Genomic DNA, 219,985 nt, shown 5'->3' on the forward strand with positions numbered 1-219,985 from the left:
CAGATTCGCTTCATATATATTAAAAGCCATGAGTATGTTTTACTGGTGAACACGTTTCATAAGGCAACTTATTGGTGGCAGGTTGGGAAGGCTGCCCAAGTGACGGAATCACTGCTAGTGAGAGGTGCCAGAGCACTGGACCCAGGACTCCTGCCAGATCTGGGCTGGCCGAGGAACTAGGGCCCAAGGAAACTACGTGAACAAGCACTGTCACAGGGAGTCACTCACCCATCTTTCTTCTGAGGACCTGTTGTTGGAGGAAACACACTGAACACTAAGGAAAGGGGAAATGAGCTATATTTTAGATAAGGCACTGCTTGGCTTAAACAGGATTTCTCCATACCCTTCTCTTTGATCTCAGAGGAACCATGCTAGCAGAGAGGTGAATGCAAAGAGCAGTCAAGTCTTTGCCTCATAAATGCTGAAAAAGTTGAATCACTGAATGCCTTTAACTGGCTTTGCCTGTTTAGATAATAAAATCACCTTTAGGCAGCCCAGGGAAGAATATAGTAATAGAGAATGGGAAAACTCCCAGAAAGGCCACTTCAAAGCAGGTTCCAAATGGACTTATAAATGTAATTCATTTTATCTTGTAGCCTTGAAAAGTTAATATCTTTCTAAAGAACTTAGAATCAGAGGGTAATTAATGGACTAGAAAAGAATGGAATGGTTTGGGTAGAGTGATAGGGGATGAGTTGGGATTCCCCCCACACAAAACAATTGAAGATTTCATTGCATTCATAAACAAGTGCATCTCCCCAGCCTAGAATTGAAAGCACTCAGCAAATTGGTCCATGCTTCCTTTTCTAGCCTTGTCCCCTGCTAACCTTTGTTTATCCCATATAAATACTTGTGACGCTTTTCATACCTTTTCTTACCTTTGGGCTTTTGTTCAAGCTTCTCCATTCCTGCTTGGAATGCCCTCCCCCGTATCTGCCCATCAAATTTATGCTCTTCATTTAAGGCATAGCTCAAACCTGACATAGTCCAAAGTACCTCACAAGGTTCTTCTGGCAGGAAAGAATCTCACTGTCCTTAATATTCCCGTAGTATTTTGTGTGTACCAATACTGTACACTTATTGCCATCTGTCTTGTATCACAGTCATTTTTGTGTTTATCTTCTACACTTGGTTTCCAGCTCAGAATGCAAGGGCCATGTCTCTTTCACCTTTGAGCCTCCATCCATGAGCTTTGCACATATTGTATACCTCAGAGACTTAGTATATTCCCATTTCTTTATAGTACTTATGTACTACCCATAATAGATTACCTTTATTTATTAAAGCACTGTTTTAAGAACCCTACGTATATCGATTCATTTTAAACACACAACACTGCTGTGACTTAGGTTATGATTATTATTCTCAGTTTACAGTTGAAGATACTGAGATGTTACAATAAATTGCCCAAGATCACACAGGTAATAAGTAGCAAAGCTGGGATTTGAATCCAGAAAGTCTGGTTCCAGAGTCATGCTCTTAATCAGTATGAGATGTATATATAATCACTATTAATCTTAATTATTGTATTCTTAGGGAGAAATCAGAGACTTTGATAAGCCACACAATGTATGTGGAATTCCAGGGGTCTGATATCATAAGTATTAGATTAGAAGAATTTGACTGAACATGGGTAAATCCATTGAAAATTGGAAGCTGTTGAAATAGACATTTCTTACATTTTCAGGCTGCCCAGCATCTTTTGATGACTCTTGCTAGATCTAGGAAATCTCTGGCCTTAGGAATCCTGCTCCTCCAAGATGGAAATCCAGAGAACTCAATTCCTTGGGATCCTTTGTAGCTAGTGCATAGGCACGAGTGACTTTATTTCAGAAGTTGCATGAGGAAGCAGGCTCTGCGGAGGACATCCATTTTGCAGACAAGGACGGAAGCAGAGGGGACGGCTGTGGTCCTAAGATTGAGCTCTCACCCAGGAGTTAGCTTTGGTGCTGGTCAGCAGTGTGGACACTGTAAAGTCAGTCTTTGGCAGAAAGGCCACTGGTGTGCCCTGTATGGTGGAGGGAGCATTGCCAGCAGCAGCAGGTTCCTCATCGGACCAGTTGTGCACCATGGTTTTCAGTGTTGCTCCTGGAAGTGCAGCCTCAAGCCTGTTTTCTCCACTCCTCCCACTAATTCTGTGAGCCACCCTGTGATATTGTAATTTATAATAAGAAATATATATTTGGTCTTTGTCCCGGTGATGACAGCCATAAAGATGTCTTTTGTTATGTTAATAGGTGACTTTCGGAGAGCCCCTAGGTAACCTAAGGATGGAGGCCGATTGCTAGGGGAACCAACCCTGTGATTAGAGGGTTGGAGCTTTCAGTGCCCACACAACCACCTCAGGGGAGGGGAGAGGATGAGGGGCTGGAGATTGAGTTCAATCACCAACAGCCAATAATTTAATCAATTATATCTATGTAACGAAGCCTCCTTAAAAACCCAAAAGGGCAGGGTTCGAGAGCTTCCAGGTTGGTGAATACTTGGAGATGTGGGGAGAATGGCAGGCTCAGAGAGCCTGGAAGCTCCATGTCCCTTTCCACTCACCTTGCCCTATGCATCTCTTCCATCTGGCTGTTCCTGAGTTATATCTTTTTATCATAAACTGGTAATTTAGTAAGTGAAATGTTTCTCTGAGTTCTGTGAGCCACTCCAGCAAATTAATCGAACCTGAGGAGAGGGTCATGGGAACCTCTGATCTACCTACAGCTGGTGGATCAAAAGCACAGGTGACAACGTGGACTTGTGATTGGCGTCTGAAGTGGGAGGGAGGGGACAGACTTGTAGGACTGAGCCCTTAACCTGTAGGATCTGATGCTACCGAGGTAGATAGTGTCAGATTTGAGTTAATTGCTTGGTAGTGTTGAAAAAACACATATTGGACACCCGGTATCCTTTTTTGTCATTTACAGCTTTATCGCCCTATAGTTTACATACCATAAAATCCACCTGCTTTAACCCAACGCCCTTTAAAAACTTCTTTTAATGAACTGCTTAAATATCCTGAGTTGGCTTCTGTTGCTTGTAACTAAAAACTCTGACTGAGTTGTTTATAATCATGAAGTGACATGGCATTTTCTTTGGGATGTTTTGTTGCTACTTTTATCATTATCGTTAAATCATTCATCAGTCTCTCTTACCTCATTTGTTCAACTGCATTTTTTGGGCACACTTTATCACACCCATGATATGTTTTTAAAATAAGGAATATTATAAAAATGGCTTAAGTCAACATTAAAGTAGGCGCTCTTTTAAGGGCCTCTACCTAACTGACTACTGATGCCCACAGGATGAGTTCTTGTGGCGAGGTGGCTACTCTGTTATGCTTGAGGTGTTTGTTCTCAGACTTTTGTATGCTAGTTAAACTTAATATTCTTTAACCTGCCTCTAATCCAACAACTAAGCAATTATAAGTGATTTGATCATATTGAGTGTTTCCGAGGCATTCAATTTAGTTTTCACAGAAAAAATTTTTTCTCTTCACTCTTACATTTATTGACTTATGTGATTTTAAAAATTAAATTATGTAATTAGATAAATACAAATGGAAATGTCACAGTGAAGTGTTACCAATTAGGAAACCCATTCGTGGAGGCTGTCCCTGTCTAATATCATTCTGATATAATATTAGATACCACATACCTCATGGGAGAGCTAAGGCTGTCCCTACGTCAGTGTTGGAAACTAGGATCGCTCAACAGATGTATCTTGCTCATCACCAGAAGTGAGACTGCAGACCAACTGAGGAGCCCGAAGCAGTTCAGGCCTTTAACTGAAAATTGACAGATACAGCAAAGGAATGAAGAGTCCCATCCATTATGAGTCTGAGATCTAAACAATAACAAAATTAAATCAGCAATGACAAGCTGCTGGATTTTTCTGTTGTCTTTTTTTTTTTTAATCTGAGGTCTCAGGAGCTCTTAAACATTAAATCAGCTTGTCTAGAAATTTTGTGTAAAAATGGACTGGGATGAATTCAAGACATAGTGAGACATGAATAGTATTTTCAAATGGTATTTTTTAGAGAAATCTAATCATGCCTTTTCAGCATTCAAAACTCAAACTAAGGGGCCAGCCCGGTGGCGTGGTGGTTAAGTTCACACACCCTGCTTTGGCGGCCTGGGGTTCATGGGTTTGGATCTTGGTCGTGGACATACACACTGCTCATCAAGCCATGCTGTGGTGGTGTCCCATAGACAAAATGGAGGAAGATTGGCAACAGATGTTAGCCCAGGGCCAATCTTCCTCACCAAAAAAAAAAAATACAGAGAGAGAGAGAGAGAGTGATGGATAGGGACTAGTCCAACCAAATATTAAAAGGCACTATAAAATCTTAGTAATTAAAATAGTTAAAAAAAAAAAAACTCAACAGGTCCTGCCATACACAGCTGTACCACTATGAACAATGGTCCTGGGCCTAAGAGAAATAGAGAGAATGAAAACTCTTTGGAAGTTCTTGCTAGCCAGGAAGTAAATATGGCCAAACAATGGAGCATGATTGTGGTATTTTTCAAATATGAGCTAAATTTGGTATGGTATGTTACCAAGCACAATCTACTCAGCATGAAATGTTTCAATCCACAAGGAGGGGTGGAGAGGATCCCCAGTTTACTTTACCTGCAACTGTAAATTTTAAAGGAAGATCAACTTTAGAAGTTATTTTTCTCATTCTAAAGTTTACTTTTTTTTTTTTTTGTGAGGAAGATCAGCCCTAAGCTAACATCCATGCCAATCCTCCTCTTTTTGCTGAGGAAGACTGGCTCTGAGCTAACATCTATTGCCAATCCTCCTCTCTTGTTTCCTTTTTCTCCCCAAGGCCCCAGTAGATAGTTGTATGTCACAGTTGCACATCCTTCTAGTTGCCGTATGTGGGACGCCGCCTCCGCATGGCCAGACAAGCGGGTGCGTCGGTGCGTGCCTGGGATCCGAACCCAGACCGCCAGTATTGGAGTGCACGCATTTAACCTCTAAGCCACGGGGCTAGCCCCCTACTTTTGGTTTTTAAGGACTCCATGGCTTCTCAGGACATGGAGGCAAAGCATGCTTGTTATTCTCATGTGAAGTTACAGTAACTAACTCTGGTGGTTTTTAGATAAGCATAGAAGAAGGTTGCCTTTGTCAGCAAGCTACTAGAAATAAACTGTTGATTAATCCCTGCTCAAGGACTGATGTTTAACTTCTTGAAGTAAACATCTGCAGGTCACTGCAGTGACTCTGTGTAGGTTTTACATATCACTTCAGGTGGAGAGGTAAAAAGTTATTAATGATAAATTACACATTTAATCAATGTATCAGTTCCCAGTGTTTAAGAGTTGAAAGTGAATTAAACTTATGAATGAAATCAGTCTCTTAGATTCAGAACTATAAATTCATAATAATTTCAAGTGAAATATTTATAACTTTAAAATTCAATATGAAACCATGATTTTTGATATTAAAAAGTTTGCATCAGAAAACCTCAAAATCTTTCAAAAGTTTTTAAAACATTTTAAGTTTGTTTGTTAAGTTTCTAGGACACGGTAGGAATTGAAACATTCTAGTAGTTGCTTGATTTCTGGAAATAATTACCTGCAAGGAGATTAACACCTCTCACCTAGTTAGTGGCCCAGCTCTTTGCTATTGTTTGTTGGTGAAGGGGCTATTCATTCATGAAGCTGGACCCACCCAACCAAACAAAGAGACTCTTGGTGGCAGTTCAAGTGGACTCCAAGCCAAGAAATAGGGATTTCCTTATTTCCTCAGGACTGAACTTTTGATCAGTGCTGTGTGGCCAAGCTAAAAAGTTTGATGGAATTTTAAGCAAGGCTTTAATGGCATTTCGGAAGCCACCACCAAATATCCTCCACTAAGGAAGCATGGTAACAAGATAGATGGAGTCAGGAATTTATTAAGGAAATTCATCTCTATTACTACAATATGCAAATAACTCTTCTGGCATCTAATGTCAAGGTTGATGAATATTTTACAAATAAAAATAAATTATTCACTTTGGCAAATCTGAGGATGTGATACGGGTCTTCACAACTGTCAAGTTTTTAGCAGCTAAAATGGGGTTGATTTTGCAAGATGCTGGGGTACGGCAGAGAAAAGAATGACAAAGCTCCTGTTTTCAGGGACTTTATATTCTAGTGGTAGAGACAGATTGTAAACATCTTTCGAAAAATATTTTTACAAATTATGATTAGTGTTTGAAGGAAATAGGGTACTGAGAAGAAAATAACAGACAGGAACTAATTAAACAGGGTGGTCAGAGAAGTCTCCTCTAAGTTGGAGACTTTTAACTTGAGACCTGAAAGACAACAAGAAGCCACCCATGGGAAACCCACCCAACCAAACAGACTCTTGTAGGAGGAACAATGCAGACAGAGGCACAGGGCTTGGCATGTTATAGAAGAACTGGCAGAAGCCCCATGTGACTGAAGCATCAGGACCAGGGGAGGGTGGCATGAATCAAGGTTGGAGAGATAGGTAGGTACAGATCCTGTAGGGAAGCTTTTCTCAAGATTTGTTGACCGTGACTCACAGTAAGAAATATATTTTATATCTCACTCAATACTTAAATAAAACAAAATGTTTACACAAAACAAAACCTACCCTTATAACATGTAATGCTTATGATATTTTCTATTCTATTCTATAATTTCATTTTAAAATATTGATCATTACCCACTGAATTGATTTCCTGACCAAGTAATGGATTTTTGCAAAAACACCGAAAAAGGTCATTGTAGGCTAGGGTAAAGAGTTTGGAAAATTATTGGAAGTCTTTAAGGAAGGGGGAGCATTACTTACAAATGAAATCATTTTGGCTGCCGTAGGAAGAATGAATTGAAGGGTTACAAGAATGGAAGTGGGAGGATCAGTTATGGTGTTATTGCAGAAGCCCAGGTGAGAGATGACAGTAGCTTGGGCTAGGGTGGTGGCAATCAAGCTTCTTCAGAGAAGAAAGCTGAGGATCCATAAAATTAGTATCTAAAACAAATAGTATTTAAAGTCATGGAAATGGATGAGTTCACCTAGAGAAGGTATGGAAAAAAGAAAGGGCTCAGGAACGACTTCCAAGGAACTCCAATGTTGAGAGTGGGATAGAGGGGATTAGGAGGAGCTGGCAAAATAGATCAAGAAGGAGCGACCATTGGAATGTGAGCAATGTCAGCAGAGAGTGCTGTCTTGAGAATCACAGGGTGGAGGATTTCAAGGAAGGAAAGGCTATGCTGAATACCGTTGAGGAACCAAGTATAATGAGAAGAGAAAATTACCCATCTGGCACTATGGAGGCCTTTGGTAACCTTGACAAGGGTGTTTCAGTGTAGTTGAAAGGACAAAAGCTAGATTAGACCCTATAACCCAGAAATTCCACACCTCAGTTATTGGAAACAAGAAACTCTTGCACAAGTGCACCAAGAGACTCATACACAAGATGGTCATAACTGCTTTGTTCACTGGAGCAAATAACTGGAAATGACTCAAATTTGCATCCTTAAGAGAACTGGTAAATAGTGATATATTCATAGAATGGAATAGTATGAGTCATGAAAGTGAATGCTTCAGCATGGGTAAATCTCACGAACTTCATGTTGACGACAAAAAAGGCAAAGAAGAACACCTGCAGTATGATTCCATTTATATAAAGTTTAAAAAATGAAGAACTAAACAATACGTTGTTTAAGGACATACAAACAAGGGAATGATAAACACAAAATTCAAAAGGGATGTTACTTGGGACAAACGGGAATGCTCAAAGATTAAACTGTATATATGTTATATATACATTTTGGTGTGTATAAAATATTTCATTAAAAGTAGCTACCTATGGGGGCTGGCCCAGTGACATAGTGTTAAGTTCCCACGCTCCGCTTCGGCAGCCCAGGATTCGCGGGTTTGAATCCCAGGCATGGACCTATACGCTGCTCATCAAGCCATGCTGTGGCAGGCATCCCACATGCAAAATGGAGGAAGATTGGCGCAAATGTTAGCTCAGGGACAATCTTCATCACACACACAAAAAAGTAGCTACCTAGTTCTGTCCACTGAATAGGCGTAAATGCATTAACCAATCCAGAAGCAATGAGCACTGCTAGCACCCAGACTGTGGTCTTCAAATACTATTTCCTACTGAAAGGAACAAGGACTCTGGGAAAAGGGCTGAGTTCAAGTAAGGGAATAGGGAATATACAAAACGAGGTTTGAAAGTCTTGTCTTAGACTGCAAGGAAGGTTTTGGGACTGCTAGGGTTGTGTCAAAAGAATTCAGAAGCCAGGGACCAGCCCGGCGGCGCAAGAAGTTAAGTGCGCGCGCTCCGCTGCAGCGGCCCAGGGTTTGCCGGTTCGGATCCCGGGCGCGCACTGACACGCTGCTTGGCAAGCCATGCTGTGGTGGCATCCCATATAAAGTGGAGGAAGATGGGCATGGATGTTAGCTCAGGGCCAGTATTCCTCAGCAAAAAAGAGGAGGATTGACAGATGTCAGCTCAGGGCTGATCCTCCTCACACACACACACACACACACACTACAAAAAGAATTCAGAAGCCAACCTGAAGAGGCTACCTCTGGCAAAGACAGGAAAGCTTGAGCATCTGTAAGGATAAATACTGCAATGGGTTGAAAAACACATCAAATATGCTTACCTACTTTTCTTATATAAACTATTACTCTTGGTTATCTAAAGGGTAAAGAAGGAAAGTTTCTCTTTATAGTATTCCAGACAATGAATGAAGAAGAAATAAGAAATATAACCATTTTGCAATCTGTAATCAATTAATCAATTTAGGCATTGCTTATCAACCACTGCTAACATCACAAAGAGAGAGAGAGAATCAGACATTATGTGCCTCCTGATGGTGCCAACCCAACTGTAATGTCTAGCTAAATGAAATCGAACCTGAATCTGACCAAGCCTCCAGATCCAACAACTAATTTGCAGGAAATGCAGAGGACAGAGGAATATTGTAAACTATATACCACAGGGATGCAATCTGCAACATCCACACTGTGGAAAATTCTAAAGGACAAACAACTTGGTTTTTTTCAACAACAACAATAAGAACAACTATAAATTGGCAAAGGAAAAATGAGAGATGTTGGAGGAACCTATAGATTCAAAGAGATTCAAAAGATATCTCAACCAATCCCAATATGTGGACCTTATTTGGATTTTGATTCAAACAAACTATGAAACATTTCTTTTTATTTTATTTTATTTTATTTTTTTTTTGTGAGGAAGATCAGCCCTGAGCTAACATCCATGCCAATCGTCCTCTTTTTGCTGAGGAAGACTGGCCCTGGGCTAACATCTGTGCCCATCTTCCTCCACTTTATGTGGGATGCTTCCACAGCATGGCCTGACAAGTGGTGCATTGGTGCACGCCCGGGATCTGAATCCGGGCCACCAGCAGCAGATCTCGAGCACTTAACCACTATGCCACGGGGCCGGCCCCACTATTAAACATTTCTAAGAACTGTATGAGACAATTGGAAATTTGAATACTGACTAGATACTTAGGATATTAGGGAATTAAGTATTGTTATATGTGATAAAGGTATTGTGGTTACATTAAAAATTAATTTTATTTTAAAATAAGCTTGGTTTGGGGGTAAAATTTGTTGTAAAAAACAACTAAATTGGATTAAATAGAGAAAAGAAACATTTAGTTGAATAGCTAATTGAATGCACTTTTACACTTGCTTCTTCTCAAACAAACTAGAGTGATAGGAAGGTATATACATATCTGTATGAACGTTAAAGTCATAAATCCACAAGAACAAAAGATAAAGGGAAAGAAATAACAACAGAATTTTGGACTTGGACACAAGACCCAAGTGAGGGTGTGGTATACTAAAAACAGGGAATTAAGTGAAAGCTTCCATGGTCCATCCAGCTTAGAGAATGTTGGTTTTATCACTTTAATTTGCATTTCCCTAACTGACAGTGAAGTTAATCATCTTTATTATTGACCATTTTTTGTCATTTGGCTATTCATATATTTTGCCTAATTTTCTATTGGATGGTTTTGTTTTCAAATATTCTGAATAATTATCCTTTATTGGTCATATATGTTGCAAATGTCTTCTCTGAGGCTTCACTTGTATTTTTATTTTATGGTGGCTTTTGTCATATAGATGTTTTTAATTTTTATATAATATAATTTATCGGTACTTTGCTTTATGATTTATGATTTTTATGTCTTGTTTAAGCAAAATTTTCCCTTCCAAGGTCATAAAGATTTTTCCTATATTTTCTTCTAAAAGTTTTAAGGTTTTACCTTTCATATTTAAACTTTTAATCCATCTGGAACTGATTTTTGTGTAAGATCTGAAGTAGAGATCTAATAGCTTTTTTTAAAATGTGAATTATCCAATTGTCCCAAGATCATTTATTGCATAGTCCATCATTTCCCCATTAGTTTACATAGCTTTTTCCATCACATATGAAGTTCCCAAATATTCATTAATCTGTTTTTGGTTTTTCTATTCTGTTTCATTGATCTATTTGTCCCTTTATCTATGCTTCTTAATTTGAATTACTATAGCATCAAAATAAATCTTGATAGGCTGTTGGGCAAGTAAAAAAGGCTTTGTTTTTTTGTTGTTGTTTTTTATTATTATTATTTATTTTTATTGAGGTCATAATAAGTTTATAACATTGTGAAATTTCAATTGTACATTATTGTTTGTCAGTCACCATTTGGATGCACCCCTTCACCCCTTGTGCCCACCCCCTAACCCCCGTCCCCCTGGTAACCAGTAAAGTGTTCTTTCTGTCCCTGTGTTAGTTTATCTTCCACATATGAGTGAAATCATACAGTGTTTGTCTTTCTCTGTCTGGCTTATTTCACTCAATATAATACCCTCAAGGTCCATCCATGTTGTTGCGAGTGGGATGATTTTGTCTTTTTTTATGGCTGAGTATATTCCATTGTATATATACCACATCTTCTTTATCCATTTATCTGTTGATGGGCACTTGGGTGGCTTCCATATCCCAGCTATAGTGAATAATGTTGCAATGAACATAGGGGTGCATAAGCCTCTTTGAATTGTTGATTTCAAATTCTTTGGAAATATCCAGTAGTGGGATAGCTGGGTCATATGGTATTTCTATTTTTAATTTTTTGAGAAATATCCATACTGTTTTCCATAGAGGGTGCACCAGTTTGCATTCCCAACAGCAGTGAGGATTCCCTTGAGGGAACCCTTCACAACCTCTCCAAAATTTGTTATTTTTTGTCTTGGTGATTATAGCCATTCTAAAAGGTGTAAGGTGATATCTTCGTGTAGTTTTGATTTGCATTTCCCTGATGATTAGTGATGTTGAACATCTTTTCATGTGCCTATTGGCCATCTGTATATCTTCTTTGGAAAAATGTCTGTTCATATCCTCTGCCCATTTTTCAATCTGGTTGCTTGTTGTTTTATTGTTCAGTTGTATGAGTTCTTATATATTATGGAGATTAACCCCTTGTTGGATATATGATTTGCAAATATTTTCTCCCAGCTGATGGGGTGAAAGAAGGCTTTGTTTTTTAAAGTGAAATGAAAACATATTATTAGAAAAGAAAGGAATTAGATTGAGAAGGGGAAAAAAGGCCATAAAATGCTACACTTTAAATCATCTATAATGGCTCAGTGTCATTTTCAGTCTTTAGAAGAGAATTAACAACATGCTTTTTTACAGAGTAGGATTTGTTCTGGAACAAATTGAACATTTGTGTTACAAGTAAAAATGAACAGAGAATTCATACTAGACAAGACAGGAAATTGCCCTTTTGTACCCAATGTGTTTACGCACAGACAGATTTTTATCCAAGTACTGATCAGATATTGGTTAAGCTTTGGTAGTAAGTGAACATATTATGAGTAAATCACCCAGATGAGTTACCTACTTTTTATCTAAAATGCGTAAGTACAACTTGCTATAATGGAGCATATACCAAACTAGGATTAGGAGAAACAGAGATATTCTGTTTTGAAAGATTTCTAAATTAATAGAACTTATGACTTCCATTAGTGGTTCTTTCAAAAATTATCTCACAAATATCTCAGATCTGATCTCTATTTGAAAAAGTAAATCACTTTTATAAGGATAATTTTTTAAATGATAGTGGTGGTTTTATGACAAACCAGGATATTATAAACTGATAACTATAGTATAGAAAATTTGAAAAACTAAGGCCAAAATCACCCACAATTTCAATGCACAACGTTGACTAGCACAACGTTTACTATTATTTTAGAGAACATTTTGAGTAGATTTTTCACCTGGATATATTTCTTCTAATAGCTTTTTATTGCATTATACATAGACACGTATAAATGAATTATTACAAAGTGAACACATCCTGTACCACCACCCAGAGGAAGAACATTAACAGCACCTTAGAATCCACGTGTGTGTCCTCCCCTCCTCGCTCCCTATTGCTAATGCCTTTTTCTCCTAAAAGAAATCACTGTCCTGCCTTCTAAAGCCATAGATTCTTTGCTTGTTTTTAAATTTTATGTAAATAGAATTGAACAGTAAGTTTTCTTTTGTCTCTGGCTTCTTTTAGTCAATATTATGTTTGTTTCATCTATGTTGCTACATCTAGAAATAGTTGGTTCACTTTAATTGCTACACAGTATTCTATTACTTGACTAAACCACAATTTGTTATAATCTTTGTGGACATCTGGATTGTTTATAGATTAGGGCTAATAAGAATAATGGTGCTATATAGTTGTCTTATAGTTGTCTTTTGCTGTACAAATGTATTTATTTCTGTTGGATATATATCTAGGAGTGGAATTGCTAGGTCATAGGGTATGTTTAACCTTAGTAGGCAACGTAAAACAGTTTTACAAAGTAGTTGTACTAATTTGTTCTACCATAAATTGCACCACATCCTCACCCAACTCTTGGTATTGTCAATCCTTTTAATTTTAGTCATTCTGATGGGTGATGGGGGTATCTGATTCCGGTTTTAATTTGCATTTCCCTGATGATTAATAGTGTTGAGCACTTTTTCTTGTGTTTATTGGCCATTTGAATATCTTCATTTTGAACTCCTAAATCTTTTTCCAATTTTTCTTTTGGGTTCTTTCTCTTTCTAACTGATGTGTAGTTCTTTATATGTTCTGGATACAAGTTGGTATATCTGTTGTAAATATCTCCTCCCACTTTGTGACTTGCTTTCCCCGCCTGTCCTAAAGCTGTCTTTTGATGAAGACAGGTTCCTAATTTTAAGGTATTGCAGTTTATAAATGGTCTCCTTTTATGGTTAGTGCATTTGTGTCCCATTCAATAACTCTTTCTTTAAGATTATGAAAATATTCTTCTAAGTTATTTTCTTGAAACTTTATTGTTTCACTTTTCATATTTAAGCTTTTAATCCACCTAGAATTAATTTTGTATATAATGTGAAGTAGAAGTCAATATTTACTTTTTCCTAAATTATACTGTCCTAGGATCATTTATTGAAAATGCTATTTTTTCCCCACTACATAGAAAATTAAAATGGCTTCTTATAGAAAAGAGAGAAGAATTTCAATAGTAGAGTAAAAGGGAACTTTTGTCTCTCCGTATTTTCTGAATTTTTACAAGAGCATACATTGCCTTTGAATTTTTAAATAATTAAAATGAAAAATATACTGCAAAAAAATTAAGAATTCAACTTTTTAAATTAGATATGACTATCATTTTGTTATGTTTTTCTAGGAATTTATTCATTTCATTTACATTGAAAATTTTATTATCATAAAATTGTTCTTAATATTCTCTCATTGCATTTTTTAATCTTTGTAGCATCAGTACTGATATCTCTTCTTCATTTTCCAGTCTTGGTAATTTTTGCCTTTTGTCTTTTTTCTTTATCAGTTTTGCTGAGGTGTATCAATTTTATTCATTGTTTTATTTATTTATTTTTTTAAAGAGATAGGTGACTTTGAGAAGCTTTTTTTTTTTTAATTTTTTAAAAATTTATTTCTTTCCCCCAAAGCCCCAGTAGATAGTTGTATGTCACAGCTGCACATCCTTCCAGTTGCCGCATGTGGGACGCGGCCTCAGCATGGCCGGAGAAGTGGTGTATTGGTGCGCACCTGGGATCCGAACCCAGGCTGCCAGCAGCAGAGCTCGCGCACTTAACGGCTAAGCCACGGGGCCGGCCCTATTCATTGTTTTAAAGAACCAACTTTGGCTCTATTGATCCCTCTGTATTCTGTGTTTTTATTTCTCTAAGTTGTGCTCTTATCTTTATTATTTTATTTCTGCTAATTTTGGGGGGTTTAATTTGCTGTACTTAAAATTTTTTTTGAGATGTTTACTCAAATAATTAACTCTCAGTTTTTCTTCATTTCCAATATGTGCTTTTAACTCATATAAAATTTTCTCCTCGCATGGATTTAGGGATATCCCATAAGTTTTTTTTTTTTTTTTTGTGAGGAAGATCAGCCCTGAGCTAACATCCGTGGTAATCCTCCTCTTTTGTTTTTTTTTTTTTTTTGCTGAGGAAGACTGGTTCTGAGGTAACATCTATTGCGAATCCTCCTCCTTTTTTTCCCCACAGCCCCAGTAGATAATTGTATGTCATAGCTGCACATCCTTCTAGTTGCTGTATGTGGGATGCGGCCTCAGCATGGCTGGAGAAGCGGTGCATCAGTGTGTGCCCGGAATCCAAACCCGGGCCGCCAGTAGCGGAGTGTGCGCACTTAACTGCTAAGCCACAGGGCTGGCCCCCCATAAGTTTTGATATATGGTATTTTTATTACTATTTGTTCAAGGTATTTTCTCCTTTCAACTGTGATTTATTTTTTTAATCCATGAGTTAATAAGAAGTGTATTGCTTAATTTCTAATTATTTGGAAATTTTTTTTTTCAATTTTCTGTTTATTGCAGTAACATTGGTTTATAACATTGTAAAAATTTCAGGTGTACATCATTATACTTCTATTTCTGCAGAGATTACATCATGTTCACCACCCAAATACTAATTACAACCCATCACCACACACATGTACCGAATTACCCCTTTCGCCCTCCTCCTTCCCCCCTTCCCCTCTGGTAACCACCAATCCAATCTCTGTCTCTATGTGTTTGTTTATTGTTGTTATTATCTACTACTTAATGAAGGAAATCATATGGTATTTGACCTTCTCCCTCTGACTTATTTCACTTTGCATAATACCCTCAATGTCCATCCATGTTGTCACAAATGCCTGGATTTCATCGTTTCTTATGGCTGAGTAATAGTCCATTGTGTATATATACCACATCTTGTTTATCCATTCGTCCCTTGATGGGCACTTAGGTTGCTTCCAAGTCTTGGATATTGTGAATAACGCTGCAATGAACGCAGGGGTGCATGTATCTTTACGCATTGGTGTTTTCAAGTTCTTTGGATAAATACCCAACAGTGGAATAGCTGGATCATATGGTAGTTCTATCCTTGATTTTTTCAGGAATCTCCATACTGTTTTCCACAGTGGCTGCACCAGTTTGCACTCCCACCAGCAGTGTATGAGAGTTCCCTTCTCTCCACATCCTCTCCAACACATGTTGTTTCCTGTCTTGTTAATTATAGCCATTCTGACGGGCGTGAGGTGATATCTCATTGTAGTTTTGATTTGCATTTCCCTGATAGTTAATGATTTTGAACATCTTTTCATGTGTCTGTTGGCCATCTGTATATCTTCTTTGGAGAAATGTCTGTTCAGGTCTTTTGCCCATTTTTTAATTGGGTTGGTAGTTTTTTTGTTGTTGAGATGCATGAGTTCTTTATATATTTTGGAGATTAAGCCCTTATCAGATGTATGGTGTGCAAATATCTTCTCCCAATTGTTAGATTGTCTTTTCGTTTTCTTGATGGTTTCCTTTGCTGTGCAGAAGCTTTTTAGTTTGATGTAGTCCCATTTGTTTATTTTTTCTATTGTTTCTCTTGCCCAGTCAGACATGGTGCTTGAAAATATGTTGCTAAGACCGATGTCGAAGAGCCTACTGCCTATATTTTCTTCTAGAAGGTTCATAGTTTCAGGTCTTACATTCAAGTCTTTAATCCATTTGGAGTTAATTTTTGTGTATGGTGTAAGGTAAGGGTCTACTTTCATTTTTTTGCACGTGGCTATCCAGTTTTCCCAACACCATTTGTTGAAGAGACTTTCTTTTCTCCATTGTATGTTCTTGGCTCCTTTGTCAAAGATTAGCTGTCCATAGATGTGTGGGTTTATTTCTGGGCTTTCGATTCTATTCCATTAATCTGTGTGTCTGTTTTTGTGCCTGTACCATGCTGTTTTGGTTACTATAGCTTTGTAGTATATTTTGAAATCAGGGAGTGTGATACCTCCAGCTTTGTTCTTTTTTCTCAGGATTCCTTTAGCTATTCGGGGTCTTTTGTTGTTCCATATAAATTTTGGGATTCTTTGTTCTATTTCTGTGAAAAATGTTGTTGGAACTTTGATAGGGATTGCATTGAATCTATAGATTGCTTTAGGAAGTATGGACATCTTAACTATGTTAATTCTTCCAATCCAAGAGCACGGAATATCTTTCCATTTCTTTGTGTCTTCTTCAATTTCTTTCAGCAATGTTTTATAGTTTTCCGTGTACAGATCTTTCACCTCTTTGGTTAAGTTTATTCCTAGGTATTTTATTCTTTTTGTTGCAATTGTAAATGGGATTGTATTCTTAATTTCTCTTTCTGCTACTTCGTTGTTAGTGTACAGAAATGCAACTGATTTTTGTATGTTGATTTTGTATCCTGCAACTTTACCGTATTTGTTTATTACTTCTAAAAGTTTTCTGGTGGATTCTTTAGGGTTTTCTATATATAAAATCATGTCATCTGCAAATAGTGACAGTTTCACTCTTTCCTTTCCAATTTGGGTCCCTTTTATTTCTTTCTCTTGCCTGATTGCTCTGGCTAGGACTTCCAGTACTATGTTAAATAGGAGTGGTGACAGTGGGCATCCTTGTCTGGTTCCTGTTCTTAGAGGGATAGCTTTCAGTTTTTCACCATTGAGGATGATATTAGCTGTGGGTTTCTCGTATATGGTCTTTATTATGTTGAGGTACTTTCCTTCTATACCCATTTTATTCAGAGTTTTTATCATAAATGGATGCTGTATCTTGTCAAATGCTTTCTCTGCATCTATTGAGATGATCACGTGATTTTTATTCTTCATTTTATTAATGTGGTGTATTATGTTGATTGATTTGCGAATGTTAAACCATCCCTGCATACCTGGAATAAATCCCACTTGATCATGGTGTATAATCTTTTTAACGTATTGTTGTATGCGATTTGCTAGTATTTTGTTGAGGATTTTTGCATCGATGTTCATCAGTGATATTGGCCTGTAATTTTCTTTTTTTGTGTTGTCCTTGTCTGGTTTTAGTATCAGGGTAATGTCGGCTTCGAAGAATGAGTTAGGGAGCTTCCCCCCCTCCTCAATTTTTGAAAGAGTTTGAGAAGGATAGGTATTAAGTCTTCCTTGAATGTTTGGTAGAATTCACTAGCAAAGCCGTCTGGTCCTGGACTTTTATTTTTGGGTAGGTTTGTGATTACTGTTTCGATCTCCTTACTGGTGATTGGTCTATTCAAATTCTCTACTTCTTCTTGATCCAGTTTTGGAAGGTTGTATGATTCTAAGAATTTATCCATTTCTTCCAGATTGTCGAATTTGTTGGCATATAGCTTTTCATAGTATTCTCTAATAATCTTTTGTATTTCTGAGGTGTCTGTTGTAATTTCTCCTCTTTCATTTCTGATTTTACTTATTTGTGCCTTCTCTCTTTTTTTCTTGGTTTGTCAATTTTGTTGATCTTTTCAAAGAACCAGCTCTTGGTTTTATTAATTTTTTCTATTGTTTTTTTGGTCTCTATATCATTTATTTCTGCTCTGATTTTTATTATTTCCCTTCTTCTACTGATTTTGGGCTTTGTTTGTTCTTCTTTTTCCAGTTCCTTTAGGTGCATTGTTAGACTGTTTATTTGAGATTTTTCTTGTTTGTTGACATAGGCCTGTATTGCTATAAACTTCCCTCTTAGAACCGCTTTTGCTGTATCCCATAAATTCTGGCATGTTGTATTTTCATTTTCATTTGTCTCCAGGTATTTTTTGATTTCTTCTTTGATTTCTTTGTTGACCCAGTCGTTGTTCAGTAGCATTTTGTTTAATCTCCATGTATTTATGGCTTTTCTGATTTTCTTCCTCTAGTTGATTTCTAGTTTCATACCGTTGTGGTCAGAAAAGATGCTTGGTATTATTTCAACCTTCTTAAATTTATGGAGACTTGTTTTGTGGCCTAATATGTGATCAATCCTGGAGAATGTTCCATGTGCATTTGAAAAGAACGTGTATTCTTCGGTTTTTGGATGGAATGCTCTGTATATATCTACTAGGTCCATCTGTTCTAGTGTGTCGTTTAAGGCCAATGTTTCCTTATTGATCTTCTTTTTGGATGATCTATCCGTTTGTGTAAGTGGAGTGTTAAAGTCCCCTACTATTATTGTGTTACTGTCTATTTCTCTTTTTATGTCTGTTAATAATTGCTTTATATATTTAGGTGCACCTACACTGGGTGCGTAGATATTTACAAGTGTTATATTCTCTTGTTGGATTGTTCCCTTGATCATTATGTAATGCCCTTCTTTGTCTCTTTTTACAGTTTTTGTTTTAAAGTCTATTTTGTCTGATACGAGTACTGCTACCCTAGCTTTCTTCTCATTGCCATTTGCGTGGAGTATCTTTTTCCATCCCTTGACTTTCAGTTTGTGAGTGTCTCTAGGTCTGAAGTGTGTCTCTTGTATGCAGCACATATATGGGTCTTGTTTTTTATCCAATCAGCCACCCTATGCCTTTTAATTGGAGCATTTAGTCCATTGACATTTAAAGTAGCTATTGATAAGTATGTACTTACTGCCATTTTTTAACTTTTTTTTTTCTCAGTGTTTTAGAAGTCCTTCTCTGTTCCTTTCTTCTTCTATACAGAATTGATGGTCACTTTAGTTTGACCTCTGTCTGAAAGCTGTACTCTTTAACTCCCTTCCTCCCTCCTTTTATGTTTTTAATATCATATCTAACCTCTTTTTTGTGCATTTGTATCCATTACGTTCTTATCATGGAAATAGATAATTTTTCCTATTTGTGGTCTTCTCTTTTCCCCTTAAATCAGTCCCTTTAACATTTCTTGTAGCACTGGTTTCTTGTTAATAAACTCCTTTAATTTTTGCTTGTCTGGGAAATTTTTGATCTCTCCTTCCATTTTGAATGATAACCTTGCTGGGTAGAGTATTCTTGGCTGTAAGTTTTTTCCTTTTAGCACTTTAAATATATCATGCCACTCTCTTCTAGCCTGTAAGGTTTCTGCTGAGAAGTCAGCTGATAGCCTTATGGGGTTTCCTTTGTATGTAACTTGACTTTCTCTTGCGGCTTTTAGGATTCTCTCTTTATCTTTAATTCTGGGCATTTTGATTATGATGTGTCTTGGTGTGGGCCTCTTTGGGTTTACCTTGTTTGGGGCTCTCTGTGCTTCCTGTACCTGGATGTCTGTTTCCTTCCTTAGGTTAGGGAAATTTTCATCTATTATTTCTTGAAATAGATTCTCTGCCCCCTTGTCTTGCTCTTCTTCTTCCGGGACACCTATAACATGGATGTTAGTGCGCTTGATGTTGTCCCAGAGGTCCCTTAGACTGTCCTCACTCTTTTTAATTCTTTTCTCTTTTACCTGTTCAGCTTGGGTAATTTCTTCTAGTCTTTCGTCCAGCTCACAGATCCGTTCTTCTGTATCCTCTACTCTGCTTTTGTGTCCCTCTAATGAATTTTTCATTTCCAGTATTGTATTCTTCATTTCTGATTGGTTCTTTTTTATATCTTCCATTTCTTTGTTGACATTCTCACTGAGTTCATCTATTCTTCTCCCCAGATCAGCGAGCATCCTTAACACTCTTAGTTTGAACTCTCTGTCAGGTAGGTTGCTCACATCTGTTTCACTTAGTTCCTTTTCTGGGGTTTTGTCCTGTTCCCTTACTTGGAATGTTCTTTTGCCTCCTCATTTTGCCTCTTTTCCTGTGCTTGTGTCTACGTATTAGGTAGGTCAGCGACATCTCCTGCTCTTGGATAGCTGACCTTATGTAAGTGATGGCTTAGGAGGCCTGCAGTGTGCTTCCCTCTGTTCTCAATGTTACAGGGGTGACCCCTGTGTGGGCTACGTGTGTCCTTCAGTTGTGGCCTGTTTGCTCTCCCTGTAGGCGCCCAGGGAGGCTGAGTTATGCTCCTGGCCAGCTGTTGTAATGCTCAGCTGTTTGTAGTGGGCCCTTCAGTCTCTTTATCAGCTGTGGGGAGCCCCAGCACAGTTGGCTGCAAGTTCTAATACCACATTTGTGTTGCAGTATTTCTTTTAAGTGAGTAGGCCCCCAGTGGGGCAGGTTGTTAGGCTCAGGTCCTTACAATTGCTATAAGCCTCTAGCCTATTAGGTCTCTTGTCAGCTCTCTGAGGATTGCAGCTGGGTGGGGCTGGCCTCAGGCACAGGAGCACCCAATTGTTTCAGGCTTTGGAAGGTGGGGCAAACCCCCTATGTGGGTCTTTGAGAAGCACAAGTCTTCTGCAGCTGACAAGCCCTGCCGCCCACAGGTCCACAAACACAGTCAACACAGTCCTGCCCTGTGTGCACGCCCCAACCTCCCGAAGTGGACCCAGTCTCTCCACGGCGGGAGCCCCACACACTCCACCACTGCCCCACACTCTCCACCCGCTCCTTGTGCACACCCTGCCCTGCTAAAGTTGGGTCAGTTGCCAGGCTGCAGAGAATCCAGTCACCAATCTCTGCAGGCCCACAAGTTGCCTGAGGGCTTGTTGTTGGGTGGGGCCAGTCTCTAGGGTGGGCTGCCTGCCCTGGCTGAGCTGGAGTAAATCGGTGCTCTAGCGGGTGGGGCAGACCTGGGCTCGCAGCCCCAGGGAAAACTCCAATGGCATCTGTGTCAGCACGCCCACAGCAGGCCACAACAATGGCCGCCGCCAATGTCCCAGTCCCTGGAGAGGTCTCAGGGACTGAGACCGAGATGCACTCAGGGCGTATTAGGTGAGTCTCTTTTCACCACAGCACTGTGCACCTTTCTTTCTGGTGATTTTAGGATGCTTTCTGAAATGGGTGAGTTTGCGCGCGGGCCCTTTAAGAGCCGGTTTTTGTTTCTTTGTGAACCAGCTTTTCTGGGGGTACTCCCCAATGTTTTAGTAGCAGGCAAAGTCAGATATCATGCCACTCGTCTCGATTGTGCTGGGTCCACAAAATGCCCACAGCTGGGGCGCTCCCGGCTCAGGGCCCCTCTCCTCCAGGGAGGCTGCGTACCTGTGGGCTGCTCCCGGGGGGCCGTGAGGCGCTGTGTGGTGAAGGTGGCGTTTTTCCTCTCTAGAAGGGAGTTTCTGCTTCTTCCACCTCAATTAGGATTGTCCCTTGTTGCAGGAGTTCCTCTCATCCAGTTTTCAGTTCTGTCTCTGGAGTAATTTTCCACAAGTAGTTGTAAATTGGCTGTGTCCACGGGAGGAGGTGAGTTCAGAGTCTGCCTGCGCCGCCATCTTGACTTCCCTCCTCTATTTGGAAATCTTTTAGTTATTGATTTTTAGCATTATGTCTCTATGGTCAGAAAGCATACTCTGTGATTTCAGATTTCTGAAATTTATTGAGATTTGCTTTATGGCCTAGTGTATAGTCAATTTTGGTAAATGTTCCATGTGCGCTTGAAAAGAATGTGTATTTTGCAGCTGTTGGGTAGAGTGGTCTATAAATATCAATTCTGTCAAGTGTGTTTGCTGTGTTGTTCAAACTTTCTCTATCTTTACTGATTTTTTTGTCTGCTTGTTCCACCAGTTACTGAGAGAGCTGCATCAAAATAGCCCATTATAGTTGAAGATTTGTCTGTTCCTCTTTTTATTTATCCCAAATTTTGCTTTTTACATGTTGAAGGTATGGTGTTAGTTACATTCATATTTAGAATTGTAGTATCTTTTTGGTAGATTTCCTCTTTTATCTTTACAAAATGTTCCTCTTTTTGTGGGGTAATATTTCTTGCCTTAAAGTCTACTTTGTGTAATATTAAAGCAGCTACATTAGCTTTCTTTTGGTTAGGGTATGGTTCATCTTTTAACATCCTTTTACTTTCAACCATTCCATATATAGTTAAGGTGTGTCTCTTATAAGCAGCATGTAATTACACTTTTTTCAAAAATCCAATGTGTGAATCTTTGCCATGTAATTCCAGGATTCAGTCAATTTACATTTAATGTTCTTACATCTGGGTTTAAATATACCATCTTATTACTTGTTTTCAATTTCCCTGACCCATTTTGTGTTCCTTTTTCTCTTCTGTCTTACCTTCTTTTGGATTAAGGTTTTTTTTTAAATTTCATTTTTCCCCTCAAATAGCTTGCTGGTTATATATTCTTTTACTATTCTTCTAGTGGTTATCCTAGGGATTAAAACATGCATTGTTGACTTTTTAAATTTTTTTTTATTGTGGTACAATATACATAACATAAAATTTACCATTTTAATCATTTTTAAGTGTACAGTTCAGTGGCATTAAGTACATTCACATTGTTGTACAACCATCACCTCTATCTCTAGAACTTTTTTTATCTTCCCAAACTGAAATTCTGTGCCCATTAAATAGTAACTCCCATTCTTCCCTCCCCTCAGTCCCTGGAAACCACCATTCTACTTTCCATTTCTACTAATTTGACTACTCTAGGTACCTCATTTATGTGAAAGCATACAGCATTTGTCCTTTTGTGTCTGGCTTATTTCACTTAATAGATTCAAAGTTCATCCATGTTGCAGCATGTATCAGAATTTCCTTTTTAGGGCTGAATAATTCCATTTTATGCATATATCACATTTTGTTTATCTATTCATCTATTGATGGACACTTACATTGCTTCCACCTTTTGGCTATTGTGAATAGTGCCACTATGAACATCGGTATACAAATATCTCTTCGGGTCTGCTTTCAATTCCTTTCGGTATATACCCAGAAGTGGAATTGCTGGATCATATGGTAATTCTATCTTTAACTTTTTGCAAAAACTTCATACTGTTTCCGTAGTGGCTGCACCATTTTACATTTCTACCAACAATGCACAGGGTTCCAATTTCTCCACATCCTACCAACACTTGTTATTTTCTGGGTTTTTTGGTAATAGCCATCTTAATGGGTGTGAAATGAGATCCCATTTGGTTTTGATTTGCATCTCCCTAGTGATTAGTGATGTTGAGCCATTGTTGACCTTTTAAAGTTTCTAATACAAATCATAACTTTTACTTCTTCCCGGATAATGGAAGGGCCTTAGAACATTTGATGCCCATTTTCCCTCTTACTGCCTTATGTGCAGCTATCATTATGTACTTTAATTTTCGGTATATTTTTAAATCCCATGAGGCATTATTATTGTTTCATAAAGTCACTATTAACTTATTTTCCTGAAAATAAAAGCTAAGAAACCCACTCTGTGTCACACATGCTGTTTGTTCTCACATCCGTTTTTCTCTGTTCCCCTGCTCTGCTCTGTATCGCAGGGAATTACATTTCCAGGCTCCCTTGCTAACTGCTCCTGTTAGGTTCATCCAAATGGGAGGCACTGGCAAAAGACTGGAAGGTAGGGGGAAGGGAGAAGCCAAGGTAGTTTTCTCTTTCTTACTCTGCTTCAGGTGATATCTCCAGCAGTTACTGTGCCTTCTCTGTGGCTGCAGTCCCTACTGGACGCCCTCTCCTCTGAGGTCCTAGTCCCCACTGGGCACTCCCTACTGTAGTTCTATCCCCCTGCTGTGTGGCCCTGGCCTCCAGGCTCTGGTAAGAGCTCCTCACCCATTGCCCCTGCTAATACCTGGGCTGCCACCCTATCCCTAGGAGGCTTCTCAATGCCTCTGTCACCTACATACCCAATCCTTTGTATTAAAGTCCCTTTGTTCATAGGTCTTAGGGTGGTTTCCATTTCCTGACTGGACCCTATTATTATACTCTACAAAATACATCTGCTCACCAAGGTATAGCATTAAGAAGATGTTACATAGTTATTCTGAAAAGAGATCCAAAAAGATGAATGCAATAAGGTGTGTGTTAATTTTAATTCTTGAGAATGGTGTGGGTTGATTTTCATTCTATTATAAACCTTGGAAGCCCCAAATCAATGTTTGCCAAATAGGAAAAAATAAATATATTGATTTTTTGGGGGAAGGAAATATTATTTTTAAGAGTCTAAGCTACATATTTAAAACAATAGAATGCTTAAAAAAGAAAACCTTAAGAATATATAAAAATAAGCCAGTTTCCTCTGAAATACTGCAAATCATTATTTCCTTTATGAAAAAAATTCAGTCAATACTTATTTAGAAAATAAAAATATTCAATTGTATTTTTTAAAAAGAAGTTAAATTTATTAAATTTTAAATTAAATAATAAAAAAAATATGAGGAACCTGCTATGTGCTAGGTAAATATTGTGAAGCATACATAGATGAATAAGACAAAACACAAGAAATAAAAAATGTACATGACTGAAGCTGAAGTTCTTGTATAAGATCACCTTTCACTTAAGTTAGACTTAACTAATATTTATATAATACCTATTCTGTTTTATCGTGGAATCAGAATGAAGATTCAGTATTAGGATACTAGTGACATAATGCTGATTTCATCTTCTACCACTTTCCTTTTGCTCCCGCCCATTCCTGCCTATACTGGACTTATTGCTATTCCTTGAACAAGTTAAGCATGGCAGAAGCAATGGGAAATAATACATAAAAATATAATACATAAAATACAAATATAATACATAAAAATAACAAAACATATTAACAATGATGGGTGCCAGTTTCCTGATTTTTTGAAGGGAGTTACACATATGGAAAAGGAGAAAACTAGAATGAACACTTTGTATTGGATTAGAATTAGAAGTATTGGTGTGAACTCATGGATTACAGTGTACATAGACGGAAATGGAAATTAATATAGATATAACATACATACATTCCCTAATTATGGTCTGGAGCAACCCCCCCTCCACCCCCGCCAATAGCAACGAGCACACCAACTGTCCAGAATTTGGCTTCTAAATACCATTCTCCACTAAAAGGATTCAGGACTCCTTATAAAAATGGCTGGTTCCAGAATTGGTGCAGGGAAAGTAAAAAATGACCCTGAAATATTTTATTATGCCAGACAGAGAGGGAATACTCAAAGAATGAGGGGGATGTGTTAAAAGGACACAGGTGTCAATTTGAAGAGAGTTCCTGTTGGCCTAAATTGGTACTATTTGAGCAAAAAAATAATGCTTGTAACAGGTTATGGATCCATGAGTCCATACTAACATAAATTAATAAATGAATAATTGAAGGTTTGGTGAAACTTTACATAGTCTCCAAGTACTGCTTTACAAAATACTTAATGACAAAGAGGAAAAGAATAACTGTAAAATGGAGAATCTTGGCAGATATCACCTTAATCAAAATTCTGTGCACTTGGATTGGATGGAATGAGAAAAACAGAGCATTACTTCTGTGAGGTTCCTCACAAAGGTGTAATACCTGAAATCATAAAGAAATCTCAGACAAATGCAAGTTGAAGGACATTCTATAAAACAACTTGCCAGTAATTCTCAAAAATATCAAGGTCGTGAAAGTCAAGGAAAGACTAAGGCACTGTTTGGGACTGAAGGAGTCTAAAGAGACATCACAAGTACATGTAATAGGTAATTCTGGATTGAATTTGTTTCCTATAAAGGAGATCATAAGTGTTAATTTCCTGATTTTGATAGTTGTATTGTGGTTATGAATTTGTAAAGTGTTCCTAGTGTTAGGGCATCAAGTCAGCAACTTAACTCTCAAATGATTTAGGACAGAGTTCTTTGTAGTGTATTTGCAACTTTTCTTTAAGTTTGAGATGATATGAAAATAATATGATGTATAAAAAGAAAAACAATGCAACTCTTTCACAATTCTCTGGGTCAGGAAATCAGGCAGGACTCAGCCGGGCAGTTTTTGTGTCCCATGTAGCAAAGGCTGGGGTCACTCACTCAGCTGCATGCAGCTAGAGGTTGGGCTAGAAGTTCTAAGAAAGCTTCACTCACCATCTGGCTCCTCTCTGCCTCTCCAAGCAGTCCCCCCTCTCTCTCTACATGGTGTCTCATCATTAGGAGTCTAGCCCAAGACTAGCCCAAGTCTAGCCCATCATTAGGAGTCCTTCAGCCTGATGGCTGGATTTCCAAAGCAACAGAAGCAGCAGCTAGGCCTCTTAAAGGCCTCTTTACCTGGCTGGTGGTTGCATAGGTGTGTTCAATTTGTAAAAAATTAATCAGGCTATATACTTAGGATTTTATGCACCTTATAGTAGGTATGATATTTTTGTTGTTAGTACCATCAAGTCGATTCTGACTCCTAGTGACCCTGTGTACAGCAGAGCAGAATCCTGCCTGGTCCTTTTGCACCACTCTCTCATCTTCTGGCACTGTATCAGACTATGCTCTGCTGCTATTTTTAGGGTTTTCATGGCCAATTTTTTCAGCAGTGGGTGGCCAGGTCCTTCTCCCTAGTCTATCTTAGTCTGGAAGTTCCACTGAACCCTGTTCACCATGGGTGACCCTGCTGGTATTTGAAATACCGTTGGCATAACTTTCAGCTTCATAGCAACACGGAGCCACCACAGTATAACAACTGGCAGACGGGTGGTGTGGCTCCCTAACTGGGAAATGAACCCGGGCCCTGGTAGTGAGAGCACCAAATCTTAACCACTCAACCACCAGGGCTGGCATGTATAATATACTTCAACAAAAAAAGTAAAAATAAATTATAGTTACTGTTTTTCTAACTTTCTTATCTTTCCAATTAACACCAGATCATAGACAAATTCTTCCTGGGATGAAGCTAAAATAGTAACATAAGCACATGCATTTGATGACCTTCCTTTCTAAACATATACTGAAATAGTCTAGCAAATATAAAATGGATATGTTTTGCCTAATCCTGGAAAACAAAGACTTATCCTACCTATATATCTCAAGACTTAAGGAATTTTCACTAAGCTAACATAAGCAAGAAATAGGAGCAGCAACCCGTCCAGTTACCTTTACCATTCTCTCTAGAGACAGATAGGGAGAATGGCTTTGACTCATATTCTAGGAGAGCTGGCTGGTTCACAAATATTTATTAGCCTCCTACCCTGGAGGAATCCTCTTTACAGGTTTGCCCTCAGGGAAAGACATGCCTGGCCCTGTTCTCAAAACCTCTCAGCAAAGAGGAAGCCTGCTTGGAGACTTGCTCCAGGGAGATTGCAATCTGCGTAACCATAGTCTCTGCTCCTGCTCAAAGGAAGCAATCTGAGAATAAGAACAAGAAATATACTTTAAACAAACCCAGTTAAGATAGACTGTAACTGAATGAGCACCAAGTTATCAAAAACTAAATGTGTGAATTAGGTCTTGGTCGGTTCTCATAATGGAGAACAAAAGGCCGGTGGAAATTATCAGATACAAGGTAAAAACATGGAATGTAGATGTAAGTAATCTATTTTTTTTTTAATGAGTTGCAGAAAGCAAAAAAGGAAGAGAAGTAAAAATAAAGAAAACAACAAAAAGAAATTTATAAATAGATATGTCAGGATAACTGAAAAAGAAATATACACCTAGATATAGTCTGATAAAATTTACTAATTTCAAAGATAAAGAAATTTTATGTCCTTCAAGAAAGAATAATATTTTTCTACATAGGAAAAATAATCAGACTGGTAGTGGATTATTCCAGATGTTCACAAAGATGTATGAAATATTGGAAACAGATTAAATATTCTTTGATATAATTTGCAGGTTACTTTTTTGTTTCTTTTTTGTGTGTGTGAGGAAGATCAGCCCTGAGCTAACATCCATGCCAATCCTCCTCTTTTTTTTGCTGAGGAAGACTGGCCCTGAGTAACATCCTTGCTAATCTTCCTCCACTTTATGTGAGACATCACCACAGCATGGCCTGACAAGCAGTGCATCGGTGTGACGGTATGCACCTGGGATCCGAACCTGGGCTGCCAGCAGCAGAGTGCACGCACTTAACCACTACACAATGGGGCCAGCCCCACAGGTTACTTTTTTGAAGGAATGAACTAACACCATCACAATATTTAGTCTTCCTAGCCAGGAACATGATCCATCTCTCCATGTGTCAGATTTTCTTTTGTGTCTTTGAGTAAAATTTTATAGTTTTCTTCATTTTGGTCTTGCTCATGTCTTAATAGATTTAATCTTTGGCATCATATGGACTTTTGTGTGTTTGTTTTGCCACTGTTTGTTTATTTTTTTCATTACATTTTGTAAGTGATTATTACTGGTACATATTGCTACAAATAGTGACCATTTGTCTAAACCATTTCAAAACTTATATTTCATTTTTTTCTTATCTTATTGCAGTGCTTAGCACCTCTAGTACAATGTCAATACTACTAATCTTTGCTTTTTCCTCATTTGAATGGAATTGCATTCAAACACCATTAAGTGTGATGTTTGCCATAGCGTTTACTGGTAGATCACTTTTATCAAGATATATTCCTACCTTACTAAGAGTGTTTATAGATGTGGAATTTTTACTGAATTCTTTTTTGTCATCTTTTGAGATAATCACTTTTATTTAACTTTAATCTATTAATGTAGTGAATTACTTGCTTAGATTCCATAAAGTTGATGCATCTTTATATTCCTGTGATAAACCTAATTAGGCAAAAAGTATTCATCTGTTAATACACTGCAGGATCTAATTTTCTAGTATTTAATTAGCATTTTTGCATCTTTGTTCATTAGTGAGACTGCCTATGATTTTCTTCTTGGTGTGCTATAATTGTATTTTTGAACCCAAACCATGATTATATCAGATTCATAGAATGGATTAGAAAGATTTTTTTAAACACATGTTCCTGAAACAGTTTCTACAACATAAAAATTATTGAAACTACATGAAGAAACTGTATAAAACTCGTTAATTTTTTTAGAGTGGTTCTTTGACAGATTCCAATTTCTTCTAAGGTTTTAATGTATTTATTGTTTCTACCCCTTCTTGAGTCAAAGTATCATTTATATTATATTTTCCTAGAAAATCATCCATTTCAAATAGCTTGTCAAATTAATTTTATATAATAGTTAACAATATTATCTAAGAATGTCTAGTCTGGCTATATGCAGCTTGTCCCATTCTTGTTTTTAGTGGTGTTTAATGATTTCTATTGATTTTTTTATTGATTAGTCTTACCAAAGTTTTTTCTATTTTATTGGTGTTTTCCATAAAGCAGCTTTTGGTTTTCTCAATTACAATTACATCTTTATTTTTGGTTTGGGGTTCTTATATATCAGCTCATTTCTTTGTTCTTATCAATTTTCTTTCTACTTATTTGGGTATATTTTGTTATATTTTCCTCTAACTTCTTGAGTGGAATACTTAATTCCTGTATTTTGTATAAAATTTTAAAATTTTTCATCAAAGTAATATATACAAATAGATAAATTATCAAGTAGTACTAAAGGCTTACATCAAGAATTAGCAGTCTCTCCTCTTTCTATCACCAAATATAACTCCCTAGGGGCAGCCATTTTCAGTTCTTTTAGCTGTGCCTTCTGCTATTCATCTCTATCTTTCTAAAATTATACTTATGTTGCTATTTCTTGATTTATCAATTTTAGACAGAATCTAAAGTAGTTGAGGATTTACCTCTGTACTTCCTTCCTTCCATTCTCAAAAAAATTTATTAAAGCAATCGCCAATGTATAGATTGTTCTGATTATACAAATATTGTTCACTATTGAGCCAAATAGTGTACTTTGATTATGCACGTTTTCTGTAAACCTTTCTGGTATTCCTGCAAATAATAACTGCGTCCTTTTTTTATTTGCTTAAGTTTTTTCTGTACCTATCTCTAAGTTTTTCCCAAATGCTCCTACCATTTACTTTTCCAATACACCTAGCAATAATTTTTCCAAATGCTCAATCACATCAGATAATCTATGAGTTGCATTTTTTTTTTTTGCTGGATACCTTTGTCCCAAAGTCCACCATTCTCCTACTCTAATATGAACCGATTGCCCTCTAGGCCTGGTGTGTAATTGTTAAGATGAAACATTTTTTTATCATTTTCCTGTAGCAGATCTCTTGTTTTCTAGCTCCCATGTGTATTGTTGTAGACACTTAACAGTCTGGAGAATATACTCTAGCTAGGTTAAGCCCAAAGACATTTATTTGACTTATACAATCATTGAAAGAGCTGAAAGGAGAATCTTTAGGCTGACCTTCCAGGACCTCTCCCAAAGTCATGTCATAGAACAAGGCAGTGGCTGACTCTGTCATGATCAGGAAGCTGCTGAATCAGGAAGCTGCTTCCTCAATGGCTGGCAACAAAAACCAGGCCACATCTGCCACATCAAAAGTTGCTGAATCTAAAAGCCTCCTGCTAATTCAGGAGGATCCCTGGGAATCAGTATGCTACAGCCATAGCTGCCAGCTCTAGAACCATATCTCCTCTCCACAATCTCTATCAGTCTTTACCCTCACATAATTCAGCTCCAAATCGAGTTCTTTCAGAATGCATCTGCTTGGCCCAATCCAATTAATCTGAATCTGTAAACTTAACTGCAACTTAAATCTAAATTCTAGGATGAACAGCTTTCAACTTTCCAACCTTTGCATTACAGGAAATCCTTCTGGGACTAGGGTGAAATAGGTGTTGTGCAAACCATTCTACAGTATGTGTGATAGTCCTCTTGGTTACCCAACATCTATACACATCCTTCTTCCCATAGTTAAACTTCCAACAACAACATATTCCCACTTAACACAATGCAACTATACTTTGTACAAATGAAATCATCGCTACCATCTTGCCAAAAGAAGAGACTCAAAATCTTCTCAGTCACTGCATCCATCTCTGGGTGATGCTCTTTCCTCCTCTAGTTAGTCATGATCCCCTCTTAATCACCTGTGACATGTGGACTAAATAAACTCACTACTACCAACATACTCTAGATAAAATAGCAGAGGAAAAAAAGAGAAAAAAGGAAAACTGGTCATTATATATAAATATATACATAACAGAAGAAAAGAAAATATGCATAGCAACTGCTGTCCAGTTTCCATAACTGATCATGAGGAATAGTTAGTATTCATTGCCACCTTCTTCCAAAATTGAGTCCATGTTCCTTTTGACCTCAGTTAGCCCCTCAGCTGGTGGAGAGCTTTCCCCTGGTAGGGTGACTTAAACCTTTATTCTTGATGTGTCTGAGCCTTTGGCAGTCCTACCTGCACTGAGTTGCTTGGTTTCCCATTAAGTTTTAGCACTAGACATAGCAGAACCAGGAGGTGTTCCAGAGGATCCCTTGAGTTCTAAACATACTCTTCCTTGGCCCAATGTGTGATAATCATAATCAATCACCTCAACCAATATATTAATTCCCCTGTTTGCTTATAGTCCAGTGGCATGAAGAGGCCAAAATGGCCAGGTGGGAATCTCAAGGTCCCATTCAATGGAACCATTGGTGGAAACATTTCCCTTTTGGGCACTAAGACTTCTAAACCAGCAGAGCCCAGAGTTGCAGGGGTGAGAAGCAAAACTTTTGCAAGCGGATCGTTAGGGATAGTAATGAGAGGTAACACTCCCATTTCTTTGGTTTCTGGGGCCATGTATTCTGGCTATGGGAGAAATCATGTCATATACTGATCACTTTTTAGGAGTAAGTACCATAAGCTTACAAGGTGTTGTCTCCCGGCTCGGAATTAATTGAATCTTAAACAGTCCATTCCACTATTCTATCAGGTACGCTGCTTTGGAGAAATAAATACATGGTGAGATAAGCGTATATGAATTGTATCAGTTCATTGTCTTGCTTCTTTTGTTGTAAAATGAATTATTTGGACAGAAGCAATGTTGTATGGGATACCATAAAATGGGGATTAAGATATTCAGTAAATCCATAGATAGTACTGCTGGCAGAAGCATGATAAGTAGTAAAGGGAAATTCATATTCAGAATAAATGTTTATTTTCACCTTCACTACAGTGGAAAATGTTAAACGTTGGATCCCGGAGTGTGTGCCATTTCGTGTCAGTGCTGAGTTCTGCAGCACTGAGCACTGATGAGCACAGTCGTCCCTAGTGTGTTCTTTCTTTTTTCATACAATAGTAGATTTTTTTGGCTGGCCACACGGCTACCCAGAATCAAGACTAAGTTTTCCAGCATCTCTTGCAGTTTGACTGTGAAATTAAGTTCTGAGAAATAGAATGTGAGCGTAAATCATGCGCAATCTCTAATTTGTGCCTTTAAAAGGAAGCAATGAACTTCTCCTTCCCATTTTCTTGATCCTTGCTGGCTAAAATGTGGACCTGATGATGCGAGCTAGAGTAGCCACTTTGAACCATAAAATGAAAGCTGCATTTTGAAAATGGCAGAAAAGCAAGCAGGAAAGAATCTGGATCCCCACAACTGTAAAGCTGTAAAACTGTAAATCCACACTAGTCTGGATCACCTAGAGATTTTTATAGGGGAGAGAAATATTTTGCCTTGTTTAAGCCACAGTGTTTTCAGCCTAACCTGTAATCTAACCTGTACAGTCACTCGACAGTAACAATCATTAAATCAGCCTTGATAAGAGAAAGTCCATTTTGATGAGCCCATACGTGATCCCCATCTTTGCCATTTTGCTAATTTGTACTTGAGCCCATACTCCAACAGAACATCCATTAGAGTGGCTGGAGAAAGAGGTTGATTGACATCTGTAGAGCAGATTAACTTGTCCACTTGATTATTTAGAGCTTTCTCTAATGTGGGGTGGGATGGAGAGTTGGATGTTCATTCACATGGAACACATATATCCTCAGATTCTGACTCTGGTCGGAGAGTTTCTGATATACAGCTTACCCAAATCTCCTTGTTATCAATTCTCCCAACGGGCGTTCTTCCCAGTCCCTGACCATTCAGCTAAACCACTGGATAGTGCCCAGAAATCACTGTCAATTTTAACCTTTGGCTACCCATCCTTCCAGGCAAAGCAGATAACCACTTGAATACTTCCCACCAGTGGCCACCCAGGGCCACTTCTGGGTGGAGTTCTAATTCTTTTCTTTGGTGAATTTATAAATTTTTTATTCTTTTTTTTGTTCTGCTTAACAGCGTTTTATTTTTTTCTTTGTTTTATTGAGATACAATTTTTTTGTGTGAGGAAGACCAGCCCTGAGCTAAAATCCGATGCCAATCCTCCTCTTTTTTGCTGAGGAAGACTGGCCCTGGGCTAACATCCGTGCCCATCTTCCTCCATTTTATATGGGACACCGCCAAGTGGTGCGTCAGCGCGTGCCCCGGGATCCGAACTGGCGTACCCTGGGCTGCCGCAGCAGAGTACACGCACTTAACGGCTCGTGCCACCGGACTGGCCCCTTGAGATACAGTTGACATACAGTCCTGTATAAGTTTAAGGTGTACAGCATAATGACTTGACTTACATGTATTGTGAAATGATTGCCACAATTAGTTAACATCCATCATCTCCTAGAGATACAAAAATAAAAATAAAAGAATAAAATGTTTTTTTCCTTGAGATGAGAACTTTTAAGACAACTCTCTTAGCAACTTTCAAATATACTATATAGCAGTGTTAACTATAGTCATCACGTTGTACACTATATCCCCTGTACTTATTTATCTTATAACTAGAAGTTTGCACCTTTTGACCACCTTCATCCAATTCCCCCACCCCACCTGCCTCTTGGAGTTCTAATTCTATAGCAGTCTGCTTCTTGCCATGCCAACATGTACTCCAAAAACCGTCTGTAAATCAGGCTTGACTTTTTCCTCCTCAGTTAACTGCTGATACTGGACTTCCATGAAGCCGTATGTGTGGGTTCAGGAAGAGAAGCCAGTGTACAGTATGAGTAAGTGTGGTGGAAGAGTGAGCCACCTGTTCATACAACTTACCTGCCCTTTAAGGACCTGCTTCAGACCAAGGTAAGTTGCTTCTTCCCCATAATGATAGAGCACAGCTGATCATGCCCAACTTTTCACTATGGTGGATTAGATAAGAAAAACCCAGTTTGTGATGAGTAACCAGGCTAATTAATCATTTGGTGTCCTATGGTGAGGTATATAGTCTCTTTGTGATAAAATCTAAAGGGGCTTTGATATGATTCTCTTGTTTAGGTCTGCCTCAGGTTTCTACACAGCATTCCAAATTAGCCACAGATACATCAATCGCCATCATGTCCTCTGGGTCTCAAGGACCAGGTACTGGCAGTGAAGCCTGGAACAGCTTACAGCCTTCTCTTACTCTAGGCCTATTCAATGTCACTGGCTTTATGGGTTACTCCATAAAAGGTAAAGTAGTACGTCCAACTATGGCACATATTAACTCCAAAATGCAAACAGTCCCACCAAGTGTTGTGCCTTTTTCTCAAAGCAGAATTTCAAGGTGCATCATTATATCTTTCCTTTTGGAGGGAATGTCGTCATGTGACTCAAATAATTGGAATCTCAGAAACTTTACTGAGGTGGCAGGGCCATGCACTTTTATGAGACTTATCTACCATTCCTTGGCACACATGACATCTGCTTATCAAGATAGTGAAGGTGTACTGCTGCCCACGTTAGTGAAAACAAGCTGCTTCTAGTGTTCTCAGCTTATTAAGATAGAAAACAATGCATTTATCAAATCAATAGGTGCATACAAGATGTGGTATTTTGTTGATTTGACTCAGTAAAGAGACCACAATTGTTTACTCTTTTTGATTAACCTTATGATGCCAGGATAGGCCAATGTCAAGTTCAATGGAAATAAAATGGAGACTACTACTCTTGTCTGTTTAAAGTCATTTATAATCTTTCAAGCACTAATTTCTATGAGTCTCCCAGGAATGCAGTACTGCTTTTGGTTTGCTGTTTCAATTGGGAAGGACAGTCTACTCAACCCTTTCTATCATAATAGCCCTTACTACTCGGACTAGGGAGCCAATGCTAGATTTCTATCAACTGCTGAGTATACCATTCCAATTATACACACTGGAATAATGGAAGTAGCCATAGGATGGGTTGGTAAGTGTCGAGACCCACTGTGAGATGGACTTGAGCCCAACTCCATTTATGACATGATCCCTATAAGTCAAACCCAACTGAGTGACCATAGTCATTTTCTGGGTTCCCAGGGGTTCATGGCAGTTCAGAGCTACGAGTGTCCAATAATTTCTGAAGAGTATTTCTCTTTCCCCAGTGCACAGTTGCCTCAGTAAATGACACAGGGCCTTTGGGAAAAGCTAGGAGCTCTGGGTTTGAAATTGACCCAGTACTATGGTGTGGGGTCATGACTATTGGAGTGTCTCAAATCGGGCTCTATATACCAGACCTAAAGGATTTTTTTGTTTGTTTTTTTGGTTCGTTGGTTGGCTGGTTGGTTTGGTTTGGTTACATAGATCATGTAGAACCTTAGTGTGCTGCCCAGCTATTTAGTCCTAAGGACTCCAGGATCAATTAATAATTGCAGAAGATCCTTCAGGATAAAACCATTCTGACTATCCCTCCAGCCCTGCTGCCTATTACAGTAACCATGCCCATTTTTCCTCTGTGGTTAAGTGCTACCAAGTAGCCTTTGCATTCCAGGTTCCCATCATCCCCATTGAAGTTAGAGAGTCCATGTAAATGGCAGCATCTCCTTTCTTCATTCTTAGCCTACAAAGCAGAGCCACTTTAGCACCTCTTAAGAATAGTCTCATCCCCTTCAGCATTAAACTTTTTATGCCCAAGTAAAGAAAATACCCTTGGGACTTCCTGAGAGGACATAGTGGGTTATTGAGCTGCTCACACATGATTAATACACTTCAGCATCCCTATATCCCTGAGTCTTTAGATTTGTTCTTCTATATCAGTGATAGTCCTGGGGATGGAACTTTTCTTGAGGGAATTTTGGAAATCCACAGGAGAATTGGATATCACAGCGATTAGAGATGTTGCTAGCAATTGTTGGCGGAGGCCAGAAATAGTAAATGTCCTGCAATTCACGGGACAGACTCACCCAACAAGAATTGGCCTGCATCCTGCATAACATTCCATGGTCCCCCAGGCATGACTATATGTGAAAAATTCATTTATAATAATCCGAACCTAGAACCTAACGTCATCTAATATATAAACACAAAGTATTTTTGCAAGGTATTAATATACACTAATCTTCTGGAAAGCAAGAATCATGTAAATTAAGGTATTATTATATTGTATTGTTCAGAACTTTATCAACAGTTGTTTCATCATTTTGCAAAAATCATATCACTGACTGTAATACTGCCTGTGAAATTTTATCTTCAAAACAACCCATCTGTATCAGTATGCTTTTGGAGCTGTTGTATCAAGGTGATTTCACAATAGATGCAGACATGTGACTACTTTGCCATGTCTTCTAGCAGAGTTGTGCCTAAGCATTCACACATTAAAATAATACTTTCCTTTCATTTCTTTTTATGTTACAGTTAGGATATTATGTTAATTTTAAGAAATAATATGTATAGGTAGGTTATATTAACTATGAATTTCATTTGAGAATAAGGGGGATATTACTAAAAACTTATCATGAAAAGAGGGCATTAGTTCTAATAGGGTTGAGAAGTACTGTTTCATACAATACCAAGGAATTTCTGTTATCTCAACTTAACTCAGCATAGAACACTGTTAAATCCAGGCCAACAATTAGAACTATTCTCAGCTGCTTGAGTTAGCTCACTGAACCTACAGTCTCTCATGGATACACGCCAATTGACAAGTTCAGCCCAGTCTAAACTTATATTCCTGCCTCCTGATGTAACATCCTTAGGATTCATTACCATACACAGTCACTGTCCAGGGTTTGGACAATGTAAAGCAGCAGTTAGAAGCAGCCAGTCTACCTGACAGTTTTTGATTTCTTCTTCCCCCTTAAGATCTATTGCTGCAGACATGACATTTGCTAAGGCCTTGTCTTCAATAAACACTTCCTTCAAAGTCATCATAAGTGGTAATTTAAGTGTACTATCACTGGTTCTTGGACTACCAATGTCCCAACCTTTTCTCAGTATGGTTTTCTGATAGTGTTTCACAGAGGATATGTCTTCTTGCATTTTATGGAAGAGGCAAAAAAATGAAAAATTTCTTCTTAATAATGCTCTAGATGATTTTCAGAACTATGTTTTGCTCCCCTGCCCCATTGGATTGTCAGTCAATAAATATTTATGGAGACTCTACTATGTGCTAGCCATTACGTAGGGGTCAGGGCTATAAGAATGGCATTGTCCCTGCTCCCACGGCATGTTAAAGACACTGTTCCCTTCCTCTTGTTCTGCAGAACTTTTTCATGGGCCACACTTAGTTTTTATCTCTTTCCTAACTTCTCTATCAGATGAAATTTTTCCAGACTTTATATTTGTCTTTGTCAATAACAGTGACAATTGAATGCATCCTTTGATCTGATTCTGGATTATGCCTAAGTGTCTGCTAATTTAATTTGAAGAGCATGTATTTACCATATGCAAAACATTGTGCTAGGAGGTGTGGCAAATAATAATAATAGCTAGCACTTACTGAATGCTTAATAAGTGCCAATCACTTTTAAGTACTTTGCATGTATAACTTGTTTAGTCTTCAACCACTCTATGAGCTATTGCTATTATTACTCCCATTTTATAGATGAAGAAACCGAGGCATTAAGTGGCTTAGAAGCTTCCTTAAGGTCACATACCAATAATTAAATACAGGTGGTCCACATCCAGGGCAAACTCTCTTAACCACTTCCTTGTGATAAATGAGATATTAAGTTGAAAAATATGACTTGCTTCCAACAACTTGCCATCAAGGGGAAGCTTTGAAAATTACTAAAACTATTATTAGTTGAAAAAAGAGTCAACAAAGATTCTTGAAGTTTTTTAGAAGAGCTAGCCCAGGTAAATTTTCTGTTGATTTTTTTTTCCTCTTGCACTTTATTTTTTCCACTAGTGTTTCACTTGACCATTCATGAAATTGTACTTCATTATGTTGACGTTTTGACCTCTCTGTTTATCTTCCCTACTAAAATGGAGAATTCCTTGAAGGTCAGAACCATATATTATTTATCTATTTTTTCTTTTCTTTCTTTTTTTTTTTTTTTTTGGTGAGGAAGATTAGCCCTGAGCTAACATCTGTCACCAATCCTCCTCTTTTTGATGAGGAAGATTGGCCCTAGGCTAACATCTTTGCCAATCTTCCTCTACTTTATAAGTGGGATGCCTGCCACAGCACGGCTTGACAAGCGGTGTGTGAGTCTGTGCCTAGGATCTGAACCCGTGAATCCTGGGCCACTGAAGTGGAGCACACGAACTTAACCACTATGCCACCGGGCCGGTCCCCATATGTTATTTATCTTTTTATCTTCAGCACCTAACATATAATAGAGGATCACTAAATATAAGGACTAAATAAATGATTATATTCAAAATAAATAGCAACAATTATTCATTCTTAGTATTAATGAATACATTTCACCTAAGAGCACAACAGTGTTTTAAAGCCTTTGATTGAATAAGTCCCAGTAATATTCTCGTAGGAGAGTTAAACATTATTTTCCGGTTTCACAATCAAGGGCTTAATTGTCAAAAGGTCAAGTGGCTTACCACAAGTTATAAAGTCAGTCAGTAGAGGAAAAAACAGAATCTAAGAGTTTCTTTTCTTATTACAAAATGATTACCCCCAAGTTAAATGAATGCACATAAGAATACAAAAAAAAAAAATAACAGAGATACTTTATTAAAACCAAGTGATATTGAAACACAAAACATTAACTTAACTTTATATGAATAAGGTATTTTGAAAAGCAACTAAAGATCATATTCGGAAACTTCTTTCCATGCTATTTTCGTTTTCTACACATTATTTTAGTAATAAGGGCAATATCCTCCCATGAGATCTACAGGGCGGATATGAGATAAGCCACAGATGAGTTAACTTGTTTTGGCTTGCATAAGGAAATGTGGCTGCTCCAGATGCTTCCATGCTCCAAGCACATCACATCTAGTAGGCAAAAAACTGGACTAAGACTCAAAGAAGGGGGGCTGGTTTTAGCTAAAAACAAAGTCTACTCCTTCAGTGTTTCCGTAGACGAGGATTTTTTTTTAAAGAAAAATATTATTACAACATAGTTATAGATTAGTTCTCGGTAAACACACTCCAACAAAGGACGATACTAGAGTCTTGAATTTCTAACTGTAGAAACAGTTATTTTTACTCTTAAATCTGTTAAAATCTGTACTCTTAAATCTGTACCTCTATTCATGGCTTCATCATCCATTGAAACAACCAAGCTAGAAACCTCAAATTTATTCGCCACAGCTCCTTCTCCCTCAATCTCACATGTCAATGGTTTTGCAAGTCCTGCCCATTTTATCTTCTAAGTAGGTATATCTCTATTGCCTTTTCCAAAGGCTGAGCCTCTTCACTTCTCTTGTGGACTATATGATAGTCTCCTAGATGGTTTTCCTGCCTTCAGTCTCTCCTCTTTCTAGTCATTTTTCCTCCCCAATCGGATAAAGTTATTTACTTACCTAAAAACTACCAATGGCTCACTATTGCCTACAGATCAGAACACAACTTCTTTCATATGATATTTATGCCCTCCTCAATCTTTATAATCAGCTTATTTTCTTCTACTTCCTTGAAACCCTCCACTCTAACTGCAAGTTTCTTCCTGCCATTCCCCAGACATCTCCAACATCTCGAGCTCTTTCACGCTTCAGTGTCCTTGCACATGATGTTCCCTTGGCCTGCAGAGTCCTTCCTCTGTATTCATCACATGGCCAACTCCGAGACTTCCTTCAAATCCCAGCATTAATGTGGCCTCCATCTGAAGAATTTCTTGACTCTCCCATATAATTAGTTAATCACTCTCATTTCATATGTATGGCAGAAGCACTAGCTCCTCACTGATGATGCCCTTGATGCCCCACATTTCCCAGCTCTCTTTTAAGGAGGTAGGGCCATGTGACTTCTTCTAGTCAAAGAGCTGTGAGTGGAAGTGAGATGTGCCACTTCTGGTCCAAAACACTTAAGAGTTAGTACATGACCTTCTAAGTCTCTCTTCTCCTGTGGGCAACTATGAAGGTCTTGTGATGAGATGGCACAACCACAAGATGAAAATAGTCTAAACACGTCACATGGGGGGGCTGCTCTGGAAAGTCCTTTGAACCTGCATTAAAGTTCATATAAATAAGAAATAAACTTTGTTGGTTAAGTCACTGAGCTTTGGTGTTTATTCGTTACCACAGCATAACCTCACCTATCCTGACTAATGCAACATTCTGCGTATCTCTATTTAGCCTTTTATTATGCTGAATTATAATACTGTGTTAATTCTTTTTCTCCTATACTGTGAACCCTCAAGGTCAGACACTATGCCTTATTTTGCATCTAACATAGCATATGACCAAAAATGAACTTGTTGAAAATTGAACTCAGCATCTTCAAACTTTACCCCCAAACCTGTTCTCCTTCCAGTGTTTCCTTTTTCAGTAAATGATATCACCATTAACCCAGTCACTCAGTCCAGAATCTGTAAGTATTATTCTTGTTTTCTTCTTAATCTTCTTAAGTCAAAAACTACCTAGGAGGTACTTATTCTACCTTGTAAGTATGTCTTGAGTTTGCCATATTTCTTTATCCCCTTATCCTTTCTCCCCTTATCCATCATTATCTATCTCTTGTTGGGACAGAAGCCACCAGCTTTCTAAATGGCCCTCTTCCATTGCTCCTTTGTGATTCATTTTTCATCTGAAATAAGAGAAATGTGTTTTAAAATTTGCAAATAGTGGGGCCAGCCCAGTGGCACAGCAGTTATGTTTGCATGCTCCACTTTGGCGGCCCAGGGTTCGCGGGTTCAGATCCCAGGCACAGACCTACACACCGCTTATCAAGCCATGCTGTGGTGGCATCCCATATAAAGTAGAGGAAGATGGGCATGGATGTTAGCCCAGGGCCAATCTTCCTCAGCAAAAAAAGAAGAGGATTGGCAACAGACGTTAGATGAGGGATAACCTTCCTCAAAAAAAAAAAATAAATTTGCAGATAGAATCTTATTACTTCCATGCTTAAATAACTTCCAGTTATTTACTATTTAATATTTCCTTCAATAACTTCCAATCACTTCTGTATTTCTTACATCATATCCTATCTTACTTTATTGTAATTATTTATTTAAATTTTTGTCCTTCTCTTTTGGGTGTTTTGAGACCCAATTCCTGTTACCACACAAAATTGGGGTTCTCCTACCCAAGGCACATTAAAAAAAAGCTAATTATTATGGCATCATCTTTTGGGAAAAGAAAACAGCTTTATTGCTAGATCAATCTGCAAGTAGAGAGAGGGCATATGCCCTCAGATCTGTCTCCCCAATACAGGGCTTGGGGCAAAATTTATGGGATGAAGGGCAGAGTGGTTTGAAGTGTGGAGATAGATGACTAGAGGTAAGGAGAAGTGAGGTAATTGATGACCTGCACAAGCATAGTGAAGCTTCATGATTCTTCATAGGATGAATGTTCATAAAATGGTGGTGTTAGCATGATCTGAGGGTGGAGTTTTCAGCTGTTTCACGTCAAAAAGGTCACTTATCAGGCATTTGTTCAGGCCCAGTTGATGGGTTGGTGGTCTCAACTGGCCTGAACTAGATAACGGGTCTCAGTTCCTGAAAAACTACTCTTAATTACTCTGTTGATAAGACGGGGTCAGTAGAATTGGTCCTAGAGGGCCCGTGGTTAAAAATTCCCCCCTTTTTGTTGTTCATTCCTCAATCTTGAAGGAAATGGGGTGACAACTGCTCCAGCTTCTTCCTGCTGATAAGGGGCATTAGGTTGTTCCATCTCATTGAACTAGTCTCTTAGTGAGATGGTGATGCAGGTGGGCTCCCAAAGTTAGGCCTATATTTTGAAAGCAAGTGACCAGGTATTTAATAAAAAGCATTTATAGAGAAATAAAAAACAAGGTTAATGGTTGGAGCAAATTATAAACCAGTTTCTGAGCCCAGGGGGCAGCCAGTCAAGAAGATTTCTAGATGTCAGGGTTAAAGCATCTTTTGCAGTTTGAAATGTCTCTGATGATGTCATTGGGTGTTCAGGTATCTTTCTGAGTGCCTTACACAACAACAGGCATGAATCTCTCTTAAGTTTATATCAAGTTGTCCAGCTTCAATTTGCAGAGCTTTAGGGAAAATGGTGGTCTCAGTTCTCAATGATTCCAAATGAAAATGATAGAAAAAATTGAAAATGTTAGTTTTGAGATTTGCAGCCAGCTATTTCGGGAGACTAGAAGAATTCAGGATCAAGGCCAGTTTACAGATAGAAAACAAAAACCTCAAAGACAATTGACAGAACTCCATGAATGTGTACTATAGTTTTTATTGAAACAATTTTTCTCTCTAAAATCACCCTCATTTTTACCAAAGATACCTAATTAAGACTCATTGGTTGGCAAAATAAATCTAGTTTCAATAAACTTGGCTCAATTGTTTACATAAGTACAGCAAGAATAGCAATTGATTATATGGGCTCTTAAATCTGCTTTGCTAGAACTTTTCATAAGGAATCTCAGATTGAACTTTAAAGGCCTCTTGAGGCCAGGAAAACCAAGCCAAGGACTTTTCCTCAGACTCCACCTGCAATACCTATAGATTTGGGTGAATTCCTCTCTTCTCTTGAGGTTCCCCCAAAATATCTTGAAGTTCTTTGCACCTGCCAGGGAAGTGACCTTCATTATTCACCTGGCAATGTTTCTGGGAACCCTGTAAGCAAGGTTCCAGGCCAATATTTCCAAGTGGCTTTATTCCATAGAGTCAATCTTTGTTCCTCAAAGCTGTCTGCAACAGACGCTATCTTCTTCTCTTCCTGATTTGGAGATATTTGTATTGGTTAGTTGAAGTCAGATGTCAGAAAGAGAGTTGAAACCCACTCAGCCTGGTACCTAGAAATCCAAGAGTTTCCTCAGGTTTTGTTGCTTTTTCTGAAAAGTAACTTAAGACCAGTTACAGGTTCACAGGCATACTCTCAGGTAGAAATGCCAGCTGTAGCCCTCCATGGCCACCCAATGTTTGGATGATTTGGTCCTTCCATTTCCTGTTGTCTGTGAAGGGTGTTACCTGTTTGAGAATTATAAAGGGGATGAGGGAGGGTCCTGGCTGGAAATGGGTACTATTTTTACTCATGAGTGGTGTATCCAAGGTTTAATTCCTTTTAATTTTACTGAGGAAGGTGCAACCAGAAGGACTTCATAGGATCTATTCCACTTAGGTTACAGTTGGTCCTCAGGGTGTTGACTTTTCCAAGTCTTGAGGAGGACAGAATCCCCTGGGCTCATGCAATGAAGGGGAACATGGGTAGGAAATGTTAATCAGCTAGAGGCATATTTATGTAAAGCAGATAAAGTAGCACCTAGAGATTGTACACATTTTATAGCATCTAATTCTTTTATAATATGACCATTTTCAAGATTGCCATAATATTTAGTCTTAAGGAAGTGTTTCCCATATAACATTTCATAAGGGCTCAATTGAAGCCTACTTCTAGGGGCTACTCTTACCCTAAGCAGGGCAACTGGCAAGAACTTATCCCATGTTAGGTTGGTTTCCTGACATATTTTGGCAATTGTTTCCTTTAAAGTATGATTCATCTTTTCAGTCTTTCCTGTAGACTAAGGTCTCCATGAAGCATGTAACTTCCATTGTATTCCAAGGGCTCCAGACACCTCCTGTGTTACTTTGGCTATGAAAGCTCCTCTATTATTGCTTTGAATTGAAAGAGGCAGCCTGAAATGAGGGATAATTTCTTTTAGTAAGGCCTTTTTACTTCGGAAGCCTTTTCTGTCCTGCATGGAAAGGCTTCGACCCACCCTGTGAAAGTGTCCACAAATACCAGCAAATATCTGTCATTTCCCATGGCTTTTGGCATAACAGTAAAGTCTATTTGCCAACCATCTTCTGGTTCTGTCCCTCGGGTTTGCACCCCTTTGATTATCGGTGGTGGCCCAGTTTTAGGATTGTTTCTGGCACAAATCAAGCAATTTTATACCACCTTTTAGATAGTCCTTTGCATCTGTGGACCAACAATAAACTTTTATAGCCAACGATAGGTTGCCTCTCTCCCATAATAGGTTCCTTGATGTAGGTGAGTAATGATTTTTTTCCATTAAGTGCTCAGGTATAAGCACTAGTCCCTGTTCATTATAAATTCAGCCTTCTTTAGTTGTTTGGTACTGATTATCATCTAAGTCTCGAGAGTCAGTATGAAATCTCCATTCGTCTGCTCTGTTTAAATCTGTTTCTGAATACTGAGGCTTAAACAGGGACAGATCCACACTCAGGATGAGTGCTAGGGCCTTAGGATTTGGGGTTTTGGTTCTGGCTGCCTGTTTGGCAGCCTGATCAGCCAAATTATTTCCTTTAGCTATATAACTATCAGTCTTTTGGTGGCCTGGGCAACGTACTATGGCTACTTTTTCCAGCATCATAACAGAATCTAATAAAGCCAGTATCTCTTCTGTGCGTTTAATCCTTTTTCTTCCTGATGTTAGTAGGCCTCTCTCTTTCCATACAGCCTCATGTGCATGCATGACAGAGAAGTCAAACTTAGAATCAGTATAAGTGGTTACCTTTCTCTTAGCTCCAAGATGCAGGGCTCTCTTGAGGGCTCTGAGTTCTGCCTTCTGGGAAGACATACCTGGTGGGAGTGCTTCTGCCTCTAGGACCTCCTGATGAGTTACTATTGCATACCTGGCTTTTTGAAGTCCGTGGTCATGAAGCTGCTCCTTTCAGTAAACATTTCCATATCTGGATTTTCCAAAGGCTGGTCAGTCAGGTCGGGTCTGCTAGAATAAACTTCTTCAATTATTTGTATAGAATCATGGACAGGTTCCCCTGTCATAGTGGGAAGAAAAGTGGCTGTATTTAGGGCGGACACTGCCTTTAATTTTACATTCTGGCTGTCCAGTAGTATGGCCTGATATTTGCCCAGTCTCCCTGAAGTAAGCCAATATCCACTCTTTTGTCCAAGTAGAGGTAGCACACAATGTGGAGTGTGCATAGTAGTAGGCTGGCCCAGGATAGATTTTTCAGCCTCTTGTGAAAGGTCACAGGTCACAGCTATAGCCCGGAGGCAAACTGGCCACCCTTGAGTTATGATGTCCAATTGTTTGGAAAAGTAAGCTACTGGTCTTCTGGCAGCACCTAAATTCTGAGTTAGCACTCCAAGGCTTACACCTTGTCATTCATGTACAAAAAGGTCAAATGGCTTTCTAATGTCTGGAAGACCAAATGCTGGGGCTGTTAAAAGTTTTTCCTTGATGGTATGAAATGCCTTATGGCATTCTGCAGTCCAGTTTAATAGCTCGTTGTCATTTCCTCTAAGAGCCTCGTGTAGGGGTTTGGCCACGAGTCCAAAGTTAGGAATCGAAACATGACAAAACCCAGCCATCCCTAAAATTCCTCACAATTGTTTTCTGGTGGTGGGCACAGCCACTCTAGCTAATGCCTCCTTTCGGCAATAAGTTTCTTTGTCCTTTTGGTAATTCAAATCCTAGGTATTTTACAGTCAGTTGAGAAATTTGTGCTTTTCTCATAGAGATTTTATATTCCCTTTCTGCCAGAAAGTTTAAAGTAAGGATTGTATTTTGGCCTGAAACTTCCTTAGTTTTACTAGCAATCAGTATGTCATCCACATATTGGAGTAAGACTCCCTCACTTAACTGGAGATCCCTTAAGTCGTTGGCTAAGGCTTCCCTGAAGATGGTGGGGGCATTTTTAAATCCTCGTGGAAGTACCATCCAACAATATTGTTGTTTACATTAGTCTCTGGAGCGTCCCATTCAAAGGTGTACAGTTCCTGGGACTCAGGATTTAGGGGTATGCAGTAAAAGGCATCCTTTAAGTCCAGAGCTGTAAACCAGCAGAAATCGCCAGATAAAGTTGTAAGCAGAGTATAAGGATTTGGTACCACCAGATATATCTCCTCTACAATTTGGTTAATGGGTCTCAAATCCTGTACAAAATGGTAGTCTCCTGTCCCTGGTTTTTCTACTGGCAGGATGGGAGTGTTATATGGAGATTGACCAAGTCGGATTAATCGGCATTTAAGAAAGGTGGCTATCAGAGGCTCTATACCCTCTTTTGCGTGTCTCTTTAAAGGCTATTGCTTCAAATTTGGAGGCTTGTCATCTGGGCAGAGTTTAACTATGATTGGATCAACGTCTTGGCTCTTCCTGGCTTCCCATCAGCCCAAACATCCATTCTAACCTTTTGCAGAATTTCTTCAGGGACTTCTCTGATTGAGGCTCTTCTCCCAATTGCAATAGTGCTGCGTGGAAGGCACAGGCTTGATTTGGGAGGACTTTAATGTCTACGTTTTCTGATGAAGAAGTCACTTGGGCATTTAATTTTGTTCATAGATCTCATCCCAACAGTGGAATAGGGCACTCAGGCATATATAGAAAGCTGTGCTTTAGGTATGTTTTCCCTGTGTGACACTTGGGCAGTTGTAGGAAAGGCTTATGAGAAACTTCCCCAGAGATGGATGTGATCTTGAGGGGGAGGGGGCCCTGTCTGGTGTTTAGTACAGAATAAGTAGCTCTGGTGTCAATTAGAAAGTCTATCAGCTTCTTTTCCACTGTTGTTGTTACCCGGGATTCCTTGTGGGAAATGTCGATGGAGCTACTGGAGTTCAAAGGAGCCCCTGGGCCCCATCATTCCTGGTCATTATACCCGAGCTGCTGCATCTGGTGGGAGGTTTTGAGGCAAGCCTCTTTCCCTTCTGGCCGAGGAAGGTTGGGACATTGTCTTTCCAGTATTCCTCCTGCCTTCAAAGGGCACATTGTCTTGGCCCCAGGCCTGAGAATCCCTTATGGTTGGAAGGTGGGCCCCACCCCACCGGGGTCTTACACACTGCTGTTTGTCTTTTCTCATTGGCCTTGGTGGATTGTGACTGGGGGCTGCAGCAAGTAGAGCGCTTGCTTTCATAAGATTAATCTAAAAAGGGAGTTTGTTATGGTCACCGAGAAACTCAGTCCCCAAGCAGCTAATTTTAACAAATAACACAGTCATAGAGAAACATGAACAGACACAGACATCCAATATTCTAGGACTCTAACCCAGAATTCAGGCCTCTAACACGATCCTTTGAGTGCCTCAGTGGCTGTAACCCTTTTATATTGTCTCTCTTGAACCCATAATTCTAGCCTTAGGACTTTAACCCGGCAAAAATATCTCCCCAGTGGGGATTCTAACCCACAATCCTGATGAGATATTAGACAACTTTAGGCCCAGGGGCATTTTAACGAGGTCATTCACCCAAAAGATGTTTCATCCTGGAGCTGTTTCTTCTCTCAAAAGGAAAAAAATGTCTTGTGGCCTGGAGCAGCACAGAAGGAAATGGGAATCAGATCTGCCTAGTCTCTAGAAAAAATTGTCTAAGCGGCTGCTTAGGGTTGATGAAAAGATTCAGCACCCCACCAGGGGCTCCAGAGCCTCAGGCAGGCAGTCCCTCCCTGGTCACCAAAATTTGTTACTGCACAAAATTAGGATTCTTCTACCCGATGCACATAAAAAAAAGACAATTATTATAGCACCAGCTTTTGGGAAAACAAAATAGCTTTATTGCTAAATCAATCTTCAAGGAGACAGGGGGCATATGCCCTCAGATCTGTCTCCCCAATCCAGGGCTTGGGGCAAAATTTATGGGATGAAAGGCAGGGCACTCTGGAGTGCAGGGGTAGATTATTGGAGGTAAGGAGAAGTGAGGTAATTGATGATTTGTGGAAGTGTAGTCAAGCTTCAAGGCTCTTCATAGGATGCATGTTCACAAAATGGTGGTGTTACCATGATTTGAGGGTTGAGTTTTCAGCCCATTGATGTCAAAAAGGTCATTTCTCAGGCATTTGCACAGGTCCAGTTGATGGGTTGGTGGTCTTAACTGGCCTGAACTGGACAAGGGGGTCTCAGTTCCTGAAAAACCACCCTTAATTACTCTGTTGATAAGACAGGGTCAGTTGAACTAGTCCTAGAGGGCCAGTGCTTACATTTCCAACATTGGGGGGGCATTCCCCACACTAACAAACACCCTGCTGGTGTCTAAGAATTTTACTCAATTCTGACACTATCTACCTGGACATAGCACCAGATTCCACAGGTTAAGAATTCAGTCCTACAAGACCCACACCAACTCCCTTAGACGCCAATCAAAAGTTTAGCTTGTTACCTTTACTTTTAACTATAAATCAGAGGTTCCCTCCACCCCCTCCTTGGGTTTGATTAATTTGCTAGAGCAGCTCACAGAACTCAGAGAAACATTTTACTTACTGGATCACCGGTTTATTATAAAAGGATATAACTCAGGAACAGCCAGATGGAAGAGATGCCTAAGGCAACTTATGTGGGAAGGGGCATGGAGCTCCTATGTCCTCTCAGGGGTGCCACTCTCCCAGCACCTCCATGTGTTCACCAACCTGGAAGCTCCTCGAACCCCATCCTTTTGGGATTTTATGGCGGCTTCATTATGTGGACATGATTGGTTAAACTGTTGACCACTGGTGATTGACCTCCATCTCCAGTCCCTCTCCCCTTCTCGGGGTGGGGAGGAGGGCAGAGGGGGTAATGAAAGTTCCAATGCTCTACATAGGGTTGGCTCCACTGGCAACCAGCCCCCATCCTTAGGTGCTATCCAAAAGTCCCCTCATTAACATAAAAAAAGACACCTTTATCACTCTCAACACTTAGGAAATTCCAAGGGTTTTGGGAGTTGTGAGCCAGGAACTGTGGAGGAAGAACAAATATATATGACAAATATATTTTGGTCATATGAATGACTAAATACATATATTTCTTTTAAATCATAATATTGCACCTCCCCTTGGATTTCAAGTGTGTTCAGGTAACAGCCCTGTCTTGCCTGTTCACTGCCGTATTTCTAGCTTCTGACACGCAACAGACAGTAAAAAATATCTGTCCAGTAAATGAACAAATGAATGCTTGGAAAATAGTAGATGCTCAATAGGTGTTTCGTGAATAGATAAACAGCCAACTACTCATTTATATTCAAGCAAATATGAATTTCAATACATCCTGAAATGTTTATCATTGCATATTTTAACTTTCAGTGCTCTTTTCTTTTATGCTAGCCCACAGCCCTGGCAACCTTTAAAATTCTAATCCATGGCTCATTTACTTACTCTTTTATTGGGGAAGGAGGTTCTTTGCATATTAATTCTTATGCACTTAGGTATTTGAGTTACATAACATCATTTAAAATTTTGTGTTATTTTGTAAATGTGCTTGAATAATTTTTACATTTATATACTCTATCTTCTTGACTGAATTATAAACTCACTTAGAATTGAAACCATGAGCTCTGTTTTTTCGAAACTCTTGCCTCCCCTCGCACTCTCTACGCCACTGGTGCCTAGCTGTGCTTTACAAAAGAGGATCACTTAGTAAGTAATAGTGATTGAAGGATCAGCAAGACTTAGCCTACAAGAGTGAAAGATGGATGGGAGAAATGCTCAGCAGACAGATAATTGGAATGGATTCCTGGCTTTGTCTCAGGGTAGAAATGAACTTTGGCATTGGTGTCTAAGGCTTGAGTCAGAGGTCCAAGGTACTTGGTGTTCATTGTCTTAGTTTTGTTGGGGTCCATCCCAGGGTGCATTTTTTCCAACAACTCAATCAATCATGTTTAATGGCCCCATGTTATATGTAAGACACCTTAAAAACAATAAATGTAGAAGAAAATTAAGTTTCTCTAAGGTCCTTTTAAATTTACTGAAAACTCGCAATACCTAAGGTAAACTGCATTTATTCATTAGAAATTAGTTAATGTTAAGATCTAACGTATCTTTATTTTCTTACAACTTCCCTCCCTTCTCTCATTGGCATCAATATTTAAAACAAAACAAAAACAAAAAACCATCGTCTTTGACTTCAGGTGATCTGAAATATGAAAGACACTCCTCATATAAAGGAAATCAGGCACACATTTGTGTGTCATTGACCCTTACTCTGGCTCTGCCTGTGCCAAGAGGGACTCTTTCTTGGCTGTTCTGCAGCTGCAGCGGGAAACACATTCTATTTTCTCTAACTCCAGTGCTGCTGTGTAATTATGTCTCTCAGATGAGGGGATAAGACTAATCAGGAGGGCAGCCTGATGACAATGATTCTTTCATGCACTCAACAAACATTGATATGATGTTTTTATAATGAGCCATCTTAAGACGGAAGTTCCAGAATAAGAAATACTCCAGTATTTCAGAATAATGTAAAGCCATCCTGTTACTTAAAGTGATCCTATGCACAAAATGGGGAAAAGTACTATAATTTTTAGATTTTACAGCTTACTTCCATGAAAATGTTCACATGTTATACCTGCTGAGTGAAGAAAATTCATTCTTAAAATTACTGAAATTAAACTTTAAATATCTAAAATCACAAGATTTCAGAGCTGGAACATACCTTAGCACTATAGGCTCACAGGATTTTGGCATCTTATTGTTATAACTACTTAAACTTTACTGAGTTACTAAAGAGTTACTTTTATTAGTATATTTTAGAGGTCAGTGAATATTAGACTGTGACAAACTTGGGCATGTTAAGACATAACTTATTCCTATTTTTAGGTTCCACAACCAATTTTAAAAAAAAAGCAGGTTCATCTTCAGTACATACAAAGAGTCACAATTTCTGAAATATAATACGTTCACTTTGTGTCTACTAAAACAAAGAGAAGATAGTTTTTTAACAATTGTACTAGTCAGCTCAGGCTGCCTTAACAAATACCATAGACTAGGTGGCTTCAACAACAGAAATTTATTTTCTCACAGTTCTGGACGCTCGGAAGTCCAAGATCAGGGTGCCGGCCAATTTGGTTTTTGGTGAGACCTCTCTTCCTGGTTTGCAGACAGCCACCTTCTTGTTGTGTCCTCACATGGCAGAGAGAGAGACGAAGGGAGAGGGAAAGAGAAAGAGAAAGGGAAAGCATTTGCTCTTAGGTGTCTCTTCTTATAAGGGCACTAATCCCATCAGACCAGGGCCCCACTCTCGGGACCTCGTCTAGCCCCAATTATCTCCAAAAACCCCATCTCCCAGTACCACCACTTGGGATGTTAAGCCTTAAACATACAAATTTTGGGGTGGGACGGGGGGAGAACACAAACATTCAGTCCATAACAATAACTAAAAATTGTTTTTAATTAATTAATTTAATTTTTAATTAATTAATTTATTTATTTTTCCCCCAAAGCCCCAGTAGATAGTTGTATGTCACGGCTGCACATCCTTCTAGTTGCTGTATGTGGGACATGGCATCAGCATGGCCAGAGAAGCGGTGCATCGGTGCGCGCCTGGGATCCGAACCCGGGCCACCAGCAGCGGAGCGCAGGCCCTTAACCACTAAGCCACGGGGCCGGCCCCATAACAATAATTTAAAGATTATTTCTTGAAGCACTTGTGTCTGTTCGGAGTTGCCATGGTGCCAATTTCCACAGTGTGTTACATTTTTTTAATACTCTGCTGGTTTTTAGTCCCCAAATTTTAGCAGTTTGCTTTGACCTTCATTTTGTCACATACTGAGAAGAATTCTTTGAAAGTGGTTATTTTCTTTTTCTGCTTAGGAAGCCATATGGAATATTTTCCCTTACTTGCTTTATGTAGTGTTTAAATGGTATTCCTGCTTTATATCCTGGAGTATTTTCTTTGCTATGCAATGATGTCACAGAGGTCCCTTCTATTCAGACTGTCCTTTTCACAACTCATTCCAGAATAAGTGATCAATGCTTCCATTAGCACAAGTGTTCAGATGCTATTTAAAACAAAACAAGGCTGCCTTATGCCAAAAAAGTTCTACTGACGCATGTGTAAACTGGATATCCAAAAGATCACCCAGCTCTTTGAAAGAAAATGTCATTCTTGTATTCAGTGACTACTCTGATGTCAAATTACTTCCTGGAATGACTTTTCCGTAAAATCAGTTTGAGTCAATATTAATTCTTGCTTTGAGAAAGCATATGCTATGTGATTAACAAATGGGGATAGTGAACACATACCAAAGATCAAGCGAAAGGTTAGAAGAAAACTATTATTACTCCAATCAAATACGATTGGATAAAGGGGTTAAAGCCCTATACCTAAAATTGTGGCACACTAACACTTAAAAGCAAGTTAAGGACTTCAATTACTGGACAATTTACTGGACAGTTTAAAAAATGCGATGTGTGGGGAGAGGATTATTCGGCTTTGCTGTCATTAAGCTTAGAAAGTTATTAGGTGCTCTGTCTCCGGACCTGGATGAAAATGGACCCTTTTCCCCTTCATGTGGAACTAACACCGAATAAGCCCTGTCACTACAGCATATTTATGAAGTCCTCGAGTGGTTTAACATTAAAGTTTAACTTTTAAACTTTAATAATTCAGGTTGTAGCCATAGAAAAAATAACCTGTGTGCATAACTTAAGGCAAATTGAAGTTTTCTTTCCCTCAGCTGATCTTATCCATAACAGTCATTTCTTTTTGTCATAGAATTCAAACTAAAAATATAATGTGTGTTTTTGTGTGATAATATTTGTCCTAAACAGTATTATTTGCAGATTATTTCTATTATTCCTATAAATTGTTTTTATTTTTATTTATTTATTTATTTTTGAGGAAGATCGGCCCTGAGCTAACATCTGCCTATCCTCTTTTTTCTTTTTTTTTTCTTTTTTTTTTTTGCTGAGGAAGACTGGCCCTGGGCTAACATCCATGCCCATCTTCCTCCACTTTATATGGGACGCGGCCACAGCATGGCTTGACAAGCAGGGCATCGGTGCGCGCCCGGGATCCGAACTGGTGAACCCTGGGCTGCCACAGCGGAGCACACACACTTAACTGCTTGCGCCACCGGGCCGGCCCCCTATAAATTGTTTTTAAATTTTAAAAATTAGAAAGAACTTCATGAAGACCTTATTTATGAGCAAAGCATCCATTCAGAAGTAAATGTCTCATCATTTCTGACATAATTATCAAACCTAGATGAATGTTAATTTGATAATTTAATACATGTGAACTGACGTGTTTGACATTGGCCATGTCCTTGATAAGTCACTATAGTTTGGGAGACAGTATTATATAACGGTGAAGACAAAGACTCCACAGCCAGACTGCCCATGTTTGAATCTCAGCTCTGCCACTTACTAGCTGTGTGATCTTGGGTAAATTACTGAGCCTCCCTGTGACACCATGTGCTCATCTATAAAATGGGATGATAGTAAAAATACCTACCTTATAGAGTTATTGCAAAAAATACCTTACCTTATAGAGTTATTGCAAAGATTACATGAGTTAATATACACTGAGCACTGAAAATGTCATTGCTACCTAGAAAACCCAAATAAGCATTTATTATTATTATGCATAGTGGTTAGGAGCATTGGCTCTAGTGTCAGACATCCTGAGTTTAAATCCAGGCTCCACCAGCAGCTGAATGACCTTGGACAAGTTACCAATATCGCCGTGCCTTCGTTTCGGGGATAATAACAGATATAAAGATTAATTGCAATAATAGAGGCAAAATGCTTAGAAGAGTCCCTGGCACATAGTAAAATATTAGCAATGAATCTTATAATCACATTAGGGAGACTAAATTATATTCATGTCTCCTAAATATCAAATTAAATATGATATGACAAATATGATGTCAAAAGAAAAATGTTATATCCTGTTTCATCAGCTTGGAGAATAACTTAAGGTCACATATTTTTAGTAGTAATATGACTCCAAACATCTATCCTGCTTTTATGAGAATGTCTTTTCTTTTCTGGATCCCCATCTCATGGTAAGTCCAGGAACCAAGAGGTTGTTGCTCAGTCTCAAGGGGTCAGTACCGATGACCTTTCTTTGCTACTAAAAGGCCACTGCTGCTTTTGCGGTACACCCTCGGGGTACTGGGTCAGAGAGGTTCTGGTGCTGGCTCTCCCTTTCCAATTTGCTAAAACCACAGAGTCCTCTTTCTCACTTGCCTAAAGCATAGCTAGGAGCCAACTCCATGATCCAAGCAAGACAATCACAATAATCAACAGTATATTTCCTAAGGTCACAGTTATTCAATACTAAATAACAATATAATAATAAACAGTATAATAACAAAGATAACTAGAAAATCTCCAAACGTTTGGAAATTAAGCAACACACTTGTAAATAACCCATGGGCCAAAGTAGAAACTGCTACAGAAATTAGAAAATATTTTGAATTGAACAATAATAATAATGATATGGCACATCAAAACTCATGGGATGTAGCAAAGTGGTGTTTAGAGGGAAATTTATATCCTTAAATACATATATTAGGGAGAAAATGGCTGAAATTAATTATCTAAGATTTCATCTCAAGAAGTTAGAACAGGATATCAAACTCAAAGTTGAAAGAAGAAAATAATAAAAAACAGAAATAAATAACACAGTAAACAAATAATAGAGAAAAATTACAAAGCTTAAAGCTGGTAATTTGTAACAATTATTTAAACTGATAAACCCTGGTACGTAAAAAGAGAGAGTAAATACCAGTTTTAGGAAGGAATAAAGTTCCTGCCATCATTAAAAAGAGAATAAGTTGTTATGAATACCTCTATACTAATAAATTTGAAATTTAGATGAAATTGACAAATTCCTTGAAAAACACAAGTTACTAAAACTGACTGTAGAAGAAATAGAAAATTTAAATAATTCTGTATGTATTTGAAAAATTGAATCTACTATTAAAATGTTTTCTATCCTACTCTCCTGTCCCCGAACAAACAGAACCAGATGGCTTCACTGGAATTATTTCAAACATTTAGAGATGCAATAACACTTAAAATAATTCTCCCAAAGAATAGAAAAAGAGGGATACTTCCTAACTTGTTACAAGCCATTATAATCTTGATACTAAATCCTGACAGGGATGTTAAAAAAAAAGGGTGGTGGGGGGAATATAAGAGGGCAATTTCTCTCATTAACATAGATAAAAAAATTCTAAATATAATATTAGAAACTAAATTCAGTGATAGATAAAAAGATAATGGCACAACCAAACCGAGTTTATTCCAGGAATACAGGTTGGGTTAGCATTTAATAATTAATCAATGTAATTCAGCACAGTAACAAAATAATATCATATGATATGGGTAATAGAAAAGTCATATGAGCATTTCAGTGGATGCAGAAATATCATGACCAATTCCAACATTCATTCATAATTAAAAAAAAAACTTCTTATCTTACCAGAAACTTACTAATCTTATCATATTAGGATATAAAGGAAATTCCTTTATCTGATAAAAGGTAAATATAGAAAATGTACAACAAACAGTATACTTAATGGTGAAATGTTGAAAACTTTCCCTCTGAGATAAGGAACAAGACAAAGATGTCTACTGTCACCATTTCTATTCAACATCATGCTAGATGTTCTAACCAATGCAAGGAGAGAAGAAAAAGAACTAAAAGGTATTAAAGAGGAAAACAAGAAATAAAATTGTCACTATGCAGATGACATGATTATGGTGGAAAATCTAGAAGAATTTACAAACTATTGGAAACAAAAGTGAATTTAGCAAGGTTGTTGGATTGCTAGATACAAGGCCAATATAAAAAAATTAATTGTATTTTTATATTCTAGTAACAAACAATAGGATTAAAAAAAGCAAATACCCAGCAAAACATTTAACTAAAAAAGTGGAAGATTCTACACAGAAATCTATAAAAGATTACCAAGATAATCTAAAGAAGACCTAAGAAAATGGAGAGATATATCATATTAAGGATAGAAGACTATATATTGTATAGATGTTACTTCTTCTCAAATTAATATATAGAGTGAATGCAATCAAAAGCAAAACTCTGGGTAGATTTTTTTGGTGGAAACTGATAAGCCACTTCTAAAATTATATGGAAATGCAAAGGGCCAAGAATAATCATGGTCTTGAAGAAAAAAAAATGCTAGAGAACCTACACTACTGGATATCAAGACTTATTATAAAGCCACAATAAAACAGAATACAGACCCCTGAAACAGGCTGCTTGGGCATTTGATTGGTAACAAAGGTCATACTGCAGAGTAATGGGGGAACGAATACTCTTTCCAATAATGGTGATTTAATAACAGGGTAGCCATATGGAAAAATATATTTTGACCTCTACCTCACACCATACAAAAAAATTAATTCTAGGTGGATTAAGATTTAAATATGAAAGATAAAACACAATTTCCAGATCATAGCATAGGAGGATATGCTAATAACCTTAAAGATTTTCTAAAATGAGAACACAAACAGCACTAATCTTAAAGTTCAAAATTAGATTACATTAAAATGAGGAATTTCTTTCATCAAAGGACACCATTAAATGAAATGGTATAATATCTGTGATTTTGCTTCAAAACAATTAAGTGGTGATGGGAGGGAGTGAGGTGGGGAGAAATGAGGGAGCATAGATGAAAAAAGATTGGTTATGAACCTTTTCTGAAGCTGGGGTTTCACTGCATAATTCTCTCTACTTTTACTCACTAAAATTTTTCCATAATAGAAGTTTAAAAAGGAAGGAGACTATTAAAGATGAAAAAGACAAACCAGAGTAAAAGAAGATATTTGCAACACATAGAACCAGAAAAGTGGCCTATATCCAAAATGCATAAAAAATACCTACATATTAATAAGAAAAAGACAGTCAACTCAATAGAAAAATGAGCAAAAAAAAGTGAAAAGGCACAAAAGAGGATACCCAAATGGCTAATAAATATTTGAAACAGCTGTCAGTCTAATTGGTAATCAAGGAATTAGAAATTAAAGCCACAATTCGATACTACACACCCAGTGATACAAGTAAGTTATCATTTGTTCAAATACATGTATAAACTAGAATGAGAGGCCCTTGAGTTCAGCACTAATACCATAATAATTTTAGCCTGCAATGGTTATGATTAAAAACATGGACAATACCAAATGTTCAGTTTGGAAAAGAGTGTGGCAGTATCTGCCAAATTTGAATATGACTACCTCTGTGACCCAGCAATTCCATTCCTAGGTATATACACAAAAATGTGTGTGTGTGTATGTATATATATATTTCCAGAGGACAAGTAAGAATTTTGATAGTAACAAGTAACATTGTTTATAATAGCCTCAAACTGGAAATGACTGAGATGCCCACCAACAGTAGAATAAATAAACAAATCATAGTTTACTTATACAATAGAATATTATGCAACAAAGAAAAATAATGCACTATTGCTACATACATCAACATGAATGCATATCAAAACATAATATCGATCAAAAGAAGCCACCCATGCACTAGATACTGCGTAATTTCATTTAAACAGCATTCAAAAACAGGCAAGGCTAATCTATGGTGACAGAAGTATGGATACTTACTTCTGGGGAGAAGGGAGGGGTACCAATTATCAGGGGACATGATAAGGTTTTGGGTTAGGGTAATATTTTACTTCTGGACCTGGGTAGTGATTATGCAAGTGTGTACACTTTGTGATATGAACTATGGAACTATATCCTTGGAATTTGTGCATTTTTTTCTGTATGTAAATTGTACTTTAATAAAGATGTCTATTAAACCAAAAGAATGATATGGACTAGGAGACAAAATTCTGATAAATGAGAAAGTCATTGTAGAATTGTTGTAGAATTATGGATGAAATTTTTAAAATCTTGCTTTGATTTGGTTGTTAAAATAAATAAAATTTGGGTGGGAGTAAAAAGTAATTTAGCATTTGTTCAAATACATATATAAACTAGAGATGGAGACTCTTGAGTTCCGTGTCAGGACCATAACAATTTCAGCCAGAAAAAAATTTTAAAGGTGGTGTTATAACAGCCTCACAACGAGTCTTGCTCAAATAGCTGTGAATATCTAATTCTGAACAACAACAACAAAAAAGCTGTTGCAATATATATCTAGTAACTAATTGAGGTATTGAACTATAAGGCAATTAAATCTTGGGAGAAAACTATCAATAATAATAACTTGAGTTTTGAAAGAATTACCTTTTCTTTTTTTCTTTTAGAGTTGGATTTTTTTATTTGAGGTATAATTGACATGACATTTTAGTTTCAGGTGTACAACATACTAATTTGATATTTGTATGTATTTTGAAATGGTCACCACAATAAGTCTAGTTAACATCCATCACCATACATAGTTACAAATTTTTTTTTCTTATGATGAGAACTTTTAAGATCTACTCTCTTAGCAACTTTCAAATATGCCATACAATATTATTAACCACTGTCACCATGCTATACATGTATCCTTTCTTTCTAATAGTATTTAACCGTTCAGGGTCAACAACTTAAGGATATTCTGAGTTCCCACAATAAAACCATGTTATCTGCCTGTAAAAGACTATCGCTCTATCTCTACAGTGGAATGCAGTCCACGTCTGGTTAGTAGAATAATATAATTTTTGAGATGTGAAGTTGTCTGTTCCTTTGATGGGAAGATTTTGGGTCAGGGAGGGGTTGGGCTTTGCTTTCATTTTGGGAAATATTTCATTTTTTATTGTCTTTGTAATAAATAAAGTTAGTTTAAATTTTATGAATTATAATGTGTCCTTTTCTCTCTTTTTTTAAACCAGTATCACAATATAAAGATGGCTTAAATTGGGTGCGTGGGGCTGGGTGGGAAGGAAGGGCTTTACTTCATACAACAGGAATCCTGTCTTTACCTGAGCATGGCCACAAAAGATATCTTATCTTGTTATGCTTGGACTTGTACCAAGGACCCAGGCAGGATCTATAAACCTAACAGAAAGAATCATGTGTAGTTAGTGTAACTTTGAAGAGGGATATTGTAATTCTCTTCTAGTTATCACATTAATTTTCATCTAATTTAAAATTCCCATTTGATAACCTAAAAACCTTGGAGTTTGAGATGGCTCTTCCTTTACCCTCTTCTCCACCATGACCTTTACACAACAGAAAAGGAAACAGCACTGGACAGGGAGCCAGAACATGCAGGCTCCCATCTTGCTTTGCTGCATACTAGTCTATAGAGGTGACTTAATCTCTTGGAGTGTTAGTTTCCTCAACTCTACATAGTTAATATCCTCTGCTTCAGAGTTACTACATTTTGAAAAGTGTAAAACAGAATGTAAATATAGGCTAACATCATTATATTATTAGTAGTAATTGTTATCTTTAGGTTGCATTCTAAACATGAAACATAAAGCATATACTATAGTGGTGCTTAGGCTTGGGAAGAATATAGGGAAATGAGGTCAGAAAGACTAAGGAATGGAAAAATAAACACATTGGTAATTATAAAAGGATAAAAAAAGGCAAAGTTGCAATCTTAAAAGGTCAATACAACCTTTTAAATTATTTTTCTAATTATATCACACATTCTCAATTTTGATGTAGTAGACATCTGTTGTTTTTTTCTGCCTTGTAATCTGCCTCCTTCTGGCAACAGCAACCTCTTTCCTTGGAGAACTGCTTTTCCCAAACTCCATGGTTTTCTAGTGGGCTGCTTAATGACGTTACTCTATTTACCTGGCTAGGGGTGAGTATGCTCAGGTATTTGGAGGTGACCCGAGCCAGGGAAATCAGCATCCTTCCTTGTAATTGTTTATATACATCCTGATAGGGGGAAATCTCTTTTTACTAGAGTCCTAAGTGGGATTTTTAAAAATTTGGAGCTCTTTTGTCTGTACAATAAACAACTGCATGTCCTCATCCTATCTTTCCCGCTGCGTGGAGGCACTGGTGATCGGGCACCAAGAGCATCTTTTGAGGGATCTGAACCCATTTCTCCCGCACTTTCACATTTTTCTTCTAAGCACCACTCTGTTTACTAGATAATGGAGTTTCCAAGCAGTTAAGAACATGCATTAAAGGTCTCCGGAATTTTTTGGAAAAACAGGGTAACTTGAAGTAAAAGAAAATCTCACACACTATTTTTTTTTTAATACCAAGTCTATTTAGCCAACAGTGGCATCTCCGGGTACCTAAAATACTTAATTTGTTATCATCAAATATCTGATTAGTGTTCAAATTTCCCAAATTGTTTTAAGAAATTTAACATTTGCTTTGTTTGAATCAGGATTCAAACAATGGAGCAGTTTTTTATCCTCACTGGCTGGTTACCTTTTACCTCTCTTCAAAATAGACATTTCCTTGTCACTGTAATTCATTCCCATGAGCAACAGAATTTAGAAATTAATTCAAAGTCTCTTTATGTGCTTTACAAATACCAGATGAGGTTCTAGTAATGAAATTATGGGGTTGATAAGCATACATAATAGCTTGCAGTTACCCTTGGACATTAGAACCCAAAAGGGAGTAGCGACAAGGAAACATTTATGTTGATTTTGCAGCCTTTGGGGTCTCCCTACCTTTATTTATTTATTTATTTTTGTGAGGAAGATCAGCCCCGAGCTAACATCCATGCTAATCCTCCTCTTTTTGCTGAGGAAGTCTGGCTCTGAGCTAACATCTATCACCAATCCTCCTTTTTTTTTTCCCCCAAAGCCCCAGTAGACAGTTGTATGTCATAGTTGCACAACCTTCTAGTTGCTGTATGTGGGAACGCGGCTTCAGCACGGCTGGAGAAGCGGTACCTCGGTGCGCACCCGGGATATGAACCCGGGCCGCCAGCAGCGGAGCGCGCCCACTTAACTGCTAAGCCACGGAGCCGGCCCTCCCTATCTTTTTTTCTTTTCTTCTTTTTTTTTTTTTGTGAGGAAGATCAGCCCTGAGCTAACATCCATGCTAATCCTCTTTTTGCTGAGAAAGACCGGCTCTGAGCTAACATCTATTGCCAATCCTCCTCCCTTTTTTTTTTCCCCCAAAGCCCCAGTAGATAGTTGTATGTCATAGTTGCACATCCTTCTAGTTGCTGTATGTGGGGCGTGGCCTCAGCATGGCCTGAGAAGCGGTGCCTATGCGCGTCTGGGATCGGAACCAGCCGCCAGTAGCAGAGCTCGCGCACTTAACCGCTAAGCCACCGGGCTGACCCTGGCCCTCCCTATCTTTAATTGTTGCGACTTAGTGGAAAATAAACGGAGACCCACCGCTTGGTTTGCCAATATCCAATAAAATACTGAAAATTTATAAGGCAAATGCACTAATATATTTATTTAAATATATTTACTAAAAATATCTCTAGCTTTACTTACAACCAACATCCTTATCTTTGTCCTATGTGCCCTCGTTTGTTCTCAAGCACAATCAAGGGCTGAGAGAGAATATCATCCCTTCTAGGTATAAATGAATATCTTTCTTTAGCTTCAACTCAAATATGAAAAGATTAAAACATAGTTACCAATAACCCCACAACTTTCTTCTCCCAAAGAGGAGGTGCCAAGGGGTGAGGAGTTAGAGGCTTTTAGCTATGCATAATCTCCACCCACCTCATTAAATAAATGAACAATATAAGTGGTCCGTGTACTTGCCAACAAGCTCAGCATTTTGACAAGTCCCCTAAACCCCGCCCCCCCAACCAGACCATTATCCTTAAGGTCCTTCTAGAGCTAACACTGACCCCAACCATAGTAATCTAACATTTACTTATTCCATTTATTTCAGATCCCCACTGTCCCTCTCTTAACGGGACCACTGGGTCCAAAACTAGGTTTTTTTTTTTTTTTTTTTTTTGCCGTGTACTTATTATTCTCATTTTACTATTAAGATCTTGAAAAGTTAAAAAAAAAAATCTGTCTCATGAGCATCCACTTTGCTTGGGGACTCCAAAGGTTTAAAAACCGCCGCCCTCGGGCTGTGCACTTTTACAGCACCCTCCCTTCCCTGTCGTTGCTTGTCCGACTATCAGCACTGGGTAACTGCCCAGGTTCTGATCTGGGACTAAAACTCATGATCTTCTGGCTCTGGTTCTGTGAACTGAGTCATTCTGGCACCCAGAATATTCCGTGACTCAGCAGGCCCGAAAAGGAGGATGTCAGATCCAGATAATTTCGAGTCTTTTAAAGGCAAGCTAGGGAACATAAACAACACAGTGGAAGAATTTCGCAGTGGGTCTGCGTACCCAGGGGAAAAATGTCATTCCATTCCCAGCCTTTTTACTTCCTTCCTTGCCCCTGTGAAACGACTGCTTACACTTTAATTTAGAGGCAGGAAACCGCTTCAGAAAATTCATTTTGATGCTGCAACCAGGCCCTTCATTCTCCAGGGACCGTGTCAGCCCCCTGGATACCCTGGGACCTCTTCTCGGAAGGGCTGGAGCGAGGCCCCGTGCAGCAGGGGACATTCCGGGGGTGGCCGGCGGGGGCGAGGGACCTGGGGGCAGCCCCTACCGTCGGGTCCCTCGGGTGCCGGCCTCGGGGCGCGGCCTTGCTGGACACAAGGACCGACACCTGGCGGGGCGGAGATTCGCTCTGCTTCGGCCCAGGTTGGCGCGGGGCCCAAAGGCCCACTCCAAGTGACCTCACTGACCCGGCGTCGCCCCTTTAAAGCCCCCTCCGTTACTCCCTCGCCCAATCCGGAGTCTTCCAGGGACCCGAAGCCGGGGACCCCAACGTCCAACTCCCGCAGGGCGCTGGCTCTCAGCAACCTCCCCTTCCCTCCCGGCATGCACCGCCCCGCTGCCCCTCCCTCGCTCCCTCCTCCTCCTCCCCCATGTCCCCCCCCTCCCCTCCCCCGCTCCCCGCCCACCCCTCGCGCCCCTCAGGGCCCCTCCCTCGCCGATCGCGCGCCGCGGGCCCGAGCGCCAGATGCCGCCGCCCCCGCCGCCGCCGCGAGTCGCCAGGGCGGACGCGCACTCCACGGCGCGCGGAGGGCGGGGGAGCGGCTACGGGGGCCGCGGGAGCTGCTGAGAGGAGGCCGGGGTTGGGCTTTCTCCTCGGCCAGACCCCACCCCACCCCGCCGACCCCACCCCCTGCTCCTTCCTCCCCGGGGGCGCGCGCTCGGGCACGCGCTCGGAAGTAGGGGGTCGGGGCGGAGAGCGGGTTGTGTCCCGGGTGGGTGAGGGAGGCGCGGAGGCGGCGCATCGGGGCATCGGTCAGCGAGCCGCAAGGTCCTTGCCAGCGGCGCCCACCGGCCCGCGTCTCCAGCGCGAGCCGCCACCACCGCCCGCCCCGAGCGTCCGGCCTCCGGGCCCCGAGGCTCAGTCCACGGAGCGGCCTCCGGGGGACGCCGCTGGGCGAGAGCAACGCGCCCGCGCCCTTGCCTTTGCCGTGGCCCAGCGCGCGGGCGGCGGGATGAGGGGCAGCGAGCGGGCCGCACCGGCGCTGCGGCCCCGGGGGCGGCTCTGGCCGGTGCTGGCTGTGCTGGCGGCCGCTGCGGCCGGCTGCGCCCGGGCAGCCATGGACGAGTGCACGGACGAGGGCGGGCGGTCGCAGCGCTGCATGCCTGAGTTCGTCAACGCCGCCTTCAACGTGACCGTGGTGGCCACCAACACGTGCGGGACTCCGCCCGAGGAGTACTGTGTGCAGACCGGGGTGACCGGGGTCACCAAGTCCTGTCACCTGTGCGACGCCGGGCAGCCCCACCTGCAGCACGGGGCAGCCTTCCTGACCGACTACAACAACCAGGCCGACACCACCTGGTGGCAGAGCCAGACCATGCTGTCCGGGGTGCAGTACCCCAACTCCATCAACCTCACGCTGCACCTGGGTAAGCGGTGACAGCCCTGTCTCCTACTACTCCTCGCCAACAGCCCAGCTCCCGGGCCGTCTTCACCCCCTGGCCCAGCCTGTGGGGCCCAAGGAGCCGTTTGCTGGCTCTCTGCTCCCCAGCATGGGCCACACAGAAATTCCCTTCTCTAACTTCTAAACTAGATCTAGCACTTAACATCGCGCGAGGGCCAAGATGCTTCCCGCCAGCATCTCTCTGTTTGCTTTCCTATTCTTTGTAAGTAACCGGATTCTCGCTCCCTTGATTTTTCGCCATTTCGGCTGTTTTTGTCTCATTTCTGAAGCTTTAATCAGAAACCCCCATCCTCGCTTTTCTCTCTCCTGGTAGGGTCATCACAACGCAGTCTTGGATCAGAGACAAGAAGATCCACCTTCAGCACTTTTACCTTGTTTAAATGTCTCTCTCTCCACGGTTGAGGGTGATTGCTGTTTGCTCTGTTGAATAAGTTAGGAAAAGGTCTAAATGAAGGGAGTCTGAGGGGAGCAAATGCCTTTACTACCGGTATTGCCTATGTGTAATTAAAATAGAAACTGACTTTTGAAGTTATTGTTCTTGAGAGTTGTTCAGCTTTCATTAAAGGCCGCAAAGCTGTTTCACTGCTAATCCTGGTACAGAGAAAACAAAAGGAAGTGTCTGCAGTCACTGTAATTGCCGGGCACAGTTTTGTCCCTGGGTAAAGAGGCTCCTCTTACTGTCTTCCCTTTCGCTTTGATTCAGAGCAAGTTTAGGAACATGTATAAGTGACCTGTTAGAAATCAGGAAAACGATGTATAGAAAGCACCCAGCACTTCATTGCGCGGTGGTGGATGAGGATGGACATGTTTATCCTAAAGTATCAAAAATCATGTTTGATCTAGGTAAGTTTATCTTCACCATTGAAATATATAAACAAACTGAATTGATTCATTATTGTGTTTAATAGAGTAATATATCTGTGAGAAACTGGCATTTGATTTGTAGAGCTTCAATGTCCATTGCATTGAAAGACTTGATTTTACCGGTAGCTGATTGTAATTAACTGCCAGAGAAAACAGACTGCCCAAGCCATTCTTCCGCCAAAGCAGGGTAACTCTTTAAGGCTCATAACATTATTTGGGGGCCTTTGAAAGGCACTTTGTAGGCACATGGTTCTTTTGGTCATGGTTTTGTATTTTTCTTTCCTCTGCTCTTTGGTACGCCAAACTTTATGTAAGTGTCAGGCTTCCAGAGAAAGAACATGACTTAGAAAAAGTGCTTTGAAAAGAGGAGTTAAATTCCTGTGTGTGGAGTTAAGTTTTAGAAAAGCATGAGTATTTAGTGCATTTGTAGTATATACCATTTTATTTGTAGGCAAGTCCTTAGGAAGATGAAACCTTTTGAAAATGTTTATAAAGTGAAATTCTGAGGCACCTGTTTGTCAGAGGTAGAAGTAAACTACTGAGGTCAGTTTTTCAGAGGTGTTGGAAACATATAGAACTAGTGGTGTCTTGGAACAGGTGCCTTTCTAAAGACACTGCATGAGATCTAGGGTCTCCTGAGACTGTGGGGCTGCTCTTTAGCTATTTTCTCCTAAGTGTTACATTTTTAAACTTGGCCAAAATTACTTTTGAAATTTATATCCAACTATTTTAGGTTTAAATTTTGACTTAATGTTTCTATGTTGAATTTTGGATGCCCACGAAGTCTTATTTTATCTATTTTCAAATACTAAAATTTTCAAAGCAAAGGCATTGCCTTGATGTCTCAAAGTGCCTGAGGTTCAATTGGAAATTTCTGAACAATAATATCTTATTTAGATAAAGGTGGGCTGTCAATCTCAACCTTCTGAGTTTTCTGCTGTGGGCACTATGTAGCAAAAGGTTATTTCAGGTGCTTGCAGAGGTAGATAGATTACTCAGTGATTACTTCTGTTACAAAGGTAATGTGGTAGGTAAGGCAGTATCAGTCAGGTCAGGTTGCTACTCAGGCAAGTACATTAACTTTGGGTCAGGGTGATTAAAAAGTCAAAAGAGATCTTAAGAGTTCACCTAGTTAGGACTCTAACATGACTTTTTAACTCTAGAAATGTTATATGCTTGGACTTGTTTTTTGCTGAAAAATTCTTCAGGGTTTGGTAGTATTCTTGGTAAATGAAGTTCATAAAACAGTGGGTTTAAAACTCCTAAGTAAAGAAACAATTATTTAAAATAACTTTCATACGAGTATTGTGATTAACTGTAAAAACATTTACTTTAAACTTTTCAGATAGACAATTTCTAAAAACTTGACTAGAACTTATTGTACTTGTTCTTGGATCAGAAATGATGTCCTAGAGGAAATTGTGTGTGGTGGAGAAGGTGGGGAGAGGGAGGGAGATTGGTGTGTAGTGGGATTGATGTCTCAGTCTCTCTCTCGCTCTCTGGCTCTCTCACCCTGCTCTTTTTTAATGACAAGGGTATATGTAGATCTGCATGTTATGATCTATGATTTATGGCAGATAGGCAAGGCAGTATACATCACTGTGTGTTTTGATGTTTTGGCGTATTCACTCCCTAGCTCTGGTTACTCCATGGGCTCTAGCTATTTCCCATGAATTCAAGTACCATGACTGTTTGTGCATCTATTAAATCTCCCATCCAGTTCAAATTTCACATACCCTTAAACAAGTGATGCATATTGTGCTTTGCCCTCACAGAGCATGTGAAACTCGCAGTGAGCATGTGAAAGAGCCAGCTCTAGCCACCACTTTTCTAGCCTTCCTTTCTAGCCTTCTAGCCTAGCCACTTTAAACACAGTAAACTTTAAAAAAGCAAAGTCACATTGCGCTTAAATAGTCACAAGAAACATACATGTTTTGGCAGTGAGCATAAGTCATTTATTTTACTGTAAAAATAAAACATGACATGGTGAATTAAAACAGTAAGTTTAATGACTAGTGAGTCTCTTCATCTTGGAGTTGCTAAGTTGCTCCAGGGACCACTGTTCACAGTTTTTCTGTAACCTTTCATGCATACACACATATATATAAAATTACATGATCATTTTAAATGGTACCTTTTTTGGGGGGTGAGGCATATTTTAACAGATGGCAAGTACAAATTAGATCATTGGACCATTAACATCACTTGTACAAAAGCCAGGAAAATCAGCGTTGATTCTGAAAGCAGCCATGTCTTAAGCACCATATACAGTAATCCAGGGTGCAGTGTATCCTCAGATATAATGAGTTAAAGTTACTGTGGGAACCAGAACTGCGTTTTCTGCCTGTTGTGGAGAGAAATCTCAGCCAGGCACCCTTTTCTAAAAAGAAGTCTTTCTTATTTTGCCTTTGACTTCTGGATCTTCTCTCCTAACTTCTGTATGGATTATTCAGTTGCTGTTTACAAGTTTGGCTTTTGTGTTTTGTAATAAAGCCTTAATAAGTTTTATCAGTGTCAGAGGGATATTTGATAGTAAGATTGTAGCTGAGGATTTGCCTTTTACGAAACAGCCCATTTTAATTAACTTGATAGTCATTGTGGATGGAAACTTGGCAGACTGGGTCTTGATCTTGGAGGAAGGTAGTTTTCCCTCTTTCTAAAAACAGATTAAGAGAGAGAGTGCTTATAAAACCAGCTCAATCAAAGTTTATGGAACTCCTAAAATTTACACCAAGACCAGATTAGTTTCCAAGCTCTTCGTAAGCTTTAGGAACAAACAGTGATTAAATGATGCTTTTTAGCTATATCTAAATATCCTTTTTGTGTATCTAAATCAGAATAATTGATGTATAAGGATCCTGCATTTTATTCTGTTTGGTCCTCTGAGTATATATTTAGCATGAAACAAATAGCATTTTTTTTTCCACAGGAAAATCTTTGCAAGGTAGGTTCTGACTGTGTCAGGGAATAGTTCACTCTGGTGACTTCACTGTGGTATTTGTGCACCCTGAGGGGACACTATTTTAGTTTGTCTCACAAAAGCCTGACTTTACACTTTGCAGGTTTCAACTTGCGAAGTTAAGGAGCTCTTCTTTAATGGCCAGCAGTTGTTGAACACAGTTTTATAAAGTTGCTGTTGGCTGTTTTCCTGTTCTACAATTCACTGCTTTTTCTGTAAATACCTTCTCCATGTTTCTAAAGCATTCAGAAAAACAATTTACACATTAGGAGAGAAGCTGGAACTATAAGGCACGCCCCCCCCCGCCACACCCATTATTTTGTCAGTGGCCACATTTGTGGAAGGGATAATATTTGACTATTTCAATTCTAAATCATTTTAGGAAGTTGGATATGCCTTTTGCTATGCACTCCTTCCCCCTTTGCATACATTCTCATGTTACTGCCAAATATTCTGCAAACATTTTTTAAATACCTACTAAATACATAGCACAGTACCTGAGAGAAAGGTGGAGAAGATTGTAGGTCCCGTCTTCAGAAGTTTATACTCTATCAGATGGAAGTTTCATACTCAGTTGTAATGCCATTATAATAATAAATTTTATAGTATTTTACAGTTTATAAAGCCTCCAGTTTATCACTATTTAGATTTTCACAGCTCTGTGAAGGCACAGGAGAGGATCCTGAGGTTGTGATTTGCCAAAGTCACGGTTGAGGTAGGTTTTTGACTCCTTAGTCTAATGCACTAGCACCTGCAGCTCTTAGCTTCTGTAACAGATCTCTCAAAAGAATGACAAGTTTATTCCAGGGCTGCTTTAAAATAGAAGTTCGTGGGCCGGCTCTGTGGCTTAGTGGTTGGGTGCACAGGCTCCGCTGCTGGCGGCCCGGCGTCAGATCCTGGGTGAGCACCGACGCACCGCTTCTCCGGCCATGCTGAGGCCGTGTCCCACATACAGCAACTAGAAGGATGTGCAACTATGACATACAACTATCTACTGGGGCTTTGGGGAAGTAAAAAAAGGAGGAGGATTGGCAATAGATGTTAGCTCAGAGCCGGTCTTCCTCAGCAAAAAGAGGAGGATTAGCATGGATGTTAGCCCAGGGCTGATCTTCCTCACACACACAAAAAATAATAAAATAAAATAAAATACAAGTTCGTGTACACACTGAGTCAGAAATACCAGGCTCTCTTGGTTTTCCTCCTTTTCCCTCTGTTCCTTTTCACATATGTTTCTGGATTCCTTTCTTTTTAATGCTGCTTACTCTCCCTGAATGAACTCCTCTTAATCTCAAGGCTTCGTTTACTGTTTGTAGATCGATAAATTCTGAATTTGTATCTCCAGGCCAGATCTTTCTCCAGACCTAAAGACTTGTTGGACATGGTCAATTTGGGATGTCCAGAGGCCATGTCCAAATCTAAATTCATTCTTCATCATCTTACCCATCTCACAGCTGTATCTCAATGGCTGTTGACCAGTTCTTTGCCAATTCTCCCATGAAAGATAGCCGTGCTTGACAGGCTCTCATCAGTAAAGATTACTCTGTTTGGCAAGCAGATAGGATCCACTGCTGGGAGGCGGGTCAGTTCTTGGGCAGGTGTAACTCCACCCCTTTTCTTTCTTACTACAATCTGCCCAAGACTCCACTCTTACTTCCTATATCCAGCCACTATGTCTCATGAATCTTTATCTCTGCCCTACTGTAGCTCCCCATTGAATTTCACCTGGATACTGCAAGAGCTTCCTAACTAACTGGTGGTCTTTCTGTCTCCAGTTTTGCCCCTTTTTGGGCAGCCACACTTTGGACTGAGTGATGGTTCTAAAATGCAAATCTGATGATATTGTTTCCCAGCTAAAAATCCTGCTGTGGTTCCTCAAGCCTCTAGGATAAAGTCCAGACTCCTTGGCATCGTATACAATGTACTTTAGGATCTGGACCTTTTTAACCTGTGGGCTATCTTTTGTCATTTCATATTCTCAAAGGGCTGCTTCTTTGGAACACTTCTCCCAGGTGTCACGACCTTCAGGACTCCTTCCCCAGTTTCGCTCCCTCTACCCTTTCCATCCTACTCCCTGGTCTGGATTAGGTTTCCCACTCACACCACGCTATAGGTATCTACCACAGCACTTATCACATGGTATTGTCTGTTTCTTTTCTTTTCTATCTCTATTTCTAGACCATGAGGTCTTTGAAGGCAGGGTCAGGGACTTATTCATCTTTTTAAGTTTAGTTCACTATAATTAACATTAGTTATTGTTTGCTGCGCCTCAGCACCATACAAATTCTTGGATGTATAGTGATTCATAGGACTTTGTTCTGACCTCATGGAACTTACGGCCTAGATGTGGCGACCTAGGTCTCCAGACTGGGGGATAGGCAAATTATAGCCCACTGGCCAAATCCAGCCCAGGGCTGCCACCTCTTTTTGTATGGGCCATGAGCTAAGAATGGTTTTTACATTTTTTAATTGGTTCAAAAATCAAAAGAGGAATAATATTTTGTGACGTGAAAATTATATGAGATTCAAATTTTAGTACCCATGAAGTTCTATTGAAACACAGTCAAGTTCACTTATTAACGTATTGTCTGTGGCTGCTTTTGTGCTACAAAGGCAGAGTTGAGTAATTGCAGCAGTCATTCTATGTCCTGGCCCACAAAGCCTAGAACATTTGCTGTCTGGCCCTCTACGGCACAAGTTTGTGACGTCTGCTCTAGACCAATACGTTCAATGTTATATAGTAAAAGTTCTAAGTGAAAGGTGCACGTACCGAGAGCATTCACTTAACTTACCATTTGGATAGAGGCTGAAGGTCTTATACCTCCAGCGCTTAGCAACGTGTCTGGCCTAGTGGTCAATAAACATACAGTCAGCCCTCTGTATCTCCGGTTTCCACATCCTCCGATTCAACCAACTGCGGATCGCAAGGTCTGCAGTGGTTTTGTCTGTAGTGAATATATACAGGCTTTTTTCTTTGTCATTATTACCTAAGCAATACAGTATAACAACTATTTACATAGCATTTACGTTCTATTAGGTATTATAAGTAACCTAGAGATGGCAAGTATACGGGAGGACGTGCATAGGTAATGTGCAAATACTACACCATTTTGTATAAGGGACTTGAGCATCCGTGGATTTGGTATTGGGGGGTGCGGGGAGGGGGTCCTGGAAGCAATCTTCTGTGGATACTGAGGGAGGACTGTATCTAGAGTAAGTGAATGAATGAATGCCTGAATTGTAAGTCCTCAAACGCTGCACATTGATTTAAATTCATCTCAGCAATACTTTTGAGCTTGTGTTTATTTTTATCAGTGCCGTTGCTCCATTTTCTTGAGAGGTATGCTGTGGTACTAGCTAATATTAAATGTGGTATATGGTTGTTTTATTTCTGTAGTTTTAAAAAAAAGTACTAAGTTAGGTATGGAACTGATACAGAATTGAAAGATCTATGACTGTCCTTTTTTGGGTAAAAATTAGGCTTTTATATGATTTTAAGTTAGATAAATTTTATGAGTAAATTATCTGCTCAGATTTAAATCTCACATGTGAATATGTATTGCGTAAATTTTAATGTTAATACTGTGTTTTTTCTTTAGAAATAGACCTAAATAAATTTTATTTTAAAATATATATTCACATGTCTGTTGTTGAAAGAGACTCTTAAAGGGTATTATTAAGCAGTTGTGGGGAAAGATTACAATGAAATGTCTTATTTGCTTATTGTGTGTGGCATCGTTTTTCGTTTATTGAATTCATTAGGGGTACAATGAGCAGACAGGCGTACTGAGGTATGCCTTCTCTGCAGGATACTGAAGAGCCACATTAAAGGGGTTAGGTTAGGCAGATGAACAATCATAGCTTATTTGTCTAGAGTTAACAGGCAGTAGAACCGACAGATGCTTCTTTACTTGTTGCTTGTTTCCAGCCGCACTTAATTGACAGCTCTGCCGCTGTTCTATTTGAGTTTTAGGGAAGAGTGTCAGAGTTTAGAGCAGAGCTGTTTGTTTATTTTTACTGCCCAAAATTCCTGAGAAGATTTTTAACAATAAGGGATTAATCTGTTCCTTATCTTAAATTGTCAGTTTCAAAGGGTGAAATTTCAAGATGCCTGTGTGCTGGTTCTGTTACCTTGCCTAAGTTGCTTGTTCTAAGGTTTGTAAGAGGGCCGTGCTGGGATTTGCAAGCATCTCCTTTCTTGTAAAATGATAAAGTTAGATGTTTGCTCATTTGGGTCTAAAATTGACAGCTTGCTAAAAGGGGTTACCAAAAATCTCATTTATAGAAATGTCCCTGAGGTTTCAGAATATTGTGCCAGACTGTGTGACACTAATTAAGTATATCTGGTTTTCTTTCCCTGGGATCTTCCAGGGGGCCAGCCTAAAATAACTGGGCCCAGTCAGCCTGGTGCCCTATGCAGCTGCATATTCATGAAATAAAATAAAGCAGACTTATCTCTTTCTTAGACAATGGTGCTCTCAGATCTCTTGTGGGAGGAGAACCTTGTGGCAAGGCTGTGAGATGAATTAGGAGATTTACATTATTTCTTTTAAAATTTTAGGAGTTATATTCCCTCAGCTCCCTTCTTTTATTCTTTATTTCCAACTGTGTGGCTGCTTCCTGTTATATTGAAGGCAACACTGGATTTTTGTTATATCATCTTCTTTGGATTTTTGTTATTTTATCTTCTTTTTGTTTTGAAAGTTTTTGGAAATATTAATCCAGAGACAGCCTCTTCCCATTTCTTCTTTTTATTTCTTGAAATAAAAAATGGTCTTTTTTTTTTTTTTTTTTTAGGAAGATCAGCCCTGAGCTAACATCCATGCTAATCCTCTTTTTGCTGAGGAAGACCGGCTCTGAGCTAACATCTATTGCCAATCCTCCTCCTTTTTTTCCCCAAAGCCCCAGTAGATAGTTGTATGTCATAGCTGCACATCCTTCTAGTTGCTGTATGTGGGACGCGGCCTCAGCATGGCTTCATGAGCAATACCTGGGTCTGCACCCAGGATCTGAACAGGCGAACCCTGGGTCGCCGAAGTGGAGTGTGAGAACTTAACCGCTGTGCCACTGGGTTGGCCCCTCTCACCCACCTTTAAGCAGGTGATGGTTTTGGTCGATGCTTCCTGGTTTGAAGTGGTAAAATGGTGAGTTAGTTTGTGTTTTTTGCTGCAGGTTTAGAGAATTCTCTAAGAATGTCTGCATGGTATGTGTTTTGGTTATAGTGTCTGGTTTTTATGTAACTTGTTATTTAATTCCTATGATGAAAATAAACACAAATGTGTAACATGAAGACCTCATCTTCATTTCTTTGACATGTTCTAGGTAGTGGTTTCCTCTCATTGAACCTTTTAGGAATAGTAAGTCTGAAGCTTGAATTGTGTGGCTTTCTTAGGGAAGTTTATGAAATTTTGTGAAGTATTTCCTACTAAGTGAAAAGACCTGTGCAGTCAAAATGAGATGAGCTTATTGGATTGTGATTCTGATTAGTTAGAGGACAAAGGTCTTATGTAAATAGGGCAGCGCTGAAAAATTCTTCGTTTATAGGCATTGTAATGGGATGTGTGAGTAACAATGTTGAAACACTTTCTTTATCCTCGGGTAATTTATAACGTGTTTGAGGAGATGAGACAAAAACATTCATGTACAGGCAACCAATGGGAGACTATAAGGACAGTAAAAACAGTTTAGTTGAAACTTTTTAAAGTGTGGAGGGAATACCTGCAGAGTGCTCTGAAGAGTGTGAATTGAACCTAGCCAGGAAAAGCTTCCTGGGTCTTGAAGACAGGTAGTGGACATGAATGGAGACTTTCCAGGGAGAGTGAGTTGTTTGCATAAAGATCTAAAAGTAATCAGATAATGGTGAAGGCATTGTTTGCTTTGCGTGGAGTAGTGGAGACAGGTAGGATGGGTTCTGGGGAGATGAGGATCTTGAAAATTAGGTGACAAAAGAAAGTGAATTACCTTCTGTTGAGTGCCTCCTGGTTACCTCTTTGAATCCTTAAAGCAATCTTGAGAACTATTGTTATCACCTATGGAATAGTAATAAAAATGACTAGTGACTTCTCTGAAGTAGAACAGGCTGAGTTTAGGTTGGAATCCAGACCTGTTGTGGATAGATTATGTTCTTGCTACTATACCGTGTTAGACCTAAGAAGTGATAGTTGTATGAAGGATCTTTAATTGGGGAGTGAAATGAAAGTATCCCAAACCAAAGAACCGAACCTGGTTTCTCTGACAGATCTCTGCTTGAGGAGCCCTGGATTTAGAATGCTTCTTTTAAAAAGGGCTTTGCACTTATTTGTGAAGAACAGAGGATTATTGGCAATGGAAGTATTTTAGGTTTTGTGTACTTATAGTTTTATAATATTTAGCTGCTAATGCTTCTAGGAATTTTTGAGGAATTTATTGAATTTCAGAATGAGATCCTGGGTTTTGTCAGTGTCTACTGAGGGGAAAGTGTACCACATACCCCATTTCCTGAAGGGCGATCAGGGGAATGCCACCTTATCTCCTTTCTACCTTATCCATGGCTCCTTTCTGGTTGTTGAGAATTACTGAGTTTAGTTCAGTTGCTTACTTTATCTGACATTCTTAAAGATAAGGCTGCCAGGTCCATCTCCAGGTTCTATTTCTTTTCCCCTCTGCCTCAAGTAGATTCTAACTCTTATACGGTGGCTTTTTTGTTGTTCAGATTTGCTAACTGAAGAGGTCTAACCACCTATTGATTGACAGGTAGAGAAGTACTGTGGTTTCAGGAGATTTCTTTGTCACTGTTTTTCAGGCTCAGAAGTGACTCCCTTCATCTTGATTTCTATATATCTTAATTTGCAAATCTGTAACTCTATCTAATCTATGTATCTCTCTCTCTTCAATCTATATCTCCTTAGATACCCCAGAGCATCACTGAGCTAAGGTTCAATCAGGGGACTCTTAGATACCTTAAAAAATTTTTTTTTGCTTTATCTCTGAGGAAGGAGGTCCTTAAGTTCCCACTTAAGACTTTGTGTTTTGTGCTGCTCTGTCACTACATACCATCTCCACTTCTAGAACTCGATTCTAAGATTGGTTTTTCTTTACAGGTGTGAGTTGACTGATTAAATTTTAAGGATTACTGAATCACTCTCCTGCTTTGTCTACAGACCTGCTTGGTACACATTGTATTTGTGTGATACATGTGGTTACATTGTCACATCCTAGTGATTGATGACTTTTAAATGTGCATGCTCAATTTCCTTTCTTTTTTTTTTTTTGTGAGGAACATCAGCCCTGAGCTAACATCTGCCAATCCTCCTCTTTTTTTTTTTTTTTTCCCGCTGAGGAAGACTGGCCCTGGGCTAACATCTGTGCCCATCTTCCTCCACTTTATGTGGGACACCGCCACAGCATGGCTTGACAAGCAGTGCATCTGTGCGTGCCCGGGATCTGAAGCAGCGAACCCGGGGCCGCCACAGCAGAGCGCGCGCACTTAACCGCTTGCGCCGCGGGGCCGGCCCCTCAATTTCCTTTCTTGTGGGGAGGTTGGGTGGGATGGTACCCACTGCTGCATTTGAGGGCTGAGTGTTGGGCTTAAAATGCCCCCTCCTCCCCTCTTTTGCCAGTTGGTAAAATATAGAAGCATAAGTATTTTGTTAGGGCTTTTTCATCAACTTTCTTCAGAGAGAATGAAAGGATCCCAACTATTTCCAAGAGAAGAGCTTCATGGTTTTTGAAAAGGGGATAGTGACAGCTTGATGAAAATGAGTTGAACAGCTTTTATTGAGCTTTCTATTCACTGGCAGGAACTGGGAAGTGATGTTTTCCTGCTCTGGCAGCACAAATCCTAATTAGAGGCAGAAATGATCTGCCCAGATGTTCTCAAAATCCGAGGTCATCATATTATCAAAAACTATTAAAGCATAAGTCATAGTAACTTGGCAATGTAAAATGATTAGATCTAGATATGAGTTTTGTTTTCTGACCCTATCCCTTACAACATTTAGACCTTTAATTTTCTGGAATGTTGATGTCTAATGGACATTTTAATATGTGGCTAACTAGAATACTAAAATTATGAAATTTTGGAGTTGAAAAGAAACTTAGGAAAGTTTAAGCTGTGAAAAATATGTTTTAGAGATGGATCCTGGTTTAATTTAGTTAATCCCTTACCCAAGAAGTTAGGGTGCAGTTGTCTTGGTCTAGCCGTTTATCTGTACACCTGTGCTTCAGTGCGGCTGCTCCTTCCACAGCGGTCCTGCTGTCATGGACCTTATTCTGATAGGACTGATGACTTCTTCTATTGTTTTGGTGTCATTAAGTTCTTAGATTATTATTTTTTTAATGCCAGATCATGATCTTATAGAGATGAGCATCCTGGAATTTTCGTTGAAATTGTGTGCTCTTTTGGTGGGTAGAAAGAAACAAGGGGCTAAGGGTGAAGATAATGGGGGGGTAGGAAGTTGGAAACCAAAAGAGCAATTGTATACTTTAATTGCTTTGGTCATGTGGTTGCCCCTTCGTAGGAAAAGGGTCACGTTCTGTGGGGTTGAGTGTCTAGGATTAACTTTTAGAGCGGCTCTGTACAGTTTTGAATTAATAGTGAGTATTTTAGGTAAGTTCATGGGATAGAAAGTCTATTGAGGAGTAAATTCTTAGAACTCTGCTACAGATTATGAAAGCTTGTGGGAACATCTGTAATGCAGCTGTCACAAAATTTGTTTACTTTATCAGGATTGCTTTAGAGGCTCAAGCTGGTTTGTTTACTGCTGTTTTCAGCATTTTTGCCCCAGGCCAAGAAATAAGTTAGCATCAACTCTGGGTAGAATTGAGGATCATTCAGTTTTGTGGCCATTCTAATAAGGTTTTGGTTTTAAACTTACATGTAGTCTAAAGCTCTTATATCATGTAGTCTAAAGCTCTTATATCCTGGCACAAGAAAGATGTGGATGGTGAATCCAGGGTATCAAAAGAGGGACTGATTCTGGAAATTAGCATACTTTGCAGATGTGAGTAAAATGTAGGCTTGTTTTCTGTGCTGCTTTGGTGTGTATCTGCATCTGTGATTTCCCGTGTTTTTTTATAGGAAAGCCCCTTGGGGAAGGGGGATATCTGCTTTTTGGATTGGGAAATAAAATAGGTATTAAATTTTTTCATGAAACCTTTTGAGTTGGTATTGCCATTTTTGTGAGAGAAAAGAGAGGCACCTTTGTTCCCATGAGGGAGTCTGTTGGGAAGCATGGTGTTGGAGTGAGACTGTGGAAGTAACTAAAAACAGACTTATTCACATCTCTAGTGATTTTCAATTATGAATTGGGCCAGTGGTATTCTGAATCAGCAGCCTTTTAACCATGCCTGACTAAATAGACCTTGTTTTTGAAATTCACAGCAGTGCCTAGATCCCTGCTGTCTTTTTGTCTGTCCTGCTAACACACAGCTGTTTTTGTTCATACATCTTTTTGTGTCCAACTGCCTGGTTACTTCCTCAGGTCTCTTTTATGGTGAAGAATGGACACATGGGAGTTTGAACACCCAAGCGTGTGGTTATTCAAACAGGAAGTCCCAAGGAAGCACGGTAACCTTGTAGGAGGAACAAAAGATGGAACGGGAAAGGCCATTGATGATTCTAGGCTTAAAACATCTGCAGGGGGACATCTTACAATTTCTGAGATACAGACACTCTGCAGCTTACAATTGAGATGGTTTATTTGGAACTCGTTCCTTTTTTTTTGTAAACGTTTGGATTATTAAGCCCTACCTAGTCCATAAAATAGAAGTGATGGTGAAAAAAGTAGTAATGTGGTATCACTGGCATTAAAAACAGGAAGGAAGCTCCACCTGTGGGGATTTCTGTGGGAGTCAGGAAAGAAGGTGCAACAACTCATTTTTACCGGGGGAAATAATGAGGCTGACCCAGGAACAAGTCAGATAGTGGGACTTGGCAGGGACTGCTAGAGCTGATGGGATTGAATTTAAAGGTGATTTTATACAGAGCCTTTGATTATTGAGCACTGCAAGAATATGAGATGAAGAATGTGGGTTGTCTGTAAAGAGCTTGCAGTCTAGTGGGAGAGCAAGAATGTGTGTATCTGAGACAAAACATAAAGTGCAATAAGAGAAAGATAAAAATTCCATGTGACTGTAGAGATCTGATTATAGCTGATCAAGACAAATGACTTCCCAGAACATTTGGTGACCTTTCAGATTCTCACCAACCCTGAGATTCTTTGATTATATGATAGAGGACTTGTTAGAACTAGTCAATTAAATCCTGATTTTAGATTTAAAAATGAAAATTAAATCTGGAAGTTAAAGAAGGGGGAGCTCTGGGTTCTCTGAAATTCATATTAAGCAAGTAGGGTGATGCAAATGCTAAAGAAAAGAATTCACTTTTAGTCTTAATTAATGGAAGCAGTAGTATTTGAATCAGGAGAGTACTAGTTATGTTTGTTGTATGATTGGAACTCTGCCCTTAGTTCCAGTCATGGTAAACGTGCTCACACAGCATGAGTGCTACATCTTTTCTTGATTCTTTACTTTTTTTGTTTGTTTATTTGGCTACCTCCTAATTGTCCTTCAGAACTCACAGCAAATTTCAACTCCTCCAGAAAGATGTTGTTGATTTCTAATTCCTGCTGCCCCTCTGTAGCATTTACCATTATGTTGTTTGATGTTCATACATTTATTCATTTCTAAACATCTGCACATATTGCACGTCTGTGATGCGAGAGGTGCTATGTTGTATTGTTTCTCTGTTTCCCCCATTAGACTGAGTTCATTGAGGACAAGATGAATTTATTGATTTCTTAATTCATTCACTTAACAAATATTTATTGAGTGCCTGTTATGTAAAAAGCACTGCAGAGTGCTGGAGACAGGGCAGAGAAGACCTAGAGCTTTCTTCTGGGTGAAAAGCATGCAGTTCAGAGGACCTGACCCAGGGAAGGTTTCATCAGCTTTCTTTTTCCCATTGGCTTTTATATCCCTACTGTATAGCATAGTACCTGTTATATATTAGTAGATGCTCAAAAGTTTGCTGAATAAATGAATTCCTGTTTCTATGAGGGTACGGCCACAGAATGCAGATGAGGGCAGGAAATGGCAATTTTGCTTAGTTTCCCAAGATGGAATTTGCCTTTTAGAGAGGGCTGTTGAAATTGGACAGGTGGAATGGGATGGCTGATACGTGGTGTAGCTTCCTCACCAGTGTTGTTAGGTAAAAACTAAGCCACAGTAGCAAAGAACCCCAACAAAAAGTGGTTTAAAAAACACTGAGGTTTGTTCCTCTTTCTGAGGTAAGCGGGTAGCAGGGTAGCTCTTATCCACACAGATGTTCCGGACCCAGGGTCCTTTCATCTTCATGATCTGCTGTCCTGGAAGATGTTGTCCTTATGTGTGTGGTTGACGTTGGGTGATAGGCACCTCTGTGTTCCAAATGGGGAGATACTGCAGAGGGGTGTATGCCTACTTCTTGAGACTGAGAGCTGAAAGTGGCATCCATCATTGCATCATCTGCCATTGGAGAGCACTTAGTCACCTGGCCACCTCATATATGCAGTGGAGGCTGGGAATTGTAGTCTAGCTGGGGCAGCCTTGTGCCCAGACACAAATCTGTTACAGTGACAGAGAGGGAGAACTGATTTTGGCAGATGGCTCTGACATGCCAACACTTCTACTCTTGTGGTGTACTTGCAAACTCCCGTGCTGCAGAATCCTCTCTCTCCCAAGTTTTGGCCTTCCTGGAGCACCTTCTTCAGAGGATTCCATTTGTGGCTAGCAGTTTTAGGAAGTGGATCTAGAAAAACTAGCAAATGCTCTCCGGGGACCCTCACACCCTAGGTCTTTGGGAGAAGAGGCTCTGAAGAAAAGGGTGCATGCTCATCCTTTTCTTCTCAGTGAGCAGCCTTCCCTCCCTTTGCAGAATTCATTTTATTATGAGACTTTGCCAGTCTTCATTGCTGTGGTCCTCTCTTGGTACTGAGATCTCCCTGTATTGGTGTTGAGGACTTACACTGACAGGCTCTGTGTCAGATCTGTCTTAGAGGAACATATCCCATGCAGGATCGGTAAGTCTTGATTTACCTGACAGTACTGATCGTGTTTACCTTCAGCTGTGATGGATGAATCAAAGCTGTTTTAAAATCCAGATGTGTTTTAGAAATGAGAATTCCAGAAGTGATAAAACAGTGTCTATTGTTTGTACCACTTATTGGTCACTTGAACACAGTCTTATTCTGGAGTCTTTTTTAATGTGTATTTACCTTTTTCTTCAATATGAATTAATTGAGGGCAAGAACTGTGTTTGAACCGTTAATTAGGTCAGCAACTTAGAGCTAGGTACTTGACTTATGGAATCATAGTAAATTCTTCAGTAAAATGGGTGTGTAGTACATAGCACCTGCAGCAGTGCCCTCCAGTCAAACGCTTTATTATTTCTGCAGTGAGATGTATTCACACTTAGGGCTGATTAAAGGCTATAATAGTCTCGCACTGGTTCGTCATGTTTTGTTGTCAAATGTTACGAAAATCTGCTGCTGTTTAGAACTTTTTGGATTTAGAATCACAGATAAAGGATTATGGACTTGTATCACATTTGATTGTATGTTATAGCACTTTTATAGATCATGGTAATAGAACAGCTAAAGATTATGTAAAAATTTGGCACACAATAGGCATCTGATAAATTGGTTATTATCTAAATAAATGAATAAAGTTCATTTAATAGGAACTTTTATTTCATTGAAAGGATGAATTTTAACAGATTTATTGTAAGACAATTTGAGTGGATGGATTATTAAATAATGGTAAGAATATTTAGAAGTACAAATAGGGCATTACATAAATGTTTAAAAGAAGTAGTAGTGCCCAGCATTATTCAGTATAGCCAAGACATGGAAGCAACCCAAGTGTCCCTCTACCGATGATTGGATAAAGAAGATGTGGTATATATATACCATGGAATACTACTCAGCCATAAAAAAAAGACAAAATCGTCCTATTTGCAACAACATGGATGGACCTGGAGGGTATTATGTTAAGCAAGATAAGCCAGAAAGAGAAAGACAAACAGTCCATGATTTCACTCATATGTGAAAGATAAACCAACACATGGACAGAGAACTGGTTGGTGTTTACTGGGGGCAAAGGGGGTGGGAGGCAGGCACAAAGGGTGGAGGGATGCATTTATATGGTGACCGACAAACAATAATGTACAACAAAAATTCACAATAAAAAAAAAAAGTAGTAGTGGTTGAATTCTAACAAAAAAACTACCTATTTTAAGAGAAAAATATTTCTTGTCCTCTATGGATATTTCATTTTTTGTTTTTGTTTGATAGTTTTTTTGTAAAATTGCAATTTCATCTCCAGTGACTATGCCTAGTTTTTATAGGAACCTGCCTGTGTTAAAGCCATTTCATTTGAGATACTTTTTTTTTTTTTTTAAAGATTTTATTTATTTATTTATTTTTTCCCCCAAAGCCCCAGCAGATTGTTGTATGTCATAGCTGCACATCCTTCTAGTTGCTGTATGTGGGACGTGGCCTCAGCATGGCCGGAGAAGCGGTGTGTCGGTGCACGCCCGGAATCCGAACTCGGGCCGCCAGGAGCGGAGCATGCGCACTTAACCACTGAGCCACGGGGCCGGCCCTTGAGATACTTTTTGAATTGGAGATTAATTCTGATATTCTTGTTCTCAGAAGCAGATAATTTCAATGATGTCTCTGTCCTTACACTCTTCACACTTTATGCATCTCCCTGTCTGCCTACCTACTTATCATCGATTTTTTTTCTTTCTGTTCAGTTGTTTTAAATCAGTAATAAATCAGTGTCTCTAGGAATCTTCAAAGAATTGCTCATGTTGAGGATGACTGTATAAATGATGATAAATGATTGCTTTTGCCCATAGGGTTTTCTCAACTTGGTTTACTGCTTCCCAGAAGATTGTAATATACTTGAATTGACATCCTTTTTTTCTTTTTTCTTTTTTTAATTTATTTTTTTTCCCCCCAAAGCCCCAGTAGATAGTTGTATGTCATAGCTGCACATCCTTCTAGTTGCTGTATGTGGGACGTGGCCTCAGCATGGCCGGAGAAGCGGTGCTTCAGTGCGCGCCCAGGATCCGAACCCGGGCCGCCAGCAGCGGAGCACGTGCACTTAACTGCTAAGCCACGTGGCCGGCCCTGACATCCTTTTTTTCTTTCCTTAGTTGAACTCATTGTCTTTATTTGCTCAGAGTCCTTTGCTGTCATCCTTTGCCTAAAATATATCATGTTGTCCTCTGGACTTGATCATCCCAGTTTCTTTTGGAAGGAAATTGCTTTCTCTATGAATTGTTTGCAACATTCTAGAAATGTGATACAACAGTGCTTATCATACCACTCATTGGTCACTTGACTATACCGTCTTATTCTGGAATCTTTTAAAGGTGTATTTATTTTGTTTCTTCATGTGAGCTCATTGAGGACAGGAGCTATGTTTTAAACCATTAGGTCAGCAACTTAGAGCTAGGTACTGACTCGTGAAATCATAGGCATTTGAATATTCTTTGGTTATCCCGATGAATCAGAAAACTCAATTCTATGGGGCCGGCCTGGTGGCGCAAGCAGTTAAGTACGCGCGCTCCACTTCAGCGGCCCAGGGTTCACCAGTTCGGATCCCGGGCGCACAACACCACACGGCTTGTCAAGCCATGCTGTGGTGGCGTCCCATATAAAGTGGAGGAAGATGGGCATGGGTGTTAGCCCAGGGCTAGTCTTCCTCAGCAATAGAGGAGGATTGGCAGATGTTAGCTCAGGGCCGATCTTCCTCACACACGCACACACAAAAAAGCAGGATTGGCAGATGTTAGCTCAGGGCCGATCTTCCTCACACACGCACACACAAAAAAGGAGGATTGGCAGATGTTAGCTCAGGGCCGATCTTCCTCAAAAAAAAAACAGAAGAAAAAAAAAAAAAGAAAACTCAATTCTAAACTGATAGAGAAGCATAGGGGTAAATTCACCAATTAAATGTGTGCAGACTATGGCTTTGGGAGAGTGTTTGAAAGAGGAGTGTTCGCTAATCTTTGGAGAAAGGCCACAGAGCTGTTTTCTCAAAATTTAAGACATCATCCTTGTGTGGACAATAATAACAGAAGACCTGCCTGTTTGTTCTGTTGAACTTTCTTTTAAGAACAGGAAAATAGCTAAAACCAACCATCAAATTGTTTCTTTTATGAAGCCTTGTCTTCCTTTCCAGGATCCACAATGCCAAGTTAAATACCTTTCTTTTTTTAGGATAGCAGAGTTTCTCAGACTAAGACTTGAAGAGTTTTTGTTTCACGAAGTATAAAGTCCTATAAAGTAGGTGTTTAAATTCCTTCTTCATGTCATTTGAAGGTTATTACAATGTAATATTTCCCTTGTAAACTCGTAACACTGATTGCCAGTGAACACAGGGATTATTCCTCAGGGAGGAAATCCTGTTGTCACCTAGGCTAGTGGTTTTCAAGTACTCGCCAGTAACAAATTGAATCCTCTCTGGAGTTTTTCGTGTTATTTTGTTTTGAAATACCTATGGTCAGCTGTGTATTACTATGACATGATGTTCTGTGCTTATAGGTAAATTACAAGATAAAATAGATAATGGTATTGTTTGTGCAGCAGATATCCTGTTTTAGTGCACAGAAATCCGGAATAGAAGTGAAAACTTCTCTATGAAGTAGATGAGAACTCTAGGAGCATTTCTTTCCAGCCTCTCCACCTCAGGTATCCACTACCCTCAATTTTGTGTTTTATTCTCTTGCTTTTAAAAGAAAATATTTTTATGATCCCTAGACGATGTATTGCGTGTTTTTGAGTTTTTCCTATATGTAGTCTTCTGCAACTTGCTTTTTCACTCAGTACATTTCTAAAGTGTAGTTGTAATTCATTCATTTTCATTCCTGGGTAGTATTTTATTAAGTGATTATACTAGAGCTGATTTACTGATTATCCTGCTGATGGACTTTTTGATCTTATTGTTCTTATGAATAATGGTCTGTGAGCATTCTCACACGTGTGCCCTGGTGCTTATGTGCAAGAGTCGCCCTACCTGGGTTGCTGGGTCATAATGAGTATCTTCAGTTTTATGAGATAATGCAAATTGTTTTCCAGAGTGGTTGTGCTAGTTTAGATGCCCTCCAACAGTGTTAATAGGCTGTTGATCCACATCCACTATAGTGAGAATTCTTAAATTTTGCCCATTTGGTGGTGTAAAGTTTTATCTCTGTGGTTTTATTTATAAGGTTCAGTATCTTTTCATGTGTTTACTATTGTTTATATTTCCTCTCCTGTAAATGTCGTTTGACCTTTTTTTCTTATTGATTTGTAGACGACTTCATCTATTCTGAATACTAATCCTTTTATTGTATCTTCTACCAGTGTCTGATTTCTCTTTTTATTTTCTCTATGATATCTTTTGGAGAAAATTTCTTAACTTTAATGTGATCAGATGTATCAGTATTTTCTCTTGTAGTTAGCCTTTGGTGTCTTATGTAAGAAATCCTTCCTATATTTTCTTTTAAGGATCTTCCAAAGTTTTAAAATTTGCCTTTTACATTTAAGTTCTTAATTCATCTGGAATTAATTTGTGTGTTGTCTTTATCTCCTAGGGCTAGTCCCTTTCAAACTTCTTTTTCCTGTTTAGACATATCCTAGCTGTCTTTGGGCCTTTGCTCTTCCTTATAAATTTTAGAGTCAGGTTATCAACTTCCTCAGTGACCTCTCTTTGGATCTTGATTGAAATCACATTGACTTGATACATCCCTCTGGGTTGAATTGACATCTTGACCATATTGAGTCTTTCTGTCCATGAACATAGTATAATTTAGGCCTTCTTTAATGAATTCCCGTAATGTTTTATAATTCTCTCTTCATGAGCCTTGTCCTTTTTCTGTATGATTTATTCCTGGATACATTTTTATTTTTTGTTGCTGTTAATATTTTTTCTAAATTACGTTTTCTAACTCTTTGTTTCCGGCATGTAAAAATGTAACTGGTTATTGTATATTAATCTTATAACCACTTGCTTAATTCTCTTATTAATTCTAATGATTTGTCTTTAGATTCTTTGTTTTTTATATGTTGACAGTCATCTGTAAATAATGACAGTTTGTTTCTCCTTACCAATCCTTAACTCCTTTATTTATTTTTTCTTTTCTTTGTTGATTAGAACAACATACAAAGTTCCTGTTTAAACATTTCCCTTAAGCTTTGTTAATTTGATAGATGAGAAATGTTTTCATTTTAGGTTGCATTTCTTTTGTAATTGTTGAGGCTTTTAAAAATTCTGTTACATAATATTTTTTTCTATAAGCTACCTGACTTCCTTTTTTTGTAAAGAGATGTATTAATACAAAATTTTTTTCAGCTTAATTTCCAACTCTTTTGCTATTAAACCACTTTAAGACATATCTGGGGCACAGATTTCAGTGAATTAAAATAGAACCAAAATGTTAAATTTAGTAATACACAAGTATTACTCACTTCTTTGGTAAAATTAGTTACCAAATTAGTTCCTCTTCTGTTTGACATGATAAGTGGTAACTTGGAGAATGAAAATATTGCTATTTATAAAATTCACTGAAGACTTAATACATTTGTTTCCCTAAAAAACAAAGCAAACTGTTTCAGTGGCAACTCCGGGAAGCACTGATAGAGGGACCTGGGTTTTATTTTGGTCTTTATAACTGAATCAGTCTTGATTTTAGAGTTTGATAAGTTTCCCAAGCTCCTGAGATGTTTTAAGGCCACTCTTCATGGTTTCCCTGTCATAAATGTGGGCTGTATACTTTAAGCTCTTTTTCCCTCTTCTCTTTGAAACTGTCTTAACACACCCTGAAACCTTATTTATAATCTGAGAAGTGGATTGGACTTAAAGGTCTTGGAACAAAGAATGATGAATCTGTGGGACTTTGTAGAAAGATTGTCTTGTACAATGTAAAATGTGATAAATGTGAATCTTTTAAGTTCTTGAGATAGATAAGCCCCATGTGTTATTCATCTATTAACCCCACAGAATTGGTTTTCAAAGGAGTGTGGTACTGTCCCTTTAGGGGCATTTAGTGGATAGGAGGCAAGAGGGATGAAATAGGGAGAGGAGGAGAGGGGGTCCCACACAACAAAGAATTGCCCAAATCCTGCCCAGCTTAGGGATTTCTCAAGGGACATTTGAGCTATTAAAAACCCCGATTATAAATATCTAAGCCTAGAACATAACTTTGTCTTTTTACATAAACACAGAGGTTTTTTAAACATAACTTTATTATACATAATTTCCCATGTAAGTAAATATTTTTTGAGCTTAGCAAGAATTAGTTTACCAATTAGGAAAGTCGTTTCTCTGCCAACAGTGCCCCTAGTGGTGTTCAGGTTGTCCATACAAGACACGTGTAGATCACTCTGTGTTTCTAGCGCTCACAATCAGAGTGATTCTGTGTACATATTTGTATATTCTTATTTAGCCTCTTTTTTCTAAAATATCAAATGTAAAGAAAAGTGTTGATGATATTCAGTTGAAATTTTGAAATTTGATTTTACAGCTTTCCCTACACATGAATAGTTACCAACATGTCTATCCTGCCGACATTTTTTTTTTCTTATGGAGCAATGGAATCATTAAGATAAAGTGAATATTTTACAAGGAAACATGCTGATAAAGTTGGCAGAGATATATCATTCTTCCTCATGTTCTCCACTTTGACAGTCTGTAATTTCTCCTGACATGTTATACCTACTCAAAGTGATTATTCTTTATCATAAAACATATGTAAATCTGGTGTGTTATTACTTCTTCTGACACAAGTGTTTATTGCTGTGTCCACCTGTACCTCTGCCCCTTCATTTTCCTGCATGTCTTGTACAGAATGGCATCCAATCCTATTTTGAAAAATGCAACCTTATGTGTTGTTATAAGTAGGCACAAGTGTCTGACGGCTTTGTTATACCTTCTAGTATAGTAATCTCCAAGCCTTTACCTATTGAAATGCATGTTTCCTTTTAATTTCTGCTTTATATTAAAGTTAGAGCTACACATACACACACCCCACTTGGAAGTTATATATGTTGTAGATTATGTAACTTATGGATTTCGTTTGGGGATGGTAAAGGGGAGGCATTATAAAATATTTGTTATAAAATGGGGGCATGAGTCTGGTGGGCTTGAGAATTGTCCTACAGCAAATCATCCTCACATATGTAGTCTTTAACTAGTCTCCTGCCTCCAGGTTCTCTCTCCCCTTTCTAACATACCAGTTGTTACTTCCCCAAGTGCTACCTTGTGTTAACTTTTTGGTGTATATACTGTCCCACCAACTAGAGACGTAGTAGACAGGGGCTATATCTTGAATTTCTTTGTATGGCCAACATTATTGTAGTTCTTTGTGCCTAGTAGTATACTCTAGAAGTGTTGGCTGATATTTCTAATCTACTTTTCCCCCTTCGTAGTAGAAACTAAATTTGGAGAAAGTTTTCCGTGTTTCCTTACTATCTCTCCCTATTTATTTTACACAACTGCTCTTTAAATGGGTCTCAGCAGTGAATATCTTAGTCTTTGCCGTGGTGGAATGGCGTATACACCACCCCTGGATATACAAATGTATAGAAATGAAAAGGCGTTAATACTGGTCTAATTGTAATTATAGTATTAGAATAAGTTGTGGCAGAAGTCTTTTAAAAAATTTAATTGTGGTAAAAGAAGCCTTAGTTTTTTAGTTTATCTAAAAAGGTTATGTCAACACTATATTCTTGATTTTTGTTTTGGTAGCTATTTTCTCCAATTTTGAATTTGATTTATTGTGTGCATTTTTGTTTTTGTTTCCTGGTGAAGAAATTTGTTTCTTTTCTCCTTAAACACCATACTCTCCTGTTCCTACCAAATTAAACAAAAAATCATTGTGGACTTTCTTTGTTCTGCATCAGTTGTATTTATTTCTTAATCTGGGTGTAACAAGAAGAGTTTGGGCGGTATTAATAGTAAATTAGATCTGTAGTGGGTAGCATTTTACATGTATTTCTATGCATTATTCTTTCAAATTCAATATCCTTGCCTGATATACAGTACTTAGCATCTTATGTGCTGGAAATACAGTTCCCAATCAGGATAGTATTATCTACTAATTTATCTTTATCCGTCAGATTTCAAAGTTGCTGTTGATCACACTGTATAGGGTTTTATTACTTGTTTACTCTCCATGTATACTTTATTACAGTGTTTAATTTTCTTTTAAAAGATACTTTTGTCTGTATTTGTGTATTTAACTCATCTCTTATTAGAAATCTAGGTTACTTCTACTTTGTGACTATTGTAGATAATGCTTTGATGTATTTACCTAACTTTATGTGCCTTTCTGGTTGTTTTCTTAGATTAAATTCCTTTTTTTTTTTTTTTTTGGTGAGCGAGATTGACCCTGAGCTAACATCTGTGCCAGTCTTTCCTCTGTTTTGTATGTGGGTTGATGCCACAGCATAGCTTGATGAGTGGTGTAGGTCCATGCCTGGGATCTGAACCTGTGAACCAGGGCTGCAGAAGCAGAATGTCCCAAACTTAACTACTATGCCACTGGGCTGGCCCCAGGTTAAATTCTTAAGGATAGAATTATTGAATTAAAGCATGTGAATATTTGTAAGGCCTTTAGACGTTTTAGTCTTAAGCTCTGAGTAGCAGGGTCTGAGTGTATCTGTTGCTCTGGAAATTGCCTTTCTTCCTCTCCTTTTAATCGTGAAGTAGTCAAATGAATTTTTCTTCATCTGAGTTTTTAAAGTCCCAATATTCAGTAATGAGCAAATCATGGCTGCCTTGGAGGCAGCTCTGATTTTGCTTGTTACAGTGGATTAAAGATGATCACAAATGCTTTGACATTCCTCCCGTTGCATGTGGGCTGGCCTGTGGCTGCTTTGACCAATATGGGATAGCAGATGTGGTGATATGCCAGTTCCAGGCTTAGCATTTGAGAGGAGTGGCTACTTCTGTCTAGGTCTTCTGGAGCCTGAGCTGCCATGTAGAAGTCTGACTACCCTAAGACTGCCAGGCTTGAGAGGACATGGATAGGCAATCTGGTGGGTATTCCCAGCTGTATCTAGTCTTCCATGTATTCCCCACCAAGGCACCAGGCATGACCAGCCCAGCTGCCAGCTGAATACTATCAAGTGACTTCAATCAACACTGAATGGAGTGCAAGATCCCCCAGCTGAGCCCTTCCCAAGTTCCTGACTCTGAAAATCATGAGATATGAAAGTGGTTGTTGCTGTAAGCCAATGAGCTTTGAAGTAGCTTGCTGTGCAGCAATAGATAATTGGAACAGTTATGGAGTCTCTGGGGTATTGACTTACAGAGCCTAAGCTATTCCCCAAGGGGAATCAGCCTTTATTCCTTCCTGGAATGGTTGCTTAGAAAGAACCTGCGGACTGCCAGCAGAAATTGCACTTCGCCTTGGCTTCAAATGGAGAGGGAAGTAGCAGGGGAGCCAGAAGCATCCTGAGGCTGTGCATTTTTGTGTGAGAACTGAAAGCTTGGCAGAAGTTTAAACCAAGTTACTATCACGGGAATCTTGTGTCCGAGGCAGACTCTTTTCTGGTCAGTACCTTTTTGTGTCTGCTGAATGGGAGGCAGGTATACGGACTCATCTTTAAGATGATCTCAAGGAGACCCATAAATGTGGATAACTGTAAGAAAACAAATGTGTTCCAATTCTTGGTATCCATGGGTTCCTGCCATTCCCCTTGACCAAAAAGCTTCCCTTTCATTGCCTACCAAGGAAGATATACAGCCCCTGGTTGCTATTCAAGGTACTCTATGCTGTGGGCCCAATGTGTAAACATAGCCTAACTCCCAGTGTTTTCCTACAGGCGTCCCAGTAGCCACCTATCCATGTTTGTTTAGCTCTCATGCCTTTTCCTTGCTGTTTTTGCCTCCTTCAAAGACACCCCACTTTCCACCCCTCATCCTGTCTCTCCCAAACTATGCCAATTGATATTCTGTAATACTATAAGGCTGATTTCAGTTGCTTTCTTTCTCTTCAAGTCTTTCATTTCTTCTCCTATTCATGTCCCTTTCCTTCCCTCACTTGGAGCACAGTCAGCTTGGCTTTTTGGGTGTTTGTCTTGTATCCGTTAGATTATAAGCAGTTTGAGGACAGAAGAGGTCTTATTCATTCATAAAACAAAATAATGTTCATTAAATTATTTGGATTAAGTAGAAACTTTTTCTATATTTGCATTTTCTTCTCTCTTACTCAAAGAAGCTACATGAAAGTTCTTTAGGGGTTTAGTGACTGAGAACTTAAGAATTATTATCTTGAGAGCCTGTGGGTTTCCTTATGCAAATACAGGTAAATGAAGGATGAGACTTTGTGCAATGATTACTCTGTTCTTCCTAGTGTTGGCTGGAGTTGTTTGTAATTCTGCTTCCAGACCAGAGTGGGTAAAAATCAGTCGTTTCTGAATTTATTTGTTTGAATTTATGGTACAAGAATGCTGTAAATCAAATCTCTTGTTAGGATATTACAGTGCATTATGCATTAAATGTAAAAACCTAAAAAATTTGCTTAAAAACTTGGTTTCCTTGTCCATTTTTAATAGATCAGTTTTTCCCAGATATTTTTGACTATAGCCCATTATAAGAAATGTATTTTACATTGCCACCAAGTCAGTACACATAACCAAAACAGATCTTAAAACAAGTCTTACCATTGTTTCATGTAGTATTGTACTCTGATATTTTCTATTGTAGTCTAGTTCTTTTTTTTTGAATGCTGGTCTACTAACTTTTTTTTTTTCATTTCAAACTAATGTATTTTTTGAAAAATACTAATTAGATAATAAATCCTTGAATGGTAAGGGTCCAATTCTGAGGCTAATCAGCTTTCCTGAGAGAATTAGTGTTTTTAAAGACCACATTGGTGGATGAATCTGATCAGAACAGTCACATTTTATAAAGATCTTGTGTAATTCAAAACTTACGTAATGAAAGATAGATTTTTTTAATGGGAAGAAGCATCAGGTAGATGGGATCTCTAGTCTTTGCTCAAATGATGTTTTGTATTTTCTCCGCGTTATCACTAGTTTGTAGAATGCCGTCTCAAAGTAACAGCACTGCCCACTGAGGCAGTTGTTTTTGTTTTTGTTGTTCTTCTATAAATAGTCTTATCACCTCCGATTTTTGTTTTAAAGTTGTTGGTTTTCAGGTGCATTCATAGCACCAGCATCGTTACTGGTGCTAGCAGTTAACAGCTAACATTTATTGAGCAGTTACTATGTGCCACGCCTGGGTGCTTTTCATATATTAATTTAATCTTCAGAGCACACCGGTGGGCATGGTAAGCTCTCCTGATTTACAGAGGAGGGAGCTGAGACACAAAGAGGCCACACACCTTACCTGTGAGGAGCCAGAATGTGCACCCTGGGGTCTGGTTGCAGAGCCCCTTCTCTGAATCAGCCATGATTCTATCTCTCATAATAAAATGCCTCCTACAGAATGTGGCTATACTGTTCCTGACTTCTGGGACTGTTGTTATTTGTAACTCATCCCTAAAATTTGAAACTCATTTCCAGCATTCTAATGCAGCGTTCTAATGACACTAGACTGCTGCCCCTTGGGTGTTGAAATTCTGGGATTATGTTAAGAATGAAATGGGTATGTAAGCTCTTTTTGGTATTTCAGTGGACCTAGTTGCTTAGGGGCTTAAGATTAATCTACCTTGTATCTCTCAAAGTAAATAATTCCATCTGAGGTTTCTCTTAGCTTGAAGTTTACTTAGTTAATAAACATTGAACATTTTATTTATTTAGTTTCTACCATATGCTAGACACCGTAACTGGCTCTAAGATTACAAAAATGAGTGTAGAAGATTTGGTCTGATTAAAGGATAAGGCATTGGTTATTCACGGACTCCTAGGACCACCACAGGCATCTGAGAGACTTTTTCACTTAACCCTCTTCTACCAATGAGGAAACAGGCCAAGAGGATGAGTGGCTCCTCCAGGTTATCAAGGCTCTGTCAAGTTGCCTTCTCTTCTGCCGTCTTATTCCTTTGATTAGTGAGAACCTTACACATCCTCTTCTTGATTACCATTTCCTTTACCAGTTGGTGAAATGTGGTGGTAGATATTTTTAACCCTTGACTAGTGATTGATTCAGCTGTGTTGTTGATGCTTGCTGAGGGTGAGTTAGCCCCTTGAAGCCTCAGTTTTCTCTTTTGTAAAAAATGAGGTAATAATGGCACCTATTGGTAGGGTTGATGGGAGGATTAAATGAGGTAAATGCATTAATGATGTTTACATGGTGTTTAGCACAAAGCAAACATAAAGTCAACGATTATTTTTAATGAGCTTTACTAAAACTGAGAATCTAGTTGGGGACACTTAAAGGATATATTAGGATTATAAAGTCACTGTTGCACTAAAAACATTTTGTGTATGGAATTAGAAGTATTATTCTCATATTGTTACATTCCAATCTTCTTTCTTTAGCAAGACTTGACTAGAATTGGCCCAGACCTCTCTCTGGCTGCCCAGCACTGGGAACGGGCAGTGTGGTGCAGTGGAGAGAGCATGGGCTGTGGGGGCGGATGGACCTCATTCCAGCCTTGCTTCAGCACCTTGCTACCATGTGACCTTTGAAAGATCTCCTCAACCTTAAAATTCCTTAATTTTCTTGGGTATAACAAGTGAATCATAGTACTTCCTTTATGGGATTGTAAGGATTAAATAAAATAGTGACTACAGAGCAGCCATTGCAGCCCTTACCACATGGTCCGTCCTCTGCTTCCTTTTCCTTTCCTCTGAGACTTAAGGCCCGTCATATTCTGGCTCCCCCGCCTCTTAATCTCCATTTCCTCCTTGTATGAACAGCCAACCTTATCAAATCTGGTGTATTTGTTGTCCACTGGACAAATACCACTGTCTTTCAAGCGTGACCTGAGCTGTCTTCATCTTCGAGGGCATCTTTACTGCCCCCGTCCCCACCTCGTTGACCTTACCCTCCCTCCTGAATCCTCCAGTACCACTTGTCTGACACTTACCCAGCCCTGTGAAGCAGCATAAAGGCACCTCAGAGACCTCAGAAGTCATTTCACGGACCACACTCATTTTACAGATGAAGACACTGAAGTCAGGGAAGATGGCGAGAAACCCAAGATCAGGTTTCCTGCTGCTAGACTAGTCCTCTCTCCACTAGTCTGTGTACCATCTCTGTTTTTGAGCTGATTTAAAAACAAAAGCAAAAACCAGACCTGGGAGATTATGTACGCAGACCTGTACCTCATGGGCCGGAGAGCCTCTTCCAAGTGTGATTCCTGCTCACAGTCTGTGTACCTGTTTTATTTGGATGGTAAGTATGATATTGAATAATTCTACCTTATTTAAAATCACAACACCAGCAGTAATAGTCATACCTGTACTAAGCACCTGTTATGTGCAAAGCTTTGAACACTGTGAGGACCAAAGAGTGTGTGCCTTTGAAGAGCTCACAGCCTGCTGAGCTATTAAAACCAGGGAGATAAGGAAGACTGTGGAGGAGGACCGAGCGTTCTTGAGTTTGCTAAACTGTCGCTTTCCCATAAGACAGATTCAGAGAAACACAGATTGGTGTTCACAGATGAGTGAGAAACACAGGTTAGTTCTCTCCCCTCAGCTTCTCTAAGAGGAGGAATTTAATAGTGACAAGTGTGTCTGTTTATATTTCAAAGCCACAGTGGTGCCCACCTCATAGGTTTCTGGATCCTACCAGGAACTTCGTTTGGTCAGCTCTCATTCCTTACATTCCCTGAGCCGTCATTAATAGGTAATCAGGTTTCATGATACAGGCCAATCTCCAGTTTGACTAGGTTGCCTGTTGCTCTGGAAACATCCTGGACCATTCCAAACCATGGAGAAATTTATTTAATTTTTTTTTTTTTTTTTTTTTTTTTTTTTTGGTGAGGAAGATTAACTCTGCACTAACATCCGATGCCAGTCCTCCTCTTTTTGCTGAGGAAGATTGGCCCTGGGCTAACATCCGTGCCCATCTTCCTCTACTTTATATGGGATGCCACCACTGCACGGCTTGACAAACGGTGCGTCAGTCCATGCCCGTGATCCAAACCTGTGAATCCCGGGCCACTGAAGCCGAGCACGAGAACTTAATCGCTATGCCACCAGGCTGGCCCGTTTAAAAATTTAAAGACCTGTCAGCTGAAGCCTAAGCTGGTGGTGTTGGAAAGTTGAAAATATGCATATATATCATGTTTAGTCTCTATTGAAGTTTTTTTTTGTTTTCTTACATAAATATTATATGCCCTAAATAAACATATTGTATTTTTTATGTGTAGTTCATCACCTAGGAAGCAACTAAGTCATTATCGAAAGTCATCTTTAGTAGGATTTGCTCTTGCTTAGCAAATAATAGCAGACCTCATCTCTTTCTAAAAATAAACCATCAGTTTATGTCATTGAGTATATTTGACCCTTCTAAAAAGAGGCTCTCTCTCGTTCTAACATGAGAGGACATTTATTTTTTTGTCTATGATGTAGTTTTCCAAAACTTCATCACTATTGGCTGCTTCATTTCTGTTCTAAATTGAGTAAATTCTTGGAAGTATACTTAACGAGGTAATTTAAGAATTTTTATCTCAAGTCTCCTGATTGTGTGGTTGAGTGGATGTGAGTTTTGGTCAACTGTTGTATTTCATACCAATAGCTTTAGGGATATGGGGGGGGCAGTGACTGAATTTTACTGTTCTTTGCAGTTTTCTACCCCTTTGTGTCTGTCTGCTTCTTGAAATGAATACGTTACTTTTTGTGGTGAAGACTCCTCTGTGGTTATTTTAATTTGGTTGGCAGGTGTAAAGTTGAGTTTGGTCTTGTTTCTTCTCTACAGCTATTTGATAATAGAGAGCCGTACTGTTTTTTGTTCCCAGAAAACACCCATTGAAGTGAAGAATGGTGGATTTAGTGATGTGGGAGTCTGGTGTGTGAATGAATCATTAGAAAAGACATCTTAAAGGATTCAGGTTTAAGTTTTGTAGTTCTTATACATCTTTCTCATTTTCCTGTAACATTTTTTACGTCTCAATATGTAAATATTTTATCTTTACTCATACTAATGTTCCTTGTTAAGCAAATTATCTCCTAAGACTGTTTATGTAGACTTGAAGTATTTTTTATGTCTCTGGGTGTGGGTGTTCTCAGTACCTCCCAGAAAACCTCCAGGAATTTTTGCCCACCTACTTGGTTTCCCTGGAGGGTGAAAGAAGGTGATTAACGGCGGAGAAAGAACTCACAAAAAAAGCCGCCAACAGAAAGCCACCTACATGTTTATTAAAGGCAAAACCATCAGCTGCAATCTCAACAGCTAAGGGCTCTTCAAGTAAGGTAATATCTCTATATTGTTCTGTTTTATAAAATGTAAAATTTTTCTTCCCTTGGAATAAAGTCTCAAAAGATTTTCTTGAAAGATAGCGGTACTGTGACAGGATATGTTTTTGCAGTGTGTCTCAGTTTACTGTCAGTAATTGCTTCCATGGTGTTCCCTGCAGCGTATTGCTTATCTTGTGATTTTCTTAGAGTCACCTGGTAGCAAAGTGGCTTCTAATTCAAACCGTCACAAGCAAAGCATCCATGGATGCTTTGTTAGTATGTGGAGGCTGTGTTAGCAGAATGAGAAACCTGCTCAGAGGTAAGACGGGAGGCTTCATTGTTGAGATTTTGTTAACTCAGTTTTGGCTTCCTGGTTTGAGAGAGGTTCTACGTAAATGTTGATGGACTATTATTAAGTTATATCACGTTGGACCATGGCATCCTAGGCCGTACTAGCCCACTTGCCCTCTTATATACCAGCATTTGTGGTTTGTGTTAACCCCAAGCGTGTGGCAGGAGATAATGGAAGTGGTCTGAGAGACCACCTGGTCTAATTCTTCATTTCAGCCAAGGAAACTAGCCAGGGTAAGGTGGCTTGCCCAGTATAAGTCAATGTACTAATTTGTGGCAGCTCTGGGCACAGAATCCAAGTCCTGCAGCAATTTACAAGATAGGTACAAGAGAGGACACGTAGATGTGGAACAGGGAGAGTGCAATGACATGTGGCATAATGGATGGAGACCACAGAATCTAGAGTTAGGTTTGAATGGCATCTATCACTTAAAAGCTATGTGATATTTGGACAAGAAACTTAATTTTTCTGACTCTGCGTTCCTTTATCTTAGAGATTTTGTAAGGATTGAATAAGGCGGTGTATGAAGTATCTGGCCCAGTGTTCCATAATGGCAGCTATTATTGTTCTGGTAGTTCAAGGGGGAGGGGAAGCAAGGAGAGCAATGTGAACGTTGTGATAGTAGGGAGATGTATTAGTCAGGGCTCACCACAGAAACAGAACCAATAGGATCTATTTATCTATGTAACTGTCTCTATGAAGAGATTTATTATGAGGAATTGGCTCACGTGATTTTGGAGGCTGAGAAGTCCCATGATCTACTGTCTGCAAGCTGGAGACCCAGGAAAGCCGGTGGTGTAATTCCAGTCAGAGTCCAGAGGCCTGGGAACCAGAGGAGCCGATTGTGTAAATCCCAGTCCAAGGGCAGGAGAAGATAAATGTCTCAGCTCAAGCAGGCAGACAAGAAGCAAAAAGTGATGAATTCTTCCTTCCTCTGCCTTTTTCTCTTCAGGCTCTCAATGGATTGGATGATGCCCACCCACACTGGGGAGGGCAGTCTGCTTTACTGAGTCCACCAATTCAAATGCTAACCTCATCTGGAAACACCCTCACAGACATACCTAGAAATAATGTTTAATCTGAGCACTCCTTGGCCCCGTCATGTTGACACACAAAATTAGCCATCACAGGAAGGCGCTATTGATCTTGAGAGTCTTTTCAGAGCAAGCCTTTAAAAACCTCACATCTGATCATATCACTGTTTAAAAATCATCGTTGGCTCCTCATCACGTATCTAGAAGTTCAAGCCTACATGAGTGTACTTTCCAGCTTCACTTCTTGTATTTTAGTCATGCTGAATCTCTTGTAGTTCCTGGAATGTGGTATGCATTTTCATTTTTTTTCTTAAATAGCAATTGCCCATTTATCCTGTCGCACCACTCCCCATTAGTCATCCTTCAAGACTCAATTCAAATCTCATTTCTTCTGTGCAGCCTCTTGGACCATGGTCTCTCCATCTCTTACCTTCCCTTACAGTGAGTCACTCCTTCTATTGTGTTTCCATAGTACCTTGTACACAATATCATAGCAATTACTAAACTATGTCCTGGTGATTTGTGTACATGTCTGACTCACTAAATAAATCATTACGTTCCCTGAGGACAAGGACCAGGTCTTAGTCATCTTTGTATCCCTAGCTCTAGATTGGTGCCAGACACAGAGTAGATGCTCATTACATGCTTGTATGAATGAATGAATGAATGAAAACAGAAATTATTCTAATTAGAGGTTATCCTAAGTTGATATAACAGCATGAGCAAAGACAAGGATGCAAAATTAGTGTTATTTGATGGGAAGAATTAGACAAATTGGAGAGAAGGATTGTGTTGAGAAGTAGGCTTGTGTAAAAGAGAGGAAGATATGATCACTTCCTTTAGAAGGCTTGGAATATGAAGCAAAATTGAGATGTGTTATGGAAGGGAGCCATTTTAGATTTTCTGTCAGAGGAGTGACATGGTTATGTAGCAGAGTTACAGGAAGATGAGTCTAGTGGCTGGATGGTTTGGAATGAGGAAAAGTTTAGATCCTGGTATTCCAGTTAAATTATAGTAGCAATTCAGATCTGAGTTAATGAGGGCTGAGCTTAGGGTGATGCCAATCAGAAAGGCAAGAGGAGAGACGTTTACAACAACAAAGCACAAAACTCTGGCGAACTAGTTCACTTTTTAGATTTCTCACGTTTTGGTTTGCCAAGGTGTTTTTTTTTTTTTTCCTCCCTGCAAAAGTAGTCATTTCCATTTGAGTCTTTTGGTATTCCTGTCTGAAAACTTCACCTAAATCTGAAACTCTCTACTCTGATTTTTCAAAGAGGAACAGAAGTTCTTTCTGTAATAACTCTTGTCTTTAGTTTTTTTGTTTGTTTTTTTGTTGTTGTTTGTTTTTTGGTCTGGGCTCATTTCTGTTGGGCTGTGGGCCCAGAAGGAAAGTAGGGAAATAATTTGTTAGTCCTCTTTGGCATTTACAAGAAGTTCCTATAGTCTCCTTATTATAGCCTGGCTTCCTGACATTTTGTTGTGGTTGTTATTGGCAGTGATTATTGGAAAACAGCACCTACATCTTTTTTTTTTCTTTCTTTTTTTAAAGTGCCTGTGTCTTTTAAGTTTTATATTTCTCCAATTTGAGATATTTCCTGTAAGGTCTTTTTTTCATGGATTATGAAAAATGTCAAAGGAATTCTAATCAGATGTCAGTTTTGTTCTGTAAACTTGTACATTGAAAAATAAATGATCTAATTGATAAACTTCTCTCTCTCATTTTCATTTAATATTGAGGTAAATACCTACAGGCCTTATGAAAAGGGAAGGAGAACTAATATGAGTGCCTCCTCTGCCCCTCTCTTGGAGCTAGGTGCTTCACAGACATTATATCGAATGCTCACAACACCTGGTAAAGTAAATATTAATAATTTACTTTTTAAGGAAATTAAGGCTTTGGGCAATTAAATTGTGTCACTGTGCGTAATTGGGAAGTGGTGGAGAAGGAAGACCATATCTTTTTGAATGTGCCCAGTTGACCCTGCACATTTGCATACAGCAAGTCTCAAACTTTCTTGGTAACAGGATCCTTTATCCAAGGAAATCGAACTCCTGATACATAAGATGGGTAAGAATAGTGTTCAGTTATATAAATTTATTTTATTTGGTACACTGAATTTCAGGTTGAGAGTTATATTTCAGTCAGTTTCATCTTATAACTTATTTCTCTATTTTGTTTGCAAAATAAGAATTCAAAGTCATGTGGATAAGATAATTCTAATAGCTTTTTGTTGGCTACATCATCATTATTATTATTGTTTTTCTTGTCAGAAAGTGCTAAAAATTACAATGTGGATATTTAAACTAATAGCTTTTTAAATAGCTCGTCTTGCAATTTCAGAGCAATGTCTGATTATACTGATCCAGAAAACTTGAAAGAAGAAATAGTAGGAAATTTTGTTTTAAAGTTGAATTACTAATCATCTGTAGTGATGTCCACATTACCTATCAGTTTTCATTTGTGGGAGAGCAGACAGGGAGTTAGTGAATGCCTCCACATCCAGTTTCATTATTCCTTGTTTGGCAGGAAATGGTTTTTGAATATACCTTGTAACATTTTAAGATGTTCATGGTTACTTAAAAAAAATCAATAGCTTGTTAGCTTTTCACTCAAAGTTTCAGAGTAGTCAAATTTATTTTGTTTTACATGTTGAGTCCAAACTAACACTTATATGCAGTCTTTAGTATAGGGAGATTGGAGCTTGTTCAGCCCGACAGGCGAGTTAATGCATACATGTTTTATTTCAGGTAGTTAATTAATGGAATTTATCAATAAAAAAGTGATTTTTAAAAATCTCATTAGAAATATTCATATTAGCACATTGCCTCAGAACAAATAGCAAACTTAGGTATGGAAAAAAGTTAAAATTGTTATGTATGGCTATAGATACCCTGGAAAATGAGCATTTCTAAGATGGCTTAGTGAAATTGACAGCTTTTATGGCATTGTCCATTACTATTTGGACTATTGCTGACATCCGATGCTCATTATTGACCGCTTGAACACATTTTAGCGGTTGCTTTTGTATGCGCTGTGCTACTCCTAAGGTCTTTCCTGTCATTGCTTTAAATAGTACAGTGTAATGACTTGTAAATCTTCCTTTTATTTTTTCTGCAGAAACATGTTATAAAAACAAGCAAGACAGAGACACATCTGTTTCATCAAATTAAATTGTTGTAAAGACTTGAGCCAATTTCAGATATGGAATGAATTCATTGTATACAAAGGATGCTCTGCCTTGGAATCTTCCCTGAGTGGTGTTATGAGATAATGCTATTAATTTTCCATGATAGCATGCTCATTCATCAAACTTGATGCTGTAGGGTTTTTTTCTTCCTTTTTTTTTTTTTGGATGTTTGCTTCTCGCATAGCTCATTCTGTGTTATAGTAATTAATTTTGAATGACAAAGTACTTAAATTTTTGTTGTCAGATTATGAGTATAAAAGACAGTAAAACCTGAAACTTTAAATCTGTATTAAGGTATTATGAAGCAAAGCGGCTAACATCTTTATGATGGTAGAATTGACTCTTACACTGAGGCAGGTGCAGGCACCAGGTGCGCAGGTGTGTTTAGGATTTCCCTGGCATTCGAGCGTGGCGCACAAGGACAGTGACAGGGTGCATGCTTATAAAATTTTATACAAGTAGACAAGCCCGAAACTGAATTCACATGAAGACAAGACAGAACTGTAACCAACCTAATTAAAGGCACATGTGTAAGTTCAGATATACCACAGATATGGAGGAGTTTTTCCAGAGTCTGCATAAAAACAGATTAGCTTGTCTGTGTGAGTTAATGCATGTGGTGGTTAAAATTTTATATGTAATACATCTAAGTATATGTGTAAGTCGGGGTTCTCCATAGAAACAGAATCAATAGGAGATATATATATAATATATATTTTATATAGATAATGTATATTTTATATAGATAATATATTTATATATCACGTGTGTATAAATCAATGCATACATAAATACATTCATAAATCTGCATGTGTGTGTGTGTATATATATAAATTTATTTTGAGGAATTGGCTCACATGATTGTGGGGACTGGCAAGCCTGAAATTTGTAGGGTAGGCCAGCAGGCTGGAAATTCAGGTAAGAGTTTATATTGCAGTCTTGAGTCTGAAAGCTGGAAACTCAGCCAGAACCTCTCTGTAGCAGTTTGGAGGCAAAATTTCTTCTTAGGGAACTTTAGTCTTTGCTCGTAAAGCCTTCAACTGACTGGATGAGGCCCACCCATGGTATAGAGGGTAATCTGCTTTACTCAGAGTCTAGTGATTTAAGTGTTAATCGCATCTAAAAAATACATTCACAGCAACGTCTAGAGTGGTGTTTGATCAAACATTTGGGCACTATGGCCTAGCCAAGATAACACATAATATTAACTATTGTAGTGTGTATTTTTAACTATAAATTTTGAAACATTAAAAATATTTTAAAAATTAAATTTTGTTCAATGTGAATACTTCTTTGGAAGCCCAGAGCTCTGAGATGAATGAAAAGTACTTTACTCTGAGATGCAGTACGGTGTTGAAAGAGCCAAGGATTGGAGCTGGGCAACTTAGGTTCATATCCCAGCTCTGCCATTTGTCATTTGTGTGACTCCGGTCAAGTTTCCTAAACTTGAGTTTCAGTTTCCCCATTTATAAAATAAGGTGTTACTTCATCAGACTACTTTGATAATTAAATGAGAGAACGCTCATAAAACTCCCAGTGTAGTGACTGGCATATAGTGGCATTCAGTGCATGATAACTTATTATCATTGTGATTATTATTATAGACTTACATTTATGTTGCATTTTAAAGTTTTTAATTTCCCTTTATATCTTTTACACTATAGCCTTATACACAAGTGTTCTGTTGAGTACACTGTTGATATTGTTTATGGGGGAAAAATGGAATCAAAATCCAGCATCTTTCAATTTTATCATTCTTCTTTTATTGAAGAATATTATAATTGAACAACCAAAAAGATAAGTGACATTATGACTTCAAAGTTTTGTATGAAGATTAAATGAAATATCCTGAAAAGCATCTGCCACAGAGCTTGGGACAATAAATTTTGTTTATTGTGTTTTTAGACATTGGTATATAATTTTTCTGAAGTCATGGATTGCAGTTAAGTACATTCTAAGAGTGCATCTGATACTTAATTTCTTGTTTTGATACTAGTGTTCATTGAAATGGAACCACGTTTTCTAGAAAATCTTTAAAGCAGATCATATTCTTACAGATTTCACACCTAGGACGTTGTCTAACTATTGATGAGTTACTGATCAGCTGTGGGATTTTGCTCAGAAATAAAAAGTAACCTTTGATCTATAAGGTTTTCAGTTTTGTTTGGAATTTTTTTTTGTAAGTACATTTTTAAAGTTATGAAAGCACTCTTCCTTTAATTTTTTTTTGGTGAGAAAGATTGGCCCTGAGCTAACATCCGTTGCCAGTCTTCCTCTCTTTGCTGAGGAAGATTAGCCCTGAGCTAACATCAATGCCCATCTTCCTCTATTTTTTGTATATGGGATGCCACCACAGCATGGCTTGAGGAGCGGTGTGCAGGTCCGCACCTGGGATCCAGACCAGCAAACCCTGGGCTGCTGAAGCGGAGCATGCGAACCCAACCATTATGCCACCAGGCCAGCCCTTTACTTTAATTTTTAAAAAAATGATTAGTGTTCCTCCTCCTAAAGTTGACCACACAACTGCAAAATGTATTTTGTGCATTTCTTTCTTGCTGTCGTTCTGTACTGAGTGTTCTGAAGCTTGTCAATATTGACCTTAATGGTGTTGGGACTATCATGATAGCAGAGGACTTTGGAAAGATCTGTTATTGGGGGCTTCTCGTGGGTGCTGCTGTGATGAAGTGAATGACAAAAAGAGACTTAACTGTTTATAGCTGTTGCTTCCGATGAGTCTCCCAGAAAATGAATGGACTGGAGTCCGTTAACCTGAGCTTCGTATAACGTAACGAGAGATGTGCTTATGGTCTGTTTCCTGGTAACCTACCGAACAGCTTAAGGGCTAGAGCGAAAGTACCTGGCAATACTCAGTTTCTTACTTGAAAATGGATTTTTTAAAAAAAAGCTTTGCCAGAACCTTATTACCTAAGATGATGTTACATTTTAATGGGTTATCCATTTTGTGTTGTGGTTTCTTTTTGTGAAGAATGACACTGGATACAGTTGTCCCAATCTCAGATGCTTGAATGAATTTAAAGTATAAGATAATTATTTTCATGTAAATTGAAGTAGCACCTGGGATATTACAGTCCAAGGTAAGAAATAGTAAGCTAGTACTCATTTATAGTACATAAGCACGGGGGGTAAGTACATCCATTGGGGTGGGAATGAAGAAGAAATCAAAACCAGAAAGGTTTCAGGGGTATTGGTGCTCTTCAGATTAGCTGAGGAAGGCTGGCAGCAGCCACTGACTCCTGAAAAGGACCTGCTGTGTGCAGGCGCTGTGCTAGTACTTTATGTTCATTATCCTCAAAACCATTCTCTAAAGCGGGTACTAAATTATTGCAGGTCTACAGTCACACTTCCAACACCCCTGGGGCAAAACATGTTTCAGAACTCATGATTTTTTTGATTTTTAGAAAGGTTACACAGTGTGTATACTTTATATTATGTACTCCCCCTCCCTCAGCAATTTTTCGGCCAAGTCCCCCATAATTGAACACATGACTGTTTCTGTAGTGAAATACAGAAAAATTCTCGCATAAGTGGGATAACAACTGTAAATAGTCCCATGTCATTCAGGTCAGATTTTGCTACAAATGAGTTTTCTGCCAAAGAAGTTTGCTGCTAACTTAAAAAAAAACAACAAAAACTGGTTTACAGAGCTTTTAAAGTTTCAGATTTGAGGAAAAGGGATTATAAACCAGTATTTCTATTCTTAGAGTTAGGAAGGTAGTGGCATGGAAAGTAATTTTCCTGAGGATACTTGAACCTATACTCATACACTTACCACTCAGTATAGTAGGATATGGTAATTCTGGAATAAGAACAGATACATAATAAATAATGTTATTTTATTTTTTCTCTACCTTTCGTCATCACCTCAGTGTTTCTGATTATATGTTGTTGAATGCTAGAGACAGTCTGAGTCAATATTGGCTTTTCCGCCTCATTCTTTTCCATCTAAATTAATATCCATTTTGACCTGGTTTTAGTGCAATATTGGGAAATTTCAGTACTGCAAGTGAAATTAAGAGATTTCTGTTCATTATTTTCTACAGGACCTGAATTGTTTCTGTTCTGAGCATTTGCAAAGGTTCTTTATAATTTAGTCTTACCCCATGACAGTATTTTGTTTATTAGATATTTTCCACTGGTAGGTTTTTATTGACCATCTCTTAATTTTGTCTCTTTTTCATAAAATATAAAAATAGTTTATTTGACAGTAAACTAGTACGTTTACTAGTTTGTATATAGAAACAACATGGTGTTTAAGATTTTGCTCTGTTTTTCTGGGTTTAAAACATACCTGTTAGTGTTTTCCTTGGGAATTAATGGCAATATATTTAACCGTAATTAGTGTTTACTTTCTTGATTTAATTTGAATGGGAAAAATTGAGAAAACTCACAGTAGGCTCATGATGTCGGCGAAAAGATGATGTGGGCCTTACAACCCAGCTGCCTGGGTTCTAATCCTGCTGTCATCTCAATAACTTATGTTTAGAATGGGGGTTTAATACTACCTATTTCAAAGGCTATGGGGAGGACTAAGTGAAGAGATCCTTGCACCAGGTTTAGAACTGCACCTGACAGCTAGTGAGTGCTCAGTGTTAGCTCTTATCATCATCATCCCAAGTAGAGTTAAGTTTTAACCTGACATAGTTCTTTGTCAGATTTGCATTTAAGTTTAAGCATTTTGTTCTTATTAATCTCTGCTCTATCCTTACCTTCAAACGGCCTTCTCAACCATTTTCCTCCCCCACCACTCCTGAGAGCTGTAACATCCCATCCATGACTAGGCATGGCAGCGATTCTCAGTTGAAGGAGGTAGTGTGTGTGGAGTGGAGAGGGGCTACATCTGGGGACGTTATCTCAGTGTAGGGAGTCTGTGGTGTATTGATTGGTTTCTGCTCTGTTCTCTAGGGGCCCTACCACAGAATCAGCGAATAAGAAATCTTAGTGAATATGTTTGCTAAGTTTCTTGTTAGGATGCTTTCCAAAATATTTAAATATTTAAGATATTCACCTCTGATGAAAAATGTACCAAAAGGCTATGGTCTGAAGATGAAGAGTTAATTTAAAAATTTTTTCTTCATGTGACTCTTAGTTCTTGACCGAAGAGAGAAAGCAGGACAGGAGTTTACACCTGTGTATACTTTTAATATTTCAACTCTTTACCTTTAATTATTTAAACCATACAGCTTTTTGGGAATTGGTTTAAATTATGCCTCTATGTATGTCATGTAGGTGTAAATTTCAGTTAGTCATAGAAGCTTATAATCCAATAAAAGTCAAGGATTTGGAGGTCCATGCTAGTTTACTGGTACAAGTGTTGGGTACCTGTTATGTACAGGCCTTGTGGTGAATGCTTTTACTTGAAGAGATGATTTTAGGTGCTCTTTCAGTATACAGATGATGAATTGGAAGGAAGCTTTTGAAGACCAAGTTGTGAATTTACAAAATATTTGTTTTTTTGTTGTTGTTGTTGTGAGGAAGATCAGCCCTGAGCTAACATCCGTGCTAATCCTCCTCTTTTTGCTGAGGAAGGCCGGCTCTAAGCTAACATCTATCACCAATCCTCCTCCTTTTTTTTTTTCCCCAAAGCCCCAGTAGATAGTTGTATGTCATAGTTGCACATCCTTCTAGTTGCTGTATGTGGGACGCGGCCTCAGCATGGCCGGAGAGGCGGTGTGTCGGTGCGCGCTCGGGATCCGGCCCCGGGGCCACCAGTAGCGGAGCGCGCGCACTTAACCGCTAAGCTACGGGGCCGGCCCCTACAAAATATTTCTTGAGTAATGATTTAAAAATGCTTTTGATGCAAATCATTTGTAAAACTGAGGTAGTTAAGCAACGCACGTTGAACTTTTCTAATCCCTGTACCCTTCATTTTCTTTATCCTGGTGATCTTCGTCATCTTTTTTCTTTTAAGTCAACACCAAGAAAATTAGAATTGTTTGCCACATAATGCTACTCGGGACTTACCATAGCCTTGTGCTTACTGTGGTTTTCGTAGACTTTTCAAATGTGATAGTTTCTTTTGCTTTTAGAGAATATGTCAGAAAGCTTTATTTTGAATAGTTTTGCTGGGTTCATTTGCTTATTTGTCAGTAAATAAAAAGGAGGCGTTATCTAATATATAAACATAAGTATGCCTCATGAGCTGTTTTTCCCGTCTGTATCTATCATTCAGTTTGTGTTTGATTTCACATCAGATTCTTATACTTTATGTAATGCTCTAGAGTTAAACAAAGGCTTTTAAAGGAAATATAAACCATCCTGAACTAATAATGAATTTGTTGCCCTTTTAGATGAGCAACTTGTTTGCCACTTGGCTACTAATTCTATTTGGTGGCTCTTATTGGGCTGTGTTATTTCTTTTTTTTTTTTGGTGAGGAAAATTAGCCCTGAGCTAACATCTATTGCCAATACTCCTCCTTTTGCTGAGGAAGACTGGCCCTGAGCTAACATCTATGCCCATCTTCCTCTACTTTATATGTGGGACGCCTGCCACAGCATGGCTTGATAAGTGGTGCGTAGGTCCACACCTGGGATAGGAACCTGTGAACCCCAGGTTGCCGAAGCGGAGCGTGCGAACTTAACCGCTATGCCACTGGGCTGGCCCCTGGGCTGTGTTATTTCTGTAAAATAAAGAGTTGTTGGGAAAGAGTGCCTTTGGGAGGAAAGATCTAGGTGGCTCCCAAAGGTGAGGATCTGTTGAATGTAGGTATGTTCTCAGCTTTAGGGTGGAGTAAGTGAGGTTCTCGTTAAGTAGCAGGTATCTTAATAGATGATTGAAGAGAGTTCTTTTCTTTTTTTTTTTTTGGTGAGGAAGATCGGCCCTGAGCTAACATATGCCAGTCCTCCTCTTTTTTTTGCTGAGGAAGACTGGCCCTGTGCTAACATCCATACCCATCTTCCTGCACTTTATATGGGATGCCGCCACAGCATGGCTTGACAAGCGGTGCGTCGGTGCAGGCCCGGGATCCAAACCGGTGAACCCCGGGCCACTGCAGCGGAGCGCGTGCACTTAACCACTTGTGCCACTGGGCCGACCCCTGAAGAGAGTTCTTAATAGGAAATTTATTAAAACCAGTAATTAGGTGACCATTAGGTGACTGGAGAGCAGGGCCAGATGTTGATGAATAGCTTAAATATATTGATGCATTTGAATATTTGTGCCTCAGGTGATGGAAAGAATAATAGATGAAATGCAGTTTCCAAGTTCTGTTTTTTTTGTCCTTAAAAAGTGAGAGTAGGAAGTGGCAGGGGTAGAAAGAAGTCAGTATTTGCATCCACAGCTCTTAGACTTGGTCCTCAAGTAATTTTAGTACATTCATTCATTGATTGAGTAGACATTTACTGAAAGCCAGCTGTATGCCAAGCACTGTAGGAAGTTCTGAAGATAAGCCTTTGAGGAACTCAACCTAGTGGCGAAAGTCTGAATGAGGAACTCTTATGCAGTAGTTGGATAAGTGTAGTGAGAGGAGTGCTCTGGGTACACAGAAAGGGTAGGCACATAACCCAAGAGGAAAGGCTTTCTAAAAGTTCTGTCATCTGAGCCTCTTGAGAGATGAGTAGTCATTGGCTAAAGAAGATTAATGTTTACACCAGCCAGTGACTTAAAAATGACATGATTTCTCTTCTGATCAGTGGCATCACCATCCCCCAGCTCAGTGCTTTCAAAAAGTGCATGGTCACTGTCAGTGATATTTGTAGGTAGGGATGGTGTTCTCTTTGGTGGAGAAGGAATAGTTTTTTTCAAAAAATGATGCTGGGACAACTGGATATCCGTATGCAAAAGAATGAAGATGGACCCCTACCGCACACTGGGTACAAAAAATTAACTCAAGAATGCATCAAAACCTAGATGTAAGAGGTGGAACTATCAAACTCTTAGAGGAAAACAGGGTGGTAACCCTTTGTGACCTTGGGTTAAGCATTGATTTCTTAGGTATGATACCTAAAGCACAAGCAGCCAGAGGAAAAAAATAGATAAACTGGACTTCATCAAAATTGAACACTGTTGTGCTTCAAAGGACACTATCAAGAAAGTGAAAAGATAGCTCACAGATTGGGAGAAGATATTTGCAAATCACGTATCTGATAAAGATCTAGAATAGACTCTTACAACTCAACAATAAAAAGATAAATAACCCAGCTATAAAATGGGCAAAGGATTTGAATAGACATTGCTCCAGAAAAGATGTGTAAAGGGACAATAAGGACGTGAAAAGATGCATTATTAGTCATTAGGGAAATACAAATCAAAACCACAGTGAGGTACTACTTTACACTCGCTAGGGTGACTGTAATAAAAAAGATGGATAATAACAAGTATTAGTGAGGATGTGGAGAAATTAGAATCCTCATACCCTTCTGTTGAAGATGTAAAATGGTGCAGCTGCTTTGGAAAGCAGTTTGATAGTCAAGTTAAACGTAGAATTACCATATGACCCAGCAATCCGACTGTGTGTGTTGGTTTTATGTATCAACTTAGCTGGGCCATGGTGCCCAGATATGTGGTCAAACATTATTCTGGATCTTTCTGAGGGGATGTTTTTTGGATGAGATTAGCGTTTATGTTGGTGGGCTTTGAGTAAAGCAGGTTACCCTCCATAATGTAGGTGGGCCTCCTCCAATTAGTTGAAGGCCTTAAGAGAACAAAGACTGATGTCTCTTGAGCAAGAAGGAATTCTGCCAGCAGACAGCCTTCAGATTTGAACTGCAACACTAGCTCTTCCCTGGGTCTTCAGCCTGTGGCCTTTGGCCTTGAACTGCAATATCAGCTCTTCGCTGGGTCTCCAGCTTCCTGGCCCATCCTGCAGATTTTGGACTTGATGGTTTCCATAATTATGTGAGCCAATTCCTTAAAATAAATGTCTCTCTCTATATATACATATCCTATTGGTTGTGTTTTTTGGGGGAACCCTGACTAATACAATACCCAAGAGAATGAAAAACATATATTCACACAAAAACTTGTACACAAATGTTCATAGCGGCGTTATTCATAATAGCCAAAACATGAAAACAACCCAAATGTCCATTAGCTGATGAAGAGATAGACAAATTGTGGTATATCCATATAATGGAATACCATTCAGCCATAAAAAGGAATGAAGTACTGGGGCTGGCCTGGTTAAGTTCGTACACTCTGCTTCGGTGGCCTGGGGTTTGTGAGTTTGGATCTCAGGCGCGGACCTACGCACCGCTCATCAAGCCATGCTGTGGCAGGCGTCCCACGTAAAATAGAGGAGGATGGGCACAGATGTTAGCTCAGGGCCAATCTTCTGCAGCAAAAAGAGGAAGATTAGCAAGAGATGTTAGCTCAGGACTAATCTTCCTCACCAGAAAAAAAGGAATGAAGTACTGATATATACTACAGCATGGATGAATCTTCTAAACATTATAGTTAATGAAAGAAGCCAGACATAAAAGGCCACGTATTGTAGGATTCCATTTATATGAAAAATTCAGAATAGACAAATCCATAGAGACAGAAAGTATATTAGTGTTGCCAGGAGCTAGGCGGGGAAGAGAATGGGGAATGACTGCATTCCATTCAGTCATACCCACCCATCCACAGTGGGTATGGGGTTTCTTTTTGGGGTGATGAAAATGTTCTGGAATTGGATAGTGGTGATGGTTGTACAGGCCCTTGTCAATATACTAAAACCCACTGAATTGTGTCCTTTAAATGAATGAATTTTATAGTATGTGAATTATATATCCATAAAAAAAAGACTAGTGTTCTCAGGGAGCTTTCACCAGGTATGTTATACTTGGCTCGTTGTTCTAAATCTCTTGGGCTTTGTACATTTTTATTTATACAATAAATATTGCGTTAATTCAGTAACCATGTCCTAGGTACTCTAGGGAATAAAGAGATACGTCAAAACACAGATGCCAGCTTATATATATTCTAGTAATAATGTAAGCCATATTTATGGAAGGATTTATTGTTTATAAAAAAGTTTTCACGTATCTTATCTCATTTTATCCTTACTTCAGTCCTGTGATTTAGGTAGGACGGAATTAATTGGTTTCTTATCTACATTTTCCAAAGTCTTTTCATACCTTTTACTGTGATACTTTTCTTCACAGCAGTGTATCTGTTTACATGTTCTTCTTAAAGCCATTATTTATCTTGTCTGTCAGCCAGTAGGAACTCAATAAATGCTTTGTTACTCGAGTGATTTATCCCCATTTTCTAGTTGAGGAGATGGAGATTCTGGAGGTTGAAGGGACGTGCTCATGTTCCCATACTGGATAGGGGCGTAGCTGTGGGGTGGAGCCCATGCTATGCTGGGATCTTTCCATTTTTCCTCACTTGACCACATATAAGAAAGAAGATAATTTTATGCCAAGAGGGAAGCTTCACCAGAGGATTTCTGAGGCTTGGAAATGAAGGCAATGTGTTGTGAAAGGAATTTTTGTTTGTGTTTTTAATTATTTTATTGAGGTCATATTGGTTTATAACAATGTGTAATTTCAGGTGTACGTTATTATATATCAGTTTTGTATAGACTGCATCGTGCTCACCACCAATAGTCTAGTTTTTATCCCTCACCATACAAATGTGCCTCTTTTGCCCTCCCACCCCCTTCCCCTTTGGTAACCACTAATCTGTTCTCCTTATCCATGTGTTTATCTTCCACATATGAGTGAAATCATGTGGTGTTCGTCTTCGTCTGCCTTATTTCGCTTAATATAATACCCTGAAGGTCCATCCGTGTTGCTGCAAATAGGACGATTTTGTCTTCTTTTATGGCTGAGTAGTATTCCATTGTGTAGATACATGCCACATCTTCTTTATCCATTCATCAGTTGATGGGCACTTGGGTTGCTTCCATGTCTTGGCTATTGTGAATAATGCTACAGTGAACATAGGGGTGCATAAACCTCTTTGTATTGTTGATTTCATATTATTTGGATAAACACCCAGTGCTGGGATAGCTGGGTCATATGGTATTTCTATTTTTAATTTTTTGAGAAATCTCCATATTGTGTGAAAGGAGTTTTGAATGGAGGTAGTGAAGTGGGCATTTTTTTCCTTGATTTTAAGTAGGAGAATGCTTTTAATGTTCCACTGTTGAGTATGATACTTGCAATAGATACCTTATTAGGTTAAGGAAGTTCCCTTCTCTACCCACTTAGAGGTGCTGGAGGCACTGGAGAAGACGTGTGCTTATCAGATACTTGTTATTTTTTTGTCTGTTTTGCTAACCTGGTGCTTTAGGAATGTAGCCTACCTGAAGTGAGAGATTCACTTGAAGGCAGAAATTGGAAAATACCGTCTCAAAGCCGTTATGGTGACTAAAAATATTCTCAATATTTTTGAGAGAGAATATTTTAGAGAAAAAATATCTCTAAATAATGATCTCAATAGTATGCTCTTTCTACTTTGATGATGCCTGTTTGAGGTGTAAAGGTTTTTGAAATTACATTTTAAGAGTTTGCCAAAATTTATAGCACAGACTCTAAATGTGGGTTTTGGCAACAGGAGAAACCTGAGTAGGCTTCAGTTTTGGCACGTTTAGAGAGAAAGGTGTACTCTACAGGGTGTTGCGCAAGGACTCAGATCTCTACTCTGTCACTTAGGATGGCGTGACCTTGATGTTGAGCTCTTAACATTTTTAGGTCTTAGTTTCCTTAAACTCCAAAAACCAGGTTCTTTCCAGGAATAACCTTCTGTGAATCTGGTAGTTAACCTGATGGTCCTAGGGTATTTGAAATGATATCCAGGTGGTGGGTTGTACTTAAAAGATTTGATTAATCAAATGACTAGACACCTTATCCCTTACTGGTTGAGCTTTAGGAAAAATAATTTTACCTTGACCTAATAATGGAAATCTCAGCAGTATTCCTATTTTAGAGGGATTTAATAGGGAATGGCCCGATGGTAAGGTTTTTTATTTGTTTTTAAAATTTTAAAAATCATGGTTGAACTCTGCCTGGCATATATATTTTAAATTTTGATATGTACCTTCACATTACAAACTGTACTGTACCTACTGTATTGCATATTACAGCAGCTTCTGAAGCACCGAACAAGTGGCTTTAGGCTCATTGTCAGCAAGTGCTTTAGGTCCCTTTATACACTGGCAAATAGGCGTGTTTTACCTTGTCTTTCTTGCCAGATTTTCAAAACAGCCTTGAATGTGTCTGGAAACAATAAATACAGAGTTTCGTTATCACTGTTTTGGTAATGCATGTTCCAAGTAAGACAGGTGGGAGCTATTCTTCAGGATATGTAAAACCTAATTATTAAAAAATGCAGTTTAATGTCCTACTATGTTTGTATGCTTAGAAGTAGAACATAGGGCATTCCAGGTAGACAGATAACATGGGTAAAGGCACTGAGTCCAAAAAGAGAATGATCCGGTTGAGTAATTTTAAGTAGTTTGGGATGGCACAGTGCCTGGCATACAGTAGCCTCTTCATAAATAATTACTCAAAGAATGATTGAGTGAATGGACAGGTGAATGAATGAATGAAAAATTAGGTAAGAGATACGTAGACTTGGCCATGAAAATCTTTTATGCCATATGTTAAAGAGCTTTTTTAAGTCCAGAGTGCTTTGGGACACTATTGAGAGATCTAAACATGGGAATGAAATGACCAGATTTGTATTTCCTAAAACTTGGGTAATTTTATTGTGTAATCAATCATCCGTCCATAGCCCCTTTATGAGGCAAATACACAGTTGTATAGGTCAGTCTGTGATTCAGTTAGGTATATTAGCAAATTGTTTAATCTCTGGGTCTATTTCCTTACCTATAAATGAGACAGTTAGACTTGGAAAGTTGTATTTCTTCTACCTTAGAACATCTATGATTTAAAATAAAGGGACAGGGACCAGTGCTTCTGTTGGGGCTTCAGAGCTGAGCCCCTTCTGATGGGTTCTGTGTCCTGACTCTCTGAGCATCACTCTGGCCTATCATAGAGATCAGATGACTGAGATGCTTTGTGGATGCCCAGATGTTCCAGGGATGCTCCCAGTTTTGTGGGGATAGTAACATCTGTGTTCTTCCTTTGTTGTCTGGGTCATGATCTCACGAGTATACCACCATTTGTATTTATTTGGCCACTTTGATCTCTGGGGTAGTGAGGTAAAAGCTCCTGTTAGATTTTTCTGACTATAAGTGGAATAAATGCTATATCTAGTTGGTAATTAGAGAAACTTTCTCTTTGGAGGTAGTTAGGGAAAGGATTTAACAGTTCCTTGACATATTAATATTTTTTAATTTGGGGCTTAAGGAGAAGATATACTTTTAATTTAGAGAATTAGGAATTTTTTTTTTTTTTAGGAATTAGGAATTTTTTTTCCTATTTAAATTCAGTAAGATCTTTCTCACTGTAATGTCACCCTTGGCAAATTTCTTCTCTTAATGTGTAAAGAATTAATATGTAAAGAATTGTCGAACAAGTGGGAAGGGTAACTGAGCAGTGGGTGGGGTGAGTTAAAGGAAGAGAAATCCTACAGATGATGGTGGATGGATGATAAAGATATGGGATTGTGGGCTGATGTATTCCCTGTGGTGGTCTGCAAGTTTGTGTGGGAGACATTTGTTCTCATTTCCTGTTTCATCATACCCTGCCACCTGCTGTGTCGCTATACAAAGTAACAGTACTTTTCAAGACTGCTGTTTAGGAAATTATGTTTTATATGTCAGGAAGCTGATTGTTTTGTTGTCCCACAAAAGGCTGATCCAGAAAATGTCTTTCAAGACTCTAAATTAAAAAGCTGATATGTGTATGTGTATATGTATGTTGTCAAGTTAGGGAATTGGTGATTGATGCAGGAAGAGACATCATGAGTAACTTGGAATTGTGTGTATATAGATGCTTTGTCTACACAGCGGAGGAGGAAAATACTTTACACTGTGTTCTGTAGCTGTTATCCTGTGGGGTTTCTCAGTTGAAAATTGAAACTGTATGCAGATACAGCTGTAATTTAAAATAGTAATACGGATAGTACAGTTTGTGTCTTTCTGGACACTGGGAGGACTGAGACTACAGCTGTGTTGCTATTTGAGGTACATATGTAGACTCTCTACAGTCCATCCTCATTATTCACAGATTTGGTCTTTGCAAATCACCTACTCATGAATTTTATGTGCAACCCAAAATCAGTATTCATAGCGCTTTTGCAGTTTTTTGGGGACAGGCGCAGAGCATGAAAAATTTGAATCCCCTGACACGCGTGCTCTCAACTGAAGCTGAAGAAGGTGATGATCTGCCTTCTTGTTTCAGGTCTCATACTCTAAACAAGTGTCCTCGTCACAGTCTATTTAGTGCCATGATTTTCACATTTTTGTGCTTTTTATTGGTGATTTCGCTACCTAAAATGGCCCTGAAGTGTCTAGTGTTCCTAAGCGCAAAAAGGCTTTGGTGTGCTTTAAGGAGAAAATACATGTGTTAGAAAAGCTTTGTTCAGGAATGAGGTTATAGCACTGTTGGCCATGAGTTCAATGTTAACAACAACAAGGTATATTAAATAAGATGTCCTAAAACAAGAACACACGTAAAACAAGGTCATATATCGATCTGTTGATGCGCTGTTGTGACCAGAGTCTTGCAAGAATCCACTCCTGTATCTCCCCTAGGAGCAGTACTTCAGTATTCACTAAGTCAGTATTCACAGTAACTTTATAGAACATAAATACCGGGAATAATGAGAATTGACTGTATTTAGGGTAGAAGCTTATTGGTCCTACTAATGGTTCAGATGTCTGGGTGAACATGGGGAATTTTTATGCTTTTTAAAAGTTTAAAAATAAATCTCTTGAGAATTAAAGGAACTGTTTAATTTGGGGCTAAGAACAAATAATAGCACATAGGTGAAGCTTGACTTTCTGAACTCTTTCTTTAAAGTTTGACTTTCTGAAGTCTTTTATTTGGGGGCACCAACTGTAATAATGTGACCATGGTGAGCTTCTGAGTATAGACAAAATCTTGCTACAACACATTCCAAAGACTGCAAGGCTTGGGGACATTTAATTCAAGTAAGTGGTCCTTGCAAGGTCTGCAGACAGCTCTTTGAATATCTTAGACTTCCAATGTATTGGCTGACTGTATTTATATCTCTGCTTCGTTAGAGGTTCTGAGTTCACAACCAGGGAGCCCCTCATTCCACTGCTTTTCAAACACTGTATTCCTTTTACAGACACCATCTTTATGGGTATGGTCCTTCCACAGTGAACACCTGACTTGAATCTAGGAAATGGTGGGAGAGAATTTTCCCACATTATTATTATAACAGATATGAGAGAATGTACCTGGGTGTGGTAACTGGATGACTTTTGGGAGAGCAGGTTAGAGGACAGAGGCAATTGGGCATCATTGTAGTATCATTGCTTGGTGTTTTCTCTTAATAGCATTAAAACTGAAGTTTTGTTTTCTGAATTCACTAGTGACCTTCAGTGTCCTTCCTCCTTATTTTGTCTCATTTGCTTTTGTCTGAAGTGTGCTTCCTTAAACCGGTCTTTAAGATCAAATATATATAAGAACTTAAAAAGAAAGTATTAGGTAGGCAGTGTCAAACTAAAAATACCATTTGTATCGTTTAATCTATAAGATGTCTTTTGACCATATGATAAAGGAACCTAGAGGAGATATACCCATTTTTATTTGAATCAAATATCTAGGAGTCAGTCCTCAACTTTTGCATGAGTGGGATATCCAAATGTTCAGCCATGATTTGCTTTGTAAAACGTTTTTTCCCTAAAAAAATGTTAAATGTAAGTCAGCTTCCAAAATCTGTTTGAAATGATACTTGTTATAGACTGAAAGTTTGTGTCCCCTCAAAATTCATATGTTGAAGCCATAACCCCCAAGGTGATGGTATTTGGAAGTGGGGCTTTGGGAAGTAATTAGGTTTAGATGAGATCGTGAGGGTGGGGCTCTCATGGTGGAATTAGTGCCCTTATAAGAAGAGGAAGAGAAACTAGAGTTCTTTCTTCCTCTCTTTGCCATGTGAGGAAACAGTGAGGCGACGGCCCTCTGCAAGCCAGGAAGAGGGTCCTCACCAGGAACTAAATCTGCCAGCACCTTGATCTTGGACTTCCCAGCCTCCAGAACTGTGAGAAATAAATGTCTGTTGTTAAAGTCACCCAGTCAATGGCATTTGTCATAGCAGCCTGAGCTGACTAAGACAATACTGCATGTGCTGTAATAATGTATCATGTCATGGTCCTTAGTTCTTGACACAGAACTTCAAAAACTCTGAATTTCCTGAGGGTTAGGAGTTATGCTGATGAGATGACTCATGGTGTGTCCCTAGATAGCTTCAGTTTGGGGGCTGGTCACCAGAAAGACCAACCATGTGATTAGAGGGTAGAAAGTTTGGGCCAGCTTGACCTCCAGAGAGGGTATAGGGACTGGAGATTGAGCTCAGTCATGCACACAATGATTTAATCAGTCATGTCTGTGTAGTGAAACCCCAATAAAAACTCTGAACACTGAGGCTCAGTGCTGCTTCCTGGGTGGTGAACATATCGATGTGCTGCATCATTCCTGGATCCCATGAGGAGAGTGGACAGAAGCTCTGCATTTTCCCTCCAGCCCCATCTCACCCTATATGTGTCTTTATTTGGCTGTTTCTGATCTGTAATTGTAAGTATAGCACTTTGCTGAGTTCTGTGAGTCATTCTAGTGAATTATCAAACTTGAGGGGGTTGTGGGAATCCTTGAATTTATAGCCAGTTGGTCAGAAGTGTGGGTGGCCTGGGGACTCCTGAGGTGCAGCTGGTATCTGAAGTAGGAGCAGTCTTGTGGAGGACCGAGCCTTAAACCTGTGGCGTCTAATGCTAATTCCAGGTTGTTAGTATCAGGATTGCATTGCAGTACACCCACTTGTTCAGAATGAAAGTGGAACACTGCATTTATGTTTAACACAGTGGACAGCTCACTACTAGCTCATATTTTGATAACACTTTATATTGACAGATCTTTTCATTTTTACAAGTCAGATGGGTATAAAATGGTATCTCATTATGGTTTTGTTTTTTATTTCACTGATTAAAAAGCCTGAGCATTTTTAAATTTGTTTATTGGCTATAAATGTTTCCTCTAATCCTTACACTTGCGATTTCTTTTACTTTTGTGCTGGGTAGAGTTTCTAGTATGATGTCAAAGAGTTAGGCATCTTTGTTTTGCGTTTTTATGGAATTCACCTTGCCACTGAGTATGATTTTGCTAAAGGTTTTTGGTTTTTTTGGTCAATACCCATTATCAGGTTAAGGAAGTTCTCTTTTATTCTTAGTTTGCTAAATTTTTTAACATGAAAGAATTTTGAATTTAATCAAACATGTTTTCTTTGCCTGTCGAAATGATTAGATATTTTTATTTAATTTCTGGCAGTGATAGATTACATTAACATGTTCTATAAATTGTTGAACCAACCTTGCATTCCTGGAATAAACCCAACTTGGACATAATGCAATATCTTTTTTATATGTTACTAGAGAGGACTTTCTTCTGCTTCTGCTAATGTTCAGCTAGGTTTTTTAGCACAGTCTTTCTGAAGGGCAAAATACATCTCAAAGTGCTAACAAAATAGATAGGAATTTTTGGGTATAAACCTAGGAAAAGGCAGGAACCACAGAGGTAAGCCTTGAGCACACCTTCCAATCTGAAAGAAATAGCTACAAAACAAAGTTTTGGCAGCCTTACAGGGCAGGGGAGATAGGGTCAAAGTCCATGACCTGTCAGAGATAGGCAGTCTGATAACCTCCCAAACCTTTCGGTGGGGTCCCTGAAAGGCTTTTATCTTCTGGGTAAGGGGAAAACAGAAATAGAATAGACTTAGAACCAGCTTTGCATCACCTGGGTAATCCAGGGGCACTCAAGCCTTGAACTTGGATTAATGTTGAGCCAGTTTGGTGTCACTCCCAGGTGCCTGGCATAAGCAATTGAACATTATTTTGTAGGAAGACACTAGGTCTCAAATTATTCATATATATGTGTATGTATGTGTGTATGTATACACGTGTATGTGTATTGTTTAAATGTAATGTCCAGCTTATAGTCAAAGATAACTAGGCATGTAAGAAAACAAGATATAATGAAAGAATACCTGCAAAATAATGGACAGGAGAAGCAGACACACAAACTTCAGGTATTGAAATGATTAGACACAGTCTATTAAAACGTCTGTGTTTTGTATACTCAGAAAAAGGACAAGTTTGAAGACTTATTCAGGGAAAAAGAAACACCAAAAAAGTGATATAGATTAGGAAACAACTACATAATTCTAGAACTAAAGAGATACATTTCTGGATTTAATTTACTGGATGTTTTTTACCTATATTCACAAGTGATAATGGCCTGTAATTTTCCTTATTCATCCTCCCCTTATCTAATTTGGTATCAAAGATATACTAGTTCCACAAAGTAAGTTTAAAAGTATTCTTTATTTTTCTATTCTCTTGAAAAATTCTAAAAAGAAATTTAATTGAAATTAATTATGAAATTATTCCAATCAGATGTGTAGTAACATTAGTCATATAGGTCTTATATCGACTTACAGCCTAGTGCCATTGAGTGTACATAAATTTCTGTCATTCATAAGGTATTTTTATAAGAAAAGTGATGAATTTAGTTGCACTCCTTATGCTCTTATTCTCTTAAGCTCTATGAACCTGCAACTTAGAAAAGGCTGAATATTCAGAGTCTAAGAATGGTATTTGCATGTGGGAAACAAGTGGTGTTGTCTAAAAAGTGCATCCATATGAGTTTACCATACAGTGTGTGGTTCACTCATTGATCATGCATAGAAGGCAAAAGCATTTAAAGCCACATAAGCATGGTTTATTAAGCATTCCTCCATTCTTCACAGGGTCCTGGTTTAAAGCTGGAACTGTCAGGTTATGAAAGACTCCAGTCCACAGGCACCTTGAGAAGAGAGGACATTTTCTGTGTGCACATGATTGTATAATAATATTGAGCCTGAGTCACATGTTTTATTAATGAAGAGGAGGCTGAGTAGTTACCTAAGGAAGAGCTGGACAGAGAACACCTTTTCCGTCTACTCCATTACAGAGGATTATGATACTTTATGGGTTAGAAAAAGTTATTTTTTCATTCTGACCTGTTAATTTTGTACTTTTAATTCACAATTTTATTGGAGTCTATAAGAAAAAAATCTTGGAAATTGTTCACTGCTGCAAGAATGAAAGATGAAACTTTACTTAAATATCAGGTAACTGAATGGAAGTAATTGAAACCTCTTCCTTTTATCTACCTTTGTATGTACAGATTGGTCTTTATCTTATTTAGTTTTAAAAAGAAAACTTATTTCCTTCCAAATTCAAACACAACCTCAATCCCACTTAAGTCTCAAAGAATTGTACTGAAATAAGGTTTGTCCTCTGCTTATATTTTTCTTGTCTAATGGGAAATATTTTCCAAAACAGCTTATTAAAATTATAGATACATTTGAGCAAGAATGAAAGCATGTTAACATTAGGAAGGGAACTCTCAGATTATCTCAAAGTCCTACCCAGTGTTTTTGTTTTTTTTAATTATTTTATTGAGGTCATATTGGTTTATATCATTGTATGATTTCGGGTGTACATTATTATATATCAGTTTCTCTATAGACTGCATCCTGCTCACCCCTAATAGTCTAGTTTTTATCCATCACCATACATATGTACTCCTGTACCCATTTCGTCTACCACCCCCCTTCCCTCTGGTAACCACTAATCTGTTCTCTTTATCCATGTGTTTGTCTTCCACATATGAGTGAAATCATGCAGTGTTTGTCTTTCTCTGTCTGGCTTATTTCACTTAATGTCATACCCTCAGGGTCCATCCATGTTGTTGCAAATGGGACAATTTTGTCTTTTTTTATGACTGAGTAGTATTCCATTGTATATATACACCACATCTTCTTTATCCATTCATCAGTTGATGGGCACTTGGGTTGCTTCCATGTCCTAGCTATTGTAAATAATGCTGCAGTGAACATAGTGGTGCATAACTCTCTCTGTATTGATGATTTCATGCTCTTTGGATAAATACCCAGTGCCAGGATAGCTGGATAGTATGGTATTTCTATTTTTACTTTTTTGAGAAGTCTCCATACTGTTTTCCATAGTGGCTGCACCAGTTTACATTCCCCTACCCACTGTTTGGGTCTCTTCACAAGCATGGATTCTAAGTGGCTAACTGGCCCTAGAGTGTCTCAACTTTTTTGATCAAGCACACCAGTAATAAAATATTTTTTGGCATATAGCCATAATATATGTATATTGATTTGTTTATAAATGATACACATATATGCTATAGTAATATATTATGTACATTCCAAGTATAATAAATGGAAAGTTTAAGAGGATAAGACAAAACTAAATACAAATAAAGTTTGTAATATTTTCCTTCCACACATCCCAGTGGACCATCTTGTTTGCTCATTTTGGATAACAATGATCTGGCCTCCCCTGTTCTTCCCCGGAGATAGGGAATTTACAACTTCTAGAGTTAGCCCATTTTAGGTATGGTGTTAATTTGTGTAGTAAGTGATTGGAATGAATAGCTGCAAGCATTTGGTAGAGAAAACTCTTATATCCTTGGAGAGTTTTTAAGACTTCATTTCCTTTAAAACAAATCCTCAAATTCTGGGTGCTTGAAATGTTTTGGCTCGTGACTCTCAGCTGCCTCCTTTGTGGAGAGGAAGGGTAGGAGATTGTATAGTAACAGTTTCTTAATCTCTTGGCACACTGGAACATATGAAATCAGTGGATTTGACATCATGTTGTCTGGCCAATTTCTATAAACGCTTCTGCAGCTGTCTTAAGCAATGTATCGGAAAACCTCATTCTGTCATATTACCAGATCTTATAGCTGTTATAAAGAGAGAACGTTCTTTTGTTGGCCAAGTCCTTTCCAGCAGTGACTATAAATATGCCTCCACAGTGGGAAAAGAAGGCTGGAAATGAAGAATCCATTCACCCTTTGAAAGGCTATGTGCTTTTCAAGCTTTTTTGTGATTGTTAGGTACACTTCTTGTTAATGCCTTCAGCTGCCTTTCATTTGACTTTATCCCTGAGTAGGGAAGAAGGACATTTTGTCTAACTGAGCTTTGTCATTTTTATTTTTTAGCAGTAAGGACCAAAAGAATGCTGTCATGGGATTTTTGATGAAAAATGAGAAACATGAGGGAAAATGCCTCAGTAGTTATATTTTATTCCATTAACATATCCAATGACTCTATTATTTTGTTCATCATCCTTTGCCATCTTTGTCCATCAGTGTAAGGAAATAGTGGGACCAAACTGGTAGTTGGGGTGGTATATTCCATTAACATATCCACTGACTCTATTATTTTGTTCATCATCCTTTGCCATCTTTGTCCATCAGTGTAAGGAAATAGTGGGACCAAACTGGGGGTTGGGGTGGTAAGGCAGGAGGGGTTATTCTTCTTTCTCTCTTCCCTTGTTCAGTGGTGGCTGAGTACCAGCCTTCACGCAGCAGCGTATCCTACTTGGGGACGATTGCAGACCTTAGGATGAGACAGTGTACCTGGACCATATTTCATCTACTACCACATGAGAGCAAAGCCAGTCTCCGCTTGTTTTCCTTGCCTTTCTGCCACCTCAGTCGTCAGTTCATCATATGAATATACTCAGAATTAATGTCACAGGTTTGATCACTGGTTATTGAAGCTTTGTTATAAATTTTGGCAGAAAATCACTCGGCATTCAAAACATTTGTGCAACATATTTTTCTCTTAGAGATCCAGTATGTCCCTCCCTACCATCTAATGTCTTGTCAGAAATATTTACACACAAAGAAGTATTTTAACTTCAAGCCCAACTAGTTAAAGAAGGGCCTGTTGATTTTAGTTGCTGCCTAGTGACTGACCTTTTCATTACAGTCTCATGAAGTAGCCTGAGAGGCTAAGGTTGTGCATCTTGAGTTCATTTTGGTAACTGCTGTAATTAAGAGGTACTTTAGAGAACAGTGTGGGTTGCTTCTTTCTAATTGAGAGAGAACAGAAGAAAGGACCTGAAAATGCAAACAATCTCAAACCTAAATTGCCCCTGCATTTCTCCTTTTATTTATTTATTTTTTGGAAAAGCAGGTACACTTGCTGAAAGTTTTGGGGAAGTAGGGATTCCTTTGAAGTACCTGACAGAATAATTCTATAGCATTTTCTTTTTACATTGTGACCCCAGAGATAATCCTGTTGAGTCATTTGGAACAGAGGAGACTCATGGTTGTGGATGATGCTGACTATTTGCAAGAACGCCTTTTCCTGAACCCTCTTCCCTGGTCTGTCAAGTCTCTTCTCAGTGCTGCTGCTGTGTTGACTAGCTCTTACCAGTTTTCTCTCTCATCTCTTTGGAGTTTACTTGTTTGGGGCAGTTAAATTCTCTTTTAGATTGCTTCAACTCTGGTGTTATTTTTTCCTTAATCTTTAAATGTTGTGTTTTGTTTTTTGTTTGTGTTTGTGTATTTTAATGTACGTTTTTCCTTGATATTTTATTTATTTATTTATTTATTTTTTTGTGAGGAAGATCGGCCCTGAGCTAACATCTGCCAATCCTCCTCTTTTTGCTGAGGAAGACTGGCCCTGGGCTAACATCCATGCCCATCCTCCTCTACTTTATATGGGACGCCTCCACAGCATGGCTTGCCAAGCGGTGTGTTGGTGCACGCCCGGGATCCAAACCGGTGAACCCCGGGCCGCCGCAGCGGAGCACGTGCACTTAACCGCTTGCGCCACCAGGCCGGCCCCTCCTTGATATGTTAGATACAGGTTAAGATTATGAAAGATACTAGTTCAGAAAGATTATTCTTAACAGAAAATTTATCATATTATTTATTTTTGACTAGTTATGGATCCTATGAATTTCTGCATTTAGAGATAAGGTATTAACTGGAAAGATATGTATCACATCGGAATGTTAATTGCTTTTTTAAATGCACTTAAGTCTAAAAACTTTTAAGTAATGAGATAAGATCCTCAAATCCCCAAATCTGGAGTCAAGGTGAGAAAACTAGACCTATAATAGATGGAGTAATTTTAACTCATTTTTATGTTATGGTTAAAGGCAACATTGTGAGATTAAGAGAATCATGACATATAATTAATGTAAGAAACTGTAATAACAATGTATAGTGACATACAAGGAATATTGAAAAAGGAAAAATGAAGAGTAAAAATTTTAATCTGTGTCCTATTCTCTGGAAGAGAGAGTGCTCTAATTTTAGACAACTGGTCTGGTTATTTTTAGAGAGAACTATCTCTAGACTAGAGAAGGGCAGTTTGCCATAATTTGATAGATCTGTTGCCTAAGAATGGTCAACACCCAGTTGATCAGTTGATCCAATCTCTGCTTACGAAGCAACCTTCTAATCTCTAATTCGGTCTTCTGTGAGGACTTGTCCTGTGCAGATATCTGCGCCTATTGTTTTGACAAAAATAACTTTCATCAAAAATGAACATGTGATTGCTTATGGTATATAAATCAGTTTGGTTGAGTCTGGTTAGCACAAGTCAGTTCCCAAAAGCCTAATCAGCATTTGATGGACTGATAAAAATTAAATTTCTGAATTTGAAAAGCTGAGGATCACATGAGTTTGCTTGAAATAACTAGCCAATGTTACTAGTCTTTATAATAGATTCCATGGAATTCTACTGAATAGAAACATAAATGTTTCTATTACTGTATGCAGTCATCTTATAATGACAGGATAATTTATTGAGTAATGACAGTGCCATGAAAATGTAAAAAAAAAAAAGTTTTTTATAATACTGGCAGTTTGTTCCACAGGTGAAATTTAAGATACCAAGATAGTTTCTTTGGTTTCTAGGCTGTATCCTTCATCTTTGGTTATCCATTTCCAAAGAGCACTATACTGAACAATGATGAAATATACAGAGGCAGAACTTGGAGGTGTGGACACTTGTTTTGACTGTAGCTCCTAAGGGAGCTGGATGGGGTGGGGCGTATCCCTGGAGGCCTCAGAGGATCAGCCCCACATGCCTCCATCCCCAGTACTATCCCCTGGCCCTGCTTATGGAAGCATAGGCTGCCCTGTTCCCTCCCTTATCTTCTCAGACGGCAGAGTTGGGGCTTAGGATCATTGAGAATACCCCCAAACTATAGTTGGTGGTCAGTGGGTTAAGTCAGACCTTCTGGGGATCAGAGATTTTGTTTCTTCCTGTTTGTTTTTTCTGGACTCAGCAGCTAGTATGTTGAGTCTCAACCATTATAGTTTGATGCTAGTGTATTAATAGTATGTGAAATAGAGAAATTTATGTTGTTAGACTGTGATTTTATTAGTGTTATTTTATTTATGTTGTTAGATTGGTAAGATTTTATTTTTTAGTTGGTTTTTTTCCCAACATAATCCTTATCTTTGCTTATTTGGCCTTAGGACAACTTCTTAGCAGTACTAATGTTCTAAGATTTTAATACTTTTGAATAAAAAGCCTTTGAAAGGCTATAGCAAAGTTCATTTGGCTTTTAAAACAAGTCTTTAAATGAAATTTAGTAATGCACTTTTTAAAATTAATAGACTTTATTTTTAGAGCATTTTTAGGTTAACAGCAAAATTGGGCTGAAAGTAATGTATAAAGATTTCCTACATACTCTCTCCCTCCATCTACACACACAGCCTCTCTGCTGTCAACATCCAATACCAGAATGATACATTTGTTATAATCGATGAAACAACATTGACGGATCAATCTCTCCCCCAAATCCATAGTTTACCTTAGGGTTCACTCTTGGTGTTGTCCATTTTTGGGTTTGGACAATGTTTAATGACATGTAATCACCATTACAATGTCATACGGAATAGTTTTATCGCCCTGAAAATCCTGTGTGCTCCACCTGTTCATCCCTCTCTCCTCCCAAATTCCTGGCAATCACTCATCTTTTTAGTATCATCATAGTTTTCCCTTTCCAGAATGTCATGTAGTTGGAATCATACAATCTGTATGATTTTCAGATTGGCTTATTTCATTTAGTAATATGCATCTAAGATTCCTCCATGTCTTTTCGTGGTTTGATAGCTCATTTCTTGTTATTGCTGAATGATATTCCATTGTATGGATGCCCCACAGTTTATTTAATTCACCTGTGGAAGGACATCTCGGTTGCTTCCAAGTTTTGTCAATTATGAGTAAAGCTGCTATAAACATCCATGTGCATGTTTTTGTCTGGACATAAGTTTTTATCTCGTTTGGTTACATACCAAGGAGCGTGATTGCTGGATTATGTGGTAAGAGTATGTTTTGGTTTGTAAGAAACTGCTGTAAGAAACTGCCAAACTATTTTCCAAAGTAATTGTACCATTTTTAATCCTAGAGATAGGGATGCTAAATGTATTTTTGATGACTTCCTTGTGAGGATATCATTTTGGCAAAGGACTGTGAAATTTAAAGGATCAGGGTGAAAGAATTGACTGTGATGTGTGCGTTTGTGTGTTTGTGTGTGAGTGAGTATGTGTGTGAGTGTTTATATGCACATGTGCATGCAGGTGCCTAAGAAAGGGGAGTTGAAGGGCAGGGACTTCCCAACATTTGCCTTTTTCCAAATTACCACAGCTCGTACAGAAACTGGATCTTCCATTTTGAAATCATTGTTGGAAATAGAGTCATGTTGTTAATGTGATGATAGCACTGATGCTCTTTGACTATATTAGTATCAATGATGAAAATATCTGTGGCATTTTAGGCATGTGCTTGGACCTCTAAAGATGGCTTCATTTGGGTTTATTAGGATCAGTGCCAACCATATCCTTGTACTGGAAGTTGAAGTGAGAACTGCGACTTTGGACAGTGCTCTTTAGAGTGGGGTAGTTTCCTGGTGAGCTTCTGTCAGGAGTCTTGATGTGGACAACATCACCATTTGTTCTGTTAGTGATACAGTGGAGCAAGAGCTCTCTGGCCTTAGATAGCACAGCTCGTGCAAAGTTAGTCAAACGTTCACGTTCCTGCCGTCTGTAATACTGACTCTTCCAACGTTTTTGCCCTTCACAATGACTTGTGTAGGTGGGAGGACTTTGGAAGAAGCAAAGAAAGGTGATAATTTTTTGAATCGGTGCAAGGCAAATAAGAGAAACAAAAGATTTTTCCCCCACGTTTTTCTGTTACCATCAAGAGTGCATTCCATACTCTTGCTCTATACTAATCTCTGTACTGATGCTCTTGTCATTGTATTAATGTTGATGATGATTGATCTGCCTTTAAAGTTGATTTTCCTTTTTAAAGTAGGAATAAAATGGGAAGGGGATGGAAGAGTCTCAAGCAGGGCATCCTTCCACCTGGTGACTTGTAGCTACTGCATGGGAACAGTAAGATTCATACCTGGACGAGTGGCCAGCCTGCCATCCACGTGCTACCTTACTTGTGCTGCTATCTACTGGGACTGCAGCTTTGGTGTGGATACTGCTCTGTTAAATATTGGACAGTTCTCATACAGAATCCACTTTGGGCTACCTACCATCTTGTTTCTTTTGAGTCATAACTCAAAAGGTTATGGTGAAATTTAAGGTGAAATTTACCATATGAGTATGTGTAGAAGACAACCCCAAATTTTAGCTATTTCTTATTTTCCCTTTCAGAAGATTTTTAAAACAGGTTTTTGCCAACTTGAATATATAAAAATTTTAGGGACATAGGTGAAATAATCAGATGTCTGTATAAGATATTTAACTTATTAACTTACATGTTTTAAATAACATATAAAGATTAGGAGGGCCGGCCCCGTGGCTTGGTGGTTAAGTGCGCACGCTCTGCTGCTGGCGGCCAGGGTTCAGATCCCGGGCGCGCACCGACGCACCGCTTCTCCGGCCATGCTGAGGCCGCGTCCCACATACAGCAACTAGAAGGATGTGCAGCTATGACATACAGCTATCTACTGGGGCTTTGGGGGGGAAAAAATAAGAAAATAAAATCTTTAAAAAAAAAAAATTAGGGCCGGCTCCGTGGCTTAGCGGTTAAGTGCGCGCGCTCTGATGCTGGCGGCCCGGGTTCGGATCCCGGGCGCGCCCCGAGGCACCACATCTCCGTCCAACCCGAGGCCGAGTCCCGCGTACAGCAACTAGAAGGATGTGAACCTACGACATACAACTATCTACTGGGGCTTTGGGGGGAAAAAATGAATAAATAAAATCTTTAAAAAAAAAAAAAATTAGGATTGTTTTCCATATTCTTACATCTTATGGAATCATTTTTTTCCAGTTCTTTACATATATCTTTGACATCAGTGATTATTAAAATCACTTTTTAGCCATCAGTACAGTTTTCCAGAGCATATTATATTCATTTTCGTGTATAAATTACTTACAATACAGTACTTTTTAAATTCATATAAGATTGCTATCTTTGGAAATTTTATCTTAAGCCATATATATTTGATTCATATAATATTAGTATATATTTTTTTCCATTTTTCCTTTTCATTTATATTTGAGATCTTTGCAATATAACCACTTACACTCCTGCCTAATAAGGTATTCTTTAAAAGCCTTGTTATTTATAATATTCAGCACTTTTAATTTTAAAGCCATACCTCCCAGGCATAATTACCTAAATCTGGGTTAATTTCTTTGCATCCTAAAAAACAAAAAATCCTTCTATTATGTGTCCTATATAAGCTTCCAAAACTTGTATTACTTGAGGTCATGTCAAACTAATTTGATTTCCCCACAGTAATTTGTGGTCTAAAATGAAGTAACTGGGAAGCTTTGAAAGAACTGGAATACAAAGCAGTTGTCCCTTTTCTGAAAGGATAATTTAGGGGGGAAATTCTTTTATAATATTCAGGCATATTTGGTATTGAGAACTAGTCTCTGTCCTTATCTGTAAATGTATTCATATAAATTCTCTGTGAGTTCGTTACAATGCTCCCTTTTCTTATTCTGGCATTAAGAGTAACAATGCCAGGCATTTTTTTCCATGTGAATATTCTTAAAACTCATATAGTAAAACATCAGGAGAAGCACTGAAAGAAAATGCAGTTGAGGGTGTATATATTGGTCTGTTGTGTCAAAACCACCCACTTGTATTTTATCAGTTATTCAGAAGAAGAAATCTAAATTTGTAACTGCTTTTTAAAACTTTATGAAATCATCCTTTTGGGATCCCTCTGCCCTGTTTATGCCTTTGGTAAAACTTAGCACACCCTGTTCTGTGTTGCACTTTGATTTGTGGTTCCACTAGACGGTAAACTTTTTGAGGGCAGAGAACACATTCATTGCTGTATACTGTATTACTTTAGGCATTCAGTATGTGCTTAGAAATTAAATTAGAAAGTAAGTGCTGCTAAAGAAAGTTTATAAACGTGCTTTATAAATTCTAAAGATAGAGAAAACTGATGAAAATTGGTTTATGCTCATGCTGTCCTCTTGGTCTTGTTTTCTACCACTTAGCCCTGTTTTCCCCTTCTTATCTGCCTTTCATTTTTCATAGTAATATTTTTCTTTTTAGGTTTTCACCAGACATGTAAGAACTTGGAGTGTTTGACCGTTAGCATGTGTTTTCTTAGTCTGGCCCTTTAGGAGAGTTCTAAAAAGGATTGGAAACAGCACTAAGTATAAGCAGGCAAATTAGAAAATGTAATGCCTGTATCTATTTTAAAATATATGGACAGGCCTGTTTTATGCTAAATTACACATCTGTTATGTGGTGGACTTGAAACTGTATTGCTGTGGAAAGAAGGGGAACAGAGAGAGAAATCCGAAGAAGCCTCCCTTGACGTATTGGGGTGGAATCACTGTGCAGTAATGTGCTACATGGCTGCATTACAATTCTAATCCGCCTACGTGCGTAAGTCAATAGGGTCTTTGTTCCAAACTTGTGGAAGAATGCATGAGCCACGTAGTGGTGGGAGTTCAGTTTAGTTCCACCGTTTTGTAGATTGGGCTAATTTTCAAAGGGATCCAGACATTTACTTTTTCAAGTGCAAAAAGCAAGAGCAGAAAATCATTCTTTCTTGCTACTGAGGAACTTATTCTAAAACATTACAAGTCATTTGTCCCTCATGGCTAGATGTGGACGGAGATGTTTGATTATTTGTTTGGAGCCTGGAGATTGAACTACCTTGTCTTTTGTGGGCATAGAGACCAAGAGTTATCTTTTTCTCATCCAAAGATGGAAGCAACTATTTGAGAACCCTGTGCTTAGTCGTTAGAAAAGTTTTAACCTTAAAAATGGAACCTTAATTTCTGTTATCTTTTGCAGATTATTCAGTATAATCTCACCTGCAGCTGGGAATATAGGACTTGACCAAGCACAGAATATGGGCGAAAGCGTGGTATAGGTTCAGAAAATTATTCAAGTCTACATAGAACTGAAGTTAGTTGGAAACCAGCTGATACTTCATGTCTCTCATGTCATTTTTCTTTGTGAAATCAGTTCCTATGGCCTTTTAGCATTTCTCTAGAATGTTATTGTAAGAAAAAAAAGTATTGAAAAGATCTGGTGAGGGAGGTATCCTTAGAAATATCACTGATACATGAGATTATAGAATCAAGCCTTTTGGACCTGGACATTAAAGTTCATCTTGTCAAAAGTATCTTACAGATGAGAAACAGATCTATGGTTGCTCCTTACTCCTAGTACTTCTCTCACTGTGCATTTCAGTTATTTGTGTCTTCCCTTATATATCATATGGAATTTCTTTAGGGCAAGGACTGAGTCTTATTTCATCCTTCTATCTCTAGTGCCTAACCAACTGCCTGGCATGCAGTCAGTTTTAGTATATATTTCCAAAATGAATGAATCAGTGAATGAATGCACCAAATGATAATCCAGACTTACCTCGATCACTCTCTTTCTCCAGTTAGGTTGCTGTTTTTTTTTACAAGACAGACACTTCTCTCCCTTTAAAAGGCAACAACAAAAATGTACCTCAAAGTAAAGGGATAGTAGGGGACCAGACAAGAGGCCTGGTCCTCAAAAGCTTACTCAAGTTTGTGTGTGTGTGTGTTGTGGGGAGGAGGGGGGAGGCAAATAAACAAAACATGCAAAAAATAAATGAGATAATTCCAGGTACTGATAATCCAGTGAAAAAAGTGCCATGACATGAAACATGGAGAGCTGAGTTTCCCAATAAATATCCAAATGTCTTCTCTTTAGTAGAAATCTAACCCCCATCACTGGGCCCATCTACCCCACGGAGAGGAAATCCTTGCTGCTACCCTGAAGACTTACCACGTGCTCATGGTTAAAGGAGTTCTTCTGGAACCAGAGCTGCTAAAAAGAACTTTTTTGGAAAGATCAGTTCAGGCAAGATTGGTGGCTTCTGGCCCTCTTAGGGATGCTCATGTTGATGAATGGAATTTTTGCCTTTTAGCTTTAGGAAAAGTTTTTGTTTTTGTTTTTGTTTGTTTTTGTGTTTTTTTATTTTGTTAAAGGCTGCCATATACAAAGATTCTTTTTTATATTGTCCTGTTTTTAAAATAATTGGAAGAAGGTCTTGAAAGGCATCATTTTCAACTTTGTCAATATCTAGAAAATATCATTTCTATTGTGTACAGTATGAGTTAACCTACAGTAACAAATATTTGTTGAGCTCCTGTTTCGTGCCAAGGACAGTGCCTGAGGGATTGTGAAGTGTTTTCCAAATTGTGGGTTACAATTTCCTAATGTCAAAATCAATTTAGTGAGCTGTGACTAGCATTTTCTAACAAGTGAAATGGAGAATAGAATAGAATATCAGATTGCATCATAGATAATATTACATTGTTTTATCAAACTTGAGTTTCAGTTGTGTGTGTATGGTCAGGGTTGCAGTATAAAGTGCCTTTTTCACTGTGTGTCATGGTCAGAAAAGCTTTAAAAATACTATTGTAGAGGATACTCCAAAAGTATAGATAGATTCCTTGCTTTTGAATAAGTTAAACTCTTGTAGGGGAAAAGAAACCTACGCAAAGGAGTAAATACTCAAGTACTGAATTATGTGGTTTGGATAGTAAGTGCTGTGTGTTCCAAAAAGTAAGGTTATCATACAAGTTGGAAGCGTCATGGATACAGTGGCACTAAACCTGGAAAGATAGGTAGCATTTGGAAGCAGTGAAAGCTAGAGAATGACTTAGATGTGAGAAATGGTATATGGATAAAAAAGATGGCAAGACTGGAGTAGAGGTTTCAATTGACTTTGGAGAGTTTTGGGATATGGTTTGGAGGCATAAAGTGAAGCACAATTGTTCAGACTTATGAATGCCTTGCAATAACATACCTAAAGAGTTTGCCCTGGATCGGGTAACCTGCACAGATTTGTAAGCTGGGGAGTGATCTGATGTAGGGTGGGTTTGTAGAGTATTTTCCAACTCCTTCCCAACCCCTGTTTAGTCGTGGAGCTCCTGAAAGAATTTCTTCTAGGTGGGTGTTGGATACCAAGTCTCTGGCATCAGATCAAAGAGGGGAGGGAGGAAGGACTTTGGCTGTTCTCCAGAATGTAAATACAAAGGTAGAACAGGTCCCATTGTGATGCATGTGAAATACTCCCATGGATGGAAACTGCAGCACTGTCTGTTTGAAATATGGTAAAGGATGGATTTGAAGAACATTTCTTCTGATATCACTGCTAAATGTTTGCTCTCAGTGTAGAAGGAAAAGCAGATAAGAAAGGCTCATGTTTTTGAAGTACTGGGAATCTTACTGACCTACCTGAAGTATGCTATGTAAATAATTTGTCAGATGATCTCTTTGCCCTCCACATCCCTTCACTGAATGTGGTGTATACATAGTTTACAAAACAATTTTGGGAGTGATCACAAAAAGTTTCCCCTCGCTGGAAAGGGACACTGAACCTCGTTACTACTTTCCAACTGAAGAGAAATTTAAAAGAAGTTTCTAAAATTATAATATACGTTAAAGGGAAGGTGATTTAACTAGAAAAAGCATATTTCAACATGACTATTTGATCTGTAACATTAAATACACCAATAATTTTGATTGACTTCTGGTTGGAAGTTTTGATTCTTTGTTATGGTAGATTATTAGATATTCTAAATGAGGCTATGCTAGAAAGCATTCAGTGTTTAATCTGTCATTAGAAAAGATAAGCAGATACTTGTATCTAGGATTGCAAGATTGCTCACAAGTAATCTAGGGAGATGGCATACATCTTAGATATTTGGTAGGGGGCATAATTTAATGGGGAACACAATGGAAGCCCAAGCACAGCCCATGAGAGATGAAGGGATGTGCAGAACACAAACTTTGGTTTCTAAAAGATAGTGTGTAGAGCATGCATTTCCATTCCTCTGCAGAGAGGGTGGATGAATGAAAAATGAAGAAGGGGTTGTATTCGTTTATACTTATCTTATGAAGGCATCTGCTCACAATTAGTCGCTTGTGGAGAGAATGCCAACTGGCAGAATATTTTCATGATGTAAATTGTCCATCCGCTCAAAAGAGCAGAAGTACAAGGAGGCCTGTGTGAACTACTGAATTGCTACCCAGAGGACAAGGGAGGGAGGTTCTCACAGAGGTCTAAATGAGATCTACTTGAATTTTGTACTTTATTTGCTGTTTTCAACATGTCATTTTTCCTACTATCCCAGCTACGACTGCTGTTTGAGTTGACTAATCGGTTTCCCTCCTTTCGCAGCTATTACCGCTTATTAAATCTCCACTTGGGTGGGTCTGAGAGGAGGCACCACTGGAAAAATGGTGCTGCTTTTTCCAACAGTGTTGTTTTCCTTATCTTTCTGCTTGTTTGGTTCATTTTTGTGGGCTGTATAAGAGCTAAAGTTTATTATTACAGATTTGATTTTTGAAATGAATTAAATCTTTATCCCCTCACCTTTTAACTGCTAATCTTTTTGCCTGTTCGTTTGCCAGGGGAAAAAGGGTTTTTTTTTTTCTATGAAATAATAAAATAAGTAATTCCAGGTACCAAATGTATTTGAATTGTTATTCATCTTGTAAAATTTCTGAATAGACTTCCTTCTCCTTCTGTATTTTTTGTGACGATAGAGGAAAAATTCAGATTTCCTTGGATCAGATTTTAAAACAGTATACCTTGCAGAAAAGAGGTAGAGGGGGTTTTAGTAGAAATCTTTATTTTTATATTCTTTGATTTCTTAGATCAAGATTGGCAAACATTTTCTGTAGAGGGCCACATAGTAAATAGTTTAGGCTATGCAGCCTCTCTCACAATTGCTCAGCTCTGCTCTTGTAACCAGAAAGCAGCCATAGACAAATTGCAAATGAATGGGTATGGCTTTGTTTCAGTAAAACTTTATTTACAAAAATAGGCCGTGAGCTAGATTCCGTCTTGGGGCTCTAGTTTGCCAACCTTAGATTCTAAACTACTAAAGGTGTGTCCTAAGGCTTGAGTCTGGAATGTGATGGGAATACCTAGAAATACTTAGAAATACCCACAAAGTATTTCTAAAATGAAAAGAAAGCATGCCCTATAGCTCAGGTGTGAATGTTATGAGAGAATTTAAAATCCAGAATGTCAAGTCTGGATTTTTAGAGTGTTCTTATAATTCTTCAATCAATCTCAATCTCCCCTCCTCCTCTCTGTTTCTTTAATATCAATGTGAATGTCTCCTACTTTACTCTTAAGCCCCCTTTTGTATGTATGTATATTTTAAATAAATACCTGGAATTTCTTCTCTGAAAAGTAAATATTTCTACATTGGTCTTTAACCAACAGAATGTAACGCCATCCCTGAAAATACCAACACTACCTGACACAGACTGGGATTAAACAAGTCTAGGCTTCTAGACAAAGAAGAAAAAGTGTTTTCTTATCTTTTTGAGTCTACTGAAGCAGAAGTTAACTCTTTGCTTCCAGGTTTGTTCCTTGCCATTGAGAATTGCTATTGGTCTTGTATCATTTTATTAAATATTAGTCATTGTTGGGAGGAGGAAGGAAGGACAGGAACCAGAGGGGATGGGGAATTTGGTTACAGGGAATCTTGACCAATATATACATGAAAAGAATAGCACTGTGAAACCCCCAGCAGTAGGTGAGTTTTCTCAAAATCAAACATATATTTCTACTTGCCTGGGAAATAGGGCCTTGAGGATTCAAGTTGAATGACAGAGGAAATTGACATGGAGAGCAGTGTTGGGGAGTGTGGGTTCAGCTGGTCCAGTCACCCCAAGCCTCCTTGGATATGGAGTGAGGGTAGAGTTTAACATCTGTATGTGTCTTAAAGAAGATAGACTGCTATTATTCTGGTTCACTGCTCATGCCTGTGCAGTTATACAGTTAATTTCATCTTGAAATACATGACATGTGAAAGTCAAAGGCACCACTCATGAGTGTCTAAGCTCATGCTGCAGTGCAGCACCAAGGTCAGAAGCCTTTTCCTACCTAGATCTTTAAAGAGTGAGAACCAGGATGAAGAAGAGTTTACAGTAGGGCAATATTTCTCAAATGTAATTGTATGTAAAAATCACCTTGAGTTCTTTTAAAAATTTAGATATGGGGGCTGGCCCGGTAGTGTGGTGGTTAAGGTCATGTGCTCTGCTTTGGTGGCCCGGGGTTTGCACGTTTGGATCCCAGGCACGGACCTACACACCACTTATCAAGCCATGCTGTGGCAGGCGTCCCACGTATCAAGTAGAGGAAGATGGGCACAGGTGTTAGCCCAGGGCCAGTCTCCCTCAGCAGAAAGAGAAGGATTGGCAACAGATGTTAGCTCAGGGCTAATCTTCCTCACCAAAATAAATAAATAAATAAATAAAAATTCAGATTTGGGGAACTCACCCAAAATCTACCAAAATGGAACTTCGGGGATGAGGCTCAACAATTTGCATTTTTTTCAGAAGCTCTCTTGGTGATTCTAACAGCCAGTCTGGTATACCTTATCATGGGCCAGATTATGGGAACCACTGTAATGGGAAAGCCTAGACCTGGACTGGCTCTGCTGGGGAGGTGCCTTCTAGAGCTCCTGTGGTCCTTGAACCGTTTGGGTACCAGATAACTCTTTAATCTAGATCTGAGGGAAATCTTTGGGAAGGCTGTCTCAAAGAACTTTACTGTGGATCAAAGTGGTCTCTTTTACCCACTGTAATCCATCTACACCACCAGAGATGATTCTCACTGTTCAGTGTAAATTCAGCTGCTACACTAGATCATTCCCATCAACATACCACATACTGTCTTCCCACCTTAAAAAGCAGTTTTTTCTTGAAGCCCCGTCTTCTTCCCTCTGGCTACCAACTTGTTTCTTTATAGCAAAATTACTTCGAAAATTGTCTTTCTTAGCTGTCTCCAATCTATGTTTCTCCTTCCCCCAACATTCTGTGGCTTTCATCCTTATCATTCAACCCCACCAGTTGTTGTCAAGGTGAGCAGTAACCTCCAGGTTGTTAAATCCAGTGGCCAATGCCCAGTCTTCATCTTTCTCAGGCTTTCAGGAGTATTTGACTCACTTGATCATTGTCTTCTTGAAAAGTTCTTTAAAACTTGGCTTCTGGAATTCTACTCTATAGATTCTGCTTCAGTGACTGTACCTCTTGAGTCTCTCCTGTGCTGAGTTCTCCCTGTCTCCCCCATCTCTAAAAGTTAGTATGTCCTAAGATCCAGTTACATGCCTCTCATCTATCTGTATCCATTCCCTAGGTGTTTTCATCTAATCCCCTGGCTTTCAATGCTATCTGTGTGCTTCCAGATTTCTTTCTCCTGCTTAGACCTCTTCCTGAAACCCAGACTTGTATATCTTAATTGCTGACTTGATATCTTCACTCAGATGTTTCATGAGCATCTCAAAGTTAAAATATCTAGAACTGAACTCCCAATTTCCTTGCTCTCCATCTCCACACCTGTTCCTCCCATATTCTTCACTGTCTCAGTAAACGGCAGCTTCATCTTTCTAGTTGCTTAAGCGACAGTTTACACACCAATCCAATCCATCAGTAAAACTGGTCCACTCTACCCTCAAAATATGGCCAGAATCTGGTCACTGCTCACTGCTTCCACCCTGGACCTGGCTACCATTATCTTGTGTCTGGCTGATTGCAAGAAACCCCTGACTAGCCGCCTTATCTCTCTGTAGTCCCCTCTGTAGTCTTTTGTCAGTAAAGCAACCAGAGTGATCCTTTTAAAATACTGGTCAGATCATGTTACTCCCTTGTACAAAATCCTCCATTGAGTTTTCATCTCATTCAGAGTAGAAGCCAGAGTCTCACAATGGCTTATGAGACCTACATGATTGGCAGTCCCTCCCTCCCCTCAGCTTCTCTGACCTCATCCCTATACTTTCCTTCTTGTTCGTTCTTGCTTCAGCCACACTGGCCTCCTCACGATTCACTGGAACTTGCCAGCATGCTCCTGCTTCGGGGTATTTGCATTTGTCGTACCTAGAATGCTCTTCCCTCAGACGTCTGTTTCACTTCTTCAGCGCCCTCCTCAGATGTCACCTTATCCACGTCAGCGAGGCCGTCTCTGATGACGCTGCATTACATGGCACTCCTCCCCCATGCTTTCTATCCCCGCATTGTTCATCACCACATCATTTATCATCTGACGCATAAAATTTATGTTTTTATTTTTGCTTTTTTATCTATCCCTTACCCACCCCCATCCCCTGCTGCACTGTAAGCCCTACAAAGTTAGGACCTTGTCTGTCTTATTCTCTGCAGTAGCCCCAGTGCCTAGAAAAGTGACATAGTAGGTACTCAATAAATATTTATTGAATGAATGGAAGAATTTGGGCTTGCAATTATCAAGACCAGTTATGACTGTTAACCTTGACCTAATGCGTGGCTGTGGTAAGAAATTAAGCAATTGTGAAAACTGAGAAAGACATTTTAGTATTTAAGATATTTTAGGTAATTGTAGTTATTTTATTTCTTCTCTTGAGAACAGGTGCAAATAGTATATGATCTAGAGGAATAAGGAGCAAAGTTTATTAGGAATTAAAGAAACTGGAGAGTAAAAGGCATTCTAGCAAAATGAAGGATTGGCTATTCTAAATCACTTGTCTTGCTGGACTTGCACTTAAATGCACTTAGCAAATAGTTGTTGAATAAATAAAAGTACACTATTGGTTAACTTTCTGTGACTGTGTGTGTGTGTCAGGAAGGTTTATTAGAGTCAATCTTAGTCTATTATTGCACCATTATGACTATATATTAGAATCTCTTTTTTTTTTCCAGTCAGATTTCTCACTATTCTTTTATCATTCGTCACTCTTCTTTTATGGATGAAAGCCAGAAAATAGCCAATTCTCAATAGTATATGGATGTCACAGAATAAGAAATAGCTTCCCATAAAATTATGGTGTCTTTTTTCCTTTTTGTATCTTAACAATTAGACATTTTTAAAATATGGGTTTTACTTATACAGCTTATATTTCATTACCTTTTTATTTCTTTATTTTATTTCCTTAGATTATAATTAACTACCTTGCTTTCCTTATGTGACTCCGTTAAATCCCACGTCAGACGATTCCTTGTGTTAGAACTCTGTTGTTCAGTAGAGTGGATTTTTTGCCTCAGCTTGGATGAGTGGAAGTAAATGTTGGCTTCATTCCTTTAGCTCGACTCAAGGATTTCAGGCCTTCTTGTGACCTACTAGCCTGAATTAGGGCTGGATCGAGTCTTGTAAGCATGAGGTTTGGGTTAATAAGGCATATGCCCAGTTCTTGGCTTGGAATTTCACGTGGGAATCTTGTCTCTTCTGGTGAAGATTTCAAATAAAATGACAAAGATATACAAATTAGGATAAATTTATCTTATGTTTTGATAATGGAAAAAATCTGTAGCCTCTAACAATTTCCACCTATTTGAAATTACCCTCTAAGACTGTTTGATATTCTATGCTCAGTTAAGAATTCTCTCTGTTCACGTAATGGCTGTCTGATGGGCTCATGTTTAATTAGTGTGTTAAACCAAATCAATTTTTGTTTTGTTTTGTGTTGTTTTTGAGGAAGATTGGCCCTGTGCTAACATCTGCTGCCGATCTTCCTCTTTTTTTTTTTCTTTTTCTCCCCAAAGCCCCAGTACATAGTTGTGTTTCATAGTTGTAGAGTTGTGGCTCTTCTATATGGGACGGCACCTCATCATGGCTTGATGAGCGGTGAGTAGGTCCATGCCCAGGATCCGAACCGGCGAACCCTGGGCCACCGAAGCAGAATGCACGAACTTAACTGCTATGCCACTGAGCTGGCCCCTAATCCAAATCGATTTTGACCCCTTGATTTGCTGAAGAGCATAGGGCATTTTTGGATGTTGCAGTTGGGCAATACAAGCAGAAAGATTTTATTTTTTGAGGATTGCAACACTAGGTTAGTGCCATGGTCTTATTCAGCAATTACATCAATTGGTCATTTAGAGGGTGATGAAGAGAGAGTAGGGCTGTCTTCTTTGGCTTAAACTTTAAATTTGGTACTTCATGGAAACATCTAGTTTCCCTAAGAGATTATGGCTTTATCTTCCCCCAAATCATACCAATTAATTTCAAAACTTTTGTTTTCTCCTTAGCTGCATTTTTATAGCCACACCATTATTTTTATAAATAGCCTTTGGTATAGAATTTTATTAGCTTTTTAAAAAATTCTAAGTGATTATCTTCACTTCTTCTCTTTTGTCTACCTGCTTTGTTATATTTTGTTGTGACAGCTTAGAATTGAAACTCTCCATATTCCAGCACTTACTCATCTCAGTGTGTCTTTCTGTCATGACAGTGGCACATGTGTGATAAGAAGGCCTATTGCATGTACTCGGGAAATTTGCACCCTTTAAGCCTTTTGTTTATTCACTTGAAAGGGACGCTTTCTCAAATTGTAAATTCCATTGCATTTGTTTTAATAAATTTAATTAAAAATGACTATTTTATATTATATATAGTATTTATAGCTATAAAGGTTACTTGTTCTCATTTGTAAGTTGTGCTGATTTAGATGTGCTTCCTATGGGATTGCCCCCTTGAACTGTTGGCATTTAGCTGACTGACAAGAAAGAGGCCGTGAAAAAGGAGCCCTGAAATTTAAGGGAAAGGAACGGAATAATAAGTTTTAAAAAATAATCTATTTTGAAGATGAGTTTTAGGCAATAGAAACTAGCCTTTCAACAGGCAGTTAGGACTGCGTTTTCTAGCAGTTGGAATGACTCCATGTGCCCAGACCACATCAACACATGCTGTATGTGCTTGACTGTTCCTCCTCATGCTTTCTGATCATCAGTCTCTGTCTACTTGAGGATCCCATATTCAGCATTAACTTGGCCCTGGGACATCTTGATTGGCGAGGCCGTATTTGTACAATCTGTCTGCCGAGGTGGAACAATAACAGCTGGTACACAGCTGTACACGTTGTCCTGGGAACTGTTATTTCAGCCAGCAGTTATACTAACAAAATTGAAAACATTTTCAAATAGTTGCTTTCTGTGACTACTGTTTGTGTTAACTGTTTGGAGAATCCCATTTAGTAGCCTAGACGTCTACCATCTCTAATTGACTTTATGTGCAACAACCTTATTAAAGTTCTGTATTCCTAAGATCTAGTCTGACTGTAAGAACAGTCATTTTCTGATTCTAAGGAGTTAGCACATGAGAACAATAGTGAATCAGTGACTCCTAATTTGATACTTTAGAGTGAACTAGTTTTCTTCGTCTAATTCAGGCCGTGGAAGGGCATTTTGAAGTTTCGTAAAATTCTGTGTGGCCATTGTCATTCATTACTTCATTGTAAAGGAGGCTGTTTCACAAGATCCTCATGGAATTCTTCTGAGCTGCACATAACAAGAGAAGCATTTATGTTCTCCAGCGGTCAGTACTTGAATCCCATTCTAAGACAGGAAGGGTTTCTTCCCTACTCAGAGAGATTAGAAATACTTCACCATGTAGGAGGCTTAAGCAGAATTCCTTGGCTTGGCCTTGCATGAACAAAGGCTGGATTCTCATTGTTCAGGCGGCCCCCTCCCCTTCTCTCATTCCCTCAGCCAGCGTGAACTAGGATTCAGAGCAGGAAGTATTAGTTAATTTTGTGTGCTTCATTCTAAACATCTGCACTTGAGTCTTTTTGTTTATGGAAGGAATGTGGTGGAGTAACGGGGGAGGCAGTAGAACATTCAGAAGTTATTTTCTTGAGGGTGTGTATATATCCATGGCTAGTTGTCTTGTGCATGAATGTGAGGTGAGGGGTGGAAGATGTTCTAGTTGTATCGTTGCTGGAATACTTTCCAGACATGTACTTAACTGATTTTCTTAATTGTTTGGCTGGGACTCTTTACCTTCAAGTCATACTGTCTACTTTTGCGTGCTCCCACAGCGTGAAGATAGTATAGTAGCTGTCATTGGACTGGAAATCAGGAGACCTGGTCCTGTTTTCTCTTCGTCTACCATTTAGCTAGATCATCTTACTTTGTCAACTGTGAAATGAGTAGGATGGACGCATAAAGAGTAGGGAAGTATGTTGAGAGAGAGAGAGAGAGCACGCACATGGTAGGTCTCAATTGTAGCTGTTCAACGGAATAAAAGCTAGCTCCTTAGTTTTCCAGTTCTTGATTATCCATGGTTACAGGTAATTCTGGAGAGCACAGATGACTCAAGCCTTGACTCTTCCACTCCGTTTTCTGTATTTGCTTCCTTATTTATTCAGATTAGATTCCAAATTCCTTGAAGTAACTTTAGTTTTCTTGTCTTATCGTCCTTTCATTGCATCTGGAAAGGGGATGCTAAGTGCTGCTGTAGAAAATCACCTCCACAAAGATGTCACTACAAAGTCATGCCCTCCCACCCGCTTCTCGGCAGCCTTGTCTCTGCCCAGCAAGCCTTCTTTTTCTCTAGTCAGCTGTCTCTGCTAGTCTTTACAGTGGCTCTTATGAAGTTTCTACACTCTCTTCAAATATTCCCCACCAAACATTCCACACTGGCTTTGCTCCCAACCCCTCAGCAGGTACTCTTTGATTTTACTGCAAAGAAAATTAAAGTCAACAGTTAGAACTCTTTCAACTTCCATTCCTTAAAACCTACAGAGCCACTTGTATTTGCACCAAATAGAAAGTGAGGATGCAGGTTACCACCTGTATGGAGCCAGTCCTTTCACCAGCACTGAATCACTTGTTCCCCAGCCTTGTTTCCACGTTTAGTCTTTCTCTCTCTGCTGACTCAAGCACAACAGCATGTAGTACAACCTTGTATCTCCTATCTAAAAAACAAGAAAGAAAGAGAAAAATCTTCCCTTGACCCTATATCCGCTCCAACTATCATCTTCTCCTCTTTGTCCTCCCCTTTAGCCAGATGTTATAATAGGTTGACTACACTCATTGTGTCTACTTTCCCATCTCCTATCTGCCGTTCATCTTCAATTCCAACCCCTCATGATCCTTGCCCGTGGGACTGCTCTCACTAAGCACAGCAATGACCTCTTTGTGGCTGAAAGCCAACGGACACTTCTTAGTCATTATCTTACTCGACTCTCTTAGCAGATTTTAACACCATTGATTATTTCCTCCCTAAAACTTTCATGGCTTCCATGACATTTGTACTCTTTTACTTGTCGTCCTCCTTCTGGCCTTCGCAGTCTCTTCTGTTGTCTCATCTTCTCTCTCTGCTTTAAATGTTCATGCTCCTCAGTATGATCTCGAAAGTCAGCTCCCTTCTCACTCAAAACACTTGCCTCGTTGGTCTCAGCCATTCCCAAATCATTATCCATCTACATGCTAATGAATCCCAGATCTAGATATCTAACTCAGACGTCTCTCTGGGGCCTTCAGACTACACACATCCAACACCCTACTAGACATTTCCTCTTGTCTAGCTGACCCGCAGACACCTCAAAAATAGTGTATCCACAATTCAACTCGTCTCCCCATCCTGCGCTCTGCCCCTGCCTCCAATCCTGCTTAACCTCCTCTGTTTTCTATTTCATTGGGTAGTACTACTCTCCATTTGGTTGCTTTTAAACTGGAAAACTGAATGCTATTTTTAATTCTTCCACCTTATGGAATTAGTAAAAGAAGCTTTGACAATGAAACAGAACGTCAACAGGGTAAAAGTAGAGGAGGCTTTCAGAAGTGGCTCCTGCTCCCTGTCACCCTCCATCAGTTACCGAGTTGCTATTGACATCTGCTTCCTACATCTCTCTCAGATCCATTCATTTCTCTCCATTCCAGCTGTCCCTATTCTTAGTTCAGCCATTGTCATCTCTCCAGGATTTCTGCTACATCTTCTTAACTATTCTCCCTATCTTTAGTCCTGTCCCTTCCAACCTAATCTGCACACAGTGGCCACAGTGATCTTTCTGAAAATCAAATCTGATCATGTATTTCCTGACATAAATCCTTCAATGGCTTGCCATTGCCCTTAAGTTGAACTTGCTGTTTAACATGGCCTTAGGCCTGGCATGCTCTACTTCCTTCAGCCACTACCTTCAATACTAGCTATACTACACAAATCTAGTTCCTCTGGTGGTCACTCCTCTTTGTCCTCTGGGCTTTCATACATGCTATTTTATCTGCCTGGACAATAAATTTTTATCTGATCCCTGTTTGCATAGCTAATTACTTAGCATTCTGTAGGTCTTGGATTTAGATGTCACTTCCTTTAGAAAATGTTTCTTGACCTCTCAAATCCATGTTAGGTGACTTTCCTACATGTTCCCAAAACATTATGCACTTCCCCTGTCATAGCACTCATCACATGGAATTGCAGAGATCTATATCCCCTACTGGATTGACTGCAGCTCCGAGGGCATGCATGTGGCTGTTTTGTGTGGAATGCATGAGCCTCCTTTACAGACTGCCACAGAGCCCTTTTTCTCTTCCAACGGTGGCTGTAGGTTAGAATGAGAAAGGCAGCTCTGAAAACAAGACTAGGTGAGGTAAGGCCAGCACCGGCAACCTAGGCTGCTTCGAAGTTTAATGCTAGCGAAGTTGCTTTCTGGATGTTCTGCCACCCATTGCTCTGTGTCTGTGGCAGCAGTGCGAGTGACTACATATGCCCGTTTCCTTCAGAGTGTGGCTCTGTGGTGCAGATCTTGGTCTGGAACACAGGATACCCTGAACCATTTTACTTTCTCTCCTTTGATCCAGTCTCCTGCAGGTTGGGTTGCTAAAGAACAATGAGATGTCAGAAATGTAGACAGAGTAGAAAAGCAAGGGTAATCTGTAATCCACAGATTAGTGAGTAAGTCTTTGAACATCCCAAGCCACCTACTCCTGAGTAAAACTAAATTGTTTTAGCGTTCTGGAATGTCTTAGATAGTCTCTGGAATGCCATAGATACTGTATTATAACCTCGCCCTCATTCGAAGGTGACATCTTGACATTTTGACACAGTAAAGAGATACAGGTTAAATTGGCATTCTTTTAACAGGATGGTTGTAAACCATATTTGCATGACCTGTGTCCAGGCAAAATGTTGTTCTGCATCCTAGGTAGAAGATCTAGATTTGTATAATATTCTTTGGCAACTGTACCAGGTAGTCCCTGGTACAATCAGACACTTATGTGTGAACATATCCAGGATCCTAGTTCAGGAATTTTCTTCTAAACCCTATTATAATAATGCCTGATATTTGTATAGAGTTTTACAGTTAATTAAGTATATGCAAGATCTCAGTTTGACTTTCCAACAGCTCTGAGGTAGGAGGCTCAGGGGTTATCATCCTCATTTTTACCGAGGGGAAAATGGTGGCGCAGAAATCACACAGCTAGTGACTGAAGGAGCCAGGACCTGAACTCAGGTCTCACAATGCCCTGTCCTGTGTTCTTTCTATCATGCCACATGCCTTTGTGTTCAAGATTGTATGTGTGTGGGTACATTTCAAGTATATGGGGGACAAATCTCTCTTTTAAGATCTGGACCAGTTGAGAAATAGAGTCAGATCAATTGAATAGTGCTGATCATATTCTTCCTGCATCAAGAAGTAATATTACAGTTAACAAAGAATGAGTTTTTAAAAATTTTGAAAGTGCCCAGAAGGCCCATTTAGAAGGTCAGCAAGTATTTTCTTTTCTATCTTTTAAGTTTTTACTGAAGCACCAGCATTAAGAATAAATGCACCTTTTAATTGAATTTTATTTTTTTTAATAGTGTGAGTACAGTGCTGATATATGCTTCCATTTTTCATGGCAAACAAAATGTCAACAATGCACGCAATGAACAGGCTTTTATGAGCCAACTTATGAACCCAACTATTAACTTGTCATTTCTGCGGGAAAATGCACATTGTTTCCAGGTTTAGAATAGCCTGCTGGACACAACCAATGTGTTGGGTGTGCTGGAACCTTCCTAGTCTAGTATGCACAGGGTGGTTTGTATCCTCTTTCTTTGTTAAGTTCCAAAACAAACTGGGAATAGAGGGTATTTGTTTGCTGCGTACATATGACTTATGACCTTTGGTGTGTTTGTCCCACAGGAAAAGCTTTTGATATCACATATGTGCGCCTCAAGTTCCACACCAGCCGCCCAGAGAGCTTTGCCATTTACAAGCGCACGCGGGAAGATGGGCCCTGGATTCCTTACCAGTACTACAGCGGCTCCTGCGAGAACACCTACTTGAAGGCAAACCGTGGCTTCATCAGGACAGGAGGGGATGAGCAGCAGGCCTTGTGCACGGATGAATTCAGTGACATTTCCCCTCTCACCGGGGGCAACGTGGCCTTTTCAACCCTTGAAGGAAGGCCTAGTGCCTACAACTTTGACAATAGCCCTGTGCTTCAGGTAGGCATCTGGAAATTGGCTTTGGAGCCCGTTAGTTCTTCCATGTACAGAGTAGAGGAAGATTTTTTTTTTTTTTTTAACTTTTTTTGACTTTTCATTTATTTATTTATTTGTGAGAAAGGTCAACCCTGAGCTAACATCCATACTAATCCTCCTCTTTTTGCTGAGGAAGACTGGCTCTGAGCTAACATGTATTGCCAATCCTCCTCCCCCCCCCCCCACCAAAGCCCCAGTAGATAGTTGTATGTCATAGTTGCACATCCTTCTAGTTGCTGTATGTGGGTCGTGGCCTCAGCATGGCCGGAGAAGCGGTGTGTCGGTGCGCGCCCGGGATCCGAACCCGGGCCGCCAGCAGTGGAGCGTGCGCACTTAACCACTAAGCCATGGGACCGGCCCAGGAAGATTGTTGTAGTGAGGGCCTTTGGTCCCATGGCTGAGGTTAGGGGTAGAAGTAGAGTCTGCTCCAGCAAGATAGACAGCTGGATTCTATTCTGCTCTCCTGTCTACTCTTAATAAGTGAAGGAAGTAGTTTTGTTCCTGCTGCCGAGTTGATGTTTGCTCTTATGTTCTCATGCACTTGCAGATGTATCCTGGGATGTAAGCTTTACAAATTGTTTTTTAAAAAGTTGAACAATTTTAACTTTAGTGTCTATACTTGAGGTGGAAACATTTTGCTTCTGACCTTTTGAAGAGGGTATTTGAACTAATCTATCCAGTTTTCGTGCATCCTTTTTACTTATTCTTTGATTTGATGAAATAAAAATTATTTTTTAAAATTAGCAAGGGAGAACGATTGAAGCGAGATATTTAAGAACGACACCTTCCTGCATTATTGTGCAAGGAAATTTTGATTGGGTTTGTCTGGTACCGTTGCCAATCGTTATGAAAACTCTTCATCACCTAAAAGCATTGGTGTTTGTAACAGGATATAAATTTATATAAATCAGTACCCCTAGTATAGTGCTTAAGCATTGTGATAGAAACTTTTCCCTGTTTAACAATAGAAGGAATTAAAGGTTTCTTTTTTCTCATGAATTCTGTTTGCATATTCCTTATACACCGTAATATGGAATCTTTCTGTGTTGCTTAGATTTCTGTGAACTTTTCTTATGTTCTGACTGTTTGGTTATGGAGAGACTGGTGAGCCTCATGCTGTACTCAGCACCTTCACACAGAATTGGAGATGCATCAGTCATATGGCTAAAGTTAACATCTAAATGGGGGCAGCCCGTGTTAGTTGACCGAGACAAGAAATACTGAATGTGTGTTTGCAAATGCTTTGTACATTTTATGAGATGCTGTTGTGACTTCTCAGTAGGGAATCTCCTGGTTTTTCAGGGCTTTATGCTTTTGTGTCTTCTCATTCTTTCTCTCTGGAATTTATTATGTTCAAGAACTTTCTTTCTAATTTGGTTGTATGGTTTTGGGCAGTGGCAGAAGATGAGAGTATATTTCTCTGCAGGTCCAATTCTTCCCTTCCATTGTATTTCTCTAGGTTGCTAGGAGATCATAAATCTTGATCTTGGTAAACTCTGAGGTTATGGTGAGCAGTGAATATGTTTGTAAAGGCCTTTCAGAAAAGTATTTCTTGCGTTGGCAATAAGATGTGCTCAAAATAAATGGCAGAAAGAATAGCTGACTTTGAGAAATGAAAAAACAGGAGACTGAATGCCTAGGAGAGAAGTGATCTACATATGCTCTTTAAGTTGGTCAACTAGCAAACATTTGCTAGCTTTGTTTCTTCCTACGTAAACTATTTTATTTTACTGTCTTAGAGAGGCAACTGTATAGTCAGTTGGAAAAAGCAGTGATGTAATGTTGTGACTGTGGTTTTCTGGCATTTTGCTAACTGTATGCCTTGTCAGCCTGTCTTGAAGCAGTTCTCCGAGCTATAGGAATTCTGAATATTTGTTACTTTTTATGCTGTAGGAACTTATGAGACTAAATGTGATAAAAATGCTATGGGCATCTGCAATAGATTTGGTCAGTTGTTACCATTATGCAAAAACACTAACTATGTGTCTCTGGATGTAAGAACTCTGGCTCTGATATCCCATTGCCAAGGAGGTTTAACTGCTTTGACTTTTAGCTGATCTGACGATGAGGAGAGAGGGAGTCAGCCTCTCACCTCATTGCTCCCTATGCGTCTGATCCCAGATGCTGTGATCTCCCAGATGGGAGAGGAAACCTTTCCTGGTTTCATTGTATATGAATATTACTAAGCATGTATTGATTTATAATAATAATTAGCATTTATTACAACACTTACTCTAATGTGCCATAATATGCCAAGAATTTTTTTAAGCCCTTTAGATCTAACTCTTAAGGTGCTTTTATCATCTCCATTTTACAGATGAGGAGTCAGAGGCCCAGAAAGGATAAAATAACTTGCCCCAAATCACAGTTTGAAGTGGCAGAACTGGGATTCAAAACCTGGAAAGTCTAGCTCCAGAGTCTGTTCTTTTTAAGGTGCCCATTGTGAAAAAAAAAAAAGGCTTAGATTCAGCCCTTGAGAAGCTTTTGGTCAAGAAGAACTGCGATGAAGATGCAGTCTGTAGAAGATATAATAAGCATTAAACACAGAGATATGTTTAGCTATTTACATTACAGACGACTAAAAGATTCCTAACATTGTGGCTGTGAGTGGGAGTTGTTATTGGAGTTCCAAGTTTGGATTCAGTGAAATCATCGTCTCTTCTCCTTTCTAATTATACTTGGAGGCTTCATGGAGATTAGCTTTTATGAGCTCTCTATGTTGTTACATACGCCAGGTGTTTGGCGTGGTTTAAGCAGTGGTTCTTAGTCAGGGGCGTGCCTCCCAGTCTCATGAGGAGCCTTTGGAAAACATAGATGCCTGCAGCTCTGCACTTGCTTCTTACGTCTCTGTAGGTGATTCTGATGTGCAGTCCCAGGAGAGGACTTAAAGGGGAAATGGTATCTTTGGGTGGGTATATGTAATACACCACTCTAAAACTTAATGATTTTAAACAACCCTGATTTATTATTTCTTATGATTCTGTGTTGGCCTGGGCTCACTCTCTGGCAGGTCACCTGGGACCTGGGTTTCTCTCCCAGTGGTCCTTACATCCTCAAGGAGGCTAGACTAGACTTCTTCATGTAATGGTAGAAATATTCCAAGAGGGAAAGTCCCAGGGCACAAGTGCTTATCAACTCTCTGCTTGTGTCACATTTGCTGACGTCTGCCAGGCCAAAGCAGGTCACATTCCCAAGCCTAGAATCAGCGTGGAAAGGGACTCCACAGGGTGTGGACACTGGCAGACATGATTCATTGGGATCAGTATTATAACAATCCACCACAGATGTAAGCATCTGTCTAAAATTAGCTCAGTGAAAAGGCATTTATTATAAAGGCTTAGATCTCGTAAAACCTAGGGAAAAACTGTACAACCTTCATTTTTGTCTTCTGCCATTATGGTACGCTTGCCAACTTGATCAGTTGTGATTTCTTCAAATTCATTCATTTGTCAGATGTTATTTGAGCACCTGCTGTATGGTAAGCACTAGGGAAATTGTGTTGAACAAAACAAAAAATTCCTGCCCTTGTGGGGCTTACGATCTGGTAGTGGTGGTGGAAACAGACAATATAAATAAAACAGGGAAGGGAAATAGGGAGTTGGGGTGGGGGGAAGCAATTTTAGATAAGGTGGCCAGGGAAGGCATCATAGAGAAGTGACATTGTGGGAAGGGTCAGGACAAACAAAGACTGTATCTGATTGGTCCAGGCCAGTGTAATGATTTCTGTAATTTCTATACTTTGTACTTAGCTATCTCTCTCAGATCTGTCAGTAATGAGATGGGTTTGGAGGGAGAGAGAGATGGTATAAAATGGCCAGGAGGAAGCAATGACCAGCATATCTAGAACAAGTGTGGTGCTTGCTACTTGTGCTCTCTGCTGGTATCTCTGACTGGATTTGGGTGTATATACAGACTGGAGAGAAGGGACGTGTGTACTGACTACCGCATTTAAAAGTGTATTTCATTTAAGCCTCTCAACAGCCTTGTGAAGAAACTAGTATTATTCCTGTTTTTTTGGAACTCTGAGTGATAAAGTAACAACTTAGATCGAAGAAGGGATGAGTCGAGAAAGAGAAAAACATTAGGAAATTAAAGGAGTCACGAGTATTATAATAGATTTAATGCTAGAAGAGGACATTAGTTACATGATACATTAACTGTTTAGAAAATTTTGTGACATTTATGTCTTCATCTTCCATCCCTTTACCTGTCTTTTCTGTTTTTGTCTTTTGTTTTCTGACAGGAGTGGGTAACTGCCACTGACATCAGAGTAACTCTCAATCGCCTGAACACTTTCGGAGACGAAGTGTTTAACGACCCCAAAGTCCTCAAGTCCTATTATTATGCAATCTCTGATTTCGCTGTAGGTGGTAGGTAAGTAAACTATTAGATCAGCCTTGAAAGTGATTGAGCTTTGGTTTAGAAATGAGTGTAGCAACTTGTTTACAACTATTTTAATAATGTTGTTAGACCTTCTCATTATCCTGGAAACAAAGTAATTAAGTTTTCTAAAACCGTGTTAAATTAACACACTTAGTGAATTCTTATTGAATGTTTAAGTGCAAAGCTCCATGGTAGGCACTATGAAGATACTGAGGAAGTGTAAGACTGACCTTCGCCTACTGAGAAGGACCCGACCTTCTAGGATCCTATAAATGAATAGGGCAGGTGATGTATGAATATGTGAAAAATTAAATACTAGTACAGTTACGTGTTTTAGATAAAAAGATCAAGCAGCACTAGAAAAGATGCCATATGTCAGAGAACAATACAGAACTGTCAGGCTAGAGAAGCAAATGGGATCTGAGCCAGATCTTGAAGAATGGGTAGGATTTGGATGAGTAGGGAGGATGTCTGGGTTGGGTCCAGGAGAATGGGCATGTTATGAGCAAAAGTTTGGACTTGGGAGAATATAAACTTACTTGACTTAAGGAAAATCTCTTATATGAATTTGTAGAGTTAGAAACCAGAGAGAGAGTTTGTGGCCAGAAAGCTTAGACAGCAGGCTAAGAATCTTGGACTTACCTCTCCTTTGTTAGACTATGAGGTCTCAAGAGCCAGAAGCATTATTTTTGTATGCAGTGTTCCTGGTATGCGATTGATGCTCAGTGAAAATTGATAAAATCTGTAACCAATGAGAAATTATGTACTTTTTTGAAGTAGGGCTATGTTGTCAAAACAGTAGGTTAGGAAGATTAATATGCGGGCAGGGTGAGAGTAGAGTGTGATCAAGATCATTTATATTCCTATTTGATGCCGTGTTCTAGGTGTTAGACAACAAAGGCCTGACATTAGGGTGGTGACAGTAGAATGGAAAGCAGCATAGGGATGCATTTTGTTTTGAAGGAAGAATTATCAAGATTTTAGTCAAAGATGATTTTAAGGTTTAGTGATCAAGAGAATGGTAGTACCATTAACAAAGTAAATGAAGAAGATGAACTGATTTGGGGAGATGAAGAGTTTAGTTGTAGACATAAAATGTGGTCATAAAAGGTCATGGGGGACATCTAAACTTGTGCAGCAGTCAAGGATAGGAGCTTGGGAGAAAGATGAGAGAGCTGGAGATATAAGTTTGGGACTCATCCTGGTGCACTGTAGATGGTTTAGAAGTGTTTGGGTATACTATTAAGTGGTAGTTGAAGCTATGGAACTGATTGCTGTCTTTAGGAAAGCAAGTGAGAGAAATATCAGTGCACCAGAGCACAGGTTAGTATTCCTGGGGATTTCCATGAGTGTAGTTTATGATTGTACCTGCAGGTTTAGTTTAATTCAGTTTATGATATCCTCTTCAGGGATTCTTGCCGCAAAGAACCTGAGGGAGTTTTAGGCTAACAGAGATCCATGTGGTAGTGAGGTATCTAACGTCTCTCGCTACCTTCAGATCGGAATACTGAATATTGCTGACGTAATGATGGACTTGTTATGTGCCCGCACAATCCTAGGCACATAAATAAAGCAACTTCTTGATCCTCCCAATAACCCTGTGCAATAGACATTATTATCTTCCCTGTTTTAAAGGTAAGGCACAGAGGTTAAGTTACATCAGTAAGTCACAGGGCAGCGTTTCAGACCCAGGCAGCTTGGCTTCAGAGTCTGTGCTCGTCTTGACCACTACGCTTGGCTGCCTCTGGACACACACGTTTGACTTCAGGAAGTGATGCTACAGATGTCCTCAAATTGTTAGAGACTTTCTTCTCATGTCTGACTAATACCCCATCCCCTGTTAAATAAAGATATCTTTTTTTTTTGCTTGTTTAATTATTCTTCATACCTGAAAACTCAAACAGCCATTGCTTAATCTTGCTTAGTTCCTCAGTTTACACGTTTTGAATGGTAAAACTCAAAAACATTCTGACGTTGTTTTTAGTTCTCTGTGTACATCATTTTTCTGCATCCATTCCTGGGACTTTGTAGCTCTCATATTCTTGAATGTCTCTTCTCTTCCCAGGTGTAAATGCAACGGACATGCAAGCGAGTGTGTGAAGAATGAATTTGACAAACTGGTGTGTAACTGCAAACATAATACTTACGGAGTGGACTGCGAAAAGTGTCTTCCTTTCTTCAATGACCGGCCATGGAGGAGGGCAACTGCCGAGAGTGCCAGTGAATGCTTGCGTGAGTGCCCCTTGGCATCAGTCTGTTAAACTGTCTTGAGGACTTCCCGAGGTGGAAGAAGGAATGGGTGACTTCTTTTTATTCCTCTTTGAAAGGAAAACTCTGAAAGGCAGTGCTTCTTCCGTGATTTGAGAGTGTAAAACAGTAACCTGCATGCATGTCAGAGGAAAAGCACAGATGAGGGCAATTGGCTGTAAATGTAAACTGTGCTAGGTTTGTGTTTCCTTTATGAACACATGTACCAGAGTGGGAGCAACATCTTCAAGGTCTGGAACGTTACTTACATCCAAATACTGGGCCAGGGTAGCCTACTCCAAAATATGGTTTCTCTAGTCTTGTCTTTCTTGCCCTTTAAAATATTCTTTTTCTTACCAATGCTCATTTACTCAAGCAGCCAAGGTGATTGATTAACATGGGTTAGGTATGTTGAGTTCTAGACTAAGTCTGTCATTTAAAAGATTATTTCTCAAAATTATTTTATCTTTATCTCACTAAAGGGCCAATGGGGAGAATTTTCCCACTCCCTCCATGTAGAGGTGGGTGGCTTTGGGAGGAAGAGCAGATCCTAGTATTCCTAGGAAAGGGTAAAATGAAAAAGATTACACATTGTTTATCCCTTCATAATGGCTTGGTATATTTTGAACAGATAGAGAAAGGAATCTCAGGAGAAAGGAACCATGAAACCATGTAATCATGATTTGCCAAGGGCTTAAAAATAAGAAACTTTCAAAGGGGCTATAATTTTCTTATGCCCTTACAAATATTTCTTATCATACTCTATTGGGAATAAAGGAAATAAGAAAGAAGACCCTCTGAACTTGCAGGAATTATTGGCAGAAATCTTGAGAAAGGACTGATATCTTGACTCATGACTATTTCCATTAGCTGCCTGGAGCAGATTTTCGTATTCATCTTTTCTCTCCCTCAACCAATCTCAGATTTGCTGATAAATTTTACAGCCTCCTCTTGCATTCCTAAGCACTTGCTTCAGCTTCTTTAGTTCTTTTACTGAACTGTAGTATCCAGTGTTAGAAGCTACATGATAATAGTTGGTAAAAGAAAGAATGAAATACTCCTAAGATGTGACATCTAAGTAAATGTACACGTGTGTTTGAAAAGTATTCTGCTTAATTATGTGGTCATATTTTGAGTCTATCTAGTTATGAGAAAGACAAGTTCAGCATATTGCCAGCTTACCACTAGCAAATGAACTGAGTACTGTAGCTAAATTAGGACTTTGATGAGGAACTAAGTCAATTTGCTTTCTTCCTTGGTCCCTTCAGCACTCTGACCCCCCGAAGAGTGAAGTTTCTGGAGGTTGTGACAATACTGCAGTATTGTCAGGATGCTGGGGTCAGGGAAGAGAAAATTACAGCTGCCTTCTCTCTTACCAGCTGATGATGAAGGAGACACAGCATCTATTTTAGCTGTGGATTAGGACAGTGTAGACACAGGAATTGCTCTGCTTCATAGTCTCAGAGCACCAGACAATTTAGGTGGGGATGGGCTGCGTTGACTGCGGGATAGTCTAGGGAGGCTTGAGGGAAGAGAAATAAATAAATAGCTAATGAAGAAGGGAAAGGGAGCTATAAAAGTTACTTAACACAACTCTGACTTTTGGTGCCAGTGACTCAAGTTTCTAAAAAGTTTTCAAGCATAATGCTGTAAAAGAACTGATTGTAAAGGAAGGGAGGGGGAAAAAGAAAAAAACATAGCTTCAAATATTTTTTTTAAAACAACCTCCTGATCCATCTGAAATCAAATAAAACTTTATTTTTATTTAGTGCTCAAGAGACTGCTTCTACTTTGGGTAGAATCAATAATTCTGAGAAAATGATCTTAATATAAATATAATAAAGAATTTCTGTGAGTATAGTTGCTTGTTCTTATAGTATGGTTGTGCCCTGTAGGGAATATAGTTCCTTAACAGCTGACCCAGTTCCCATCATGGCTGCCCAGTAGATGGATGTATCTGGTGGACTAGATTTCCCTTCAATTCTGCTTCCCTCCACAGAGACACTAATTTTAACCCACATGTCTCAGGTTACCCCCGTCTAGATATGCAAGTAATCTGGCACTTTGAAAGTTAGTGTCTTAATATATTTGAATCGTCTAAGGCCTGAAAAGTTAAGCTAAATTGCAGCCTGCATATAAATTGGCACCTTGTTCTTGGAGTTGGTATTAAAATGAAGGATAAAGATTCAGAAAAATTGTTATTTGACTTGGCTTTTTTTTTTTCTTTTTTCATTTTTTTGTGGGGAAGATCGGCCCTGAGCTAACATCTACCAATCCTCCTCTTTTTGCTGAGGAAGACTGGCCCTGGGCTAACATCCATGCCCATTTTCCTCCACTTTACATGGGATGCCGCCACAGCATGGCCTGAGAAGCAATGTGTCTGTGCGTGCCCAGGATCCGAACTGGCGAACCCCGGGCCACCGCAGCGGAGCGCGCGCACTTAACTGCTTGCGCCACCGGGCCGGCCCCCGACTTGGTTTTTCCTTGTATACGAACAATTACCTCAAGATTCCTTTCAAAGTATAGGAATTCCTTGTACCCTATGACGATGCTATTTTTGTTAAGGATGAACATTTCAGGTGGTACCTGGCTATCTAAACTATTGACATACTGTTTTGTTTTTTTTTTAAATGAACAATGCATCTGGTGGTCATTCTTACTCTGCCATCGCCTGTCTGTCACAGAGATGTGGGAAATTATGGTTTGATGTTCTCTGAGTCTTTTAAAATGCTATTTGTAAAGAAACATGGATCTGACTTACCTCGTATGTTTTGGCCGACAGCCTGTGACTGCAATGGCCGATCACAGGAATGCTACTTTGACCCTGAGCTATACCGATCCACCGGCCATGGTGGCCACTGTACCAACTGCCGGGATAACACAGATGGCGCCAACTGTGAGAGGTGCCGGGAGAATTTCTTCCGCCTTGGGAACAACGAAGTCTGCTCTCCCTGCCACTGTAGTCCTGTTGGTAAGCGACAGGCAGTGTCTCCTTCAACCTGAGGAGTTGAAAGACAAAATAAGCATTCCCTGTACCCCCAGAAAATAAAGCTTTGTTTCCTAGGCATTTGCACACGTTACGTATGGAAGTGTGTACGTTATTGTAAATGTGTAAATGACTCAGAGTCTGCCTCTGCCTCCCACCTCCAACCTCTTTAAGCAAGTTGAACTTCCAGATGATTTTCTAGTGTGTATAAAAGTGTGGAGTTGGCCTGAGTAATGGATTTGTAAATAATTAGCAACAAGATCATAGAGACCATTTGAACTTTGACTGTAAATTCTTAGCTGCTTCGTGAGTTCTTCCTTGTTAATGATTTTGTTTAGTCTTAACCTCCTTAGAGGGCTGAACTTTTTCATTATGTTGGAGTGTGTTCAGAGATGTGAAGTGCTCTTAGTCCGTTCTGCTCTTCCAAGAGTTTGACCTTTATTTTTGTTGTTCATGCCTGTGTATACTGAAATTCTAGACGTGGACCGTACAGAGCCTATGCTTGTCCATAGAGAAGTGACTAGCCTTGTATGCAGTCACTGTGTGCAGAATGACTTGTTAGTGTTTTGCAACATTGATGAGTAGGGGTGTGTGTCTGGAAAGTTAAAATGTCATGGCTTAAAAGAGTATGATTTTGAGAGAATTCTGATTTAAAATTTGATCTTTATTCTCTCTGTAACCATCTAGAGGTTACATATGGGTTTTCAGGCTTGGTTTTAGTTACCAATTTTCTTTCTTTGACACGTTACTTTTACTCATAACTGGTGGTTGACAAGCTCTTTAAATTTTAGGTTCTCTCAGCACACAGTGTGATAGCTATGGCAGGTGTAGCTGTAAGCCAGGAGTGATGGGTGACAAGTGTGACCGTTGCCAGCCTGGATTCCATTCTCTCACTGAGGCAGGATGCAGGTAAGATGTTTTCAAAACCAGAAAAGGGGGCAGAATTTAAATGTAGTCTATTCATGGTAACAGATTTTGTGGCTTATCTGCAGCAGTATAATAATTTCCACAATAATTGTCAACAAGATTCAAGACTTTAACTGTAATGGTGATCCAGGATTGGTTTGTCAGAGATTAGGCAGAAATTTAAATATCTAAATGCAGTGGGTTTCTTTGATTGAAACCAAATCCAAACATAAAAATGACTTTAGGATTCCTTTTGCTTTATTATATATTCCTCTAAAAAAGTCTATTAACATGTAAAACAAAAGGTTGACTTGAAGAGTTGAATTTTTTTCCTCCTTTCTCTTCTCTCATTGTTTTCTCCATTTTCCATCCGTTAGGCCATGCTCTTGTAATCCTTCTGGCAGCATAGATGAATGTAATGTTGAAACGGGAAGATGTGTTTGCAAAGACAATGTTGAAGGCTTCAACTGTGAGAGGTAGCTCATTCTTTCTCCAGCTGTATTGTGTTTTCTCTGTTATCCTATTTCAAGTACAAAAAATACCTGATTGTATCTTTATCTTTTCCAGATGCAAACCTGGATTTTTTAATCTGGAATCATCTAATCCCAGGGGTTGCACACCCTGCTTCTGCTTTGGACATTCTTCTGTCTGTACAAATGCCGTCGGCTACAGTGTTTATTCTATAACCTCTACCTTTCAGATTGGTAATTGAGACCTTTCCTTCTCTCCCCTAGAACTGTAAGACTACATTTACAGTATTTTATTTTATTTTATTTTTTAATTATTTATTTTTCCCCCAAAGCCCCAGTAGATAGTTGTATGTCATAGCTGCACATCCTTCTAATTGCTGTATGTGGGACACGGCCTCAGCATGGCTGGAGAAGCGGTGCATTGGTGTGCACCCGGAATCGGAACCCGGGCCGCCAGCAGCGGAGCATGTGCACTTAACCACTAAGCCATGGGCCGGCCCCTTTTTTTTTTTTTATAATTTTATTTATTTATTTATTTTCCCCCAAAGCCCCAGTAGATTGTTGTATGTCATAGCTTTACATCCTTCTAGTTGCTGTATGTGGGACACGGCCTCAGCATGGCCGGAGAAGCGGAGCGCACACACTTAACCGCTAAGCCGCGGGGCCGGCCCCTTACAGTATTTTAAAAAAATCAGTAACTCTGAGGATTCCTTGATGGTGGCAACACTTTATGTTTTTTAACGTACATGATTTTTCTTGTTTGGCTTTTTAATTTAACGAAAACAAACATAGGATTTTAGAATTTACCGTAGTATAAATGTTACATAAAATAAAGCAAAATGTAGGGGCCGGCCCAGTGGCGCAAGTGGTTAAGTGCACACGCTCCGCTTTGGCAGCCCGGGTTTTGCAGGTTCGGGTCCCGGGTGCGCACCAACGCACCGCTTGTCGAGCCATGCTGTGGCGGTGTCCCATATAAAGTAGAGGAAGATGGGCAGGGCCAATCTTCCTCAGCAAAAAGACGAGGATTGGCAACGGATGTTAGCTCAGGGCTGATCTTCCTCACAAAAAAATAAAATAAAAATAAAGCAAAATATAGCTTGAGGGGTATAGCATATATAAGTACTGTTGTAGGATCCATTTATTAAAAAAATTTTATTGATGATTTTCTATATATTTTTGTGGAATATAGAGGACCTGAATTCAGGATGTTTACAATGTAACAGCATTTGTGTTTACATTCTCTGCTTGCAGATGAGGATGGGTGGCATGCAGAACAAAGGGACGGCTCTGAAGCATCACTGGAGTGGTCCTCTGAGAGGCAAGACATCGCCGTGATCTCAGATAGCTATTTTCCTAGGTACTTCATTGCTCCTGGTAAGTGAGGGTAGGAAACAGTCTGTCTTGATGTGGGATACCATTTAGTCTCCTTCTCACATTCTTGCACACCATCGTGTCTGTCTTCCAGTGAAGTTCTTGGGCAAGCAGGTGTTGAGTTATGGTCAGAACTTCTCCTTCTCCTTTCGAGTGGACAGGCGAGACACTCGCCTCTCTGCAGAAGACCTGGTGCTTGAGGGAGCTGGCCTCAGAGTATCTGTGCCCTTGATTGCTCAGGGCAATTCCTATCCGAGTGAGACCACCGTGAAATACATCTTCAGGTAAGATGGTGTTCTTTGTAAAATCTGACTTGACCAGAATTATAAAAGTGATTTCTTTATCTAAGCTTATCAGGCCTCAAGGTTTATCCTGAAGAAAAATTTCTGGTTATCAAGGTGCCTTTGTTAAAGGGAGCCTTCCCTTTGTTGACCTATACTCTTTCCAATTGTACTGTCAAACCAATAGACTCATTTCTGATTTGGTTAGATTGTCAGAGCATTGCATTGTGTGTGGCATAAATGAAATTAGAAATGCTTTCTCAGCACCCAGAATTGTCCTTAAAGAGGTTAATGTGACCTTTCTTTCTCTCCAGGCTCCATGAAGCAGCAGATTACCCTTGGAGGCCTACTCTTACCCCTTTCGAATTTCAAAAGCTCCTAAACAATTTGACCTCTATCAAGATCCGTGGGACATATAGTGAGAGAAGTAAGTTATGATATAATTTAGGAGAATTGTTTAAGATGATGATTAGGTAGAAGGATCTATAATAATGCAAAAGTTTATCTCTAAAGTCCTAATACATAAGACTGACCTTAAATAAGTGGTATAAAAATGCCTCATTATTCATTAATTATGTATAAAAATAATGCATTTTTAACTACTTTCAAGGACCTAGAGAAAATTAGCTAAAATTACTAAATAGTATTGTTTTATAATGAATAAGCCTATTGAGGTTACCTTATATGTAAATAGATTCTCCCAAAAATCCTAAATATAATTCTACTGGCTGACTTTGCTTAATCTTCATTTCTTTTTATTTATTGCTATGTAATTATCAAGCCATTTTAACCATTGGCTAAGTTATTAAAAATTATAAATTATCAAATGAACATTTGTTATAATTTTAGATAAATAAAACTGTTTTAAGTATGCCTTTAAAATTTTTTCCTATAAAATGTGGTTTTTGATGAGGACCTTTTTCTGTAGAAGGGTAAAGCTGTTTGGGGGAAGTGGAGTCAGGGTGGTGGTGTGGCATGGGGAGTGGCATCAGCAGCTTGAATACGTTGATTTTTGAGATGCGTGAATGAATATCCAGATGAAAATGTCTTTATAAGTAGTTAGACATATGGGTCTGGGGCTTAGGAAGAACTTAGGACTGGAGATCTAGAATTGAAAGATTGTCAACATAAGGGCAATAATTTTTAAAATTGGAAATATGACCAAAAAAAATAGAGAAAAGAAGATGCATTCCTGGAAACCTAGTTATTTAAGGACCATGCCCTGAGACTCAAGGGAAAAAAAGAATTTTGAGGAGGAGAAACAATTAGTAGGTTTAGGAAGATAGCACCATTGGATGTTGGATTAGGTGACTAAGGAACCATTGGTGAGGTTTTTTTTTTTTTGGAAGTGTTGAAACTGAGGTGGATTGCAGTGCTTTGATAAGTAGTATGAAGCTGATGAAGTAAAATAAAAGTTATTCTTTTAAGAAGTTTGGCCGTAAGAGAAGGAAAAGAGATGGACCATAATTCGGCAGTAGGGACAAGATTGAAGGAGGAGTACTTTTAGCATGGGGAGACTTAAGGATGTTTAGAGTTGGAAGCACATTAATCAATGGAGATGTATCTCATGATCTAACTAGGGGAAAAAACCCATAAACATTAAAAGTTAACTAAGTTCAAGGGGGTAATAGAAAAGATGTCCTTCAGCCTCAGGCTGTCAGTTTCTAAGAATTATATAAACGGCAAGTGATATTTCATAACTAGGGAGAATATACTTGAAACATAAGTCTGCAAGAGAGAGGAATGGAATGGATATTAAGGGGAGCTATAATGATGTAACCAAGGACTGCCTCTTCCATAGGATGTTCCTGCTGAGGCTCTGACGGGCACTGTTGGGTTGGATGACCCATTGGTCTAAGCCAATATAAGGCTTCCTCTGCTGTTATTTTTTCTGGAAATGGGAAAGCATTGGATATGTGGCATAATGGCTTTGGAGTAACTGCATATTTGTCCAAGTAGCGCTGAGTATTAGAACTTGTTGACTTATTTTTGCTGTTTTATGCAGGGCAAAGAATATAGTTGTGTGGCGCTTGTTGACAGGTGCTCTCCGTGCTTTCTTATCCTTCACCTTTCCAGTCAGTGCCTGCTTTTGTGGCAAAAGAACAAAACCACTGCTTAATGGCTGCAGACTTAAACTCTTCCTGTCCCCCACATTCTTGCTCTTACCTCTTCTTGCCCCGTGTTATTGCCCAGTGCTTTTCATTTTTCTCGTTGGTGTTTGGAAGAACTGTAGAATCCAACAAAGGTGTGTGTGTGTGTGTGTATTTAAAAATATGTGTCTACTGTACTGCCATTCCAGATACTTAGCATCAAGTACCACATGATTGTTCCAAATGTGATTTTCTAGTTATCTTCTCCAATAAATGAATTAAAATGTGGTTGATTGTCTCTGGAATTTTGGGTCTAGTTATTCTTTAGGGTTATTGACTTTTTGTGAGGTTTTGGAAAATGGAAGCCAGTTCAGTGATTCTCTTTTCCCCGTCAAACACAGGTGCTGGATATTTGGATGATGTCACCCTGGCAAGTGCTCGTCCTGGGCCTGGGGTCCCTGCCGCTTGGGTGGAGTCCTGCACCTGTCCTGTGGGATACGGAGGACAGTTTTGTGAGATGTGCCTCTCGGGTTATCGAAGGGAAACCCCGAGTCTCGGACCATACAGTCCATGTGTGCTTTGTACCTGCAATGGACACAGTGAGACCTGTGATCCTGAGACAGGTGAGAAAATGGTTTTGGGGGGCTGCTAGACCTAGGTTCTCTTTAGCAGATGGATAGGAAGTGCTCGTTGTCTTATTTGCTTGTACACTTGCCTGTTTTCTCACACCCACTCTCCAAACAGGTGTTTGTAACTGCAGAGACAATACAGCTGGCCCCCACTGTGAGAAGTGTAGTGATGGGTACTACGGAGATTCAACAATGGGCGCCTCCTCTGATTGCCAACCCTGTCCATGTCCTGGGGGCTCAAGTTGTGCTGTTGTCCCTAAGACACAGGAGGTAGTATGCACCAACTGTCCTACTGGCACCACCGGTAAGTCTGCTCTTTCCATCTGCTTTCAGTGTTCCGTCCTACAAAAATATCTTGGACAGAAGAGCTTTGGGGGGCTTTGGGCTTTTTTGTTTGGTTCAATGATTACAGTTTTCTGAGTAGGCAAAAGTTTTATAGAAAACAGGTTTATTATGGATTCATAAAATGCATATCAGATACTAATAATAGCTAACATATTTATGGCCACATAAGCGCTTTAACATGTACTGGCTCATTAATCCTCCCGACCCTATGAGGTTGGTTCTGCTATTACTCCCATGTTACAGCTGAGAAAACTGAGGCACAGAGACATAAAGTTACATGTCCAAGGCTGCATGGCTAGTCACTGGAGGAGCTGGAATTTCAGCCTCGGCGTTCTGGCGCCAAAGATGATGATTACTACAATATACTCTCCCTCGTAAGATGAGAACCAAAGCTTGATTTTTAGTTTGTGGGACTGTCCTGGGATTCTTGATATAAAGTGGTAATTTTTAAATTCTTTAGATTCTTTCTCTAAATGGTTCTTTCAGTATATCAGAGCCCATCACATTTAGTTGGGAAAAAAATAGTTTTATAGCTTTGGATAGGCCTCTGTTCCCATTCTCTGAGTTTCTTTCTTTTTGATGAGAACGTAAAACTAGATCTTTCTTAGCTACTCAGGGAACTGCCCGTGCTGACTGACTGAGGAGACCGAGGCTCATGGTGACTCTTTCCCTCCTTCCATTGACTTCAACCTCCACGTAATGGAGAGGATCTGGGCAGGCTTCTGATACAGCCTTTGACTCCATTACAAGCTTTTTATTCAAAAGATTTGACTACAGAGCATGAAAATAAGTAAAAAACCAAAGCACTGAGCTAATAACCTGTATCTCTTGTGTCTCATCAAAACATTCCTTAATCACTGGGAAACATCGCAACACTCCATCTTCCTTCCACTACTCCACTGACCTCACATTGAGCACAAGGACATTGCAACACAGAGAGAGAAAGTCATTTGTTTAAGGTAGTTGAGAAAATAAGGAGTAGAAATTAGTGTAGAATTTCATATTTTTGACTCTTTTCTGATGCTTTTTTTTTTTTTTTTTTTCAAACAGCAGCCAAACAGAATCTCACACAGACAGACTCCTCCAGCCTTGTCCCCACCACCCACTGGTGCACTCACACGCTCTGCTCCAGCCCTCCCAGGCTTCTTGTAGTCCCCCAGATGTGCCAGATTCTTTGGCCTGCCATATGCCGTTCTCTTTCTTTAGAGTGCTTACCCCATTTTCCGCTATCCAAACCTAACTTTTCTTGGCCAACTCTTGTCTCTTCTGTGGGGCTGGGTTGAAACAGCACTTCCCCAGGAAGGCTTTTCTCAGTGAACCCTCCCTGCCCTCTGACCCCAGGTTCTTGGGACCCTTTGCTCTGCTGCCATAGTGTGTAGTAAGCATCCTACTTGCAGTATCGATTCCCAGAAGTGCTTAATACAACGTTTTGATGAGAGATCTCTTTACTCATTCTGTTGTTTCGCTGGGTAGACAACTATACCACTAAACAGTTAAGCGTTGTGGTGTTGTTCTCATGTCTATACTAAATAATACAAATCATGGATTGAGACTATTTGGGATGCTTAGTGGAGAGACAGTATAATATAGGAGATCTTGGAAAATGTTATAAAAGTATTAGTCACTAACCAGATGTTTCCCCCACACGACTTGTGAAATATATTTGTTTTGTTAGTTATCACCTGGCTTGAAGGGAATGACCTGTAGCAGTTCTTGAGGATGTTAATTAGGGTATAGAGGTCTCTATGAAAAACAGCATAGACCTTATAAAAAATAATGCCATCACTCTTTATTTCTATATCCTGCTTTACTTTTTAACCATTTGATATTTTTATGTTTATTTATTTGTTTATCGTCTATCTTCCGCTTCTCCTCCTTCCCCCCCAGTTCAAACTCCATGAGAACAGGAACTTTTGTCTATTGTATTCACTTCTGTGTCCCTAACACCCAGAATAGTGTTTGGCATATGTGTTTGTTGAATCAATGCGAGTATGTATGGAATAAATGAATAGAGATTGTAGGTACAGGGTAAGGTATTCCTCACTTAGAAGACTGTTGAAGAATATGAATAACTACTGACAGTCCCTGAGATCTTCACGCATGGGATGCTTTTGCATTTAATTTAATCTTTAAAACAATCTTTTGAGGTAAATTAATAATACTCTCTTTTCAACAAATTTTTAAGCACATGGCTTTGGGAATACAAAGATGAATAAAGGATGGTCCCTACTCTTCAGGGGCTAAAAGTATGGAGGGAAGCACAGATAGTTTTAATACAATATGGTTTGTTCAGATAAAGGAATGCACACAAGAGTGCAAAAGGAGAAGAAAGACAGCTCTCCCAGTGGGGAGAGGGACAAAAAGGAAAACTAAGGCTAAAAAAAAGTATGTAACTTGGGGCCGGCCCCGTGGCGTAGTGGTTAAGTCCAGCGTGCTCCACTTTGGTGGCCCGGGTTCACAGGTTCAGATCTTGGGTGCAGACCCACACTACTCATCAAGCCATGCTGTGGCGGCATCCCATATACAAAATAGAGGAAGATGGGCACAGATGTTATCTCAGGGCTAATCTTCCTCAAGCAAAAAAAGAGGAAGATTCGCAACAGATGTTAGCTCAGAGCAAATCTTCCTCACCAAAAAAAAAAAATTATATAACTTGTCCGAAGTTATGTAAGTAGTACAGCCAGGACGTGAACCTACATCCTAGACTCTAAGACAAGAGGGTAGACTAGCCGAGGCTGCCAGAGGATATTTTGGCGTGAGAGCTTTTATTTTTATTATTGATGTCATAATAGTTTATAACATTATGAAATTTTAGTTGTACATTATTGTCAGTCACCGTATACATGCATCCTTTCCCCCTTTGTGCCCACTCCCCAACCCTCTTGCCCCTGGTAACCACCAAACAGTTCTCTGTCTCCGTGTGTTATTTTATCTTCCACTTATGTGTGAAATCACGTGGTGTTTGTCTTTCTCTGTCTGCCTTGTTTCGCTTAACATAATACCCTCCAGGTCCATCCATGTTGTTGCAAATGGGATGATTTTGTCTTTTTTTATGGCCAAGTGGTATTCCATTGTATATATATACCACATCTTCTTTATCCAGTCATCAGTCGAGGGACATTTGGGTTGTTTGCACTTCTTGGCTATAGTGAATAATGCTGCAGTGAACATAGGGGTGCATAAGCCTCTTTGGATTGTTGATTTCAGGTTTGTTGGATAGATAGCCAGTAGTGGGATAGCTGGATCATAAGGTATTTCTATTTTTAATTTTTTGAGAAATCTCCATACTGTGTTCCATAGAGGCTGCACCAGTTTGCATTTGCACCAGCAGTGAATTAGGTTCTCCACAACCTCTCCAACATTTGTTGTTTTTTGTCTTGGTGATGATAGCCATTCTAACAGGTGTAAGGTGATATCTCATTGTAGTTCTGATTTGCCTTTCCCTGATGATTAGTGATGTTGAACAACTTTTCATGAGCCTATTGGCTATCCGTATATCTTACTTAGAAAAGTGTCTCTTCATCTCCTTTGCCCATCTTTTGATCGGGTTGTTTGATTTTCTGTTGTTCATTTGTGTGAGTTCTCTATATATTATGGAGATTAACCCCTTGTCGGATATATGATTTGCAGATATTTTCTCCCAGCTGGTGTGTTGTCTTTTCATTTTGATCCTGGTTTCATTTGCCTTGTAGAAGGTCTTTAATCTGATGAAATCCCACTTGTTTATTTTTTCTTTTATTTCCCTTGTCCGAGTAGACATGGAATTCGAAAAGATCTCTTTATGACTGATGTCAAATAGTATACTACCTATATTTTCTTCCAGGAGTTTTATGGTTTCAGGTCTCACCTTCAGGTCTTTGATCCATTTTGAGTTAATTTTTGTGTATGGCAAAAGAAACTGGTCTACTTTCATTCTTTTGCATGTGGCTGTCCAGTTTTCCCAGCACCATTTATTGAAGAGACTTTCTTTTTGGAGTGAGGGCTTTTTATGGCTATCATGTAGCTCTGTTTTAGTTTCTACCAGATTTTTTTAATTAAGTTTTATTCAAAACAGGTTTCAAGATGTTTTAAATATGGATCATATCTAGAATAGTTAAATTATCTGATGAAAAAGCAGAGCTGAAATGCTGTCCTAATCCTAATCTAGGGAAGACTCTTGGGTGAGGGTCTGGTAACTGTTTACATCAGAGGCAAGAAGGGCCTCTAGCTTCCTATTAACCGCATTTTCTGTTCACCTCATCAGTGGTCTCATTTCCCAAATGCAGTGGTCAGTTTTCAGTCCTCATCTGACCCTGTCTGTCAGCAACACTGTTGACCACTCACTCTGTTCCAAACATTTTCTCCTCTTGCATTTTGTGATTCTTCCCTCTCCTTGGTTCCTTCTTCTCTCCTCTTGGGTCTCCTTTGTTCACTTCTGTTTCTCAGCTTAGGGCTTTCATGGTAACTTTATCTACATTCTCCCCTTAGGTGAACAAACTTCATCTTTAGGCTTCAAAAGCCTCTCTATGCCTACAGCTGGAAAGTCTGTCTTCAGCCCTGACTTCGCTTTCTTGAGCACCAGTTACCTACTTGCCATCTCCACTTAGATGGTGGGCTGAAAGCCTTCCATATGCCCCTCCACTTCCGTTCTTCATCTTCCTCCACCCTGATGAGACCTACATGCACTATGTCAAATGGCAGCCTCCATTTGAGTTCAGGCAGTAGGAAGCACATACAGGAGATCAGAGAGAGGGAGGAGGGTGAGGGCCGAGTATTTATTCCAAGGAGCCCTCTCTGTAGGGTCCTCGTGGTTTGGTGACCTTAATCAAAGTTCTCAGCTCCTGGCAGGTGGCCTTCTGCAAACAGCTCTTTCTAATAAAGTTAGAAATTATTAGGTTCTGAGGGCCGGCCCCGTGGCTTGGTGGTTAAGTGAGTGCGCTCCACTGCTGGCGACCCGGGTTCGGATCCCGGGCTCGCACCGGCGCGCTGCTTCTCCGGCCATGCTGAGGCCGCGTCCCACATACAGCAACTAGAAGGATGTGCAGCTATGACACACAACTATCTACTGGGGCTTTGGGGGGAAAAATAAATAAATAAAATCTTTAAAAAAAAAAAAAAAAAAAAAGAAATTATTAGGTTCTGGTAACTGCTCCCTCCACCCACCCCCTGAGGCCCAGATTATGGAGCCTATAGCTACTGTTCCAAGTGCTACACTCTCCTTGTGGTTTCCCTGAACTCTGCCCATACTTCTATAGGTAGTATCTTTATTAAATTCTCCTCAAGTCTTGCTAGTTTGAATGTGCCATTATTTTCTACTATGATCTTGATTCAGACAGCTAAAGGGATCTCAAATTTAAGCAAATCTGAGCTAAATCTTTGATTTCCTCCCTTTTTCTCCAACTCAACCCTGTGCCTTCCCCAATCTTGTTCATCTCAGTAAAAATGCTACCATCTACCTAGTTGCTTAAGCTAAAATCCTAGGCTTATCCTTGATTATTTTTTCTTTCATTTTCCAGAAGCAACCAGCCAGCATGTGTTATTGATTCTATCTCAAATCTCACCACTTTTCACTGCTTCCACTGCCACCACCTGGGTCCACACCACTGTCATCTCTCACCCAGAGTAGCCTCCTAATTGGTCTCCCTGGGTCACTCTGCTCTCCTACAATCCATTCTCCACACAGCAGCCAGAATAATACCTTTAAAATGTAAATCAGATCAGATCACTTTTAAACCCTCATCTCGCTGTGCTTTAATCTAAACCCAAATTCCTTACTACGTTGTTGGCTCTTACTGCTTCCATAAGCTCATCTTGCTTTTCTGGAACATTCTTTCCTTGGATATTATCATGGCTGGTTTCTCTGTCTTTCCATTGTCATCTCAAATGTCTCCTCTTTACAGAGGCTTTCTTTAACCACCCATAAAGTAGCCTTCACCCTGTCACTGTACCATGTTGCTCTGTTGTAACTTTTTTATACTTATCCCTCTCTGAAGTGATCCTGTTTGTTTATATGTCTGTGGATTGGTCTCTCCCAGCTGTAGCATAAGCTTTGTGAGAATGGAGACCTTGTCCACCTTGTTCACCACATCCTCCTGACAACCTAGAACAGTGCCTGTGTATAATAGATGCTCAGTAAATATTTGTTGAATGAATAAGTGAACAAACCTCTGCTTCTCCAGAAAACTTAGGCTAATTCAGGTCCTATTGTCTACAAAGATGTCAAGAACCCAACTTGAGCTAATAATGGTGAGAAAGTGGAAGAGGAAAGATGAGGAGCAATGAGTTTAGTATGGTGGGAGGAGCCCTGGATTCTAGCTCTGTCTCTCTTACTATCAACTGTTTGGTTCTGGGCAAGTTACTTCACCTCTGTTCCCTTAGCTATAATAGAAGCAGGTGGCAAATGATGATCTCCAAGTTCTCTTCTAAAATGCTCTGATTCTGTGCTAGTTGACACTGCTGAAATAAGAATTAGCACATGCCTTTTATTTTTTAGGAGAATGATCCTGCTCACCCCATTGTATAGGAAATTTATGGTATCAAGAGTCATCTTTCATCTTTCTTAATATCACAAAAACAAATAATATATATGTGCCATCTCTTGGGACTGAGAGGTTAATAAACCCTGAGCCTGACTCATTTACAGAGCACTTTTAGTGCATGAGTTCAGTTCATCCTCAGAACAGCTTAAGTGGAGTAGGCAAACCAGGTGCTGTCTTTCTAATGAGGAAATGGAGATGTGCCCCAGGTTACTCCCTGGCCTGGCACAGTTCCAGACCTGCAGCACAGGTCCTCTGCTCTCTTAGGCTGGTGCCTCATCCCCTGTACCGTGTTGTCTTGCCTCTGATGGTTCCACTAGGCTCTTTGTAACCAGTGATAAATTGTAAGCAGACTTTGTAACCAGTGGCACCAGAAATGTCTAAGGCCATTCTTTCATAACATCACATTGTCTCATGCCCAGGTAAAAGATGTGAGCTCTGTGACGATGGCTACTTTGGAGACCCTCTGGGTAGAAATGGCCCTGTGAGGCTTTGCCGCCTGTGCCAGTGCAATGACAACATCGATCCCAACGCGGTTGGAAATTGCAACCGCTTGACGGGAGAGTGCCTGAAATGCATCTATAACACTGCCGGCTTCTATTGTGACCGGTGCAAAGAAGGATTTTTTGGAAATCCCCTGGCTCCTAATCCAGCAGACAAATGCAAAGGTAATCAGCTAGATTCTGTAACAGTTGTACTCATTTATTCTGAAATTTGTCAGGTGGTCTCTTTAAATATTTACAGTTGTTTGGTCTGACACAGCAGTGTTCAGTAGAAATACAGTGCGAACCACTTACGAAATTTAATTTTTTCTAGTAGACACATTAAAATTAAGAGAAACAGGTGAAATTAATTTTAGTAATATATTTTATTTTATTTATAGCTAACATATTATCATTTCAACAAGTAATCAGTAAAAAATTATTGAGATGTATGTTCTTTTTTTCCCCACACCAAGTCTTCAAAATCCAGTGTGTTACACATTTACAGCACATCTCAATTCAGACCAGCCACGTTTCAAGTGCTCAACAGCCACGGGTGACCAGTGGCTACTGCACTGAACAGCGCGAGTCTAAAGAATCTGTTTGTATTGTTTGTATTTTAGTATTTCTCTCAGGTGATTTGCATCTTTTGCTGTCTGTCTTCCTGCCTTAGCCTGCGACTGCAGTCCCTACGGGACCGTGAAGCAGCAGAGGAGCTGTAACCCTGTGACTGGGCAGTGCGAGTGTCTGCCTCAGGTGACCGGCCGGGACTGTGGGGCTTGTGACCCTGGATTCTACAACCTGCAGAGTGGGCAAGGCTGTGAGAGGTAAGACGTCACGTGCCTTTGGTGGAAGTAACCTTTGCTTTTTTTGTTTTAAGAGATGAATTTTTGCGAGTTATATTTAATAGTTGGCTTGACTTTGTTCAGGAGTTGTTTGAGTGCCTAATAAAGGCAAGGCACCCTTAGAGGCAACTGGAGAGTTGTAATTAAGCTAATGAGGGAAAAGAGTGGAATGCAGTGGCCCCAGGTGTGTCAGAGTCACCTGAGCAACATTTTAAAAGATGCAAATTACGAGGTTCCTTTCGAGATGCTTAGAATCAGACCTTCTAGGGTTGCGGTATGAGAATTTCTGTTTTCACAGCTCCTGGTCAGTGGCTATGTGGTGCCAGGTTAGGGGCCACTGGTTGTGGTTTTAGTGGTGGAATAACAGTGCTTGTGTGGGTTAAGTTAGAAAAAGGGGTTTGGAATAGAACTCATGAAAATTCCTTGAACCCCAGGGACTCTTAACATTCTGTCTTCATAGCCTTTAACATCCTGTTTTCTAATACAAATTACATCAGTCCTATGCTGACAGAAAAATAAAAAAAAGGTTTGCTTCAAGTCTGTTTTTCTTACCTGAGAAATGTCATTTGTTCATTTTCAGGTGTGACTGCCACTCGTTGGGTTCCACCAATGGGCAGTGTGATGTCCACACTGGCCAGTGTGAGTGCCAGCCTGGCATCACCGGTCAGCACTGTGAGCGCTGTGAGGTCAACCACTTTGGGTTTGGACCTGAAGGCTGCAAACGTAAGGGGTGTTGGTGGCATAGAACTCTTAAGTCTCCCCTAATTCTGTTTAGAACCTTAAGTCCAGGAAGGACTTGGGTAGCCTCAGTCTAATCACACAGCTTAGAGCCAGGGCTGTACCTCAACCATCATAGATGTGTTATTTGATGAACAGTATCCTTTTCTAAAACTCTAGGGATTAAGAGCTCCTCTGGTTTCTTTGCAACTACCTTATTTATGTCATCTTTTATAGTATTTTTGATTCTTAATTTTTTTCAGTCTTTTATTTTTCCAAAGAAAAATCTCCCTTTGATTACCGAAACTTTTTTATTGATCACATTCTCAGTGCAGATAATGAAACAGTGAGGGATTCTGCTTACAATGTGTTTGTTGACTTACTAGCTGCAGTTGCTTTCCACCCTTGGGGCCCTTTTGGTACGGCTACGTATAAACATCTGCTTCTCCTTGGCATAAACACTTGCCTGGAATTAGGCCTCAGAACAGTCTGGGGTTTTGCTTTCTGAATTCCTTCATTTCTCCTGTGGAATGTAGCATAAGTCATTGACTCAGTTCAGAGAACAAAGTGAGTAAACAAACTATAAAATAATGCAAAATAAGCATTAGCATTTGGGTTTTCTAGTTCCTTAGTGAGAGGGAGTATTAAATAGTAGAGAAATGAAGGTAGAGATGAGTTCTTGAAGTGCACAAAAAGGGCACTGACTAGTTTAATAGACTAATTTCTATAATTATTAAGTGACATGAAATGTGCCCCCTCCAAAGGATGCACATTTTACTTTAAAACTTACTTTTGATTTAAAAATTTGTCCTCTCTGTTAAGCAGACTTAACCATTTAAATTCTCATAAATCAGCTTGTTTTTCAAAAAATGTCTACTTACCATGGTAGTACAGTGAGCTTCTTGATATCAGTCTGAGTTATAAGAAAATATACTCTTCCTTCCTTTCCTTATTATGTGCTTTTCCCTTTATTCTGCAGCCTGTGACTGTCATCCTGAGGGGTCTCTTTCACTCCAGTGCAAAGATGACGGTCGCTGTGAATGCAAAGAAGGCTTTGTGGGAAATCGCTGTGACCAATGTGAAGAGAACTATTTCTACAATAGGTCTTGGCCTGGCTGCCAGGAATGTCCAGCATGTTACCGGCTGGTGAAGGATAAGGTAAGCTGTCAACAGTGCATGCATTCATTCATTCAGCAATGGGCACTTCTGTGCACTAAGCTATAGAGAAAAAATGGTGAACAAGATAGACACAGTCGATGTTCTCAAAGACTCATGTTCCAGTTGGGAGACAAATAATAAAAATTAAATAAAGAAATACTAACTGAGATAAGTGCCAGAAAGAATACAGAGAATAACTGAGGGGAACTACTTTATATATAAGGCCTCTGTAAGGAAATTCATTTAAGGTAAGAACTTAAGGATAAGAAGGAGCAAGCCAAATGAGAAGTGAGGGGTAGGCTGTTCCACACAGAGGGAATGGGGGGTACAGAGGCCTCGAAGCTGGAGGGTATCTGGAGCCTGATAAATGAGGAGGGAGTAGTTTGTGATAAAACTGGAGAGGTTGGTAGAGACAGCTTATGTTGCACCATGTTGACCATAGTAAGGAATTTAGATTTTATTCCAAATCCAATAGGAATGCGCTGAAGAGTTTTAAGCTAGGAAATCCAGTTTATATTTTAAGAAGAACACTCTGACTGCTATGTGAAGAATGATGGTTAGGAGTGGGGCAAAAGGTGAAGCCTAGATTGGGTTGGATAAATACGTGTGTTTGGGTGGGCAGGGCATTAGATGGGACAAGGATAGGGAAAGAGAAGAATCAAGGATAGATCTTGGGTTTTTTGCTTAAGGTAGCTAGAGGCATTATTTATTGAGATGGAAATGACTCAGAACAGATTGAAGAGAAAAAAATCAAGAGTGTGGTTTTGGATGTTAAGTTGAGATACCTGTCAGAGAGCCAAGTGAAGATATCAGGAGGGTAATCTAAAATGCAAGGGTGGAGTCAGAACTGGAGAATCATCAGCATGTAGTGTTTAAGGTCAAAGGAATGGGCCTGGCAGTTTTTGTTTTTTTCTTTTCTTTTTGTTTTTTTTTTTCTGAGGAAGATTCTCCCTGAGCTAACATCTGCTGCCCACCTTCCTCTCTTTTGTATGTGAGCCACCGCCACAGCATGGCCACTGACAGACAAGTGATGTAGGTCCACAGCCGGGACCCGAACCACTGAAGCAGAGTGCGCCGAACTTAACCACTAGGCCGTCGGGGCTAGCCCAGCAGTTTTTCTCTTGAAGCCAGAGAAAGAAAAACTACTCATGTTATCTGTTTAAAGTCAACATACATGGAGTGTATAGACCTACTTATTTATAGAGTGGTGCCCCTTTGATTATTATTCCTGCAGGAAGTACAGTTGAGCTATTCAGGAATATTTGCATGTCCTACATTTTCTTTTCTTCCTTCATTATGTTTAGGTTGCCGATCATCGAGTGAAACTTCAAGAATTAGAGAATTTCATAGCAAACCTTGGAACTGGGGATGAGATGGTGACAGATCAAGCCTTTGAGGATAGACTAAAGGAAGCAGAGAGAGAGGTTATGGACCTCCTTCGTGAGGCCCAGGATGTCAAAGGTATACATGATTAAACAGTGGGTAACTTTGTGAGACGGACCAATCTTTAGAGGTGGCTCCTAATTCAAGGTTAATTAGTGTGGTTTATAAAATTCTTTCTCGATTTTTAAATCATTTGTAGAGTATGAATTATTTTATATTTTAAATAATGTATAAAAATACAAGAACTTGTCAACTTGATGTTTTAAGATATAATAAGCATAAAAGAATTCTCCCAACACATCAAAAATGATTAGATGTTAAAATCCTAAGTGTTTGATAAATCTGTATAAACTGTGTACTTATTTATAAAGTAAAACTTTATAAAATTATATAAAACTCATTACAGAGTGTTTTAAAATAGTTTTAAAAAATCATGAAAGGTATGCACTTTGGCTGTGCATTATTTTAAGTAGAAGATTTGAACTTTGATTTTTTATCATTCTAGTGAATGAGAATTTATTTTATGCACTGCTGTATTTCCTTAGAAAGGACTCTCATAAGGAAAAATTGTGGTCTTCAAGTATTGACTGAACAGCTAGCTACTGAATATATAACACTCAGTATTTATGAAAGTAAAGATTAGAGATTAATGCCTACTTATGAAATTTTCTGTCTTAATTAGTGAACAGATGTGCTAATAACATTATATAGAAGTATATATTTTATTTATTATGTGCGTATTTGATGTCCTTTGCAATTAGATAGATCAGTCCTCGGTACATTATCTGATGAGACTGGTGATAGGCAGAAAAGGGGTTGACTTAAGATTAGAAAACAATTTATTTTAAAATACTTCATTGACTTTATTTATTTATTTTTTTTTTTTTTAAAGATTTTATTTATTTATTTTTCCCCCAAAGCCCCAGTACATAGTTGTCTGTCATAGCTGCACATCCTTCTAGTTGCTGTATGTGGGACGCGGCCTCAGCATGGCTGGAGGAGTGGTGCCTCGGTGCGCACCCGGGATCCGAACCCGGGCCGCCGGCAGCGGAGCGCACGCACTTAACCGCTAAGCCACGGGGCCGGCCCGTTCATTGACTTTAAAAGAAACTGAGTTTTTAAAACTTTAAAAGTAAAAACAGCAGTTATTTTAAATAATTTACTTGCTTTTTAAATCACTTTAAAATTTTATTTTTATTTCTTACTCTCTGATTAAGCTTTTTTCCTAAATTTGGGCAAGTCCTTTCCTACCCTTGCTAAGTACCTGTAGTATGCCCGGCATTGTGCTAAACGCCAATAATGAAGAGATGCGTAAGACACTGCTCCTTCTGTCAAGGTGCTCACCATCTGGCTGAGGTCACTTTTGTTTTGGGGGCTTTTCGTCATTGGGATACAGGTGTTCACAGACACTCATAGTAAATGTGCATTAGCATTAGTAAATGTGGGACCACAGTGATCAACTTCCCTATTGAGTTTATGACTCTATATCTATTTAGAGTTAGAGAAATCTTCCTCTCAGAGTACAGGTCAACAAAAACTAAATATATTGCTTTTATTTCTTGTTGTAAACATCCCTAATATATATAATTTTGATTTTATAAAATTATGGAAGTAGAGAAGGAAGTAGTTGGATGCATCTGGTTTTGGCTAGTTTGTTTAATTTTTATATGAGAGTCCAGAAATCATTCTATGAGGTAAGTTTTTAGAAATTGAAAAATAAAATTGAGAGGTCAATAGCTTATGTTAACTTTAGGTTTGTATTTTGTTTTGATTGTTGTTACCTTTTAAATCTCAAAACGTAGGTGAAGAGGAATTTAAATGTTTCCTGTTTTATATAAACAGTAGTGGGTTTTTTGAGGATGTTCATTTTTCAGCAACAAATTTTGACATCTTTCCATTACAGTAGTGTATTCTCTTATAACAACAAATTCACACCTGTCATGCCATATACATTGAAGAATTGAATGTGGGGTTATCATTCTTAAAGAGCTGATCAGTCCACCTGAGAGATGGGGTTTGGCACGCGGCTCTGGTGCCAGCACCATCAGCACATGGGCGTAGTCACGGGGCGAGAAAGGGAGGTCAGCCAGCACTGCCACTCGTCTAAGCCCCACATCTCGGGACAGCCCCAGCTACATCTAGCTCTATTCGGCCATAATGACTACCTACTTTCCTCTGCCCAAGCAGGTGATTCTGGTGGACAGAAGCTCTGATAGGAGCTGTGGCCATCATACCTCCCCTTGAGCAACCTGAAAGGTGGGGAGCATAGTGGGCTGCTGCTTCTGATAGCTTTGGGAGCACCATGGTGAAGCTGGGGTTATAATCCATTCCTACTAAGACCTGATTCGTCAAGGTCTTGGCTGACCTTTCCTACTTGGGTTCAAACTAGCCAAGAATAAAAATATCTTCATAATGATTTATCTTTTCAGACTAGCCTATTTATTTGTAGTTTAAACTTGTGTTTATTCTGCAGCTTTAAAAGGAGACTATCTGGTGCAATTAGGTCTTGCAATTAGACACTTCGTATTGGAAGGCATTTGAAGTGATCCTACCAGTTAATCTATTCTCTTTTCACTTATTGTTGTTTCTCTAAAGAACTGGCCAGAGAGATCGGTATCTGTTACATTCTTGAAGGTCTCAAGAGAAGGGGCTTCTATATCTTCATTGTCTGCTTATGCTTCCTAAATCTAAATGATTTTCTATGACTTTGATTTGTTTTTATCTTTGTATTTTCTTAAAAATCTTTAAATTATCAAACAGTTGTTTAAGTCATCATACAATCAGGGCCACTTTGTATAATTAGGCAAGAGTTTTTCAATACACCAACTTTGCACGTGTGTTTCGTGGCCCTGCTTACAAGTTGCTATTTTCCAAACCTGTACTCATCTTTATTGATCTCAACTTTGACCTGTCATCTGTTTTTTTACATTCCTTGGGAAATTTAGATGCCAGTATTGAGCATCATTGCTGAAAGAAGAGCTGGTCAATTTTAATAGGACTTATTTAATGGTTCCTGTATATTAATATAATCTCATGACGTGAGAATTTTAATATTGAAAGAATTATATTTACATGAGTTTATATTTATCTTTTGATTTATTAGGACCCAGGATTGAGGTTTAAGTTGAATGGGCATAATTAGTAAAGAACAATTTGAAGAACTGTTCAAAAGCAGAAATCAGTTTGAAAGAAATTACATGGATATACCAGAGGGGAGGGTGGGAGGTGGCAGCAAGAGTCTATTTAGTTTAAAATAAAAAACAAATTTAATTTGCCAAATTTTAGCATCTGTTTTGAACCTAGTTTGTTCTTAGTTTAGGAAAATGTCCAGTTCTCAGAGCTGGTGGTGCTTTTAACAGCACTGTATTTTTATGATTAAATTGGTCATGTGCTGGAATATCAAAATCTTTCCTTCATCAGACGTTTCTTGAGTGTCTTCTCTTTGCCAGTCACTATATAAGGCTGGGGATATAGTGATGAAAGAGGAGCTCATAGTCAAGTGAGACAGACAGACGCACAATGTAACCGTGGAGATACTACTGGACACAGTAAAGACTGACCAGCTGTGCTGCTGGAGTTAGGGAAAACCGGTCAGAAAGATGCTATGTTTGGAAGAGTCAAGATAAGTGGTGCCTCAGATTTCATGTGAGATATGTCCCTCGCTTCAGATAACTTATGGTCTTTCTTCTGCAATGCCATTGCAGATGTAGATCAGAATTTGATGGATCGCCTCCAGAGAGTGAATAACACCTTATCCAGCCAAATTAGCCGTTTACAGAATATCCGGAATACCATTGAAGAGACTGGAAACTTGGCTGAACAAGCACGTGCCCGAGTAGAAAGCACAGAGCAGTTAATTGAAATCGCGTCCAGAGAACTGGAGAAAGCAAAGATTGCTGTTGCCAATGTGGTGAGTGATTGTGAAGGTCGGCGGTGGGGGCGGTGGGGGGGGGTTCCCTTGGTAATTTGTAGCAAGTCTGGTACTGGCAGTGGAGTGCTTCTTCAGCTAAATTGACTCCCTGTGTCTTTTTATTTGTCTCTAAGCATAGAGCAAGAACGCTGCATTTCTCATAGTTGTCATGAAATAGTTATCACGAACTGGATAAAAACGAGAGAACATCTGGGTCCTTTCTCTAGCTTTGTTCCCTCTATGGTGCTAGGCAATTTAAGCTTTCTTTATCCTTTATGGAAAATAGAAATAAAATCTGCAGTCAAGGATGCTGACATGTAAAGATCTCTGAAATTAAGAAGGGGCATTCTTTTTGCTAAGTAACACTAATAAAAATTTACTTTCGACGCTTGCTTTATTAAATTGAAATAATTCAGTCCTTTGAGATTAGTGCCTTGTTTATTTCCTCTAAAGTCGATCATTCAGCCAGATTCTGCGGGGGACCCAAACAACATGACTCTTTTGGCAGAAGAGGCACGAAGGCTTGCTGAACGGTAACCTCCAGATAGATCCGTTTAGTGGTTGTTATGGCTTTCCGTATGGAGTTTACACGTTTCCCGTCCTATACCCACAGACACTTTCCACATAACCCACTTTTGCAGAGTTTGCTCTCTTCTCTGAAATGTTATCAGCTACGTGTACTCTTTTCTTCCTTTTACTTTGAAATTAGAATATTTACTTTGAATATTAGAATATGATGGTTTAGAGGGAAATTATATTTGCACACCATAACATTTTTAGATTTTTAATTTTGAAACCTTAAAGTTAATAGTTAACTAAGAAGCTCAGTAGAATTTTTTTTTTAATTTTTTAAATTTTTAACAAAAATGTTTAATTTTCAAGTTTCAGTAGAAAACATTTACTAGCCCATGGTGCATATGAAAATCAACCAAAGAAAACAGACTATTTTATTTCTGATTTTTTTAAAGACATTTTTATTAAGTGTAAGGGAATTTCTTAAGACTTTAAAGTATAGAGGGCATCAAGTTAAAAAAAATTTTTTTAATAAAATTGCTAGAATGTAGGCTCAATGAGGGCAGACATTTTTGTGTGCTTTATTCATTGCTGAAGTCCCAATGCCTAAAACAATCTTTGGCATATAGTAAGTACTCAATAGATTTTTGTTGAATGCATTGCAGAACAGCTAGTAGACCTCAGGGGTGTGGGGTGCTTAAGTAAGCCTGATGTGAGAATTTTAGGCTCAGTGTCCAGAGCAATTACATTGGCTTCTTGCTTTAACATGTGCTCCCTTTCTATTCTTTGTAAATGTGAATGTGTACGCTGTGTAATTTAGTTCATAGAACATTCTTGGTTTCTTAGCTGGATTTTCTAATTAAAAGAAAACAGCTGAAAACATGGAAAGCTCCCAAGAAAATTAGGTCTTGGAGAAAAATTAATTCTGGTATACTTCATACATGAATTTTGAAGGAAAGTTTATCATACCAAAAAGAATGGCTGTATATTGCGGTTTGACAATGTAATATGAAATTTTAGAGCTGAAAAAAACCTTAGCCGTTACCCAGCTAAAATGCATTATTTGGGGCTGGCCCCTTGGCCTAGTGGTTAAGTTCGGTGCGCTCCACTTCAGTGGCCCGGGTTCGGTTCCCGGGCATGGACCTACGCCACTCATCGGTGGCCATGCTGTGGTGGCCACTCACATACAAAATAGAGGAATACTGGCACAGATGTTAGCTCAGGGCAAATCTTCCTCAGCAAAAAAAAAAAAAAAAACATTATTTGACTGGAGTCTTTGTTGACGTGTTCCTTGCCATTCGTTCTTCCTGGCCAGTAATTAGGTTCTGTGTGAGAAATCTGAGTATCAAAGCTGTTTCAAGACCACATAGTGACTCAACCAGAGTGGTGATTAAAAGTGAGGTCTGCGATTTGTGTTTTTCACTAGATAAGTGAGTTCTTGCTAACATATGTGGTTTTATGCATAAATTACTCTTAAATAATTATATTTTGAAAGTAATTTTTTGGAGAAATATAAACATTTGGCCTTATACATTTTATACCATTAATTTTCTTGGAAAATAACATTTTCTCAGATTACAGAATGCTATTTCTAAATTCAGCCCCACTGAAATGATTGCAAAATTCCAAATTTATAAGATTTTTCCAATGTTTGCAGAACTCTGCCCACATTAGTATATGTATATATAATAAGGTAAGCATTACCTAAATGCTACTTCTTTCCCTGTTAGATGGTTCTGTTTCGTGGTTTATTTTTTCTTTGATGTTATACAGCCATAAACAAGAAGCTGATGATATTGTACGAGTGGCAAAGACAGCCGATGATACATCAACTGAGGCGTATAATTTGCTTTTGAGGACACTGGCAGGAGAAAATCAAACAGCATTTGAGATTGAAGAGCTTAATAGAAAGTGAGTGTAATTTAGAAGTGGCTTATATGTAGCCCTTCAGTTGTTCTTGTAAATAACACCAGTTCAATGAAAAATTAAAAGCGGGTGGATTCAGGGCATAGCATTCATGCAGTAAGATTTCTTTTGTTAATCATGCTTTTGAAATGGGGCAGTAATTAGAGTGGGGGATGTAGAGCCACTGAGATTTTATTTGATCCAATTACTGTAACTGCAGAGAATGATAACAAGACTAGCCATGATGTTAAAAATCTGCATAAATGAAAAAAGAAGATAAAAAATATCATAGAGTACATAGAGAAAATATGTTTGAGTTAAAAATATTTAAAAGATATCAAAAATAAGAAAGTGTATGATAAACCATGTTATAAATAAAAGTAATGAGATGAAATATAAATTTAAGCTATGTTGTATTAAGTAATAGCATTTTAATATAGTGTTTTCTTTGAGGTTTTGGAAATACTGTCACAGTGATTTAAACTAGAATGCATCTGGTTAACATTAAGATGCTAAAAGTATCTAAGTTTTTCGTTAAATCACATCTTTTGTTCCTTAGGTATGAGCAAGCGAAGAACATCTCACAGGATCTGGAGAAGCAGGCTGCCCGAGTACACGAGGAGGCCACAAGGGCTGGTGATAAAGCTGTGGAGATCTACGCCAGTGTGGCCCAGCTGACTCCTGTGGACTCAGACGCGCTGGAGGTATGGGGTGGACAGCCTGTATGCTGTATGCACAGGGCTTTGGTTATCACTGCCATCACTCATCCACAGCCCCCACCCTAACCCCCCAACACACACATACCTCCCTCACGGTCTGGGTAAGAGCTATTCTGACTGCCCTGCAAATATCACCAGTACCTACCTCCTCTATCCTCCAACTGAGTCACTGGTAAAGTTGAGTTCTATTTGAGATACATTAATAGACTTTATGGAGGTAAAGAATCCTCTGATTATAAATGTTAAATCACAAAGACTACTTTAGTGGTATGAATAATCACTCCTAAATCTTTACTATAGATCCAAATTGTAATATATTTGGATTAATTAAAGCAGAGTACACTAGATCCTTACTCCCAGGCACTATCTGGTTGAGAATGAGAAAGAAATGAAACAGAATGGTTTAAATGAAAGAACTGTATCAGGATGCTCTGGGGCAGGTAAAATATTTTGAGATTGGTAGTATTTTATTTCGTATGTACTCTAATTATGAATCCTCATACCAGGCTCAGTATAAATGGTGTATTTTTTACATTAAACCTGAAATTTATTAAGTTTCACTTCTTACATCTGAGGTGTTGACTTGATTTTTACCATACAGGTTTGTGTCTCTTCAGACATGTACATGCTGTATGATTCCACATATGTGAAATTTGAGAATAGGCAAAACTAATCTATGATGATAGGGGCCGGCCCCGTGGCTTAGCGGTTAAGTGTGCGCGCTCCGCCGCTGGCGGCCCGGGTTCGATCCCGGGCGCGCACCGACGCACCGCTTCTCCGGCCATGCTGAGGCCGCGTCCCACATACAGCAACTAGAAGGATGTGCAGCTATGACATACAACTATCTACTGGGACTTTGGGGGGAAAATAAATAAATAAATAAATAAATATGATGATAAAAGCCAGACCAGTGGCAGCTGTATTGTTGGAAAGAAGGGTGTGGAATTTGACTGGAAAGACACACAAGGAAATTTCCTGGGGTGGAAATATTCTGTATCTTGATTGGGGTGTTGATTACACAGGTAAGTATATTTGTCAAAACTCGTCAAGCTAAGCACTATGCATTTCACTGTGTGTAAAGTGTACCTCAGTTTTTAAAAGAGGTCCATAAAATCTTGACCTGTGCTGTTCTTTTAAAAATATCTATTGAATCTTAAGTATTAGAGAGTTATTAAGCTTACTTTTTCATCAGTTTGTTTTGTGTCAAATTTGATGATCTTACTTGCTTTTCTCAGAATGAGGCAAATAAAATAAAGAAGGAGGCTGAAGATCTGGACCGTCTGATTGACCAGAAGTTGAAAGATTATGAGGATCTCAGAGAGGACATGAGAGGGAAGGAACTTGAAGTAAAGAACCTTCTGGAGAAGGGAAAGACGGAACAGCAGGTTGGTTTCATTTGTAGGTTGCTTTGTTTCTTAAGGCGAAATTTGAATCTGTCCAAGTGGAAGCTGTGTCTGTAATGTTGCCACAGTTGCAGAGGCAGCAAACCACAGAGCATTCAGAGGAGGGCCTTATGCGGGATGCCCAGGCCCGACCTGCTGGATCTGGCAAGTCTCAGCGGGGTCGCTCGGAGGTGCCCGGTCTGTTAGGAGAGAGAAAGGATTTACCCTGGAGGGTTTGTCCTCTGATCTGCCATGTATTTGCAGACTGCCGACCAGCTCCTAGCCCGAGCTGATGCTGCCAAGGCTCTGGCGGAAGAAGCTGCTACAAAGGGACGAAATACCTTACAAGAAGCCAATGACATTCTCAACAACCTGAAAGGTATGAAAGGGTCACATAACAGGATAAATTTGTATGCTTCCTCCATTAGGGTGATTTCCTTTTCTTTTTTAATTTTTTAAAAAATTTTTACCATGAGACTCTCTGAACATACACAATGTGAAAGATTATGGTATAATAAATCCCATATGCCTATCATGGAGATTCAATAGTTATGATTTTTACTATACTTACTTCATCCCCAACACTCACCCTACTTTTTTTATGCTAAAGTGTTTCAAAGAAGAATCCCAGAGCTCCTGTCATTTTACCCCTGAGGTCATCATACCTCAGTATGAAAACCAAAAAAAAAGTAAATTTTCTTATGTTAGGATAACTCCTGTACCCAAGATATGCCTATTTAGCTTACTTATGTTGGTCAATGGAGATTATCTTTAATTTTCTCTGCCAATTGCATCTCAATCTTTGTGTTTCTTTCCTCACCTGAGATAAAAAAGAAGTGTGCTCACTGCACTATGTAGTCAGGGCTCGCCTCTGATAAAACTGCCATAGCTTCTGTAAATATGGAAGCCTTACAGGACAATGGTTGAATGTATGGACTCTGTGTCAGTGGGATTACATTGGAATCTCTGATCCATCTCTCACTGTGAATCCTTGGGGAAATTATCTACCTCCTCAATCCTCAATTTTCTCACATATAAAACTGATACAATGCCTGCAGCACAGGCACAGAGAGCTCTTCACTCAGCACCTAACACATAGTAAACACTAAATAAACTGCAGCTTTTAATGGTGGTTGAGGTGATGATGGCAGACTCAGTGCTCTCTGTGAAAATAAACTTTCCAAGTAAGAATTTGCTTCCTGGAAACCAGTGTTCATTCGTCTGAATCTTCCAGGTAGAGCTGTGTGCTTTGTTCTTCTAAGATTTCAGTCATGCTGTTTTTCATTTTTCTCCACTGACTTTCATTGTTCATAAAACAAAATCCAGTTGCAGCTGCCTGAAAGGTTCCCTTTTGGCTTGCTGAGAGTTTAGTTCAAATGCATTCCTTGAACTTGTTTTAGATTTTGATAGGCGAGTGAACGATAACAAGACTGCTGCCGAGGAGGCACTGCGAAGGATTCCTGCCATCAACCAGACCATAATTGAAGCCAACGAAAAGACAAGAGAGGCACAGCTGGCGCTGGGCAATGCTGCCGCGGATGCCACCGAGGCTAAGAACAAGGCCCACGAGGCAGAGAGGATCGCCAGTGCTGTCCAAAAGGTATGTGCTTTCCTCTTCTCTGAAATGAAGTCTTTGCTCATAATTTCTCTAGTCATTTTCCAGTTTCTTTCCAGACCCCCAAAAGCCCTCGCAGATGTTTTCCTTGACTCCAGTAAAATTATCTTAAACCATCCTTGTCATTTATTTTTTTTCACTAGGCATTAGAATAGGTAACCACGTTGATTGAGGAGGGAGAATTGTTGAAAGGGTCCTTGACTCTAAAATTTCTGCTATGTCTCAGTGGCAGGGTCTGGGTCGTGAGGATGGGGATGGCTTCAGGGACCCATAGAGCCAGCCCCCTCCCACACGAAAAAATCAGACTCTTCCTAAATAAACAATTTCTTTGATATGGACAGTTGACATTTTTTTCAATCTTACATAGAACGCCAAGTCAGTACAACTTTCAGGCTCCTCTTTCAAGCATATTTGTGTATCTAAGCCCCACCTACTTAGAATTTCTATAGCTACCTCTGCTAGGATTCTTTCTACTCAGCTTAATAATTTCTGCAAGCTGGCTTTTTCCTACTTAAAGGTCAATCTCTTTGCTTTATTTAAAGGAGAGATTGGAGTGATTCTAAAATTATGTGTTTGAGGGCCAGCCCCGTGGCTCAGCGCTTAAGTGCGCATGCTCCGCTGCTGGCGGCCCAGGTTCAGATCCCGGGTGCATACCGACGCACCGCTTCTCTGGCCATGCTGAGGCCGTGTCCCACATACAGCAAATAGAAGGATGTCCAGCTATGATATACAACTATCTACTGGGACTTTGGGGGAAAAAATAAAAAAATAAATAAAATTATTAAAAAATAATAATAAAAAAATAAAATTATGTGTTTGAGAATCACACACATTTTTTAGTTTCTTTAGAACAGTTGGTTTTTGGATTAATTATATTTTATAAAATACATTTCAGGGTTATGGTCTTTTTGTACATTATGACGAGCTGCCAAGTAGAACAAGGCTAGCTTTGAATTTAAAAATTATCCAAGTGAAAGAGTCTAATCAATATGATGTGGTGGAAAGTGTACACCATTTAAATGTTTATCATTTGCTAGCTGTGTGACCTCAGCTAAAAATGGCAATAATAGAATAGGAAGTTTTAAGGATTAAATAAGAGGATACAAATGAAAGTACTTTATAAAATGTAAAATGCTATTATGTTAGGTGGTAATGTTTTTTTTTTTCATTACTGTTATTTGGAGTAATGACTTACATTATCGTTTACCAAATAAATGATAATGTAAGTCAACATACAGTATAAATTATTCCCTTGTTCTTTCTGGGTTGTATTTTTGAGCCATTTTAGAGATTTTAAAAGGAGTGGGAGCATACTTTAGAAAAAGCACAGTTTTTTTTTTTCATTGGTAATTGTTTTTTGCCTAGAATGCTACCAGCACCAAGGCAGAAGCTGAAAGGACTTTTGCAGAAGTTACAGACCTAGATAATGAGGTGAACAATATGATGAAACAACTACAGGAGGCAGAAAAGGAGCTGAAGAAAAAACAAGATGATGCTGACCAGGATATGATGATGGCAGGGATGGTAAGTGATTTTGGCTTGTTTGCTCATGGGCAGGAAGTGAAGGGTGTTTAATCATAAAGGTCCCCAACTTGTTGAGAAGAGTCTCTTTCGTATTTCATTCATATTTCATCTTCTGTTTTTCATTGCGTTTTCTGGTCAAGAATTGGGTTAGTAGCTTACATAGAAGACAAAGAATTTGGATCTTCTGCCAGGTTGTTGCACAACTGTTCTGTTCCAAAGCTACTCTCAGTTAAAAGCAAAACATTGTTGGGGCTGGCCCGGTGGCGCAAGCGGTTAAGTGCGCACACTCTGCTCCGCCGGCCCGGGGTTCACCAGTTCAGATCCTGGGCGCTCGCCGACGCACCGCTTGGCAAGCCATGCTCTGGTGGCGTCCCATATAAAGTGGAGGAAGATGGGCACGGATGTTAGCCCAGGGCCAGTCTTCCTCAGCACAAAACAAAAAAAAAGAGGAGAATTGGCAGATGTTAGCACAGGGCTGATCTTCCTCACAAAAAAAAAAAAGGAAAACATTGTTTTACACATTTGAGGTTTTAGGACATTTAAAAGTGTGTATTTATATTTTTGAATGGGTAACCAATAGATGTTATAAAATCAAAAAGGAATACAATGAAAAATTAATTTCTTTCCAACTGTTGTTCTCCCAGCAAGCACTTGCTCCCTGGAGGCAAAGACCAGTTTCTAGTGTAAAAGGATACTTTTGAGGATGACAAAACATACCAAACTTACATCCAATTTAATCTTCCTTTTGTGATGATGTGTATACATAACACCGTTCGTAACAAAATTGACTTGAGAATGCATGGCCCAACAAAGAACTAGGGTCCGTTTTTCTGTTTTATGCTGTATATTGTTTTTGAAAGACTTTGGTGGAGTCACAATGGAAATATTCCCTTCCAGTTTAGTTTGATTACAATCACAGTAATGACAGACATGAACTCGTTTAATTGTGCACTTTCAGTGCAAGGGAGGGACCCTTCTTCCACCTCTGCTAAAAAACAGGCCCTTCTGGGGCCGGCCCAGTGGCGCAAGCAGTTAAGTGCGCATCTCTGCTGCGGTGGCCCGGGGTTTGCCGGTTCAGATCCCGGGCGCACACCGACACACTGCTTGGCAAGCCATGCTGTGGTGGCGTCCCATATAAAGTGGAGGAAGATGGGCACGGAGGTTAGCCCAGGGCCAATCTTCCTCAGCAAAAAAAGAGGAGGATTGGCAGATGTTAGCACAGGGCTGATCTCCTCACAAAAACAAAAAACAAAAAAAAACAGGCCCTTCAGTGTGGATCATTTTCACCTTAGGATAGAGAGGAGAAATACTAAGCCTGTTAATCTGGGTAAAGAAGACTCAAGGGAAGTAATGACAGGAGGCCTCCCTGTGCAAATACCTTACTTCATTGTGCTTTTTGGGGGGTTTTTTTGGGATTGTCCTTATCTTCTGTCGCGAGGTGTGGCTCAAGTAGAAATCCCCATATAGTAAAAATATGTATTTCACATATGTGCCGAGGGTCCCTGGATTTCATTTTTAATATGGTTTTAGAAACATTAGATTTAGAGCCTATTGAAAGAAGGAAAAGGATATATTCTTTATGGGCTTCAAAAAAGGGTATGGATTCAATTCACAGGCTGGAAAGAAGCTTCATCTTTTGTTTGTTTTGGTGAATAACTTCTACGGAGCACAAAGCACCCTCCATGTACTATCCCATTTATATTTATATCAATCCTGAAAGGACAGCATTGGGCCAATATTGTTTGAGTCTGTTCCATATATTTTTTTTTTAACCAAAAGAGTGAAGGCTTATGGTTGTTCCTGGAAGAGGAGGCTGGAGACAACAGGTTGAAGGCAATAGTATTGCTCTTGGCAGGCCTTAATTAAATCCTTCACCCTGCTCCTGGTACATTTGCAGAAGACTTCGTGAAGTCTGAATAAGAATGGCTGTGATTTGAACTGAGATTAATCATTTATTTGTGAAGATTTTTTTCTCTTGCTTTCTTTTTCTTTTTTAAATTTTTCACCTTGTTTCTGTCTAAAAATTTTGCATTGTCTTGACCCAAAAACTAGGAAAAACAGTTATGTGTTAGGGAGCTCAAAGCCACTCATTTATATCCTGACTAGATTTATTTGTGAAAGCATCTGTTTTCTGATATTTAGACACTTCCTCTTCCATTGCTGTTTCCTGTGACTCATGTACAATGTATTTGTTCAGGTTTCATGGGATTTTCCCAAATATATTTACCTTTGGTTGATTTTTTAAATGTAAATTGTATTACCCCAATTTGTGTGTGTGTGTGCGTGTGTGTGTGTGTGTGTGAGTGTGGCTGTGAGGGGATAGGGAGTTATTATAGAAGAATGTCATTGGATTATGAAAATTTTCTGAGAATAGGACATTTCTAATAATCAAATCTCTGAGTGTCCTGAAGGACAAGTTTTGGTTCTAAAATGTGGTTTTTATACTCATCCTTAAAAAATAACTTGTTTCTGCTTGATGGATTTTATTATGAATATACTTCCATGTATTCTTGAGTAAGAAAAGGAGATAATACTGATCTTTGAAATACAAATATAGTCAGTGCAGGCATACTGACTGCCTATACATGACTGTAATATGATTTAAAAATAGTGACATCCTCAACGTAAAGATATGACCAAAACCAAAAAAAAAAAAAAAGTACAGTGAGAGAATGTAGTTTCATGAGTTAGGAAAGAGGAAGGCATCTGAAAATTAGATTTGTTGGCTCATTGGGGAAAAAATTTTTCAAGAAGATGAAAACGTACTGTCAGGACTATTTGTATCATTTATCCTTTTTACTCATACAGGCTTCCCAGGCTGCTCAGGAAGCCGAGATCAATGCCAGAAAGGCCAAAAACTCAGCTACCAGCCTCCTCAACCTTATTAATGACCTCTTAGAGCAGCTGGGTAAGTAGCCATAGAGTCATTTTAGGCAGTCTCTGAATTCTCTGTCCTGTTCTTGGGATCTGATATAGTTGACTCAAAAGCAGATATTATCGTGTGAATATTGTATGAACTGAATCATAACTTTAGTAAACAAATACTTACTAGATCCTTCCATGGCATCTGGCCTAAGTCTTGGAATCTGACCTTGGTCCAAGGACTTATAAAATTTTGAAGATATGCTGCCAGCTAGTGGCCCATTTATGGTCGAGGTTTATGATACAGTTGAACAGTGATTAATCTTAGCTCATCCTGCTGGCAGAGTGTCTTTAAAGGATTTAAAATGAAGGATTTCAATGATAGAATACAAGAGCACTTTAAACTGGTCATGACTTCACTGCCTGGAATTCTCTTCGTTTGCTAATTAAAGGATAATCTGATGAGGTGACAGTTTGTATGCCATAAGAGAGAAAAAGCTTGCATTTTCAAGGAAATGTAAGCATATTGAAATGCTCTTTTAATCCATTTTGTTAGGGAGCAGGCTTCATTATTGGACAGATGTACTTTTGTCACGAGCCTCCAGTATAAAGTGGTCATGCTCCAGCCAGTACAGCTTGTAGCAGGCATTCTAGTCTAATTTGCTGGCCTTGAGAGTTTGGTGTCTGTTTCAATTTTTGGCGTTTTTTAGCAGGGGGTGGGGAGTATATTTTTTATCTGTCTCAAATGTCAAGAATGATAAATTATGTCCCAGCAGATGAATTTTAAAATGAAAGCTAGAAGAGGTAGCTTTTTGTGGCGGAAAGAGCTGGATTTTGAAGTTAGTCAGACGTGGGTTGCAGTCTTGCTTGGTTGCCTATAAGTGGTGCAGACTTGGGCAGATTCCGTGACCCCTGAGCATCACTGATGTAGAACCGTCTTGTAGGCATTTGGTCAAGTACCGTATGCAGTACAGTGCTGACCGTGGTGCAGCTGTCTGCTTTCGTTTATTATGGAAGGACTTCTTTTCAAAAGAACCTCTTCTTGCTAATTTTAAAGTGAAGCTTTGCTGAAATTGTTTCAGCATTTCAACCCTGGCCGTTTTCCAGGAGGGCAACTAATAGTGTCTAACTCCTGAGAGCAGGACATGACTCCCAGAACCAACCCAGCTCCCCTGGAATCTAAAAGTTGCCAGTTTAAGATTCTAGCTTACAGATTTTTATGTTCATTACATGGTACTAAAATGACTCACAGATACATATATAGACATGAAAAAGATATTAAATGTTACCAGATGACCTTCAAAACTACGAGTGAGGCTTAAGGTCTAAAACATGGTAGCTGTGTATTTAGAAAACATTTCACAAACACCATTTTCTCCCAAAAAAACATCCAGCCCATTATTCATTATATGCTCTGACCCATCCCCGCTGGGTTAGGTCAAGTGTTTGTACTTGGTTTGCATTGTTTATGCCTTTGTACAATATGAACAATCTGCAAGTCACATTTGCAGGCTGCCTTTTCATAGTGGCAGCTGCTAGCCTTTGTTTATAGAAAGGCTATTGGAGGTACTTGTGGAGTGATGTTATCATTCTTACTGAATGCGTCTGTTCTCTTCTGTGTCCTTTCTGACTCTGCAGGCCAGCTGGACACAGTGGACCTGAATAAGCTAAATGAGATCGAAGGCACCCTGAACAAAGCCAAAGAGGAAATGAAAGTCAGTGATCTAGACAGGAAAGTGTCTGACCTGGAGAACGAAGCAAAGAAACAGGAGGCTGCCATCATGGACTATAACAGAGAGATTGAGGAGATCACGAAGGACATTCGCAACCTGGAAGACATCAGGAAGACCTTACCATCTGGCTGCTTCAACACCCCGTCCATTGAAAAGCCCTAGCGTCTTCCTTCAGGGCTGGAAGGCAGCACCCCCCCGACCGGGGAGCCATTGTGAGGCCATAGAGTGCCTTAACACAAAGATTACATTTCAGACCCCCACTTCTCTGCTGCTCTCCACCACTGTCTTTTTGAACCAGGAAAAGTCACAAAGTTTAAAAAGAAGCAAATTAAACAACGTGAATCGGGAACAAAGGGTTTTATCTAATAAAGTCTCTCTTCCACTTATGGCGCTCCCTTACCCACACTTTCCCTTCTGAGTTGCATAAGGACGTGGCATCCTACGTCACTGTGCAGTGGCATAAACGCTTCGTGGGAACCGTTGTGTGCCAGGGCTGAGCAAGTAGCCCTCCCTTTCTCAGTGACACCAACAGAACCTCCTCAGTCTCAGTACTCTTGTTTCTATGAAGGAAAAGTTTGGCTACTAACAGTAGCACTGTGATGGCCAGTATATCTAGTCTATAGATAAAGAACATGCGTCTACATCTCCTGCCCCTCCTCCTTTTAAGCTAAAGGAAATAAACATCCTGTGCCAAAGGTATTGGTCATTTAGAATGTCAAGAGCCATCATCAGTTTTAGCTATTTTGAGTATAGGACACTGAGCCATCCACGGGTAAGGATGCAATTATTTATGACAGTCTCCAGGAGAATACGAGGCTGCAGAAGTAGGTTGAACATTTTCTCAAATGATGATAATTGACTAGGAAGATAAACTTTTTTCAGATCTTTGGGCAGCTGATAATTTAAATCTGGATGGGCAGCTTGCACTCGCCAGTAGACATCTTTTGATATTCCTGCAAATGGAATTTATTCAGAAGAAATAGGGATATGATAACCACTAAAGTTTTTTTCAGAATCAAACTAATTCTTAGAGCTTTTTTAGTATGTTAGTTTTGGAACTAGTGTTGTTATCTTGCAGAGAACAGTCGGTCCCTAAGATCTTGACAAACAAAACAAAAGGAGAACAAGCCTCCTTGTCCTAGTCTTTTCTAGCAAAGAAATAAATCTTAGATGCAACCTCTATTGTCAGGATCCCATATATCCATTCTTCTTCCATTGGAGAGAGAGGAAACCTTTGACCCTTTGCCTCAGTTTTCTTCTGATGTTCTCATCTTCTAGAATCCCTCAAACACATTGTTTGCCAAATCCTGGTGGCAAATACTTGCACTCAGTATTTCACACAGCTGCCAGCACCATCTAGTTCCTGCACTTTGTGATTTAAACCCACTCTAAACCTTCCCTCTAAGTATTGAGGGAAGACCCTTATGTGGAGTTTCCTAGTGGGCTTCTCAACTTTTGATCCTCAGCTCTGTGGTTTTCATTTAAGATCACAGTGTGAGAATTCCCTGCCACACAACCCCTCCTCCTCCCCACCCGCCTTCAAGATTCACATATAGCCTATAACACTATGCAACTTTGTACTTTGCGTAGCGGGGGAAAAGAAACTATTATCTGACACACTGGTGCTATTAATTATTTCAAATTTATATTTTTGTGTGAATGTTTTTTGTTTATCATGATTATAGAGTAAGGAATTTATGTAAATATACTTGGCCCTCTTTCTAGAATGGCACTGTCTTTTCACTTCTTCACTCCCATTTTTCCTCTTCACTGGCTTGATGTGTCTGCGTTCCTCCTTCCCTTTCATCTGCAATTCTTCAGATTGTACTTGTTCCCCATTGCTTTGCTCTTTGCCTTGTGTTTGCAGCATGTCCATTCTCTAACATTAATATCAACCTGCTTCCCTCCACACACAGCTACTATAAAGAGGTACCTCGAACCCTCTTCCATCGTGCTCCTGGTGCTCCTGAACTGCAGCACGTGGTTGTTCTTAATGCCTGCTCCAGAGCGGGAATGCCAGGTTGACAGGAAAGGGTGAAATTAGGACATTTTGCTGAAGGGTATCTTCAGTATCAATGTGGTTCTAGCCAGGAATGAGCTAGAAATGCCCTTTCTGGCAGTTGTTTGAGCTGGCTGGGTCAGTTTTATAAGGGAGGGCATAATTACTGAGCACTCGTAGGGCATCAGGGATAGGCTACAGGCAGGTAGAGTGGGAGAGGTCTTGGAACTTAGTTCTTCCCCTTTCCATCTCCTCCTTGCGTATCAGAGTTGGGTACAAATGTTTTGACTTGGCATACCTCTAAGCTTTCACTCTTTGCGTCTCTCAGGCCTCTTCTGCTGTCACAGGAGGCATGGCTCTTTCTTGCCAAGTTTTCACATCCATGTTTCCTAGCTCGTTCCTCTTGTTAAGTGGCCACATCCTAACAGAGACATTGTGGTCAAGGTTGCAGGAAAAGGACTGAAGATAGACTGCAAGGTAGTTTTCCATCTAGCCTATAAGTCAGGTTCACTCCCGTAAGTCTTAGGCCACAGTGAAATTTTTTTGTTTTTTTGCTTTTCTCCTCCATCTGTGTGGCGTATTTTTAAACAGAATTTTATTTTTAAAATAAAAGTTCTTTATAAGACGATACCTTAATTACACTCCTGCAATATAGCCATTATTTTATTGTATAGTTCCAGTTATCTGTATTTTATGTAATAAAATTGACAGGGTGGCTGCTGCAGATTGCTGGGTGTCACAGGGAACATATACAGCTGTTCCCTGGAATTTTTCCTTTAATTCCAACTGTGGCCCTTTTATATGTGCCTTCACTTGAGCTGTTTGCCTTAATCTCTACAGTCTTGCTCTCAAGGGTGGTGAATAAAATGCAACACTTGGCATTTTTTATGTTAAAAAAAAAAAACAGTATTTTATTTATAATAAAATCTGAATATTTGTAACCCTTTATATTTGGTGTGGCCTGAGTGTAGTACTGGGGACATAAGATGTTTTGAAAGATGAGGTGAAGCTCTTTCCCTTCTTTGGGTTACTTATTTTCCTGAGAACAATCCAGTATATGTGCATGTGTGTCTGTATATGTTTGTGTATATTTATATATATAATTTTTTTTGACCCCTCTCAGATTGGGATAATTTCGTGTAATCCAGAGCTTGGCAGACTTTTTCTGTAAAGAGCTAGAGTGTAAATACGTTAGGCTTTGGAGGCCATACATTCTCTGTTACAACTTCTCTGCTGTTGTAGCAGGAGACCAGCCGGGGACAATCTGTAAACAAATGAGTGTGGCTGGGTTCCAAGAAAACTATTTACAAAACAGGCCGTGGGCCTGCAGGCTGTAGTTTACCGGACCCCCTGGTGTAGTCTTAATACTCGATTAATGACTACTGGGGCCTATTTTTAAATTATTTCAGCTTCCTAAATTAGCAGATGTATGTAAAAAGTTGTCTTTCCACTTTTTAAATATGCACATGTCTTCGGCTAAAGGTAGTCTCTTCAGACAATGAGAAACACTTTCAATAATATAATGGTATAAAAAGAAACAGTGAGTACTGTGCTGGACCAGCAGGCCAGGAGTAGCTAATTGTACTTCCCCCCCATCAGGGGCTGACCCAGCTGGAGCAACCTGAGGCCCGGTGAAGAGTTCTGGAACTACAGAGACGGCAGGAAGACTTTGATTTACTCTTCCGTGCTCTGTTTATAGCCCTGAGTCCCTGTGGATGACATGCCACCTTCCCAATCTTATAAATCATTATAACTACAATACCTGTAAAGAAGAACCTAACTCTTCTCATTAGACTTCCTCAGAGCTTTAGAGGGCACTAGTTACTAGCTTTCTTACGCACCCTCCTCTTAACCCATTTGTAGATCTGATTCAGATGCAATATATCTCCTTTATAGTGACGGTGTCAGAGTGATGAGTGAGATTTTTTAAATGGCTCCTATTCCTTTTATTTCAGAGTCAGCTGTTTCTCAACAGTTGGTATCAGCGTAATGTGAATCAAAATATCTCCAAAGATTTACTCCTTAAATAAGCATTCTAGCCCCGTAAATATATCTGAACTCACCAGCCCCACTCCATTAACCTCAAAATGGAATTCCTGAAAAAGACCCCTGGCACCCAGGAGAGTCACGAGGTGGAAAAGTAGGTGGCACCTTCTTCCCAAGGTGAGGGACACAGCCCAAGGAAAGATCAAATCTCTCCAGGCTCATGGCTTACAGAAACAGAAAAGAGACAATCGTAAATGCCAGGTAATTTTGCCTGTTCACACTAAGCAAGTTTAAATGTAGTGAGTATTAATAGTTGGAGTGAAAAATAAGAAACTTTCTAGTAAGTAAGCTATCAGAGGCTCCTGGTACAGGAGTCATCAACTAGACTGCCTTATATTTGTGTTGAGTCTCCTAGAATGATTATACCTGCTCTACATAAATGAATGAAATTCTAAATAAAAATCAAATGTATGCTGAAGAAAGGGAAATATTTAGCAGAAGCCTAAAGAAAAGCTAAGTACCTGATTTGGAATTCAAATAAGAGAAACCTCAACCTTTCAAGTGCTGTTGTAACACTTCCATGTCTTTGCTTTAACTCCTTTCTGCGTAGAATGCCCTTTCTTTCCCCTCCCCAGTGCAGGAGAGCCTGAGGTCAAGGTGTCACCTCCTGTGTTGAAACTGGCCGGTCCTTCCTTGTGTCCACCACCCCTCCCAGCGTTGTATTGGCTTTGAGCGTGGCCCTTGGACACGTGTTAATTGGTCAGGTATCTCTCACCCACCTTTCCCCTCCACCTCCCTCCCTCCCCAAGGTCTGGGTCTGGTTTATTCATGTCCACACCCTCAGGGCGAGGAGGCAGACAGTAGTCACTCAGGTTGTCTAAACGGTGTGAAGGTGATCAACCTTTCTCATCTGCTAGTTCTTCCGTCCCTGTTACATTTTCCTTGCTGTGAGCACAGAGGGAGGTTTATAGATATTTGTTAATGCACTCTCTCGCCTCCTTCCAACAGTGTTGTGCTCCCTCAACACTCCCACCTATGGAGAGATTTGCTGCAAGATAAACAAAACTGCTGTCTTTCAGCCACACACAGGCAACCAGCTGGTGTGATCTGGTGTACAAGGCCTGTTCTTCTAACTTGCAGCCTCACACTAGCCATTCCCATTGCTGTGTGTGTGTGTCTGCGCGTTTTACCCACAGCCCCTTCTGTAGCTATCTCTGGCTCCTGGCCCAATTTATAACATTAATTCCATTTTTTTTCCTCCAACTCCTGGGAATGGTCCCAGTAAATTTCAACAGATTGGTTGGTGTTTTATCCTATTTGTATATGTACCTTGGAAAGCCTTGTAATGTAGGCTATAGAGGTATTGCTTATGATTAATTCAGTATAGTTTGTATTTATTTCTATAAAAAGTTGACCATGAGGCCCTTGACCAAGAATGTAACCCTCTGTTCCATGACTATCTCCAAGTCAATTTAAGTGAGTCTGTGAAATGTGCCTAGTCATACCTTTGAGGATCACCCTTCTATCCTCCCATAATCCTTTTTCACCACAACTGGTAACAAAAAATTCTGCTTGAACCTTACACTGATGCTTTTGGGGCCCATCCCAAGGTGTCTGCCCCTATACTGAGATCCTTTTTCATTTCAGTAACTAAGTGCAATCATCAAATTTTGTGCCGTGGCAACTAGTGTTAAGAATTTCTAGTACAATTTCTTTCTAAATATTTCTAAATATATTTCTAAATATATTCTTCTCTGTTAATTGATCCCAGTCCTTCCTTCCATGGATGTTTCTTTCCTCCTGAGCATTGTTTCTAAGTTGAGGTTAGTGCAGAGTAAGCACAAGTCCAGCCATGAGCAGAGATGTCTGGGGAAGCTGTGCGGTCCTAGTGTGGATTACACGTTCCAGGGTTGCTGAGCCGGCGTCCAAGATAAAGGCTCAGGAGAAACAGCTGTGATTTGGGTGATTACATGTTTCCCATGGTCAGAGAAGTCTGTGTTACAACTTGCTGATCCCTCCTGGCTCAGACAGTCTGCTCTCTGTGCTGTCTCCATTGGGCTCAGACCTGGCCAGAGAGATGAGTTTTGCCACACAGACTGCAGACAGGCTGCCCTCTTTAAGTTTCTGAGGGACTCGGGAAGGACTAGCACTATCAAGGTAGCTTGACTTGTAATACCATTCTTTAAAGGGCACCTTCATAATTATTGTCTTTCATTTGCCCCTCATTTGATTAGGGTCTCCATTTGACCAATGAGGAAATGCAAACCCTGGTTTGCTGCTCCATCACCCTCGCCACTATTTTGGCACGTTGCCTTATTGTCTTTTGTGATTTTGATCCATTTTCCTTTTAAGAACTCCTATTATATACGTGTATTTAATTTCAAACTTCCTGAAATCTCTCTTTTAGAGGGGTCAAGGCAGGAGTTAAATATATCAGTAACTTGCCCAATATTAAGGAACCAGTTAGTGGCAGAATTATTACTTGGAACCTGATTGTCCTCAAGCAACCTGGGCCATGTACACCACACAGCTCACAGCCCCTCTCTTACTGCTCGTGGTTTTCCCTGCCTCTCTTCTCCCCCTACTTGGGCTCAGAGATGAGGAGTGTAGAGCCGGTTCCCCTGGCTTCCTCTAATATTAACATTGGATATGACCATGGTACATTTATCAAAACTAAGAAATTAAAATTGATAGAATACTATTAACAAATTAATATTGGTAGAACATTATTAAACAGGCTTTTGCCTACTTTTAAACACCTTCTTTGCAAGATCTCATTTTTAAAGTAATACTGAATTTTAAAACAGAAAATGAAAATACTCAACATTAATACACAAGCTATGAGGAAATAGGAGTGTGGAGTCCAAAGTAACTGATTTTACTTTCATAATACGCTCAAGACTGCCTAATGTAGAACTTATTCATAGTTAATTGCAAATAATGTCATTAAACAACTTACCAAAATGTCCTTCAAGTTTCAAAAGAGATTTTTAAAGATCCATCAGAATGAACATGTCATTTATGTCACAAATTTAAGTGTTTATTAGAAATAGGAAATTTACTTACAAAGATTACATTAAAATTTTTACTATTACATAATTTCAGACTCACAGAAAAATTGCAAGAATAGTACAAAAAACTCTCTGGTACTGTTTACCCAGATTCTGCAAATGTTAATATTTTACTTCATTTACTTTTTCTTGCTCTCTTGCTCTTATTCTCTGTGGAGAGAGAGGGAAAGAGAGAGAGAGAACTGTTTTAAGTTGCAGACATGAAAACTCTTTACCCATAAATACTTCAATGTGTATTTCCTAAAGACAAGGAGCTTTCTTACATAACTACAGAAAAATTGTCAAAATCAGGAAATTACCGTTGATCCAGTACTATTATCTAATCCACAGCCTTTATTCAGATTGCACCATTTGTCGTAGGCAGATTAATGGCTCCCCAAAGATGTCCACATCCTAATCCCTAGAATTTGCCAATGTGTTAGGTTAACAAGGCAAAGGGGAATTAAGTTTCTGATGTAATTAAGGTTGTGAATCAGCTGATCTTAAAATAGAGAGATTATCTTGGATTATCTGGGCAGGCCAATATAACCATAAGGACTCTTATAATTGGAAGAGGGAAGCAGAAAAGGTCAGAGTGATGCAATGTGATAAGGACTCTGCCCCTCATTGCCAGCTTGAAGATGGAGGAAGGGGGCGGGAGCCAGGGAATGTGGGCAGCCTCTAGAGGCTGGAAAAGGCAAGGGAATGGATTCTCCCCTACAGCCTCCAGAAGGGAACAAAGCCCTGCTGACACCTTGATTTTAGCTCTGGGAAACCCCTATCAGACTTCTAATCTACAGAACTATAAAATAATAAAGTTGTATTGTTTTAAGTCACTAAATCTGGGGTAATTTGTCACACAGCCTTAGAAAACTAATACACCATTTGTCTCAATAATGTCCTTAGTAGCAAAAGAAGATCTGAAATTATGTGTTGTGTTCAGTTGTCATGTCTCTTTCATTTCCTTTAATCTGGAACAGTTCCTTAGTCTGTATTTCATAACATTGACATTTTTGAAAATTACAGACAGTTATTTTGTAGAGTGTTCCTCAGTTTGGTTTGTCTGATGTTTTCTCTTGACTGGCTTCGGGTTGTACACTTTTGGCAGGGAAATGATAGAAGTGATGCTGAATTCTTTTCAATACGTTAAATCAGCAGGCACGTAGGTTACTACTGGCAATGCTAACTTTAAGTTGGACATTTGATTGGGGTGATACCTCCCAGGTTTCTCCACTGTAAAGTTACTCTGTTACCCTTTGTAATTAATAAGTATCTTATGAGGAGATACCTTGAGACTCTAGAAATATCCTGTTACTCCTTACACTTTTACCCACTAGTTTTAGTATCCATTGATGATGGCTGCCAAATGGAGATTTTCTAATGCCATCATTCTTTCTATATTTATTAATTGGCACTGTGCTATGAGGTAGAGCTTTTCCTTCTCCATTTATTTATAGATAGATTTATATCACCTCAGATTCATGGATTTCTATTTTATTTAATGGGTTACACTATGTAGTTCTTGACATTTATTTTGATTCTTAAATGTCCCTTTTTGGCCAGTGGGAGTACCCTGAAACTGGCTTCTATGACCTTTTGATATGCCACCATTATTCTTTGGACATTGTCTTCCTTTTGGCACATCAAGACATTTCAGGCTTATCTTGTACTTTCCCTGCCCTAAACTTAAAAAATTAGGTTTGTCAATTCTCAAAATGCCAATGGCCAACAACAACCACAGAAATTGGCCGCTCAAATGGATGCAAAAACTCTTGAAAATGGTGTTGAATTTTAAGCAAATTGTTCATTAGGCTACTTGGCTTTAGGGGACATAGCCCATTCTCTCCCTTAAGTGATTGCCTCTTTTATGCCTTATCAACAAACATTTTTGGAGTACCCATTGCTCTTGCAGCCTACCTAGTACTGGTACCCATGGATTTTATATTGTGACAAAGGCAATTAGTCCTACTTTGAAAAATTTATTCAAGTAGGCGAGGCAGCAAAAAACAAAACATAAAAAACAGTATAAATAAAAATAGAGGAAGGCATATTTCTATAAAATAGGAATATCTGAGCATATTGGCAAATAGATGCATAGGGACATTATATATATATATATATATATAGTGATGTAATTATATACATAATATATATGTATATATGTAATATATATTATAATCATATATATAATAAATGAATGCTCAGGACTGTTCATTATAGGAAGTTTTTGAAGGACAAATTATATTTGTATGAAAAGATATATTTTTAGCTGTGTTGGAGAGAATATGATCTGGGAAATGGGCTTGGGGACATTGACCTAGGTATGAAAATGCATGCATAGAGAATTCAATGATGTACAACTGAGTAGTTGGGTTTTCCTCCCATCCATTCCTCCTGGTGTATTGGAGATGTTGCAGAACCCCAGCCCTTATAGTCTCTAATCCCAGGAAGAGAAGTCTTATGCTCTATGTGCTCATTTTACATGTTCAAGTTTTTGATTGATTATTGTTGGCTACTCTTGCAGTGTGATGCTGTCATCTTATAAGACCAACGATAACATGGCAAATTATTTGGTTGTTTCAAACTCTCATTGTTTATTTGAGGTTCTAAAGAAGTAACTAGCCATGTTGAGATCAAAAAGGCTAGTTACCAAACCATTGGTAATTTATTAATGTCTTATCAGATTGTAAGAAAGGGCCGGCAAAAACCACTTCAGGCTTTATTGTGCTCTTGTGCTAAGCTTTATGAAAGTTGAATACGTAACAAAATGAAGTTTGCATTCACATAGAATTGTGGACTTAGAACATCTCCTAAAGCAGTGGTTCTCAAAGTGAAGCCCTGGGACCAGCAACATCCACCTTGGCTGTTATCTTAGAAATGCACATTCTCAGACCCCACCCCAGGCCAACTGAATCTGAAATTCAGGGGCAGAGAGGTGAGGGGTAATCTGTGTTTCCACAAGCCCCCTGCAGGGGATTCTGAGACTGATTAGAGCATCAGAGAGTGCTGTGTATTGGTTCTCAACAATTTCTCCCCTTATGTTAACCTTGTTACTGGTATACCCTATGTGTTTGCATGTTGGACTCAACCAGGCATCATCTTCACTTTCAGCTACCTTTGCTAGGACACAGGATGTAGCCTCTTTGAATTGGGGAGAGAGATGTTCAGAATGTGTCTATGCTAATTACAGTGTTAGAGACAATGTTAACTCTTTTCTGTGCTTCTTAAAACTACTAAGAAACTCTAAGTCTTACATAACATCAAATTGGTTAGTTAATCAAGACATTCCTTCTATGGAGTACAAAAGCCTTCTTAAAAAGTAGGTGGAGACTGACAAATCTATTTTTTTAAATCTTTTAATGTAAGTATGTTAGTCCCTAATTGATTTCACTTTTCATAAGATCTTCTAAATAGTAATTTATCCACTAGAGGTGAACAGGCCAAAAGATCATGAGATAGACTAGACCTTTTATGATTCATCATTACCATCGAATGCTATGAATTTGGCAAGATTGTTCCGAAAAGCATAAAATAAAAGAGAGCCAAGTCATTTAAAGTGGGAGATAGATTTGAAATTAGAATAACCAATAAATGTACCTAAAGACATCAAAAAGTTGAATTTAAACCTTAGGCCCTACCGAGTGGCCACACTTCATGGACACCGTAGCTGTGTGCCCTCTGGTAAATCTCTCAACCTTGCCTGTATTTCCTGTAAATGAGGCTGGCACAACCTTAGAGCTGATAACATAAATGGATAAGTATGTGAAACTATACAAAATTTAATATAGCCAGGTAAACTAACTTTTTGTGGGGCCTGAGACTTGTAGAATTTGGGGCCCTTTTTAAAATATATATAAGGTCACAAATGCAAAAGAAAGTACAGGGGCCCATGAGCTCCGTTACCTCCACACGGGAAATCCATGTCTGTGTAGTTGAGATATTTGTTTTAAGCCAGGGAAAGGCAGAGCAGTTGCTTCCTTTATGTCACTGTGTCATCGGGTGTGTGCATGACTGTACTTCTCTTCCGCTGCAGACACCTCAGCCACTGTCTAGCCAGGCGAACCTGTTCCATGCGCTCACTGCATGATGACATGGGTGCGGCTCGAGGGGAGTGCCTGGCCTCCAGAATGTGTCCAGAGGCTGCAGAATCAGACTTTTGCCGGAGGAAGAAGGAGAGCCCCAAGGCATGCATCCAAGGGGCCCCAGGGAATGGCTCGACTGGGCAGAGCCTTCCCTGTCTTCTTCATTAAACCTTTTTATCTCAGAAATGAAAGAGGCAAAACTCAATTCTTAATGATCACTTCGTAGAATAGAACTCCATCCACTTCCACGCACAGGAAATTGCATACCAGAGTCAGGCCAGTGCTGTAGTCATTTTGAGTTGCTTTCAGGCCCAAGCCTGCTCTAAGCACACGCCATACTGGACAGAACATAAACTCCAGACAGCAGGGACGCAGACTCTGTCGTTTCAAGCCAGGACTTGGTGCTAGGTTTGTTTTTATTAAAACAAAACAAAACGTCAACAACAACAAAAAATGCTATTTTAATGAATTGAAAGATCTGAACTCATCAGCTTACTCTTCTGAGTCTATTTTTCTGGAGCCTCTGAGATGGTTTAGGATAACAACATGTCCTTTATTTATGGAGCCCCTCTCACCGGGGACCCCAGAGTTCCCTGTGGATATTGCTCTCTTAGTGACAATTTTGAAGAATATTCTGGTCAGAAAACACTGAGGAGAAGGTCAATTTAGACTAGAACACCTCAGTTGGTTGCCTTTTATCAAAGGAAAATGATTTTTGATAGTTATTGATCTGGTACTAAAATAGAACCAGTGCATGCCCACCTACCATCCTGAGAGTCTGTTCTGTGACTTTCTGAAATGATCCAGGAGAGAGGCTTGCCACCTGTGAATGATTAACACAGATTTATCTAGGCCCACGCCAACATCTGCAATAGGGGAACTCTAGTTTTTGTTCATACGTGCATCATTATATTCAGGAAATCTTTAGCAAGTTTTCCTTACTGACTGTTGAGTATCTAAGAAACTTGAATGACCCGTCATTCTACAACTACGTACTGAGAATAGCTCTGTGTGAGGCTCCGTTCTATGTGTGAGGATAGAACAGTGTCCAAAACAGACAAAAACCCCTGCCCTATGGCACTTACATTCTAGTAGGGGAGGCATAATAAACAAAAGATGGATGAAATATGTAAGTGTTAGCTAACCACGTAGCACTTAATAAGTTCCAAATAGTCTTCTAAGAACTTTATAAATATTAAGCCTACAACCTGATAAGGTAGGTACTGCTATCATTCCCATTTTATAGATGAGAAAAGTGAAGAATAGAGAGATTCTATCCTGACTACCTGGTAAGTGACACAGCCAGGCCTTGAACTCAGCGAACTGACTCCAGGACCTACCTGTAGCTCAACCACCCCGTTATACTGCGTCTAAGTGGCACACCAATGTCTAGTAGGGTAGAAAGTTCTATGGAGAAAAATAAAGCAGAGAAGGAAGAAAGAAAGTGTTTAGGGGGTGGGGTGGAGCTTGCAATTTTTATACAAGATGATCGAGAAAGCCTCACTGAGAAGATGGCATCTGAATAGAGACCTGAACCATATGGATATCTGGAGAAAGCAAGTTGCAGGTAGAGGCACTCGAGAGCGCAGAGGTCCCCAAGTGGATGCAGCTGTGTGGCTGGGGTGAGTGAGAGGAGGACAGTGAGGTACACGGAGATTGGAGGTGGGGCAGGACACATAGTATAGGATCTGAGGTTGCTACAAGGAGTTTGGCTTTTACTCAGCGTGAGATGGAATGCCATCAGAAGCTTTTCTAACAAGGCATGACGTGGTCTGAGTTACACTATGATAGGAGTGGTCTGGCAGTTGTGTTAAGGTAGACTGAAGGGGCACAAGGGCAAAAGCAGGGCGATGAGATAGGAGGCTATCACCATAATCTATGCCAAAAATGAGGGGGCTTGGATTAAGGCGATTGCAGTGGAGGTGATGAGAAATGATCCACATGTTCTGATTATGATCCGAGGGTAGAGTTAGGCAGCAAGATTTGCTGTGGGAGAAAGAGAAGAGTCAAGAATGACTTTAAGGTGCTTGGACTGAAGGTCAAAAGGATGGGTAGACTGAGGCAGAAGAGGCATAGGAGGCAGACTATCAGGAGCTCAGCTTTGTATGTATTACATCAGGGATGTTAATTACCCATCCAAATGGAGATTTCAATTAGGGGGTTGAATATGATCTTAAGAGTTCAGGGAACCTGTGCAAGCAAGCTAAAGATATAAATTTGCAAGTCGTCAGCAGATATGCTTAAAACTAAGAGACTAGCTGAGAAAACCAAGGGAATGAGTGTAGACAGAAAAGAGATGAGGTCCAAGGCCTGAGCCTTAGGTGGCTTCTTCTGCATTAGGAGGGCATTTCTATCTTAAGAGGTCAGAGAGATGAGGAGGAATCATCAAAGTAGACCAGGAAGGGGTGATCTGTGAAGTGGGAGAAAAGCCACATGAGCACACGATGTCCTGGAAACCAAGAAAGTGTTTTAAGGAGAAAGGAATGATCAGTTATGTCCAATGACGCTGAAAGATCCAAGAAGATGAAGGCTGAGAATTGGCCGCTGGGTTTTACAACATGGAGGTCCTCGACGGCCTTGGGGCAGTTTCAGTGGAGCAGCGGAGGCAAAGGCCTAGTTACAGTGTTTGGAGAGGTTTCTTGAAATCCAGTTTCAGCAGTTTCAAGAGAGACTGGGAGGAAAGAAACTAGGGAGCATTCATATAGACAACTCTCTTGTTGTCCATAAGGGGAACAACTCTAACAGGGAGCAGAAAAATAGGGCAGAAGCTGAAGTGTAACACGGGTTCAAGGGAGTTGTTTTTGTTTTTTAAGATGGAGAAAATCCAGAAAAGAAAGAAAAACCAATGACGTAGGAGAGAGGATGAAAAATCCTTCTCCAGAGGGTGGAATGCTGTCTTTGACTAGAGGAAGGGATGGCCTTAGATGGGTATGTAACAGCAGAGAAGGTGAAAAGGAGGGTAGGCAGTAAAAGCGTGTGGTAGAGGTTCTCTTCTAAGGGCTTCTATTTTCTTTCTTTTTTTTTCAATTATTTTATTGAGGTCATAATGGTTTATAACATGTAATTTCAGTTGTACATTATTGCTTATCTGTTTCTGTATAGACTGCATTGTGCATACCATCCATAGTCTAATTCTTATCCATCACCATGCATATGTGCCCCTTTACCCCTTTCACCCTCCCCCCACCCCTTCTCCTTTGGTAACCACTAACCTGTTCTCTTTGTCCTTGTGTTTGTTTATCTTCCACATATAAGTGAAATCATGCAGTGTTTGTCTTTCTCTGTCTGGCTTATTTCACTTAACATCATACCCTCAAGGTCCATCCGTGTTGTTGTAAATGGGACAATTTTGTCTTTTATATGACCGAGTAGTATTCCATTGTGTGTGTGTATATATATATAAAACACACCTTTTTTTTGTGAGGAAGATCAGCCCTGAGCTAACATCCATGCTAATCCTCCTCTTTTTGCTGAGGAAGACCAGCTCTGAGCTAACATCTATTGCCAATCCTCCTCCTTTTTTTCCCCAAAGCCCCAGTAGATAATTGTATGCCATAGTTGCACATCCTTCTAGTTGCTGTATAACACATCTTCTTTATCCATTCTTCAGTTGATGGGCACTTGGGTTGCTTCCTCGTCTTGGCTATCGTGAATAATGCTGCAATGAACATAGGGGTGCATAAATCTCTTTGAATTGTTGATTTCAAGTTCTTTGGATAAATACCCAGTAGTGGGATAGCTGGATCATATGGTATTTCTATTTTTAATTTTTTGAGAAATCTCCATACTGTTTTCCATAGTGGCTACAGCAGTTTGCATTCCCACCAGCAGCGTATGAGGGTTCCCTTTTCTCCACATCCTCTTCAAACTTTGTTATTTATATGTTAATTATAGCCATTCTGACAGGTGTAAGGTGATAACTCATTGTAGTTTTCATTTGCATTTCCCTAATAATTAGTGATGTTGAACATCTTTTTATGTGCCCGTTGGCTATCTGTATATCTTCTTTGGAAAAATGTCTGTTCATACCCTCTGCCCTTTTTTTGATCGGGTTGTTTGCTTTTTTGTTGTTGTGTTGTATGAGTTCTTTATATATTTTGGAAATTAACCCCTTGTTGGATGTGTGATTTGCAAATATTTTCTCCCAGTTTGTGGGTTGTCTTTTCATTTTGTTCCTGGTTTTCTTTGCCTTGCAGAAAGTTTTTAGTCTGATGTAGTCCCATTTGTTTATTTTTTCTTTTGTTTCCCTCGCCTGAGTAGACATGGTATTCAAAAAGATGCTGCTAAGACTGATGTCAAAGAGTATTCTGCCTAGATTTTCTTCTAGTTTTACGGTTTCAGGTCTTACATTCAAGTCTTTAATCCATTTTGAGTTGATTTCTGTGTATGGTGTAAGACAATGGTCTACTTTCCTTCTTTTGCATGTGACTGTCCAGTTTTCCCAACACCATTTATTGAAGAGACTTTCCTTTCTCCATTGTATGTTCTTGGCTCCTTTGTCGAAGGTTAGCTGTCCATAGATATGTGGTTTTATTTCTGGGCTTTCAATTCTGTTCCATTGATCTGTGTGTCTGTTTTTGTGCGTACCATGCTGTTTTGTTTGTTTGTTTGTTTTTTTGTGAGGAGATCAGCCCCGTGCTAACATCTGCCAATGCTCCTCTTTTTTTGCTGAGGAAGACTGGCCCTGGGCTAACATCCATGCCCATCTTCCTCCACTTTATATGGGACGCCGCCACAGAATGGCTTGCCAAGCAGTGCGTCGGTGTGTGCCCAGGATCCGAACCTGCGAACCCTGGGCTGCCACAGTGGAGGGTGCGCACTTAACCACTTGCGCCACTGGGCAGGCCCCAGTACTATGCTGTTTTGATTACTATAGCTTTGTAGTATATTTTGAAATCAGGGAGTGTGATGCCTCCAGCTTTGCTCTTTTTTCTCAGGATTGCTTTGGCTATTTGAGGTCATTTGTTCTTCATATGATTTTTAGGATTCTTTGTTCTATTTCCGTGAAGAATGTCATTGGGATTCTAATTGGCATTACATTGAATCTGTAGATTGCTTTTGGTAATACGGACATTTTAACTATGTTTATTCTTCCAATCCATGAGCATGGAATATCTTTCCATTTCTTTATGTCTTCTTAGATTTCTTTCAATAATGTCTTATAGTTTTCAGTGTATAGGTCTTTCATCTCCTTGGTTAAATTTATTCCTAGATATTTTATTCTTTTTTTGCAATTGTAAATGGGATCCTATTCATGACTTCTCTTTCTGCTAGTTCGTAATTAATGTATAGAAATGCAATTGATTTTTGTTTTGATTTTGTACCCTGCAACTTTTGCTGTAGTTGTTGATTATTTCTAATAGTTTTCTGGTGGATTCTTTAGGGTTTTCTCTATATAGAATCATGTTGTCTGCAAACAGCAACAGTTTCACTTCTTCCTTTCCAGTTTGGATACATTTTATTTCTTTTTCTTGCCTAATTGCTCTGGCCAAAACCTCCAGTGCTATGTTGAATAAGAGTGGTGATAGTGGGCAACCTTGTCTTGTTCCTATTCTCAGAGGGATGGCTTTCAGCTTTTCACCATTAAGTATCATGTTGGCTATGGATTTGTCATATATGGCTTTTATTATGTTGACGTACTTTCCTTCTATACCCATTTTATCAAGAGTTTTTATCATAAATGGATGTTGGATCTCGTCAAATACTTTCTCTGCATCTATTTAGATGATCATGTGATTTTTATTCCTCATTTTGTTAATGTGGTGTAGCACATTGATTGATTTGCAGATGTTGAACCATCCCTGCGTCCCTGGTATAAATCCCACTTGATCATGGTGTATGATCCTTTTAATGTATTGCTGTATTTGGTTTGCCAATATTTTGTTGAGGATTCTTGCATCTATGCTTTTCTATTTTCTCAGTCTCAGGAAATAGGTCACTAGCAGAGAGTGACATGGAGAGGAGGTGTGAGAGGTTTGAAGAAAAGAGGAAAGTGTGAAATCATCTTCAACGAGAATAGGAGAACCACTGGACTAGGGAAATGGCATCTGATTGCTCAGAACCCCCTTGAAGTTAACGAGCATGTATTCAGAGTGTGACAGTAAGTTGTGTGTGTGATTCTAATGGGACTCTAAGGGAGGATTCTAATGGCCAACCAGGGCACTTAAAATGGGTGAGGAGGCCTGTGATAGTAAGAGGGTGTAGGAGAGTGCAAAGGGAGTAGGTTCAATGGATTGTAGGTCCAGTGGGGTTGAGGTATTATTATTATTGAAGTTTGGGCACTGGAGAAACTGACCTTCAAAAACCAAAGGTGAAGATTAGAGATTGGGTGCTTGAAACTGAGGTTCTGGAAGAGGTACAGTTACTTGGAATGGAAGATCTAGATATGATCCCAAGGATGAGTAGCTGAGTAGGGTGTGTTTTACTAGAGAATTTATTTGGATAAGCAGTCACATTTTTCTCTATCTTTCAATCAGTCCCAATTGAAGCCACCTCAGTAAATTCTCCAAAATTTTATTTCTCAAATGAAGCTGAATGAAATCTTTGTTCACTGGCAGTTCATGGGCCATGAATGACCCATCGTGACTCATAGATGCCCTGGCTCTCTGCATCCTGCACACAGAGACATGATTAGGACATTTGATGAGACTCCTTGATAGAAAGGGATGGGTTTGAATCCCAAAAGAACATTAGCATACATACTTTGGGTTGATGAAGTATACTTGAGTAATTTCTATAAAGCCAATGTTTTAAGAAGGGATATTGGATTTGCTCAAAACAAATATCAGATTACTGTGTTTCCCTTTGTTGTTGCCAGGTGCATTCTGCAAATTGGCCTTCTTTTAAGTGTACTTCTCCAGGCAAAGAATTTGAAAACCATTTACTCAGCAATCCTTAATCAGAATCCTTAATTTAACTGGATTTTTTTTCAGCAATTGAATTAATTGAAAAGAAAAATATCTCAAGAATATAAATTCAGGGGCCGGCCCGGTGGTGCAAGCGGTTAAGTGTGCGCACTCCACTGTGGCAGCTGGGGGTTCGCCAGTTTGGATCCCGGGCATGCACCGACGCACCGCTTGTTAAGCCATGCTGAGGCGGCGTCCCATGTAAAGTAGAGGAAGATGGGCATGGTTATTAGCCCAGGGCCAGTCTTCCTCAGCAAAATAGGATGAGGATTGGCAGATGTTAGCTCTGGGCAGATCTTCCTCACAAAAAAAAATAAATAAATAAAAAAAGAATATAAATTCATATCAATTATCTCACTGGGAAAAAAAAAGAAGACAAAGAACTATCCAAAATTTCCAAGTGAGGTCAACAGGCAGGCAAAAATTTGGCTTACACTGTCTGTGTTAACTATAGTGCTGAAGAGTAAAAATAATGGTTAAGAATGAACAAGATCGGATATCTTCCAGAAAGATGATAATAATCATGCTTTAGACAATGTGAGTGACACAGAGAGGGCGCCTAATTTGTTAAATCAAGGCATTCATGCCTTGGTCTGGAAAGCGAAGTGCCATACTTTAGAAAAAACCATTAGCAGGGGTTTAGTTAGCCAGAAACCATATTCAACCCCAACATCTTCTTTCCTGAAATTTCTATTTGATCAAGGATTCTCCATTTGCTGCGTTTATAGGAAGTGGGAAATTGAAGAGGTTCAGGACTGGCCAGGATAATTCTTTTTAAAAATCTTCCCCACAATTACACTGGAGCTGTTCAAGGGCTTTTTTCCTTGTGCTCATTGTCATGGCCTGAGATAACAGATCAAAATGAAGGCCTGTGCTCCGGTGTTTGTGAAAGCGCAGCAGAACAGGATGAGACAGGAACCAAGGCCTTCACCGCAGGGAAATGGACGCTTCTATATACCATGCAATGGATGAGTTTCCAAAGAAATGTCTCAGAGCTATGGAATGCTCTGACACGTTTCTTTGGAAGGCTGTGCCCAATCTAAGGGGGCGCGAAAGGAACCTGCTGAGCACAGTAGAGGTCTCTCTGTCATGAGATAAACTTTGGAGAAATGAACCAACACTCGCCTATTTCTGTAAGTCTATGCTTTGGAAGCAAATTTTGAATTGCTTTAAGAGAAAAAATATCCTGACAGAATGAGGACAATGGTGGCTAAAGTTTGATCTGACCAAACAGATGTAGAAATCTTATAGGCTGATCCAACAATAATTTCCCCCATTTTCTTTCAAATGAACAACCCTAAACATTTACTTTTTAGTTTTACAAGAAGTCTTTCCTCTGATTTCACTCATATGTGGAAGATTGACAAACACATGGATAAAGAGAACAGATTAGTGGTTACCAGAGAGGAAGAGGGTGGGATGGGCGAAAGGGGTAAAGGGGCACATATATATAGTGATGGATAAAAACTAGACTGTTGGTGGTGAACACGATGCAGTCTATACAGAAACTGATCAACAATAATGTACACCTGAAATTACACAATGTTATAAACCAACATGACCTCAATAAAATAATTTAAAAAAAAAAGTCTTTCCAAGGAAAAGTTCAAGTGGATTTTCAGCTACCCAGCCAATTCTAATTGTGATGATTCTAATTCTAAAACATGGAATTTATTCTCTAGTTGTTTGGGGTGTGTGTGTGGGGGGGGGTGTGATTTTTAAGAACACGTTAATGTTAGATCACTCTAAGGATGTGTGTTTTAGGAGAGGCATAGAGATACCTTCCTTTTTGAGGAGAGGCAGGATTCATGCCTACAAAAGGAGCCTCACAGCCTAGAACACTGAAAGCACATTTTCAGGACATGTTGAGGTAACCAGTTTAAACTTGCCAAAGGATGCTTTTCTACTTGGCTCACAGCTATTCATTCATATTAGTTTTGACCATCCCACTCGTTTTATTTTTAATTCCTTATTCATTTTCAGGCCTTTCTGTATAGGGTTAGCAAGGAATTGCTAATTCCAGAGCTGCCCTTTGTGACACTCAACTAGAAGATTAGGTCAGGTTTTAGAAATCTTGTTTTTGTCATATTTTCCCCATGCCCAGCTTGAGAACACTCCAAATATTAATACTTAATTACAGAAAGTGGTGAGTTTTAAGGACATCAGTTTGGAGGAAGTTGGCTTCAGACTATTTTTCAGTGGTGCTCTGTAAAAATAAAATAATTCACTCAAGCAAAGATTAGACTGGAAAAATTACTTCAGGAGAAAAGACAAACCTGACATACAGAAGAATTCCGAATAATTTATGTAGATACTCTGCCCTCAAGGAGGTGGAGGGTAACTCCCCCACTTAGTGTGGGCAGCATGTAGTAACTTCCTTCTAAGGAGTATGACATGGAAAGCGGGGGAAGAGCATTTCACAGTGGAGAACACGCCCAACGCTATCTCAGCCTGGTGATCAAGGGCAACATCAATAATGATAAGTCGGGCCGGCCCCATGGCTTAGCGGTTAAGTGCGAGCGCTCCGCTGCTGGTGGCCCGGGTTTGGATCCCGGGCGCGCACCGATGCACGCCTTCTTCGGCCACGCTGAGGCCACGCCCCACATACAGCAACTAGAAGGATGTGCAACTGTGACATGCAACTATCTACTGGGGCTTTGGGGGAAAAAAATAAATAAATAATAAAAAAAAAAGGAGAGAAAATATTTAAAAAAAAAATAATAAGTCATGTTGATGCCATGTATCCTTGATACAATGAAACGAAAATGGCACTTACCTCTGTGGTCTTCCTCCTCCAAACCCATTACCCCAGTCTAACGATGAGAAAAACGTCAAACAAATCCCAGTTGAGGGACATTCTACAAAATGCCTGACCAGCACTCCTCAAAACTATCAGTCATCCACAACATGGACTGTCTGAGAAACTGTCACAGCCAAGAGGAGCCTAAGGAGACCTGACAACCAAATGTAATGTGGTGTCCTGGATGTGATCCCAGAACAGAAAAAGGACATTTGGTAAAAAACTAAAGAAATTTAAATAAAATATGGACGTTAGTTAATAATAACTTATCAATATTGGTTCATTAATTGTAACGAATATAGCGTCCTAATGTAAGATGTAATTAAAAAAAACCTGGATGTGGGGTATATGGGAATTCTCTGTACTATATACTCAATTTTTATATAAATCTATAGTTTTTCTAAAAAATAAAATCTACTTTTAAAAAATTACTTGACTGAAAAGTAAACCCCACTGGTCTCATAGTCTGGTGCAGAAAGTCTGACCATGAATGGGGCAGTTCTGGGCAGTCAGAACCCTGTGAATAATGGCCTCCACAGGCAGGCAATGCTGTGAAGAAAAGTGTGTTCCAAAGCTCCCAGCTTCCTCATTGTGAACCCTTTCCCTTCATAAAAGTAAGAGCCAATGCCTACATAGTATACTGGGCTAAGTTTTCAGCCCGTTTATTGCCTTTCACTTTCACAGCAGCCAGCAATATGAAGCAAGTGAGCGCTATTCATATCATTATTTTATGCATGAAGAAAATCAGACTGAGAGAGTTTAAGGACCCAAGATCACCCTGCCTATGAGGGTGGAGCTGGGATAAAAACCCAGACAGTCTGGGCCCCAGAGTCGGTGTTCTTTTAACCTCTATCATTTGCGTACTTCCCTCCCCCACTCACTCCTTCTCTTCCATGCATCTGGGGGCTCGTACTCTCTTCAACAGGAGTGATCCTAAAGATACGAACGGCCAAATTCATTATGACCCCTGGTGTCAGGGTACTGCAGAGAGTCTATAGACAAATGAAGGAGGTGGGGGTGGGTGCTGTGAGCAGAGTGGGAAAGCACCACTCTCTGAATTCATGCCTAGTTTCTAATTACGTTGGCCCTGATCCACTCTCTGAGCCCTGCGGGGATACTGAATACCATCCTATAGTCTATTCTGGCCCTAAACCTAATGTTGTACCCACCTGATGTCTTGGAAACAACCCAACCTTGGGGCATTTTCAAGTGGTTTCTATAATGAGCATTAGTAAACCCACAGGCGTGCCTAAATGAGGATTTATGAGGCTGAGCATATGTTCCCAACCCTATATTTCAGAAAGGTTGGCTCCCTTCTATTTACAAAATAAGATGAAATTGTATATACCAGCCCCAATGAAGAGAAGTAGGTTCTCTTTCATGTTTGCGAAAGACGTACATAAGACTTGGAGAAAGCAATTTGAAACAGCAACTTCTCAAACTCTGCCCTTTTCCGTAAATTTCCTTAAATGGTCAGAAAGTTCACAACTTAATAAAGACCCTTAGAAAGGCTAGTCAAAGAAGAGACCCGTTCAGTAACATTATAAATACAGGGGGCTGAAAAAATAAAAGATTCCATCATGACTTCCTGCTGGAAAAGTCAAAGCTAGTTCAGGTCACTTGGAGGGAAGACTGTACCTCCGGAACACGCTGTTTGTTTTAAAAGTTCCCTGGGGTGTGGGATGGTGACAGGTTTTCTTTTTTTTCCTTTGGTTATCTGTGTTTTCTAATGTTTCTACAGTGGACATGTATTGCTCCTGTCATAATAGAAATAAACAAGAAAAGCTATAACAAAAGAAAGGTCAGATTGCTGTTTTGGCAGGAAATCGCCTACCTGGAAAATCATGACGTGAATGTGCACAGGAGCCATTCTTCCTGTGACTGACCAGGCATTACAAAGCAGTGCCCAGGTTTGAGGGAGATTCCTTCTAGGACTGAAGCAGGACTCCGGGGAATTCCATCTGACACTGTTGGTGGGTTGAAGACCTGGCAGAGGGTTTGAGTACTCTGGTTCCATGGAATTAACAAATAACTTGAAGACAATTCAGAAAAACAAACCATACAGCCAAGATGGGAACATAGATCAATGTAAAGAACAATTACCAAACTAGAAGAGAGGAACGAGGATAAGCAACGGATTTCAAGAACTAAGGCTTTCATTCTGAGGCTGGTATGTTCATTTCTTTTTCAGCTCTGCTCAGGAAAGAACAAGAGAAAAAAACCAACTTAGGCTGACATGTGAGGGACTTACATTGATCCCTTTGAGTCCAACTTTCTCTTGTTGTGTAGCAGCATCCTGATTTAGGGGATCAGACTCAGCTCCAAAGTGGGTCCATGTTGACCCAAGCCAGGGGTTGGCAAACTTTTTCTGTATAAGGCCAGATAGTAAATATTTGAGGGTTTATGGGCCCTATGGTCTCTGTTAGCAACTACTGAACACTGCTGCAAAAGTGGGCATGGATAATATGTAGAGGAGGAGCATGACTGTGTTCTAATTAAACTTCACAGAAACAGCTGGCAGGAAGGATTTGGCCCACAGCCATACTTTGCTGACCTCTGCCCTGAGCCAATCATAGTTATCCCATCCCTCTTGTCAGTGACTCGGGTACCCAGGCTTAAACCTATCGGCATCATGCATTATCCTGCTGCTAGTTACTGGTTCAGAGATAGGCATGTGACCTAAATTGACCCAATCAGGAGGGGAAAGATTTTTGTTTGCAGTTCAGGGTAGAGAGGTTTGATCTCCTCTTTGCTATATGAGTAAGGAGGCATACAACCCTGATTGCTACTGACAACCAGTCTACAACTATGAGGGGAACCAGCCTGCAGATGAAATGGACTCTGGATGCTGGAAGAGAAAGATAGAACCCAGATCCTTGATGGTATCATTGAACCACAGGGTAATTTAAACCTGTTTGCCACACAACCTCTGGATTTTCAGTTATGTGAGCCTATAAATTTGCTTCTTGTAAAAATCATTTTGAGTTGGGATTTCTATTAATTGTAGCTAAATGCATCTTAGCTGGTGGAAAATTTTAAAATAAGTTTATGACTCTCAAAGCTTGCAAACACTAAAAAGAGTTGACACCAGTTTCCATAAAATTTCCTTTCCTTCATTAAAAATAAATGTGAAAAATAGGAAATAAAATACTATGGCTCTTTTTAATTACCAAGATTGGTGAGTGTGGGTCTTCCAGGGGGCAGGAAAGGTTTGATTAAACGACCTTTAATTTATGGAATATCTGAGTTAAAGGACACTCTTCTCTGTGATGAGACCAAGAAGATGAAGGCAAAGAGGCACTGAAGATCCGGACTTTCTCTCTGTCTTCCATTGACACCCTTGGTCTTAAGCGCAAGTCTCTTCCCTTTGTTATCTTCCAGCTCTGAACATAAGAAAGTGCTTTTCAGGCCAGCCCTGTGGCTTAGCGGTTAAGTGAGCGTGCTCCGCTACTGGTGGCCCGGGTTCGGATCCCGGGCTCGCACCAACGCACTGCTTCTCCAGCCATGCTGGGGCTGCGTCCCACATACAACAACTAGAAGGATGTGCAGCTATGACATACAACTATCTACTGGGGCTTTGGGGGAAAAAAAGGAGGATGATTGGCAATAGATGTTAGCTCAGAGCTGGTCTTCCTCAGCAAAAAGAGGAGGATTAGCATGGATGTTAGCTCAGGGCTGATCTTCCTCACAAAAAAAAAAAAGAAAGAAAGTACTTTGCATATGCACATCTAAAACTGGAAGAACGAAAAAGATCTTACACCTTAGGACTTAATGAAAAGAGTTTATCAAAAACAACAATAATAAAAAACCACTTGTAGGGGCCAGCCCGGTGGTGCAAGCGGTTGGGTGCGCGCACTCCGCTGCGGCGGCCCGGGGTTCGCTGGTTCGGATCCCGGGCGCGCACCGACGCACTGCTTTGGTGAGCCATGCTGTGGCGGCGTCCCATATAAAGTGGAGGAAGATGGGCACGGATTTTAGCCCAGGGCCAGTCTTCCTCGGCAAAAAAAGAGGAGGATTGGCAGATGTTAGCACAGGGCTGATCTCCTCACCAAAAAAAAAAAAAAAAAAAAAAAAAAAAAACCACTTGTAAAATGTAAAAAAAAAGTACTTTACTTTTCATAAGCAATACCTCATTTTGAAGTTTAATGGTTTTTATATCATTCTTAATATAGTTATATACTCTTCTTGTACATTCATTTTAGTGTTAGTTGTGTGAATTTATAGCTTTGGTGATCTGTGCAATTATTTTAATAAAATAAGAGAACTTGTGTTTTAGAATTGTTTTTCTTCCAAGCAGTTAAAAATCTGTATAGTATTAACTTAGTCATCTTTCTAAACTTCTTAAGAAGTAATTTAGATAAGATATATTTTCCCTCATCATGTTAATATTTAAACTGAGATATAGAAAGGTGAGTTTCGTCTTGCAAAATAAGTACCAAACATGTATTACTCATTCATTCAACAAGATATTACTGAGGACCTGCTAAGAGCCAGGCACTGTTCTAGGCTTTGTTACAACACAAAGTCCCTGCTGTCCTGGAGCTCATATTCTAGAGGGAGAGACAGATAACAAACATGTCAACCTTGTGGCGAGTGGTAATAAGCGGTAAGAAGATACATAAAGCAAAGAGGAATAGCGAATGATCGGGCAGGTGAGAGAGGTGGCATGACATCACGGTCATCCTCAGGTGGGATGGGCTCTGAGGTGGATGGGATCCTTGTTTGAGAAACAGCAGACGGGCCAGTGTGGGCGGAGCAGGATGAATGAGAGAGGGAGAACAGCAGTAGACGGGTTGGAGAGGTGGGGTGGGGCATATCCAGTATGACCTTAGAGGCCACACATGACTTTGGGTTTTATTCTGAGAAAGATAGGAATCATTGGAAGCCTACTAGCGGACAGACTCTCTGACAAGCCCAAATATCCCCAGAAATACCAAAGACAGTAAAATTTACAAGTTCTTACTGTTCATCAAGCTGACTTATAGTCTTAACAAGCAGTTGAGTAGCCATTTATTAGATCGAAGGGATTAATTCACTGTTCTCTTTCAAAGCAACCTATTCCACCAGGACAAGACTTTGAAACTGTATTCCATAATAATATTTTTTCCTTTGGTTCCCTTTGTGCCTAGTAAACTGTGTTTCTATAGCAACTGTCTCATTATCCTTTTTTCATAGACTATGTAAAATGGAGCTGTATTATTTATCAAGTGTCTACCACCATGCCCGGCTCACAGTAGCTGCTCAAAAAAATTCATTGAACAAGTAAATGAAAGAATGAGCATAGAAGAATATTTTATTACAATAAAGGATTCTCTGTAAAAATTCTCTCTTTAAAACAAATTTGTTAGACTTTAAGATAACAAATTTAGCCTAGAATCACTGAAAAAGACAGATTACAAGTACTTCTTTCCTCTTTCTTATGTCATATTATTTTCTTTAAAAAGATCAAATCATATAATCAAAATCTGCATTGTGGTGACAGTTTTTGTAGGTAAATTCCATTTGTAGGTGTTTACAACACCTGAGTAAGTTTTCAAGAGTGTTCTGGAAAGCAATTTAAAATACGTTTTCTGGTATTTTACAGACAATAATTATTTCATTTCTCATAGAATACCCTTCAAATATAGCAATGTGAATACCTTACTTTACAATTGCGAAAACAAAAATATATGCAACTTTCCAAATTTTAGACTCAAGAAAGTGAAACTAAAAGTAACAGCAAAAAACTTGTACCCCATTTCCAGGCATTACAGGATTTTATTCATACAAAAGTGATATTTGCCAATAGGAATGCAGAGTCAGAGAAATTTAGATAACATATAAGATAAAATGTCTGCTGGGTAAAATTTTAATAGCCAAACAATGAATTATTAAGTACTTACTTTCATAAATGATTGTTTCTCCATCAGAAGTGATTCTATCTACTCACTAATTTTGTAAGAACTCAAATTATGGGACTGCTGACCACAAGATACAATACTTAGTTACAAGTGACCACTGTGAAGGAGGTGCTTAGTGAGATGCCCCTCTATAAAAATGGTGCCAGAGAAGGCCTTGGACCTGTGCTGTCCAATATGGTAGCCACTAGCCACACGTGGCTATTTAAATTTAAATAAAATTAAATAAATGAAAAATCTAGCTCCTCAGTCAAACTAACCACATTTCAAATTCTCAATAGACACATGTGGTTAGTGGCTACCCTTTAGGAAGCACAAATATGGAACATGTCCATCATTGCAGAAATTTCCATTGGACATCACTGCCTTGGAAAGTACAGATAGGGGAGTCAGGCTGATAGAATCTTTATTAAAGGTAGCCAGGCAACTTACTCTGGGAAAAAGCATAGATTCTGGGAAAAGGACATTGATCATGCTAGAACAACTCTTTGGGGGCATAAACAAGTTTAAAGATTAGATAGAAATAATAGTTATTTGTTTGGATGTTCAAAAAAGTTACCAAACTTCCACACTAGAAATTATTTTAAAACTTTTGTTACCCTAGAACCAGAGGTAACGTTTTGTTATACTTAGGGAACTTCCTTAGAAAAAGGAATGGGCAGTTTTTGGATAGAGGAAAATGTGCTAAAATATCCTCCGAAGATTGATGCAGTAAGCAATGTTTTCTAAAATGATTGTAAATTACCTGGAAGACATAATACCTGGTTTAATCCTCTGGTGTTTCTCTGAAGTTGGTGCTAGATATCAAATCACTGCAGAGAAAAGAAATTTTGGGGAACAGCTCACAAGAACTGGAGTAAACAGAAAGGTGAAATGTGAAATTTAATGAAAACTGGGTGTCAATTATTATATTTAAGGAAAAATAATCCAAATTAGAATAACTAAATGATGGTATCTGAATTACCAGCTTCACATCAATAACAAAATCAAGAAGTCCTGGGGACTGATCTTTTGGTTCCCATTTCCTTCTGATGGCCAAGAGGAGCCCTCCGGGCAGACCAAGTAGAGAAAAGTTTTCCTTCCTCGGATGCACGCAGGCCTGTGCCAGGGCACGTGGCTTGGCAAGAGAAGCTCTGTGCTGGATTTTAGTGCTCTACCACCCCTGCTCCCTGCACACCTCCTCTGCCAGATGCTCTTGTGCCGTCCTTAACCGTATAAGGTGACCTGTATGGAACTCTCCATCCAAAACTGTTATGCCACCAGTATGCAAGCTATGGCACGTCCAAATGTAAGAAGTTTTTACAATCTGGTCTCTCATTGTCAAGACATACATGGAAAAGTTGAAAACATCCTAAGAAGAGCAACCAAAATCATCACCAGGGCTTGAGTCTAAAAATGAGATTTTTCAGCCAGAAAGGCAAAGGGACATATAGACAAAGCTCATAAAGTCATAAGGGATTGGGAAATGGTGAAATATATTCTTGTTTAGCAAACCCTACAGTACTAGACTCAATTAAGAGGTCCTTTTAATAATATAAAAGAAATTTGATTTTATATAAGAAACCAAAAACTTCTAGAAAACATAGATATTTAAAAGAGAGAGTTGGTTAAATTTACAGGAGATAATTCCATAATACGCTAATAAGTAAGTTTTGGGATATTTTGGACTGTTTCCTAAACATTTAAGGTTAGTGTCATGGAGGCAACCCACCCCCAAAACATCCGCTGGTGCTCCTGTGAGGTCCAGCCTAGCACTATGTAAGGGGCCTTGATCCGAATCAGCATGACATTTTATGTTATCACTCTTTCGGCTCTGTCTGGGTTCTGGAGGGAAAATCAACATTGTGGTTGACTGGTTAGACAAGATCTGGTTCAGAAAGGAAGTTCATTAAGTTAATTTTTATTAATATTAATTTATTTGTAAAGTTAATAAGAATTCTTCAGAAGATTTCAACAGGAAAGATTAGAATATAGATAAAATTGGGACGGTTGCCTCTAAAACGGGTTTTCCATCAGACCCTGAAGGGTCAGAAGATTTAGAATTGCCTTTTCCTTGGAAAACATTGAATGTAAAACCAAACCAACCAACCAAAAGCCCACAAATTTTACTCAAAAGGAGATTTTCTACTTATGGCTCAAGTAATATATAATCTGTGTGTGTGTGTGCACGTATGTATAGAATTTTTAGCATAGGTGTAATCCATTTTAAGTTTACCTGAGGCACATAAAATGTATTTAATTCCATATAAACAATTCTGTTGCAAAACCAAGTAGCCATATTCTGCTTTAGCTGAGATTTTCTACCTTACTTCCAAGGGTTGTATTAATAGAGGACCCTGAGATAAGAAACTAGCAAAGGCATCAGCAGATTTGATAAAAGCAATGACAATTCAATCTTGCTTTGTTGTGTATTCATACTATAAAAAGCAGAACATTGAAACAATTGTCCAAATAATTCAGGCTTAAAATATATTCACCTAAAATAGCCAGATAGTTGAGGCAAATGTGTCATTTTGGTTTAAATTGTCAGAATCACTGCATTAATTCTCCTACTTAACCTAAGCAGACATATTGAGGCTGTGAGAAATTTTTGGGTTAGTGAGGAATGTCTCTAAATTTTTCTGTGCTTATTTGTAGCTCTCTCCACAATTGCAGTGAACTAGCAGTTTCACCTTTTAACTGAAGTCTAATCCAATCTGCAGGCTTCCTGCAAAAGAACCACCCAGGAATGTTTGGGGATTTCTGTGTAACCAGGCCCTAGAAAAGCCGAACCCAGGGAGATAGCTACTAAATTCTGGAGTTTTTTCAGACTGCTCGGGCTTTTTACATTACACCAAAAATAATTTCCAGTGATTCCAAGGAGTTCAAGAATTGAGCGACTTAATAAAGAGCTCTTACACCTGGATTAAGGTATCAGACCAAGAGAAAACCATCAAGACCTGATGGGATGATGTAAAAGGATGTTGCATAAGAATCCGAAGTCATTGTACACTGAAGAACTACAAAGGGTAATGTGAAAAGGAAAACGCTCTAACAACTAAACTTTTATTGCTGATCTGCAGGAGAGGAGTCACTGTAGAATACAGTATATGTTATAAAGACTAGGCATTTCATCTTTTATTTGAAGATCCAACTCAACTTTTGTTTTAATTGGAGAAGGGTGTGTTTATACAGTGAGCTGCTTAATTTGTTTTTATATTGTAGTTGAATATAATTACTCTAGAGAGAGGTATTGGCATGGATTTGTGAGGGAGCCTGGGTAACCTCAAGATGAGGGTAATAATAGGACCTGCTTCACACGGTGGGAGTGAGGCCGGAACTCCAAAACCCTGCAGGGCTCCCAGCACCGAGCTGGGCACATGCAGAACATACAGTACTGCTTTGCTGTCAGTATTGTAATTGTTAAAATTGTTATTAGATGTTCCTATCTAAAGGCAGAGGATTAGACTCTAAGTGCTATAGAGTTTTGCAGTTTTGCTATAGAGTTTTAAATTATTAAAGGTGGAAAAGTTCCAGATTGAAATTAAGAAGTACATTTAGAAACTGTTTCCTGGACTCTTTCTTACTTCTGAAAGGCAGGGGTGGGACTTAATAAAGAGCTAAAGTGGTGCCGCCGCCCCCCCCCCCCCCACTGCAATCTCGGGAAGAATTTTCACTTCGGTGGGCTCTTTCGCCTCTCATTCAAATCTGAATATCTATGGTCCAAGGATTAGGGTGGTTGAGGAGCCGAGGGCAGCGTTTAATCTACTAATCGACATTTCACACCTGAGTGGATGACCAGATTTCAGTCTAAGGGAACACAATGGCTGGCACACCCCTGAAGCTACTCAAGTTCCCTTTCTCAGAATCTTGCACCCTCCGGGTTTTTTTGCTTTATCTGTTTTGTCTTTTCTGAGCCTGTGTCCCTCTTCTCTCTGCTTCTCTCCATTTGTTGTGTTGGTAAACAAATAATGGATTTGAATGTCTCTGTCTGTAATAACTACACCAAAAAAGAAGCAAATGAAGTTGTCCTTTGTGCATAGTTCTTGATTTCCCACCATATTCCTGGCCCAGGTGTATCACCAGCCAACCACAGAAAAAGGATCATCTCCCCTTAAAAAGTTAACAGCATTTCTTGAGTTCTGGTCTGGGCTCTGCTGCTGCCTGAACACCATATACGTTTCTGCATAAAATGGAAGCCTGCCACCTCAGCCAGAGTGCTGCTTCACAGAGCACTGTTTTCTGGAGTCCGGCCAACCTCAGAGAATTTACCCAGACGATCCAGGAAACACTGAACCATTTCCATTTATGGACATTTTCCTTTACTAATTAAGAACTAAAGGGAGTTGTTGGTTTTTTCCCCCCTGATTGCTGTATTTTACATTTAAAATTTTTATGCAAATGCTGACATAATTAGAACTGTCTGGGGAGATTAAGGGCAGGGAATGAGACCAACGGCCCTGTCTACTGCTGGCATGTTAACAACCCGTGCTTCAGTTTTTATCATAAGTGAGTTTGAAAGCTGGTGACATGCCAGACATTCCTTCTGAAAGTTAACTAAGGTAATAATGGAACTCAAAGCAAAAATCAACATGTCACTTGCAATTCTTTGTGGGAGGTTGAGGGGGAGAGACGACAGTTCTGTGAAGCGATTTACACAGCATTATAAAAAGAAAAGTCCCGTGGTTGATGACTGAGGTGCAAATGAAACAATGGACAAAACGGACTTCCAGGGCCTTGGCCTTCCCGCCTCCGGGCACGCCCGTGGAAATGCCCCAGTGCCTTTCAGTGTCTGGAGCAGAGAACATCTGCATAGAACATTCTTCTCCCTGGTACCAGGGGTTACACTCTAGATGAGTGTGACAACTTTGGGGAAGATAAGAGGAAAATCCAAGTGCTACTTACTAGAACAAAAGTCCCGATGGGTTTAAAATTTGTGCCTCTAAGCAAACATTTCAGAAAGGCATCTCTTACCTTTTGTAAATTGCCAAAATAGACAGATTTCCAGAAAAGGGGTCCCCCTGCAAGTCTTGGGTGGTACTTCTACCTGAAGACCTGAGATGGCCTTCTGCCTGAAGCTCCTTAGAATTTACCAGAACCAGTGGGATGCCTTGGCTGGACTCCATGCTGTGGCTTTGTCACAACTTATGCAGACACTGGGATGTTTCTATTCCTGGGTTTGAGTTTATACATTTGAATTGAAGAAGTATCATCTTAATTGTCGTATGATTTTCTGAGATTTTCTCTTTTTTACCAGTTTTATTGAGGTATAATTTATATACAATCAAATTTATCTATTTTAAGTGTACAATTTGATTACTTTTGACCACTATCATATTTCAGAATATTTCTTTCATCCCAAAAATTTATCCTCATGCTCCGTTGCAGTCAGCCCCCGTCCCTGGCAACCAATGATTGTTTTCTTTCCTTGTAGTTTTACCTTTTCTAGAATTTCATATAAATAGAATCATATAGGGCCGGCCCCGTGGCTTAGCGTTAAGTGCACGCGCTCCTCTGCTGGCGGCCCGGATTCGGATCCCGGGCGTGCACCAACGCACCGCTTCTCTGGCCATGCTGGGGCCATGTCCCACATGCAGCAACTAGAAGGATGTGCAGCTGTGACATGCAACTATCTACTGGGGCTTTGGGGGAAAAAATAAATTAAAAAAAAAAAAATAGAATCATATAGATTCTGGTCTTTTGTGTCCGGCTTCTTTGACTTAACACAATGCTTTGAAATTCATCCATGTTCTATATGTATCAGTAGTTCATTCCTTTCTATTGCTGAGTATCAAGCTGATGTTTTTTCACTTTTTTTTTTTTTGAGGAAGATCAGCCCTGAGCTAACATCCAATGCCAATCCTCCTCTTTTGGCTGAGGAAGACTGGCCCTGGGCTAACATCCATGCTCATCTTCCCCCACTTTATATGGGACGCCGCCACAGCATGGCCTGACGAGCGGTGCGTCAGTGCGCGCCCGGGATCCGAACCTGCAAACCCGGGGCCGCCTGAAGTGGAGTGCGCGCACTTAACCGCTGCACCACGGGGCAGGCCCTCACAGTTTTTTATTGTGTTAAAAATACACATAACATAAAATTTATCATCTTAACCATTTTTATGTGTACATCAAGTTGATTTTTGTCTGGATTTGAAAAAATATTTATTTGGCTGATATGGAAAAGCAAATTGATTTTTGTTGCCTTTTTGAAAAACACATGTTAATTACAGTTAATCATAAGAGTACATTCAAATCCATCTTACCTTTACATTTTCCCTGAAATGTCAGATCCCACCCCACCTTATTTAA

The 219,985-nt window shown here is 39.3% G+C and overlaps 1 protein-coding gene across 1 annotated transcript; it reads left to right on the forward strand.

The window, feature by feature from the left end:
• Window positions 1–62,862: 62,862 nt before the first annotated feature.
• On the forward strand, window positions 62,863–189,928 carry LAMC1 (laminin subunit gamma 1). The gene is made up of 28 exons (XM_004424949.3): window positions 62,863–63,619; window positions 143,670–143,974; window positions 148,254–148,384; window positions 150,459–150,625; window positions 153,423–153,611; window positions 154,418–154,535; window positions 154,910–155,008; window positions 155,100–155,236; window positions 156,254–156,376; window positions 156,468–156,657; window positions 156,969–157,081; window positions 159,146–159,367; window positions 159,489–159,677; window positions 166,656–166,901; window positions 167,389–167,542; window positions 168,141–168,283; window positions 169,257–169,435; window positions 170,740–170,896; window positions 174,523–174,728; window positions 175,182–175,261; window positions 177,015–177,152; window positions 177,706–177,850; window positions 179,101–179,250; window positions 179,512–179,626; window positions 180,648–180,847; window positions 182,228–182,386; window positions 185,195–185,294; window positions 186,887–189,928. The coding sequence occupies exons 1-28, from the start codon at window positions 63,205–63,207 to the stop codon at window positions 187,141–187,143; spliced, it is 4,827 nt and encodes a 1,608-aa protein (XP_004425006.1). The 5' UTR covers window positions 62,863–63,204; the 3' UTR covers window positions 187,144–189,928.
• Window positions 189,929–219,985: the final 30,057 nt, after the last annotated feature.

This window comes from Ceratotherium simum, chromosome 2, assembly GCF_057802395.1.
Source record: "Ceratotherium simum simum isolate JZ-2026a chromosome 2, ASM5780239v1, whole genome shotgun sequence".
Lineage (NCBI taxonomy): Eukaryota > Metazoa > Chordata > Mammalia > Perissodactyla > Rhinocerotidae > Ceratotherium > Ceratotherium simum.

Coding starts and splice junctions, on each gene's coding strand:
- LAMC1 (XM_004424949.3), top strand. CDS start 63,205: ATGAGGGGCAGCGAGCGGGCCGCACCGGCGCTGCGGCCCCGGGGGCGG. Junction 156,377..156,467: donor TAGGTACTTCATTGCTCCTG/GTAAGTGAGGGT, acceptor TCTGTCTTCCAG/TGAAGTTCTTGGGCAAGCAG. Junction 174,729..175,181: donor AGATTGCTGTTGCCAATGTG/GTGAGTGATTGT, acceptor TTTCCTCTAAAG/TCGATCATTCAGCCAGATTC.